At 34.7% G+C, this 288,358-nt stretch overlaps 22 protein-coding genes, 2 long non-coding RNA genes and 2 pseudogenes across 65 annotated transcripts; 14 read left to right on the plus strand and 12 right to left on the minus strand.

Annotated features, from left to right (window-relative positions):
- Nucleotides 1-1,546: 1,546 nt before the first annotated feature.
- LOC128177759 (15-hydroxyprostaglandin dehydrogenase [NAD(+)]-like) lies at nucleotides 1,547-6,063 on the minus strand. Its single transcript, XM_052844602.1, has 7 exons — nucleotides 5,864-6,063; nucleotides 3,268-3,391; nucleotides 3,072-3,181; nucleotides 2,862-2,958; nucleotides 2,671-2,747; nucleotides 2,420-2,568; nucleotides 1,547-2,064 (listed from the first exon to the last, which is right to left on the minus strand). Exons 1-7 carry the CDS (start codon nucleotides 5,954-5,956, stop codon nucleotides 1,935-1,937), a joined length of 780 nt encoding a protein of 259 aa, XP_052700562.1. The 5' UTR covers nucleotides 5,957-6,063; the 3' UTR covers nucleotides 1,547-1,934.
- Nucleotides 6,064-14,811: 8,748 nt separating this feature from the next.
- Nucleotides 14,812-16,579, minus strand: LOC128177757 (uncharacterized). Its single transcript, XM_052844600.1, has 3 exons — nucleotides 16,053-16,579; nucleotides 15,765-15,895; nucleotides 14,812-15,673 (listed from the first exon to the last, which is right to left on the minus strand). The coding sequence occupies exons 1-3, from the start codon at nucleotides 16,577-16,579 to the stop codon at nucleotides 15,369-15,371; spliced, it is 963 nt and encodes a 320-aa protein (XP_052700560.1). The 3' UTR covers nucleotides 14,812-15,368.
- A 5,011-nt stretch (nucleotides 16,580-21,590) lies between these two features.
- Nucleotides 21,591-26,568, minus strand: LOC128177758 (15-hydroxyprostaglandin dehydrogenase [NAD(+)]-like). The gene is made up of 7 exons (XM_052844601.1): nucleotides 26,336-26,568; nucleotides 24,132-24,255; nucleotides 23,946-24,055; nucleotides 23,731-23,827; nucleotides 23,532-23,608; nucleotides 23,289-23,440; nucleotides 21,591-22,083 (listed from the first exon to the last, which is right to left on the minus strand). The coding sequence occupies exons 1-7, from the start codon at nucleotides 26,426-26,428 to the stop codon at nucleotides 21,954-21,956; spliced, it is 783 nt and encodes a 260-aa protein (XP_052700561.1). The 5' UTR covers nucleotides 26,429-26,568; the 3' UTR covers nucleotides 21,591-21,953.
- A 1,504-nt stretch (nucleotides 26,569-28,072) lies between these two features.
- Nucleotides 28,073-32,613, minus strand: LOC128176737 (15-hydroxyprostaglandin dehydrogenase [NAD(+)]-like). Its single transcript, XM_052843254.1, has 7 exons — nucleotides 32,416-32,613; nucleotides 30,228-30,351; nucleotides 30,033-30,142; nucleotides 29,815-29,911; nucleotides 29,660-29,736; nucleotides 29,416-29,567; nucleotides 28,073-29,125 (listed from the first exon to the last, which is right to left on the minus strand). Exons 1-7 carry the CDS (start codon nucleotides 32,506-32,508, stop codon nucleotides 28,996-28,998), a joined length of 783 nt encoding a protein of 260 aa, XP_052699214.1. The 5' UTR covers nucleotides 32,509-32,613; the 3' UTR covers nucleotides 28,073-28,995.
- A 1,578-nt stretch (nucleotides 32,614-34,191) lies between these two features.
- Nucleotides 34,192-59,754, plus strand: LOC128175539 (tubulin polyglutamylase ttll6-like). Of its 36 annotated transcripts, none has more exons than XM_052841257.1 (25): nucleotides 34,192-34,481; nucleotides 39,473-39,724; nucleotides 40,058-40,117; nucleotides 40,707-40,848; nucleotides 44,864-44,904; nucleotides 45,152-45,270; nucleotides 45,498-45,628; nucleotides 45,745-45,901; nucleotides 46,098-46,241; nucleotides 47,227-47,312; nucleotides 47,419-47,644; nucleotides 47,909-48,090; nucleotides 48,317-48,502; nucleotides 48,610-48,784; nucleotides 49,050-49,091; nucleotides 49,481-49,534; nucleotides 50,066-50,293; nucleotides 50,406-50,450; nucleotides 51,929-52,288; nucleotides 53,285-53,644; nucleotides 54,011-54,067; nucleotides 55,266-55,494; nucleotides 56,892-56,942; nucleotides 57,488-57,543; nucleotides 58,408-58,616. In XM_052841257.1, exons 2-25 carry the CDS (start codon nucleotides 39,490-39,492, stop codon nucleotides 58,474-58,476), a joined length of 3,435 nt encoding a protein of 1,144 aa, XP_052697217.1. In that variant the 5' UTR covers nucleotides 34,192-34,481; nucleotides 39,473-39,489; the 3' UTR covers nucleotides 58,477-58,616. The 36 variants fall into 36 exon arrangements, with proteins under 36 accessions (XP_052697217.1, XP_052697216.1, XP_052697218.1 ...); XM_052841241.1 differs by having other exon boundaries at nucleotides 34,193-34,481; nucleotides 39,470-39,724; nucleotides 57,488-57,547; nucleotides 58,408-59,754; XM_052841261.1 differs by lacking the exon at nucleotides 51,929-52,288 and adding an exon at nucleotides 50,825-50,878 and having other exon boundaries at nucleotides 34,193-34,481; nucleotides 57,488-57,547; nucleotides 58,408-59,754.
- Nucleotides 59,755-60,997: 1,243 nt separating this feature from the next.
- Nucleotides 60,998-71,298, plus strand: LOC128178882 (snRNA-activating protein complex subunit 3-like). The gene is made up of 9 exons (XM_052846270.1): nucleotides 60,998-61,231; nucleotides 66,101-66,187; nucleotides 66,402-66,498; nucleotides 66,817-66,945; nucleotides 67,876-68,016; nucleotides 68,365-68,447; nucleotides 69,205-69,369; nucleotides 70,540-70,647; nucleotides 70,897-71,298. The coding sequence occupies exons 1-9, from the start codon at nucleotides 61,038-61,040 to the stop codon at nucleotides 71,042-71,044; spliced, it is 1,152 nt and encodes a 383-aa protein (XP_052702230.1). The 5' UTR covers nucleotides 60,998-61,037; the 3' UTR covers nucleotides 71,045-71,298.
- Nucleotides 71,299-72,918: 1,620 nt separating this feature from the next.
- Nucleotides 72,919-81,234, minus strand: LOC128177410 (nucleolin-like). Of its 4 annotated transcripts, none has more exons than XM_052844106.1 (12): nucleotides 81,094-81,234; nucleotides 79,184-79,288; nucleotides 77,882-77,993; nucleotides 76,366-76,458; nucleotides 76,039-76,161; nucleotides 75,504-75,560; nucleotides 75,149-75,308; nucleotides 74,751-74,941; nucleotides 74,487-74,616; nucleotides 74,266-74,381; nucleotides 73,997-74,146; nucleotides 72,919-73,408 (listed from the first exon to the last, which is right to left on the minus strand). In XM_052844106.1, the coding sequence occupies exons 1-12, from the start codon at nucleotides 81,121-81,123 to the stop codon at nucleotides 73,347-73,349; spliced, it is 1,329 nt and encodes a 442-aa protein (XP_052700066.1). In that variant the 5' UTR covers nucleotides 81,124-81,234; the 3' UTR covers nucleotides 72,919-73,346. The 4 variants fall into 4 exon arrangements, with proteins under 4 accessions (XP_052700066.1, XP_052700067.1, XP_052700069.1 ...); XM_052844107.1 differs by having other exon boundaries at nucleotides 76,366-76,455; nucleotides 81,094-81,145; XM_052844109.1 differs by lacking the exon at nucleotides 81,094-81,234 and adding an exon at nucleotides 79,957-80,142.
- Nucleotides 81,235-84,349: 3,115 nt separating this feature from the next.
- Nucleotides 84,350-94,114, minus strand: LOC128177788 (chromatin assembly factor 1 subunit A-like). The gene is made up of 15 exons (XM_052844658.1): nucleotides 93,972-94,114; nucleotides 93,505-93,582; nucleotides 92,712-93,403; nucleotides 92,433-92,624; nucleotides 92,183-92,259; nucleotides 91,922-92,003; nucleotides 91,435-91,509; nucleotides 91,026-91,157; nucleotides 90,762-90,838; nucleotides 90,420-90,591; nucleotides 90,027-90,104; nucleotides 88,205-88,309; nucleotides 87,898-88,062; nucleotides 85,827-85,956; nucleotides 84,350-85,461 (listed from the first exon to the last, which is right to left on the minus strand). The coding sequence occupies exons 1-15, from the start codon at nucleotides 94,006-94,008 to the stop codon at nucleotides 84,539-84,541; spliced, it is 3,015 nt and encodes a 1,004-aa protein (XP_052700618.1). The 5' UTR covers nucleotides 94,009-94,114; the 3' UTR covers nucleotides 84,350-84,538.
- A 6,036-nt stretch (nucleotides 94,115-100,150) lies between these two features.
- On the plus strand, nucleotides 100,151-114,967 carry LOC128176187 (endophilin-A3-like). Of its 2 annotated transcripts, XM_052842313.1 has the most exons (11): nucleotides 100,151-100,283; nucleotides 102,289-102,357; nucleotides 102,554-102,626; nucleotides 102,768-102,911; nucleotides 106,517-106,650; nucleotides 106,846-106,912; nucleotides 109,270-109,290; nucleotides 110,827-110,927; nucleotides 111,318-111,421; nucleotides 112,182-112,309; nucleotides 112,889-114,967. In XM_052842313.1, exons 1-11 carry the CDS (start codon nucleotides 100,239-100,241, stop codon nucleotides 113,080-113,082), a joined length of 1,080 nt encoding a protein of 359 aa, XP_052698273.1. In that variant the 5' UTR covers nucleotides 100,151-100,238; the 3' UTR covers nucleotides 113,083-114,967. The 2 variants fall into 2 exon arrangements, with proteins under 2 accessions (XP_052698273.1, XP_052698274.1); XM_052842314.1 differs by lacking the exon at nucleotides 109,270-109,290.
- Nucleotides 114,968-117,975: 3,008 nt separating this feature from the next.
- LOC128177237 (uncharacterized) lies at nucleotides 117,976-119,759 on the plus strand. Its single transcript, XR_008242820.1, has 2 exons — nucleotides 117,976-118,487; nucleotides 119,121-119,759. It is a non-coding gene; the product is annotated as an uncharacterized LOC128177237 (long non-coding RNA).
- A 2,441-nt stretch (nucleotides 119,760-122,200) lies between these two features.
- LOC128177218 (mesenchyme-specific cell surface glycoprotein-like) lies at nucleotides 122,201-133,824 on the plus strand. Its single transcript, XM_052843846.1, has 18 exons — nucleotides 122,201-122,304; nucleotides 122,562-122,596; nucleotides 122,724-122,841; nucleotides 123,495-123,646; nucleotides 123,833-123,849; nucleotides 123,946-124,052; nucleotides 124,334-124,422; nucleotides 126,054-126,145; nucleotides 127,542-127,745; nucleotides 127,828-128,070; nucleotides 128,712-128,904; nucleotides 129,177-129,321; nucleotides 129,419-129,533; nucleotides 129,769-129,948; nucleotides 130,353-130,421; nucleotides 130,782-131,020; nucleotides 131,227-131,435; nucleotides 133,689-133,824. The coding sequence occupies exons 1-18, from the start codon at nucleotides 122,254-122,256 to the stop codon at nucleotides 133,798-133,800; spliced, it is 2,370 nt and encodes a 789-aa protein (XP_052699806.1). The 5' UTR covers nucleotides 122,201-122,253; the 3' UTR covers nucleotides 133,801-133,824.
- Nucleotides 133,825-137,941: 4,117 nt separating this feature from the next.
- LOC128177216 (mesenchyme-specific cell surface glycoprotein-like) lies at nucleotides 137,942-146,411 on the plus strand. Of its 2 annotated transcripts, none has more exons than XM_052843844.1 (11): nucleotides 137,942-138,055; nucleotides 140,887-141,090; nucleotides 141,185-141,427; nucleotides 141,507-141,699; nucleotides 144,097-144,241; nucleotides 144,358-144,472; nucleotides 144,635-144,814; nucleotides 144,897-144,965; nucleotides 145,204-145,442; nucleotides 145,606-145,814; nucleotides 146,205-146,411. In XM_052843844.1, exons 2-11 carry the CDS (start codon nucleotides 140,895-140,897, stop codon nucleotides 146,314-146,316), a joined length of 1,701 nt encoding a protein of 566 aa, XP_052699804.1. In that variant the 5' UTR covers nucleotides 137,942-138,055; nucleotides 140,887-140,894; the 3' UTR covers nucleotides 146,317-146,411. The 2 variants fall into 2 exon arrangements, with proteins under 2 accessions (XP_052699804.1, XP_052699805.1); XM_052843845.1 differs by lacking the exon at nucleotides 137,942-138,055 and adding an exon at nucleotides 138,112-138,130.
- A 5,413-nt stretch (nucleotides 146,412-151,824) lies between these two features.
- On the plus strand, nucleotides 151,825-153,670 carry LOC128177217 (RE1-silencing transcription factor A-like; annotated as a pseudogene).
- A 2,807-nt stretch (nucleotides 153,671-156,477) lies between these two features.
- Nucleotides 156,478-160,322, plus strand: LOC128178072 (uncharacterized). The gene is made up of 3 exons (XR_008242899.1): nucleotides 156,478-156,759; nucleotides 159,644-159,831; nucleotides 160,117-160,322. It is a non-coding gene; the product is annotated as an uncharacterized LOC128178072 (long non-coding RNA).
- Nucleotides 160,323-162,153: 1,831 nt separating this feature from the next.
- Nucleotides 162,154-175,225, plus strand: LOC128178071 (activating signal cointegrator 1-like). The gene is made up of 12 exons (XM_052845068.1): nucleotides 162,154-162,313; nucleotides 164,382-164,526; nucleotides 165,070-165,192; nucleotides 165,390-165,471; nucleotides 165,632-165,750; nucleotides 166,428-166,576; nucleotides 166,772-167,102; nucleotides 167,644-167,819; nucleotides 168,064-168,185; nucleotides 169,508-169,605; nucleotides 169,944-170,040; nucleotides 174,627-175,225. The coding sequence occupies exons 1-12, from the start codon at nucleotides 162,237-162,239 to the stop codon at nucleotides 174,674-174,676; spliced, it is 1,569 nt and encodes a 522-aa protein (XP_052701028.1). The 5' UTR covers nucleotides 162,154-162,236; the 3' UTR covers nucleotides 174,677-175,225.
- A 4,130-nt stretch (nucleotides 175,226-179,355) lies between these two features.
- On the plus strand, nucleotides 179,356-181,890 carry LOC128176782 (neurogenic locus notch homolog protein 1-like). Its single transcript, XM_052843317.1, has 3 exons — nucleotides 179,356-179,458; nucleotides 179,933-181,582; nucleotides 181,698-181,890. Exons 1-3 carry the CDS (start codon nucleotides 179,422-179,424, stop codon nucleotides 181,733-181,735), a joined length of 1,725 nt encoding a protein of 574 aa, XP_052699277.1. The 5' UTR covers nucleotides 179,356-179,421; the 3' UTR covers nucleotides 181,736-181,890.
- Nucleotides 181,891-181,949: 59 nt separating this feature from the next.
- LOC128175641 (neurogenic locus notch homolog protein 1-like) lies at nucleotides 181,950-184,364 on the plus strand. The gene is made up of 3 exons (XM_052841427.1): nucleotides 181,950-181,971; nucleotides 182,407-184,056; nucleotides 184,172-184,364. The coding sequence occupies exons 1-3, from the start codon at nucleotides 181,950-181,952 to the stop codon at nucleotides 184,207-184,209; spliced, it is 1,710 nt and encodes a 569-aa protein (XP_052697387.1). The 3' UTR covers nucleotides 184,210-184,364.
- A 7,266-nt stretch (nucleotides 184,365-191,630) lies between these two features.
- LOC128176679 (uncharacterized) lies at nucleotides 191,631-208,451 on the plus strand. Of its 2 annotated transcripts, XM_052843174.1 has the most exons (19): nucleotides 191,631-192,038; nucleotides 192,126-192,309; nucleotides 196,380-196,483; nucleotides 196,735-196,868; nucleotides 197,255-197,313; nucleotides 197,444-197,613; nucleotides 197,770-197,843; nucleotides 198,029-198,108; nucleotides 200,459-200,601; nucleotides 201,104-201,636; nucleotides 201,730-201,806; nucleotides 202,422-202,609; nucleotides 202,860-202,877; nucleotides 203,367-203,441; nucleotides 203,836-204,065; nucleotides 204,201-204,319; nucleotides 204,944-205,098; nucleotides 205,474-205,547; nucleotides 205,826-208,451. In XM_052843174.1, exons 2-19 carry the CDS (start codon nucleotides 192,128-192,130, stop codon nucleotides 205,865-205,867), a joined length of 2,457 nt encoding a protein of 818 aa, XP_052699134.1. In that variant the 5' UTR covers nucleotides 191,631-192,038; nucleotides 192,126-192,127; the 3' UTR covers nucleotides 205,868-208,451. The 2 variants fall into 2 exon arrangements, with proteins under 2 accessions (XP_052699134.1, XP_052699135.1); XM_052843175.1 differs by lacking the exon at nucleotides 202,860-202,877 and having other exon boundaries at nucleotides 191,633-192,038.
- Nucleotides 208,452-234,273: 25,822 nt separating this feature from the next.
- LOC128178478 (helix-loop-helix protein delilah-like) lies at nucleotides 234,274-236,564 on the minus strand. The gene has a single exon (XM_052845668.1). It carries the CDS (start codon nucleotides 236,403-236,405, stop codon nucleotides 235,710-235,712), a length of 696 nt encoding a protein of 231 aa, XP_052701628.1. The 5' UTR covers nucleotides 236,406-236,564; the 3' UTR covers nucleotides 234,274-235,709.
- Nucleotides 236,565-251,439: 14,875 nt separating this feature from the next.
- On the minus strand, nucleotides 251,440-253,037 carry LOC128177802 (uncharacterized; annotated as a pseudogene).
- Nucleotides 253,038-257,744: 4,707 nt separating this feature from the next.
- LOC128176776 (E3 ubiquitin-protein ligase synoviolin-like) lies at nucleotides 257,745-265,335 on the minus strand. The gene is made up of 14 exons (XM_052843309.1): nucleotides 265,151-265,335; nucleotides 264,768-264,860; nucleotides 263,688-263,840; nucleotides 263,432-263,480; nucleotides 263,238-263,341; nucleotides 262,979-263,105; nucleotides 262,653-262,752; nucleotides 262,477-262,542; nucleotides 262,105-262,355; nucleotides 261,923-262,006; nucleotides 261,628-261,801; nucleotides 261,239-261,416; nucleotides 259,454-259,572; nucleotides 257,745-259,363 (listed from the first exon to the last, which is right to left on the minus strand). Exons 1-14 carry the CDS (start codon nucleotides 265,277-265,279, stop codon nucleotides 259,185-259,187), a joined length of 1,806 nt encoding a protein of 601 aa, XP_052699269.1. The 5' UTR covers nucleotides 265,280-265,335; the 3' UTR covers nucleotides 257,745-259,184.
- Nucleotides 265,336-265,580: 245 nt separating this feature from the next.
- Nucleotides 265,581-267,821, minus strand: LOC128176778 (speedy protein 1-B-like). The gene is made up of 6 exons (XM_052843311.1): nucleotides 267,251-267,821; nucleotides 266,975-267,033; nucleotides 266,710-266,795; nucleotides 266,433-266,604; nucleotides 266,006-266,267; nucleotides 265,581-265,804 (listed from the first exon to the last, which is right to left on the minus strand). The coding sequence occupies exons 1-6, from the start codon at nucleotides 267,612-267,614 to the stop codon at nucleotides 265,749-265,751; spliced, it is 999 nt and encodes a 332-aa protein (XP_052699271.1). The 5' UTR covers nucleotides 267,615-267,821; the 3' UTR covers nucleotides 265,581-265,748.
- A 172-nt stretch (nucleotides 267,822-267,993) lies between these two features.
- On the plus strand, nucleotides 267,994-270,462 carry LOC128176777 (carboxypeptidase O-like). Its single transcript, XM_052843310.1, has 6 exons — nucleotides 267,994-268,790; nucleotides 268,890-268,991; nucleotides 269,120-269,292; nucleotides 269,379-269,471; nucleotides 269,658-269,753; nucleotides 270,121-270,462. The coding sequence occupies exons 1-6, from the start codon at nucleotides 268,133-268,135 to the stop codon at nucleotides 270,289-270,291; spliced, it is 1,293 nt and encodes a 430-aa protein (XP_052699270.1). The 5' UTR covers nucleotides 267,994-268,132; the 3' UTR covers nucleotides 270,292-270,462.
- A 1,672-nt stretch (nucleotides 270,463-272,134) lies between these two features.
- Nucleotides 272,135-275,069, plus strand: LOC128176490 (uncharacterized). The gene is made up of 3 exons (XM_052842879.1): nucleotides 272,135-272,342; nucleotides 272,998-273,649; nucleotides 273,932-275,069. Exons 2-3 carry the CDS (start codon nucleotides 273,013-273,015, stop codon nucleotides 274,543-274,545), a joined length of 1,251 nt encoding a protein of 416 aa, XP_052698839.1. The 5' UTR covers nucleotides 272,135-272,342; nucleotides 272,998-273,012; the 3' UTR covers nucleotides 274,546-275,069.
- A 704-nt stretch (nucleotides 275,070-275,773) lies between these two features.
- Nucleotides 275,774-278,179, minus strand: LOC128178296 (cholecystokinin receptor-like). Its single transcript, XM_052845400.1, has one exon. It carries the CDS (start codon nucleotides 277,662-277,664, stop codon nucleotides 276,453-276,455), a length of 1,212 nt encoding a protein of 403 aa, XP_052701360.1. The 5' UTR covers nucleotides 277,665-278,179; the 3' UTR covers nucleotides 275,774-276,452.
- Nucleotides 278,180-279,500: 1,321 nt separating this feature from the next.
- On the minus strand, nucleotides 279,501-286,543 carry LOC128178297 (coiled-coil domain-containing protein 167-like). The gene is made up of 4 exons (XM_052845401.1): nucleotides 286,408-286,543; nucleotides 282,364-282,458; nucleotides 280,874-280,926; nucleotides 279,501-280,782 (listed from the first exon to the last, which is right to left on the minus strand). Exons 1-4 carry the CDS (start codon nucleotides 286,429-286,431, stop codon nucleotides 280,676-280,678), a joined length of 279 nt encoding a protein of 92 aa, XP_052701361.1. The 5' UTR covers nucleotides 286,432-286,543; the 3' UTR covers nucleotides 279,501-280,675.
- Between the last annotated feature and the right edge of the window lie 1,815 nt (nucleotides 286,544-288,358).

Raw genomic sequence — 288,358 nt, forward strand, 5'->3', positions numbered from 1 at the left:
ATGGACTTACACATAATTAATTTGATCGAAAGCGACCCCAAAAATGTTCAACGTAGTATTTAAACAGGTTCGAAAAACTTATTTATCTTAAACTTGGGGAGGGAGGGTACATGTGCAATTCAAAATACTTTCAACAAGCAAAAAAAAAAGATAGGGAGAAATAAGAAATAGAGAAATAGGGGCAGAATTTACCACCCTCAGACTCTTAATGCAAAGATATCACTGGTAATTTCGGCGATCATTAGAATGAATATTGCACGCTTTTGTGTATGATCCATCTTAATGCTCACTGTACTCAACGGAAGCTTTTTGTTTATATGAATAATACATTTTTAGAGTTTTATGGTAAGTCCCCAGACATTTAGTTTATTGCGTATAATTAATGCACGACAGAGCAGCACCACGTCTTCTGCAAACATGACATTTCATGGAGCTGTTTTCGGATCACTTTTTATTTGGCCATCGATTGGATTTCTGGCGTTATTTTGATTGTTCTGCATCCCCCGGGTCCCAGGAAGCAAGCAGACATGATAGATTGTTAGTACAGCGAGGAACTAAGGTTAGTAGTGAGTACATCACACTACTCGGGTCAAACTCTTTCTTCAATTCCAGATTGTCCATCATGGACTGCCTTACACATGGAGGTAATTAGATCGATACATCAATCCAAACAATGTCTTTACCGCCAATATCTGGTTGTAAACTTGATTCCCTTCATTAACGAACAAATTAGAGAAAATAATAAATCTTAGCCTTGAGTTACAGTGGGGAAATTGTGTGTGATGTTTGATATGTCTGCACTGCTAGGTCAGAGGTTTACCTTTCCAATGCTTCGTTTGTACACAGGCAAGAGGAAGGAAGGGGATTCAAAGAATTCAGAACATACTGGCGACTTTTTTCTTGTACGGTTAAGGCCAGGTGTAAGAGAATGATATTGAGAAATACATTAAAAACTATGTGACGGTACAGTCTCTCCATCCATTAGATATCATGTTTGAATTCTCACAAAATGGTTATTCCAACAACTTTGTCACAGGGCTTTTTTTTTTTTTGCTTATTTTTTTGTTTTGTTTTGTTTTTGTTTTTGTTTTTGTTTTTGTTTTTTTTAGGGGGGGGGGGGTTATAAATGAATACCAAAAGGTTTGTGTATTTCAATATTTTTGTAAAATATAATTGTTTGATAGGTGCCTTATGTGAGTACATATTTGTTATTCTTTAGATTTTCTCAATAGATTAAAAAAAAAAATAATCATTTTAATTTTCGGAACTATTTTTTTAAATTAAAATTTTAAATGATTGACCAGACTGTCTTTGGTATGTATTTATTCATAATTATATACCATATCAACTGAGACCAAATTTTAGTATCTAAAATACCCTATTTGAAGTTCAAAACAAAATCTTTTGTTTTGTTAACAAAAACCCCCCCAAAAAATCACTTAAAATAATTGAAAGCCGATATCGGTACCTGTTTTGTTAAGAGGTCTTTTAGTTGTTTTGAAGTTTCATGAATATTAATTCAAATACATATAAAATAAATATTACAAAGAAGCTGCAGAATTTTATTCATTTGATATTATGCAAAATTGTCTTTTAAATTGCGTAAAAAATCATGATCTTTTAATAAGAACAACAAATATGAGAAAAATATTTATCTCAAGTATCTCAGATGATTCATGTTGATTCAAAATATGTTATTCATCGCCTTTTGATGATGATGATGATGATGATGATGATGATGAACATCATCAGCATTATCAATAAGGCTTATTTCTTACATGTATAATTAAATTTATATCACAGTTCTTATATCAACACAAGTCCATTATGTTCAGTACGTGGAGAGTACAAATGCCTTCCTTCCTTGGTAGTCGGCGGGCACCTGTCGGTGGTTGGCGGCGGGCACCTGCCTTCCTGTGGCTGGCGGTAGCGGTCTACAGTTTGTTGACTTTACGCTGCCGGCCGTGGTACCGGATGCCGCGCTGTTTGGTGACGGCCATAACTCCGCCATTGTTGTCGTCGGTCAGGAGTAATTGCATGAAACCTTCCACAACAAACTCGACCCTAAATCAAACCCACGAATGATCTCAAAACGCTTTAATTTGTTAATATACAAGGTCTTTTATATTAAAATCAGTTTATGTATAATAAAGAAGATATGCTGATTTTGTTATATAATTTATCATTTTGGATATTTTTTACTTGTCTTGGCAATTCATCGTTGTATGTGAATTGAACATATTTAATTGTATATAACATATAAAGAGGATTAGAACAACTTACATGTTTATCGTTCTATGTGTCACTCAAAGAAATCAAAACGAACATCAAAAAGACCACTTCTTTCTTACAAAATTCAATAAAGTTCAATATCTATTTCTTGTTTTACTTTTAGATCAAATAAAATAACTTCACTCACGTATTCACACCCGTTGTTACAATTTCTTCGGCGAGTTTATTTCCGGAAATTCCGTCACTGTCCTGTCCCGAGGACAGCATGGAAGTGTCGGTAAATCCCGGACACAGACAGACAAACCTCAGGCCGCTCCTCCCGATATCAGGGTTCATCTGAAGCAATGATTCAAATTTTTTATACTTTTTTTTTATAATACTACCTCTTTAAAGTGGATGTTTCTTACTCCAAATTCGCTATAACTAGTATTAGCTTACAGCAACACTTCTTGTAAACCCGACCACACTGTATTTGGAGGCTACATACACAGGCATGAAAAACACCGGGGTCAAACCTATAGAAAATATTGGTGACCGTGCATGAAAATGAACGTCTCGTAAATATTTTAACATTTATGTTTAACATTTTTTATTCTCAAAGAAAGGTAATCCACTGGAAATTAAGATACCTGCTGTAGAAGCTACATTTACGACCACGCCCCCTCGACCGCCGGAAGACTTGCCCATGTATTTGTCTGCCAGTTTGGTCCCTTCTATAACTCCAATCTAAAATGAAAAATGTGTGTGTTTGCTCTCTCTAAATCGGTTAATAATAAAAAATCATCAGTTATCTAATTTAACTATAATTGGGCTACTTGACTAATTAATGACGAACTAACCACGTTGACCATGATGGTCGTTCTCCAGGACTCGTTTTCCAGCGCTACCCCCGCGTTATTGACGACTATGTCCAATCCCCCGAACCGAGCGATCGTCAGCTTAAACACGTCTGAAGAACATTACAGGAGCTTTACACCATGAACAATGCTTTAGCGTTTTCTTACAGTGTGTATGGGAATTTCAAAACAAGTTTACCTTCAAATTGATCATGATTAGTGACGTCACAGCGTAGAAACATGGCGACGTTGTCTCCGTATTTTGAGGTCCATTCTCGGACAGTTTTCTCGCCAGTCCTTGTGTTTAAATCGCATATGCAGACCTAGTAAATAGTTAAGAAAATAATATTACTTGATTTTGCATGATGAATATCGAAGTGTAAACTTGTAAATATAACAATATGCATTGTTATACTTTCGTGTTAAATACTGAAATCTGATTGGTTAAGACGCAGTTAATAATATTTACTATTACCCTCAGCGTTAGCAACGCACTTGGCAACGGGTAACATTAAAAAATGTTACATGCGCGAAAAGTATGCGCGTACGGTTCGCTGTAGAATTCACGTTATTCCTATATAAAAGCAGTAAAATTTTCTTAAAAATTTAAAAAAAGACATTCAGTATAACAAAATAAATAGTGCCTGTTTGGGAGGATAACAGTTGAAATTGACACCCCTCAAAAACCATTGTCAACCTCCGCTTCGCGTCGGTTGACAATGGTTTTCTCGGGGTGTCAATTTCAACTGTTACCCTCCCAAACAGGCACTATTTATATATTATATAATAGGTAGACAGTGCTATAAACTTATAGTCATATCTGTCTGAACTAGAAGTTTTCATATGAATAAGATTTAAGCGTATACAGTATCAAATGTCAAATATCGAAAATTTTTTAATCAAATCAACGTTATCCTAGTAAATAAAATAAGTGGGTGTCATTGTTTTAATGCAGTATAAAAAATTTAAAGCAGAATAAAAAAAAAGCACACGAAGAGACAATAAAGTTCAAATCAAAGCTGTGCAATTTGTATATTTTAATTGTGTCATTATCTACATGGCGTTGAAATAGACATTTTCCTGAAATTGAGAAAACATTTGTAACAATGTATCATAAAAAAAATAAGAAGAGGGAATTCCAAAATAAGAATTAAAAAATCAAAGATTGAAGTTGGAAAATCCAACATAAAAGTCAAAAAGAAAAAAACTTTTAAACTTGAAATTCCCAGAGCAAAATTCGAATGTCCAACTTTAATGTTAAAAATTTCAAGATCAAAGATGGAAATTCCAAGATAAAAATTGGATATTATAGGTTAACTTTAAAGTTGAAAATCCAAGATTAAAGTTGAAAATTTCAAAATTAAAGTTTAAAGTCCAAAAAAAATTCCAACTTTAAAGTTGAGAAATCCAAGATTAAAGTTGAAATTTTTAAGATTAAAGTTGAAAGTCCAACTTTAAGAATTTCATAACACTGCCGCGCCTAAAAGCGTTATACGTCGGTGAGAATAATAAAAAAAATGATAAAAAAAGATAATCTGTTTCACAATGCATACTTCATGTATTTGTCTCTTTGTCGTCATGTGTCGTCCATCGTTCGTCAACTTTTGAACATTTTTACTTTCTTCTTAGATCTCGACCGTTTTAAAGTTCTTGGTCAATTTGAGGTCTTGCATTTGTAGGAGAAGAGGATATAATTTGTAAAACATACTATCTGTATTTCCATGCAGTGGGTATACGTTTGAATATTTACATTTAGTGTATATTTCCCCTTATGTTTGCATTGGAAATCTGCGACACGTTCAATTTCCTGAGAATACAATTTCAAAATTACTTAGCCAATTTGATATGTAATTACTGCATTATATAACCAAAAAACATGTATAAAAAAAGTAAATCATACATCTACTCGTTAATTAAAAAAATGATTTCTCTCTATAATGTTTCTGGCACTATATCTTTAGTCGCGGTAGCGAACTAAATAACATGTTAAATTCAATGTATGTTCCATATCCCTGACTAAGAATTTAACGTATATAAAGGCGTTAAAGCAACGAGACGTATACTTCATACAAATAAACATCAATATGAATAAAAATATAAACATTAAATGCTTATTTTTTAGATGTCGGTCCTGTAACGCACCAAAAATAAGCATCCAATGCACTGTAAAATAAAGATTCAGTATATAAAAATAATTTCTTGGTATTTTGATGTTATTAGGGTGGGGTTTGTTAATAATGTAAATAATATAGGGAAAAGCATTAATTCACTATTTTTTACTTCTTTTTTTCTTCAAGCCAGGTCATTTATCAGGCAAACCGTGTGCATGTTTAGAATGTTAGCTAGGAGGTCTCTCTTCAAAGATATTGAAACTTATCGCCCCAGGGTTAGGAGTTTTGGTGTTAGTGTAAGGTTTTATTGCTCATATAGTAAACACCATTCATTCATTCATTAGAAGGCAAGCCGGAAAGAAAGCAAACGCATCTGACATTATTTATTCTTTAGGTTTAATGAAAAAATAGATCCACAAATTTATAAAGCAGGTGACTGTGTCGGAAAGTGAAACTAACATTTAACTAACTAACTAACTAACTAACATTTAAAAACTGTCTGTCTTGGGTTATCTATCATTCTACAAAACGCATATATCCTTTTAATAAGCTATTGGCATCATTATAAGCAACACCTTATTCAAGACAAGTTTTTATAAACTAAAATGGCGTCTATTCTATGAATCTTTCACCAGCCTGGACTATTATCAGGTGGTCATCACGGTCCACGGGCCTCGTCCTTACCTTCGCCTTGTTCTTCAGCAGTTCCTCGGAGAAAGCCTTGCCCAGACCCTGCGCCCCTCCCGTCACCAGGGCAACCTTACCCTCCAGTAACATCCTTATACACACACTGTATACCTAACGCGCTGTAAAAGTCTCCACTGGTCGAGTTTATGTGGGTGATTAAAACATTTGTGGGTCGAGATTCAGGTCGATATATTAGAGTTATCTCTCTTTGTCAATGAAACCATGTATGGAAACACGGAAAATTATCAATCAAATTAAAATTTGATGTTCATGATTTGCTACCGCTACTCTAATCCCGCTGACCCCCCCCCCCCCCCTCTAGATCCGCGCATGTGCTTATTATCTTTCAAACGGTTTAAATGGACGTGAGCCTTCAGGTGTTCTCAGGCACGTCGGGGGGGGGGGCCGGGGGGGGGGGGGCATGTTTACTGTATCTTAGCTTAACAAATTCATGCGCTGATCCAGATCCCCTCTAGATCCGCGCATGAAATCACATATCGAACAACCCCTGTGTATCAAATTGCCGTTTAACACAAACTACATAAACTCATATATTTTGTTAAAATCGCTCAATTTTTGCTAAAAAAAAAATTTATCCGTCTTTCTTGTGCTTAAAAATTCTGAAAAAGGTTAATTTGGTATAGTATTAAATATACATGAATGTTACAATGTGACGTACATTTTCCTCAATTATCAAAATCTTTCAATACCATCACACAGCAGATTTATCGCGTATTTTACTATTTTGTAATAAATTATTACAAATTCATATGGCGTCTTAATAGTTGTAAGTTTTGATCAATTTTTTTTTTCAATTTTAATGGTGAAGACCTCGTAAGTTGTTAGAACTTGTATCCTTACCATTTGTGTATGTATGTGTTATATATATACAATAAAATATGTTCGAATCAAATCACATAGCAGATAAAATGTCAGAGGCATATGATGGAAATGAACAACGTTAAGAAATTCTATACAGACCATATACTGCGTTAAATTTGAAAAAGTGATCAGAGTTTTTCTTGTTTGCTTCAAATAAAGTTATATTGAATGTACATATACAAAGTAGCATGTAAATGATGACCAATTCCAAAAGTGTTGTTGAAACTTTGTAAAATCCATGTTAAGAAATCAACGTTGTTGAAAATTACTGTAATTGTTTTACATCGACGTCACTGTCATGTTGTAAAATTTGTATTAACACCCACCCAGTCAATTCAAAATTTACAACATGACATCATTATCATATGCAAACGTTCATCCGTGTTGAAACAGAGTTGCTTGTCTATTAGGTCAACCTACTAATACGTAATTTGTGGGTTTAAAAATTATATTAAAATACACGCTTAAATAAATTTTTACAAATCAAATTTTGCAATTCAAACTTGTTTACAGACCTTTAAAATTAAAAAAAAAGTGTTTTTAAAACTCGACTTTTTATTCAATTTAGTTTTTTTTATATCGATGTTCGGGAGTATCAGAATATTATTCGGTGTTCAGATGTCTATAATTAGATATATAGTTGAACAAAAATTATATCCATAATTAATGAAATGCTTGATTATTGGCGGCGGAAAAGGTAAAAAATGCTTGATTATTGGCGGCGGAAAAGGTAAAAAAGACGTTTATGCATAACGAACAACTAGTTTTTAAAAACATACTTAGATACGAAATAGACCAGCTTAAAACAAAACCAACATCCTCGTTTGGAAAGTCAACAGACACCAATGCAAAACAAGCGATCGCCGATGCAAAACCAACAGTCATGCACTAAATAAACGCTAAATGGCGTAAAAAAAGAGGTAAAAAATCGAACCCTGGAAAAAACGTAATCCTTCCACTGCTACGTTTGTACACAAATACATGTAATCTTGGCTAGGGATGCCAACTGTCAAAGACTTTAGAAGAACATTGAGAATTTTTTCTTGTTCGGTTAAGGCCAGGTGTAAGAGAAGGTTAATGAGTATTACATTAAAACTACATGACAGAACAGTCTTTCTTTCCATTAGATATCATATTTGAATTCTCACAAAATGGTCATTCCAACAACTTAGTCACTCTCAATAAAGATAGTGAAAGATAATAACACAGAAAAATATATAATAAAACTTATATTGTCTATTTAGTTGCTTGGAAGTTTCATGAAAAAAAAAATAAAAATATACATATATATATATATATATATATATATATATATATATATATATATATATATATATATATATATATATAAACATTAAAAAGTAGATTTTTTTTTTAAATCCATTTGAAATTATGCAAAATAATCTTTTAAATTGCGAAAAAAACATGATAATTTAATGCGAGTACAACAAATATGAAAAGAGGTTTTTCAAGTATCCCAGATGGTCATGTTGATTAAAAAAATGTTATTCATCGCCTTCATCAACAAACTCAACCCTAAATCGTGCAAAAAGATTGAGCTTTTGTTATTGTGCAAAGTCTTTAATTTGATATTAGACATTAGGTTGATATTGAACGTAGTAAACCCTAAGTTACGTGTATTCCTTTTTTGTAACATGTCTTTTTGGATATTTTACTAGTGTTGATAGTTGATCGTTCTCCGTGTTGCTTGGTGGAATTTGAATCAACATCAAAAAAGATCATTTCTTTCGAAAAGCTCAACATCTATTTCTTGTCTTATCAACTTTTTAAAGGTGGCGTATTTTTAGTGAATAACAATAATAAGATCTGATTATTTGCTTCATTTCTTTACTTAAAGATAGGACTTTCACACAAATTACGCTTTATAAGTCAATCGCATAACAAAGATACAAGAAATCAAAAATTAATTTGTTTATTTGTAAAAAAATACCAAAGATTTGAATAACCCCGCCGAAAACTGGTCACGTAACATCCATCTCGGTCTATCAACAACAATGGCGACGATGAGAAAGATAGGTATACCGTTACGTTTGACAGATTTGGCATTAAAAAAAAAAGTAGATGCAGACTGATAAGGATAGTAACAAAGGGAAGATACCAAGTAGATTGATGGAATAGGAATTAAAGGCGATTTAAACTAAAGTTTCAATCATGTAGTTGTTGGGGTTTTGCTATACTCTGTCCCAAGATATACTGGATTTACATCTTGCTTAATTGCATGATATTTATAAATACCTCAGGGTTCAAACGATGTTCATTCAAAAGTATGAAAAATTTCCAAGATTTCTCAGTCGAAACGACCCTGTTAGCTTATCAGGTTTCAATACAATACTAAAAAATGTGATGTCTACAGGGATTTTGCATTGCAGTAAGCCCGGATGATAACGATGTAAAATTGCGCGATGTATTCCGAGTGTATTCCGAATGGAGAAAAGATGTAAACATTCCCAATTATAAATCTCCGTAAGGAAACTTTTTTCGTTCCTGTGAATTTTTCCGAGTGAAAGATGATAATGAGTCGATGATATTATCTTGGAAATTATCCCTTTCATCTATTTCAAATGCACTTCTTTCACAGGTATGTGTATTTTTATCAAAAATCGTCCAAATGTGCTGCATAAATATCTTGGGACAGACTATAGTCAGGTTCGTGATCCATGTGTTCCGTGTCTTTACTTTAAAAGTGATAAACCACAAGGGGATTTTTGTTTAGAGAAATTTTTTAATAAAGAATAAATAAACACTCTCGGTACATGCATCCCTCAAAGAGAGGGGGTATTTACTCCGTTTACCGTGTCGATGATGCTAAAAATCGTGTTTTATCTTCATTACACATAATTAACAATTTATATCGTTCTATATTAATGAATTTCAGAGTAATAATGCTTCGAGTATCATCTGGTATAAGAATTATCTAATTTACATGATTGTAATTTGTAAAAACTGTTCGTCCGTCCTGTTTTCAATGCTAGGTTTTCCCGCACTCATGCACAGTGGGGTTATAAATGGCAGGTCACATTACACGAAATCCTTGGTCTTTGTATATTTGTCATGTTTTAAATACAAAACTTACTATATAGAAACGGTACGCCGATTTACCCAAATGGACCCAGAAAAACCCCAACAGTAGATACTAGTAAGAAGCAGTGATTTAATCATACAAGAATGAAAATATATATAGGCCTATATATACATGTAGGGCTTCTGAAAGCTGTAAAAGACTTAGTTGCTGACAATTTAATTCCTCGAGAGTGAATGAACATTTACGTATTTAAACATTGAATTTATAGTTTAGATAGACCTAAGTTATAAGAATAAGACTTAAAATCCAACTTTTCTCGTGCTCATCGGCCCTTGAATATTTAAAATGAAATGGATATAAAATCTAAAAATAACCCCTTCATTGGGTTTTTTTTTTTTGGAGGGGGGGGGGTTTAAAATTTTATTTTTGATTTATACTTTTTTTACTTCAATAATATTCAAATTACGTTCGTTACTACACACTCAGTCATTTAGCAGTCAGGGTTCTTTATCGTTCCAAAGCCTGTGTGTCGTGGCGCAGACACCCAGTGCATATTTAATTTTCTAAAATTTAGTCTCAAAGTATTTAGTAGTTAAAATAAAGTATTTAGTAGTTTAAAGTAAACGTTGCTATTGCTATCTTAAATTAAGGATACTGACCCTAACTACACATGTAGTTATGGCCGTTCTGCTACAAAATTATTATGCTATGAAAATGATTTTTTTCTTATTGCTGCAGAGGGGGTGGGATGGTGTTTGTGGAGGGGGTACGCTACGTTCCTCTGAATAAATTTTCTCCTTTTCATCCAAGAGGGCACTTGATAACTTATATGAAATAAAATCTACAAATAAATTACAAGAGATCTTTAAAGCTGCTTGGTCCGATCAGGGACGTATATACCCTATATAGTATATACGTCCCTGGTCCGATTTTATATCAAATTTTATGCACGCTTTTAAACGATGGCTATGCTGAATATATGTATAATAATAGACATTGCAGTAGTTTTACCCGTCAATTATGCCAAATTTCAATGAAGAAAAATGCGTACAAAATTTGCTAACAAAACAAACGACATTAAAAGGTACCGCGTTATTTCGCCTCATGTTAAATTTCACCCCTGGCGACGAGACGGGAATGGTTGTATTACGACTTTGACATCGCTCTAAATAAAGGTCGAAATGATCAGACAAATTACAAATAAACATGTGTACGTTTTGTTCGCTAATATTTCCAAAGTCTGCTTTCTTTACAATCGATGCATAGCATGCGGGTTGAATAACCCCAATCATTCGGGGGACGAAACCAAGCGGTTTCCTTTTCTAAACATTCCCGTGATGCATTTTGGTTTGTTTTTTCGTTTGCCCAAAGAGAAATTATTTTTATTTACTTTAAATATATCTAACTTTGAAAGGAGACTGATTCTGCTGGTGTAAATAGGAGAAAGTCCATAACTTTCTGAGATAAATGATTTGTATGGAACAAATTTTGATACTGTAATTACAAAATAAATTGGACCAAGCAGCTTTAACCCCTTTAAAGACCTTCTCCATCTTGATATAGATGTTTTTATGAAATGTTTGTTTTAGGTAATTGTTCAGACAGAGGGTATAAATCAGAAATATGTCATAATAAAAACGCACACAAATAAGAGAGGGGAACTGTATTCGCCGATTTCAGAATTATTATAAAGAAAGGCAAACACTTTTGGTAGAATCGGTACTGTCTTCAGGGTTTGCCCCATACATGTAACTTACTAATTTTTAATTAAATGAAATAATTCGACAGCATGAGTGTTGGTTTTTGTAAACAGTTAAATGTATGATCATGTTACATATATTTTCGTTGTAAGTATAGAATAGGCGTGAAAATAGGTTGAGAAGGAAATTTACGCTCATTCCGTTCTGTTCCGTTGAATACCAATATCCACAGGGGTAATAATATATTGCGGAACGTAACGGAACCAGAATCTTACAAATAAGTCAAGTACTGCTGACATTGTAATTTTAAAGATGGTATGCTTTGGAATGCGTTTCGTTTGTTTTAAATCTCTAACTAATAGAGAATATTTTTTGCTAGCTTAAACTAGTTAGTAAGTTCTGCCGTGAAAATACTGTAATATGTTAATATTAGAGTAGTAAGTAATATAATTATGTATATTTTTCTTTAAACAACGAATTTAAACAATAAAATTAAAGATCAATCTTATTTTGAAATGAAATGAATAAAAACAAAATAAATCATTATTTTTAAATTTCTATTTTCCCATTGGATGACCCTTTACTGGTTCCGTTCTGTTCCACAAAGTTTCAATAACCCCTGGATACATTTGGGTAAGCTTACCGTTTCCTTGTATATAGAAAGGCCGATGTATCCGTGTTCGCGTAACGAAATGATGTTTCACCTTAAAGTAATGGAGCATGTACATCATGAAATAGAGAACTGGCCTACAGCAAAGACTTATTCACATCTCGTTATTAATAACGTAATGGACTTTGACATAATGTAATGGTAATTTGACATAATGTACCTATAGTCTAATGCTATAAGGCAGCCATGGCGTTCCATTCTATAGAATGTATCACGTAAAACGCGGTGGCACCGAGACCAGCAACATGGATATGATATCGAGGATCTACTACCGAGGTACTGGCGTGGAAGGACATTATTTGATAAAAACGTGAGGATCTCCCTTTACGAAGGATTACTTTGAAACGCTACCATATACCGGTATAAACGCCGAAATTTTAAATAAACTTTTTACTTCATGATCAGTTAACCGTGTTAAAAAAAATAATCACATGAACTTCAAGGTGTAATGTTTGAATGGGCGTGATATTGAACACTATTCCTGTTTTCCTGATGACGAATCAACTTTACTATCATAATGCATTATAACTTACTTGACAAAAAAAATAAAGCTGCGGAAAAGCAGCAATAATGATAGATATGGTAGCAATCGATGTACTTTGTTCTGAATAATTCAAAACTCTTAAAGCTTTTTCATCTTCAAAAGCTTCAAATTGATTAGCATCTATGCATTTCAGAAGAATCATACAGCATATTAGAGTGTTGTTATTAAATGTATCAGAAAATTACATTTTTAAACGCAAGTAATGGATGATGATCATAACTATAAGCAACTATCTATGTAGCTTGCTCTATTTCTCTCAAAACCTTATATGATCGAGAGAGTTCTGTCTTCAATGATTTATATTTGCTTTTCTTATTCCTTTACTGTATGAAATGGCTATGTTGTAGAAATCTAGTTCCCCCCCCCCCTCCCGATAGTTAATGGAACAAATAGACTTTTTTTGAAATTAATCCACCTTTTTGATTAAGGACCCACCGATATAAATCTGATAATCACTCCCTGTAATGATGAACTATCTACCGATCCAAATCGTTACCCCAAGCTGAATTATCAGACATTTTGTTGGCTTTTTAATTGTTTCTAGAAATCAACAGACTCTTTTACATTTTTTTTGTTACCCTCTTCCCGCCAACATGTGAGATTCCCAACATATTTAAGGTATAAGAAGTAAGGTAGGTAATGAATATTTAACTTTTTCCTTAAGCTTGCGAATGTGCTCAGTAAATTTTGGAATTCTACTGAATAACTGTATATCAATTGTGATTCTGCTAGCTTGATTAACAAACTATTAAGATCACTCGTGTAAATAACATAATATCGATTATAAATGAAATAACAGTTGACGTTGCACAAAACACAAGCACACAAGCGCTGGAATGATATGCACATACGCAAGATGTTTGAATTGATGAAATGGTTTGTTAGTTTGCTTCATTTATCCTAAAAGAATAAAGAAACGGCAAGTATATTTCATATTCTAAAAATTTTAAAAGATTCCGTTCCGTTCCGTTAAATACCAATATCCACACGGGTATTGGTATTTTGCGGAACGGAACGGAATCAGAAGAAAATTATTTATAACTATGTTACCGACATTTGTTATATCATCTTTTATTCTAATTTATTTAAAATAAGGTTATCAAGTATTTTAATTATCGATGTTATCCCTGCGCTGCAAATGCACTTGGTATAATATAAATTTTACTTGATATAAGCATTGTGTTTTTGCTAACTTGATTAACCAACTAGTTAGATCTGCCGCGACAATAATATGAAATGGATCAAAAAATGAAATGCGAGTTGTCGTTGTACACAATACACGCACACAAACATTGAAATTAATAATCAGCACATACACAAGATGACTGAATTGTTATGAAAGCTTGCTTCATTCACCTCTAAAGAATCTGAAAAAAATCAAGGAACGACGAGTAGTTGTTATATTTTTCATTATCTAAAAAGTTTGAAAGATTCCGTTCCGTTCCGTTAATAACAATATCCACACAGATAATGGTATTTTGCGGAACGGAACGGAATCAAAAGAAAATTATTCAGAAGAGAAAATGCTTAAGTAATTTTCATCGATGTTACACATACTGATTTCGCGTTTGGTTTAAATCTCAATTTTATATGTACAGTCTCAATTTGACATCTTAAAACAACTAGTGACTTTAGGTTTTCTCGGAAAAGAAGCGTGTAATGATTTATAGAGAAAAGAGTAGCGTATTTTATATAATACACAGTGCATTTAAACATCAACATTTAAAAAACAATTTTCCATTTACAATAGGTTTAATTGAAATAATGGCGTTTTTTTCCTAAATTGCATCCCCGTTGGGTGCCTCTTAACTGGTTCCGTTCCGTTCCGCAAAGTACCAATAGCCATTGCAACGCAAGAGTTTTTGCTCAGCATGACTTTTTTTATTACATGCCACCTGTCTCGAGTAATACAGAGAGAATGATTCTTGTCCTCAAACGAAGCGTGCTTACACCAATGATTGCTTTTACATGTGGTGAAGTCTAAAATTAAAGAGGAAATGTGCGTTTAAGGGAAAATATCGAAGTTAAATATTCAAAATGTACAATGTACATGGTAGAAGGTATGTAGCTGCCAAAAAAACCAAAAGCACATAAAAGGTTCTTTATTGCATATTCTTCTCATGTGATACATGTAGTTTAGCCGTATAAATTCCGCTACCGAAGGACAAAAGTGTTACAGGTCGGTAATGCTGAGATGTTATATTAAAAATGTTCAAGAAACAATATAACATGTATAAACGACGCCCTGTGTCATCATTTAGGCATGTCCGTCTACATCATTAAAATGCTCCATCACATTCATCTGAGCTTGTAAAACAATTTTTGAAGTCGGAGAAGGTCACCGTCTTGCCACACCCACCATACTCTCCAGATTTAGTCCCATCCGATTTTCCTTTTTCAAACTTAAAAATTTCTTATCTGGTCGTCGTTACAAGTCCTTGACAAGCCCTTGCCTCGCCATCAGTCAGTGCTCGTGGGTCAGCGTACAGTAACGCAATGGATTTAAAAATTGAAAAAAAGTATTTCAAACCGCGGAGAATACTTTGACGGGAAGTAATGTTAATTTCACTATTTAGGTCAAATGCTTTGAAGATACCGTACAAAGCACATTACATATCTAACAACCCTCTTGGCATTGCAGACGGTATACTAAGAACAGATAGTTACTTTACTTCAGTAGCCTCGGTGTTTGACTTCGAAACACAAACGACAGTCGGCTTGGGTGCAGATTTACGAGCCTTGTTTCTGCGCATGATCAAGAAAACAATTCCATTCAAAATTCCACCGATGTTTGTAAATGAAGTCACAAGCAGAAACATTGCCAAAGGGACATTCTCGGCGATCATGCCCCAGATCCCGTTTACCGCGGCAGCCCACCACTGGATGAAAAACACCAATACAAACAAAGACATATTTTTAGCAGCCTGTGTTGATTTTCTATCCGAGTTTGCCTTTTTTCCAATAGTGCCTATATGAAGGAAAGAAAAAAATAAACAGATTAGACGTATAAAACAATTAAAAAGTGTTGATTTGGTATATAAGAAAAACGTTTTTAGTACCTTCCAGTCTTTTTGTTTCGGTCCGTATCTTTGACCAAGTGAGAGAGTAGATAACGGAGTTCAGGATGATGACGATTAACACCGGAACTGTCAACACAAAGAGCGTCGGCATTCTGCCTGTTACTCCGCAGCTATGAAAAAAATGTATAATACTTGAAACAGTTTATGGGTTTTTTTAATGATACAACTTAATATTGGATTAATTTTTTTGTATAAAAACTTAGTCGATTTTCTTATGACCAGGAACTCAGACCAAGCAGCTTTATTAGAATAGTTTTTTCATCTTACTATGCTCCCGTCGGTCCAATTGTGTCTACAACAGTGACGATGAGGCACTCAATAAAGGGAAATCCAAATGTTAGCAGTAGCAGTTTCCAATCATACTTGCCGAGGTCTAAGTTTTTACCAAATTTCATCAACACAAACGCATTGATAGCAATCAGTGACACAAGCAACATCTGGGCAGAAATAAACATGAAGACCATAAAACCATAGTATTCACATAATTCTATTGGATGAACATGGTCTTTGACAATCGCCATGTGAAAATGATCCATGAAGTGCACCATGTTGAACAGGCCGTCACACAAAGCCAGATATACCACAAAACACTCGCACTTGGACCACGATTTAAAGAAAGTTTTCGCCGACTTTGTTCGAAAGGACACAAAAATCACAGAAACCGCCGAAAACAGGCTACTGAGGATACACGTTATTGCTAGAGAATGGATAACGTAAAACGCAGGGGTACCCAGACCCGCAACAGGGACATCATATCGAGGATCTACTACCGAGGTACTGGCGTTGAAGGACATTTTGTAGATATAAAGCTCAAATGCACAGTTAGGCTTATTTTTATACATCATTACCTTGAATCGATACCGAATAAATTAGTGAAGATTTTGACACTTTTATTTTGATATTGATTTCTCTAAATAAAATGTCTTGATCGGTAGAAAACAAGCGTAGTAGAAAGGTGGTCAAATAGAGATTGATCAATTGTTGGGCATCCTATTGAAATAAATAAACAAAAGGAATTTATTTTTTTGGAAAACCAAGTTTAGAACGAACGTTTTTTCTTTGAAAATTTGAATTCAATGTAGAAAAAAACGTGTATTAAAACTTGTTAAATATTTAGAAAAATAGATAAAACACTTCAGCTTAACCGCTACAATGTATGATTAAAAAACGATTGACGTATGAATGCAATCCATTGTCTTAAAATTCTTGAAAAAGCGAGTCTTCCGGGCGTACAGATGATAAATTTTGACAAGATTATTTCTAAAACTCTGAAGTCCTTGCTGCAAATGAGAAGCTTAATATGTATATGTATGTGTAAATTAAACCTGTGAACTGTTTTCTTGGATATCCGAAGGAAGAGCAAAATGAGGACAAGGCAGCATCTATAACATTTATGAAATAATGTTACACGAGTCACAAACAATGGTTCACGAGTAGATAAAACTAACATGGTGGTGCAGTTGGTCTAATGAAATTAAAACGTTTGCCCTATTAAATGTCTTTTTTAATGGTTATGTTTCCTTTAATTTATAGTGTGCGTGGCTCTTTAGCTGATACAGCTGGACATCGCTCCATCAAGGATGTTTTGTACCATGCACTAAGTTTAGTTGCAATTGGTCCAACAGTTCCGAAGATTAACAGATGTGAAAAATTAACACCAATGAATACGCACAAATGACCACAACGGTGTGACGACAGCCAGCTCTGAGCCAAGGATCATGAAAGATCTTAGATTTATATCAAAGTTCGTGCATTTTTAAAAAGGAAATTTGAGAAAAAACTATAAAGTTGTCTTATATTCTCCCTCACTACGTTCGTCCGAATATAAAACAATAAAGTGCTAAATGAATAAAACCAACAAGTACTACATAGGTACGCTGCTCGCTAGCGTTGTTTTATTTATACACAAAAACAAATATTAAACAACCCTCTGTCAGCCAAAAATCAACACTTTCCATATCATTTGCAGCCATTTTAACTACTACTACTAGCGAGCGAGCTTAGAGTGCCACGCTACCGCATGGTCCTACTATTTTTATTACCTGACCACGTGACCCGAAACCCATTCGAGTACGTATGAAAACCCATCACGCACATAATTTTAAGTCGGATTTTCAATATTATCAGACACGAAAGACAAGATACATTTTATCAAATATAAATCAAAGTTATTGAATATAATTCTCAAGTTTAGGAATAAGAAGGTGATTAACGGGATTTTAAATTTTTAATTACAATTTTAAATGCAAACAAGGTTAGCTGTATAAAAAGCAAAGAAAGCCAGACAGCGGAATATTAACTATAGATAAAGAAGTATACACAATGTATTAAAATACAAGATGAAAAGTTTAATTTCCAGAACCCACATAATATGAGGGTGTACATTTAGTTTCCTCATTTATTTTTTATGACTATATTTAAGGTGTACACATGTATGGCTACAAATCTACTTACCGGTATTTTATTGAAATAATCTACAGCAACTGTGCATGCTGTCATAAATTGTAACTTTGCAGAGATTGCTCTCTGAATTTCATGGTCCATTGTCGCAAACCACAGCAAATATATTTCCTCTCCAATCTCACTAAGAGAATTGGGAAGTGCGCGGTATATAATTATGCGGAATCCGTACTAATATGACGATGTGCAGTTTAACCTAGAAACTGACAAGTTCCATAACTTCTCCGAATACCTCATACACGGACTGTTTCATTCCTTCCCAGAATTCTAATTTACGCAAGCGAATTTGAAGTTTCATTCTAACTTAATAAATCAGCCGCAAGCTGACTAAAACCCAGGTATTATTATCATCATAATTTCTTTGAAAGATTTAAAATACAATGTTTATTCTTGATATCAATGTTTAACTATTTACATTTTTCACTATTTACTATCTAAATGTTTTCTCAAAATAATCTCTCCTCACTAAACACGGCTAAACTGTTTTATGGTCAATTGATACTCCTAATCGTGTTTACACGTATTTTAAGAAAATGTAACCCACCTATGTGTAAACATAAATTTTTGATCTAATATAATTCTTTTTCCAAATGTGTAATCGTCACAGTGCAAAAACCAATTTACACACCAAATTATAAAGAAAAATAGAGTACGTCAACTCCAACAGAAATTATATGGAAAAGTAAAGCACAATGAATATCTATTAGTTCATACATGTATTGATGTAAATCATTCCGCTTTTCTCTGTATTAAAATGATTTTGATACTCAAATACAAGTGTAGTTTTTTTTCAAAACTCATTATTTTTACTTATGTCCCTCACAAATCCTAAAGAATTGAATGATATCGCGATCCTTTAAGAAAACTAGGACTTGTCTTGGAATTGTAATTTTTAAAAAAATCATCTGAAGTTTGGCCTATATTGTAGTACATATCTTTTAGACCGCGTATACACGTACATGTAGGGTGCAAGGGAATTCGTCTGGAACTGCATCTGTCATGTGCAGTATGAACAGGGTGAAAGAATATTGGACTAAAAAATACAAAGGTTATGGTTCAAGCGGGTCGTAAGGTTAAAACAAAGGATGGGCTTGCCGTATTCACGGGTTTTGGAACGCAGTTTGCAGTTCGTTATTCGCAATTGAAAAGTAAACTGCGTTCTAGAACGCAGTTCGCAATTCAAAATTTATAATTCATATATGCGGCCTGAAATTTTTTGGGTCTTCTAATAGTGGTACACCACTACCACTGTGAATATATGGTGAAGTGGTCATCTCTAGTTTCAATTGCAAATAGTGTTGAATAAGTGGGGCCCGAATCTAAAAACCTAATGATGACCACATTAACATTTTTTCACGGTGGTATACCACCAGAAGATGACCCTGAAAATGTCAGGCCCCAAATATGAATTATAAATTTTGAATTGCTAACTGCGTTCTAGAACGCAGTTCACTTTACAGTTGCGAATAGCAAACTGCGCTCCAGTGGTAAATTTTAAACAATTTATCAATTTTAAAGTTGAAGACCTCGTTAGTAGTTAGAACTTGTGTCCTTACCATTGTATGTGTAATATATATATATATATATATATATATATATATATATATATATATATATATATATATATATATATATATATATATCTTCAAATCAAATCACATAGCAGATAAAATGTCAGAGACATGTCATGTAAATGACCAACATTAAGAAATTCTATACAGACCATATACTTATACTAGTACTGCGTATAATTAATAAAATTGATTAGAGTTTTGCTTAAAATAAAATTATATTGAAAATACGTGTACAAAGTAGTATGTAAATGACTAATTTCAAAAGTGTTGTTGAAACTTTGTAAAATCCATGCTAAGAAATCAACGTTGTTGAAAATTAATTGTTTTATATTGACGTCGCCATCAAATACAAACGTTGATCCGCGTTGAAACAGAGTTGCTTGTCTATTGCCTCAACCTACTAATACGTAATTTGTGGTTCAATAATCATAATAAAATACACGCTTAAATACATAGTTACCGATCAAAATTTGCAATTCAAACTTGTTTACAGAACTTTTAGATAAAAAAAATGTTATTAAAACTCGACTTTTTATTCATTTTCGTTTTTATATCGATGTTCAGGAGTATCAGAATATATTATTCAGTGTTCAGTGAAACTTGCAGATGTCTATAATTAGATATATAGTTAAACAAAATATAAATCCATAATCAATGTGATGCTTGATTATGGGCGGCGGAAAAGGTAAAAAAGACGTTTATGCAAAACGAACAACTAATTTTTAAAAACATACTTAAATACGAAATAGACTAGCTTAAAACAAAACCAACACCCTCTTTTGCAAAGCCAACAGACACCGATGCAAAAACTAACGATCACCGATGCAAAACCAACAGACATTCACTGAATAAACGCTAGATGGTGTGAAAAGAGGTAAAAAAAAAATCCGAACCCCGGAAAAAACGTAATCCCTCCACTGCTACGTTTGTACACAGGTACATGTAATCTTGGCTAGGGATGTCAACTGTCAAAGAACTTAGAAGAACACTGAGATTTTTTACGGTTACGGCCAGGTGTAAGAGAAGGTTAATGAGTATTACATTAATCAAAGTACTGAAGTACTGACGGGAGTTGATTTTATCGATTATCATTGATTCAAAATGAACGATATATGTGATTTTACATGGCAAATAGTATCAGTAATCGAAATATTTCTGAGAAATTGTATGGATCCAGGCAAAATTGAACTCTTGTCTTGTTCAACCAAACGCTTTGCTGTCTCCGTTTATCTCCGACAAGCAATAGAGACTCTGTTTTGTCGGATATTAACGGAGACAGCCAAGAGTCTGGTTGAACGAGACTACATCGAACTCTAGCGTAGGAATACATACGACTTTAAAAAATATCTAAACTGTTTGTACAATTTAAAATATTATTATTTTCATGGTATTTATACATAAGTTTTCTTCAAAAACAATGTTTCAGAATATATAGCATCGAATTTATCTATTATTTTCAAGAACTAAGTGTTGTCAGCGGTATTGATTTATTGTGAGGTCCAAACACTGTTTCACTTTCGCCTTGCACGAGTAAGTGCATAGGAGAGTTGATTAAAATCAACTCCCAAAAACTACATGACAGAGCAGTCTTTCTTTCCATTAGATATCATATTTGAATTCTCACAAAATGATCATTCCAGCAACTTCGTCACTCTCAATAAAGATGGTGAAAGATAATAGAACAGAAAAATATAAATAAAACTTATGTCTTTTTAGTTGCTTGGAAGTTTCATGAATATTTGAGTACATATAAAATAAACATTAAAAAGTAGAATTTTAAAAATCCATTTTATATTATGCAAAATTGTCCTTCAAATTGCGTTAAAAAAAACACGATAATTAAATGCGAGTACAACAAATATGAAAAGATATTTTTTTGAAGTATCCCAGATGGTCATGTTGATAAAAAGAAATGTTATTCATTGCATTTTCATCATCATCATCATCATCATCATCATCATCATCATCATCATCATCAATAACGTTTATTTCTATAATTTGATTAATATCACAGCTGTTCTAAGTCCATTATGCGGCACGCAAAAAGTACAAAGCCTTCCTTTCGTAATTTGCGGCATGCACTTGTCGGTGGTTGGCGGCGGGCACATGTCCTCCTGTGGCTGGCGGCGGTGGTCTACAGTTTGTTGACCTTACGCTGCCGGCCGTGGTACCGGATGCCGCGCTGTTTGGTGACGACCATAACTCCGCCATTGTTGTCGTCGGTCAAAAGTAGCTGCATGAAACCTTCGACAACAAACTCGACCCTAAAAAAGATTGAGTAATTGATTCGGATTTGTTATTGTGCAAAGTCTTTAATTTGATATGACATTAGGTTTATATTGAACGTAGTAAACCCAAGTTACGTGTATTCCTTTTTTGTAACATGTCTTTTTGGATATTTTATTAGTGTTGATAGTTGATCGTTCTCCGTGTTGCTTGGTGGAATTTGAATCAACATCAAAAAAGATCATTTCTTTCAGAAATTCTAGAAAAAAGCTTTATTTCTTGTCTCATCCACTTTTTAAAGGTATATGTGGCGTATTTTTAGTGAATAACAATAATAAGATCTGATTATTTGCTTTATTTCTTTACTTAAAGATACGATTTTCGCACAAATTACGTTTCATAATTCAATCTCATAACAAAGATACAAGAAATCAATTTTTTTTTTTTACCGGCACGGTAAAAAATACCAAAGATTTGAATAACCCCGCCTAAAACGGGTCACGTGACATCCATCAAGGTCTATCAACAACAATGGCGACAAAGAGAAAGATAGGTATACCGTTAAGTTTGACAGATTTGGCAATGAAAGAAAAAAGAGACAGACTGACAAGGATAGGAACAAAGGGAAGATTGTCATCGGATACCATGTAGATTGATGGAATAGGAATTAAAGCCGAATTAAACTTAAGTGTTGGGGTTTTGCTGGTCAGGTTTGTGGTCCATGTGTTCCGTGTCTTTACTTTATAAGTTAAACACCAGAAGGGGATTTTTGTTTAGAGGAATTTTTGAATAAAGAATAAATAAACACTCTCAGTGCATCCATCTCTCAAAGAGAGGGAGTATTTACTCCGTTTACCGTGTCGATGAAGCTCAAATCTTGTTTTCTCTTTATTACACATAATTAACAATTTATATCGTTCTACATTAATGAATATCAGAATAATAATGCTTCGAGTATCATCTAATATAAGAAATATCTAATTTAAGACATGAAAATGTGATTGTAATTTGTAAACAAACTGTTCGTCCATCCTGTTTTCAATGCTAGGTTTTCCCGCACTCATTCGCAGTGGGGTTATAAATGGTCAAAGTTTAGAGACAAATTACTAAAGGCAGAACATGTTTTATGGGCCTAGAATTTAGGAAACGTCTTATTTTAAGAAGCATGATTATGTTTTCACTCAAACCCATGTCAAAATTTTGCGCACATATACCTTTAATGAAATAAAATTACTACGCTCACGTATTTACGCCCGTGCTTGTTAAAAGTTCTTCCACGAGTTTATTCCCGGAAATTCCTTCACTCTTCAGTCCCGAGGACAGCAATGAAGTGTCGGTAAATCCCGGACACAGACAGACAAACCTCAGGCCGCTCCTCCCGACATCAGGATTCATCTGAAGTAATGATCGAAATGCTGTGTACTATATTTAATTTATCACATCTTAATTGCGAGTCATTTTCTTGTCAATTTTGTTATAAGCTTACAGCAACACTTCTTGTGAATCCAACCACACTGTATTTGGAGGCTACATACACAGGCATGAAGAACACCGGGGTCAAACCTACAGAATACCATTGGTGACAGTGCATGGAAATCAACATATACAGCAAATATTTTAACATTTATCTTAAACATTGTTTCATTTATTCTCAAATAAAGAAAACCCATTGGAAATTTACAGACCTGCTGTAGAAGCTACATTTACGACCACGCCCCCTCGACCGCCGGAAGTCTTGCTCATGTATTTGTCTGCCAGTTTGGTCCCTTCTATGACTCCAATCTGAAAACGAAAAATGGATGCGTACTAGCTCAAATCGGTTAATTATCAGATATTACTTAGTATCGATTATCGTTTTTATTTATTATTGGATCACTTTGTTAGTTAATGACGAACTAACCACGTTGACCATGATGGTCGTTCTCCAGGACTCGTTTTCCAGATTCACCCCAGCGTTATTGACGACAATGTCCAATCCCCCAAACCGAGCGATCGTCAGCTTAAACACATCTTAAGAACGTAAAATGAGACTTACATCATGAATAATGCTTGGACATGTTTACACTGTATTTCAAAGCAAATCTACCTTCAAATTGATCATGATTAGTGACGTCACAGCGTAGAAACATGGCGGCGTTGCTTCCATATTTAGAGTTCCATTCTCGGATAGTTTCCTCTCCAGTCTTTGTATTTAAATCGCATATACAGACCTAGTAAATGGTTAAAAATATCATTTGATTTTAAATTTTGAATATTGCATAACGCAAATTAATTTTTACAGTACAAGAAATGCCGCAAAAAATCGTTTTGGGTTGGTGTTGAAAACAATCATTTTCACAATTTCCCTTTTTTATTTCATGCGCGTCATATCTTTATTCGCACAATGCACTGCCATTTTCTTTCAGTTATGAAATATTTAAAGTTTATTTTCACAGATTTATTTTAGATTACCTGAGTTATTCAGGTGACACATTGCATGCTATCTGTCTATTTGTCATCATGTGTTGTCTATCGGTCGTCAACTTTAGAAAAATTTTAAGAAAATACCCGACAGTTCAAATTCTTAATCAACTTGGTGTCTGGCGTTTGTAGGAGAAATGGACATTAATTTGAAATATACGATCTGTGTCTCCTGTTTGTGCAGGGGGTATAGGTTAAAGTGAACGTGGTTAAAATATATCTTCAGTGAATAAAAAAGAACTTTCTTTACTCCTTGACATCTACTGTTTTAAAGTAACTGACACACTTAATGAATAGAAAAACAAAGGAGACTCTTCCACACTTTTAAAATTCGTGAGTTCTGGGTTGGGTATTATGATGTTAGAGTGGGGTTTTATTGATAAATTGAATAATATATATGTAGTGTTAAAATGCATTATATCTCGTTATTTTCTATTTCTTTTTCATCAAAGCCTGGTCATTTATGAGAAAACCCGTGTGCCTGTTTAGAATATTAGCTAGGAGGTCTGAGTTCAAAAATATTGAAACTCTTCCCCCCAAGGTTAGGAGTTTAAGTTTTGGGTGAGGTTTACTTGATCATATAGTAACAGCATTCATTCATTTCTTGAACAGTTGAACAGTTTATTTTTATCTCTTTGGTTGTAGTTTACAACATAGAGAATATTACAAACATATACAGTCTACACTTTATGCATGAGTAGAGGAAAAATAAGCATTTTTAATGGTTCTGTACATAATACAAGAAGTATAAATGTACATTTTTTATGTAGATAAATACGAAGGAATTAATAACCAGGAAGTTTGACCTTCACGCTAACAATACTGATAAATTGACATAACTTGCTTTTTCAATAAGCTCTCATTGTTTGAGGAAAAAAGCTCGTTAAATTTGACAATTTTACGAATCGTAAACTATAGTAAACGATTTGTTAACTATAGTTTTCATATGAAAAACTATATTTAACGGTGTTTGAACTATAGTTTACTAATGCCAATTCAAGTTTTTCTATTAACTATAGTTCACGTACCAAAAACTATTAATAGTTAACGGTTCATTGGCTATATTTTGCATATGTAAAACCATATTTAACTGTTGTAAACAATAGTTTACGAATGCTAATCTATGTTTTCTGACTATTTATAATCGTCCACCATAGAATTTGCTGATAAATATAGATTTACGCCTGTAAAGTATAATTTATATACGTTAACTATATTTGAGTGATGTTAATCATACTTTCACAATCGTGAAACTATATCTAATAGATAAACTATGTGTTTTGCAATCGAAAATGGTTGGGTTTTTTGTGTGTAAATTAGTCTATACTTCTGAAAAAATGATCGCGTTAACTGTGTTTACAGATGTGAAATAAAGATTAACGTCGTTGACTATAGTTTTTTGTCCGTAAACTATAGTTTACAGCCGTTAAACCTAGTTTTATTGACATTGAAACTCTGTTTAGCTCATTTTTGTGAATTTGGTGTTCCATACACTATGTAGGTAATACATAAAAAAGCAAAGACACTTGGCATGTTTAATGCAAAGGTATAATTATCCCAAATTTTTAAAGCGTATAATTGTTATGAAGAAGCGAGTTTATTTTTTCATTATTAAAGAATAAAATAGACAACGTCAGGTGCATGTGTAGGAAAGTGAAACTGAAATCTTTAAATGATTTGATTGATCTGCCTTCTACATAAGCGCATCAATATTAACGATATCATGCTTGTATTTACTGTTTTTGAAATGACATTCTATGAATCTTTCACAGGCCTGGACTCAGGCGGTCATTGTGGTCCACGGGCCTCGACCTGGTCAGAGATCCTTACCTTCGCTTTGTTCTTCAGTAGTTCCTCGGAGAAAGCCTTGCCCAGACCCTGCGCCCCTCCCGTCACCAGGGCAACTTTACCTTCCAGTAACATCTTTATACACACACTGTATACCTAACGCGCTGTAAAAATCTTTCCACTGCCTGGTCTGGTTGTCGGCGAATAAAACATTTTGGGTCGAGATGCGTGTCGATATATTAGAGTTATCTCGTTTTGTCAATGAAATGGGTAGAGTATGGAAACACGGAAGTACTCAATCTAATTAAAATTTGATGTTTTTAATCCGATGCCGCTACTCTAATATTTCAATTTTATTCTTTGAACTGTAATCTCCACAATTCAATCTGTAAAATTCACTCTTTAATGTGTAAAATTCGCACTTGAATCATTACTTTTAACACACTTACAATTCTGTGAATTAATCCACAGGCGCCTTTTTCTGTAATAAAAGTTGACCCTTTGGTATGAATTTTATCGCAGAAACGAGTGCTAGTGTACTACTCATTTTTAAACTATAACTGGCTATTTTGATGCGTTTAATTCTGGGCAATGTCTTTATTTATATCTATTTAAAGTCGAGTTGAACTATTTACATGTATTAAAGCTGAAATGAATTCATAAAAGCGTTTGGTCACCGCACAGAAAATATTATACATTGTCAATTAAGAAACAATGGTAACCGTTTTGATGATTTCATTAGTGAAAATTCAAGCTGTGAAAATTGTGGATATCATACTAAAAATGCATATCAATTTTTTCTTTGACTGCCCTAGATATAATGAGGAAAGAAACAGTCTTTTTTTTTTTTTTTTTTTTTTATCAAATATCAATGTTAGACTTGCAAAAACCAGTAACTTTAGATTTATTTTTGGAGACGATGACATATCGTATGATAAAAATACTGTACTGTTTAAATTAGTTCATAACTACATTGTAAAATCGAAGAGATTTAGCTAAAATTATCATAATAATATATATATATATATATATATATATATATATATATATATATATATATATATATATATATATATATATATATAACATGTACATAAAAGTAGTACACTTATGCTTTAATTGTACTATTTAAGTTTTTTATTGTTTTTCTGTTTCTGTTTCTTTTTCCACAAAACGGTTTTTGCCAGCCCTTTTTTGGCCCATCTGAATATACAATCATGTATATTTTTATGCATATATTTTTATGCTTCATTGTACTATTCTACAAATAAGAGTATTATTTAATATATCATTTATATCTTGCACTTTATATGTATTACCTTTCACCTTATGCAGAAGGCTTGTAAACATAGACATTGCATGCTGCCTAATCCATTTATGTAAATGTACATTTGCGTACTAAAAAATGTTTAAATTAAAAAAAAGTTAAGAATTCTATACAGACCATATATTGCGTTAAATTTGATAAAAATGACCAGAGTTTTGCTTGAAATAAAGTTATTATGAATATACATGAACAAAGTATTTAAATGACTAATTTCAAAAGTGTTGTTGAAACTTTGTAAAATCCAAGATAAGAAATCAACGTTGTTGAAAATTATTTGTTTTATATCGACGTCACCATCAAATACTAACGGTGATCCGTGTTGAAACAGCGTTGCGTGACGCTTGATAAATCTGACAGTTCAGCGGTTTACCTTTCCACTACTACGTTTGTAATATTGGCTAGCAAGGTGTCAAAGAATTTTGAAGAACACTGAGATTTTTTTTTTGTTCGGACGGTTAAGGCCAGGTGTAAGAGAATGATATTGAGAAATACATTAAAAACCAAACCACAGTACAGTCTTTCCGTCCATTAGATATCATATTTGAATTCTCACAAAATGGTTATTCCAACAATTAGTCACACGGTTTTTTGTGGGGATAAATGAATAACCAGAGGATTCGTGGGCTACATCGCGTACCAGCCTAGCTGCCTTCAGTTGTAAGTTGTAATAATGTTAATCAATATGCCTAAAAAATAAGTTTGTTCATAGTTTGTATTTTTAGATACATATGTAAATATTATACACGTGACAATAATTTTAGTGGAACTCTATGATGGGGTATAATCATAAGCATCAAAATGCGCTTAACCGATTTTTTCATTGCTTATCAGAGATACCGTAGAATAATCAAATATATATTTTTACAAAAAAAAAAAAAGACTGAAAAATACAATAGAAACCAAGAAATCTGAATTCATGTAATTAAGAACCTAATAAAAAGAATAACATCATTTACCAATATTGTCTTTAACAATCTCATTAAAATAGTTACATGTATGTGGAAGTTTCATGAATATTTGAATACGTATATTTAAATAAACATTACAAGGTAGCTGCAGAATTCTAAAACTACATTTAATATTATGCAAAATTGTCTTTTAGATTGCGTAAAAAAACATGATTAATATGAGAGGATAGTATTTTCAAGTATCAGATGGTCATGAATGCTGGTTCAAAGCTGTTATTCATCATTTTCATCATCATCATCATCATCATCAATAACGTTTATTTCGGATAATTAGATTAATATCACAGCTGTTCTGATATCAAAAAGCCAATTATTCAGTACATGGAAAGTACAAATGCCTTCTCTTGGGTTGGCGGCAGGCACCTGTTGGTGTTTGGCGGCGGGCACCTGTGGTTGGCAGTGACGGTCTACAGTTTGTTGACTTTACGCTGCCGACCGTGGTACTGGATGCCGCGCTGTTTGGTGACGGCCATAACTCCGCCATTGTTGTCGTCGGTCAGGAGTAATTGCATGAAACCTTCCACAACAAACTCGACCCTAAATCGTGCAGAAAGTAATTGATTCGGCTTTTGTTATTGTGCAAGGTCTTTGATATGAAATTAAGTTGACATTTAACGTAGTCAGCCAAAGTTACGTATTACTTTTATTAAAATATGTGGGTTTTTTAAAACTTTTTTTCTTGGGTTGATAATTGATCGTTCTCCGTGTTGCTTCGTGGAATTCGAACCAACTTTACAAAAGATTATTTCTGTTCAAACTTCTCGAACAACTGAATATCTACTTTTCGTTTCATCAACTTTTTAATGAAATAAAATAACTACACTCACGTATTTATGCCTGTGCTTGTTAAAAGTTCTTCCACGAGTTTATTTCCGGATATCCCTTCACTCTTCATTACCGATGACAGCATGGACGTGTCGGTAAATCCCGGACACAGACAGACAAACCTCAGGCCGCTCCTCCCGACATCAGGGTTCATCTGAAGCAATGATCAAAATGCTGTACACTATATTTTAACTTACTACGTCTTCAAAGTCGTTGTTTTTTTCTGCAAGTTTGCTATAATCTTACAGCAACACTTCTTGTGAATCCAACCACACTGTACTTGGAGGCTACATACACAGGCGTAAAGGACACCGGGGTCAAACCTACAGGAAAATATGCTATTATTTATCTTTAACAGTATTGATTCTTAAAGAAAGGCAACCCACAGGAATATTACGGACCTGCTGTAGATGCTACATTTACGATCACGCCCCCTCGACCACCGGAAGTCTTGCTCATGTATTTGTCTGCCAGTTTGGTCCCTTCTATAACTCCAATCTGAAAACAACAAAATGTATGCGTACTAGCTAAAAATCGATTGATAGTCAAATATTAGGCAGTTTCAATTATCGTGTTTAATTATGATTAGATAATTTTGCTAATTAATGACGTTACTAACCACGTTGACCATTATTGTCGTTCTCCAGGACTCATTTTCCAGATTCACCCCCGCGTTATTGACGACAATGTCCAATCCCCCGAACCGAGCGATCGTCATCTTAAACACATCTAAAGAACATAAAATGAGTCTTATATCATGAATAATGCTTGGACATTTTTTACACTGTATTCCAAAATTTCAAAACAAGTCTACCTTCAAACTGATCGTGATTAGTGACGTCACAGCGTAGAAACATGGCGACATTTCTTCCGTATTTTGAGGTCCATTCTCGGATAGTTTCCTCTCCAGTCTTTGTATTTAAATCGCATATGCAGACCTAGTAAATGGTTAAAAAATGATATCACTTGATTTTGCATTTTGAATATTGCGTAATGCAAATTAATCTTTACAGTACAATGAATCCCCCTATAATCGATTTAGGTTGTTGTTGAAAACAATCATTTTCACATTTTATTTTATGCGCGTCAAAACTTTATTCGCACGATGCACTGCCATGTTCTTTGAGTTATGAAATATTTAAAGTTTATTTTCACAGATTTTTTTTAGATTACCTGAGTTATTCATGTGACACAATGCATGCTATCTGTCTGTTTGTCGTTATCGGTTGATAACTTATGAAAATTTTCACGTTTTTTTTCTTATATTACCGTTTAAATTCTTAATCAATTTAGTGTCTGGCGTTTGTATCAGAAACGGACTTGTGAAATGCATGTTTACGATCTGTGTCCCCGGTGTGAGCAGGGGCTTTAAGTTTGAGTGAACGTGGTAAAATATATCTTCAGTGAATAAAAAGAACTTTCTTTACTTCATGACATCTACTATTTTAAAGTAACTGGAAAACTGAGTGAATAAAAAAGCAAAGGAGACTGTTCCACACTTTTAAAATTCATGACTTCTGGGTTGGGTATTTTGATGTTAGAGTGGGTTTTTATTGATAATTTGAATAATATACATGTAGTTTTAAAATGCATTATTTTTTTATTTTCTATTTCTTTTTTTCTTCAAAGCCAGGTCATGTATCAGGCAAACTGTGTGCCTGTTTAGAATATTAGGAGGTCTCTCTTCAAAAGTATTGAAACTCATCGCCCCAAGGTTAGGGGTTTTGGTGTTAAGGTAAGGTTTAATTGATCATATAGTAACAATCATTCATTCATTTCTTGAACAGTCTAACAGTTTATTTTATCTCTTTGTTTGTAGTTTACAACATAGAGAATATTATAAACATATACACAATTTACACTTTATGGTGAGTAGAGGAAGAAAATAAGCATTTATAATGGTTCGGTACATAGTACATATGAAGTATAAATGTAATTTTTTATATAAATACATAGGAATTAATAACCAGAAGGTTTAGCATTCTCGTTAAAAATACTGATAAATTCACGTAACTTGCTTTATAAGCTCACATTGTTTTAGGAAAAAAGTTTGTTAAATTTGACAATTTTACGAATCGTAAACTATAGTAAACGATTTGTTAAGTATAGTTTTCATATGAAAAACCATATTTAACGGTGTTTAAACTATAGTTTACTAATGCCAATTTAAGTTTTTCTGTCAGCCATATTACGTACCAAAAACTATTAATAGTTAATGGTTCATTAACTATCTGTAAAACCACATTTAACTGTTGTAAACAATAGTTTACGAATGCTAATCTATGTTTTCTGTCTATTTATAATCGTCTACCATAGATTTTGATGATAAATATAGATTAACGCCAATAAGCTTTAATTTATATTCGTTATATAACTATAATTAAGTGATGTTAATCATACTTTCACAATCGGGAAACTATATCTAATAGATGAACTATGCTTTGTAATCGAAAATGGTTGTTTTTGTGTAAATTAGTTTACACTTCTGAAACAAGTGATCGCGTTAACTGTGTTCACAGATGTGAAATAAAGATTAACGTCGTTAACTATTGTTTCCTGTCCGTAAACTATAGTTTACAGACGTTAAACCTAGTTTATCGACAGTGATACTTTGTTAAGCTCATTTTTGTGAATATGGTGTGCCATACAATTTGTAGGTAATACATAAGGAAAGCAAAAGCACCTTGCATGATTTATTTTCATTGTTTAATGCAAAGGTGTATCCCAAATTTATAAAGCGTATAATTGTTATGAGGTAGCGGGTTTATTTTTTCATTATTAAAGAATAAAATAGCCGACGTCAGCTGCATGTGTAGGAAAGTGAAACTAACATTTTTAATGATTTGAATGATCTGCCTTTGACATAAGCGCATCATTATTAACGATATCTTGCTTTGTATTTACTGTTTTTGAAATGACATTCTATGAATCTTTCACAGGCCTGGACTATACTCAGGCGGTCATTGTGGTCCACGGGCCTCGACCTGGTCAGGGATCCTTACCTTCGCCTTGTTCTTCAGAAGTTCCTCGGAGAAAGCCTTGCCCAGACCCTGCGCCCCTCCCGTCACCAGGGCAACTTTACCCTCCAGTAACATCCTTATACCAACATTGTATACCTAACGCGCTGTAAAAATCTTTCTACTGCCTGGTCTGGTTGTCGGCGAATAAAACATATTCGTGTCGATACATTAGAGTTATCTCGCTTTGTCAATGAAATGGGTAGAGTATGGAAACACGGAAGTACTCAATGTAATTAAAATTTGATGTTTTTGATCCGATACCGCTACTCTAATATTTCAATTTATTCTTTGATCTGTAATATCCACACTCCACTCTTCAAAATTCACTCTTTAATGTGTAAAATTCGCACTTTAATCATACAATTCTGTGAAAAGCCACAGGCGCCTGTTTCTGCAATAAAAGTTGATCCTATGGTATGAATTTTATCGCAGAAACAAGTGCATGTGTAATATTCATTTGAAACTATAATTGGCTACTTTCATGCGTTTAATGCTGGACATTGTCTTTATTTATATCTATTTCTAGTCAAACATCGAATTGAACTATTTATTAAAGCTGACATGAATTCATAAAAGCGTTTGGTCACCATATTAGTTTTGATATAGGTCCTCAACTGCCACTTGAGTATATATACCAGCCAAAAAAATGCGGTCGTTTGCTTTCCGATCGAGGCATTCAGGTTGATTGGACTTCTAAATGATTGATCTACTACATTTTATAAATATGTTTGTAAAAAGAATAAAGGAAACTACAATCAATAAAAATGTTTTTCTTTGAAATAATTTCCAAGGTTTCCGCATTATCTTGCATAGATAGTGCTGCCTTACTTCAAGTGCACATCGAACACGTGTGTCATTCTTACAAAGTGCACAACGTCTGCATCTAATTGTACACCCCAGTTGCACTACATCCAACACAGTAGATAAGAAATAGTAAATCAAAGAAAGTAAAAACGAAACATCGTTTTTATAAGTTTCTATAAATCATAGAAAACACTCTGTTTTTCAAAGTCCATGAACTCACTGTACAGTGATCGAGGGTTTTTGAAATATGTGTGCCTGGATTTCAGTCTGTTTTGTTTTGTCTTTCATTGGAAATTCCTCACAAGTGTAAATGTAGTTTTATTCACAGGAGCTCGGTTGTCGGATAGTGGAGTTTTTTATCATTTTGTTCCCAATGACCAAAATGATTAAAACTAGTAATCTTAAGTGCATTTCTGTCTATTGCATTAAAAATATTCACTGAAAACCCCTGTTTCAATCGTGTTAAAAAGGTGTATTCAATGTATGTTAATAAAAAATTAAAGGGATGACACTCGCCATCGCGGATTATATAATACGTGGTCCTCCGTTCACGCTATGTTTTAAACAAGTTCTCCAATTTTCCCAACAATTTCTGACGAGATCTAGGTTGGAAATGATGAAATAACTTATCCCTATCGTCTGAATATATCTGTGTACCGCAGAAAGATACTCGCCAAACGTATCAAAGTGTTCAAACGGATAGAAATTAAGAAAAAAACCACAGTCTTTCTTTCATATCCCAAAAATCATTTTGGTGTACAAAACTATAAATGCGTCTCTTGCATACCTTTACAAGTTATAGTTATGATTCTCAGTTTAGGTGAACAACCAAACGAAGAGCATAGTATCTGCACCAAAAATATTTTGGGAATGGAAAACCGACACATTTTAAGTACAATTGAATCATATTTCAAGTGCGGAAGGGGTAAGTCGTTACTGGGGAAAAATAGCCAATCAAATTGTGTATTTTAGTTGTGACTTATCAACCAAAAATTACTACGCTCTGAGCACAAATTCTCATTTTTCTAGGGAAAAAGAAGATATCGATCTCTTACGAATATCAATCTTTGTCATTGATTTCTTTAAAAAATCGACAGAAACTACTTTTACGCTGAACAACTTTTGCGGAGGATTATTGTTTACATGTAATGTTGTGACAGGGCTCCGTAAGTTCGCCATGTTTAAACAATATGGATGATCGACGACCCGATATAACGTGAATATGACAATTAGAAAGCCGCTAGGTAAGAAAACATTATTGAATTTTCATGTTTAACTCTTTCTTCTATTGCACCTACATGTGTGCGGTTGTTTGATATTGCAGATTGAAAAATGGCGATTATAGAATTTTGTTCGTATTCCAACTTTCCTCTGTCGGTGTTCTGTAGTGTCTACACGTATCTTGTGTGTTTTGTGCACGCATTGTTATTCAGGAAGAATATTCAACAGTTGTCTCATTTACAAATCATACGCAGAACAGTTTATTTTCATTCACCATTTTTCTAAAATCAAATCATAATTGATATTCAGAACTGCATGTAAATACCTGAAACGTTATGCAGCTGTTATGTACTATGTACAGCTGTACAGTTGAAGACGTTATTATCATTTTGTTTATCATTTTGGTTTATAGTATGTGTAAGCCAAAGTAATATTAGTTTCTGCAAAATTCTGCAAAACTTACTTAACTATCTTTTATGGCTATATATTTGCTTTAATTGCAATAATATAAATGTTAAACAAATATTTTTGCTAAAAATTTAAACATTGGAGCAATATAGTATACTTGGCATGCCTTCAATTCCATGTGAATTAATTTCTTTTCTTTATAACATTAACTTGTGCAAATACACTATGACTCATCACAAGAAGAGTTTAATATGACCTAACCAGGTCCAGCACATTCTCTTGATTTAGCTATATGGCTTATAAAGCTATTCAGAATATTTCGTTAAGTTAATTATATGCATTTTTTTTTTACAAAAATGTTAATTTTCAGAAATATACAAAAAATCACAAGTTATTTACCGCGCATAATTATACCATGGACCATTCAAAAAGCAACCCCATTAAAAATTTGTTTTAACAACGCTGCTTTTGAACACTTTTACGGTAAGCAAAAAATATATCTCCATTGTTTGGGTAACTGTCCATGGCACCACCTTTTGTGCACTGAGGCCTGGATAAGTATGATTTCTTTACATTGTGCTGAATTATTACCAATCAATTATCTTGTTTACCATAACTAACCTTTTTTATATTTTATTCAAGAAGTATCTTTGTGGTCATGAATCAATTGGCCCAAAACCGATGAGTAATTTTTATGTGCATTGTTTAAAGAACAGTCTAAAATTGAAAACTATCACTGCACTAAAGTGCCATTTTGCTTACATGCTATTAAAATAAACATTTAAAAAAATGTATGACAAAATAGTTAGAATAAAGCTATTCTGAATAGCTTTATTAAGCTATGTAGCCTTTTCAAGCTTTAAAGCTAAATCAAGAGATTGTGCTGGACCTGCTATTTAAGGCCTATAAAAAAAAATTCTGTGTTTAGGGTAACTGATGAAAAAATTAGGTTAGGTAGGTAGGGATTTTTTTTTATTTTATCATATCTTTTTCTGCATGAATCCTATGAATGTTTGTTTGTGTCACATTTAAAAACAGATTTTTTAATAGAAATAAAATAAAATTCACAATCGGATAAAAACAGACATCTAAAAATGGTAGGATGGGGGCATTTTTGTAGGTTAGGTCGGGTTTCCCTAAACATGCAATTTTTTTTTTAGGCCTAACTGACCTGATAAGATATGTTTTGCAAAATAACTATTTAGAAATTAAACAATATGTACTCAACTTTGCTTGATTAAATCAAACTTAAAGGACTTTTCTTAAGAAAAGTTATTGGAGGAATTACACCGTAATATGAAATCTTCTCACACATTCAACATGCAGGTCCTCTACAATTAATCACTTGATTTAGCTATATAGGTTAGATTATACATATACCGGTACATTTTTTATGCTATTAGGAGTAGCTTGGTTTAGCTATTTTGTCATACATGCATTTTTTAAACTGCATGTTCAATTTTTACAGCATGTATAAAAAATTGTTGCAGTGATAGTTGCTATTTTGAACTGTTCTGTAAACAATGCATGTAAAAATAACTCATCAAATTGTTTCTCCTTCTGGAACTTTGTACTTAAAATTCTAAAAGTTTTGGGGCAACTGATTCAGGACCTCACTGTTACTTCTTGGATGAAATATAAAAGAAGTCAGCTATGGTAATTTAGTAAACAAGATAATTGATTGGTAATAATTCAGTACAATGAGAACAAATCATACGTATACTTATCCATGCCTCATTGCACACAAGGTGGTGGACAGTTACCCAAACAAAGTAAAAAATCTCCAAAAGCTTCAGTGTAAAAACTATCTTAAGACCTTGAATTAGGGTTGCTTTTTGAATGGTCCATGGACCAAATATGAGTATAGTTACAAATTGTGATTTTTTGGTCTGTTTCGTACAAAAAGCATTTTTGTGAAAAACTGATTACAAATAGCTTAATTAAGCTACAAAGCTTACATATTCAAGATATATATCTAGAAAACCAGGACTGATTTAACTTCAAGGGATTACATGAAATCTTCTCACACATACTAATTAAGAGTCTTATGCATTGCAGGTATAAGCAACTGCAATGTGATCAAACCCATTTGAAATCCACATTGCATTATATGCAAGTGTGGACAGTATTGTTATTTTTAATAAGTTGGCCATAAATTAAATCTTCATTGAAATGTTTTTGAACAAGTGAAGTTGAAGTTAGGACTAGTAAGTGTCTGGGTTACTTGTCCACTCAAGTAGGCAATTAGTAGAGCCCTGGTGTTATAATTCAGGAATCCTCTTATGTATACAACTGTCCTTTTAATGAATGTAATATTACACTGTCAGTAAATTGAGTTTTATAAATCATCTGTATGGACAGATATACTTCATATGCAGTGAAAAACCCCACTAGAGTCATAAACAGTTTAGTTGCTCTTTGACATTACAATTAAAATAGAAGGGGCACTGCATACAAAAAATCTTTTCCATTCTAGTAAGGAATATTTTTCAGATCCAGGGGTATTTTAAAAATGAATACCAGTAATTCAACAAAAACACCTTGGGGCAAAGTATGAGTATGAGAAATAGCTACTGTGTCTTGCAAACAAGTCTTTGATTGATATTACAACAAAATTATTTCTATAATTCATCATTTTTTAGTTAAAACTGTAAAGATTAACAAAAGATATATAGTTGTTCTCTTTCTGGAGCTCTGTTTTTTTCTTATTCTGTCTGTAAATTACTTTTGATGGATTACAATTATCATGATGTTGCATATTAATTCATGTACCCAGCACCTGAATTAGTTTACCCATAAATTAAGTTATTATTGATTCCTTGATTTGTCTTTGTGACCAAGCCATTTAGTTCCAAAGCAAGGGTTGATTGTGATTTAAATATCACTACCTGAGGTATAAAAGGTCTGCTCAATAAATTCAGTGTTCAACCGGCTTGATTTGCTGCCAATCCATAATGAATGTGTGCCGTATTGTAGTCAGTACTGAAATTCTCAACAACAGCCAAAGGAGTGTGAATTTAAATATAATTGTGTCTTAAATAGGAACAAGTTGGTTTAGTGTAGTTTCAATCTGAAGTCTATAAATCTGATGAAAATTATTACAATTGAAGTTTTGAAGTTCAAATATTAAAGATATATGAAGCAAAGCTTAACCTGGCAAGCACTTTGTTTGCCTTTTGGCATGAATTCAATTCATATGCCATATAGTCATTGTCAATATTATCACTAAATATTGGAACACAGTGCAGAAATGGACAAAAGAATTTTAGTGCCATTTATTTTGATGCCAGTGTGTTTTTGATGAAACAGTGCCTCTTTGATAGCAATTTTTTTATCACTCCTTTGGAATTTTATTATAACAAGCTGAATTTATTGGAATTTACTTAATTCTATACTGGATATTACCTTCACTAGTGCCCTCCATCTGTCAATAAGTGTCATAATTTTGGATGTGTGTAAAATAAATTGTGGAAATTGATTTTTTTCATGTTGGAGTGCTCATATGGATTAAAACATTTATACATGCTAGTGTTGTGTGGAAAGAACAATTGAATGGTATGGTGATTGAATACATTTAAACTTGATGTTCTTGTTTGGAGGAATGTGCGAGATAATCTATACCTTACATTTTAAGAGCTTTCTACACATTGAATTGGTGTTTTATGTAAATTTGACAAATGTCTCCTATACAGGTATGACTAGTTCTTATTACAGAATATTGCAATGCAACCAGAGTAATTTTAAAATTCAAGTTTTTCTTTTAATAATGTAATAAATTTTTATTTTCCTTTTTTTTTTTTTTTAAATTTTGCTTATATGTGTAATATAGGATCTTACAAACAAGATATAGTTACTTTTCTTTTTTCTCTTGGCTGTCCTCATTTTCAGACATTCTTAGCAGTAATTATTTTTGCAGACAACTTGTTAGATAACCTTTGAGATATCCATGCTTTAAATCAATATTTTCGCATTGATTTTACTTTTCTGCAAAGAAAGATTGCAAATTCAGCTTAAATTCTTTTTCAAAGTTTGGTTCCCAGATGTAAGTACATACTGGTAATTATCTAATACAGGTATACTCTCGTAATTACTGGTATGATTTCATGTGTCAAGGTCCCGGTCGAATAGAAACTTTATACTTTGGGTTTCATAGATCTTCATTGATCTTCATAAACGATATGTACAAATGTATGAGGCTACCATTATGTAATTGCTGATTGGAGATTTTAGGGTAATTAGAAGTTTAGAACATCAATATTTTTTAAATGAAAGGGTGCAATGGAAAAAATAGAGTCCTGCCATGAAGTTTTCTTTTCTACCTCAATTTCTAAGAATGACTTGATTTGTTTTTTTAAACTATGTGGATTTTAACATCATGATTCAAAGTATAGATTGAAGACTAGAGGCTAGTGGGCATTTGAAGGAGTTGAATAAAGATGCTGATTTTGACTTTGATTTTGATTTTTGAAAAGACCTTTTTGTTGTTGCTGAAAGTAAAGAGGAGCCTACTTGTACATACCAAATAATTTTGGTCATTAATTCCAAACATTTTAGTCATTAATGAGGCCAAGAGTTCAGTGAAAAAATTTATAATGTCCTTCAGCAGGTTAGAAGAGGTAGTTGATGACCATGTCTGACCCAGAGGCTCCGCCCCACGATGAAGACCAATCAGAACATAGCTATGGGGAGGAGGAAGAGGCAGCACAGAGCAGTGAGAGTTCCGAGGGTGAGAGTGAGGGGGAAGACTCTGGGTACGAGGCCAATGCTGGGGAGGGGCTACTGACCCTGATGGATGGGGACTCCATCCTCATTCAGCAGCCGCCCATGGGAGAGGACGAGGAGGAGGGTGATGATGATGGTAAGGTTACCCAGGAGCAAATTACTGTAAACGTTTTTCATTTGGCTGTGTATTCTATTTAGTGTTTTTGATGGAAAGTACTTCCGCTAAAATAAGTTTTTTGGTAAATGCCATGCATATATTTATAAGAATAGGTGCATCCAGAAGTTCTTTTATTCAAATCCAAATTTAAAATTCAAAACTTCTTGAAAAATCAGTTTTGGACTAAAATCGTTCCGGTACATGCCAAATATGTTACAGTTACTCAATATGTTGTGTATATTGTCCTATATTGTCCATCACTATAGAACAAGAAGTGAAAATGACTTTATGTAAAATGGCTTGTTTACTTAGCTAAGTCCTGTCAACTGTCAAGTATTGTGAGTGCTGCCAGTACTAGCAGTGTCACATGTGGTAAGTTAATGCGTGCCCCTATAGCTGGTCTGTCTGTCTGTGTGTGTTCATACCTTAGATCTCCGATCCTCATTCTATCCATGTATCTACACCATACCAAAAATCTCTCCATTAAACTCCTGTATGATAATCATATACCTGCTGCTCTGAATGAATTGTTGTTAGGATCTCTATTGCAATACTGGTAGCTCAGTATAGCTATAGTATAACATGTGAAACATGCAAGTCCTTCTCAACTTTTATTCTTACTACTATTGTGTGAGCAAAACCTTTATCTTAAAAACAAAACAATATTTAATGCTAAAAACTCGCTGGACAAATTTTAATTATTATGTGAGTAAATTTCTTATAAAATTTATACTGGTGTGGAATAAGAAGACATGATGATTTTATGATGTGTGTCTGGTAATTGGAATGTAATTCACTTGTGTGTTTGTTTAGTATTCATTTGGTTTATGGAGTAGGGGTATGAAACAAATGTTTACGATCCATGTTTATTATAGAACAAAGAAGAATGTTTAGATTATTGCATGTATTGATTCACTTTATGATTTTTAAGAGACAGAGAATAATTGTACAAACTTTACAGATACAGGGATCAGCACCCAGGCCGATGATGAGACGGAGTACGAGGGTGAGGGACTGACTCCGAGTGGCCCACCCCCCACAGACACAGAGAAAAAAATGGACCAGGACAAAAAGATTGTCAAGAAAAAGAAAAAAAAGAAAAAGTAAGTTTAATGTCATTGAGAGACAATTACATCAATAGGACTATTTGGGGGTATATGCCAATCTCTGCCCATGCTTGGATCATCAGTCATCTTCACCTTTCAAACCTAATATGTAAGAGTCAGCTTGTTTACAGGGAATTTTTGTGGTCTTTTGAATTATACACTGTAGTCTGTTGGCCAGTACAGTGATGTATGTCACATTCTTGATGGTAAAATCATTAATAATCATTAGTACTTTAGTACATCTGTAATGAGTAGATCTGTTGTATGTAGTTAGGGGGGGGGGGGGTTACCACCAATCACCCCTGTGCACTGTGACGTCTGTATTTTCATGGTATTTCTAGAGGAGGTGTACATAGAAATTGCTGTGTTTACCAAGCACTTAATATAAACAGTAACGAACATTTATGGTCACAAATCTCAACCTTTTCTTAAAGAAAAAATTATCCTATGCTTGCATTCAAATGTATATATTTTTTGCCTTTTAAATGGCACTTAGGAAAAAACCCATTTACCATACTCTTTTTCACCATATCATTTAATGAATTTATTCAAAAAAAATGCTGTCTCATAATTCTTGGATTAAGATACTAGTACACTTAAAATCTTAGGGGAAAAACACTATATGAAAGGATTCTTTAACTTCTACATTGCCTACTGTTCTTTGAAAGGGGTCACTGAAAATATATATTTCAAATTGGTTTGTTTTTAATTAATTACATTAAATACAGAAGGTTTATTCAAAAGTGTTAGTTTTGTTCATCTCTTGTTTGCAAAGGATTAAGAAGTAGTTCTTGATGCACAAAAACAATTTCCTAAATGTGGAATGGAAAGCAAAAGTTAGTTTATACTAAAATTAATCAAAGCTCCATTTTCAATGAACAGAAGTTTTCCAGTTAATACATGTACCAAAAATTAATTTAAAGCTTTATTTTTTATAAACAAAACTTTTCAAGTATTATTCAGATATTTATGCTATGGTATGTTAATGTTTTTAAACCTTTACACTAGTTTATGAATTTTGTAGAACGGTTTTGATGTTTAAAAATGGAGGATAAGTGTCAATTGAAGTGACAATTTAAAATATTGATTAGTTAAACTCAACCTATGAAATGGCCACTTATTTGGGCTAAGCCTATTACTCGCTGCCATATTTGCATTCCAGATTATTAGTTATAAGATTATGGAGTAGCGACATTCATGTATTGGAATGAACTTATCTACTCTAAATTTCATTACTTATATAAGATTTCTGTGTCGATACAATGTCACAATGAAGCGTCTGTCTCTAATGTTCTTTTTTTTTTTTTTTTTTTTACAACATTATATGTATAAAAGGTGCTCAATTCCATGAGGGGGGATTTCAATTTCAGAGGAGTGAAATGTAAAATGAAAATTGGGTTTATGAGTTTTCTCACATGATAGATCTTTGAAAATGAGTACCATTCATAAGTACAAATATAAAATTGGGGATTAAGTGTATGTTTAACATTGAACCCAACTTTTATTTGCATATTTCTCAATGAGTGCTAATATTGGATCTGTAGATTACAAGATCTGTATGTGAAACCCTTTGGTTCATTTTATTTACCATAAATGATCAAATAGAATCGTATGTACTCTCAATTATTTTTACAGTGCCCTGTACAAAGCTTAATTTCCAAATAAAGTAGCAAGCATTTGAAAGTAGTACCAGGTAGAACCTTAAGTTGAATTGCAAAATTAAATTTCATTGAAAACATAGTGAATTCACATTAACCGTATGGAACATGCAGTTATCTAGTTATAAATGGCTCTGTACTTGGTTGACACTAAAATAATGCTTTGTAATGCTGGAAGTAAGGACGAGCCAAATAGATCATAAACAGTTCTACCCCGGCCACGAACAGATTAAAGAGATTGATACGCCATAAATTGATCAGTTTCTGGGAGACAATAGAGCAAGCTCATTTGAAATAGCTAACAAACCTTTTTACAGAAGTGCATCATTTGGTTTTTTTAAGGTTTTCTAGTTTTAGTCCATTAATTTCTTTCAGTGAAATTCAAGTTGGTTTAATTTGATTGACTTTGTTACCCAAACTTGTTTTAGCTAAAGTATAGTTTTTTTGTAATTTTAGTAATTCATTGTTTCCATTATTGGTAAAAATTAAGAATTAATGTAAAAGTCAAGTTGATGGTAAATAATCATCGGCTACTCTCGACCACTGAGAATGTGATAGTTGAGTGTTTTAAGATGTTTTTATGATGAGTAGATGAGTTTATCAAAATCCTGCATTTTTTTTTTAGCTAACAAAAAAGAACCTTTTAAAAGAAAAATGGAAAATTCATCTATAAAGCAACATTTATTCTATGAAATAAAATTTCTGAGCTGTTTGCTTATGCATGGTCATCAATATCGTTCAATTCCCTCACTTTTCTGATCTTAACTTTTTTAGCTTGATTCTGAATGTGACGGTATATTTAAAATCATAATAAGCCTGTACGGCTGACAAATACTTTTGTCACAGGGGATCATAGCTAGCATAAAAAAGGTGTATAATATAACCTAGCCATAGAAAGTTTAAACACTCCAAAACAAGATCTCCTTTCAAGTTTTTGTTTCAAAGAATTTAAAATGTCAATTAGAAGCACCAAATTTCTTTGAATGGGCTTATAGAATTTAACACAAGACAAAGGATGCATTGTTCTGAATAAGACCCTGAAAAGAGATAGCATATTCCTGACTGTATTGAATAGATCTTGTGTTTTGACCTCCACCTTTTGATTGGCACTGTTACTATGATGTTTATTTTACTCATAGATTTTCAATTATAGCTAGCAAGGCAATGATTTATTTATGGATGTAAATACAAGCTGAAGAATTGACCGCAATTTTGTAAAGAAGGTTATTAATTATGTAACTTATGTGTCATTTGGTCAGATTCAATATCACTCTAAAACAAATAGAGTGCAGTCGATAAATGAGTGTCAGATGTTGTGCACACTGTGCTGTGTTGACACATAACATATCTGTTGTCTGTCAAACAAATCTGTGTGCCACAAGACAAATGGATACATTCAATATAGATTCAGTCTTAGAATTGTAGAGGAAAAACTTTAAATTCAGAAAAAAAACTTTCATTTTTCTAAGGGAGAGACAATATTTATTTATTAAATAGTAGCAAGCACCTGAATTAGGGACAAACATAGACAATATGAGCTTGTCACTGACACTCAGGACTTGCTGAAATAAATCATTAGGTATTGATTTTCCACAAGGCCCCTCTACAGCTTGGTAAATATAGGTGTTAGTATTTACCAGATAAAAGCTATTGTTGGAGAGACTTATTGAAGAATAATGCTTTGCCCGCTGATAAGTAATGCTTGTCAAAGACCCAATGTAGCGACACACAAATATTTTAACAACCCTTTATCACCCCACTATAACACATTGCCAAAGTTTCCAAACATGAAATATTTAGGTTTAGCAGCAAAAGAATGTATAAAGAAGATATTAGATCAATAAAAATGAGTGATAAACCTGAGCTAGTAACCTACATAATTTATATTGTAACGTAATATGTCATAGAATCTCTATGTCACGATTGATACTAGAATTGAATAGTGATTTTTCTTAAAAAAGTTATTAAAGCATAATTTTAAATGACGTAGATAGCTTTTTTTTTTTTGTTATAACACTTTTTCATATACCGATTCAATTAATATTTTTATCAGGGGAATAAATGATTGATAAAGTGCTGCAAATATAATTTTTAAGTATGATATTGATTATAATGGACAGAATGTAAAAAAAAAAGGTGTGGTTGTTTTGTTTAGAACATGATTAGAGAGTGAGAGACAGACAGACAGACAGACAGACAGACAAAAAGAGAGAGTGCTTTGATCCCCTTCTTACTTGATTATCTCTCCAAATTGAATACAGTTTTTTAATAGCATTTAATTTTTTTTTTTATTGAAGTATTATTCTTTAATATTTAACATATCTGTATAACTGTATCTTTTCTTTTCTCTTTAGGATATACTACATATGTTTGACAAACTGTAAATATGACGTTGGTAAGTATGCTGAACATACAATAATTCTATTAAATAGATATAATCTCCATTCTGCTAGTTGATTCATACACCAACCATTCAATAAAGTGAAATTGTAATATGTATATATGCAATTGTATAGTTATCAAGTTTTCTCTAATTTTGACCTTCAATAGTTAATGTTTGTCTGGTTACATATATAACTTAGATATCAATCTGTTTAATCGAGTGGCATGATACTGTAAGCTTGTCTTTAATTTGTGTACAGTGAGGCGCGTTTCCCGTAAGTTTGGGTTTAAGGAGGTGTCTGATGACGAGGACTGGACCCTGTACTGGACCGACTACTCCGTGGCCCTGGAGCGGGTCATGGAGATGAAGAAGTACCAGGTACTTACACCACAGTACTCAGTATTCATTACATATCTCTTGCAAGTTCGTAGAGAAGAATGTTTTCTGATAAACTTCTTCAACAGATGTAATGTATGCAATATGTAATAAATAATAATTCAAACAAGACACGACTTGCAAATTGTCTTTTGTAAAATCCAAAAAGTGATGCTAAGTTTGATAATGTTCTCATTGTGAATATATTTAATTATTTTGTGTATTTTCAGAAAATTAACCACTTCCCAGGAATGAGTGAAATATGTCGGAAGGATCTGCTGGCCAGAAACTTGAATCGAATGAATAAAATGTTCCCAAAGGAGTACAATATCTTCCCCAAAACTTGGTGCCTTCCTGCTGAGTGAGTTCTGGCAGACAGACTGTTATTCATACTGTTGTTCATTGTGTTGTTCATAGTTCAATGAATGAATCTGGTACATGGTAAATGTTTTCATTTTTCAAACCTTTCTTTTGTAGCTATGGTGACTTCTTAGCCTATACAAGACAGAAGAAGAACAAAACCTACATCTTGAAGCCGGAGACGGGCTGTCAGGGGAGAGGAATCTGGGTCACACGGAACCCCAAAGAAATCAAACCTCACGAACACATGATCTGTCAACAGTACATGGCCAAAGTGAGTGTTTGTAGACTGGATGTCTTGTTAATTCTTTGTCACACATCTTAGATTGATCATGTGTGAATATAAACACCATTCATGTAAATACATATATATATATAAAGAAATAAGATGAATCAACTCTAGAATAAAAATAGAAATACGGATTGGTTTAGATGCAGATGGGTCTTATTTATCTATTTCTTTATTTCAGCCATTTCTGATTGACGGTTTTAAGTTTGATTTGAGAATCTACACATTAGTGACTTCCTGTGATCCACTTAGAATATTCCTCTTCAAAGATGGACTGGCCAGGTTTGCCACCAATAAATACATTGAGCCCACGCATAACAATGTGGTAAGTAACATTTACTGAGGAAGGGCAAAGACCTCCATGTGTGGAATTAACGAGGCCGGGTCTAATTAGTTCTGCCCTAGATTTTTTAATGAATTTTTTTACCTGAATTTCTATTGATATAATTATTATTTTAAGATTAAAAAATAAGACATTTACCACACCGTTTGTTTAGGGGGTCATCTCAAAGTTTGTTAATCTTAAACATAGGACCCTATGGGATTTCGCTTGAAATGTATCAATTTTGCACATTTTTTAAAACTTCTGCCCTAGGGATTTCTTTTTCTGTTCTACATATTAAAGTTATTGCTAAAAGGCATCAAATGGTCAAATAAAAAAAACCTTTTACCTCCTGGTTTGTTCCAGGGGTCTTATCAAAGTTGATTTTTGTATGCCCAATTTCCCAGATTGGTCAGATAATGGCTAATTTTTATTTGACAAAGGTGGAAAAGGTGATCTTTATAGTATTATTAAAGCATTCAGACATATTTAAGTAATAAAAAAATATATAACATCACATATTAAGGGTCATTAATATAAAATACATGGTTACTGTCTTGAAATATACGAATTAAGCTATATTTAGGCGGGTTAAGAAAACGTGACAGAGGGTTAGGCCTGCTGAACCCTCTTCACGTTTTCAACCCGAGCCCAAATATAGCTTATACTTCGAGACAGTTATGTTTATTCCACATTATAACATTAATTCTACACATTAAACGAGCCATTTTCAACAAATTTCGCTGAATATCTGCAGTTGAAACTATCACGCCATGGCGTCAACCAAGCAAAAAGATGACGTCACAATACAAATGAAACGCTGCGCGAAAGCGTGCGTACTCGTTCTGTACTCGGCCTCGTTAATATGAGTCTATTTTTAAATGATTTGAAAAACATTCTACCGGTAATAAGCAGCTGACAAATTCCATTGTTTTCTTTTTTAATTTCTGGTACACATGTTGATTTTCATTTTTTTTTTTTTTTGCAGGATAATGTATTTATGCATTTAACAAACTATGCCATTAACAAACACAGTGAAGACTTTATTCGAGATGATGAAGCAGGAAGTAAAAGGTACAGTGCAAGAAAAGTGTTTTTGAGTGTCAGAATTTTTCATGATCTCTATCATATTCTTTCAATACTTGTAAACTTGAGAATTAAGATAACTTTATTTTTACAGGAGAATTAGTACAATAAATAGATATCTCAGGGACAAGGGCTATGATGTGGACAAAATGTGGGCAGACATTGATGATGTCATCATCAAGACATTGATCTCAGCTCACTCCATCCTAAAACACAACTACCGCACATGTTTCCCTAACCACGTCAAAGGCAGTGCATGTTTTGAGATCTTAGGGTTCGACGTCCTCTTAGATCGCAAACTCAGACCTCAAGTGTTAGAGGTAGGAAGAACCATTATGCACTCTTATTCTCTCTTTGTACTGTGCAGACAACAGTATTTCCACTGTTGTGTATTGACTAGACATTTAAAAGAAATTTCTGATATTGGCAAACATGTTTGAGTTGGAACATATTAAGAAAATGAACATGCCTGTTTGCAGGAATTATGCAGAATTCAAATATTGACTGTTTATGTAATATTTTGATAAATGTATCCAGAGATTTGATTGTTCAATATGTGTTGAGGTTTTATTTGAATATTACAGGTGAATCACTCCCCAAGTTTTAATACAGACTCTGAGCTGGATCGAGAAATAAAAGGTGCTCTTGTGTGGGACTCTCTAAACTTAGTCAATTTTGGTGCTTGTGATAGACGAAAGTGTATAGAAGAAGAAAAACGGAGAATTAAAGACCGACTACTTGGGAGAGGGGTCAAAAAGGAAACAAGGTTAGTCCACTTATAAGCAGAAATAAGTGATGAAAAGTGTGTACAGGTGCATATAGGTGAGGTTGGTCAAGATGAAATTTATTGAAATACATTTTGGTTGTCAATTTAAATGTTGTTTTTTTTTCCAATTTTTTTTCTTTTTCTGAATTCAGGGTAATTGAGTATCAGACCTGAAATAGTGATATTACTCAAATATTCAATGATACATGTATTTTGAAAATTGTAGAGAGGAATTAGAAATTGCTCAGGCCCAGTACTTAGAAGTTCTGGAGAGGTATGAGAACAATCATCTAGGTAACTTCCGTCGGATCTACCCCAACCCAGGGTACGAGAAATATGAGAAGTTCTTCCATAGCAGTGGCAGTCTCTTCCAGGAGACGGCAGCCTTCAAAGCCAGGAGTGAAATGGCTAGGTAAGAAAGCACTTACTTCATCATTGTTTGAGGTCCATTGGGTTATAGGCTTGCAGTTATTTTTTATGGTCATCTCCATCACACTACGTCTTTTTTCAACATTGTAGACAACAGAGAGATGAAATAGCTCGAAAAAAAGAGAAAATGGAGTCAATGTTAAAGGGGAAGAGGAATTCATCGACAGGGCTACGGCCCGAAAGTCCGAGCAGTAGGCGGAAGAGATCCATTAAGCGAGCTATCGTGCCTACACGCAGATTGACGAACGCTCGGGGAAACATGGAGGTGGGTACTTGTTCATGCATGGCTTTTTAACAATAATGTACACAAAATCACTTTGGTAATTTTGTTCAAAGATACTCATTACAAACAACACAGTCTAATTTTAATGTGATTTTAACAGTTTAGCTTGAAATATCGGTCAAATTAGTAGAATGTAGAATTGTTTTCCTACTTTGATTTGGGTTTAGGATAACTTGCAAAAACAAAATCAGATTTAACTCACTAAGAAGTAAATATAGTTATAAATTTTAATGAATGGTTTTAACAGGTGTGTTTAAAATTTCCATTGGTTAATCGGCCCGATTCACAGGTAGCTATTGCTGGTTTTCTCTCACTGATATTAACCTTGGTCCATTTGAACTGTTTTACATCCTGGGTGTTTCGTTTTGCAGCAACTGAATGTTGCTTTGTGAAAAATAAAAGCCAATTGCTGAAAAGTAAATTGTTAAGCATTATACTTGTATTATACTGTTCATTAGAGAAGTAAACTGAAAAATTACACAGAACAGATTAAAAAAAAACCCACTATGTTCATTGACAAATTTAAAAGAAAAAATTGATATAATTTATTCATAATGAATTTCTCTATGGGTATTAACTTTAAAGCTGAATATTGTACATGCATTTGTTTAAACTGTTGCCCTCTGTATGTTTTCCCAATAATTGTACGTGTCACTGGTTAGTTTTACTGAGAAGTAGGTGTATAATCTTCAACAGGTGTTTCTAAATTTTCCACTGCATACTCGTGACCAGGTATAGTGCTCACGTCATCACTAACCGTGTCAGTTCTTCATGGCTGAGTGATTTGTGTTCCGATTAACCACCACGTTGTCCTAAGATTGCAAGATTTGTTACAGATTATCCAAATGTTTGGGTTTTCTGATTGTGTGAAATGAGAAAGCTTAGAATAACAAGTACATGAAGCCTGCACATTGGGAGATTATTTGAGAATCAGTAGCTAAGCTTTTAGTTAAAATAGAGTAATATTTCATAAAGTAATGTGAGCAACACTGGCAAGGTGAAGCACAGTATCATAGCTATAGTAATGCCAAGTGATCACAGTGTAGTAGCAAATAATGGATTTACAAGTACATGTAAATGCAGAGCTTGTATGTGCATGTGTATATGTCAATATATTTTTGGAAAATGGGAAATATATGAAATAGTTTTCCAGTGGAATTTTCCGATATAAACATTCTGATTTTTAATCTGAATTCAAAAGAGAATAATTTTGTGTTTGGTAATGTGTGTTGTGGACTGACATTTCTTGGTGTCTATTTTAAGATTCTGGGCAGTGAATCAAGCAGTCAGATGTGTGATGATCCAGTCGACACGTCCAAACCTCTGGACATTTTAGAGGAAGAGGAACTAGAAAGGATCTCTGGGCTTCTCCAGCGGGACAACCTTGTCCGTGGGCTGGGAATCGTAGAGCACGTGTATCGTCTGCTGCACTGTACCCCGGGAACCATGGGGGTCCTTAAAACTGACACCCGGTCTCTCCCCCCTCCCCTGGTAAGTAAAACCTAACATATTAACCTCTGGCTCTCCTCAAGGTTTCAGTTCACTCCACTGTTTTATTTTTTTTGTGCTGTGCTATGTATACAAACAACTTTTGCATCGACAGGTACACATACAAACGAATACCATAGTGACTAGGCCCGGCTCCCAGGTAAAATGCATGCCTGTTTCCCTGCCAACAATAACTGTCCAATATGGGTGTATTATCCCATTAATATTTGTTGTTGTTTAGAGAGCTACATTATTCTGTGCTTTAGAAAAGTTCAATGTATTTGACAATGATGCACAGTTTTATTTCATGACACTTATCAAATGGGCAAGAAAAATATTTAAACAGTTGTTGCTTTGGACATTCATGTATTAGACAAAGGCTAGCTTTTTAGTGGATCTTTGCTGCATAAAATATATGAGTAAAGCTGGGACAAGCAATGGTATCAGAAGTTGGAGGGTTTAGAATAATGGACGTTACTAGTTGGTAATCCATTTGGATCACGTTGTCATGGTTTCTCTGTTATCCATTTTTAGGCTCCAATGACTCGTCTCTCAGCTGAAGTTCAGTTGACCAGAAATTTGTTTTCGGTACGGACAGTTCTTAAGTCGGTTGACTCTGGTTCTTCCAGATAAACTAATGCTTGTAAAAGTAGGCTATACACGTATCAATCATACTTTTCTGTAGATTTGGTGATAGTGAATTGTTGACAGTGTATGATTGACATATATGCTTGGTTGTCTTTCATGCTGATTCTTGCTAATGTGTGCTTCTCTTGGAAAGGTCTTTTAAGTTACAATTTGATTTGTATATCTATATACTGAGGGAAGGGGATGGACAAAGCCTTTGCAGTCTTGCAGCATTATGTAGCTATGTTTGAGCATATAAATATTTATGAGCTTTATAAAATTTATATATTACTTAGCAACAGCCAAGTTGATCACAAATTTGCTTGCCACTTCTTGGTTCACGTTTTGCATGTTTTAAAACATTTTGGCATTGCACAGCAAACCCAACCAATATGGTCGATGTTGTCAGTTTAGCTTTCAATTTGTTTCACACATTACTAAACAAAATCTTAATATGATGATTTACTATTGTACATTACGGGAATGTCCAAATTTAGCTGGTGATAGTGGATATTTAATCTTAATTTGATTACTCATTAGTCAAAATAGCATTGGCATCACAGCACCAACTGGACATAGTTGTGAAATGATATATGGTTGCAAGAAGGAGTTTTTTTAGGGGAGGTATTCTTTGACCTTGAATTGTATTTATGTCTAAGAGTTAAAGAGTCTGAACTAAATTAACATTTTTAAAATTAACACCAATGTAGAATTTTTCCAACATACTGCATGAAAATTTTTTCCTTGTAGTGTATGCATTTTTTATGTGCAAGATTTGTTTAATATATCTGACACCATTATATTCTCTCAGCTTCATATTTAAAATATGATATTCCTCATTTGCTGACCTGCAACAAGTTGGCTCTTTAGATTTTTGCTTTAAATTCCAAATAAAAAAAGGAAGTATGAAAATAGTGAATGCAAAGAGCCGCTCTGCACAAAGCAGATGAGGAAGGGAGATTTCACACCTGCATGATTTGATCACGTCTGTCCTCTCTCTGCACTGCACAGGATCATCAGAGATGGCTGTGTTCTAACCGACCAACCGAATCCTGCCTCGCCGGAAGGTCCGCCCCCATTAGAATTAAAGACAGACAGTATTACAAAAAACTTTTGGATAGATATTTTGGGCACAATCATGCCCTAGCTAACGAAAGTCTCGGTAAAGCAGAAAAAAAATTGCTTAGACAAACGGCACAGACTCAAATGAAAATGAATGGGTATCAGGGCAACATGTTCTGTCCGTTGCGAGACGACCGACAGTTCCCCCATGTTAGGTTGTCCTATAGTACAAGTGATAGGAAGGTGGTACTCAGCCACCAGACATCGCGCCCCGATGACTCCGAGGCAGAGGAACTCTTTGATTTGGAGGTTGGTAAAAGCGTGCCTTGCTGCTGAGTTGTTGTATTGTGTTTTTGAGTTGCTAATTTTTGACATGGTTTTTTTTTCTGTCCATTTTTCTGTTGTTCCCCCTTTTGAGTTTGTTACCTATGTGTTTGTTGGTTGGTGTGATTGCCTCATCTAAATTTCAGCTTCATGATGCGGTACTCATGTACTGAGTGGAAAAAGCTTATTCTTTACTCTAGTGAATTACTCATTACAATCTGGGTGGCTTTGCTTCATAATCCTTTAAAAGTGATACAGTCTAAAGGGCTTGGATGATGCTAGATGTCTGTAGTGATTTCTCTACTACCTAGAATATGTATTGGTTTGAACAATCTATTAACTCATTCATCTATATATGTAGTGAAGGAATTCTATGTGTATTTCAATATGTATATTTGAATCGTGAAATAACATACATTTTGAAAAGCAATGTTTAATGCATTTTTACCAAATGAATATTTGCATATTAACTGTATGTCACATGAAGACTGTATATGTAAAGCTGTGTCTTTGAATTTTGTGGGTGTGTGTTGGCCAGATTATTGTGTGTGAATAAAATATGTACCCGCTGCTTAAAAAAAAACCTACTAGTACATTGTATCAACCTTAGAGTATGCACTAATTTGCACATAACCATCTATGTAGAAAAACTAAATGCACAATCTTGAAACCTTAAAGATACCACAATCTCTTTCTTTACTTGTTTCTAAAAATTATAGCTGTTTTTAAGTATTTGTTCATTAGTATCAAATTTAAACAATGCCTATAAATTGCACTTTAATACAATTAATAATTCTGTAAAATCTCCTATTTTTCAACACTAAATATACCAAATTGCATGTTTTTACTCTCTGTTTAAAGTTTTGATTCTATTTGATCATTTTTTAATTATTCCACGTTTTCAGGGCTTCTAACATCAAAGCTTTCACGTCCCTCATGTATAACACCACTAGCCTGTCGACTGTGTTTTTACTCTTTCAGAGTGGTCGTGACTACGAACTAACACACAGAGGTCTTCACTTCCTTAACCCCTGCTACCACAGTACCTCCTCCCTGCACACTGCATTAGGTCAAGCCACAGCACTGCACCCCATAACACACCTCACTGCTTCTACTTCCAAACTTCCCCTCCCCATTAACAGGGAACCTGTCCCCCCTAATCCTCTGGCCAACCCCCCTCTGAAAAACTCCCTCAGTTACACCCACCTTGAACCTTTCTCTCAAACATCTGCTCCTTTGTACACTCAGCCAAGCTATGGATCCGGACGTAGCACCACCTCATGGCAAGCCAAGTCCGGCAGCCTGGGCAGCCTCAATGAGAAGACGGTGCCCTCGTACCAGGTAATCATCATCTCCACATACAGGGAACGCTTGGTGAGGGGGGAGGATGTATATATACTTGCTAGTGCTTACGTATACTTAAATATCAGACAGTGGCAGAAAATACTAGGGATAGGAGCACAGTTTAGCATTAATTGTGTTATGAGGTTAATTTTAATGATTTCATCGTTAGGGATTAAGGTTAAAGAAGAATTAAACTTATCTTAATCCAGATTTATCTAACAATTCCAGCAGCCAATGTTCAATGCACTACAGTTAATTTTGCATAAATTAACACTTTCTTTAATCAATATCAGTATATGCTTTGATTACCTCAAGTCCTTCACTTCTGATGAAAAATTAAGAGCACTAGTGGTTATTTTCTAGGCATCAGATGTACACAGGCTTCAAATATGGCGTCTTGTAACCCCAAGATGGAAAAAGGCATTTACATTGTTTTGTTTATTTGCATGGAACTTTTGACATTTTGTTCAGAGCTAGACCTAATATATTTTGTTTTTTTTAGCAAGGCAATTCTTTCACAAAATATTTTAATGAAAGTATGAATCAAATAGAGAAGGCAGTAAAATCCATGGCTAATGCTTTTTGCATTCTTGGCAGAGCACATAGCACCTGAGTTTTATCTTGTGTGTCTGTATTGATTTTTGATATATATAACAAAGTGTTTCTTTTTCCATTAAAAATGTTTTGCATTTGTGATCATTTTAAATTGACTGATAACATATAACAAACTGTTTGTACCAAATAATGACATTTTAAAAAAGTTATTTTCATATTTCTTTTTAAAAAATCTTAGGATATACAGGTACTTAAAATTTTCAGTGTTAAGAATTGAGGCTTCAGTCCTTTAAATAATTTTTTTATTCAAATAAATATTCAATGCAAAAGCATACTTCTACGTAAGAATCTTTATTATACTTCATATTTTGAATTTTAAACATTCAATATTTTAGAACTTAAAGCATGACATTCACAACTATTGCGGTGCACCTGACTTAACGTAGTATATTTCATTTGAGTTTGTTAATAATGAAACTCGAAAATGATTTGAAAATATTATAAAGCTGTTTAAACAAAATTTGATGGTAAACAGTTAACACATACAGCCTCTGATTAAAGTAGATTTTATGACTTGCAACAGAGATGGTTGCTCAGGAATTATAGTTACTACCAGTACAGGAATATGTTGGTAAGACAGAAGGGTGGGGGTAAGTCTGGTATTTGGATCACATGTCTAAGTATCTCTGTATCTTGGTGGTATTCTCAATAGAGGTTGTGGAAAATCTTATGATATATCTAGGATATTATACCAATAAGCTAAATGGTTGGATAAAAAATTAATTGAATTTGAAATGAAGGACATCATTTCAATTACATGATTTGCTTATGAAATTTGATTAATACTGCACCTAATAGAAAATCTGCACTCTCTAAGATTTATATTAATTATTATATGGAAATTCTGTTCTTGTTCTTTTGAGACAACAAATTATTATCATATATTAGAAGACAAAGCATCAGTTTTTATCAAGCAACCTCTCTGGTGTGTTAATTTTTTTTGCCATCATTTTTCATTAATTTACATTGAGTCAATGTTTGATGCTGTTTTTATATTTTTCAGCGAAGTAAGTTTGTGAGGAAACCTCTAGGTGGCAGCAATCGTGCTACATCTACGACCATTATTCAGGACTCAGAGTTCCGCAGTAACATGGCACACTTAATGGATACGGAAGCGGAGCGGAATCGGCTGCTGGCTCGGAACGGATACGGATCAGACTGGAGATCCGACTCCACGACTCCCAGCAGTCTACAGAAACGCACGCTCAGTGCACATGGTCAACGAAAGGAAGGTAGGTGTCCAATCATCACTGATTAGTCTTTGTTTCTAACAATTGAACATGATTTAAAGTATTCCAGATAGTTAAACTTCTTTTGTTAAGAAATGTTGTTGATTAGTATATTTAAACATATATATATGTATATATATTTATGACACACTAGAGTGTTTTGAATAGATCTTCCATGCAAGCAAACAGTGAATGCAATTTTTATTTCAATTACTTATTTTTTCACGTATTGATTTTGATGACAATTTCTAAGCTGTGTGAAATATATGGCTATCTCTTTACTCTTGCATGTCTCAGTTGATAAAGTAAGTTTGTTGCATGGAGTCTAGATGGCGTTTGTTTGAGACTCTAGGATCTGCTTGGTGTTCCTGGCTTCTATGTACACCCCACACACACATCTGTACTTATTACACAACGTACCCAGACATTCTGCCTAGAACTGTAGAAAATACCTCCTTCTTCTCTTTATCATTTCCAACCTTTTCGAGATTTTTCTAGTGTAGATGTGAAGCTATCAAAGAGATGTGCACACCCATATACATGTATATATATACACCCGTACTCAGGTACCCACTTTATGTTCACATCTATATGACATTCCCACAATGATAATTAAAGATGTTTTGTGCCAGTATAAGTTAATCAGCACCGTAGGGAAGGATCAATTGTAAAATTTAATGTTGAAAACTTTTAACTAGGGCTTTTTAGAAAAAATCTACAATAATTGCTGTTTTTGAAGTCTACATGAGGATTTTGCTACCGGAGAAGTACAATATTCAGCATAGTCAAAGATCGAAGTGTTCTTCATGCAAGGATAATTCTTAATCATGAAATAGGAAGTGAAAAGCAATACTTGTTTTATTAAATGATAGTGATCACGATTGAATGAAGCAAAATTCTTGAGTGATATATCAGTCTAAAAGCTGTTGTGAGCTGTATCGCATTTATGTGGAGTCAACATCTTTGGGCAAAATCACTTGTCCCTGTCTGATATGTTTGATCTCCTTGGAGGGTGTGGTCCTGCCACTAATACAGGAACAATCACATTCCATTACTGAGAGCAAGTAGGCGTAATTCTATTTTGGTCAGTCAAATATAATGAACATTAATTGTCATGAAAGTTTGCCATAAAATCAGATTAGCATGTACATATCACTACATGACACAAGTTTGATGTGCGAGATTTTGATATCCTAGGCAATGATTGGTGGCACTGGTTACTTGCAGGACATAAAATACGTAGGGCGCGCAAATGCAAATCAGGTACAGACTTAGAGGGTGTAATACAGCACGCCTTTGACTGCGACGTAATTATACTTCTCAAATATGTTGTCTCCCCTTAATTTCACACTGTACATTTTTCTCTAACCGTTAATGACGTCGTTGTTGAACTTGCACAGGTTGGCGAGCTTCACAGCCAACAAACCAAACATTGTGGCAGTATCATTTAGGTATGAAGGTCGGGTAGACGAGACGACCCTTACATTCCTGTGCATGCCTTGTGTTGCCATGGGGATGGAAGGCGTTGTTTTAGTATTCTATACATGCACCCTGTATATTATTTTTATTTTTTTATGTTCTTTTGCAATACATATGCTTTTAGTTCATACTATTTCTCATTAGTTCAAAGATCAGTAGGGCATCTATAACTATGTAGTATTTACACTGATTAGAAAAGATCGAGCTGAAAAGTGTAGAATTAAAAGCTAGAGGAACACGGTCATTCATACATGAAGATACTTCACAATCAGTGGCATTGATATTTGTACAACGTTTTAACTTGAGATGCTTGTTCAATGAATTAGATGATGTTTTTACAAGTAAGGGAGGGTGCAACTGTTACAGTTGATACATGTAATGTTTTTGGTATAACTGATTCTGGTTCATTATCAAGCATGTCACATTTTAATATCTTTTAAAGATGTAATTATCATAATTCTCACCAATCTCTTTTTGTACTTGAGATTATTTTTTTTTTATTAAAATCACTTGTCAGATCACATTGAAACCGACTCAAATAGTGGCAAAACTTGTGTCGAGCTTCCCCCGCCAGTAAGTAAGTAGCGGTGCACCTCCCTAGTACATGTATATTAGTTATCACGGCCATGTTTTTGTTAGTGTGGAATGGGCATTAATTCTACCTCAACCCCTACCTCCCATTACCAACCTCAATTTGTTAAAGAGAATTCAATCCACCCCTACTTATACAGTTGGTTTTAAATGTACGTGTAGCATAATTGGTCCAGTCCTGTATAAAATTGTTTATTAACATGTAATGTACAATTCTAAGCTTTTGTTGTCTGTTTAACTCATCCAAGCCAACGTCTGAAATTAGCTCCAAATTATTTATTGTTAATTTTTCTGATTGCTTTCTCTTGAATTTAAAGAAATTTTACAAAAATGGTTAACTTTTTCGGTTGAATTTTAAATTTTAAATATTCAGCCATAGTATCATATTTAATTTTGAAAAGTGAACAATGGCTAAGGTGAGCCCACGCAGTGGTATGTTGGCTTTTGATGGGCAATGAAAAACCTTAAAAGAAAATCCAATAAATTAAATCCCTTCAGAATTAATTTTTTTGTCAATATCATGAATAAGGCTTAATTTGTGGTGGTTGTTTTAGTGGAGGAAATGTTGAAAGTACTTCATGTTGCATTATTAACAGGTGATGGATCTGTACTGTTCTTCTTAAACTAACACTAGAAATGTAGAAAATGTAGTGTTAATAATCTGTAATAGATTCATATTTATTTGATATCCAATAATTCTATTCACAGTGAATAAATTTATTGCAAGTATTTAAGAATTTTCTCGGATCATATCATAGATTTATAAATAATCGAAGCAACATTTTTCATTGAGAGTTCTGTTATCGTGAAATAATGGTATTAATTTGCGTGATGTTGTTATTTTAGACCTGCCACGCGTCTCATCCAATCACGGTCCGGCGGGTTTATCAGTGGTGTCGGCCCCTGCCCCGGTAATGCAGCGACCGGAACTAGGACGACCCGATACCAAGTCATCCGGAACGTCCTCTGCTCTGAGCAGGGTGGGATCTCAACAGTCCATGCCTTTAGAACCCCAACTCGGGATGGGAACTAGCACACGGTCTACAAAATCACAGAGAATCCGGGGAGCGTCCAACAGCCTTCGCTTGAGACAGCTAGAGATGAGAGAGAATCACGCCATTGTGTTCAGCTGAGGCTGACCCAGGTGGTTGTGATAGAGATTTTGTGTCCATGTGTTAGTTGATGCACTCCTATGGCTTCAAGTCATGTGAATGTTCCGACCCCTCCTGTGACAGTTATCTGTCCTTACGAGCTGTGATATCCTCATCCTTTCATTGCTTTTATTCACATTTTAGATGATATTGAAGTTCATGTCACAACGTGAAAGGGTATGTTATATATACAGTCTGAGCTCCTCAGATTTCATTATTTTGCATTTTTTACCTTCAGGACATTGTCAGAAGTTTAATTTATGAGTGAATGTGACATTTGTTAAAACCTCACTTTTCTTACTGTAAATACATTAGAAATACATGCATTGTAATGTGTGAATCTGTGATACGTTCATTCGTGTTTGTGATACGTTATACAAAGAAACAATGTTAATTATTCTGCATCAGTGTATATATTATACAATATTTATATAAATGTTATTTAAGTCTGCCAATAACCTAATCTATACTTAAATGTATGTGTGCCAAACTCTTACATAGTAATGTTTTCTTAAAGTCAGGTTTTCTGTGGTGTCCTTTTGAGAATGTGGTTATAATTAGACTGCATGTGTGTGAGTGATCTCCCCTAGAATTTGCCCAGGGAATGTGTCAAAAGACAGTTTTACCATTTAGGCGTGAAAATTAATTGTCATCACTTAATAAATTAAAAAGTAGTGGACCCAGGAATAGAACATCAGCTGTAATGCCCTCTGTGCAGCTTTGACACCAACGTTCCAATAAACATCAGTATAATGTATATTAAAACAAATTGGTCTTGCCAAACAATGAATAGTATTATTTTCTGTGTTGTTTAGTTTTGTAGTGGTATTAAACTTTTTGAACCAGGACTTGTTTAAAGTATAGATGAATGTAATCTAGATGATTAACTACATTTTCCTGGACAATATAATATATGGCTGTCTTATTATTCCGTCCATCGATGAAGAAAATGTCAAATTAAAGAATTTGTTTATGATAAGGATGTGTCTTTTAAACTAATACTTTGATATTGAATTAATAAATAAACTCATTATTAAACTGATTTTTTTCTTCATGATGATTTATACGTTTGAGGTTGATTGTACGTGGATTAATTGGAGATCAATCAGAACTTCAGCTATATAAATGAGAGCAGGAACTTAATTACATAGACTGATGTCAGACTTCAGAGTTGTGGATGTAAAATTGAACACGTGAAAGAATTAGCTGCTCCGGCTATGTAACATGCTGATCAACAATAAAAACAAGTTGACATGTTACTACTTCTCTTTTTCTGTGAAAAAAATTCAATGAGAAAAACATGGAAGATTTAGAAAGAGATGTAAATATGAACAGTAAAATGCTCGCTTTTGTACATATTTCAAGAGAACAAGGATCCACTCTGCTCCTTTAAATTGTAATGAGAAGTAAAGCAAATAACTATATACAGGTTTAGACAAATATATAATTGAGAAATTGTTATTCATCCAGTATTGTGATATAAAAGTAAGATTTTAAAAGAAGCAGTGTAGCTTGCTTTATTAATATGAAGTTTTTAAATTTTGGGTTAAATTTCTTGTATTCTATTACATATTGCATAACTTAAAAAATTCCCTGAATGACTTTCTAAAATGGCATGAAAGTCTATTGCATTCTTTAACTCAAATTATTATTATATAACTAAACATTGGAGGAAACTTTTACAAATAATTTGTAAAAGTTTCCTCCAATGTTTAGTTATATACATGTAAATGTTACATGTATTTCACAACTGTTATTTTAAGGTAATGTCATATGGCATTTAAACCTCTAAAAAATGGTGAAACATACCATCTTAAAATATGATGCCAAAAGCACATCAGAATACTTAACCTTAGGACTAGTTAGCTGCATGATGAACTTCCGGACTAGTCGGCCTGAATAAATGAACCATAGGAGAAGCAAACCTTTGGACTATAAAAAAGTTTAACTCCTCCCTCATACCTCACTTTATTTTACTGCTCAAAATGGTTCTCAATAAAGATTTCCTTATTATTCAAATTCCTAGATTTTGTTGTTGAGTTGATCTACTAAACTGACCTGAATAGGGTACACTGGTACACTGGTGAGCTAAACTATCTATAGGACTATTAAATGTTTCATTACAAGGACTAACGGTTAATGGTTTTAAATTAATAAAACAAAAGTGTTCTCCATATTCTAATAACATACTTTCGAAAATTTCAATGCATTTAGAATTATTTAAATAAATTTGAATTGATCGATTTACAAATAAGTTTAAGAAGAAAGTCGGGCACGGTATACCATAAATTATTGTATGGTTCGAATTACCTCGGGATAAAAAAAATGGAGAAACTGGGAGTTCATCGAGATGCTAGTCAGCTTATATCAGTGCGTGAATTTTTGACGTCTTGGGATGCGTCGGTTATTCCGGGTATGGAGATGATATCTACCAAAAGTGACGCAGCAATGCTTAAAGCGTTGTCTAAAGAAATGGGCACTCCTATAGACACTTTGCAGGAACTTAGCACTGTGTGTGGGTATGTGATCGACAATTTGTTAAAGACATGCGTTTGTTATTGCAACAATAAAACATTTACATTAAAGAACCATGAGACACTCATCAGATCAATCTGCATAAGAAGATAAACTTTCATGCAATGTGTTTATACTTGGACGGACCAGAGACAAAAATAACAATATTATAATATGTTTTACGGTGCTACCGTTCTGGCGAGCGCAGCAAGAATTACACATACTGTACCTTGCATCATTGCATTGTCAACTTATAGTTTTATTTAAGTGTCAACGAACGTCAAAGAATTTTTGAGAGAGTATTGCTCTACAATAAGTATGCCAAATGTACTAATTTTAATGGTTATGATATATACAGTGCAACCCCCTACCCAGAGAGAGAGAGAGAGAAAGAGAGAGAGAGAGAGCCCGGTACCTGTTTGTAGGTGTGTAATTTCCCACCTTTATTTAATGGTATGACTATATGCAATATCTACATAATTTTTTTACCTGTTTATTTTTTCATTTTATTCCTTTTTATTTAGTTCAAAATGTCCTATTGTTTATTTCCTCCCTACTCATATACTTACCTGCCTACTGCACGGTACATGCATGCACAATTACTTTAAAAATGGATCGACATGACAGTAAAGTATGGCCCTTGCTAGTCTATATATATATAAAATCTCTATATTAAAAAAAGATTAAAAATAAATCATATGTCAATGAGGCAGGTATCACAGACTATACTGAAATAGCCAGTACACTCATTACAGATGTTTGATCCACCTCTAAATTTTTCGCGGGAAATATAGCGCGAGTGCACTGTGACGTCATCCATGACTTTGTTCGTCTTTGTTTACGTTTCTCGACTCAATACGAAGGTATGGAAGCATGTAACAAATCTTTTGAGTCTCGCCAAAGCATATGCGGTACTCAAAACGTGTCTTCAAACTGTAAGTCACCGTAAATTACGAGTTAAAAGTCGGCCATTTTTGGCATAGCACCACGGGTGTAAACATTAGAGAGCATTATGGGACGTAGACAAAAAATTGTGTTTGATGAATTGTAGGTTTAGCTCGTTCTTTTTCCCGCGCACACTGGTTCTGAGAGCTCGCTTCGCTAGCCGGCGCTGTGCGCCGGCGAGCTGCGCTCGCTATTATACAAATATTGACTAGGGTTGAGGGCAACATTGATTTTGTTAGCCCCAGAGGGACGAAATATTGCCCGACATGAAGCGGAGGGCAATATTTACGTTCCTCTGGGGCTAATATAATGAATGTTGCCCGAAAACACAGTCAACATTTGTTTATTTATATGAAGAAACAAACCAAAATTTAAGAAGTAATTGAAAACAGATCGCCGTAATTTTCTCAGCTCAACAAAGAATTCAAGAATTCAAGAATTCAATTTTGTACATAGTTCATTTCCAAAATATCCTCAGCATCAAACGGTCACTGGTGATATCCCTCCCCCCCCCCCCCCCCCCCCCATGAAGCGTAGGGCAATTTTTTTGTTCCAAGGGGACTATATATAATGAATGTTGCCCGAAAACACAGTCAACATTTGTTTTTTTATATGAAGAAACAAACCAAAATTTAAGAAGTAATTGAAAACAGATCGCCAGAATTTTTTCATCTCAACAAAGAATTCAAGAATTCAATTTTGTACAGAGTTCATTTCCAAAATATCCTCAGCATCAAACGGTCACTGGTGATATCCCTTCCCCCCCCCCCCCCCCCCCCCTAAAGAATTAACAAACAGATGTTCTACTACCTGACTTAACTTCACAGTAATTCGCAAATCCTTATATATCCATTATGATAGCAAACCGTCGCATTTCGCATCCGTTGTTTACTTGCTTTGACTGACTGTCTATTATGACGTCACCCTGTTTTGGAGTCATGAAGAGTTATTTACGTCATCGTTTACGAATCAACAAATCAGAAGCGATTAATTGAAATAGAGGGAATATTCTCTAGATATTATTCCTAGCCGGTCAATATTAAAAAAATATTGACCAGTCAATATTTTTCAGACAAGCTAATACATTACAATTATTGACTAATCGTCTATATAGAGTAATAAAGTGAGAATATACTACTGAATATAACAAATGTTATTTATGTCTCTGGACGGACCAAACCGGGATTTGAACCCGGGCTTATGTATATTTATACATTGGAGTCGGCAATTTTATCAGTTTGTTGTACATGTAATTGACTGATAAATGGCTATAATCCTACCAGAGTGCTGCGAGCGAAAGTGCTCTTCTGATCGAAGCAGTTTGACCATTAGTACCCCCCCCCCCCCCCCCCTTTGAAAGATCTTTGTCTTTGAAGATAAATTCTAGGCAGGAGGTAACCATGGTAACTTGTCAGTTCTAAACATTGGTCCATATGCAGAAGCTTGTTTTGGTAATATAGGTTTACCCCAATAGTATAGTATTCATGTACTATGGGGTAAATTTTACAGAGACAATTAAGTGTCTGTAGGTTGGTCCTGGCACCAAATGTAAGAACAATTGACAGACCAGTATTCGAAAGTATCATTACTTTTTTTTATGAGATGAAGTATTGCCTAACATAAAGCAGATTGCAGTATTTGCAACTCAATGAGGCTGACATAAACATGCAATGTTGCCCTAAAAAAGCATTGTTAATGCAAGTTTTACTAAATGAAAAACAAAATCAAAAATGGAATTGAAAACATCATTGTAATTTTATCAGCTCAGTACTAAGTTCTGTGATAAAATTGTGCTCTGAGCAGTCCATTTCCTAAATATCCTCTTTATCAAACAGCCTTTGAATATATTTAGCAGCTCCTTTTCATTTTGCTGACTGGTTACCTATTATGATGTCATTTTATTTTGGATTCCAATGGATTATCCATATTAACATGTCACTGTAAATAAAAAAATCAGAAGTAATTTATTAATATGGTGGGAATAAGATCAAATTGCCTCTCAGTATTGTATATACCTAGTATTTTACATTACTTTGAGGGGGACATATCAGAATAATTGCCCTGGCAATTGCTTTCGACCTTTTGCAACATAATAGCAAAGCGAGCTCTAAGAACCAGTGTGTGCTGGAAAAAGAACGAGCTAAACCTACAGATTCATCAAACCGAATTTTTTGTCTATGTCCCATAATGCTCTCTAAAGTTTTCACCCGTGGTGCTATGCCAAAAAGGACCGACATTTAACGCATAATTTATGGTGTCTTGAGGTTTGAAGACACGTTTTGAGTACCGCACCAGCTTTGGCGAGACCCAAGAGATTTGTTATATACTTCCATACCTTTGTATTGAGTCGAGATACATAAACAAAGACAAAAAAGGTCATGGATGACGTCACAGTGCTCTTGCGCTATATTTCCCGTGATAAATTTAGAGGTGGATCAAACATCTGTAATACGTGTACTAGCTATTTCAGTATAGACTGCGATACCTGCCTCATTGACACATGATTTTTGTTTTTTGATATAGAGATTATATAAATATATACTAGGAAGAGTCATACTTTACTGTCATTTTGATCCATTTTTGAGCTAATTGTGCATGCATGTTCAGTAGGCAGGTAAGTATATGAGTAGGGAGAAAATAAACAATAGGACATTTTGAACTAAGTAGAAAGGAATAAAGAGTATGGTGGCATATCTCTGCCCCTTGTGTGCAAGTTATTTTTCTATCAAATATGTTGAAATGCAAGATAAAGATGTCGACATGCAAGATAGTCATGTCAACATGCAACATAACTATGTTGACATGCATGAAAACTGCAATCAAATGAAAGTTATAAAAAAAATCTCAAATATTGCTAACATGTGACATCCAAGATGCTAGATACACTTCCTATTGATGTCAACATGCAACTTTTTTATGTTAACATGCAACTTCTTTATGTTGACATGCATCTTATTTATGATGACATGCAACTTAGTTATGTTAACATGCAAGATAAATATGTTGACATCCAACATATTTATGCGACATGCAACTTACCGGTAGTTACGTTGACATACAACTTATCAACATATTTATCTCGCATGTAAACATAACTAAGTTGCATGTCAACATATTTATCTCGCATGTCAACATACGTAAGTTGCATGTTGACATAAATAAGTTGATGTTGACATAAATAAGTTACATGTCAGCATATTTATCTTGCATGTTAACATAAATAAGTTGCATGTTGACAAAAAAAGGTAGCATCTTGGATGTCACAGGTGGGCGATATTTGAGATTTTGTATAATTCTAATCTAATTGCAATTTTCTTGCATGTCAACAGAGTTATGTTGCAGGTTGACATAATTATCTTGCATGACAACATATTTATCCTGAATGTCCACATATTTGATAGAAAAATAACTTGCACACAAGGGGCAGAGATATGCCACCATAAAAGAGAAAAAAATAAACAGTTATAAATTTATGCAGATATAGTCAAACCTTTAAATTTGAAAGTGGGAAATTACACACCTGCAAACAGGGACACCTCTCTCTCTCTCTCTCTCTCTCTCTCTCTCTCTCTCTCTCTAGGTAGGGGTTGCACTTTATGTATCATAACCATTAAAATTAGTACCTTTGGCATGCTTATTGTAGAGAAATACTCTATCAAAAATTCTTTGACATTCGTTGATACCTAAATAACACTAAGTTGACAATGATGCAAGATATGTGAAAATTTTGCTACGCTCGCCACAGCGGTAGCACTGTAAAACATATTACTCCAGGGCTTTACTTTCCTATCATAGATGGACCAATATTCTGGTATTGTTGTCCAAGAAGCCACTTTTATTTGGATAGAAATTATAGCGATATGTTTATTTCAATGTGAACTCTTGGCAAATAATTGTACATATCTGTGATTGATACTTCTCTCATGCAGGGAGTCCACATTAAAATGTGCAGATGAAATAAAACAACCAGAGTTTTTAGAAAAGGTACCACCTGATGTAAACCTAATGACACTCAGGTAGGCTTAAATTTTGACTAAAAAATCTTTTAAAAAAACAAAAAAATTGAAAAAAGATCTATATTGTAATATGAGTGTTTTTGCTTATACCTAATAACAGCCTTATATATTGATAAATGATATTCTGATCATTAAATAGAATGCATGATAAATCTGCAATATTATGACCCCAGGTAAAGGAAATATATGTTTAAGATGTTGCTGTATATTTTAGGGTTCAGAGAGATGAACTGGAACGCCGTCAAAAGAATCCAACTTACAAAACATTCATTAAAAAAGCAATGAGATTGAAAAAATGTGACTACTTAATGGTTTGTGTTTCACTTCCTATTTAGATTTTATATTTTTATGTTAGAAGAGTGCTGAAAATCAGAAAATGTCACAACGCCTGAAAATGAGATTCAATTCAATAACATATTTTACAGTAACAGTTGATTAGGTACAGTATTTATCTTTCCTTTGGGGTGAAGTGAATACTGTACTATTTGAATTGCTAAATTACTGTATTGACCTTTAAAAATCCCTAGCAATTATATATATATATGCTTATATTTGAATTGTATTAAATTTTTAACTCAATATACAGTCTTTGTAATGAAATTTGTGCATATTTTCTCTATTCTCCTCAGAATTTTCCTCCAGATGCAGCTCAGGTTAAGGAGGAGTGTCCTAAAGAATTCTGTGTCCAGCATCCAGACGTGATAATAACAGCACACGTTCACCAACCTAACAACACCCACCTAAGCTTCAACATGAAGGTAACAGGTTCTCTCTGATTGTAAAGTGTTGAATATCAAAGGGCTCAGTGGCATAGATACTGTTAATTCCTTATATTACGGGAGTACTTAATTCCGCGAACCTGCTGTTTTGTATTAAATCGCGAGAATATAAAATCGCGAAATCGGGATATTTATATATCTGATAGTTCTCAACTCTCAGAAAATAATAGCGAGGTTTTAAAATCCGCGAGGGATGCTTCTCGCGATTTTACACGGATATAAATACCTCACGTTAAATAAGGAATTTACAGTGATTGGTAACCAGATTGGTTTCAATACAAATGTAGACTTCGATATGATGGACGATGCATAAAGATTATAGCAGACATCTATGTGTTATCAGAGATATTGGTAAAATAACATTTTAACTCTGAGAATATTGCAGCCCGAGCATACCTGTATAGTACAATCTATAGAAAAACAAGGTTATAGTAAACACTCAACAAACTTATCCTTACAGTGAGGTCAGTTTCACTCCCTCTAGCCTTAAAACTTATGAATACAGTGACTTTATGGTTAAACTAATTACATTTATAAAGAATCAATATTGGTTGTTCCTGGCACTTTGCTACAAGTGTGTTTTAGTGTAGTTAGTTTATATTGTTATACATGTACTTTCATGTTAAATACTGAAATCTGATTGGTTAAGACGCAGTTAATAATATTTTCTATTACCCTCAGCATTAGTAACGCACATAGCAACGGGTAACATTAAAAAATGTTACATGCGCGAACATTGTCACCCCTCGAAAACCATTGTCAACCTCCGCTTCGCGTCGGTTGACAATGGTTTTCTCGGGGTGTCAATTTCAACTGTTACCCTCCCAAACAGGCACTATTTATATGCTATAAATGGCTTTATGATGGTGCAATGAAACCACTTTACAATGATTATGGTTATGATTTCAGATTGGTCTGGACCAGACTCTGCTGGTCTTGGGCTGTGAGAGGTTGACAGACCTCCGGGACAAGATCACCTGTGTGAATGATCTCGCGTTAGCAGGGGATCTGAGTGAGAACCCAGATTTCACACCCGAGCATTACGCTAAGGTGCATTTCTGTTTACTTTATAAATGTTGATATACACATAAGAAGAAAAAGCAATGTTTTTAAAAATATCACTGGAAAAATTGATTGTTCTCATGATCACATTCTATGAAGCTTGAAGAATTCAGATTATAATTCAGTTTATAAAAATGCAACCTTCAAGCCATAAGCTCTTATGATTGTGATGTCATAAATATGACCTCTTGACCTTTATAAAGTTCATAAAGAAATGGAATGTTTTTTGCTCGTAAATTCATATAAGGAGAAATGTTTGCTAATATAAATATGCACATTTTGTGCTTTCAACTCCACAAGATCTTAGGTGATGATTTGGTGTTGGTTTATTTGCAGGATATTTATAAATCAGGATTTTTCTACATCGAGGGCTGTTTTTACAATGATTTCCGTGATGGTGGTTCACAGGATTACAGCCAGTAATTAAATTTTTCTTCCATGTAGTGTATTCATAAGCATTTGAATAAATCAGAAATCTTAAATGGAGTTTCTCTACTCTAAATTAAACCTAATCTTTTTTTCTGTGAAAAATTTGTAATTTAAATTTTTTATATGCTCACCTGAACTGGTCAAGTGAGCTTCTGATTGCCTATTACCTGTCGTCTCCTTCTGTCCATCTGTCTGTTAACTTTTCAAAGTTCAACATAGAAGTATATAGGAAAATTGTTTCAAAATCTTTTTCTTAACAAATATAATGATACATTTAGTGACCGATACTACATGTAGTTTATTTACTATATATTAGCATTCTCATATCTTCATGTCCTCATTCAAGGTCACAGTGACCTTTCACTTTTTATGATTAATATGTATTATATAGTTCATTTTACAGTTTTGTTTTCTTTAATACTTTGAGGCCTTGGATAATAAGATTTACCAGTTGATGCATCTTAGATCTTAGGATATGATTCCAAAAATGTAGGCTTCCTTTTATATGTTGTTTAATGTATTGTCAAATCTTGGAATATAAGAGAGTTTTTATACTTTTAAAAAGATTCATATTTAAACATTCCAAGATGGAATGACATAAGAACTATTGTTCAGGTGAGCTATGTGGCCCATGGGCCTCTTGTTGCATTGATATTGTAATAGTTCATTTAATTTGCACTTATGATAGGTACTTTTTTCAGTGTAAGTAAGGATTATGCAATGATTTTGTCATGTAACCTGTTACAGAGTGATACGTGATTGGGCCAAGGAGCCAGGGAGAGGAATAGGGCCGATGCAGTCAGTAGCAATGGAAGATACGTCCTTCTTGGACCTAAACATCAGACTGGGTCAGCCCTACATCTACCTCCACCAGGGGGACTGTGAACATCTCATTGTATTCTCAGATATAAGGTACAGTACAACATTCTTAGATATAAGGTACTGTACAGTATTCTCAGTTATAAGGTACAGTACAATATTCTCAGATATAAGGTACAGTACAATATTCTCAAATATAAGGTACAGTACAATATTCTCAGATATAAGGTACAGTACAATATTCTCAGATATAAGGTACAGTACAATATTCTCAGATATAAGGTACAGTACAATATTCTCAGATATAAGGTACAGTACAATATTCTCAGATATAAGGTACAGTACAATATTCTCAGATATAAGGTACAGTACAATATTCTCAGATATAAGGTACAGTACAATATTCTCAGATATATGGTACAGTACAATATTCTCAGATATAAGGTACAGTACAATATTCTCAGATATATGGTACAGTACAATATTCTCAGATATAAGGTACAGTACAATATTCTCAGATATAAGGTACAGTACAATATTCTCAGATATAAGGTACTGTACAGTATTCTTAGGTATAAGGTACTGTACAATATTTGCGGGTATAAGATACAGTACAGTATTCTTAGGTATAAGAAACTGTACAGTATTCTCATGTATAAGTTACTATACAGTATTCTCAGGTATAAGGTACTGTACAGTATTCTCAGGTATAAGGTACTGTACAGTATTCTCATATATATCTATATTTTCCTTGAAACTATGTATAGCTCATTTTTTTGTTAATTTGGCGTGCCCTACTTTTTCGGTGTCACACAAACGAGAATTAGAGGAAAATGGTGGCATTTAGCAAGAAATTTAAATGAATGGGTTAAAAGAAGTGTTACATTTTGTGTACAGCCTGTACATATCACATGTAAGAGTTGAAAAGGTCATTATTTATAGATTTTATTATACAACCACCATTTCTTAGTATGTACTAGACAGTACATGTAGTTTGACCACAAATAACCCTTAATGGATTCTCTTCAGAGCATCATGTGGCAATCAAAATTTTTCAAAAAGTGAGATTGATGTAGGGAATGCTTTTACAGGTACCGGTAATAATTAATCCAATTTGCTAAGCTTTACATGCACGTAAATCATGTTTTTTTGTTTATTTTTAAAAAAAACGTTCAACATCCTTAATGTTTAGAAAAACTGACAGTCACTGTAAACATAGAAATATAAGTCCATTTCTCTTATTAATTTTTGTTTTTTGTATAGGGTTTTGAGTTATCAGGATCCACAAGACATTCGTGATTATCCCCTTGTAACCCACAAACACCTGAAGAATCAGACAAAGTGTCGGGTCTGTCAGATGCATGCTTCAAGGTAATACACCTACAGCCAGTATAGAAATAGATTATATCTGCTGTTTAATTTTTTTTTTGCAATTAACTAGTGATGCAATCGTTTTAAACGACAATTTTTTAGTTTAAAATCTTTGAACAAAGTAAGACATATAAAGACTAGTTGCTGTGCAATATATTTACAAATAAAATGTGATTTACTGTATTTTTAAATTTTGTGCTTTTAGCCCACCTAAGGTGAAAGCTCAAATGAACTTTGTTTTAATTGTAGATGGATGGCCTATGACAGTGAACACTCCCCGGAGAATCCCAGCTTCTTCTGTGAGCAGTGTTTTCGAGCTCTTCACTACGACGAGCATGGAAATAAAATTGGGAACTTTCAGGCATTCAGATACTTTGACAAAAGTGCTGTCATATGAAAATTGTGTATCCAAGACAACTCTGTGCATCTCTATTGTCATCTCTGTGAAGGCAGGTTGATTCAACATGCTTACAACTGCAGAGCAGTTGTCTTCGTCATTTTCAGTGGCAAATATGTTGACGAGAAGGTTCTATCAACTGTGTAAATGATTTCTGGAACTGTGTTTTATTAACAATATGTTTGCACCAATCAAAGTGATACAATTGTTCATTGATGATGGTCAAATAAAACCATTTACAGATACACATATAACGAGTGTTGTCAGATATTTTACCATGTAGATCTGGAGAATTTTTGTTCACTCTACCACCCACTTGTAATAATTATTACCACATTATACATGTTTTGAATGGACAAAGCTCTTTTAAAGCCAACATGAATTTATATGGCCTTCATGATTTTTTTATATCGTTCATCGTCTACTTTGAATTCTGAATAAGTTCTGTGTTTGCATTATGAGCCATTTCCTATTTTTTGCTCAAATACACAGAAGAACATTTAATTCTGTGTGCCTTAATTTTGAGTTTCATCTCTTCTGAATCTCATTTGAAATAAGCTCTCAGTCTTTAAGCTGAACACTTTTTGTACAAATATGCATTTGTCTCTTATCCCTATGACATTTTTTCAAGCCAGGAGAGTACTTAAAGCTGACATGAATTCATAAATACGCATTATTTCCCTTTTATCTCCGACTACCGCCATATTAGTTGTCAATTTCTATTGTTCTGCTCATCGCTACACAGCCCATATATAAGGCCGAGAGCCCTCGTCTTGCTTCACCGCATTCAGGAATTTCTTACACCCGAACACGTTACCTTGGACGAAAAGACTTGTAAAAACGCGTTTTGAACAAAAATAATATGACAACCACTTCACTGGCAAGATATATCCAATAAACGACGAAACAAGACAGACTGAAATCCAGGCGCAAATACTTCAAAAATTCCTCGATAATTGTAGACCATTTCCCTGTGTATGTTATAACATCGCACATGCGCAAACCATACACTGTGACAGATCGAGCAATGTAAATTATCGCATGGATTTTATAAACGGGGAGTTTTTGTACGAACGGATGGAAACGTTGTTACTTTCTTGAATTTACTACCATTTATCTACTGTGTTGGATGTAGTGTCGCCGGGGTTTCCAAGAAGATGCAGATGTTATGCACTCTGTATGAACGACACACGTGTTCGATTTGCATCCGAAGTAAGGCAGCACTGTCTGTGCAAAATAATACAGATACCTTAGACATCCTTTCAAAGAATAAACATATTTGTATTTCATTGATTGCTGTTTCCTTTATTCTTTATTACTACATTTTACTACAATGTGTGGTTCATGCATGTAGAAGTCCGTGCGACGTGAATGCCTCGATCAGAAAACAACCGACCGTAACTTTATCAACCGGTATATATACCCCAGTGGCAGTCGAGGAGCGATAGAAACTAATATGGCGACCAAATGCTTTTATGAATTCATGTCAGCTTTAAAATCCAAAGACTACAAAAGAAATTGTACATGTCGGCCACAAATTTCAGGTGTAACAAAATTGAAGGTGTACCTGTCTGATGGTGCTTTTTTACTAGTGATGTTAAGCTGTAAATAAGCAAAATTACCAATCAACAAGAACAACAATAAAATTGATAATATGGCAGTAATCAGATTTGTAAGAGGAATAATGAATTTATGTCGGCTTTATCCCAGGGATTTTTACAAATCTGTCATTCAGAGACATCATCTCTATCACATAACAGGATAGCAAACAATTTACTTTGTACTTAGATCCTGAGAATGTTAACTACCGGTATATGCTCTCTAAAAGCCTCTGCTACATTCCATTCACCCATATTCAATAAGAGAAAACTTAATATTATAGCAGCTCTTTATTTTTTGTTGATCTTTATATATTTAACAACATTCATCACAATTTAAAAAAAATGATGCAGGAATAAACAATGTGGACATACATAACAACAAAATGACCATGATGATGAGAGTTCATGAACAGCAATGTGTATACATACATAGTTCTATATGTACAACCTTCTCTAACATACTTAACTATTCAAGCCAGATAAAACCATCAAAGAACTAGAATAAAGTCAGTCAAATGACCATTGAATCTATGATATGGAAAGTACATGTATAAAAGTCTACAGTTTTAAAAAAGAGAAAATGGTGTTTAAAATAGATCATTTCTTCTCAAACAACAGTCATTTTTCTGAAAAACGTTCAACAGGATTGCACTGTGGTGGCTTGTGTTTACAAGACTCTGGTGTCATCATATAATCTGGTTTCAATCATCTTCACTGAAGGTCTTCTTTTTTCCTTTGAAATCTTGTACAGCTCCCTTTGCAGCTACAAAGAATTACAAAATTTAAATGACATTTACAGAATTGTCAACTCTTTGAATAGTCTTCTACATGCAAGCTTACAGCCCAAATTTAATTTTTTCAGTCACAGGGTTGTCTCTAAAAATTGAAGTAGAAAGGAGAAATAAAACAGTAGAAGGGGTTCTGGGGGTCTAGCTTATAGCTAGATTGTGTTTGAAATGCAATAATAGCTGGGTAATTACGTCACTTTAGGTGGGGAAATTCCCCGTCTCCCGGGTCTTAGAGACAACCCTGCAGTCAGCTGATTGAAGAAATCACATTAAACCCCTCAATTAAATTCTGGAGGTTTTTTTACATTGATTTTCAATGAAAACAATCATCTGAGGTTTAAGGCAGAGGGTGTGTATTGGATTGAACTAACAAGAATCATATATGATATATATATAATATATAATATAATGATCTTAAACAATATTTCAGCTTAATATCAATGACAAGCATTAATTCATTCTGTGCGTTCAAAAGATCTTGATATTTAACCGCGCAACTAGCCTAAATGACAAGAACTTGAATGCAGCCCTGGATTTAGTACATGAATTGAGGTGCTATATACCTGGGCTCTTGGTGAATCCTCCGCCTCCTCGTCCTCCTCCAAATCCTCCTCGTCCCCTGCCTCCACCTCGACCTCCTCCAAATCCACGCCCGCCTCCACGACCTCCTCTACCGCCACGGAAACCACCTCCTCGACCACCACCGCCACCACCTATGACAAATCATTTTACATGTACCAAACGTTACTTTTCTTCCGTTGAGTGACAATGAAAAAAGATTTGCGTTTGAAAAATTCAAAATTAGAGATTATAAAATGTCTATATGCCATACCTGATCTCTCCTCGGCAAAGTCAAGGAAGACCTGACGTCCATCAACCTCCTGTCCTTTCATGGAGTTAAAAGCATCTTTGGCGGATTCCACCGAGTCAAATTCCACAAATCCAAATCTACAAATACAATTCAGCACATATTTAATCACATAAAAAGCAGGTATTTGTTATATATTTAACACAAGTATAGACAATACAATCTTCAGTCTGTTGGTAGCCCACCCTCTTGATCTTCCAGGATTGTCCCTCTCCATGGCAACTCGGGCAGATGAACAGCCATCGAATGCATCAGCCAAACTGTCATTTGTGGTGTTGTAGCTGAGATTTTTCACAAAAAGGATCTTTGAAGGGTCTACAAAGGAAAAACCTTTCTTGTAGAGGAATACCTTTCTTGTAGAGGAATATCAGAGAACAATACTCTGTTACAAGTACATGTATCAACATTCAGTAATGACAGAAAACAATGTTAACGGTCCTAGTCCTCACCACTTTTGCCTCCTCTTCCACCTCCACCTCCTCTGCCCCCGCCTCCTCTTCCTCCTCTCTGGTTCCTGTCATTAGCCGGCTTTTTGTTGGCCAAGTCAAGGAACAACTCCTGTCCTTCAAGCTCCTCCCCCTGTTTGGTCTCCAGGTATTTCTTGACTTTCTTGGGATCATCAAACTCCAGGTATGCAAACCTTTAGTTATAAACAATAGATAATCTTGGCATGTTAAAATCATAATGCCCCCTACAAAAGACAATGACTTCTTATTTCTCTAAAACATCTAATACAAAATGAGTTACAAAATGCTAACAAGTATGTTTTATATACTGAAGATGTAGAAAGGGAGATACAAATTGAAACGCTCTCAATACATCATTTAATTATTTATAAAGTCTGTACCCTTTAGGAGATCCATCATGCTTTGTGGGCATGCGGATTTCCGTGGATCCTGGAAACATTTCCGACAACATATCTTTGTCTACGCTGCTCGCAATGTTTTTGACAAACAAGGTAGAGCCGTCTTGATCTCCACTTCCATTCTCCGCCTTTTCCTTTTTATCTGCAAGATAAAAATCTCCTGTTAATTCCCTTACTTAAGATCAATACTACATCGTTTTACACCTTTTATATTGTGCTATTGTTTGTACAGTTCTATAATGTAAAGTTACCTTCCTTTGAGGTACATGGACCTCGACACTGTGAATTCACTTAAATTGTTCACCTTACTCAAGGTCATCTACTATGACACCTTTACCTTTCTTCGCCTTTTGTTTTTGGACTGGTTTCTCTTCTTCTTCCTCCTCCTCCTCCTCTGTAAAAATACATTGGCTACATTTGAAGTCATTTTAATGACTTTGAACAAAAAATACCATTTAAGCTTCCTCTTCTGAATTTAGCATTGGTGATGCTATAAAAAACCTAACACCACCTGCTACACAAATAATATCACAAAAGCTAGAAAGTTAAATGAAGCAACACAAAGACATCTTAAGGAAGCATGAACATCTTGCAATTTAAAATAAACCAGACAACAACAAAAACTTAAGAAAATAAACAACCAATCATAACGATGCTATAATTTGGAGAATGTAGAAAACGGAGCAGAGTTTTCCTCGAGGAGAAACTCAAACAATTTTATTTGTTACACTTTGTTTCCCAGCTGCATTTCCACACTCACTCTATTACAAATTCTAATTTTTAAGCATAAAGAAATAGTTTTAAAAAGTGAACACTTTAGCTGGACACAGGGATATACTGGGTAGAGCTAATTTTAGATAAACTCGAAATACCTTCACTACTTTCTTCATCATCATCCTCATCATCCTCTTCATCATCTGATTCTTCTTTCTTGGCCTGTTTCACAGCCTTGGCTTTAGCTTTTGGGGCTGGAGCTTCCTCTTCATCGTCATCATCTGTGTAAAAAAAAATGTACATGTATATACATCGATAAATGAAATTTTCCATTTTCTGATTATTAAAAAATCTGGCACAGGAAAAAACAGGAAATAAAATAGGATGGTTGTTTATTTGCTTAAACTTGATTATCAATGATTCATGGCCTAGTTGAAGCCTTTGGATGAATATTTTTTTTTAAGGCTGAATGCTTGGTTAAATACCTTCTTCATCGTCATCGTCATCATCACTACTTTCCTCTTTTGCTGCTGCTTTTGTGACTTTTGCCTTTTTACTTGGGGCTGGTTTTGCAACTTCTATAATTCATCAACAATAAAAAATTCACATTCACAACAGGATAGAGTAAAAACATTTCATTTTACATTAACTTTTACTTAAATGTTCTCTAAATACAAACCTAAGGTTACCTATAGTTGCTCATAATAAACACTTCCTTTATTATTTGAAATAGGTATACCTAAAATTTTTATTCTTTGAAAGGATCCCAAATTTTTTACAATAAAGGGGGTCAGGCCATATAATATTAATTTTTAGATTTTCTTCCCTGACCGTCCCTCTGAAAACGGCCTGCCCCGCTGTATCTTATTTAATTATGAAAAAAATGTGGATTACTGTTTGATTCCAGTCATGTTTGTTTATCATAAGGATACAAATGTCTTCATACATTAACAGTAAAGTCGAATATATATGGAAGTTAAAGAGTACAAATGGGTTTGTGTACTCATAATAGCATGATGCATCAACAATTTAAAGAATAGAGCAGTTGTTATTTCAAAACCATGTTTAAAATCAAAGGCCGGAACGGCCACAAAGGCGTCGAGCTGACATTTTCTTTTATATAGAATGATACCAATAATTTGAATTTCTGTACTAATATATATAGTCGTTTATCAAATAATATTAGAATAAAAAAAGGAAATCAATAACGTTTTGTGCTGTTTCAAAAACAATAATCAGTATATTTCGTTATAAAATAGGTAGTGATGAGTTTATAATACAATAACTCATCATGGTTACAAAAATCGAAGAAATTTCAAAGTTAAAAAAAAAATATTATTTTCTTTCTGCTTTAAAAAGTCTTTGCACATTTCACAGGCTCATAATTTGAATACATTAACAGTGTGTCTCTAATTATAATAATAAAACATACTTTTATTTATTTCAATTCAAACAAGATTACCTATGCTATGGTTGTTTACAAACAAATCCACAACACGTGCTATCTAAAATGCTCGACCAAACCGACTGCATTATCGTGTTTATTAATTGCACCAAAATCTCTAGATAAGTTTATCGCTTACAATTATTTTGGAGACCATGCCCGATAACAAATACATTTACATATATCAAATTTTATTTCTATCGGGCACAGTCTCCAATCAAAATGTAAGCGATAAACTTAAATAATATTTTAGTGAATGTTTACATTGCACCTTATTGTATTCATCCGCCATTTCTTGATTAAGCAAATTTATACTAATGCAATGAGTTGTCAATAACCAGGGAGGCAAAGTTAGTTTTTTTGTACACAATTTAGTTGAACAAAAGGAATACAAATCTTGTAATATGTTTAATACTTCAAGGAACTTATTTTGTATGCGCATTAAAAAGGCGGTGCAGTGCATGAATTTTTGGACGATTGCCAATCCAGACGATCGCTAGAAGGCTGCCGAGCATTAGCTCGACGCCTTAAAAATTAGGAGGGCAAATGAGGTTCACCTTCTTCGTCGTCGTCATCATCATCATCATCGTCATCATCATCTTCATCACTGTCTTCAACTTCTGCAGCCTTTCTCTTTTGTGGTGAGGCCTTTCCATTTACCTGTTCCATCTACAAAGAAGACCCAATTTAGCAAATGTGCATAGACAATATTTTTTTAACAAGAGGCCCATGGGCCACATCGCTCACCTGAGAAACAATAGGTATGATAAAATCAGCTTAATGGAGTCATAATACAAACTATCTGGACAATGTACAATAATACATAATACATACTTTGTATCTACACTACCTGAGGATGCTTTCACACAAGTTTCAACTTTGCTGGCTGATTAGTTTCTGAGAAGAAGATATTTATAGATTTACTCTATATATTCCTATGTTAAACTTTGACACCCCATTGTGGCCCCACCCTACCCCCGAGGGGCCATGATTTTCACAACTTTAAATCTACACTACCTGAGGATGCTTCAACGCAAGTGTCAGCTTTACTGGCTGATTAGTTTCTGACAAGAAGATTTTTAAAGATTTACTCTATATATTCCTATGTAATACTTCAACCCCCCATTGTGGCCCCACCCTACCCCCGGAGGTCATGTTCACATCTATGAATCTACACTACTTGATAATGCTTTCACACAAGTTTCAACTTTCCTCGCTGATTAGTTTCTGAGAAGAAGATTTTTAAAGATTTACTCTATATATTCATATGTAAAACTTCGACACCCCATTGTGGCCCCACCCTACCCCCGGGGATCATGATTTTCACAATTTTGAATCTATACTAACTGAGGATGCTTCCACACAAGTTTAAGCTTTCCTGGTCATATGGTTCATGAGAAGGGGATTTTTAAAGATTTACTCTATATATTCCTATGTAAAATTTCGACCCCCCATTGTGGCCCAACCTACCCCCGGGGGTCATAATTTTCACAATTTTGTATCGACACTACCTGAGGATGCTTACACACAAGTTTCAGCTTTTCTGGTCTTATGGTTTATGAGAAGAAGATTTTTGAAAATTTCTCAAAAATTTTCATAAATTCCTAATTATCTCCCTTTGCAAAAGGGTGTGGTCCTTTGAATCCCCTTAGACTAAGGATGCTTTGTGCCAAGTTTGGTTGAAATTGGCCCAGTGGTTCTTGAGAACATGTTGAAAATGTGAAAAGTTTACAGACAGATGGACAGACAGACAGACGGACGGACAACAGACAAAATGGGATCAGAATAGCTCACTTGAGCTTTCAGCTCAGGTGAGCTAATAAAAACATGTTGAACTGTTCTTAACCATCAAAGCTTACCTCCACATCATCATCATCGTCATCATCATCAGACTCTTCCTCAGACGATTCTTCTACTGGTGCTGGTTTTGGGGCCTTTTTGGATTTCTGAGCTGGGACCTTCCCCTTTTAGAAGAAATAAATGAAAAAAGTAGGTTTTTGGGTTGTTTTTTTTTGTATTTAAAACCTGTTTTAAAACTGCTTCATTTAATGAGCTTTTCATCAAAGTCATATCATTAATGTAATCTTACATTACAGATCTCACCCCAACAAAGTCATCTGGACTTTGAATTCCTTAACTTTGATAGGAAAAGAGGCACAAAATTGCTAAGTAAAGGTGCTATAGATCTTAAGAAATCTTTTTTTCCCACTTGAGAATTGTTCAACTGAACAATAAGCATATCAAGACTGAAAATCTTTATGACTTTGCATTAGTTTGTATCCACCATTTAAAGGAAATCAATCAAGTGAATCTAATATGACAGGCCTGAAAACATACTTTCAAATAACATTAAAAATTATACTTCCTTAGACTTGAAGGAATCCCTTTTTCCCCTTAAAACCCATTGAATAGGAACTTTGACCCTGTGCATTATTCTTTAACAAAGAGTCAGTTCAGGATAAGTGTAGGAATCATTTAAATATTATATAATCAGGTCTGTCACAATTAATATCACAGATTTCACCCAGTTCTGGGATATCTCCAAGACTTTGCCGAGGTGAGTCTAATCAAAGGCATTAACACTTGTACATTGACAAACATAGTTTCATCTTCATAAAACAATTTGACTTACTGATTTACTATTTGGCAGAAACCACAGGCTTTTTCACCAGCATATGAGATTAAACCAACTGGTTGCCATATGAGATGCTAAGCCAATCCCATGCCAACAGGGATTTTAGTTATGCCTGCCCCATATCCCATACCAACTGGGATAATATGTCCTTTACTAACAAGGACATTTTCCCTTACCAACAGGGATTTACACTGCATTAAATAGTATTCCCACTCTCTTACCAATAGGAATCATACCAGATTCCCTTGTTCAACCCATGAAGGGAATACATTTTTTTTAAATTTGGGAGTAACCCCATGCCAATTGGGATTCTCCGAACTTGTCCCGTACCGACTGGGATTTCACACAGAGTAACTCTCCCTTTCCAGCAGGGACTTAAAAAGATTCAAATTTGGGACAGAATATCATGTAACCGATAAGACAATAAGCAATGACCAGTGGCAAACAGGCATCCTCTGGACAGACCACTGGGCTTGCTGAAATATCAGTGGATAAAAAAGTATAAGTCTTGTACTAGATATATAAATTAATGAACAATTTAGTTTAACAATTTTCAGGCACGCAGCATTTTTTCTTGCAAGAAAAATTAAATTCACACCTAGGAAATTGAACCTTGCAATAAAATTTAAACATTGAAATAAAAGTTTCAGGTACCCCAACCCACCACGATTTAAGATTTTGAAGAATATTTTTTGGCTCGTCAAATATCAGACAAGTCTGCTCCTTTCACAAAAAAAAGATGCTTCGTGTCTGATCAACGATTTCTTTTCGTTTATGGTTTAAAGAATAACTTTATTAAGTTTAATGCACACAGACAAAGACAAACCACGTGTTCCTTTACATGAACAAAGGCCAACCACGTGGTTCACGGATTATACAATACATCACCAAACAATACGAGAACACCTAAATCAAATGTGTGATTTATTACATTTATAAAAACCTTTTGTAAATGGAATAATTTCAATTGAAATATAAAAACTCAAGTTAAAAATTGAACTCGAGAAAAATCTGAAAATACGTCTCGAATTTACAACTCAGAATAATTATCAGAACGATTACACTGAAACGACGTTTCCACTACATATGCATAAACATTTAAAAAATAATACGTATTTCATTTAATTAACATACCTTTTTCGGTTTTACTTGTTTCTGTGGCATTTTGTTTGTAAATTTTCAAGAGCTGCGTTATGTCCTGCTTTTCGGTCCACCTCGTGTTGATAAAAGGAAGTAAGCTTTGTCACGTGTCTTTACTTTCGTACTAAGTAAGCTTTGTCACTTGTCTTTAGTTTCGTACTATTCGCTTCGTTAACTTGTTCTTGGAATGGGTTAAATGGATCCTAATTAATGAAATCGTGTCAGTGTTTGTATATACTATTATATTGATATTCAAAGTCTCTTTCTCTCTTTTTAAAATAAAAAAAATTATGATACCATATTTACACATCCTGAATTTTAACAGAATAACCCCCCCCCCCAAAAAAAAAACATTTTAAACAAATTAAAAAAAAAAACTTCATAGATAATCTAAGATAATAGAGCTCACCATGACTAGACAACTGTCTTCATCTTATTTATATTATATGAAAATCTTTTATGACCCTATTATGGTACATACAATCAGAGGCATAAATAATATTTATGTCTCTGATCTGATACAATTTATCATATCAGCTATAATGAAACAATAATTACAATTCCCTAGACAAAACTAAAATGTATATTTTTGTTGCATTATTCTATTACATGATATGTCATACTATTCAATATTATATATACATAACAGACATAACTTATATGATATATCTATATCATTGGCGGGTTCCGGGGGTCGGAATCCCCCCCCCCCCCCTTTCTCTGGGACATATGATTTTTTTTTTTTGAAAAAGTTTAATGCCTATCTAAAGACAATTTGTTCTATTTATAATAGAAAAACTGTAATTATCTCAAATAAATGCTTTTAAAATTGCTTATTTAAAGAAATTTCGTACTACGTCCCATAATTTTGTTCTTTTATAAAAAAAAAAAAAAAAAACCCTATCGATTTTTTATCGAAATAACGTACATTGTACTCCCCTTCAGCATCCGGTGTTTACTACACTGAGTAAACATGTGGAAAATTAAAGAACAAATACATAAAATTAAGCAGTATCACCGACTTATAATAACATCAACTATGTATTTTCTACTCTATGTCTTAAAAAAAAATCGATTATAGTTTATACAGTTTTGAACTGACAAGCCATCGAGTAAAACGAGTATTGTTTAGTTTATTAACTTAAATAATTATAATAGATGAGTTTTACTTCGTTTCATACGAAAAATACAAAGAAAACTACATGACCCGCTTATGCGGGTGATGCCATTTTTCTGGAACGATCGATAGCTACCTTCATACCCACATGAAACACAAAAGAAAGGTTTTTTTTGTTTTGTTTCCTAGAATCGGAAATTCTGTTACAAAAATACCCTGTTAAGGGTTAATATGTAAACCATTTATATAAAATGCACAACTTTTCAAAAAAAAAATTTTTTTTTTAAATATGATCACATCTGTACTACTCCGGATGATGTAGCGCACCCATTACAGAGGTCACATCAAGTACCCTGGGACGACAATTGCTTTTACCACTGTATTACACACGTACCATCTTTTCAGCAGATACTTTGTCATATCTTATCATTTAGACCTTTATTTAAGAAGGCAATCGATAGAATTCAAAATCGTTAAATAGTTCAGAATTAAAAAAAAAAATACCAAAATAAGTTTGTCGTAATTAGTCTGAATTATTTTTTGTTTCTTAATGTTTCTTTTCCTTCAAGCAAAGACGCACTTTCTCAATGCTGGAAGCATTGATGGTATAAATATGTATTAAATACAGTTGTATACGCACGGAAAACGTTAAAAAAAAGTCCTTGTTTATTGACATATGATGAATTTTGCACATGCTGATTTTCATCAAATGGACCTCCCCCCAGTTTCCATATTGCTGGATCTGCTGTTAAATGTTTGTTTCATGCAATATAATTCAACATTCCATCATATGATACTAAATCATGTATTAATATGATATAGTATATGATCATATAATTTTGTATCTTATATTGTATCATATCAAATTATACATGAAAACACTAATTGCATCCTATGATACATATATAATAGATACAATGTTGATTTATATACATGATCATATTGCATGGTGCAATATTGTATATCATAGAATATCATGATACACTATTGCCTCAACTCATACAATAAGAATAATACATGGCAAAATCTTAATCACAACCCATATCAACCTGAGACTCCAATTTCAGCCCGAGGGCCGAAGGCTGATATTGGTTGAGGGTTGATATGGGATGTGATACAGATTTTGACATGTATTGTTTGAATTATAAATTTAATTTCCATTTTCACTTGACAAAGAAAAACTTACAAGTACTTCATCCTTATCTCAAAACTACTGAAATGTTCAAATCATGATGTCATAGTTTCAACTTCAGATATGCAGATAAAAAAAGAATAAGATCTGAGGTAATCCAAATAAAAAGTGCAAAGGTGTTCTGGAAAGGTGTAATAGAGGGTGATGATACAGATGGTGTGATAAAGGCCTCTGTCCATATCAGGGGTGCAAAAACTCTGTATTCTATAACAAGTAATTAATAAAAAAGTTTATCATATGATTCAATACGATGCAACATCTAGGAATATGAGTCATGATGTATCATATACATTGTATATCAACAACCAGTTTGAGCAAGGAGAGACAAAGTATGAACATAATTTTCTTCTATTTGTAGTCAGTTCCAAGACCTGAACATAATTTCAGCTTTTTTAATATCTTAAACATGACAATTGTCCAAGTATCTGGATAATTTATCTTTATCTGCAGCAAGTGTAGGTTAATGGTTAAGATGGTTATGTAGATGACAGTTTAAAAATGCTCAATAGTAAATCTTTTCATAAAATTCACCCAGTAGCAAAAGCAATCACACTGCAGCATATCAAGACTTGATTTAAAGTCCAAGTAAATCTCCAGTATTTTTATATTAATTAGGCACAAATTTATTGTTATTTATACAATAGACAGCTTTGCAAACATGGCTCATGAGTAGCTTGCCAATACTCTGTTTACCTTTGTCATGTGTGCTCTTCAGGCTAGCTTGAGCATAATTGCATTATCAAGACAAAGGGCTTTGCATGCCAATACCCATTCCATTTCTCAAATATTGCTGCATTTAAAAAATAGGAAAACATACCATGAATACTGAATGAAACTACACATCCCTCTCGGAACACCAATACAAAAAGATAATACCAGTTGGATTACCGGTAAGCAACATTTTTAAAAAGGGGACATTGAAAATAAAAAAAAACAACCAATTTCATGTTCATATAAATACTTTTTTAATTTCATACTGTATATGGGTACCTACACTTTATATATATACACGTATCAATAAATACTATTCAAAATCCTCTACACAAATCTAATTACAGGGACTGAGTACAATAGAAATTTAGCGAACTAGTATTCTTGTCTGAACAGTCACACTGTACAATACAGAAGTCTCATTCCAGTATGATTGCGTCTCTGGAGTTCTCTCCCTTATTCTCTAGGTCAACCACCTTAGTTTGGTCCTCGGCTGGATTGAGCTGTATCCGCCTTGGTGTTGTATTGGACACATCATTCAGCGCCTGTTTACTTTGGTTTGTCTTGGTTTCCGATGATGGCTGACTGGACATCAACACTAACCGTTTTCCCTCCCTCTGTGAAGATCCCGACGACACCATCTTCCACTGATGAGGCCTGGAGGGGGAGAAGAAGTTCAGTTTCGCTTGATCAGATTTTGGCTCCTCCTTCTGAACTGTTACCACTGGTTGCGGGGATTCCGTGGCTTTGGCAGCCAGTTCCTCGGCTTGCTTCTGCTTGGTAGCCACCGCTGTTGCATTAGCCGCAGCAAACTGAGCCTGTATGGTGGAGGGGGACATAGGCTTGGCAAACTGCGTGATGGAAACAGTGGGGGTCTTGCGGCCACTGTTAACTGGCTCCTCTGGTTTAGGTTTAACTGGAGTCTTCCTTGGTTGAGTGATGAATTCCCAAGCACTTGGTACAGGTAGTTCCTTCAGGCTGTATTGTTCAAGCACAGAATCATTCACATACCAACAGATTTTTTTATAGGTGTCTCTCTTCTCTCGGGTGGCTATGGAGGTAATTTTTATTTCCAGCTGCCTTTTTGAAATACTGAAATCTACTTCAGCTACAGTCGCAGAGCTTGGCTTCACATCAGAGCCATCTTTCAAATCTCCTTCATTCATAGGTTTAATATCTGTTTTAGATGTTTGCTCATCAACTTCCATTTTTTCTTCAGAGTCCTGATCAGTTTCTGATTGTTTGCCTGATGTTTTGTGCTTCCAATAGAGTCTAAATTCTTTCACTAGTTTTTTTATGCCTGCCAAATTTCCATGAACAAGTCGTATAAGATCTGGCATGGCTGAAAATAAATGAGGAAATTTATTTATAAAGTTTGATAGTTTTAAATTCAAAATTACATGTTCAAATGTATGCAAACCAAAGAGATAATTTCCCCATATACAATGTTTTTCTAGCATAAAGTTTGGGAAAAGGAATTTTTCTATTCTACTGTTTTGTAAAATTTTCAAGTTAATAAAATGGAAAGAAGCTAATTGCAAATTGAGTTAAGCAAAATTTAAGTTGGACATCGACTGAAAAAAAATAATATAACATAATTTCTTACTATAGTTCCCTTATCATATGAACAATTATTCAATTTAGCAATGTAATTTGGTTCACTATCGCACATGGTACCCATCATATTTCTGTGGCTATGACACTAACCTTCCTCAGGAACAGGTTTACACAGGGTTTTCTTTCCATCTTCCTTTTTTTCTGATGGAGTGTTGTCTCCTTTTTTGGACTTTCCTCCAGTAAAACTAGTATTTATGGGCTCATCTGCCAGTGGAACAGCCTAAAATAAGATCAAGATGTTGTAATTCAAACATGATTGTAATGTACACTGGCCGTGCAATTTTTATAAACAGGTAAAAATTGTTTGTCTACAATGTACTTCATAATGTGTGATTTTTGTACAATATAGCATTTACGGCAATTTAAAATTTCATTTTATTGTAATTATGAAATCAAACTCCATGTATCTAATCTCCGTGCTTAACAGTTCAACGTATTATGAAAATTAACAATCTGAAACATTAATCAAAACATCAAAACCAAGTTGGGACATTTATATATCTTTTTTTAAAAATTGCCTAGAAGTAAACAGCCCCCCCCCCCCCCTCCCCCAACCAAGTGACATAAAATCTGTAGCTAGAGTACTTTAGATTCCTTTTTATACCGGAAATGTACATCATCAATTCTGAAATCTGAAGATGTAAAAATACCAGCTTAGTGGTACAGTGCTCACTTCATGATAGGTAGATCATTGGTTTGAATCATGGACACCATTCTCTCACCACAGGTCGTGCTAGACAAGCTTTGCTTACACCTCTGTCTATGCCCGATGTACAAGATTCTTGTACTAACTTGAATGATGGGCAAAATCTATTTAAAATCATTGTATTTACTTCTTTTATCTAAAAATATGCAGTGTGCGAAATTAACGGTAGACCGATAGACAAAATCTATAGAAAATACACCCGGTCTATAGTAACTCGAATATTTGTAGACCAGCTTGTCTATAGAACGAACGCAGCCTGTCGTCTAGTCGATTGAACGTTTTACTCAATACCTTCTTAAATACACTGCGATAAGAAGCAGAATGTATATGCCATGTAAAAGTCAAAAACAATATTCAGAGCATGTCATTTTTTGACAAACTAAAGTATTCACAAGGTGCTAGACCTGGGGAAAAAACCTGGATAGTCATACATTATTCTAGTTTTCGTGAACCCAGACTGCACACCTGGAATTCATGAGCGACGTTCAGTTTTCCTTACGTTGTCTTAGAATCTGCGCTTTTGTTTCCTTTTGTATCGTGTTATCTACAGTATTCAAGGGAATAGGGTATTTTATATATCTTTTTTCCTTTACTTTATCTGATCAGTTTATTTGATTGGTATTACAAAATAATCATTACAAGGCAATGTCACTGTGTGTGGGTTTAGAGCCGGGCACCCTTCACCATGTCCTATAGTATGAGTTCCTATTGTGTTGTGAAGTACCAGGTTATTTCACCATAAAATTAAAATACAAATAAAGAATAATATTTTTTGTTGTTTTTGGTCTATAGGAAATCAGTCAGGTCTATAGATTTTGAAAATGTTGTAGACCGATTGTCTTTAGTACAAAAAAGTTAATTTCGCACACTGAATGGTTACATTACTTACATGTAATTCAATTCAAATCTTTAATACTTTTATTCATTTTTATTTCAAAGTTACTGGGATAACTATTTTGCGGATGTAAAAATTAAAATCTTATCACATGATCTACATGTAGTTTGACAGATTTCTGAAAGTTTTTGCTGTTTCTGCAAGCTCCCAATTCATTGATGGTTTTACACAAATCAGCATCAATGTCATCCCCTATGATAATTTTAATTTTGCCCACAAAGTCTTTGCCATTTTAATATCCTTCCTTCATGCAGATTGTACAGGAAAAACGAATCAACGATGCAATGTGCTCGCAATGCTTGATTTGATCATGACAGACTTTTCCCGGCGTTGACAGAGGTGTAAGCAAAGCTTATGTAGCACAACCTCTAATAAGAGTATATATGGAAACAACAAATCTAAGTCTATAAAAAATAGATAGCAACAGTTCCATTGTCAAGGACCCAGCACTCAAAAAGTTGTGGGTCTTTCAGGCAAGATTTTAAACAAATGAAATCCATGTACAATTATACTCTAAGTAAGGGCCCCATACATTAACAAAGAGGAAAAGCTACGTGTACCTTGTAGATGGCCAGTTTTTCCTGGAGGTCCCTCTGCAGTTCCTGGACAGCGTGCTCCCAGAAGCAGCCGATGATGACCGCCAGAGCGGGCTGGGTCTGTCTCTTCAGCTCCATCTCCCACTGCTCAAGCTTCTTCCTACACCGCATCTTCAGGTCACTGGCATCCTACAGAAATACCCATATGTAAAACACCTTCACTGCACATACTTTGCCTTTAAATTCGTCACACAATTAAGTCTGAGGCATTTTCTGAGTTAATTTTTGTGGGATGTACTATGTCACACATGTTTTTCCTTGACCCACATACCTCTTCATCATCTTCACATCCCTCCCCCTCAGACAGGTAACCGTGGGGAACCATCCATCCAGCATCCTCTTCCTCGTCATCTTCATTGTTCTCTTCTTCCTCTCCCTTATAATGCACAAGACACAAACACATATAATACCAATCCATAAAACACAAATACATAATACTGTAAATTCCTTATATTACGCAAAAACACTTAATTTCGTGTTCCCACTGTTTTGTATCAAATTGCGAGAATATAAAATCGCTAACGCAGAATGTTTATCCTTATTTCATATAGTTCCCGACACTCAGAAAAAAATAGCACCCGACACTCAGAAAAAAAATAGCAAAGTTTTAAAATCCGCGAGGCTTACTTCTCGAAATTTTATGTGGATATAAATTCCTCGGGTTTAATTAGGAATTTACAGTACCGTAATCCGGTGAATATAATACGCAGTAGTGTACAATACGCACCCCCCACTTTGGGCCTGAAAGTGGTGAAAAAAAGCTTGTTGGGATGTATAATACGCATCAAAAAAATTGACCAAACGGTAATCCCGAGTATCAACAAAGCAGTTATACTTTGTATGCACGCTCAACTTCATCGCGGGAATACACTATCGGAAATAAGAAAAACACAATATTTTCTTAGATACGGATTTATTGTTACTAATACATCGCGGTAATATCTTAATTTCATAATCATTGTTTTAAATAGACCTAGTATTAAATATTCTACCGTATATAAAATCAACTATTTTTAACATCTTTAACAAGCGTTATATAATTGTTTAGTCATTACAACCCCTGTGTAGTGAAAAATGGACGATGTACAGGTATGGAGATTATGGACCTAATTTAATTCTTAAATGATTCCGATCAAAGTGATCAATTAGAGGCCTGGAACATAATAAAATATGTGCACAAATAGTTGTGTTGTGTATAGTACACATAGCCTAAGGGGAGTGTCTAAGATACCCAAGGTGTCAAGCGTTAGCAGTGGGGGGGGGGGGGGGGGGGGGGCCACAACAATGGCTTCAATTAACGGAATAGGTTATAGAATTATTTATATTTATAAATATTTGCAATAAAACAATAAGCATTACATGAAAATGATTAAAAATGAGCCAAATGATGTGTAAGCGGTTTTCAAAGATCGGTTACAAATAGCACGTGGCCCTCCAAGCCCGCGTTCTATTAATAACAGCTGTAATGGTGGCGTACACGGAGATCAAGAATAGGCAGTTCAGATCAAGAATAGGCAGTTCAAATTAATTTTTATAGGCCATTGTGAAACCGTTTATTTATTAACAGACTTTAAGTATACATTTTCTTTAATTACACGCTATGACAATCATTTCCTAAGGGTTAAAGAATAATATAAATGTGATAATGAAGTAATGTTACGATGTATAGCGGGGTATCGGTCCTGTCTGTGAACAGCATAGATAATACGGCAGTATGATACCCCGTGCTTCAGCTAGGGAAAAATATGTCAAAATCCTATAGGGATGTATAATACGCACCCCTTTCTCATGGTAAAAAATCCTGGAAAAAAAGTGCGTATTATATTCACCGGATTACGGTAACTGTATAAAAAAGAGGTTAGGTTACCAAACGGCTGATGCAGAATTACTTTAAAGATAATGAAACAAGGTCATTCAATAAGATTAATACGGTACCCATCATCTTGAACTTCTGAAGATGATAGCTTAAACAAATAAAACACCATAGAACAGTCTGGCTTGACTGTTTATAACCACTCAGTACCTCTGATGCGATTTTACACAGATATTAATTCCTCGCGTTTAATTAGGAATTTACAGTAATCACTCTGTACCTCTGATGCTGACAAGCTTTCTCCTGGTTCTTCTTCCTCCCACTCATCATCACTGTCCACTTCATAGTCAAACAAATCCTGTCAAACAACACCATTTACGGTAATTTTGTATTCTATATAATATATACATAATCTAGTATTTGGATATACACTAACATAAGTTGTTACACATGTTCCAGGGTATTGAAAAACAGAACTAAGTTAATAACAAAACACCGGAAACCCAAACATAATAAGTTTCATTGTACAAGAAAACAATATGTTGCAAATTTCCCAATTTCATTAGGGTCTATGGCCCATGTAACAACCAGTGGTGTAGGAACCCTAAAATGTGTAGACTAAATTTGTACATGTCTTATTAATCTTGTTGCTTATTTACAATCCGAGACTTACAGTATCCATTTTGTATGGATTTCTGGGGGAGAGTTTTTGGCTTCTTTTTCTCCAGGTTCCGTAGTACGGGGGTCGGTAGTTCATGTGGAACTGTAATAGTTTACAGTGGTACGTGATGCTCTTCACAGTCTCCGAGTCATGGACCAGAACCACTTCCTCTTCCTTCTTACGACTGAGAAAGGAAATACAATTAATTAATCAAATGGTATTCAATGTTGTTTTTAACTAATTATCTTTTATCTTATGAAAACCATAATGTCATAATAAAAAGCACCTGCTGTTTAAATTCAATCTTAAAGCTGCTTGTAAGCAAGAATTTTGTGTTTTGCAGATTGTGATTACCTGTCAGGAGTGCCTCTCTGTTTCCTTGGTTGGACTTTTCCACTTTTCAGCTCTGATATATACAAATCTTTGGCGTTCTACAAAAAGTTTTGTTAAAAACTTAAATATTTTCATTATTTAGCAACAATGAATGTACATGGAATTTTTTAATGCTCTGAAGTATAGTAAATTGATGAATTCATACACAGTTTACTGACATACAGAAAATTCTTACATTTTATTTCAGCAAAATGAAAATAGGATCTGTATAAAAACACAGCTTACTTGACTCTGAAGCCATTGATCTAATTTTTCCCTTGATTCAGAATTCAATTCTTTTCTTCTGGTTGCAGGGGCCAGTAACATGTCTTTCTTTACTTCGAATGGCATGAACATCCCGACCGGTTCCTTGCTGGTCTGTAGACAACATACACAGTACTAAATAACACTACAAGTACTTGTAATCACCTTTCAAGTTTACACAATATAAAACATTTGCAAGCACTTGCTCAAACAAGATTATTAAATGTATTATTCTACATTGAAAGTAACAAAGATTTTCGAATTCACCAAATTTAACTGAGGAATTGAAGTACAATATTACCAACTCTTAGATCCATGAAATATTTGACCACAATAAACTGCTCTACCCCTTTTTTCCTTCTGTGCAGAATTCTACATTTAAAAAGTTTACCTTTGAAGTTGGAGATGTCTTTGGTTTGATAAAAAAGCTTGTGAAAGATGCCTTCAACTTTTGTTCTTTATTTCTCTGAAACAAAATTTTCCTTTATGAAGACAAATCAGAAAACATATCTAAAAAAAAAAACACACACAAAAACATGAAAGCATGGCATCAGTATCCAAAATACTGCAAAATGTGTTTTAAAGGTACAAATCATGGCATATTAACAACAATTGAATAGACATGATTTAACCTTAGAACTTTATCAAATACTGTTGATTCCTAATTTAATGCAAGTAATTCATTTCACATACCACAGTTTACCTTCAAATAGCAAGAATTTAAAATAGTGTTGTAGCAATTTTTCTGAATTATTTACTTAGGAATCTGCAGTTTTCATATAAAGCACTTCAAGGAAATAAACAAAATGTGTGCAAGAAATATGTTACTTTGATTACATCTGTGTATACCATAGGTTCTGATTTCTTTACAGAATTACCTTCTCTTCTTCTTCTTTTTGCTTTTCTTCTTCTTTTAATCTCTTTTCTTCCTCCTTCTTCTTTTTTTCCTCTTGTTTAGCTCTGTGTATATAGAATAATGATGAATTACAATATATGTACTTCAGAGAACAAGACCTATATCTGTAAACAAGATATACAGTGCTTTTATAAGTTTTAATACAATCACATAGTTGCAGTTTACCAATGTACATGTGATATCAATGAACACCCGATAAATTAACATTACTGAGCGCTCTTACTCTAACATCTCCTGTTTCTTCTTTTTCTCTTCCTCCTTTTGAGCCAACTTTTCCTGTCTTTCTTTCTCTTTCTTAAGCTATAATATGAAAAAAAAAAATTTCAAAATATTTAGATGCACTACTTGCAAGGGATTTATATGTCTTTAGATCTAAGCTTTAACTTGGTATTAGTAAATGATTAAGGAATCAATAAACAAAACTGATATTCATACATATAAATTTAGACTTTAATCTTTTTAGGGTATCATACTTTTTCTTCTTGTTTCTGTTTTTCTTTTTCTGCTTTTGCCTCCTCTCGCTCCTTTCTTTGCTTTTCCTTTTCTCGTTCTTTTTCTAATCTCTCCTGTTCTTTTTTCTGGCGTTTCTCTTCCATTATTTTTTCTTTTTCTTCTTTTACTTTTTGTCTCAAAGCCTCTCTTTCTTTCCTTTTTGCATCAGACAACTGAAACATGATTCAGTGTTAAAATTTAAAATTCATAAAATAACATAATTAACAGTTCTAAGATAATTGATTGAGATGTCTTCTTACTCTTCTAGGAGCTCGTTTTGCTGTACCCGGAGTACTGTCACTACAGCTAAGATCTGATGCAGACTTAGGGGTCTGCAACAGAGAGTCTGACATTTTAGAGGTACATAAAGGTGTTTTAGGTTGAGATCTGGATGCCTTCTCTTTTGATGGTGTAGCATAGTCAGGGCTGGGAGAGGAACTTTCAGCTTCTTCCTGGATTTCCTCTTCATTGTCAGCCTCCTCTGCTGACTCAGAATCAACTTCCATAACATCTTCTTCTGGAACCTCCTTTTGATCTTCAGACTCTGTCGAGGAAACTTTGATTGTTGGCTTGCAGGGTGTGTTCTTTGGAATGTTCTCTTTCTCTGTATCCGATTCATCACTCTCTATGCAGATTGGAGATGGAGCTTGTTTGGTTTCAGTAGAATCCACACCATCGTTGGTTGATGATATTTCCTCCTGAAACGTCTTACAAACAAACCTCTCAAGAGTGTTACGAATCTTGCCCTTTCTTGTCTGGTGATCTGCCTCAGAACTAGAGCTGACCTCAGATTCATTCATTTCTGGAACCACTTTAGTCTGGGATTTTGGAGTTTTTGGAGGCTTTGCACTAGGTGATTCTCCATCTGACAGCTTTCGCTTCTTAGAACTTGGGGGTGTGTTGCCTAATCCTGTCTTTGGTTTAACATCAACAGGTTTAAATGGAAGTCGCCCTGAAAGATAAAATCTCCATTGTATGAATTACCACTGGATGTAGCTTTGAGTATTGTTAAAGTCCTGTGTACAGTTTGTGGAATTTTATTGTCAACCTTACCTTGCTTCATCTGCTTAAGGTCTAGTTGTTTCAATTTTTTAAGTGGTGGACTGCCTTCCAATTCCTTCAGTGTGTCACCTTAGTGTAAAAATTTATAAATAAAGTAAGACATATTATGAATTTCTAAATGAAACCCTTTCTATACAAGTACGGTGCTCTAAGTGCTAATAAACTGTCGATTACCCCACCCCCACCCCTAAGCAAGTTGATGAATTATGAAAATGACAAAGAACTTTATTTTATTTAAGATGTCGGGCGATACAGCCAATAAAATCTGAAACATAACATTCGTCAACTTGATTAATTTACATCGTGAAAATGCATTTAATCATAACTTAAAAAGTGGATGTATCATAAATTATTGTAAACAAAAGCAACTTCACATTACCAGAGACATAATACTAAAGCAAATTAATTACAATATAATGCAGTAATTGCGAAAAAATGTCAAGTCTGTGATCACTTACAATCTTGTATGATTGGCTCTGTGTTGATCTGAGCCATTTTATGCCTTGTGTACGTTGATATCAAAATACTGCGTTCTCGGTCGTCAGCTGAAAGTGTGAAGAATGGTTTCGTAGTTGGCGGGAGATGTAGCGCGCCTGTTACGGACAAAATATATTTCCTAATAATGTAACATTTTTAAAATTCTTATTTATTTTTATGAAATGATATAATACTATATTGTGGTTGTTTTAAATTATTATTATTTTATAAAATTAATATTTATTCACATTGATTTTAAATTTTAAAAATCGGATAAAAACGAACTTGGTCAAAGCGCGACTACTCTTGCACACTCTTTTTATTAGCATTTTAACTCTTGTATGAGTGGGGTTTTTTTTATTCAAATTGTTGTTAGGTTTAAACTCTCATACTTTATATAGGCTAAAAATCAGTGAAATAAATATAAAATTATTAAAATAAACAATATAAAGATTTCCTTTCCTAAAATTGTTCAAAATATTTTGGGGGCAAATATTGTAAAATTTAACAACTCTAAGCCGGTGAAAGTTTTTATAAAAATGTATTTATATCAATATCAAAATCGATGGTGTCCCATACCACATTAAGCCACCCATCACTTATTAGATAATTAAGAAACGAATAAATTCATTGGTTGGGTCTTGATAGTTGGGAAATCTGACAGTGTTTGATCCTCGTCAACCAATTTACTTTTAATAATGCCGGAACATTTTAATTAATTAATTAAAAAGGAGATATAATTGGACTAACTGATACCTTAAATGTTTTTATGGTCGTTGTTAATTTTGATTTTTTATTGATAAAAGTATACACGATATTTAACAGTGCGTCTATACATGTAAAGTCTCTGTCTGTAGTAGGAATTACTCTTCTTCTTTTTAGATTCACAGAGAATATCTTATGAACGCAGTCAGTGCTGTCAGTTGTTGTGTTGTCAAACTGTGCCTTCACTCATCGAAAGAGAAACACGTGTTTAGCATCCTATATGAATCAAAGATTATATATAATCATTCACTATATCATACACTAGTAATTAAGACTCCACATATTTTACTTTTGAAATAGACCTGTTTAAAATATTGAAAGTATAATTATCAAAAACAAATATAGTAAGGATCAGCATTTTCTTGGTCGACATTTGATGGCCAAATAAAATATGAAAAAAACATCTGTAGTAACGTTGGGACAGCGTTTCCTTTCTAACTGAACCGTAACCGGAAACTTTGCCGGAAAAAAAACTGACAAAGGAAATACACGTGTACCTTAGTATTGTACAAACTTTTTTATTCAGCCTTAAAACATAAGATAAATCAAAGAAGCGTTTACACGGTAAATTGGTTACTTATGATTCACTTTATTATCACCAAATTTTTAAACAGTTCGCAAAAAAGTTCTACTTGTCTTTTTTCAGTCCCTGTGTGTAAGCTCTGTGGTCGACAGAATGAGTTCCAGTTTACAGATTCTCTGTCCTTTTTGTCTGAAAGAGAAGCTATTCCGCCGACCGAAAGATCTACGGGACCATGCCTTACAGGAACATAAACGCGAAATCGACAGGCTGGGCTCCCTCAAACACGACCTGTTTACAGAGTCCAATGGATTCTGGTTTTCATTGGTTCCTCGAGAATATCGACAACACGTTGAACCCACGGACCCGAAAAGTGCGTGTGCAAGTGCAGCGCGAGATTTGATTCGAAACTGGCTTGGTAGATCCAGGGAAACCTCTCGCTCCATTTTGGATTGGGAACGAGGTTGGAAACTGGCAGAGGAAATGAAGACAAAGGCTCCAGGGAAGAGGAATTTAGAAAGGTCTCTCCTTATGGAAACAGAGGATGCATCGGGACACATTGAAGACACCGAACCTTGTACCAAAACCAATAAGTCGGACACGTACTCTCCGCGGAGACCCGCCATTACCCAGGAGCAGTTCGTGATCCACTCCATACAAGACACCGTGGAGGGCATAGCTGTGCTCCTGTACACACAGAGTCAATGTCAGATCTGGTATCGGTGTATTTTAGCCAAAGAAATCACATCAGACCCCAAGGCCTATGTAAGCATTGTTCAGAAAAAAGCTGCTTTGAAGCCGAATTACACAGACCCTCCAACCAGTATGAAAGAGGTGGGTGCCAAGCACTTGAGGACAAGAGACACCATAGCCAACACTCTGGGGATCCCTGCAAGATTAGTGACAAAGCTCACCTACGGCATTAAACTGTATCACCAACCAACGACCAAACAAAATAGAACCTACCCTCCTACAAAACCCAAACCTGTTCATGATCCCCTGGAAGAGGACGACCCTACAGTTCCCGACTCTCAGTTCCAGGTACATTCCCCGGCCACCATGAGCTCACGCTCCCAAACGTCGCTCACCGAGTACCCGGTCCTAGGCTTGCTTGGCGGAGAAGAAATCGTTCTTTCGGATTTAGAAGAAGATCACGAGGGAAACAATGTGGACCATCAGAGAGATTACAAAGAAGGCAATGACATAAAAACTGAATTAAGTCCGGAAACAACCAACCCAGACTTTCTTTCCGGTCTCGGAGCTTCTGGAATCTCCGGGTGCTTCCACATAGGAGATGAAAAGACTGTTTCAGAAGTTGTTGTACACTCTACAAATAAACATCCCCATCATTCATCTGCGATATTTGAGAGCAGTGACTGTGAAGTAATTGTGCTGGACACCTCCCACCCATCGACCGATTCCCGGAAAAAAGCTTTCCGACTTCTGAGCACCGGGGTTATGCCAGTCATCCCGCCGGCGAAGCGGGAATGGACCAACGTGCGTCCATTGGTACTTCTTAGTGAACCGCAGCCATTATATTGGCCCCCGAAGGATTGGGAGAGTCTCAGTCCGGACGCTCGTCTATTCGCGTGGGAAATGGCGGCATTTAGACTCCATACCTCCGGTAGACAGCCTAAATCGCTGGACTGGGACCGAGTCACCGTTTTGACCATCTTTAACATGTTAGCACTACCAGGAACGGCTTTCCTGTCGGTGGAGGAGCTTCGGAGGGACGAGTTAAACATGAGGCAGTACAATTACAGCATGATGAAGAAAATCGTTCTCAACGGGACCAACTCTGATACGGACCGGAAGTTCCTGCGGATGATGGAGCACGCTTCCGTCCACCGGGATAAGTCCACGGACTGGCTCACCGACCTCCTTGACAGCCACAATGTCAGACTCAGACTTACAAAATAACTGACTCAAGACAACAGTAGATATTAATTTCCCCAACCGAAAACTATTCACAACAGGCTCTGTATTTTTCTTTGAACATAATTTTATTGATTTTTTAAATTCTGTTTCATTTATTTGATCTTCGAATTCATGCATTCATTATTTACTTTCTCACTGATAATTCACTGTCCCATAATGTATGTTTACCAACAAATTTATGTTTAACTGTGTAAATTTGTATGTAACATTTGTTTGGCTGGATTTTAAATTTGTCATATTTCCTAAACGAATCTTGAAATATTTTTGTGTGTATAATGATGATTGAAGTCGATATAGATGATCGCCAAGTTCTTCAGAAGATGACGAATGATTATTTAGTAAATATTACATTATATAGTAACGAAATGTATAGGCAAATATTGTGTTAAAAAGCGATCAATAATTTTCACTTAAGATCACCTGCTTTCAAAATGATATTTCTTCATCTTCCCAAGTCAAGGGTTTCTGATTCGCACCGCTTCTTTCGTGAGAAACCCTTGGCTTGGGGAGATGATATTTCTTAGGGAATGTGTTTGTAAATAATCCTGTGCGGATCCAATTGTGCAAGAGGGGGAGGGGAGATTTTACAATGTGAATTTAACAAATATAATTTTTGGGGGTTGAGGGGGTCCGTACCCCCCCCCCCTCCCGCCCCTTCCCTCCTCTAGATCTGCACACGATCTATGATATTCAAAGATTGTTTTCAACAAGAGGAATATGTTTAAGGTGGTATAACACAACTCTATACATGTATTCTGACGAAATTCCTATCTGAATAAACAAGAAATCAAGCATATTATTTAATATTTTTCTTTCGCCAACAAACAGCGTATAGCGCAATGGGTTAGAGGGTAAATTAAGAATCTGTAAATCATGAGTTCGAATCCCACTGTCTCATCTTCGCTAGTCAAGGATGTTCGATCTACAGTGGACCAAAACCTCTTGGCTAGCGAAGATTCTTGTTTTTGGCTAGCGAAGTTGCGCTGTTTTTGGCTAGCGAAGATGCGCTGTATTTGGCTAGCAAAGATGCGCTGTTTTACCTTTTTAAGGTGGTGTGGGACGCTCTCATGTTGTGACGGATTGTTTATCGAAATAAACAATAAATTGAAGTGTCATTATATAAGTAGTTTCTTTCCCAATATTGTCACCTAAAAGTGTAGCGAAGTGGGTTAGAGGGTTTACTGCGAATCTGTAAGTCATGAGTTCGAAACCCGTTAGGGTTTGACAATTTTTACCTCTCCAAATATTTTTAAAAGCTATATTTGGTTAAATTTTGTAAAATTAGAAAATTCTAAACCGGTGAAAGTATTTCAATTATAATGTACTATAATCTACATTAATATTGACAGATGTCCCATGCTACCTTAAGGACGTTGTTCACTCAGGGTTTGAGTTCTCAAATCCGGATTGTTAAAAAGTCCAATTTCATGAGTAAAATTTGTTTTAAATACAAAAAGTATTTATGAAATGAATTATTATTGACATAACAATCGATATGTTTACTAAATTATGGAACTAGGCTCTGACAAAGTTTGACTTTTAGCAAAACAGAGGAAATTCGGATTAAATTTTTCAGATTTTGTTTTCCACTGAAATATTTTTTGTAGTACTATAATTTTTAAAATTAAGATTTTATTTTGTAGTCAACATAATTTTGCATATTTTCTGTTGGTTTCATCTTGCTTTTTCCTTTAGATAATCGTATGGCACAAACTACAAAAATATTGAAAAATGCTTAAAAATGATAAAAGACACCATATGTCAAAATTTTTATCATTGACCTCATATAAATTTCATGCCAGCAGAGAAAGGTCAATATACTTAGTTTAATACTATAAATGTTTTAGCGTTATCATCATTCAGTTTTTTGTTATATTGAATCAAAAATGGGTAGTAATTTGAAAACTGATAGAGGAAATTCGGACTAGAATAGCTTTGTATCCATTTAATGTCACTGCCATTCATGAACTGTATTTCATTTGTTAAAAAGTTCAGTAATTTGTATTATTTTCACAGTTAAGAAAATCTCAATCATAGCGTAATTTTTTTATGGATTTTTCTTAAATTTTCAAAAAATATTATAATTCAATGGCCATTAACTCAAAAAGTAGGTCATTGACCTACTTTTTTGAAAGTGAAGAATAACACTACCATGTAAGATCTATAACACACCATAGTTGGTTTTTCATTATCATCAGTGGAATTTTTTTTCATTCTGAGTAAACGTCATCTTTAAGGTGCCCGACTTTAGTTTTCATTGCTCATTTTTTGCGCGATCTTTTAAAATGAAGTGTATTTTTACCTTTTAAAAAATTTTTCGGTACCATTTAAGAAAATGAACACAGTAAAAAAAAAATACAGATAAATTATTTAGAAGGTTTTATTTTTTGTAGGAGTACGTTATAAGAAATATAACATTCCAGAATAAGTAAAAAGTTTACGCTTTGGAACTGTTACCTTACACACGGATTTATGCAATCCTCATGGTTATTATTCTCATTTTTTTTAATGAATCATTGAACCAATCTTCAGTAGAATACTCCAAATATAGCAACATTTCATGCATTTTGATATTTTGAGATGACCCGCATTAAAAAACCAGATGTAGAAGTTTAAAGGGTTTTTCTTTTTTAATCCAAGGTAGAAAATAATTATTCATGAATCAAATATTACAATTTGGGGGAAATCGCTATCGTACGTAGTATTTTTTTTAAAATCTGTTTCGAAAAGTGGAAAATGACAATTGTCTATATTTTCCTGTAGTAAATATAACTGTATTTTGAGATGGCCTTTAAAAGAACCAAATTGGAGATTTTCTTAAAACTATACAGTAGAGTTTATGTATTTTACATATAGAGTTTTGCTACAACAGTTTTTACGCAATAAAATTCCAATTATATCCGATCCATACTTTTTAAAATAATTTAGATTGTTACTGCGGCACTGATAGTTGTAAATCGTCAATAGTGGGAGTACGTCTCTAAAGAATAAATTTGACAGGTTGAAGTTTACAAAATACACCAAAATGTCGTGGGAAGGATTTAAAAAGCAGTTTAATAAAGCAAACCAGGTACTCTTTACTGATTTCCATCTCTTTTAAACTCATGATAGTACTTAGATTTGTATTCCATCTGCTTTTTTGAACCGGTCAGTGATATTGCAAAATATGAAACTAAACATTGTTTTGAATAATATGACTGGTTTATTGAAATAAGTATATTCTTAAAAACAACATGCTGGTAAATTATTTCATTGCACATATATTTTGTAATTACGTAATTTTTATGCAGTATTTGTAAGTAGTTGTTTAGTTGAATTTTTCTTTGTTGAGGAATTTCGGAGACTGAATGTTAATCCTTATTTCAGAGAAATTTTAATGGACATTTAGTAACTGTCCTTTGGAATACCTCAAAAGATTTAAGTCTTACGTGATATGTCTTACAGAAAAAATATAGGCAACTTTATAATTGATCATACCTTCTTTTTCATATTGAACATTTGTGTAATGACACTATATATGTAAGTTGAAAAACAAAATGCAAGTTTCATTATTCACTTTGAAGCCCATTGCTGTATTCTACCAGGGATGTATATACGTCCCTGATTATACAAATATTGTTACCCAAAGCAAAATCTAAAATATCTGACATTTTCTTAGCTTTTCTCACGATGTTGATATTTTACATGCCAGGAAAACTATCAGAAGTGGTGCAATTATCAAAACTGGTTACAGTATTTGCCGCCTCCAACTGAAGGTGGCATTTACGGCTTGATTTTAAATATTTGCAATTTGAATGTTTTACTTCCAACTAGTTAATAAAACGAAGGTTCTACTTATCACTATTATCACTTTTATCAAATTATGGGTTCATACATCCCATAAAAAGACTGTTAAACACATTCTATCGAACTGTTCTGATTTGTTTTGATTTCATGTATTTTTAAAATCTCTTGAAAAAATAGGCCTACAACACTATTGTTTATTAGTGTAATTAACAAAATGCGCAGTAAAATTAAATTTCAAGCCTTATCAGTGAGTTTACTATATTTATTCAAATTGTGCCAAGAATGTTGCTTTCAATTGGAGGTGGTGAATTTCCAGTTTGGTGACAGTTTTGACGTTTTCCTGGAATGTAAAATATCAAATCACTAGAAAAGCCAGATATTTTGGACTACCTAAGCGTTAAAGGCATATATAGCATGTCAGTGCTATTAATAAGGATATGAATTTGCAGATGATATACAATTACACATGTTTTATATAAAATGGAATCGAACTTTTTACTGGGTGTAAACTCCAGAAATTGTACAGTGCCATAATTACTTATGGTAACTGTAAGGTTCTTGTTATTTCTGTTGTATTTGAATTAGACATGCCATTTTAAACACAACTGTCTCTATTTGGAGGAAAAAACAGCAAATATTTTACAGTAGAATTCTAGGCAGAGTTATTCAATGGAGAAGCATTTTTGCATTTACTAGGCTGTGAAAATGTCTAATTATGTGTTATTTATTTCCCCTTTACTTTGTTTAATGAATCAAAAGCATATATAATATTTTGTATTAATCAGGAAGAGAAAGTAATTCTGTTGGGTTCATGAAAAGCACTTGAGAAATATTTTGTATAAAGAGATGAAATCTTACACTGATATTTTATCAAGGAAACTTAAATTTATATTTATAATGTCTGTTTCGTTTGAAACAGTATGAAAAATATGTTGTAATGTCACTGTTTACAAGTAAAGACGATTTTACAATTGTATTTTTTTGGATGAAAATGTATTGGTCTATTGGATTAGAAATTGCATTAGCTCCAAAATATGACTTTCATTATGAAATTCAAATTTGATGTTGTAAAATTTTTGTCAGGATTATTCATGTCATTGCTGAATTCCACTCTAAACATCAGAAAATGTTTCTGGAATTTATGTAGATAATATCTCTGTAAGTTTTCCTAATGCTTTTTAGAGTAGTGAAAAAAACCCAGATTTATATTTATCATTAATGTATGAACAGTACTAAGAAATAGACAGACTAAGACATCTTTAGAAAATGTTTGTTTTACCCTATTTTAGTATATGAGTGAAAAAATTGGTGGAGCTAAAGGAACAGAACTGGATGAAGAGTTTGTGGAGATGGAACGGGTCAGTTGTTTTACTGGTCTCTCAGCTTATATCCTAACTTATACTATGTTATACTACTTATTTACCACCAAAGTTTTAAAGATTTGATATAATTAATTAGAAGCAAACTCATGTGAAATAAACACATCTGTATTCTAAAGATGATATATCTGATTATATTTGGGTTTCAAATAGTTTTTGTTTTACTCAAATTTAGAAAATTGATGTGATGGGAAAGTTGATAGATGACTTAATTGGCAAAACACAAGAGTTTCTTCAACCAAATCCAGGTATGTTACAGCTGAAGTTACACATTTACTCAAAATCGTCAGCATGACATATCCACAAGTTTGTGTGGATTACATTTACCTGGTACTTTCTTACAAATTGATGAAATTTTATTGAAAAAAAAAATGTTGTTGAAACTTCAGCTTCCAGAACCAAAATGATGGTTGTGAATAACTTCTCCAAAGTGCGAGGGACCACCAAAAATGTTTCCTATCCCCAGCCTGAAGGCACCCTGGGGGAACACATGATTAAACACGGCAAGGACTTGGGCGAGGAAATGATGTTTGGTGAGTGGCTCTCAGTTTTATTTGGTTGGATGCCTCCTTTTGGTTATGATGAACTTCAAGATATGTCAACAATCTTAATTTATGTAAAAAGAGAAAAATACCTGGCAGTGATTTGATCAGTGAGTTCAAGACCCATCTGTCTCATTGCTGTAGTTCAGTTATCATGGTTATGACAATTTTTAGTGTTTACCTACACTCTGCTAGTTTGTCAGGTTTTGTAGCTCCTTCTTTTTACTAAAATAAAGGCAGAAATACTAAACAGAGTGATTTCTGAAATCAGTTCATGTTTTTGATCATGATGTACTTGTATTAACATGCAGAATGATTACAAAATTTTATATCCTTGAATGTATAAGTCTCTGGTACATAATAAGCATATTTTATGTTGTGAAAATCAATGCTGTGTAAACCCCTTTGGACTATAAAATCAGATGCTATTGGACTGTAAAATCGGATGGTATTTTGATATGCAAACACAATCATGTTAAGACATGGACTTCATTGTTAGATCATCAGATTGCAGGTGAAATCTAGGTATTTAGTGATTGTGGTTGTTACATTGTGATATAAATGTTGACCGTCTGTAGGATTATCTCAGGTAATGCTACACCTTTGTCCTATTCAGCTCTCTTCATGTGGAAATTTTCCATAGTCTTTCACTTCTGTACAAAAAATCCAATGATAAGACTGGAAAATCTACCATACTTAAACTTGTTTAGAGACAATGAATGTACTTTATACAGGAATTTAAAAAATTGAACCCTGGGGCTTATCTCCTACAATTAAAGCAAAATAGATTTGTGGCTGGTCTATTTGTCACTGTAAAGTAAACATGTAGATTGTTGTACTGATTTGTAACATCAGATCACCACAACCAAGGTTGCTTGACTTACTGTAGTTGGGTAGGGAGGCATGGGTCGGTGGTTGGTGATGGTAGTTGGAAGTAAAATACACAACTTAAATACATGGTTTTTTTTTTACTAAGAACTAATCACCATTTCTGGTTCATGTGCCATCTTCTTGTTAAAACAAGAGTGTTGTTTATACAGGACATTTGATTTCCCTATCCATTGAGTTTTGTTTTGAAGTTGAAAAAATGTGAAAGTGATTCTTTATCACAGATTTTTTTTTTATTTACTGTATGTTTTGATAGCGTCTTCATTAGTGAGGATTAAAAGCTTTACGTAACATTGCACTAGAAGAATAAGCCAAACAGTAAATAAAAAACAAGTGTGTGTCTGACAAATGATTTATGACTTTCATTACATTGTCTTCTCACAGAACTTGTGCTGGGAATAATTCTGGCTCACTGATAAAGCAGGATCATAAAGAAGGTCATCTCATACATGTAATGCGCTCTTATCAGAAGGATCGGTTTTAAGCATGTTAAGACACCGTTGTACTATTATTCATGCATATATCATGCAGTATTTTGTTGATTTTATTAAAAATAAAGTGAATGTAAAGGGAAGTATTTAATAGATACAACAGATGTAGGTATAAAATACAGGCATTAATTAGGATAGCACAATTCCTGATAAGTTTCAAATTTAGCAGTCATTTCCTAGACTCTTGCTATAGTTAGATGTACTTCCTATATGTTCTGGTTTGCCACATGTTTGACAATTATTTCAGTGCGGCTCTCAGACTGAATAACACATGTAATAGGATTGATCTGTGTGGTGGTGATATATTAATCACACCACTACCTCATCCATTTTGTGTGTTTTCCGAGTCTGTGGTATTTTTTTAACATGCTTTTATATAGACACCAACAATCCACAGTTATTGAATTATCCTTGATGTCCCATGTGTCTGTAGTTTGTGGGTTCTGTCGGTAGTTTTCATTGATTTCTGGTTTTGGGGCAGGAGACCTGTTTGTCATTGTTAATAGTGTTGGAGTGAGTAACTTTGCACAGTTCTCTGTGTACTAGTAACCGTCTCCTTTCTCTGTATAATCACCTCCTTTATAAATACGTTCAAGTAGTGGAGACTTCCTGCCAAGTGTCTTTAATCAACCATTGGAAGATCAGAGTGGCCCTAATTATCCAGGTCCTCAATACACACTTATAAAACATAACACCGATATGAAACACTCTCATATTTACATAGGCTCTGTATTAATATCAAGTACTGTTAAAAAAAGTGAGCTATTATGTGAAGAGGTTATTTTTCATAGTCCTTCATGATAATGACCAGATTTTCAGTTTGATTATGACCATGGAGTACTGGTAGTTTTGATGAATTATACTGAATAGGTTCAAGAATTTGACTATTGTCAAGTGGGAGATTTAAATGTCTAAAATCTGAAGATGCAGTTTTATGCAGCTACTTATAAAGATCCATTTCTGTGTCAATGATTCAGTAGTAAATAAGTACACTTGTATAATTTCTTTGTTCTTTAATCAAAAGCAAATGAAAGACTATCATGAAAGGATGTTTCCTTTTTATCAGATATAAAGCAGTCCATATGGTGATTGTGTCTGTGCCTTTTGATAGGTTCATGTCTTCTCAAGGAGTAGGTGTGTGATGGTACAGCTGGAGCGTGTCATGTTATTAGTGGCGTAGACATGTAGTGGCTGGGTACTGGATGGTACCTGGTCAGTAAAATTCTTACCCCTGTGAGGTGAAGCTAATGATGTGTAATATCATCCTGTTCCTATTCACTGCATGATGAAAACAAAATTTATGCATCCTTAAGGAATTGGGTTAATAGAGATCAAAATTGATACACTTAAAAAAAATACTTTGTTCAAGTAGTTTAGCATAAAGTTTATGTTTACCAGGTATTACCGGGTAGGTATCTATCCTGTTTTCATGTGAATGTCATTGTCATGTATTGGTTAATTGCTGTATACTGATATATCATTACACCATATGATGCATGCATTACAGGACAAATAATACATCAAATTCAAGGTCATTAGGTCGAAAAAGACCAGACCAGAACTGTTTACTAATTGTTTCTGGAACATGACGATTATCACATTTTGAAGTCAAGTTTAGTTTTGAAGCTATTCAGAGTTGTATACTAGATATTAACTATGCTGTTGTGACTGTGTGTGGGTGCTGTCATTGACTTTGTGTGTGCTGTCAATGACTGTGCATTCTGTGAATGATTGTGTGCTAAGCAGCTTGCTGTAAATGACTGTGTGCTGTCATCAATTGTGTGCATGATGTTGTAAATGACTTTGTGCTGTCGTTGACTGTGTGCTTTCGTTGACTATGTGCTTGCTGTAAATGACTGTGCTGTCATTGACTTTGTGTGTGCTGTAAATGACTGTGTGCTGTCATTGATTGTGTGCATGCTGTAAATGACTGTGTGCTGTCATTGATTGTGTGCATGCTGTAAATGACTATGAGCTGTCATTGACTGTGTATGCTGTCTATGACTGTGTGTGCTGTCATTCGTTGACTGTGTGTGCTGTCTATGACTGTGTGTGCTGTCATTCGTTGACTGTGTATGCTGTCTATGACTGTGTGTGCTGTCATTCGTTGACTGTGTATGCTGTCTATGACTGTGTGTGCTGTCATTCGTTGACTCTGTGTGTGTGTGTTCTGTTATAAAAGAGTTCCATGTTGTAACTTTGTATTAACTGTTACAGGGGAGTGTCTACAGGAGGCTGGGGAGGTCTTCAAACAGCTGGCCGACCACAAGTATGCCTTGGAGGACAATGTCAAACAGAACTTCCTGGGACCTCTGGCAGATCTCCAGTCCAAGGACCTCAAGGAGGTCAATGTAGGTCAAGGTCACAGCATCTGAAATTCGTCTTTGGCGAAAACTTTTTGTTCATTCATGTTTGATGATGCAGTTAACAGTTTTGAGAACAATGAAAAGAATTGTAAAGAATAATTTTATGATTTAGTTAAAATGAAAGTCAGTTAACCAAGCTTTTGGCAGAATTTATTTCTTTGTTTTCATATTCATTATTAGCACCACAGAAAGAAGTTGTCTGGCAGAAGACTGGACTTTGACTGTAAGAAAAGAAAGAAAGACAAAGGTATGATGTCCCTCGGATTACATTTACATATTTACAGGAATCAAAAACTATGACTGTTATGATTATAATTGCTCATAGCAATATCATATGAAGGTTTAGGGCTTACACTATTACAATAATTGAAGACTGCGTCAGAATGTGAAAGTGTCCTAGTGTTATAGATTGTGGGAGTTGGAATGTTGTACAGTATTTGAATGCTGAGTGTGCTCTGTGATAGCAATTTTGACTGAGTTATAGTGACAGTTTTTGACTGAGTTATAGTGACAGTTTTTGACTGAGTTATAGTGACTGGCCTGCGTATGATGCTGTTTTCTTTTCTTTTCAGGAGGTAGGACTACATTTGTTTAAGTATGATTTGTACTGTGCTGCATGTTGGGGGTCTATTGGCATTTCATAGATTAGATATTATCCTTCATGTATACTGCATGTCCTTATGGTAACAGTATTTGATTTTGTGTTGGTTGTTGCCCATGGCTTACGTATTCTTTATTTATTATGTGTATCAGTAGACAGCCTCATGCTTGGCTTGTAGGAATCAAACCATTCACATTGCTAGTCTGACGTAGACTATAGAGGAATACTTAATCAGGACAGTAAAAATTGACAGCCCAGGTTTACACTATAAACTATAACCATATTCCTGTAAAGCTGAGGCAGAGATACAAGTCCGGAAATCTTGGAGATTTTTAACCAAAAAACGTAGAGCATTAAAACTTTAGTTGGACTGGCTAGAATATTTTATGGTAGTCTCAATATATGCTGAGAGAGTTTATGGACACACTATTTATTTGGATGTCAATGTATTATACAATATATATCCAAGATTGTCAATGTAGAACCCACCAGCACATATGTAATATATGTGAATCATGACTTATATTCTTGATGACCTATTTGCAATTGTTTACATGTATTTGCAATTATCAACCCTTAGTATAGGTACAATTGATTTAAAAATTACACTAGGAAGAATTATCTGAAAATCCTTACACCCTTGTTCAATGTTTGAATAACTGCTGTCTAAAACTAGCTCATTCATGGGTTACTAAATGCCATATGAGCCTGTCCTATGATATCGCAGTAGTTAAATCATTTTGTCAAAAAATCTATCAATAAGGAAATATTTCCAGAAACTAATGTTATTGTGAGATTCCTCTATTATATACCTCAGTGATGTTCGGCGTGCCTATGTTAACTATGTCTAAAATTATCCCGACGTCAAATGTCAATTTCAGCGCGTGCTACTATATGTAAAAAGAAGTAACGCGATACCCTAGAACGTAGGAAATAAGTATACAAAAACTTCATTCTGGGTAATTTTTGTAAAAATTTGAAGTTTAGGAAGCAAATACCTCATTTAATAGGATGTAAGAAAAGTTATTAAAAAGTTCAAATTTGCATTGTAGATTCTTTACCTGTAATATAAGAAGGTGCCCACTTTTTCTTTTACCTTTTCATTCATTTTGTTTCTATTTGCAGTGACTCTACACTTCATTTTTTAAAATGCTAAGTATAATGGAAGTAAAATGCAAAACTCATCAAAATTCAAAGCAAAATACCAGTAACTGAAAACTAAAAATGTATGCAAGAATTTACCATTGAAAAGATATTTGCACTTTAAAAAGTTGTTGAATCTAAACTGTATTTGCTTCTGTTGTCTTATTGAGCACAGCTTATTTGTATTGTTTATTTCTGAATTACTTGATGTTGATTTTTAAACAGTAATATATATTACATGTATTTTTTTATGTTTTTGATTATATACACAGGCGAATTGCTTCGTTTTAATCACAGAGTGATTAGAAATCTTAAGGTCATTGAGTAGTTTTAAAATGTTTTGAAAATATCATTGTGAATGTTTACAGCTGGGTCTTAATTTCGTACTGCTGTTATAGATGGCCGGGATGTTATACTGTTATTTTGTCTATATGGCATTTGTACAGCTGTTATTGTCATATTTTGGTAATTAAGAGAGAGAATAGAGTCTTTTATATGAGGAAACAAATAATTTATGGAGACTGCATTTGTTGGCTTGGGAAGGAAGTTAAAACTGGGGCAAGGCAGATACTGTTTGTTATAAAGAAAGTAGTGAGAAATATCTACCATTACATGAATTGTAAACATGATTTGTGATGATCAAGAGATCTCCTTATGTAAACTACCAGGATGTTAAACCCATGGCCATTAAATCATAGCCTACACGAAATATGTCATTCAAATGTAAATGAATAATTGCATGTACTAAGTATAATGACATCAACGATGTGATGGTAGAATATTTCCTGTGTGACCTAATTGCACAATGCTGACCTGATTCAGAAACATTTGACCTGATTTTGCTATATTTGGCACTGTAGAGGCTGGTGGAAAATCCTCAGGTATACTATGACATTTATGTACACTGGGCTAGCTCTGGCTTTAGTACTGCATGGGGAACCATTGGTCCAGTGTTAAACTTGTCTACATCTCATGTACATTTCATCTCCTGATTTGCATGTGGAATTCTATGTCACATGATGTCTGCTATATGATGTCTCATGCTCATGGCAGACATAACCATTGCTACTTAGGCTTTTTTCAACCCAACGCAAGCTATTTTTTTTTTATCCTTTTTTAGGATTTGTAAGGTCAAAACTGTGGACAATTTGTCGGGCATTTGGGGGGGCCGGTGGGTAGCTCTTGAGTTGTCAACATCCGTACTGTAAAACCTTGCATGATTCCTGCAATATTCATTTAGTGTGTATTCCGTGCCAGAACAAGATTTACTCTTAAAAGTATCCAAGTTGTGGTGTTTAAGTGTTGTACAGTAGAATTTGATAGTACAGTGTATTATATATGATATGCATGTTAATGTCAGTTTCAAGTTGTAATAAGTAATGCATGTTTTGTTGATTGCATGACAATGGTGATGTGGCAGAAATATTAACATTTCTTTTCTGGTGTTTCAACTCACATAAGTTAGGTCAGACATGGGATCAAATGGAACCAGGAGGCTTTGATATATTATTGTGGACCAAATAGCTGGAGATTAAATTTTAATGACAAGTGATATGCTTTCCTAGCAGCTTCATTAACCATTTACCGTATAACGAGTATTTTTTACGTGCTGCTAATTTTTACTAATTTTTACGAGTTTTATAAATCCGTAAAAATTAAACGCGTAAATTTTCACAAAAGTAAAAAAAACACCGCACGTAAATTTTCTACATCGTACGTATGACGGCTGTACATGTAGGTATATTTTAGCGTTTTTGGTCACGTGGTGATAACAGTTCAGATCTTTCTATTCAGTCTTGAGTATTTTTTAAAACTACGTATAATGCCACGTTAGTAACGAGATTTCAATCACTCAGTCAATAACTACATTACAAATAAATACAAACATAATAATTAAGAACTCGTTAACAGAGAAACGATTTTCTGATTTGTATGTGTGTTAACATTAACAAAGTCACGGAGAAATTTTCCCCCTTTTACCACAGATGATTTTAATTTTTACGGACATGTCCAATTCATAAAAAAATTACGCGTAAAAATTCAAATCGCCCTATTCTGAGACAAATTCGTAAAAAATCACAGCAGTAAAAATTACCCGTTAAACGGTATCTCTTTAACCCTGCTATGTAAGTCAGTATATAGACAGACCATGCCATTTGTATCTAACGAACCACGATTAACATTTCAGTGAGCAGGTTACGGAACTTAAAAAATAAAACATTTTGGGAACTTTTTGTTAAGATATGAATAGTTGTTTAACATGCATAGAAATGTAGCCAATGATTTTTTTTTTAGTGCGCGATTTCAAATGAATTAGTTTGTGTGATTGCTTCTGTGTGACATTGCTGCTTAAACCTGCTATCAATCTGGACGAGCGGTAGGTCCAGTTCAATAGAGATGTACGATTATTTTTACAGGGGCAAATGTGACTGAGGAGGAAATTAAAGCGGCAGAGGAAAAGTTTGAAGAATCAAAGGAACTTGCAGAAAATGCTATGCACAACTTGCTTGAAAATGAGGTACACATTTCCATTCATTACTACTGGTAATAAATCACTCAATAACTTTTAGGTTAAGGTATTATACCGGGTTTTTATTTTTATAGTTAAAGTTCTACACAGTGCTATAAACAGAGATTTTAGATTGCTAGGGATTTTGAACTCTTAACAAAGCAGTGTAAAATTGATCTTACAATCTGATTAAAATCAGATCCTCGATGCTCCCGTTTTAGTGATGTGTTGCTACGAAGCGGTAGCTACACATCCTTAAAACGGGAGCATCGAGGATCTGATTTTAATCAGATTGAATTGATCTTAGAACGATTATTCAAGCTACAATACTGGTAAAAAAGGCAATAATTCAGAGCTTCCTAAACATTCTATTCTACAGTTAGTTGTACTGTATTTCAGGTGGAGCAGATTGCCCAGCTTCAGTCGTTCATCGAGGCCCAGAAGGAATACCACCAGCAGGCCGCCTCCCTCTTGGATGACCTGCTCGACAACATCGATCGGAAGTAGGTTCAACAATGATAGATTTCACAAGAGACATTGAGTGTCGATTTTTAAGTAATAATTAAAGAAGAGGCTTTGCTGTATTTCCTCATTAAGTTTTCGTTTTAATGTGTTTGTACTGTAATTTCGACAGAATATCTGAGGAAAAAAAGTTTTGTCTGTTTACATTGGGCTGTATTTCACATTATTATTTAAGGGATATTGTAGGTAACCAATACACTCTATACAATATTTTAGTTAGAACAATTTACTGAAGAAATTCCATTCCCAAAATAATGTAATCATGACTGGATACCATACCAGGTTAAGAGCATATTTATTAATTTAAAAGTAATGGAGCTGAAATAGTTGGGATAAAATTTTGCAAAACAAATTGATATAACATTTCGAGTTTCTTTCCTGGGTGGTCAATGAAAAATGCAGTAGTGTTGAAAATTTTAGGGGCTATGGACAATAAAAGCTGCTTTGATATGCAGTTTTTTTTATGTTCATGATTCAACTGATATAAGAAGGCTTTAAAATTTTCAATATTTTAGATTTAATCTAGTTTTAGATAAGCCAAATGCTTATCCTCACTTTTTCATACAAATGGAATGAAAAATATCGAGGTTTCAAAAGAGATGGAATATGATATTCATTCCCCAGGAGACACAGCATTTTGTTCGCAATGTCACCTGACTTACTAGACCAATTAGATGACGCTTTATATAGGATTATCATATTGAGGTAGAGTAATGTACTTTATGACACTGTCTACTCCAGGCGCAATGAAGCAGTATCTAGGCCACGGAAAGAGTTCATACCCAGATCTACAAGTCGAGTTTCAGCCACTTCCAATCACATGTACGACACTGCTGACAGCTACAACTTTAACAATTCTCCACCAACCAGTAAGTAGGAGGACTATGAAATCATGAACACAGACTATCCAGTACATGTCATATATACATGTACTTGTAACTATAATCAAAGATTAACATGGAAACTTCCTGATTTTGTTGTGTGTGTATGGAGACTAAACATTATATGCAGAATACTTCCTAAGTGTCTTGTAGCTGTAATAGTGACACGTATTACTGTAATGCTTATTATAAAAATATGCTAGATTCTGACATGTTAAAAACATTTCGGATTGAATTTGGTCTGTTTTAGGAAGGAAGTTGCATAATGCAGATGGTAAACTCATATTTAGGGACTTGTTTGCAGTTTTTGCATTATTAATTTACATAGCTATAAAAAATTTGATCAACAATTTTTTCTGTTTTTCTCTTTATAAGGTTTTTCAAAAACAGGTGAATTAAATGCCTAATAATATTGCTCTGTGAAAAAAATATTTTCATCATCAATTATTTAGTTAATGCTTTTATTTAAAAATGTCAACCTCTTGTCATCTTTACTTTAAACGAATTAAAACCAGGATATTTGTTAACAGGTACTGGTTTTTAATTTTTCAATTTAATTTTTTCCAGCAAAGAAAGAGGCATGTGCAAAGGCATTGTATGATTTTGAGCCAGAGAATGAAGGAGAGCTTGGCTTCAATGAGGGAGATATGATCAAACTCATTTCCCAGATCGATGAGAACTGGTACGAGGGCTCGCTAAACGGACGGACTGGATTCTTCCCTGTGAACTATGTGGAGGTTGTGGTAGATCTCCCTCATTGAAGGACTGGGGGACAGACTTGTGGGGGTGGGGACATCAGATAACTCCCCACAGCTAAGGGACTTGTTAGTATGTACTAAGTAGTTCAACTGTTAGCTTGCTGCTATTTCTGTAAACTAATAAATGCCTTTCACACTGTCTGTGTGTAACACAGGGAGATGTACGGTCAAGAAACAGAGTACCACGCAGACTCTGTTCAGAGTACTCAGGGCATTTTTACATGGTTACTATTTTTGTAGAATCTGACAGTCTTGGAGTACCTGTATTTCTTTATGAGATTATCTGTTTCTCCTGTTTCCATTCTTTTTAAAATTTGACCTGTTTATTTTTGGTGCTTGTTAGACCTAGACGTACATGATATAGATGGTATATGTATATGAGATGGAATACCAGTGGTGTACTTTTTCGTGTGTCACGTTAATCTTTTCTCTTGCCAGACCAATCTGCACTGTAGGTATATACTAGTATAAACAAACCTTCACAATAAGTACTTGTTCTTCAAAACCTTGAATTGTTGGCACTCTGATATACTATATACAGTATGTGAATCAAATCAATCTGATAAATATGTGTGTTGCTATACAGTTATTAAAGATATATATTGTATATATTCACATTTAAATTTAATTTGCATAGTCATGACAATGTAGATAGTCAGTTCTTATTTATGATTTTATTATGGATACATGGTATCGGTCAGATTTTGTAGTTTAGTCTGTGGGCAGCTGTTAGAGAGAGCTCAAGTTTAGAACCTGCTGGATTGATGTACCATATTGAATGTACATTTCATTACTAAAGATTAGTTAAGATCCATGTTAACCAAAGAAACATGTAACCTCCATGCTTACATTGACCTCATCGGAGGGAAGCTTAGAACCAAATAAACTTGCAAGTGTGGTATATACAATTCACCAACAACTTTAAGCCCACAGTTATCAGTATAGCTCTTGTTGTGAATACCATGAACATTGAAAGATAATACTTTTGAAAACACTTGTCATTTTAGAAACTGGGATAAAAGTTTTCTCATTTCTCTCTCCTTTTTTTGGCTAGATTGCAAGCTTTATGTAATTGTACTTCCTTATTACGCCATATAAGAGATGACCAAATATGCAAATTTTCATTACTCCTGCATTAATTGATGTCCCTGACCTACCCCTCTTCCTTTATATCTGCTGGTCAGAATAGGAGCAGTCTGGCAGTTGGCTTTTTATTCTCATGATGAAAATAAGTTTGATCAAATTTTTAACCACATAATGAAACTAGATTTTTTTCAAAAGTTGAATTGTGTGTGAATTGTGTTGTTTTTTAATGGTTACTGGAACTAAGTCTTGGTTAATTTAATAACAGAATTCAACAGATTTCACTGCTTGTTTGGGGCTTTGATTCATCAGTTAGATCCAGCATTCATTCTAGCTTACTGCATGATTCCATTTTTGTTTGTCATAATATTTTATCAAAGGTTGAAAAAAAGAATGTGTTTCTGTGATATGCTTGCATCTCTGTCACCATGATAGTTTGTTTTAATAGATAGGAATTCATGTTATGAAAAGTATTTATATGTGTTGCACATATTACCGACAAGATACGAAACCATTTTATTTGTTCAGGGTCAATGAAATGTACAAAGAATTATGAATTTTAATTTTCCACAATAAGAATCTCTATGAGAATATAATGTAGAAATTTTTTTTCTGAACTGTTTGTAAATTTTGCAGGTTTTTTTTTTTAAATTTCATGTTATGTAGTATATTTTTTATCATATTTTAATTTTTGTTGAAGAAATTAAGTGGAAATTGAATTGTTATGAGAACCTGTTTTAATTGGAATTGTTTGAATGGACTATTGTGTGAGTAATGTTAATAAAGTATCGTTATAGATATATGACATCAGAATTTATCTGTTGTTTTTGTTCGAGATGGACAAACCCTATCACGTTTTTGGTCATGAAAACATTGCTTCATGGTTGTATCAAAGGATGTTTATGAGCTTACAGTGTGTCTTGGCCCTGTTAACGGACCATTTGAGTCAAATGTGATATTCAGGGGATTTTCCTGCTCTTATTTACTGCCTCTACCTGTACAAATAAGTTCAGTATTAAGTTCCGCCTGCAGGAGCGAGAAGTCAACATGCCTCAAATAGAACGAGGCAGCAATTGCCACGGACATATACCTCTAGATCATTACTACGGTTCAAGGAAATCTTATCAAGTTTGGGAATGGCCACAAAACTAATGAGACGATAACCAAGAAACAAAACTATCTACATCACTCCACCTTTTGCTATAGCTCATAGTTCTGTTTCCTAAAATCACCGCCATGAACTAATAAGATCGTATTAGTGTAAGTACTTTATTCAGTGTACTTCGAGGCGACATTCATTTTATGGATAGATCTAATAAACATTATTGCGTGATTTGACAATTGAGATAATGAAATAGTTTTTTAACAAAATGAAAAAAAAAAAATCAAATCAAATAGAGTAAATCAAGGAACCAACGTTATCTTAATACTGTTTGCTCTAAAGTCTTAGAAAAAAATTAGCTTTAATTCATTCGTTCATTCCACCGTAAGAGAGATTGCGGAATCATATTTTTTAAATGAAATGGAATTTATAAAAATAATTCAAGAAACATTACTGATAATCTGTTTGAAATCTCACTTAAAACCAATCCTGATTTAAATGATACTTTGAAAACGTTGTGGAATTCTGCAAAGAAACAAAAAACTTTGAATGGAATATTCTCAAATAACCTAGATTTTGTTCAAGCATGGACCATTTTGCACAAAACAACTTGATATACAATACTCATTAAGCTAATATTTGGTCACAAATACATGTACATGTAGATCAATCGGGTTTCGGTACACCAAAACAAGAGGCCCATGGGCCACATTGCTCACCTGAGCTCAATTTTTTTCCTTGGATATTATGTTCATCATTGAGCCTATTTAATCATAGGATGATTCTTTAGTCATTTCACTTATTGAGCATTACAGTTCTCAAGAAGATGTAAATCAAATGGGAACCTACATCAAACTTGTGAAGCACAAGAATTGTCCAGGGGCCAAAGTCTAAACAAATTTAAAGAATCAACAATATGTCAAAATGCTTGCATATAAGTAAAACCATATATTATAACATTTGAGTTTTTATGAATGTTTTTCTTTTTAAAACTGGACACCCCAATGTGCCCCACAATTTTTTTCCCCCAGTGTGGCCCACCTTACCCCTGAGGACCATGATTTTAAAAAAACTTGATTCTACACTATCTGAGGATGCTTCCACACAAGTTTCAGCTTTTCTGGCCAAATGGTTTTTTTTAGTAGAAGATTTTTTAAAGATTAACTCTATATATTCTTTTGTAAAAATTTGACCCCCACTGTGGCCCATGATTTGAAGAAACTTGATTCAACTCTATCTGAGGATGCTTCCACACAAGTTTCAGCTTCTCTGGCTTAACGGTTCTTGAGAAGACTTTTTAGAAATATTAACAAATTTTCAATAAATCGTATTCATCTCCCCTTGAAAGAGAGTGTTGCCCTTTATTTTAAGAAACTTGAATCCCCTTTACCAAATGATGTTTTGCACCAGGTTTGGTTGAAATTGGCCCAGTGGTTCTGGAGAGGAAGTAAAAAATGTAAAAAGTTTACAGACAGACGGACGGACAGACAGACGCCGGACAAAAAGTGATCAGAAAAGCTCACTTGAGTTTTCAGCTCCAAACAAACAAAACAAAACACAGTTTTAATGTCCCCCTCACTCCTATTATTGCTCTTATAATCGTTTCCCTTCTTTTGACTCGATAAAGTACTCATCCACAATCCTTTACTTTCTTTAGGTTTTCTCTTCTTCTCTCCCAAAACACTCTTGGTCCCTTAGTTTTACAAATGTCATACCTGTACACGTATATTGCGGGAAAGTGGGACTAATATTATATAAATAGTGCCTGTTTGGGAGAGTAACAGTTGAAATTGACACCCCTCGAAAACTATTGTCAACCTCCGCTTCGCGTTGGTTGACAATGGTTTTCGAGGGGTGTCAATTTCAACTGTTATCCTCCCAAACAGGCACTATTTATTTTGTTATACTGAATGTCTTTTTTAAAAATTTTAAGAAAATGTTACTGCTTTTATATAGGAATAGCGTGAATTCTACAGCGAACCGTACGCGCATAATTTTAGCGCATGTAACATTTTTTAATGTTACCCGTTGCCAAGTGCGTTGCTAACGCTGAGGGTAATAGAAAATATTATTAACTGCGTCTTAACCAATCAGATTTCAGTATTTAACATGAAAGTATAACAATACATATTGTTATACTTTCATGTTTTAAAATATTGAAATCTGATTGGTTAAGACGCAGTTCATAATCCGTTCTATTACCCTCAGCGTTAGCAACGCACTTAACAACGGGTAACATTACAAATGTTACATGCGCGAAAATTATGCGCGTACGGTTCGCTGTAGAATTCACGTTATTCCTATATAAAAGCAGTAAAATTTTCTTAAAAATTAAGAGGCTGTCCAAGCAAACATCAGGCGAATATGTAAGAAAACGTCGCACATCGATTTTCACGAATTTTTTGTTTTTCCTCTGAAATAGTTTGTTTGTATTCTCTTTTAACCCACAATAATGATGATTTGCTTGAAAAAATAATTTAAGTGGTTATTCGGACGGGAAGATATATATTTCATTCTCTTATATAAATCATTGAAACCATGTACCAAACTGTGAGCTTTAAAATCCAATACATTGTTATTGGTGAGGGTTTGTATTTTTTATAAATGAGAAAAATATTTTGACTTTTTATTGATAAAATAATATGAGTGGGAAAAGCTTGCGTTGAAAAATTGTAGACAAGTTTATTTTGGTAATGTTTGATAATTTCAGTTACCTCCCTTGCCAAATGAATGTTTGGAGGCTTAAAAACTGAAGAAAAAAATAAAAGCAATAAATTTTTAACTATGAATAATTCATATAAAATCAGCTTAATTGTTTACGATAAACATAATTTTTTTTAACGCTGAAATAAATTTTTAAAAAATATTCAGTGCGGGTATATTTTCAAAACCAGTGTAAACAAAGATGGCCGCCGCTAACGTCTGTGCACAGCATGCTGCGAGAGTTGATTGTTTTTCGGTGTTTTGGTGATGTTGTCTCGATCTCAAATACCATTGGAAGTTAAATCAGGTTGCCAATAATAGTAAGCATCCCAAACCTTTTATTGAAACTGAGATGAATTACTGTTACCAGACGAATTTCAACAAGTCAGCCAACAAATTATGCAGCTATGGGTACATTGATGTACACATCAACTCCTCAAAGAAAAAAGCAAGAGGTGTTCACCTGATGACGACAGAGGAATGTTATTTCTTGACAAATGGGTAGTTCCAGAGGGGTCAGGTAAATATGCATTGAGAGAGAGAGAGAGCAAGCATTATTTAATATCAGATGTTTACTTGCACATTTAATTTGTATTAATTGCATTCACATACCATGAATAAATCTTTGTAAAAAGAAAGTACAACAATAACCATAGAGTGTTCCATGTGGTTATATACATGTATTGGGAAAATATCCTACAAATTTTTTAAATAGGATTGTGTTGAGATTTGGAGTACTCTTTTTTCCTTTGATAGGTCAATTTAGTCTTCAATCTTCATCTCTTTAATTTTCGTAATTGAAAAATATTGCTTTGTTAAAAATTGAAAAAAAAAATGTTATGAAATGACGAGTTTTTATAACATACACAGCAGAAAATATGGGGTGGGTTTTTTATTTTGTTAGCACAGCAATATTATTTAACACAGCAGCTATTGACTTGGCAATCGGTCAGAGTACATATCGGATATGTGAGAAGATATGTAAACAAACAATTTCAAACAACAGTATGATATTAGTTTTGCTAGTGATAATCAGAATGTGAAATGGAATTTCTGTATGTGTTCCACAATTTTTATTATCAATTTTAAGATCTTAACACTTGAAGGTACATGAATTTGTTTTATTATGTGTTTCTCTATTTTTTTTTTTTAGAGAAGTGCAAATGAAATATTCTTCTGGAAAACACTGTCCTTCTATATTTAAACTTGGATAAAACATAGAAAAAAAACCTACAAGATTGCTGAAAGAAAAAAACCCCATCAAGTTGCTTGGCATGATGGATCTGGATGACTTTTACAGCATCTAATATCATGGGTAAAAATGATATTCCTGCATATGAAACAGTGAAAGTGTGCAGAATAAGAAAGAAGATCAAGAAGGGGGTTCATGGATTATGTGAAGCAGTAATTTGAAAGGATATATTTAGGTGGCAGAGAAACTAACTAGATTTGCAAGTCATTATATAAATGGCCACATTCATTTAAATTAACCAATGTTTTCCTAAGGAGTGGTTGAATTTCCAGAAGATATCACTTGGAATTTGTTTTTCTCAATTTAATCATCTGCACATTTTTCTTCAATGAATAAAGGATGCAAACAAGACTAAAATAAGATGCTTTGAAGTTTGTCGGATTGATCACAAGAGAGAGAGAGAGAGAGAGAGAGAGAGAGAGAGAGAGAGAGAGAGAGAGAGAGAGAGAGAAGTTGAATGAACTTGTCTTCATGCATCATGCACTGTATGTACATGTTATCTTTTAGCATTTTAATGCTCAATAAATTGTTAAATTGTTATCTTGCATGAGTTTATTCTCTGTTTATTTATTCCAAATTGCTACTGCACACTTTCTTAGATAACTAATTTAATTTTAATGTTATTATTTGTTTGATATCTTCATCTATTATGGTTGTTTGTCATACTATGAAAGTAACTTATACTAGCCTAGTTAAAGAGATTTCAATATCTTGAGTAAATAACTAAATATAATTAAATATATTAATTAGTACAACAGTATCCACTGTTAACATGCAAATACATGTACTGACATCACTTAGCATTAACAATATTATAAAATAACACTGTCCAAGTAAATTGTCCAAACATAGCATTGATACATGTAAATGAAATGTATTCTTTCACTCTTATGCATTGCTTATTTATTCAAATATGTACAACATGCTTGAAAGTTAGTCAGCTGAGTAATTTAGAAATACATTTTTAAAAAGAGGAAAATACAGTTTAAAAGAGGCATACTGATTCTTATATGGCCATGGATTTGATTTGGGAATAGGGTTTAAAGGGGGGGGGGGGGGGTGTTTCAAAGCATACTGTCCCATGTATATTTTAGCTGCTCATCATACATCGATTATAAAATGGATTAGTATGGGGGATCCAAAAATGGGGGAGGGAGGGGGGGGGGGGGGGTTGTGATGTCTGACTTTTCTGCTAGATTCATTGTGGAATTAGTCTGACTTAATAATTGTTGTATACTAGTCTGTTTATGTTAATTTTTACCCAAAAGTTAAACACCTGCCTAGAATTTACAAAAGCTACCCGACTGAAAGTATAGGTCACATTTCTTAGTTCTCATTCCAAAACAGTTGTATGCATTCATTTTGAAACTTTGGATTGAAGAAGTTGCTAATGGTACTTATATAGAGATAATAACGAATTCAAATGTCACTACTAAGAAGAAATAATTTGATATATTTATGTGTATTTGTACATTATGGAATTGTTATAAAAAAACAACAACAAAAACACCTCAAATTCAGTAGTACCAATGATGAATTGGATTTGACCTTTTCGCACAATTTGATAAAAAAAACTTCTTTATTTAAGCTAATACCGCTTCAATATTATTATCCCACCAAGTTTATTACCAGTTTAAGAAGAACATTTTAGTTAATACTTATTGAAAACACACAAATACATTGAATTTGAAATATACATTCAGTTTTACACTGCATTCCTTAATCAGTGATTAACACATTTTGAATCCTTATTCTCAAATTTATGTACTTTATGAAATACTGAAAACCCTTAAAATAATTTGAATGTATATTAGACCATCCAAATAGTGAAATGTTCAGCTAATTTACTTCAGTTGTAAATAGTTTTCGCAGACTTAAACTCAGTTTTCAACATTTTTGTCAAAATGACCTTTTTGCACTTAAAATTATGAAAAATGTTGGTTTTTGATGAGTGATCAATATTTCTTTCGTCATAAAGCATTTCCTATTATAAAGATATAAGCATGCATTAAATTATAGTCAATATTTTTGACATGAACTCTGTCATTCACTGTCTTTTAACAATAATAATAGCACGTTATGCATGGAAAAACTTCATTTTCAATGTTAAAAATGGGTAATTTTGTGCAACTGCTTCTATGAGACCGATGCTGTTCCCACTGAATTTATTTTTGTTTCTCAAAATTTCATATCTCAGGTTTATAAAGATGCCTCATTTTTTCCTTTCATGAAAATGTATTGGATTTTATTAAAATTTCAAATTAACATTAAAATACAAGAATTTTTGTTTTCAAAATATGCATCAACTTTGATAAGGCATATATTTTTGTTTGAAATATATTTATACTTTAAAAGCAGTCTAAGTTAAAGAGTTAGGTGTGTTTAAACTAAATAATATAATTTTTAAAAAGGTTTAATAGAATTAAGTAGTTTTACAACTTATCAAACTTCACAATATTTTTACAACTTCTGTGACCTTTTTGCACTAAACATGTTCCAAATTCAAAAATAGACATTTTTCTGCCTAAATAGGCATACAATGAACTTTTTCTTTCACATGTATAACAATCATGTTAAAATGAAGTGATACACAAAAATTAATTGAAATCCAAGACATAGCATGTGCAAAGCCCTGCCTGAATTTTGCTTGGACAGCCTCTTAAGACAATTAGTATAACAAAATAAATAGTGCCTGTTTGGGAGGATAACAGTTGAAATTGACACCCCTCGAAAACCATTGTCAACCTCCGCTTCGCGTCGGTTGACAATGGTTTTCTCGGGGTGTCAATTTCAACTGTTACCCTCCCAAACAGGCACTATTTATATATTATCACAGACGATATCCAATCTCTCACCAGAGGGCGTATTACGCGGAACGCGCCCTCTGGTGAGAGATTGAGACGATATCATCACAATTTATGTCGGGCTCGATAATAAATAAATAAATAACGAAAGTACATTGTAGCAGAAGAGATGTTTACTCTTGATAAAGGGTCTAGAGTCCAATAAACATCACAATTGCAAGGTGTCCAACATGGGAAACAAAGTTGGAGTGTTTACTGATGAACAGATAGAAGCTTTCCAGGTAAGGGCGAAATCTGAATAAACAAAAAAAATCTTGAATGACACTCCATAACGTAAAACTATACTGACACATTAACACAAAATGAAAAAGGAAAATTCAGTAATACCCGAACAGTGGAATTTATCATAGGTCTGTATTTGAAAAAGGGTGCAATAATATAAACATTCGTTTATCAAAACGCATTTTCTTTATCAAAGGGGGTGGGATGGGGGCAAAATGTTACAGTTTTAAGTAGATTGTATAATTTTACTTCACAGGACTGTACGTTCTTCACAAAGAAAGAAATACTGAGGTATTTATAGAGGAATTGAGCTCATGTTCAACAGTTCCTATTATATCATATTATGTGAATTCATGTTACATATTTGTTATTAAACTCACGAACTAATGAAAAGTGGATGTCCAATCTGTTTCCATAGAATATTCAGACGGTTCAGAGAACTTGCTCCAAACGCTATCCCCAAAGTGATGTCCAGTGTGGATACCAACAGGATTCGGTTACCATACCAACAGGTCAAGGCAATGACGGAACTCAAAGTATGAGATCTTCGGTATTTAGAACTCAATATAGAAGCATCAATATCATCGATATGATGGTGACTGTACCTTAGCTTCAGGTCTGGATGATTTTTTTTTTTCAGATCGGGAGCTATACAGTAGACATGCAGCTAACTGTACCTATTTTAATCCTTATTTTTTTGTTCCATGTACACATGTACTCATGTGGTTATTTTTATGAGAATTAATACAATATGGAAGGCGACTGTCTAATGTTGTCATCCTATAACCATATGTACAATGTACATATAATATTTGAACAAGAATTTCGAGGTAGTTTTATTAGCGTTAGAGTGCTCGAATTAAAAGATCCTAACACACTAAAGTACAAGCACTCGAAAGTTAACATATAAATATTAAGGAAAAAACCCATGGAAACAAATCATGTTGGTTTTTAAATTCATTTTTACTATCTTAGTTATAAGAGATTCTTTTCAATCAAAAACGCTTATCAATATAACAGGTTGGAATACTACACTCAAAACAATAACAAAATCCTTTAGTTTAAAAGAGACTTTTTTCTACGATTTTTTTTTAAAGTTACCAATCAATTCTATGTACGTTGAAGTCTTTTTATAAATTAAGAAAGCTTTGTGATATTTTTTTGATTTTCTAATACTTCCTTTGATCAGGAGAACCCGTTCTGTGAGCGTATCTGCCAAGTTTTCTCGGAGGACGGCACTGGCGCCCTGTCTTTTGAGGATTTCCTGGACCTGTTCTCCGTGCTTAGCGAGATAGCACCAAGAGAACTGAAGACAGTTTACGCCTTTAAAATTTATGGCAAGTAAAGTTTGTATTTTTAAAATAAAATTGTTTTCTAATATTTTTCTGCTGATAATAAGACTATAGTTATAGGAATGAGAAATGAAGTAAGACCGAATTTTAACCATTTTCACTTTCGAAGACATTTAATCCACTTCATCCCTCTGAAACCCTTTTAGGTTGCGAAGATGTATTATTTTCAAAACAGATTTCATTGGTCCTTAGGTTGACTAGTTTATGTCGTCAAACTAATATCCAGTTAAGGGCTGAATTACAACATGTGTTTTAAAAAAATTTGTTATTGATTTATCCGTTGGATAGATTTTGACGGGGATAACTATTTGGGGAAGGAAGACCTGCGCTCCACTCTGCGCTGTCTGACAAGGAACGAGCTATCGGAGGAGGAAGTGGAGTTCGTCGTTGAAAAAGTAACTGTCACTATGTTACTGGTTTGTTTACATACTGAACACAGGGCTATTTTCGCCCCTTGTTATTTTCGCCTTTTTTCACCTGTATAAACGGTTTCGCCCTGTCTTAAATTTGCCCAGACTAAGATGTGCTTAAAGAGGGATAATTTGAGACATTGGAATTCGCTCAGTTTTTAATTCTCCCGCTGATAACGAGGGCGAAAGGGGCGAAATAAAACTGGCGAATATTTTCCTGCATACAGTCAATATTTTAATACCAACCTTTGCTTTTTCGCTGTTAGGTGTTAGAAGAAACGGACCTTGATGATGACGGAAAGCTCTCCTACATCGAATTCGAACACGTCATCTCCAGGTCCCCGGATTTTATGACGTAAGCATAACCTATAAATACCGTTACATGTATTTATTCCTCCTACAAGACAGTAATACTGTGTTTTTTCCCATAGTACCTTTCATGTGCGGATATGAAAACACATTTTACCACCACCAATCATCGTGTTCATTGTTGACAACGCACTCATGTCTGGCAATATTTATGGAAAAGGATTGAATAAGAAGCAGGGAGTCAACGAAGAAAAAGAACAGTTTATTGTAATTCTGATGGTGGTATCTGTATTACACTATACTGTACACACCTGTGTAAAGTAATTGATCTGTGATCAAACTGTCTGGCCCAGTAACTTACTTCTACTCTTTCTCTTACTGACACAGTTCGTGTAATCTACATGCACATACCTTACTTATCACCCTTTTTGAGGAAATATTAAGAAAATCTCACTATATATTTTAATATACTTGTGTATCGATGTTTCTTTGTGGAATCTATTGAATGTGAAATTTGTCGTGTGTGAAATCAAAATTCGTTTGTGTTTTATTCATGTTTAACCTAATTATTAAAATCATGGCTTGTATAATGATGTTATACAAGAGTCATTGAGGTTCAATGCCATGGTTACATTTGACTTTTGTTGAATGATCAGTTTTGGTGTGAACTCGACTGTATTGTTAAGTAATGCCTGTAAATTAGATAAGGAACTATTTGTCACACTGTACACATCAGTTTTACACGATTTTATCAATGTGGTCATCCTGATATAACAAATGAATCTATGATTATTACAAAACATCTTACGTGATAATAAAGTCTAATATGAATACAGTAACTGTTTTCTGGTCTTAAGGCTTTTATTACGATGTTGCTTTGGCTTTAACAATATATCTACCATAACGTATCTTTCTTTTCATATAATATATATATTTATTGTAATATTATAATGTATATACCAATATCATGAAAAAATTCATACAAAGTACTAATTGTAACAATTTTTTTTACATAAAAATGAAATATACAGCTCATTGCTTTGATTGGTTCACACAAGACATTCTAGAGACCACACACGTGCCAGACATAAGTACTGTTCTTCTTATCTTTTGTACTTGATCATGCTTCTGTATTAATGACTACATGTTATCAAGAGCTCTCTCTTGAGTAGTGTTTCGTCTATTCACAAATTTTGTCTATATACCAATGCATATATATTCATCTGTATTTCAATAAGTTGTCTTGAAAAGAGAAACAAGAGGCAATTTAGGCCACCGGAAACACAGGGCTATTCTTGCTTACAGATTTTTGTAAGCGAATGTGAAACTGGCTATGTATAAAGTCATTTTCGTAAATGTCTAGCAGGGATGTATACCAAACAAATTTTAATAGAAGTACAAAATTACCACAAAATGAAGCCTGCTTTGGACTTTGAAAATTGGCGACCTAGATTTAAGACAGTTTAAAACATGCAGCCATTTACTGGTTCATGTGGTTGTCTTTCCATGTTTCTTTTGTGCGTCATATTTTTCTGATTTATTTTATTGTACGTTAAACATTTCTCATTAATAAAAATTGCAAGCAATCAACGAAAAAACATTACTATTTAGTAAGAGTACGTGTGTGTCCTTTGGTTGGTTTGGATGTGATATTGTATAGAAGCATTCTGAACTGAGACCTCGCTTCCACATATTCACTGATCCACCCATCTTCTCTCTACTGAAGCGGTTAGTCAACCTTGGCAAACAACTTCTTGTATGTCGATTAAGTGAGTCTTTACATCTGCATTTAAAATTTTTAAAAATTAAAATAACAATGAAAAAAAAGACCAACGTTGACAAACTTTCAGAAATAGAATTAAATACAGGTACGGTACTGCAAACCGAATGGCCCCGTTTGTTACTAATATATATCTTGTTAGATTACAACTGAACTTATCAATAAATTTGAACTTTATGTTAAAACTAAAGAATTAGTAAAACCTATCAATCCTCACAAAGAGATGCTATATTCGACAATAAAATTCACATTGCATAACATTAAACACTCGAATCACAATTGAGTTTAAATGTACTGAGAAGTGCGCAACTGTGTGACCTATGACCTCCTTGGTTAAATACTATCGCTTAGATGTAAAAACAGCAGATAGCAGCTGGCGGTGATATATTATTCCTCATTAAAAAGAACAGTAAGTACGCAACAAGTCAATATTGATATAATATAAAGATTTTTCTCATTTATAGAGGGAAAGAAATAATTTTCTGAAATTTTCAATTCGATCATTTCATTTTGCAAACTTTAATTGGGAAATTTGATAAAAAAGGATCTTTTTTCTTCTTAATTTTCATAACCATATTTCCTCAATTTCAAGAGCAAACTACAATGTATGTAAGGAATGTGCATATTTCAAGGCTTTTTTTTGGCTCTGAAACAAAGTAGTCATTAGGTGTCTTTAATTCAGAACAAATCTATTTCTAATCCTAGGATCATAACTTCTGTTTCATTTTTGGTCTTGCAAAATGACGCCAACATTATAATGAATTTCTATGCTTAATTTCAAAACACACGGTAGACAAACTGTCAAATATGTATACCTTTGCGCGCTTTATTGACTAGTGAACAAAATGTTTCGACTAGACGTAGTAGTAAGTATTTGAATCACCGACATAAAATTAAAAAAAACAACAAAAACAGTAAAATTGGGTTAGAAAATAGGAAGGGTAAGATAAAAGTTTTCTTTATTCAATTGGATAAGGCTTGAAATAAATTGGTTTTGCTTTATGATCAGTTATTATAACAACTAACCCTTTTAAACAACGTTGGCGCCATTTCACTTTTCAGTCTTTTTGATTTTCGCCGGAGGTGCTTTATGTTTTTAAAGATGAGCATTTCCGAAAATAGAAAATACCAAAGCTGTGGTATACTGTTAATTGATTATAAATGTGGGGGTTAAGATGGGTTTTAAATACCGATTTGACGATGAATGAGTTAGAATTTTTTGCTATATCATTTTAAAATAGGCTTATTTTTGTGAAAAAAAATCTTATTCGCGATAGAAAAGTTAATTAAAATGAATGGTACATCAATCCAAATTTTCAAAAACAACATGATAACATTACAACTTCATGTATCAAGTCCCTATTGGATTCCCTTTTCATTGATAGAATCGACGATGAAGCTAGCCATTGTCCTCCTTTCGATTCTCTTCACGTGTTGCAATGCCCGACTTCAGCTCTCCAGACAGTCTTACATGAAATTCCCCTACCAGTATAACAACGGGGACCCAACCAGCCCGCGATACGGTCTCTTCCAGAATGCCGCCCACAAAGCAGCCTTCCACACCGTAGATAAAATTCTTTACGTCGCTTGTAAGTTGTTTTTATTTGCAAATTGCGATTTCTATATGATGAGTTTTATATTGCAATGGACATGTATTTATTCTAAATATAGCTGCGCGATCGGCACAGAAATACCTCCACATCATTGACATGAACAACCCCGCCGCTCCCGCCATATTGATGACGCACGTGTTCGAAAACACGGTAGATGGACATATAACAGCGTTGGACGCATGCTCAGACACCATCGCCGTGGCTCTCTCCGCCGCGGACCCCGTTGGGGAGGGTCACATCGAACTCTTCACCCCGTACAACAGAGCCGATCGAGTATTTACCCGTACGCACAGAATCACAGGTAAAAATCAAACTCAATCGTCAAGTATATCAGGGCTACGTTCCAGATTGTAGCAGCTAGCCTAGCCGCTAGGTCGTAGATATCTAGGTCTATAGAACGGACCGCTAGGTTAGTCGCTAGGTCTCAGATTTGAAGTTGGAAATATTCAACTAAAGACTAATTACATCGACATAATTTGTTAATTTCAAGCGGAAATATATAATGTTAAAATCTATTATAACTTAAAAGACGAAAAAAATATCACTTAATAAAAAGATTTCATGTTTGTTATAAAGTGGTAACTAAGGTGGCCATCTTGAATTTGATGCTTAGCATAAAATATTTAGGCTACGAATATCTACGTAGCGGCTAGGCTAGTTTATCGTTCAACTACGTAGCCTTACGTAACGGCTACGATCTTGAACGCAGCCCAGTTGTTTTTTACAATGGTTTCTATTTATTTTGTACAATAAAATAGATCAACCAAACCAAAAACTTCACAGAACAAAAGTGATCTAAAATGAAGAACGGTGTATTCTTGGTGTTATATAAAAAAAGCATAACTTTTAAAAATTTTGCTAAATATATTTATTAGAGCAATTGTACCCGTCCCCCTTCAAATGTGATATTTACTATCATATTGGTTTTTTTTTCACCCACAGTTGGTGTGAATCCAAAGGACGTAGCTCACACCTCAGACTGCACTAGACTAGTCGTCGCTAACTCCGGGGCTGCTACTCTGAACCCCACATCTAACACTTTTACTGACCCTGAAGGATCGGTGACCATTATCATCAGAAACGACCAGGGATTTCCCATCGAAATCAACATGGATTTTACTCAGCTGAATGACAGGTAAGTTATCCGTATTCCAATGTCTTACAAAACTTTATTTCCAAGGCATTCCAGTGAATAATAGTTCCTTGGACAGGATATTGGAACATAAGATTAAGCACTAGACTTCCTCACCTATAATGATACGTAACAGGACATGTAAAACAATACATTTTTCTGTTGTAACATACATGTATATGAGAGTTTATTCAATGATACTATATATACACTGTACATTAAACTACTGGCAATATAAGTAAACACTTTTTTCTGTACAAAACTTTGCTTTACAGAGTTGTTGATTACATTACTAATGGTGTTCGATATGTTTTCCGTGGAGACCACGGCGCTGGAATAGTCAACACATTTTCACAGGATCTCGAGCCCGAGTCAGTGACCATCAGTAACGATGATAGATTCGCTTTCGTCTCTTGTCAGGTATACCGACCACATCCCTCATTCTTTTCTTCAAATATTCGTAAAAACAGTTAATTCAAGATTGAATTTTTTTTAACTGTTGAGATACTGCTTGCAGAGAAACAACGCCATTCTGAAGATCGACATGTTTAACCAGAGGATCATAGAACTCTACTCCCTGGGGGCCAAGAACTGGACAAGCTTCAATATAGACACCAGTGACATGAATGACGGTAACAATAGACCCAGTCATTGTGTATGCTTTTTATTGGCGCCATATATTCGTAATAATGGCGCTAATTAAAACACTGACGTTATATTTCAGTGAAAGTTTATATCTGCTTAAATTTCATAAATGTGCATCCACGGCACTGACTTAACATTCTGCCTTTAGTTTTTACCCAGATTTTTTTTTCGAATTATGTGATTATTTTAAAAATTTAAGCCTAGAACATTACGATGTTACAGCTGCCAACCTGCGCTATCACACGGTCTATTCCTTCTACCAGCCTGCACAGCTCGCATACAGTGTCATTGACGGCAAAGGTTACGTCGTTTCCGTCGACACCGGTAAAATGACGACTTACACGCAGGCGCAACATGGCTATGCGTTCAACGATGGTGTGAGAGCTCGGGTTGCCTGGAGTGGTAAATCATTGAACAGATTTTATATAAATTAATTGATTGATTGAATTCGTGTTATGACTGAGATCCCTGGCTATGGCGTATATGACGAGAATTAAATATATTTAAGGATAAACCTTTAAAAAAAGAAATAAAGCTCATAAAAATTGTCTGTGAGACACCTGTATTTTTTTATATTACATATATCCAAATATCTATCAAAAGCGTTAGGGATTACAATGTAACAGAAAAATGAAGGATATAGATTCTTTACTTTATCATGTCAATAAAAATCAGTAGAGAGAGAGAGAGAGAGAGAGAGATTCTTCATGTATCAGTGTCTAATTATAGATATTAGGTAAAATGAGTTTGATTTATCAGTTTATAACGATCAAAATAAATGATATAATGTAAACAATAATTTGTAGACGGTGAACTAGATACTACCACCATGAACCCCACGCTTCTCACTCAAATCCAGGACAACCAGCAGCTAGGTAAGTGACCCCAACCGTACGACATTGAAATTACGTAGGAGGTTACGAGAATAATGGTTATCACCTTTGACACCAATTCTTCATAATATCATTCGAAGGTATAAATTTCCTTTATAGCTCACCCGGCCTTTTTATAATCACTTTGCGTCAATTTAAAGGAGAATGATTGTGATCTTTGATTTCAATATATGTAATACACGTATCATTGGGGAGAGATTTCCGAGCTCTTTTGGTTACTTATTGTCTTTATGTCAATATGTCAACAGTTAGGAATGGGGCGGAGTTCTAACATAAAATAAAAAATAAAATGGGGTTTATTTTACTTCAAAAATGCTTTGATTTTTCTTTATCATTTTATAGGAAGAGTACACATGAGCCGAGTAGATGGATATAACATTTTCAACAAAATCGGTGACGTTTTCCTCTTTGGTGGGCGTGGCATTTCTCTGTGGGATTCCACCACAATGGCCCACGTGTTTGACAGTGGGGATGATTTAGAGAGAAGAGCCTCTCAGCTCTATCCAAACACGTTCAATGGAGATTGTTCAAACGGCAACCAATCTCCAACACAGCAGGTTGACGAGAGGTCCGATGATATGGTAAGACCTGGCTAACTGCAGTAAACCATACCAATATAACAAAACCTCTCGTTTTTTAAGATTTCAGACTAACTAAGGACATCATTTTGTCACACGTAAAGGGAAATCTGTACTGTCGTTTCGTCAGTAATTCCTTAACCTTTCATCTAAGTGGCGACCTCAGAACGCACATTCGGGGTTTTAACACAATATTTCTTACACTGCAGGGCCCTGAGCCCGGCGCCCTGGCCTCGGGCGTGGTGGGAACCACCCCTGTCCTCATCGTGGGCTCAAGGAATGGAGTAATCTATGTCTTTAATATGAGGGGTGTTAGCGCCAATTTTGAGAGCGCCCACCGCGAAGGATCCACTAATGACATCTGGAACAATCTGTATACTAACGATGCCGCTGGAGATCAAATCATCTCTGATATGGGGTATGTGTATAAAACTTTCGACTCTTTTTTTGCAAAGACAATGTACTGCAATATTTTGTCCCCCACATTTCCCCCACATTTTTTGCATCACAGTTTGTTAGCTCACCTGAGCTGAAAGCTCAAGTGAGCTATTCTGATTACATTTTGTCTGTCGTTCGTCCGTCCGTCCGTCCGTCTGTCCGTAAACTTTTCACATTTTCAACATCTTCTCAAGCCAAACTTGGCACAAATCATCCTTAGTCTAAGGGGATTCACAGTTTTGAAAATTAAGGGTCACACCCGTTTTCAAGGGGAGATAATTAGAAATTAATGGAAAATTTCGTGTAATTTTCAAAAATCTTCTTCTCAATAACCATAAAGCCAGGAAAGCTGAAACTTGTGTTGAAGCATCCTGAGGTAGTGTAGAATCAAAGTTGTGAAATTCATGACCCCCGGGGGAGGGTGGGGCCACAATGGGGGGGGGGGGTCGAAGTTTTACATAGGAATTTATAGAGTAAATCTTAAAAAATCTTCTTCTCAAAAACTTATCAGCCAGGAGAGCTGAAACTTGTGTGGAAGCATCCTCAGGTAATGTAGATTGCAAGTTGTGAAAATCATGACCCCCGGGGGTAGGGTGGGGCCGCAATGGGGGCTTGAAGTTTTACATAGGAATATATAAAGTAAATCTTTAAAAATCTTCTTCTCAGAAACTGATCAGCCAGGAAAGCTGAAACTTGTGTGGAAGCATCCTCAGGTAGTGTAGATTCAAAGTTGTGAAATTCATGACCCCGGGGGTAGGGTGGGGCCACAAGGAGGGGTCGAAGTTTTACATAGGAATATATAGAGTAAATCTTTAAAAATCTTCTTCTCAGAAAGTAATCAGCCAGGAAAGCTGAAACTTGTGTGAAAGCATCCTCAGGTAGTGTAGATTCCAAGTTGTGACAATCATGATCCCTGGGGGTAGGGTGGGGCACAATGGAGGGTCGAAATTTTACATAGGAATATATAGAGTAAATATTTAAAAATCTTCTTCTCAGAAACTAATCAGCCAGGAAAGCTGAGACTTGTGTGGAAGTATCCTCAGGTAGTGTAGATTCAAAGTTGTGAAAATCATGATCCCTTGGGATAGGGTGGGGCCACATTGGGGGTGTTGTGTTAAAGTTTTACATAGGAATATATAGAGTAAATCTTTCAAAAATCTTCTTCTCAGAAACTAATCAGCCAGATGATTCTTCATAATTGTTAAGACTTTGGCTCCAGGACAATTCTTCGGCCTCACAAGAAGGTTCAGAGTTTGATGTAGCTTTATATCCCATATATAAACAATTGTTAGGGATCTTTTTGAGAACTGCAATACTCAACATGTGATATGACTATAAAATCATCCTGTTAGAAAAGGGACTAATGATTATAAACATAAGAATATCCAGGGGGGAAATGGATTATATTTATACAGGATCTACATGTATTATTGTACATTGTCCAGATTGTTTGTATTATTACTCCATTAAGCTGATTTTATCATACCTATTGTTCCTCAGGTGAGCGATGTGGCCCATGGGCCTCTTGTTGAAATTCCTAATATCATAAATCCATGTACCTCTGTGCATGCAATATATTATGAAAAAATATTTCCTAGATTTCCTCCTTGAACTGCCCCATCTGTATTGTCATTTGGAATGTTGTGGTTAAAAATTAAAGCTTAGTCTTGTTTAACCACGACGATTGGCTATCTCCGGAAATCTCAAGACTGTCCGAGTTTTAGGGTTGCGACAGTCTCTTACGGTTGGAGAATTCCATCATGCTGAAAATTGTACAATTTTTTAAACGTTTGCTGAACAACGTTCTGTTGTATGTTTGCTAATATAGTAAGAATAAAACTGTTAGATATATGATACCCCATCGTCAGAGCACACGGGTTTTCTATCCGTTACACTGTTGATAGCAGATAGATAACAGATAGAAAACCCGTGGATTCCGAGGAAGATGACACCCCAGTTCCTTATTTATAAAATAGTGTTGTGTTGTGAATATACTATGCCTAAATAGTAGTCAGGATACGACTGCACTATGTATCAAACCCTGACCACTATTGTTTTATATAAATATCATAGAAAATGTCTACCCCGAGTTTTATTCAGCAATTGTGAAATATGAAATAATTTTGAAAACAACTTTGTGTATGCGAGATATTTAATAATCGGGATCGTTAACCGAATATTGAAGAGGTTTAAATTTGACTTACATTCATTCAGAATCCCCATTCTGTTTCAGTTTTGTCGGGGCGGGAAACAGTCCATCCGGTACGCCATTTGTCTACGTCATCGGACAAGCCACGGGATCTCTCTCCATTTATAATGTTGTTGATGTACCTGACATATTTTAAATATATTCTTTTTTCACCCAATAACTTTTGTTTTATATCCCTTGATACCTTGATACTAGAGGACAAGCTATTACCAACAAATGAAAACTTTAACGTGAACAAAATCAATTTCTACATACGTGTATGTAAAATTCTGATAGAAAGGGGCTTAGGTATTTGTTGTTCGAACTTTAAAGAGACATTACAGGTGAAAACACATGTGTGAATAACTTCAGATTTACCTATTGTATCGTTAGGAAATAAGAAATAACGTTGATTGTAATAGTTGAAATACATAAAAATCCCTTCCACATACCTAATTAACGTAATTATAAGCATCCGAAAATTTAGGGGTTGTACAAACCGGAATAATCTTATATCGTTCATTTGTATCACGTGGACTTTGATTGACAGTAATTGGCACGTGATGAAAACTACAAGATCTTCGTCCAGCTACGGTTTTCATGGTAAACGAGGTTAAAGGGACTCTCTAAACGGAACACATCATCATTTTCTCGATAATGTATGGTTTGCCAATTTCGTTTCATTTTAAAATGAACAGACATAAATATGTCTAATAACCCCTCAGGGGGCCTCACTTACAATCAAAGTACTGAAGAACTGACGGGAGTTGATTTTATCGATTATCATTTATTCAAAATCAACGATTCGGATTTTGCATGGCAAGTAGTATCAGTAATCGAAATATTTCTGAGAAATTGTATGGATCCAGGCAAGATTGAACTCTTGCCTTGTTCAAACAAACGCTCGGCTGCCTCCGTTTATCTCCGACAAGCAAGAGAATCTTTTTCACGGATATTAACGGAGACACCCAAGCGTCTGGTTGAACGAGACTACATTAAACTCTAGCGTAGGAATACATACGACTTTAAAAAATATTTAAACTGTACAGTTTAAAATCTTATTATTTTCATGGTATTATTAAATAAGTTTTCTTGAAAAACAATGCTTCAAAATACATAGCATCGAATTTATCGATTATTTTCATGAACTAAGTGTTGTCAGCGGTATTGATATGTGATAAGGTCCAAACACTGTTTCACTTTCGCTTTGCCCGAGTAAGTGCAAAGGAGAGTTGATTAAAATCAACTCCCAAAAATGAATATAGACTGTAGCAACTCCCATGAAACACGCAAAATACATGCTTAAAAATAATAATTGTGGTTACTTTAAAAACTTTGAACAATTATTATCCTGGGAGAAGTAGAAAAGACATATTTTTATCAATAAATATGTCCACGAGAATCTTCGCGAGCCCTGCATGTCATTCGGCAAACCTCGGCCGATTCCGTAACCTGAGATACGAATCGACCGAGGTGTGCCGAGTGCCCTGCATGTGTTTTGTTAATAGTAAATACGCATGCGTAATAGTATAGACGGCTGAAGCCCGTAACGCGTTGCGATGTAAATATGTATGGGTTATACGTAATTATTAATTTTAATGAATAATTAGATTTATTTCATGAAGAACTTCGTAATTTTCTGAAAGTTTATACATCCATGAGTAGTCCAAAAATACCGAACCCGATCGGAAATTTTTTCAAGTCGTTTTTTTTATAAGATGGGCCGTACTGTCTCCTTAAACAACAGTCAGTATTAATTCAAGATAGATTTGTTTCAAATAAAGACGCACATTTTTTCTAATCAATGTAAAAAGTATGGGTCTATTAATAAGCTGATTTTAGGCAAAAATTGGGATTCATTTTTCCTTGACTTTTATGAAGTATAAGTTAAATTTGCCAGTGTGTCGATAGAAATATTCAAAAATTGTAAAATTATGTTTTTCGTAACAAAATAAATATATCCTAATGCACAAACTATATGGAAATTTCGTTTTCACTGAAAATAAGGAAGCTAAAGTGACGGTACTCTAAAAAAAATTTACTTCTTAAAAACCTTCCGCCACAAAATATAGTCCCATACTAAACTCTGTAAATATGTAATTTTTCTTTTACTATTTTATATAAGATAGTTTAATTGGCATTATAAAATTTGATTAATGAATAGAATCAATATATGATGCATAATTTCTAGAATAGAGGTGACCCAAAATGGTTACCCAAAAACAGAGGAACGAACTTTAAATGAATCGATATAAATTGCAGATCTTGGAGGGAGTAAATTAAAAACGGCAAGGACAGCTGATTTATAAAACCGGTTTAAACTGGTTGTCACATAGACTGTTGAGTTGAGATCGATGAGCATGAAAATATTATTCATGACAAATAACTCTAGAAATTTTGTTTTAACAATTGTAGAACAAGGTGTTTTGACAACATGTATGAAATATATTTTTAACCTATAACATAGAAATCACTGTTTGAGAACTACTTTTGTAAATTACATGTAAATTCATACGCAGTGATTAGTTGTTGCATTTAGAGGCATTTAAAGATCACAAAATCGAAAAACAGAAAAAAAAATCGAAAATCAAGTATAAATCGTATTATGTGACTACCTCAACAATCGATTCCAATCGGCTTACCTGTGCAAGATTGAAAATCGGATGAAAAATTGCATTGTGTGACCGCACCTTAATTAAGGGGATGTGCGCCCATCTTGTACATTGATAATAATGATAATGTAAACATTTCTTGAACTCTCTTGTTTCTGTCCAAAACTGTTTTCAAAATTGAAAAAGCAATATTGTTTTGTATGCAAATTACGCATACAAGAACAAAACAAAGCCTTTTTAAGACAATCTGTGTTGAATATGACAGACATCTCTATATCAGTTCCAAAAAAATTATACCAGTATAAATGAAACTTAATTCTTTTTAGAATTAGGGTAGGGGTTTTTAAAATTTGATTTTCTTAAATAAAAAATATGCATATATTTTTCAAGGAAAATATAGCTTCAATGCACCCCCATAGACACAGACAAAAAGATCTCGTGTGAATCGATTGGTTTTGAGACCCATATAAAGAATAGGGTACTCTCTTTTGAGTTACAACCTCAATTAAATGAGCAAGCTTTGACCTTTTTCTTAACAAATGATTGTAGACTGGACACTAATGAACTCCTTTCCCATTTTTCAGTTTTTAAATTTTGACATTAAGTCTGAAGCTGCGCAGTTCTAATTAAGTGATTAAAAGAGGCATTGTTTTGCTCTTGTATGCGTAATTTTAAAACAACATGAATGGTCTCATATTTATTGCTTTTTCATCTTTTGACAACAGTTTTAGTAATTTTTGGACAGAAACAAGTCAATGTTTTTACATCCCCCTTAAGGGGAATGTGCGGCCATCTTGTACATTTGAGGATAAGAATATAAACATTTCTTGAACTGGCTTGTTTCTGCCCGAAACTGGCCAAAAATGTTGGCAAAAGATATAAAAGCAATAAATATGAAGTCCTACATGTCAATTTGTTTGAAAAGTATGCAGACAAGAACAGGACAATGCTTTTTTAATGACTCAGAACTGTGCAGCTACGGACTTATTTTGAAGATTTAAAAATCTGAAAAAAAATATGAAGGAGGTTCATTGTTGTCCTCTCTACAACCATTGGCTGAGAAAAAGTTTGAATTTTCGAGCAGTTCGACAGCTGTGCTGAGTCATTAAAAAGGCATTGCCATGTTCTTGTATGCATACTTTTCAAACAAAATGGCATGTAGTACTTCATATTAACCGCATTTTTTATCTTTTGACAACAGTTCAGTCATTTTTTAACAGAAATAAGCCAGTTCAAGAAATGTCTAAATTTTTATGATGGCCGCACATACCTCTTAAAAGGAAATAAGTTTTCAAAACTCAAATTATTATCTTTGAAAAGTTTCAAAATATCTAAATTGAAAAAAAAATATTTTTTTCTTTCCGTTATTTGTTATATGAGCTTTAAAGAAATAATTATACTTATGTATAATATTGTTTTTTTTTCACCTTATTTCAAGAAAATCCGATCTAAATCAGAAAAGGTTTCGTTGGTCACCTCCAGTGCTTTGGCTATTTAAATGGACACAACTTGTCCACGACATATAAACACCTCTGGTCGCAATAACGTACTAAATAACAAGACAGATGACGCGCGCGTGAATAGTTTTTCAATTTCTTCAGCTGTATTCTTCGTTGTATAAAAGTTCATGCTCTTTTGTTACACAAGTCTTACGAAACTGACCGCCATTGTGGACCTTTCTGACACGGTTACCTCCCCTGAAAGTACACAGCTGTACAGCTGACCCCCTGACCCCGGCGCTTAAATACTCACGTCTTGAACCAAGTCGAGCATACAATAAATAGTGGACAAACAGCTAAGGTGAGCTGACCTTTGTCTTTATTTTGTATTTAGATTTATTTACTTTTATTTGATTTTTTTCCAACACAAAGAACAGTAAGTACTACCAATGCTGTCTGACTTTATGCATATTTTTATGTATTTCATGTGACTGGTTTTTTAGGCATTTATATTTAATTTGTAATAGATGCTCGAATTGAAATGGAAATCGAATTGCATATAGGTTAAATTACTGATATGAGGTTTAGCTTGCGATGTAATACATACATTACATATGCATTATCTAGCTGAGATTCGTCTTGGATTCCATAAGGGAGCTATCTAGTGATAATGTCGGCCAGTTTAATCGTGATTGCGTGGTGGCCGTGGGAATAGCCATATGTGACAATGCCTCCCAAGATCTAAAACGAAGCATGGACTAGCAGCGCACTAAATGTTAGACTACACAGAATGGTCATTCTGGCTTCTGTTCAAATCAAACAAACAATTCATCAATCACATAAAAACAATAAATTAAAGTAAACCATCGATAAATTAAGATAATAAACAAAAACCACAACCCAATTTGAAGTCGTACGCGTATTTAACAAGTTTGAAAAAAATGCAGCTAGATGCTCTAGAAAGGGTAACATACCACTGTTACCACTCATATCGAAGTCAATGGTTATACTTTGACGCAACAGCAGTTTTTTTTTTTTACATTCAGATAAAAACTGGGATTTGTTAAGATCTTTGTTAGATATATGAGATATGTTTAAAAATGAATAAAAGATAAAAGAGCCAATCTTAGAAACCAATGATGAGTTTTCATCTTATGTCATTCCAATGGATGAAAATGCAATAACAGCTTCCAAAAAAACCCATTGATACAGCACACCCGCACTTGTTGTAATCATTCATTTTCATAACTTTATTAATATATGTGATTTTTAACACGTTGTGTTCGTTATACATCTGATTTGAATTAGTTTCCTCAGAAACTATATATTCATACTCTATTATTCAAAACGAGCAAGATGATATTATATAAATAGTGCCTGTTTAGGAAGGTGAGAGTTGAAACTGACACCCCGAGAAAACTATTGTCAACTGACGCGAAGCGGAGGTTGACAATGGTTTTCGAGGGGTGTCAATTTCAACTCTTACCCTCCTAAACAGTCACTATTTATTTTATTATACTGAATGTCTTAATTTTAAAGAAAACTTTACTACTTTTATATATGAGTGACGTGAATTCTTTGGCGAACCGTACGCGCATAGTTTACGCGCATGTAACAAATTCGTTGTGTTACCCGTTGCTAAGTGTGTTGCTAACGCTGAGGGTAATAGAACGGATTATCAACTGCGTCTAAACCAATCAGATTTCAGTATTTAACATGAAAGTATAATAAACATGTATGGTACATGTATTTAATTTTCTCAGATATCTTTAAGAAGACTGGATTGTCAACAAATTACCCAATGAACATCTTATCTTTGTTGACATTTTGAATATGATTTTTTCGTCTATAAGCTATACTTAAATATTTAAACTTGATTTTTTTTATCGTAATACAGCACTGTTCTTCTCGAGGAGGTTAATTTATTTTAAAAATTGCTTCGGCCATTAAGATGAGTAGGCCTATTTTTGTAATAATTCATATTATGCTTTGTTTTGAGTATTTTGAATGCCAGTTTTCATTTAACTTTTTGTTTTATTTGTATTTACAGTATATTATTTTTAAAAAAAATTACAGCCTTTTGAAATAGGTCAATATATGGTTTTATAGACCTGATGAAAGTATATCAACCTCGGACTTCGTCCTCGGTCAATATACTCTCATTAGGTCTATAAAACCATGTATTGACCTCATCAAAAGGCTATGAATGTATAGTATTCCATGTCGAATCAGTCGTATTTTACAGTGTTGCCAACAAACAAGACATTTTTTGACTTATTGAAACAACGTTATCAATATTCCAGTCAATGCATATTATGTGTAATGTTTTGGTCATTTATATAGGTCAATAACACCCTATTGTATTTACGTTCAGAAAATTAAGAGTTAATTCGGGATATTATTATTGTGGATAAAAGTTCATCTTAATCAAAATACTTTCACTGGTCTAGAATTGTCAAATTTTATAATATTCGACCTAAAAATATCTTTTTTACAAATGTTTGGAAAGGTAAAAATTATAAAAGCACCAGAGGGATTCGAACTCATGACTTACAGATTCGTAGTTAACGCTTTATCTCATCGCGCCAAGCTGTAAGGTAAAAATCTTCTCCAATGGGAATTTGAGTCTGACATCATCATGATAATTTCGTGCAGTCCGTGTTTTTAAAAGGGGCGTCTAGATTTTAGTCCTGTCAGTTCCTTGTCATTTGCAGCCGCTGAAGGGTTTGATCAATCAATAAAAGGGGTATGTAGATTTCAGTCCTGTTTGTTTCTATAGCCAGGATAGAGCAATGAATTAACGATAAGTTTCGGTAAGTAATAGAGGGAATCATACTCGGGTGATGTAAATATATAAAGATGTTAGAAAATACCGAAACCTTACGGTGAAATATAATTATGTTATATTTTTCTTTACTAAATAATAACTAATAGCTAAAATGATCATATCTTATTAAAATTTTAAAATCTGATAGTTAATTTGTTGACCATTCGGCCTCCTTAATAAGCATCGCATGTTCTTTCGTCAAGTGTTTTATTAGAAGTTCGAATGTTGCAACTCTTCGTAGCGAAATAAGGAAGTATTCTCTAGAAGTGATGTAACTGGATCATGTTTTATGTACAATTCTTAACTTTTTAAACATAATTATAGTATGTTAAAGGTTATGTTAAAATTTTTACATCTTTTTTTAGAATCCACAATGAGGTCACTCTTCGTTCTTTTTGCGATCCTCCTGGCCCACTCTGAGGCCAGACTACAGCTCTCTAGACAGTCCTACATGAAATTACCCTACCAGTTTACCAACGGGGACCCCACTAACCCGCGATACGGTCTCTTCCAGAATGCCGCCCACAAAGCAGCCTTCCACACCGTAGATAAAATTCTTTACGTCGCTTGTAAGTTGTTTTCAATTGCAAATGTTCTGCAACGCTACCGGGTTTTATGTTAAATTTCTTTTTTGCAATGGATGTATCTTTCTTTTAAATATAGCTGCGCGATCAACAGAGAAATACCTCCACATTATTGACATGAACAATCCCGCCAGTCCCTCCATCTTGATGACGCACGTGTTCGATAACGCCGTTGACGGAATGATCACCTCCGTCAAGGCGTGCACAGACACCATCGCCGTAACCTTGACCGCTGCTGACCCAGTATCTGAAGGTCATATCGAGCTCTTCACACCGTACAACAGGGCTGACCGGGTATTTACCAGAGTCGGAAGAATAGCTGGTAAGCCTAAACATTCCGCATGATATGAAAATCTATGTATGTGCTACAGAACGTATTTGAAGTTATCACTGTTTTTCAGTGGGAGTTCACCCAAAGGATATGGCTGCTACTAGCGACTGTACGAGATTGGTTGTTGCTAATGAGGGTCCAGTTGCTATCAACCCGGTGTCAGGTACCCTCAGTGATCCCGAGGGCTCAGTCACGATCATAGTTAGGAACGATCAGGGCTTCCCAGTAGAAATCAACATGGGCTTCCAACAGCTTAACGACAGGTTCGTGGATGCTTCAAATTGGCTTTGATATGTAGACTTGCCTAAGTCTATGTTTTAATGATTTTGTAGTTCTTGCAAATTTTACCTGTTTCAGAAATGTTAATTCCTGCTCTTTACCATCATATAAATTTTGCCTGTTTGAGAGGGTAACAGTTGAAATTGACACCCATTGTCAACCGACGCGAAGCGGAGGTTGATAATGGTTTTCGAGGGGTGTCAATTTCAACTGTTATCCACCAAAACAGGCACTATTTATTTTATTATACTGAATGTCTTAATTTAAGTGATTTTTTTACTACTTTTATATAGAAATGAAGTGAATTCCACGGCAAACCGTACGCGCATAATTTACGCGCATGTAACAATTCGTTTTATTATACATGTACTTTCACAATCTCTCACCAGAGGGCGTATTACGCTGCGCTTCAACACCTCTGTTAATGTCTAAATGCCAAGAATCTTGGCAAAACCCATTCTCAATCATGATATTATAAATTATAGTTTTATATGTATTCAATCTACATTTCGATGTTAAAGCCTCGCTAAAATATTGAAATAAAAAGAATTTATTGGTAAATCACGGTAACAAACAAAGAACTATTTCTCGGAGTAATACTCCATTACCAATGATTTCTTGGCACTACTTTTTAGACTTTAACAGAGGTATAAGTGGAGCGAAGCAGGAACGATAACTCTGGGTAGAGATTGGTACTTTCATGTTAAATACTGAAATCTGATTGGTAAAGACGCAGTTGATAATCCGTTCTATTACCCTCAGCGTTAGCAACACCCTTGGCAACGGGTAACACAACGAATTGTTACATGCGTGTACGGTTCGCCATAACATTCACGTCATTTCTTTATAAAAACAGAAAGTTTCCTTTGTACTTTTAAAGACATTCAGAATAATAAAACAAATAGTGCCTGAAATTAACACCCCGAGAAAACCATTGTCGGTTGACAATGGTTTCCTCGGGGTGTCAATTTCAACTGTTACCCTCCCAAACAGGCACTATTTATATAGTGTTACCCGTTGCTAAGTGTGTTGCTAACGCTGAGGGTAATAGAACGAATTATCAACTGCTTCTAAACCAATTAGATTTCAGTATTTAACATGAAAGTATAATAATCCTAAATGTTATCAGGTAGCTAAACACAGTTTCGTAAAAAATACATGGTGTTTTTCTCTGGGGAAAAGCATGATGGGTAGGGATTTTCCTGCTATTTTTATGCGGTATACATGAAAATTAATTTTTTAAATTCTCAGTTGCATAATATAGTGGATTATCTTTCGAATACAAGAAAGTATGTAGAACAATTTTAAAAATGAATTTTGTGAGACTCTAATATAAAGGGAGGTAACTCCAAAAACATCCGGATTTTACACATGCAGAATTTCATGAATTTTAGCGGGTAACATAGCTCTTTAAAAAGCTGGCGAATGTACCCTGAAAATACTTGAAAAGATGCCTAAGGACTTGTTTCTTGTACAGAAATTAAAATGGCTGATTTGGTTGCATTCTGCTTTTAGGGGGAGCCTAAAATGCATGGGTGTACTGCATTTAGAGGCATCCTTTTGTCTATTTTCCGCATGTTTTGAGTGCTTGATAAATTCTAGCAATAAGGTACATGTGCATTATTTTTAAATATTTAAAACATTTACGATTTTATCTTTCTATTGATATACAGATATATATGTAACATGTTTTTACCACTGGCGTCGGAAGCAAATTGAAAGTGGGGGGCTAGGATAATCCTCAGAAATATTAAGAAATAAGTATTTCCTAAAATCATGGAAATCCTAATCCGGGGGGGGGGGGGGGGGGGGGGGTTATACCTATACTTCAACAACAATAATTTAACCTGCGAGAAAAAGTGGGGGGGGGGGGGGGGGGCTGAACCCTCTATCGTGCTGTGTTTCTAATGGTTAGGTGAAACTTTGCAAACAAAGTGGGGGGGGGGGGGGGGCTAAGCCCCCCCTAGCCCCCCGGTTCCGACGCCAATGTTTACAATTTATTTTTATAGGGGTCAGTTTTGCTTGCCCCTCATCCGAAAACTTTGTTTTGCACCCTCAAATTAGAGTGCACTAAAATTATCATCCTCACAATGTCAGTGGTCCTGAGTCCACTCATGGCCGTGGGGCCCTGACATTGTGAGGATGTAAAATTATTTAACAAAGCTTGTCAACTAGATAACATGAAGTACAATGTTGTTCGCCACTGAAATTAATCTTTTTTTCGGCATTAAACTGTACTTTTTACACCTGCTTGTATCTAAACATTAAGTAGATGAAGTAAAAGTTTTTTAAAAGGCAGTCAATGTAAATAAAACAATTTTTGTAAATATATAGCTAAAGTTAAGATATTAAATTTTTTTTCTTAACATTTCGCCTTACAGAGTTGTTGATTACATAACTAATGGTGTTCGATATGTTTTCCGTGGAGACCACGGCGTTGGAATAGTCAACACATTTTCACAGGATCTCGAGCCCGAGTCAGTGACCATCAGTAACGATGATAGATTCGCTTTCGTCTCATGTCAGGTACAAGCATTTCACTTGCCCTCCTTTCTTCACAATCACAAGTGTTTAACAAGTGATAAGCCCTATAATATATTCTAACATCGAATTATTTTTTTAAAAAAAATCTTTTATAACAGGAAAACAACGCTGTTTTGAAAATTGACCTGTTCAATCAAAGGATAATCGAGCTTTACGCTCTGGGAGCCAAGAACTGGACAAGTTATAACCTTGATGCTAGCGACCAGAACGACGGTACGGCGTGCTGCATTACTTCTGTTACTCTTCCTCAGTTTAACTTTAGTCAGAAAAGGAAATTACATTTTATAACAAAACACATGTCATATATTTAAAGTTAACCACAGTTTTCATACTTTTGATTAGACTAGTTCTACTTTTTATGAATATTACCTGTAGCTGCCAATCTGCGTTTCCACACTGTCTACTCGTTCTACCAGCCAGGCAAACTTGCTTATGGGGTCGTTGATGGTAAAGGATACCTTGTTTCCGCCGATACCGGGAAAACAAAGACCCTGACAACGGCACAACATGGCTATGCTTTCTCTGACAACACCAGAGCGAGAGTTGCGTATAATGGTATGCATTTGGAAATCATGGGCATTGCTATTAACATTTTTTTGTATGCGCGCTGCTTCATTCCTCTGTATACATATTGTAGATGGTGAACTTGATATTACTACAATGGACCCCACTCTTCTGTCTCAAATACAAGATAACCAACAGCTGGGTAAGTAGGAAGATTGCCTTAACCTTTTCATGTAGAATAGCGTATTTCTTAATAGTGGAAATCTCTCTTACGATATCGCTACGCTTTGTGCGTTGGGTTCAATAATAGATAAAAGGATATTAACGAAAAAAAAACTAAAATAAAAATATTTATCAATTTAACTTCAACAAAAAATGTCATGATTACATCACCAAAAGAGTCCGCTTCTTTAAATACTCACAGTACCTTGATTTTCTAGGAAGAGTACACATGAGCCGAGTAGATGGTTATAACATTTTCAACAGAATCGGTGACGTTTTCCTCTTTGGTGGGCGTGGCATTTCTCTGTGGGATTCCACCACAATGGCTCACGTGTTTGACAGTGGGGATGATTTAGAGAGAAGAGCCTCTCAATTCTATCCAAACACTTTCAATGGAGATTGTTCAAACGGCAACCAATCTCCAACACAGCAAGTTGACGAGAGGTCCGATGATATGGTACGATCTGGCTTTGTTGAATTCTAAACCAATATGAGTATTTTCAGTTAAGTTATAATTTGTTTAAAAGAATACATTTAAAAAAGTGAGACCCAAACATATACGTGTGGTAATACATGTATCAGAATCTGGCATACTTTTCTTTCATCATCTTAACATGCAGGGTCCTGAGCCTCAGGCTTTGGCTACGGGCACTGTGGGCACCACGCCCGTTCTGATTGTGGGCTCCAGAAACGGCCTCATTTACGTCTTTAACATGAGGGGGGTCAGCGCCAACTTTGAAAGCGTCCACCGTGAGGGCTCTACGAACGATATCTGGAACAACCTGTACGCTAACGACGCCGCCGGCGACCAGATGATCTCCGACATAGGGTAAAAGGATTATCATATAACAGCATGTTGTTGGAGCTATTCCTATAGATACAAGCTACAATATTGATGAATAATAACCTATTAAAAATCAATAACTTGTTATGTCAAGCTAAAAAACATTAATAACTGGTTACATGGTAAAATATTCATAACTGGTTACGACTTAAAACATTCATAACTGGCTACGACTTAAAACATTCATAATTGGCTACGACTTAATTATTCATAACTGGTTACAAATTTAAACATTCATAACTGTTACGACTTTAAACATTCACAACGGGTTACGAGCTAAAATATTCATAACTTGTAACAAGCTGTAGGTACTTTTTATGAGACCAAATATCGGGGTTTTTGGTATCACTTGATGTCTACCTTTCACTATTCTAGTTTTGTCGGGGCGGGAGACAGCCCATCTGGTACCCCATTCGTCTACGTCATCGGACAAGCCACGGGATCTCTCTCCGTTTATAATGTTGTTGATGTACCTGACATATTCTAAATATTTTTTTTACTAAAACATTGTTTTATTTTATGTCTTGTGTTTTGTTATTTGTTACACTAACTTAATAAAAATAAAAATTACTAATATTCAAAGCTGTAGTTTTTTGTGGAGTTGCCACTTTTAAAAAAGATACTTCTTTATGTAAAGAATTTTGTCCATTATAAATCAATGTTAATAATGGAATAACCCGACATCCCTTTCCAGTGGACTCTCCCATGTGTATATAAGTGAGAGAAGCTGAGAGTCGGGGTCATTCCTGTTTGAGCAGTGGAAGGAGAAGGTAACAGAAACACTAAATTAAACTTCTGGACCCACACAATTAGATCAGTGGCCCGAATAGAGCCGAAGCTGTTCTATTGTGTGGTATTGTATATTAGAGTTGTTTGTAAAACACATTACTGACAGTTTGTCAGGGAAGATAGCAAGTGCCAGGGTTAGGGGCCCGAATAGAGCCGACCTGTCCTTGGAACTTGTCTATCTAATAGTTAAGCAGAAGTTAGGTTTTCCTCCTTCATTGCCAATCATTTGTTATTCTTGATTCACTTTTGATTTACCCAAAGTAGGGACATTTGATATTAAATATAAATCTAATTAGTGATTGAGAAAAATTGTATGCCTTTTAATTTTGCATTGACAAGCAAAGAAGCGACTGGACTCATTTACACATTACATTATTTGGTGGCAGCGGTGGTCGTTTCTTTGTTTGATTTCTTTTTGGCTATACTATTTGCATTTATTAAGTTGATTTTTATTTTGGCTTGCCAAATTTATATTGTTTGGCATGGCATCTAACGTAAATGATTTGATTGATGATGAGATATCCTTTCTAGAGGATGAGATACATAGGATAGAGTTTGAGTTGACAAGAGATAGGCATTCAACACCAGTAGTTGAACGGCATGTTAGTCGTGGGCAATTGGCAGACCATATGCCTCGCCAAAATGTAAGTCGTGGTCAATTGGCAGACCATATGCCTCGCCAAAGTGCGATAACCGGACTTAATGAATACCAAACGGCAATCCAAAGTGAAAGGGCTAACCGTTTGGCAGACCATGGGGGTTTGGCTAGTCATTTGGCAGGCCAGAGAAATATGGCAAACCAAGATGAACACAGATACGAAATGACACGCCAACATCAACATGAGCATACACCAAACATACACAGTCATAGACACGTGGCACGCAATAATGAAAACATGATTACTGACGATATGCAAAGAGACAGGACACAAAATGTTGAATTGCCTCATAAAACCGACCAAAAACGAAATTTTATCAAGCCTGCGACGTTTGATGGTGGTACGAACTGGAGTGATTTCAAGTCATACTTTGAGGTATGTGCAGAGTTGAATTGCTGGTCAATGATTGAAAAAGGAATGTATTTGGCAGTATCTCTTAGGGGAAATGCACAAGGTGTTGGGAAACCTGCCATCAAACGACCAGCGTACTTACGATGCACTGTGTACAGCACTACAGCAAAGGTTTGCACCTACAAACCAGACGGAATTATATAGGGCTCAACTGCGGGAGAGAAAACAGAAGGCTGTAGAGTCTCTTCCAGAGTTAGGGCAGGATGTTCGTAGGCTGACAAGTTTGGCATACCCAACCGCAACAGTTGATCTCAAGGAAATACTGGCTAAAGAGCAGTTCATAGATGCCTTGAGAGATCCTGACATGAGGTTGAGGATAAAACAAGCGCGGCCAGTAGATTTGAATGATGCTGTGCGCCATGCGGTTGAGTTACAAGCTTTTCAGAGTGCTGACAAAAAGATGCAGGAAAGTCAGGGATATGTCAGAGCAGCAGAAAAAGACATCAGTGAAGTCAAAGAAAGTAATACTGAAAAGGTGTTAAAAGATATAACAGATGCCTTATCCTTATTAAAGAAAGATGTTAAATCACTAAAATAGAGAGGCAGGATGGGCATTTTTCCTCACAGCCAAGGTTAGACAAGAGAGAACAAAACGCAACGCAAAACAGAACGTTTAAATGCTATTTTTGTGGCAGACCAGGCCATATGAAGAACAAATGCAGAGATTTTCTGGCGTCACAAGCTGGTCAAAAGCGAAGATAAAAGCATGGTAGGCAACCAAGCGAAATGTCATGTACAGACAGCAAAGAACAACCCCAAGGAAATCTAACACAACTTAATTGTGGAGCATCAGAGGCCATAAACAAAGCTGGTGAGTCAGGTATCTTCATTGAGGTAGGACTGTATGACAAACAGTTAAGGTTTTTGGTAGACACAGGAGCAACGGTCACCATTGTGTCAAAATGCATGATTGCTGATGTTTTGTCTGACAAGCCACTCAGTAAGCTAAGTACAGATATTTTGATAGCAGATGGTACGCCATTAAAAGTTTATGGGACACAAGAGGTACAGTTTTCTATACAGGGAATGCTGTTTGACCATACTATAGTAGTCGCTGATTTGAATGTTGATGGAATCTAGGGATTAGATTTCCTAAGGCTTAACAAGTGTGCAGTGGACCTGGAAAAGTGTACACTGAAGTTTGGTCAAGTAGAAAAAGCAGTTGCATGTCAATACAGAGGCAAAATTGGTTGCTTCAGAGTAAGTCTTTGTGAAAATCTAGGGATACCACCAAAGAGTGAAGTGATGACATACTGCAATGTAAATAACGTAGAATCTAATACCCCCATACTTGGCATAGTGGAACCATGCAAACAGTTTTGTGACTCTGATAGAGCATTGGTGGCGAGAACTCTTGTGACCAGGAGCACAGAAAACAAAGTACCTGTGCGTCTTATGAATCTTCACAATGAAGTAACACATTTAAGGAAAGATACATTCATTGCCGAGTTGAACCCAGTGTTTGAGGTAATGGCTTTATCTGAAAAAGGTAGTGATGATCTTACCATGCTGGAACTGCCTATTCATTTACAAGATCTCTTTGAACGGTCAACTGTGAACATGGAAGCAGAAAATAAGGAGATTGTTCGTCAGTTGCTTATGCGCTATCACGCATCTTTCGCCAAGTCTGATCGAGATTTAGGGCGGACGGACATAATTAAACATAAAATTAACACAGGAGACAGTCTTCCTATCAAGCAAGCCCCAAGAAGAATACCTGTTCATATGCAAAAAGAAGTTGATGGACATATCGACGATTTGTTGGAACGAAATATCATTGAACCATCTAGTAGTCCGTGGGCATCAAATATAGTTTTGGTTAAAAAGAAGGACGGTACCACCAGATTTTGTGTAGACTACAGAAAGCTGAACAATGTTACAAAACACGATGCCTATCCTTTGCCAAGGATAGACGATTCTCTTGATCAGCTTAGGGGTGCTACATGGTTTTCCACTCTAGATCTGTGTTCAGGATATTGGCAGGTTGCTGTTGACACTCAAGACAAACAGAAAACAGCATTCACAACTAGACGAGGCTTGTTTGAATTTTCTGTAATGCCATTCGGCCTGTGCAATGCTCCGGCAACCTTTGAACGGTTGATGGAAACAGTTCTGCGTGGACTGCAATTTGAAATGTGTCTTATCTATCTAGATGACATAATAGTCTTTGGAAAGAACTTTGGGGATATGGTAAAGAATTTGTCCCTAGTTTTTAATCGGTTAGAATGTGCAGGATTGAAGCTGAAACCGAAAAAGTGTACTCTTTTTGCAAGACAAGTTGAATTTTTGGTTCATATAGTATCTTCAGATGGAATATCTACAAGTCCAGACAAGACCAAAGCAATTCAGGGTTGGAAGGTCCCTACTAATGTTACAGAAGTAAGGTCATTTATTGGTCTCTGTAGCTATTACAGGAAATTTGTGAAGGATTTTGCTACCATTGCAAACCCATTGCATGATTTGACAACAAACGACAAATCGTTCAAGTGGACAGAGGAATGTCAAACTGCATTTGACAAATTGAAACAATTCCTAACATCTGAACCAATACTTGCACATCCTGATTTTGAAAGGGATTTCATCTTAGATACTGATGCTAGCGACAAAGCCATAGGTGCTGTTCTCTCTCAAGTAATCGATGGTAAGGAGAGAGTTTGTGCTTACGCCAGTCGATGCTTGTCAAAATCTGAACGACGATACTGCGTAACTAGAAAGGAACTTTTAGCAGTGACATACTTTGTCAAGTATTTTAGGCACTACTTGTATGGCAGAAAATTCCTGGTCAGAACAGACCATAGTTCCCTCAGGTGGTTGATGCAATTCAGAAACCCAGAAGGACAGTTTGCACGCTGGATCGATGTACTGTCAATATACAACTTCAGAATAGAACATCGCCCTGGAAGGCTACATACAAATGCTGATGCCATGAGCAGACTACCTTGTAAACAGTGCGGATACCACAGTGATTGGGAAGGTGAAAATCTAAACTGTAACCAAATTGGGCAAGGTCAGTCATTGTTGTTGGCTCAGAAAAATGACAATGATCTCCAGAAGTTGCGTGCATGGGTAGAGGGAGGTTCATTTCCAGGTGTTAAGAAAGTATCGCCAGAAAACCATTATCTGAAGTCACTGGTTTCTCGGTTTGACAGATTGTGCATCAAAGATAATCTTGTTTGTCGTAAATGGGAAGACATGTCGTCTAATCAGACTCTCTATCAGTATATAGTTCCATTCTCCGAGCGACGTACAGTTCTTACCCAATATCATGACGAGAAAACAGCAGGACATCTCGGTATTAAGAAAACATTGTCTAAGATTCGCAGTAGGTACTACTGGCCAGGTTTACAGCGAGATGTGCGTCAGTATATAGCGGGTTGCGAATTATGTTCTAAAAGGAAGACTGACAATGTTACCAAATGTGCACCCATGAAAGTAGTACATTCTGGTTATCCTTTGAAAAGGATAGCGACAGACATTTTGGGTGAGTTACCTTTAACAAAGAAAGGTAACAAATACATCTTGGTAGTTGCAGACTATTATACAAAGTGGACAGAAAGCTTTGCAATCCCAAATATGGAATCCATCACAATAGCTAGAGTCATTGTGGAAGAAGTGATCTGTCGAATTGGCACACCAGCAGTTATCCATTCGGACCAAGGTCGACAGTTCGAAAGCAAGTTGTTCTCAGAAATGTGTTCTTTGTTGGGCATCAGAAAGACACATACAACACCATACCACCCCCAATCGGATGGTATGGTGGAACGTTTCAATCGAACACTAACAACTATGCTTAGCAATTTTGTAAATGAAAACCATACAGATTGGAATGAACATTTACCGTATGTCATGATGGCATATAGGTCAACCATCCATGAAACAACTGGGTTTTCGCCAAATTCATTGATGCTTGGAAGAGAGGTTTGCACTCCCTTGGATATCATGTATGATGTACCTTCCGCTATTAAACCAGTTCCTCAAAATGAATGGGTTTGGCAATTGCAAGATAGACTTGAAAATGCACATAAAACTGTCCGAGCAAATACAGAGCAAGCTATGGTTCGCCAAAAACATTACTATGTGTGAAATTAAACTGGGGACAGTTCAAGGAAAATGATAAGGTGTATGTGTATTTTCCAAGAACGAAGTCAGGTCAGTCGCCCAAGTTTACCAGCTATTGGCGTGGACCATATAGAATCATAAAGAAAATGTCAGATGTTACATACAAAGTGAATTGTGGTCAACGTGAGTCAAATCAAGTCATACATGTTGATAGAATTAGACTGAAACGACCCCAAACGTTAGTTGGTGAAACGGCTGACTGTGTTGAAGAGCAGAAAGAGGAAACATTCCAAGATCAAACATGTAGCGACAATACAAAGGCTCAAATAGAAAATACAAATTACAAAAACGAGAGTGTTGTTGTCAGTGAACAGCAGAAATATGAAACTGAGCAACAATCTTGTAAAGAAAAAGAACTGCCTGCAAGACAGTTTCGTAGTAGAAGACCCCCTGTATGGTTAAAAGATTATGAGACTGATTATTAGATTATATACTATATGCCATACTAAATACTAGTACCTAATGTTCTTTCTTTGTCGTTTTAGATTTAAAGGCATGGCGAAGACAAAGATGACAAAGAGAAGCGGGACAAGGAAATTCCAATGTGTTCCAGTGTTTTCCATGGTGATGTTGAGTTTTCCACCCATGTGGTAGAGTGTGCAATGAAGGAGCATTCATGTGATTTTTGCGATTTTACGTCCCAGAAAGAGTGTAATGTCAGAAGACATATGAAGAGAGCGCACACTGGATTGACAGAAAGTCCTATTGCATTGGGCCAGAAGCTGGTTGAAACAGACGAAGTCTCGGAAAAGGCGAAGAACACTGAAAATGCCAAAAATATTGTGTCAAGTGAGGACGAATCAGAAGATGAAGAATGGTTGTCACAAGACCCAGGTGATCTACTTTCGACGGAAACTACGTCCAGTAGTACAACTTGTGCCAGTGATGGAAATAAGATTAAAGAAACAGCTAGTCAATAAAGAGATATCGGATCTCATGGTGAGCCGTGTTTTCCGCAAGAAAACGACCCATTCTCTTACAGGGAAACGTACATCAGCAGATGATGTCAGAAAACCCAACGTAGATGATTGTCAAACGAAGAAAGCGAAGATTGACGTTCGTACACAAACAGAGTTTAGAAGAGAAATTTCAGTAAAGACTGTCAGGAAGTACAGAGAGGGCGAGGTTGACATTAAAGAAACCACGACAGAGCAATTGATCTTGTTTTAAATTTTGAATTGTCATCTTCAACACAGATAGTGTTATGAGCATTGTACGTGTTAACCACTATTAAGCAGTTTTAAAGTTTGCAATTTTTTGTGGATCACATTGAATAAAAAGAAAAGAAAAAAAAAAGTTTTAAATGTTTTGTCATTCGGGACGAATGAACCCAGAGGCGTGGGTAATGTAAAGAATTTTGTCCATTATAAATCAATGTTAATAATGGAATAACCCGACATCCCTTTCCAGTGGACTCTCCCATGTGTATATAAGTGAGAGAAGCTGAGAGTCGGGGTCATTCCTGTTTGAGCAGTGGAAGGAGAAGGTAACAGAAACACTAAATTAAACTTCTGGACCCACACAATTAGATCAGTGGCCCGAATAGAGCCGAAGCTGTTCTATTGTGTGGTATTGTATATTAGAGTTGTTTGTAAAACACATTACTGACAGTTTGTCAGGGAAGATAGCAAGTGCCAGGGTTAGGGGCCCGAATAGAGCCGACCTGTCCTTGGAACTTGTCTATCTAATAGTTAAGCAGAAGTTAGGTTTTCCTCCTTCATTGCCAATCATTTGTTATTCTTGATTCACTTTTGATTTACCCAAAGTAGGGACATTTGATATTAAATATAAATCTAATTAGTGATTGAGAAAAATTGTATGCCTTTTAATTTTGCATTGACAAGCAAAGAAGCGACTGGACTCATTTACACATTACATTTACAATGTTTGATCCTTTACACCAGATGGAGATGGTGTGTTAGAACTATTTAAACAAGACTTTGAACTTTCGGTATGACGTACCTATCAATTTCTTGTGTCAAAACAAGTTAAAAATTACGTTGATTTCAAGTGAAATGTGCACCGACTGTGAAGTCTTAGCTCAAAAGCCAAGCAAATCTTGTCAATTTCAAAGAGCCATGGCTGAGTGGCCAGCGATGAAATAGACAGGCCTAAGTTGCATTGCTATTGACACAACTGCTCGAAGTCCAGGCTCTTGTTAAAATGGTTTCTAGCTGTTCCCTTTATTCTTCATAAGGAACCAGATGGCACGTGTACATGTGTTTGCAAAGAGGTTTATGAACAATTTTATTTCAGCCAAAAGGAAAGGCCACTGGAAATATTTATTGTGCTTGCCAAATTAATAATTTTTTGTCGCAATGTCAGTCATTTTACAGCAATAAAATTTTTGGCATTTTAATTTAAAATGCACAGATAATGTCTTAGTTATATCAACAGATGTTAGAAGCCGAGGAGAAAATTAACTTTGATAATAAGAAATAGCATGAAAATATAAAGTATAGAGCTAGTTAGCTAATCCGAAAATTTTGCAAAATGCTTTGTAATATAAGGGTTAATTCTTGGAGGTAAATTATTTGTATTCCAGGTAAAGCAGAAAAAAAGAGAACCGCTTGAAAGTGGTGAAGAGGAGTTGAAGTTTGAGGAAAAAATGGTCTGAAAAATAAGACGAAAGATTTCAATTCAAACATATACTGTTCCAATAAATGTGATCAGATTAGGTAGCAAGCATTGTCTATAAACGTCGTAAGTTTCAAAGTAAGTACAATACCTGTGATTTTACTTTTAAAGTATTAATTCACCAGGCTGAAGCTAGCAGCCACTAACAGCAGCCACTAAGCCCGTAGAAGCTAGCAGCCAATAAGCAAATTCATCAAAGTACTGAGAGTACTCGAACAGAAAATTATACTTTACTTAATTATTGACATATTTTAATTAATATTAAAATGATCAAAACATGACTGAGACAAAATAATCCCAATTTCACCTGATGATTTTCGCTGTTTTGACTGCGACCTGATAATTTTTTATGAGAAGAAAATCACAATGCTGGGTGTACTATTGTCTCATATTCGTAATGATACGATGTATTTTTAATTTTCGATTAATGTTGTTTCCGGGGAGTGAAAAGGCCCGAGAATAAATTTTTAAACACGCACATGTTAAACTTTGAAGTAAACAAATTATCTTGCCACACTGGATTGGCTTTGGGTTTTTGTATCATTTTATTCCTTTTAATTTACTTTAATTTATAATGTCTTTTATATCATAATACGTTTGCATATCACTTTATAAGATGTAAATAGTTTTTCTATTTGTATCAATAAGACTACATTTAGAATAACATTATTTTTATAACTTATGACCCGTATAAACGTATTTCACAGGCACGTAGCATCCGGGGGGGGGCGGGGGGCGCCTGCCCCACTTTTTATCGCAGCAACTAATATTTTAAAAGTTTACATATAAAAAATTGAATTATCATGGAGTTGGCCCCCCACTTTTTTGATATGAAAAGAAGGGAATTAGTACTGAAATTGAAGTTATATACGACGTCAGCCCCCCCCCCCCTGGATTAGGATTTTGAAGATTTTGGGAAAGTCTTATTTTCCCCCCTTTTTTTTGTTTTTTTTGCTTGTCAAGATTTTTTGGAGGAGTCTGCCCCCCCCCCCCCCCACTTTCAAAAACGATGCTACATGCCTGTTTCATTTCTATCCAACAAAGACGCATTTATAACTCTTATCCAGGCGAGCTTTACTGCTTCGGAAGTCGCCAATGCTCGTACAAATTATTGAGCATTAATCATTTTGATATTAATTAAAATATGTCGATAATTAAGTAAAATATAATTTTTTGTTCGAGTACGTCTCAGTACTTTGATGAATTTTCTTATTGGCTGCTAGCTTCTACGGTCTGAGTGGCTGCTGTTAGTGGCTGCTAGCTTCAGCCTGGTTATTAATTCTTATAATGAAAGTGAATTTTAATGAATATACAAAAACATGGTACAATGACTATATTTAAGGGGTGGTGGTGGTGATTAAGATATATACCGACAAAAATCAACAACAACAACAACAATAAAAAAAAACCCCAAAATAAACAAATAACAAACCAAAAAGAAACAAATAACAAACAAAAAACCCAAACAACCCACAGTCTGAATTAAGGCGGAGGTAAGGGAATATTCCTTGTAATCGACGTGAAGGAGGGGTCGGTGGGAGGGGCAGAAGAACTTGGTTGGACCATTTATGCAAGCCTTCTCTAATGATCAGATTCAGCATTGTAATACGCGATCATAAATCTACGAAAAGAATAAACCGCGATCACTATATGGACGAATTATGACTACATAGAAAACTCTTTAAAAATCTCCCCAGGATATGCTATGTTACGAAATTTTGATAAGCAAATATGAAAACATTCTATTTACAATTATGATTTAGGCCCTATAATTTTATTAAAAATTAAAGTGTTTACTCTCGTTGCGTTAAAATTCATTTATAACCTACTGGTGGACCCAGGTGAGCGATGTGGTGCGTGGGTCGATTGTTCTACAGACAATAAATCAGACAGTTAATAAAATCGACTACATTTTCGTCAGTACGTCGAAACATTGTTTAGGCAAGTTAAAAGTGGTCTTGTACTTAAGTGATATATTATGATACGTTTAAATATTTATTCAACAGCAAATTCCAAGTATATTGCTTGTTTCACTTTCAATATCTTGATAAAACGAATTCAAAATCAATGTACGGTGCTTTGTGAATATTACTTGGATTTTAGCAGTGTTTAATAATGAGAAACATACAATAGTTACATCGAATGTTGGTGCCGAACTGTTCAGGTATTCAGTTCATACGTCTACATTAACTATCCGGACTTAAATGCGGATTTGGTTCTAAATTTAGGAGAAACAACATGGCGACTTCGGTAGAGCGATGGATGTGTGACGAGCTTTCGAAGCTCGGTTTGCCGGCTTCAGAGGATAATGCAAAGTAAGTTGTATGAGAAAACTTATGGTCATCTAATTTCATTCCGCAAGAATGTTCTTTATTGTAATCAAGTGTCGCAAAAATATCAAAATGAGTATTAAGTGTTTTTCCTGTTGTGCAATACTTTACGGCCCACAGCTGTTTTCATTGAGCTTAGTCAGCATCTTACATAGTCAGTTAAAGTGGCTTACATTGTATTAAAGTGGTAACATGTTAAGTTTATTTATTGGTTTTGCAGTAGTAAAATTTTGTTCCTTTGTATAGAGTGCCATATTTTTGTTTTGTGTCTAAAGACAAAAGACAATCTAGAGTCATTATTTTTAGTTCAATCGATTTTTCGGACTAATGATGAACCATTTTGACCTTCTGTTGCCCAAATTTAGAAAAAGATAGCATTACAACTACTAGTATTATGACAAACGTTTCTTTCCTTTTTCTTTAATTTATTGTCTACATATGTTTCTGTAACAGAAAAGGAGGAATAAGCTACAGCAGGCGCAAACCTGGGCCCTTCAATTTAAAAACCAACGTTCTACTAACTGAGCTAAAGGGTTAACCCGCTAGCTAATCCTAGTAGGAGTGCGGCAGTACTGAGCATTTTGATACACACTATTACACTCTTCTTCCTTTTCTTTTTAGATTTTTATCCCTTAGAAATCTAACACGATACTCTCATAACCATTTTATGTGGGTTATTTAGTTGGGCGCCAAAGTAATAGAAGAGGAGGAATAAGCTTCACCAGGCTCGAACTCGAGAGTCGAGACCCTTCAGTTTAAAAACTAACGATCTACCAACTGTGCTAAAGGGTTAACCCACTAGCTAGTGCTATAGGACCGCAGCAGTACTGAGCCTTTATATACACTTGGGGTCAGCCCTGGGTCAATTTGATTCAGTCACTGTTTTCACTGTATAACTTTTCCAACCGTTTAGGGTATTATTTATTAATTTGACGGATATTGGCACTTCTGATTGGTCAAAAAAATTCTTTCATACCTGTATCAATAAGATTTTTGCTGGTCCTACTCTTCTGCTTTACAATTTTAAATAGAACAGGAATATGTCAACACACTGTGAAGTTGTGTCTGTTTAATTGTAAGCATACAAAATAAAGCTTTATGAATATAAAAAATTAAAGGTTAACCTTGAAAGTAAACAATACAACAATACACATGAATTAATTCAAGAAATAGAAAGTTATTAATAAGTGTATTATCACAACTTTGTCTGCCTTAGGTGACGATCAACATTTATGGCGAGGCTGGCTGTTCCTGGAATAATTATTACAAACATATTCAGAATAAAGCGTCGTGAAGCAAAGCTATGAGTAGTGCTTCAAGATATACCGATAAAAAACCTCTCTGGTTACCACAGCATTTACAAAAGTCATACATACTCACTGTATTACATACTATTTTTGTTGACCTATCAACTTTTTTCGTCCACAATCACGTCTCCTTGCATGGTTATGCCCAGTTGCATATTCCAGATATCTAACTCACATAAAAGCCAGTTTTAACGAATCTTGCTGCTCAATGAATAATATCACAAGCCATTCCATGTATTTCCCTCTTGTTTTTAATTCAGCTGGTTTAGATTTCTACTTTCTATTTGTGTTTAATCCATTAAATTCAGGTCCATAGCTCTGCATCAACTGAAGGCGCATATTAATTTTTAATATTGTTTGCTGTTATTGTTGTGTATTTATGCGGTGCTTCAGTTACATTATTTACATTTTTTATCAATGACACTTAGGTGTTATGATTTGAAAATATTTTATTTAAGGAGGCCGATTTGGGGTTTTTTGCGGAAAAACTACAATAGCATAACTCTTTATTTTTTAACCATATGTAATTTAAACCAACTCTAGTTTATTTGCGAAGGTTCATGAAAATCGACCGTCTGGTTCTTTTTAGGGACCATCTCAAAATAGAGGTACATTTACTATAGGAATATATAGGAAACTATCATTTTCCGCACATTAAAGCAGTTTTTAAAAAATACTACAATAGCTTTTTTTCTCAAATTGTTATATATGATTAGTAATATCATTTCCTACCTTATATGTAAAAACCACAAAATTCTACCGTCTGGTTTTTAGTGGGGGCCATCTCAAAATATTAAAATGCACCAAATTTTGCTATATATTTGGATCATCACGAATGATGATTGGTATAATGGATTCATTCCAAAAATGAGGAAAATGTCCTCGAGGATAGCATCAGTCTGTATATAAAATTTCAACAGCGTACAATTTTTACTTATTCTTTAATGTTATTTCTTATAACGTACTCCTACAAAGCTTCATTTTATCATAACGTCATAAAAGCGCAATGGCAATGCTTCCCTGCCGCACAACGTAAAAATCGTGTTAAAAATAAAAATTTCCTTTAAAAATCTAGATATTTTTATCTGTATTTTGTTTATTGTGTTCAATTTCATAAATGATATCGAAAAAAATTCATAAGAAGTATAAATCAACTGTATTATTTTAGAATGCGCAAAAACATGCGCAATGCAAACTAAAGTCGGCCTCCTTAAATGATAAGAAATGAATTTAATAATTTTTCTTTTGATCGACATATCAATGGAAAAATTGACCAGAAAACTTTTTCATCAATGCGTTATGCGTATTGATGAAGTTTTCCGGCTAATTTTTCCATTGATACGTCAATCGAAAGAAAAATTATCAAATATATTTCTAAAGTCTATCAAAATTTATTGATACCAAGAATTGTGTTCCTTCTTATAGAATGTCTTCTATTCATTCTTTTGTCTTGAAAAACTATTTTCTTGATAATTAATTTTTGAAGAAAATTCAAATGATATGGTCAAATTAGACACTAATGAATTGCAACAATTATCATTTTTTAATTGTATCTCATGCAGGTACATTTTAAGCATTGGAAATGCAGGAGAGATCCAGGAATATATGTTGGAGCTGTTAGATGGATCTGATCCTAGAGTTAGAACATTCATCAGTCAGCTGATACAGAAATGGAGACCACAAGAAAAACCTCCTGATAATATATAACTTGTTATGTCAAGCTAAAAAAACATTAATATTTGGTTACAAGGTAAAATATTCATAACTAACTGGTTACGAATTTAAACATTCATAACTGGTTACGACTTAAAACATTCATAACTGGCTACGACTTAAAACATTCATAACTGGTTACGACTTAAAACATTCATAACTGGTTACGACTTAAAACATTTATAACTGGCTACGACTTAAAACATTCATCACAGGTTTCGAGCTAAAATATTCATAACTTGTTACAAGCTGTAGGTACTTTTTATGAGACCAAATATCGAGGTTTTTGGTGTCACTTGAATGTTACCTTTCACTTTTCTAGTTTTGTCGGGTCGGGAGACAGTCCATCCGGTACGCCATTCGTCTACGTCATCGGACAAGCCACGGGATCTCTCTCCGTTTATAATGTTGTTGATGTACCTGACATATTCTAAAAAAAAATTTTACCAAATTTTTTTTTATTTTCTGTCTTGTGTTTTGTTATTTGTTACACTAACTTAATAAAAATAAAAATTACTAATATTTCAAGCTGTAGTTTTTTGTGGAGTTATGACTTGACAGTTGCCACTCTAAAAAAAAGGTACTTTGTTATACTGTTTGATCCTTTACATCAGATTGAGATGGTGTGTTAGAACCATTTTAACAAGACTTTGAACTTTCGGTAGGACGTACGTATCAATTATGTTTATCAAAACAAGTTAAAAATTACGTTGGTTTCAAGTGAAATGTGCACCGACTGTGAAGTCTTAGCTCAAAAGCCAGGCAAATCTTTAAGGGTTAATTTCAAAGAGCCATGACTGAGTGGCCAGCGATGAAATAGACAGGCCTAAGTTGCATTGCTATTGGACACAACTGCTCAAAGTCCAGGCTCTCTATCACGACGCATAGCTGTTCCCTTTACTCTTTATTAGGAATCAGATGGAACGTGTACACATGTGTTATATTAAACATTACACCGCTTTTATATAATTGTTTGCAAAGAGGATTATGAACAATTTTAATTCAGTCAGAAGGAAGGGCCACTGGAAACATTTATTGTGCTTACCAAATAAATAATTTTACTGTCGCAATGTCAGTCATTTTACGGCAATAAAATTTTTGGTATTTTAACTTAAAACACACAGAAAATGTCATAAATATATCAACAAATGTTAGAAGCCGATGAGAAAACTTTGATAATAAGAAATAGCATGAAAATATAACTTATGGAGCTAGTTAGCTAATCCGAGAATTTTGCAAAATACTTTGTAATATAAGGGTTAATTCTTGGAGGTAAATTATATGTATTCCAGGTAAAGCAGAAAAAAGAGAGAACCGCTTGAAAGTGGTGAACAAGAGTTGAAATTTGAGAAAAAATGATTTAAAAAATAAGACAAAAGAAAGATTTTAATTCAAACATATATTATTCCAAGAAACGTGATTAGATTAGGTAGCAAGCATCGTCTATATACGTCGTAAGTTACAAAGTAAGTACAATACCTGTGATTTTACTTTTAAAGTATTAATTCTTATAATGAAAGTGAATTTTAATGAATATACAAAAACATGGTACAATGACTATATTTAAGGGGTGGTGGTGGTGATTGATAGATACCGACAAAAATCAACAACAACAACAATAAACAAACCAAAAAGAAACAAATAACAAACAAAAAACCCCGAACAACCCACGGTCTGAAGGCGTTAGGGAATATTCCTTGTAATCGACGTGAAGGAGGGGTCGGTGGGAGGGGCAGAAGAACTTGGTTGGAACATTTATGCAAGCCTTCTCTAATGACCAGATTCAGAATTGTAATACGCGATCATAAATCTACGAAAAGAATAAACCGCGATCACTATATGGACGAATTTGATACACATATTTATGACTACATAGAAAACTCTTTAAAAATCTCCCCAGGATATGCTATGTTACGAAATTTTGATAAGCAAATATGAAAACATTCTATTTACAAATTTGATTTAGGCCCTATACTTTTATTGAAAATTAAAGTGTTTACTCTCGTTGCGTTAAAATTCATTTATAACCTACTGGTGGACCCAGGTGAGCGATGTGGTCCGTGGGTCGATTGTTCTACTGACAATAAATCAGACAGTTAATAAAATCGACTACTTTTTCGTCAGTACGTCGAAACATTGTTTAGGCAAGTTAAAAGTGGTCTTGTACTAAGGTGATATATTATGATAAGTTTAAATATTTATTCAACAGCAAATTCCAAGTATATTGCTTGTTTCACTTTCAATATCTTGATAAAACGAATTCAAAAATCAATGTACGGTGCTTTGGGAATATTACTTGGATTTTAGTAGTGTTTAAAAATGAGAAACATACAATAGTTACATTGAATGTTGGTGCCGAACTGTTCAGTTATTCAGTTCATACGTCTACATTAATTATCCGGACTTAAATGCGGATTTGGTTCTAAATTTAGGAGAAACAACATGGCGACTTCGGTAGAGAGATGGATGTGTGACGAGCTTTCGAAGCTCGGTTTGCCGGCTTCAGAGGATAATGCAAAGTAAGTTGTATGAAAAAACTTATGGTCATCTAATTTCATTCCGCAAGAATGTTCTTTATTGTAATCAGGTGTCGCAAAATTATCAAAATGGGTATTAAGCGTTTTTCCTGTTGTGCAATACTTCACGGCCCACAGCTGTTTTCATTGAGCTTAGTCAGCATCTTACAAAGTCAGTTAAAGTGGCTTACATTGTATTAAAGTGGTAACATGTAAAATTTATTTATTGGTTCTGCAGTAGTAAAATTTTGTTCCTTTGTATAGAGTGCCATATTTTTGTTTTGTGTCTAAAGACAATCTATAGTCATTATTTTTAGTTCAATCGATTTTTCGGACTATTGATGAACCATTTTGACCTTCTGTTGCCCAAAATTAGAAAAGATAGCATTACAACTACCAGTATTATGACAAACGTTTCTTTCCTTTTTCGTTAATTTATTGTTTACATATGTTTCTGTAATAGAAAAGGAGGAATGAGCTACAGCAGGCGCAAACCTGGACCCTTCAATTTAAAAACCAACGTTCTACTAACTGAGCTAAAGGGTTAACCCGCTAGCTAATCCTAGTAGGAGTGCGGCAGTACTGAGCATTTTGATACACACTATTACACTCTTCTTCCTTTTCTTTTTAGATTTTTATCCCTTAGAAATCTAACACGATACTCTCATAACCATTCTATGTGGGTTATTTAGTTGGGCGCCAAAGTAATAGAAGAGGAGGAATTAGCTTCAACAGGCTCGAACTCGAGACCTTTCAGTTTAAAAACTAACGCTCTACCAACTGTGCTAAAGGGTTAACCCACTAGCTAGTGCTATAGGACCGCAGCAGTACTGAGCCTATATATACACTTGGGGTCAGCCCTGGGTCAATTTGATTCAGTCACTGTTTTCACTTTATAACTTTTCAAACCGTTTAGGGTATTATTTATTAGTTTGACGGATATTGGCACTTCTGATTGGTCAAAAAATTTCTTTTATACCTGTATCAATAAGATTTTTGCTGGTCCTACTCTTCTGCTTTACAATTTTAAATAGAACAGGAATATGTCAACAAACATTGTGTCTGTTTAATTGTAAGCATACAAAATAAAGCTTTATGAATATAAAAAATTAAAGGTTAACCTTGAAAGTAAACAATACAACAATACACATGAATTAATTCACGAAATAGAAAATTATTAATAAGTGTATTAAGTGTATTATCACAACTTTGTCTGCCTAAGGCGACGATCAACATTTATGGTGAGGCTGGCTGTTCCTGGAATAATTATTACAAACATATTCAGAATAAAGCGTCGTGAAGCAAAGCTAATGACTAGTGCTTCAAGATATACCGATAAAAAACCTCTCTGGTTACCACAGCATTTACAAAAGTCATACACTGTATTACATACTATTTTTGTTGACGTATCAACTTTTTTCGTCCACAATCACGTCTCCTTGCATGGTTATGCCCAGTTGCATATTCCAGATATCTAACTCACATAAAAGCCAGTTTTAACGAATCTTGCTGCACAATGAATAATATCACAAGCCATTCCACGTATTTCCCTCTTGTTTTTAATTCAGCTGGTTTAGATTTCTACTTTCTATATGTGTTTAATCCATTAAATTCAGGTCAATAGCTCTGCATCAACTGAAGCGCATATTAATTTTTGATATTGTTGCTGTTATTGTTGTGTATTTATATGGTGCTTCAGTTACATTATTTACATTTTTTATCAATGACACTTCAGGTGTTATGATTTGAAAATATTGTATTTAAATGATAAGAAATGAATTTAATAATTTTTCTTTTGATCGACATATCAATGGAAAAATTGACCAGAAAACTTTTTCATCAATGTGTTATGCATATTGATGAAGTTTTCCAGCCAATATATTTCTAAAGTCTATCAAAATTTATTGATACCAAGAATTGTGTGCCTTCTTTTAGAATGTCTTTCATTCAATCTTTTGTTTTGAAAATTATTTTCTTGATAATTAATTTTTGAAGAAAATTCAAATGATATGGTCAAATTAGACATTAATGAATTGCAATAATTATCATTTTTGAATTGTATCTCATGCAGGTACATTTTAAGCATTGGAAATGCAGGAGAGATCCAGGAATATATGTTGGAGCTGTTAGATGGATCTGATCCTAGAGTTAGAACATTCATCAGTCAGCTGATACAGAAATGGAGACCACAAGAAAAACCTCCTGATAATATCACTGTAAGTTCATTTTATTGGGTCATTTAAGCATTAATGTCTTATAACACAACAGGCCATGCAGACAAATTGAATATGGCGCGTTAGTGCGTATGATAATCTGTGTGTAATATTTCTGAAGGAGATGATGTAAAAAAATTATATTTATATTTTGTGTAACTTCTTGTCCTGTTTGCAAATGTGATTTATGCCTCAAAATTACTGTATTATCATAAGGGTAAGATAAAATGCATAAAAAAGTCATTGTAAGAGCCACAATTGTGAGCTTTGATTTTCACTTGTGATATTGCAAATTCACGTCGTTGAAGGTTTGGGACGTTGTAGTAAATCTCATCATTTAATCTTTCAGTACCCTGTGTGTTACAGTGTTATAACTGCATGAAAATATAGATTAATTGTACCACCAACACATGTAGATTATTAAAGTTCATTATATGTAAGCTAATAATCCACTTACAAGAAAGAGATTATTTTTATGAAATATTTTTTATGGTATCATTACCTGTAATCTAGAATAACCTGTATAATTTTGCGTGTAAATTTTAGGTTTACCGCAAATCTGATCAGGACGAGGAGTACATCAGTGGTAAAAAATCAGCAAAGCCTTCAAAGAACAACAGTGCTTCTCAACCACTTGTCAGTCAAACTGAAACAATACAGGCAGATCAGGTATATCTAATAAATGTTTGCAAATGTGCAGATTTGAAATTTTGAAGAACTTTGGATATTGACACAATTATGCTTTGAAAATAGAATATGATATTATCAATTGGTTTGATAGCTCACAACATTTTCCATTATTATTATATTATAAATAATAGACATTTTAGACAAAATACAAGAATTTATTTTTTTTTTACATTTAGTCAAATCAAGAATCAAGGAAAAAGAAATTTATACCACTGTTTAGTCAGGAAGGACAAGCTAAATCTGTGATAAAATTAACAGGTAAGGAAATGGTGACTGGATTTCAATGATAATAAACTAATGGAGAAAATAAAACATATTTTTAAAAGATTAATCAGTTTATTCATTAATATATTTCACATATTTTTATTATAAAGATATGATTTATTATACATACATGTAAATATTTTTTTTCCAACAGGCAGACATTCTTGTGAATGTCAAGCCACAAAACACAAGCTGATTTCCAATTGTGTGAGGTGCGGGCGGATAGTGTGTGAGCAGGAGGGGTCAGGGCCGTGCCTCTTCTGTGGCAATCTGGTGAGCAACGCAAGCTTGTCTCTCAGACAGTGAGATAGCTTTAATGCAAAAGTTATTACTTGGCCTTGTAACATGTGATAGGGCAGCTGAAAATTAATTGAAAAGATTAAAAAAAAACAGCATACATCATTTTCATTCATTTTTACAGTCAAGATATTTGACATCAGAAAATGAAAGGCATGCAAATTTCTTTGCAGTAACTTGATAAAACTTGTTCAGATTGAAGTTTTTCCTAGCTTTTTCCCGCATAATGAAGGCTGATAATTTTTAATCTACCGTAGTCAGTTATTGATCGTATTTCATGGACATTTGCTATCATTTGTTGAAACTGTAAATTCTGAGTATTTCATTCTGCGAATTTTGTATCAAGTCGGGTAATTTTGGTTATAATTTCATATAGTTCAAAGCTGTCTGAAAAATAAAAGTGAGATTTTAAAACTTTGAGGGTTGCTTCTTGCAATTTTATTCAAAAATTATTTGTTCAATCTGCAGTATACCAGGTTTGTACCATAAACGTTGTTAAGTATCAAAACCAGGTTTGTACTATATACATACATTTGTACCATAATATTGTTTACTATATATATTTCTTGTATATACATTGTTGAATAACAAAGTTTGTACCATACACATTGTATACTTACCAGGTTTTTGTCATATTATTGTTTACTAACCAGGTGTGTACCAAGGAGGAACAGGAAGTGCTTGATCGTGGATCTCGGAAGAGTGAGCAGTTACGACAGCGACTGATGAAGGATCGGGGACAGGATGATTACGAGAAAGCCGTACAGCACAAAAACAAACTGTTGGAGTTTGACAAAACCAGGTCAGATTGTGTAGTCTTTGTAATACTTGAAAATATCCAAAATTGTTAAGAGGCTTTAATTGTACCTAGACTGTGGTGAATGTATATCTAATTAAGTATTGATTGAAAGATACTTTTCCAAGAGTGACATTTTTGTGAAGGATACATGTCTGGTTTTACCAAGATTCATCTGAAGTTTTTGTATATTTCTTACAGTGTCAGAAGAACACAGGTTATAGATGACGAATCAGACTACTTCTCAACAGACAACCGCTGGTTAAGTAAAACAGAAAAAGCAAAGTTAAAGAAACGAGAGGAAGAGTTACGAGCCCAGCGTCACGCATCAAGAAAGGACAGGAAAATTATGCTGGACTTTGCGGGCCGCCAAGTGATAGAAGAAAGCAATACAGCAGGAATGAACATGTATGATGTCAATGATGATGTCATCCAGGAAATTCACTATGGAGCAAAATCAAAAGCTCCTCCCACACAGCCAGGAAATCTCACTGATTTAGTCAACCCCAGCATCAATGTACCAGGCCCAAAGGTAGGGGGAGAGGAGTAGAAGGGGGTCAAAACCATTTTAGATATTGTCATATTTATTTTAAAAAATATACTCTTTTTTAAAGGGCTAGGTGGTTGTGTCCATGTTTAGCTGTATTAAACTTCTTATAAAGAAGAGCTTTGTATAAAGATATAGGATATTTTAATTCTAAATCTAAAATATGTGAAATATTTCTGTATACCGGTAAATAATATTAAATATGGCTAGATATTAAGGAAGATCTGATGGACAATAATGTGGTTTCATTATTTTTCGTGGATATCAATTTTCGTGGATTTTCTAAATATCACAGTTTCAAGGATATGTAAATTCGTGGCCAATGATCCTATCAATACAAAATGTTAGTTGAAATTGCTCTTCAATGAACTTTTAATTTCGTGGATTAACTTAACAACGAAATCCACGAAAATTGGTATTCAACGAATATTGATGAAACCACAGTATGTTGATTATCCAGCCTCCTATATAGACATTTAATGGGAATTACTGTTTGGTATCTATTTTAATTTTTTTGTTTGAATAGTTTGTAGCAAGTGCTATGGAGACACCTGCTGTAGGTAGACCACATAAAAAGGAGGGGGAGACAAGAAGGGAAGGTCTACGACTTCAAGACAGAGAATTACAGGAAATGTCTGATGAAGGCATGTGTTTGAGCATGCATCAACCTTGGGCCTCATTGCTTGTCAAAGGCATCAAATGGTAATTGATCTTCATATGTGTTTACAACTATACCAATATAAATATACCAATATAAAAAAAAAATCTATGAATATTTACTCCAAATCTTATATACTACATTAAAAAATAGAAAGTACATGCATTGTTCATGTTGACTATGAAATAAGAGATATTAGTATGATAAATATTCAGAAATTTAAAAAATGTTTATTGCAATATGATTCTTTGAAGTGGCCATAAAAGTAAATGCTTTTGATTATTTCAGTCATGAGGGTAGGACCTGGTACACTGCTCACCGTGGGAGACTTTGGATAGCAGCCACGGCCAAACCGCCCGCCCCAGAGGAGGTAGCAGAGGTGGAGCAGTTCTACAGATACCTGTACAAAGGTGGGCTTCTACCTCCAAAGCTTGTATTGCCTACCTGTATAGCTTGTGTAACCTGTCTTTGTTACCTGGATGAAGTGTAGTTACTGTAAAATTATTTAGTTCAAGAAAGAGAAATACTTGAAGTCTCTAGAAAACTTATCCTTTGTCACAATGGACTAATCTTTGTACACCTTACTATGAAATACCTTAGTTTCCTTTTATTACCCAGGTCCAATATTCCCCGTATCAAATTGTGAGATATACGATTGAAAGTGCCAAACTTTATTATAATTTTATTTGGTTCACAACTGACAGAAAAATAATGGCCAAGATTTTAAAATTCCCGAAGAGAACTCTTTGTAATTTTATTGGAATGATAATTCCTTGTGAAATCTACAGTATCTAAAATGCACAAAACTCGTCAGTTGACATGTATACTCTTTGGTTTTATTATACTTTCATGTTAAATACTGAAATCTGATTAGTTTAGATGCAGTTGATAATCCGTTCTATCACCCTCAGCGTTAGCAACGCACTTGGCAATGGGTAACATTATATAAATAGTGCCTGTTTGGGAGGGTAATTGTTGAAAATGACACCCCGAGAAAACCATTGTCAACCGACGCGAAGCGGAGGTTGACAATGGTTTTCGAGGGGTGTCAATTTCAACAGATACCTTCCCAAACAGGCACTATTTATTTTATTATACTGAATGTCTTACTTTTAACGAAAATTTTACTGCTTTTATATAGAAAAGTAGTTAATTCTACAGCCAACCGTACGCGCATAATTTACGCACATGTAACAATTCGTTGTGTTACCTGTTGCCAAGTGTGTTGCTAATGCTGGGGGTAATAGAACGGATTACCAATCAGATTTCAGTATTTAACATGAAAGTATTATAATATATAAATAGTGCCTGTTTAGGAGGGTAACAGTTGAAATTGACACCCTTCGAAAACCATTGTCAACCGACGCGAAGGGGAGGTTGACAATGGTTTTCGAGGGGTGTCAATTTCAACTGTTATCCTCCCAAACAGGCACTATTCATTTTATTATACTGAATATCTTTTATTTTTTTTCACTGATTTTATATTGAAAAGACATGAATTCCACGGCGAACCGTATGACTTTCGGTATAATAAAATAAATAGTGCCTGTTTGGAAGGATAACAGTTGACATCAACACCCCTCAAAAACCTTTGTCAACCTCCGCTGTGCGTCGGTTGACAATGGTTTTCTCGTGCTGTCAATTTCCACTGTTACCCTCCCAAACAGACACTATTTGTATATCGTTTATAATGTTCACCAAATGCTTTGAATGTATGTACTCCTTGTTTCAGACCCCCACCTGCAGGGCCCCACTCACTACCCGGTCGGCTGTCTGTTAGGCTGTGTGGACTTGACTGACTGTCTCCCTCAGGATGAATACAGAGAAAAGGTACAACTTCAAAACACATGACAGCAGTGTGTGCATGGACAGTTTTAATATGTCAGCTTAGGCTTCTTTAGATAATATTTTGGATGTAACTACCAATTACTGTAGATTCCTTATATTTCGCGAGTACTGATTTCTTGGATTAAACGGCTATGTTATATTATTCCAGCTATGCGTCAAATCGCAAGAATATGAAATCCTGAACACAAGATTTTTATCATAGTTTTTTTTGTTTACATGTCACTTTTTTCCTTGTATTTGGAATATGTATGTGCAAGTTTTTGATTGACAGAAGATTTTTTTAAAAGAAATAATAATTTTGTCTTTCATTCTCATTGTAGTTTCCAGAGGGTGAATCAGCGTCTTCTTTTGTGTTTATTTGTGAAAACCCCCAAGAACTGGTTGTGAAATTTCCCATCAAGGGAAAACACAAGATTTGTGAGTTACTCTATTTTCTATTCTCTCCTTTTTATGTTGAATACAATATTAATACTTAAAATATTTTAAAGTTTATAATGAAGCACTTTCTAAATTAACATTCAACTAAAATTATGGGCGAATTTATTGATCAAAAACTAGTTTAGGTTTTAATACGGTTTTGCAAACTTTTCATTTATTTGCAAAACTGGTTTTGAACTAGTTTTAAACTAAAACTTGTTTTTGTATTTATTGGCTTTAAACTGAAACAAGTTTCCAGGAAACCTAAAACCACCTTCGAGTGCGGTTTCGGGGGTTTTAAATCCTTTCAAAATGGCGGAGAGGTGTTCGAAAGAGAGTTGTTGATACTCAAGTGTGGAACATGTGTCAAAGAATGAACTCAGCGAAGCATCGCTCTAACGTTAAACATATGTGTCTCAAAGGATCTATGATGACCAAAATAATAATGTGGAAGAGAGTGATTCCATTAATACTAACACTGAGAATTACCCTTTGCAATTTACAACGGGCAAACGACAACTTTCGAAGTGGTTGATGAAAAAAAAAGAATTCATTGAAAGATCTGCTCATAACATTTTATTTTAGTACACATTGTAATGCATGTAAGAAGTTCGCCTGTCTATTTCATTGCTGGCCATTTAACTACGGCTCTTTGAAATCAACAAGATTTGTCTGACATTTGAGCTAAGACCACGTAATTAGTGGATATTTCACTTGAAACCAGTGTCATTTTTATGGCGTCGAGCGAAGCTCGAAAGCCATCTAGGGATCGTACGTCCGGAAGTTACATTTTTAGGAGCCAAACAACTCAAATGAGTGCAAAGTTTTCGTATGTGTTTCAAGAAAAATAGATGACATACTTCAATTTCGAGCAGAATTGTACGTCAACAAAACAAGTTTGCAGATTCGAAATGGTTGCCGTCTTTAAAAATGTTCACATTTTATTGAAAACAATATGTCTCGGTTTCAGCGGATGAATACACTAGCACCGAGACACATGCGATAGCTGGGCTTACATACTCAATTTGGTTATGAAATGTACTAGCCTGCAAAATAGATGATTTTGTATCCATATCGAAAATTGACTATGCACAAATGTTTGATCTTGTAGAAACAAAACTTCCTAATCGAGCGATAAGTACATCTACATAAACCAACTAGTGAACTACTTTCACTTTGTAAACAACGTGAAAGGGTGCTTTCTTTTATCTACCCCCGATCTTTTCGGCCCGTGTCATTTGGATCCTTGTGAATTTTAGATGAAATTGATAATAAGAGACAGAGTGGTTATCAGCAGTATACAATATATAGAATTAAACACAATAATAATTTAAATATTTATTTCCATGTAGATAGAGAAAAAAAATCTAAAAAATTTTTAACTCCTAAGATATTTCTATAAACTTAAATTTTTAATTGAAATTCAAAACTTTTTAAGAATTAGGTGAGCAAATTTGTAATGAATTGTAATTTTATTAGTTATGTGATAAATAACATTTTCTATTTTTTTTGAAAAAATTTTTTTTTGATAATTTATGGAAAACAAAACTTTTGAACTTGGTCATTTTTTGGCAAAATATTGCATATAGGGTACCCTCATTGTATGGATAAGTCCTCCTACAGTTTTCAAAATAGGAAGTTGTTCTTTTGCAGATCAATTAAACATATATCAGAGGTATGCATATTGCTAGGATTTTGATTTTCGATAATTTATGAAAATAATACCAGCTTTTGAACTTGGTCATTTTTTGGCAAAATATTGCATATAGGGTACCCTCATTGTACGGATAAGTCCTCCTACAGTTTTCAAAATAGGAAGTTGTTCTTTTGCAGATCAGTTATACATATATCAGAGGTATGCATATTGCTAGGATTTTGATTTTCGATAATTTATGAAAAAAATACCAGCTTTTGAAGTTAGTCATTTTTTGGCAAAATATTGCATATAGGGTACCCTCATTGTACGGATAAGTCCTCCTACAGTTTTCAAAACAGGAAGTTGTTCTTTTGCAGATCAATTACACATATATCAGAGGTATGCATATTGTTAGGATTTTGATTTTCGATAATTTATGAAAAAAATACCAGCTTTTGAACTTAGTCATTTTTGGCAAAATATTGCATATAGGGTACCCTCATTGTACGGATAACTCCTCCTACAGTTCTCAAGATAGGAAGTTGTTCTTTTGCAGATCAATTATACATATATCAGAGGTGTGCTTATTGCTAGGAGTTTGGTTACTGATAATTTATGAAAAAAAATTGCTTGTATTTTGGTTACTGATAATTTATGAAAAAAATTAAAAAAATTAAGTCATTTTTTGGCAAAATATTGCATATGATATAGCGTACCCTCATTGTACGGATAACTCCTCTTACAGTTTTCAAGATAAGAAGTTGTTCTTTTGCAGATCAATTATACATATATCAGAGGTGTGCATATTGCTAGGACTTTGATTACTGATAATTTGTGAAAAAAATACCAGCTTTTGAAGTTAGTCAATTTTTAGCAAAATATTGCATATAGGGTTACCTCATTGTACGGATAACTATTCCTACAGTTTTATAGATAAAAAGTTGTTCTTTTGCAGATTAATTGTACATGTATCAGAGGTGTGAATATTTTTAGGATTTTTATTTCTGATCATTTATGAAAAAAATACCAGCTTTTGAACTTAGTCTTTTTTTTAGCAAAATATTGCATATGAGGTACTTTATTTCACTGGATATGGGTTGACATGGATTATGGATACAGTTCACATATAAAAAGAAAACCCAGTTAGCTGTCTCATTGACAGCTTTTCACTTGTTTAAAAAATTATTTAGGTTTTTACTCTTCAAATTAACTTTAACTCGACGCCATTGTGGCCCTTCAGGCCTTTGATTAACTTGTTTCAAACGCCTTGAGTGAATCAAATGAATATTAATATAGTTTTTCATAGCAGCGTTCACTTTTCCAAAATATTGATATGGTGCTAAAAGCCAATTTTGCAATAGGTTTGCAGAATAACCTAATATGTGGGTATTGCCAGGAAAAAAATTGTCTGCACTGTTTATTAAAGACTTTCATGCAAATCCAGATGAGTTCAAGAATTATCTCCTTTAAATTCCAAGAACAAATCCAGTAGGCATGCGAGTGCAATGACAGCCATTTTTCTAAACTAACTTTCCATTTAATGCTAAACCTTTAAACCACCCAACTGGTTTCAAACAGATATGAAACTATTATCAAACCATAAACCTAAACTCGAACTAGTTTTGATTAATAAATTCGCCCTATATATGATAACATCAATATCTACAGTATGTATTTATACTTATAAATTTACTTACAAAATATGAGAGTTTACATGTACGTACAAACAATCTGTATGTGTAAATTGATGTCTTAGAATGGAAGAGCAATAAAAATAACTTGCATATATTAGAGTGAATTAAAACTATTAGTATGGCATTAAAACTGGGTTTTTTATTTAAATCTTTGGGCGAATTTATTGATCAAAAACTAGTTCGAGTTTAGGTTTATGGTTTAATAATAGTTTCATATCTGTTTGAAACCAGTTTGGTGGTTTGGAGGTTTAGCATTAAATGGAAAGTTGGTTTGAAAAAATGGCTGTCTTTGCACTCGCATACCTACTGGATTTGTTCTTGGAATTTAAAAAAGACAATTTTTGAACTCATCTGCATTTGCATGAACGTCTTTATTAGACAGTACGTGAAGATATTTTTTTCCTGGCAATACCCACATATTAGGTTATTCTGCGTACTCATTGCAAAATTGGCTTTTAACACCATATCAATATTTTGGAAAAGTGAATGCTGCTATGAAAAACTATATTATTATTCATTTTTTGTACACGTATATCAATGGAGATCATTTGATTCACTCAAGGCGTTTGAAACAAGTTAAAAATGACACTGGTTTCAAGTGAAATATCCACTAATTACGTGGTCTTAGCTCAAAGGCCAGACAAATCTTGTTGATTTCAAAGAGCCATAGTTGAATAGACAGGCGAACGTATTACATGCATTACAATGCGTACTAAAATAAAATGTTATGAGCAGATCTTTCAATGAATTCTTTTTTTTCATCAACCATTTTGAAAGTTTTTCCTTTGCCTGTTGTAAATTGCAAAGTGTAATTCTCAGTGTTAGAATTAATGGAATCGCTCTCTTCCACATTATTATTTTGGTCAGTACTATATGTACTATCCTAGATCCTTTAAGACACGTATGTTTAACGTTAGAACGATATCCATATGCTTTACTGAGCTCATCCTTTGACACATGTGCCACACTTGAGCATCAACAACTCTTTTCGAACACCCTCCGCCATCTTGAAAGGATTTAAAACCCTCGAAACCGCACTCGAAGGTGGTTTTAGGTTTCCTGGAAACTTGTTTCAGTTTAAAGCCAATAAACAAAAAAACTAGTTTTAGTTTAAAACTAGTTCAAAACCAGTTTTGCAAATAAATGAAAAGTTTGCAAAACCGAATTAAAACCTTAACTAGTTTTGGATCAATAAATTCGCCCTTTAATTGTATGTTTAACATGTGCTGACAGTTTGGGGTATTTTTTTTTTGCAGATAAACTAGATAACCATATATTACAAGCTGCTAGAAAAGGACTTAGATGAAGAAAATTACATTAGTGTTCAAGGAAATAGCAGACAGACTGACCTGGTGCAATGATTTATCACAAAGAGACATAACATTGTGTTAAGAATCACATAACTTGGTACTGTTGACAGAAAATTATTTTTCATTAAATATATTTGATTTGATCACACACTATGAAGTTACTGCATAGATACTTCCACCTTTTGAAAGGTCAAGGTCAAAGCAATATTACAAGGTCATTAGAGAGGTAGTGCTTCTCTGTTATTGATTCTATTGTTATTGCATGAATTTTATAATGTGAAGAATAATAATAAATGTTATTAAGGTTATGGATTTATGTGATTTTTTTTGAGTCGGCTTGCGAAGCGAGCGAGTCCTTGTTATCATAGCCGTTTCTGCGAAAATTTTGCACTACATTATTCATGTGCTAATGAAAATAGTGCATGCATTAACCTCTTTTGTTTGCGTGATTGCCAATTTGAAATGGTTAAACAATCTTATCTTTTTTTACACCTATATTTTTAAAGTTTTTCTTGATGTTTAAAAAATAAAACAAATCAAAGTAGGTTTTGTTCAATTGCCGCCCATGAATTCGACAACTTACATGGGGAAATCCTTGTTCCATATTCAGCGTGAAATCTATTTTTAGAAAAACCCACCTCGCGAAGCTAGAATTAAGACCCTTGCTGTCATCGGATCTCTTGGATTTTGAGCACAAACGTGTATTGATAATGTGCGATATAATGCAAATGGTCATTGAAATATACTGGTCCTTTGTCTCTATCCTACGATATTACGCATTGCCAGTCTGGCAGGCATTGTCAGTCTATCATTGAAATGTCAACAGAACGTGTTGAATCAAAGTACTGACACGAGTTGATGATTCAGGAATCAGACCTTTGATTTTGCATCTGTGACCAGCAGCATCCTATGCCACTTTTAAGTGGTGGGGAGAAGGGGGGGGGGGTTACACAGGAATATGTAGAAAAAAAATGTTTTTTTTCTCAAAACCCAATTGGCCAGAATTGCTGAAAATTGCATGAGATCATCGTCAGGTACTGTTTATTCGCTTTTAGCGAGTTGTGTATTTTTTAAAATTATTATTTTATCTTTCTTTTTTTTTCGGCAACATTTGATACCTTGGAGAGTAAAACAGAAATAGAAAAAATATTCTCATAATTACTAAAACCAAAAAAAATGGGCTTGCAAGATCTACTGTACTTAATTGTTAAGATATTTTTATTTTGATATTGTAGTGGTGATCAGGGTTGTGGCTACTGCTGCTAATGTGAGCGATGTGACCCTGGCCTCTTGTTTAATTAACATGTATTCTCAAAATTGTACTTTTATTCAAGCAGTTTTACATGTTGTTAATCCATAATTCTCTAGACCTATACCCTAGACAATTATTAGGCCACACAAGAGGTTCAAAGTTTGATGTAGATTTACATAAATAAAAACAGTTGTGTGAGATCTTGTTGAGAACTACAATGCGCAATATGTGATACGACTATCAAAGTCTCTTGCTGCAAAGGGGCTTATTGTGTGTTTACAAATGAATATCTGGAGAAAATATGAATTTTTTTAAAATTCAGGTTATATTTTGTATATGACTCTATACGCTGGTTTTATTATGGCTATTGATGCTCAGGTGAGCGATGCGGCCCATTGGCCTCTTGTGTTATTATGCTACATGTACGTTGTTGATCCAAATGCAATGTCATGGAAACTCGACAAAACTATATTCTTGTTTCTTTTACTTTGCAATCAGCTAGTCAAACAGAGGCCCCACATTAAATTATGAAAGACAATAGCCGCATAGGCGTCGGAACCGGGGGGGGGGGGGGGGGGGGGGGGCTGGGGGGGGCTAAGCCCCCCCCCCCCACACACACTTTTTTTTGCAAAGTTATACCTAACCATTAGAAACATAGCATGATAGAGGGTTCAGCCCCCCACTCTTTCTCGCAGGAAAGATTATTGTTCCTAAATTTACCTTGAAAGATTGAAAAGTTGGATTCAGAAGCATACCCCCCCCCCCCCCGGATTAGGAATTTCATGATTTTGGGAAAAAAAATTGGGTAAGTAAGTACTTTTTTTTTCTTTTGGAAGTATAGGTATACCCCCCCCCCCCCCCACACTGCACGGATTAGGATTTCCATGATTATGGGAATTACTTTTTTCTCAATACCTCTGAGGATTAGTCTAGCCCCCCCCCCCCCCCCCCCACTTTCAATTTGCTTCCGACGCCAGTGAGCCGTACAACATCTTTGGTGATGCACGACTCTCCTTCTGTTCGGTTGTCTTCCGGATATCTATACTAAACTGAGACACCCTTGAAAAAGTGTAATGCATTTTGTGATCAGTCTCAGATAAACTCATTTGTGGAACAAACCTAAGAGATGAGTTAAAATAGAGGACAGTAGTGGGGCAAGGATGTCTGCTCTCTCTCCTATTTTCGCATTTTGCATTGACTGGATCATGGAAGAAACCATCAGAAGTAAGTGAACGGAAATCAGTTGGATCATGTCGGAAATGCTGGAATATATGATATACATGTAGCACTGCTTTCACACAGACACCGTCATATGCACCACTTTCCAATATCTAGCACGCACCACAAAGGAGGACCCCAACACATATTAATATTAAAGATCCTGATTTTTGGTGCATGTGCTGATCTCCGTCGATCCATCTGTAAAAGAGTTTCGCGTTTATTGTGGAGAGTTTTGCTTTATATCGCGAAAGATCTCGTTTGTTCGTTTTTTGGTTTGTTTTTTTTTTCTTTGCAAAAGTTGTGCGTTATATCGTCATTTTCTCGTTTTTATAGCTACGAAAATGAGCAGAAGCGACTTTCGTAGTTTGGTATCAAGATTGTGTGAGAAAAAGTGTATAAGGTTATCGGTTTTTTTTCTCATATCGGAAGGAAATACGTATAGGTCGCATTATGGAGGTTTCCCATACTTCCCTAAGGTTACAAATGAAAATGTCGTATATATAATGTACGAGATAGGTAAAGTCTAAGACTTTGTTTGGGTTAAAGGCAACTATAAATCGGTCTTAAGGTTTCCGTAAATTTCCAGGCTTTAGTACATATATATAATGCGTGAATGTATAAGCATGCTGTGTGAAGGACAAAAATAGACAAACATGACCGTTCTACACTCTGTCCATTGTTGTGTAGCATTGTATATGTAAGGTGCTCACAAATTACACAAGCCACGATAATGACCGACAATAACGAGAATAGTATCCTTTGTTTGTCGTGGGCACCTGCTAACTTAGTGCAACTTCCCATGTGTGAGCAATTCTGGAGACCTTTTCATTCTTATTTTACTGCCATGTCTATATGTACGATATATGTACTTTACACAACAATAATCGCCCTGATTTGAATACTGCAACTGAACGACCCAGCCCCCAGCCCCTCAAATTTGTTTTTAATTTATAAATTAAGATCTGCGCCAACGGGGCGAGTTTAAAAAGGGGAAGTGGATTGTGGATTCCAAGTCACATATACTGAAGAATAGATTCAGATTAAGATTCATTGATTTGAACAGAAGAGCTTACAAATTTAATTAATGAGTGAGGAACCATTCCAAGATCATTGTAGTCGAGCACGTGATCAAATTCAATAAAGACCATAGGGCTTATGATAGATTCGATCACGTACAACACGGCGCAAAGCAACCACGTGATGCTGCTGAACTCGCCGAATGATGGAACGAAATTTGATCATTTGTAGTTCTATCACAAAGACCCTGGAAGAATGTAAATATTCTCCTAAAACTCAATCTTTAATGATGAACAAACAACAGTGAATTGCAGTTGGTGGATATGGAAGGGGTTCGGTTTATACCGCTCACAAAGTACCCAACGCCGCCATAATTTCTGCTCATTGTATCCATACAGCAAAAGCACAAGATGAGCACATTAAATTACTGATGATAGCTTTGTCTTGTGTGTGTGGGTTTTTTTATAATTCCTAATTTTACGTACATAAATGTTCGTTATCAATTATATACCCAGCAGGTCCTGGGTCCCTTGCATTAATTTTAAACGATGAAGGATAGAGGTGCAAACTGTTAAGCACAATTGTGTGTGTGTGTGGGGGGGGGGGGGGGGGGTTCGGTAGGCAGATCATACATTTCGTCTAGAGCAGACGTTTCGCTTGTTTTAATTTATTTGCACGAAAATTTTGATTTTACGCATATTTTAAAAAAAAAAATCTTATGTTCAAGTTTCCATGATAACAATTTGTCCATTTCCCTCGGGTAAAACAAACATATGCAATAACGAATAGTTAAATCGGTCATTCAGCTATGAAATCAACTTAAAAAAAAACTTTTATAAAATTCATTTGATGAAATTTTCCTCTTTAAAGTCTTTAAAGTTTGAAATAATGCTAAAATTAAAATTATCATCTACCCCACGATTCAAACTCACAGCTTCTTTTTAAAAAAATTAAACCAAATTTGATTTAAAATAAATTTTTATTAACCAGTGCATTTACTTCATATATTCGTACAAAAAATAATTATTTCCAGTTGAAAATGGATAATTGGCAGATGATTGACTTGAACCAATTACTTAATAGTATTCATGACACAATTATGAAGATTTTTCAGCGCCGGTGTCATGAAATCTGAGTTATCTAATTCCGTAACCTTGTCTTCACTGGAAATATGATAAGGTTGAAGAATATAAAAGGCACGACGGAGGCCAAATATCGTATATTTTGGCGAGTAGGCTCAAGACCAACACAATGTTACGGACTTTATGCGGAATTGCTCTTTTTGTTGGTAAGTATATGGATGATTATAGTAATTATCGGTTTGTAAAAAAAGTTACAGATCTTTCTCAAGTACAATATAACAATCATTTAATCGAAACAGTATGCTTCTTTGCTGTCGATGACACCTTCAGTATCTTGTGCAATTAAGGTGAAACACAAAAAGTATATTAGCTTAAAAAATGATAGTTTCAATTTTTTTTTAATACATTGATTACACCTATTTACAATCGCCTATCGAGCTATGAAATAAAATCACAAAAATTGGGGTTATTCATATTCGAAGATATGGGTTCATACAACCTTTTTAATCTTTGATTTTAAGTCAAATCTTCAGAAACAAACATCTCAAAATTAATAGCATACTTAAACAATTTAGCTTAATATGATACGGAAGTCCAATTTTCTTTGCTGAAAAATTCCAACGTTATGGAAACATATCTTGTTTGAGGTAGCCTAACATTTGAGCGTCTTTCTTCAACAGTAACTGTTTCTGCATTTCCAAATCTTCAAGAAAGAGCCGAATCATGCACCACAGCAGCCGATTGCGCTAACGACACTTGCAAAGATCACCCAGGAAATGTAATCTGCGCCATTCATCACGGAGATACCGGCGTGTGCCATTGTGAGCATCACCACCACACACCACATCCCCACCCCGCCATCCGAGCTGAAACTTGCACCACAGCAGCCGATTGCGCTAACGACACTTGCAAAGATCACCCAGGAAATGTAATCTGCGCCATTCACCACGGAGATACCGGCGTGTGCCATTGTGAGCATCACCACCACACACCACATCCCCACCCCGCCATCCGAGCTGAAACTTGCACCACAGCTGCTGATTGTTCTAACGACACCTGCCATGACCAGCAGGGAAATGTCGTCTGTGCCATTCACCACGGAGACACCGGCGTGTGCCATTGTGAGCATCACCACCACACACCACATCCCCACCCCGCCATCCGAGCTGAAACTTGCACCACAGCAGCCGATTGCGCTAACGACACTTGCAAAGATCACCCAGGAAATGTAATCTGCGCCATTCATCACGGAGATACCGGCGTGTGCCATTGTGAGCATCACCACCACACACCACATCCCCACCCCGCCATCCGAGCTGAAACTTGCACCACAGCAGCCGATTGCGCTAACGACACTTGCAAAGATCACCCAGGAAATGTAATCTGCGCCATTCACCACGGAGATACCGGCGTGTGCCATTGTGAGCATCACCACCACACACCACATCCCCACCCCGCCATCCGAGCTGAAACTTGCACCACAGCTGCTGATTGTTCTAACGACACCTGCCATGACCAGCAGGGAAATGTCGTCTGTGCCATTCACCACGGAGACACCGGCGTGTGCCATTGTGAGCATCACCACCACACACCACATCCCCACCCCGCCATCCGAGCTGAAACTTGCACCACAGCAGCCGATTGCGCTAACGACACTTGCAAAGATCACCCAGGAAATGTTATCTGCGCCATTCACCACGGAGATACCGGCGTGTGCCATTGTGAGCATCACCACCACACACCACATCCCCACCCCGCCATCCGAGCTGAAACTTGCACCACAGCAGCCGATTGCGCTAACGACACTTGCAAAGATCACCCAGGAAATGTAATCTGCGCCATTCACCACGGAGATACCGGCGTGTGCCATTGTGAGCATCACCACCACACACCACATCCCCACCCCGCCATCCGAGCTGAAACTTGCACCACAGCAGCCGATTGCGCTAACGACACTTGCAAAGATCACCCAGGAAATGTAATCTGCGCCATTCACCACGGAGATACCGGCGTGTGCCATTGTGAGCATCACCACCACACACCACATCCCCACCCCGCCATCCGAGCTGAAACTTGCACCACAGCTGCTGATTGTTCTAACGACACCTGCCATGACCAGCAGGGAAATGTCGTCTGTGCCATTCACCACGGAGATACCGGCGTCTGCCATTGCGAGCACCACCACCACACACCACATCCCCACCCCGCAGTCAGAAACGACAAATGTTACAATGATACTGATTGTTCACCGACTACATGTCACGGTCAGGATGGGATTATAACCTGTGAAATCCATCACGAAGGTCATGCAGGAATATGCCATTGTGCACGTGAGTAATTGCTCTTTTTTAAATATTAACCGTTATTGAAAATTAAAGCGGCAAAATATGACGAATTTACATGACCATGTGTGAATTATACTTGTATACAATTTTGTCTTCACAGATGTACAATACTCGTTTGAAGATGAAAATGATGAGTAAGGAACACTCTCTACATGTAGATCAACTATTACATTTCTCATTTTAAAATATATATCTAATTCATAATACTATTATACACTGTATAGGTTTTTCTTTGTTAAGTTATATATGTGTTTTCTGTTTTGTCTGTACAATAAATTGTGCTTTTAACGAGACTTTGTGGTTTTACATATACCGGGTATATTTAGGAAATAAAGTACGAGAACTATCGTGAATGATGCAGAATAACCTCCGAGGTTAAGAAATGTTGTTTGAAATATAAAAGCCGAGGCGTTAGCCATCTTTAATGATGAACAAACAACAGTGAATTGCAGTTGGTGGATATGGAAGGGGTTCGGTTTATACCGCTCACAAAGTACCCAACGCCGCCATAATTTCTGCTCATTGTATCCATACAGCAAAAGCACAAGATGAGCACATTAAATTACTGATGATAGCTTTGTCTTGTGTGTGTGGGTTTTTTTATAATTCCTAATTTTACGTACATAAATGTTAAAATCTTTGATTTTAAGTCAAATCTTCAGAAACAAACATCTCAAAATTAATAGCATACTTAAACAATTTAGCTTAATATGATACGGAAGTCCAATTTTCTTTGCTGAAAAATTCCAACGTTATGGAAACATATCTTGTTTGAGGTAGCCTTACATTTGAGCGTCTTTCTTCAACAGTAACTGTTTCTGCATTTCCAAATCTTCAAGAAAGAGCCGAATCATGCACCACAGCAGCCGATTGCGCTAACGACACTTGCAAAGATCACCCAGGAAATGTAATCTGCGCCATTCATCACGGAGATACCGGCGTGTGCCATTGTGAGCATCACCACCACACACCACATCCCCACCCCGCCATCCGAGCTGAAACTTGCACCACAGCAGCCGATTGCGCTAACGACACTTGCAAAGATCACCCAGGAAATGTAATCTGCGCCATTCACCACGGAGATACCGGCGTGTGCCATTGTGAGCATCACCACCACACACCACATCCCCACCCCGCCATCCGAGCTGAAACTTGCACCACAGCTGCTGATTGTTCTAACGACACCTGCCATGACCAGCAGGGAAATGTCGTCTGTGCCATTCACCACGGAGACACCGGCGTGTGCCATTGTGAGCATCACCACCACACACCACATCCCCACCCCGCCATCCGAGCTGAAACTTGCACCACAGCAGCCGATTGCGCTAACGACACTTGCAAAGATCACCCAGGAAATGTAATCTGCGCCATTCATCACGGAGATACCGGCGTGTGCCATTGTGAGCATCACCACCACACACCACATCCCCACCCCGCCATCCGAGCTGAAACTTGCACCACAGCAGCCGATTGCGCTAACGACACTTGCAAAGATCACCCAGGAAATGTAATCTGCGCCATTCACCACGGAGATACCGGCGTGTGCCATTGTGAGCATCACCACCACACACCACATCCCCACCCCGCCATCCGAGCTGAAACTTGCACCACAGCTGCTGATTGTTCTAACGACACCTGCCATGACCAGCAGGGAAATGTCGTCTGTGCCATTCACCACGGAGACACCGGCGTGTGCCATTGTGAGCATCACCACCACACACCACATCCCCACCCCGCCATCCGAGCTGAAACTTGCACCACAGCAGCCGATTGCGCTAACGACACTTGCAAAGATCACCCAGGAAATGTTATCTGCGCCATTCACCACGGAGATACCGGCGTGTGCCATTGTGAGCATCACCACCACACACCACATCCCCACCCCGCCATCCGAGCTGAAACTTGCACCACAGCAGCCGATTGCGCTAACGACACTTGCAAAGATCACCCAGGAAATGTAATCTGCGCCATTCACCACGGAGATACCGGCGTGTGCCATTGTGAGCATCACCACCACACACCACATCCCCACCCCGCCATCCGAGCTGAAACTTGCACCACAGCAGCCGATTGCGCTAACGACACTTGCAAAGATCACCCAGGAAATGTAATCTGCGCCATTCACCACGGAGATACCGGCGTGTGCCATTGTGAGCATCACCACCACACACCACATCCCCACCCCGCCATCCGAGCTGAAACTTGCACCACAGCTGCTGATTGTTCTAACGACACCTGCCATGACCAGCAGGGAAATGTCGTCTGTGCCATTCACCACGGAGATACCGGCGTCTGCCATTGCGAGCACCACCACCACACACCACATCCCCACCCCGCAGTCAGAAACGACAAATGTTACAATGATACTGATTGTTCACCGACTACATGTCACGGTCAGGATGGGATTATAACCTGTGAAATCCATCACGAAGGTCATGCAGGAATATGCCATTGTGCACGTGAGTAATTGCTCTTTTTTAAATATTAACCGTTATTGAAAATTAAAGCGGCAAAATATGACGAATTTACATGACCATGTGTGAATTATACTTGTATACAATTTTGTCTTCACAGATGTACAATACTCGTTTGAAGATGAAAATGATGAGTAAGGAACACTCTCTACATGTAGATCAACTATTACATTTCTCATTTTAAAATATATATCTAATTCATAATACTATTATACACTGTATAGGTTTTTCTTTGTTAAGTTATATATGTGTTTTCTGTTTTGTCTGTACAATAAATTGTGCTTTTAACGAGACTTTGTGGTTTTACATATACCGGGTATATTTAGGAAATAAAGTACGAGAACTATCGTGAATGATGCAGAATAACCTCCGAGGTTAAGAAATGTTGTTTGAAATATAAAAGCCGAGGCGTTAGCCGAGGCTTTTATATTTCAAACAACATTTCGAGACCGAGGAGGTTATCCTGCAATATTCACGGAAACAAGAACTTTATTTCTATTCTACTAACAGCCCAGTATTTCTACAGTTCGTTTCTCCTATAGAGAGACGATCTATGTCATTTTGACGGCTGTTCCGTGTAACCCCAACGGTTTTGTTAGTAATATTTACATGTGTATCGATCAAAGGAATCACATGCAGACGACAGAATTTTTCTTTGGATTTTTAATACTCTTCACTTATTTATAAAATATCTTTGAGTTGTATTCCTAATATTTTAAGGGAAATTTAATACGATAATTACTACACGTTATATATTTTATATAAAAACACGCAGTGAAAATGTGCTAGGGAGGTCCTAGGAACAGCTGCATTGATCTCTTTAAAATAAACAAAAGAGGCAATACACATCGTTTTAACTGGAACTAATAGGTGAAATTGACATGGTTTAAAAACTTTTTACGGTTTGAAGTTATACTTTCAGGATCAGTGCAAGACAAATAGTTATTTCTGATCTGATAATTTACTGATGACGTCCGTGGTATATTGGAGAATAATTTAATTCTGGTTGTAACGCGCTTTCTGATTGGTTAAAAAATTTATTTCATATCGTATAAAGAATGTTGCCTTCGTCATAGTAAGACTTACGTCAAAAACGTATCAGTCCGCCTGACGTTACGTTTGAATTTTGTACACTTTGATGTCATTTTATAGATCAAATGACTGTTTTTATCAAGAATTGATAGCAAAAAAAAATAAATTATAAGGAATGAATTCAATTTTTATTAGTTTTAAGGGTCAGTAATATAAAATACATGGTTACTGTCTTGAAATATATGAATTAAGCTATATTTACGCGGGTTAAGAAAACGTGACAGAGGGCTAGGCTTGCTGAATCCTCTTCACATTTTCGACCCGAGCCCAAACATACTTATACTTCGAGACATTTATGTTTATTCCACAATATAACATTAATTTTACGCATCAAACGAGCTATTTTCAACAAACTTCGCTGAATATCTTCAGTTGAAACTATCACGCCATGGCGTGAACCAAGCAAAAAGATGACGTCACAATCCAAATGAAACGCTGCGCGAAAGCGTGCGTACTCGTTCTGTACTCGGCCTCGTTAAACCACTATACGATACACCATATGTTTTTCTCATTCAATATTTATTTGTTTTATACGATATAAAATGGTTTGGGGCAGTTTTAAAATTATTATCATATTCAAAGTTATTATTACCCCCATAGTAAAATATGCGATGTTATGATTCCTTAATAGTGCACAGGTGCTCGAGGACAGGACCAAACCACCCCACCCTACCCTAAGTTTCTAGACCTTTAATGTTATACTTACTTTATATTGGTAGATATATATCATGCAACACATGTCATCCATGTTTTAAACGATGAACTCTTTTTCTTTAATGCCTCCAAAAGCCATGTGGCTCGTGTGTGCACAAAAGATGCAATGTACAGGAAATAACGGGAATATATTGTACAATGTACAAACAATTACCTTTCGAAATGCATGTTAAATCAAGTAAAAAATGAACACTTAAGAAATGAAAACAACTTATATGGCATTTTTATCAAATTTATCCCGTGTTTTTTGTTTAGAAAGTATAAACTATAATCTATGCATAAATACGATACAGACAAAAACAATTATATTGTATGTAATTATCATTCCTGGACACATTCCCGTTTTGCTCACATTTTCTCTTTCCCAACATTTTAAATGTTTCAAATGCATCACGGGAACAAACCGATCACATCACAATCATCATTCGATTCATTAAAACTAACTCTAACTTTTGTAAAAAAAAATTATTTTTAAAAATCTGTTTAGTAGCAACTGTTTTCTGTTGATGCAAATGCACGTCAAATACCGTTAAAATCCAGTCAATTTGAAAATCAGTTCTGTTTGTAGAACAAAAATTCTTTTGCCCACTGTCTTCAGACATACCGTGATAAATAGTCACTGACGACATTTCATTTTTTCAAGATGTACATTCTTCATAATACGAAGATTTTTTTTTTTTATCTTCTGATGATCCTCATTGCGCGTCAAAAACAGTACAGTAATTTTTTTTATTGATCATTCATCTAATAAAAAGAAACTCATAAAAACTGATTAAAAAATAAAATCTTCATCAGAAGTATTTAATTTCAGTTTTAGACGGGGTCACGTGACCCCGTCTATTGGTTTACTGTGAGACGAAGTCTCAAACCGGAAGGCACGCGTAGAACACATGAATTGAGTCTACGCGTAAGGAAATAGTGCAGAAAGTTTTTATTCATTTCAGTAAATATGTATTATAAAAACATGCATTAAATCTTTTCAAGCCCTCTGTGTATAAAAAAATTCTATTTAGAAAATAAACAAATAGTTTTATTGATCAAAATATTCTTGCTCAGGTTTAAATGTGGAATGAGTTACGTAACTGAATGCACAGCGCCGTTGACGATTCAGTTGGTGTACGAGCTTATTAATCAATAGAAGAGGTTGATGGTGGAATCGAAATTAAAGTTCCCAAACGCAATGTGCTATTTTTGAAAAGTTGTGAATTTTATTTTGACTATCTTTCACCTTAATACTACCAAACTTCATGCGCAAGCCAAAGTTAAAATCGGGACGGGTTATACACAGATGTTTAACATATTAAATAGGTGTTTCATTGGCTTCCAGTCTACTTGCGGTATGACTGCTGTTCGTCTCGAAAGGAATATTGTACAAAGAAAATAAAAACATGTCTGAATTTGCCTTCTTTTACGTTGGCTCTTTAGTTGATTAAACTAAATTTAAATTTTAAACAATGCATTGTAAGCAAAATCTATAATAGATTATACATTTTGGAAGACTTATACATCATATAATATATACAATCTTATCGATTGAAAAACCAAGTTCAATGTTAATGTTCATGTTTTTCAGCTTAGTTGGAATCAGGCTTGGGGTGAATTACATTGTAAAATAATGCATAACAATACCATTACTTCATGAAATAGGGCATTAAATTACCATTACCATTACTTAAAGGACACATCGCATGTTTTTTTTTCAATTTTCGGAAATTTTTTTAAAATAAAATCATTCTATACTCATTATAAATGAAGTTTATTATCGTTTTCATAAAATATTCTGCCTAATTCGTGAGTTTGAAAGCGATGAAATTCAAATGTCGCGATACGCATGTTTTCTCTCTCTCGATCTACCCGCCATGATGTGTGACGTCATATGCGACCCCGAGCGAGAAGGTGTTATTAGCCATCTTTGTAATTGGATTAGATTTAAACGACAATTAAACTAATTATCACCTATTCAATTGCCGATAACGGGACATGATGGTGTTTTGTGCCTCCTGCGGGTGTTCCAGCCGTCAAAAATGGGGATTTGGACTGTTGTTTTTTTAAGTTTCCTTACGAAATTATGCGGAAATCTTGCGACAAATAAGGGTCTATCTGTCGACGAGAGGATTTATAAATAAACATTCAATACATATATTATTAATTATGTGGTATATGTTTGTAATTATAGTTTCATGAATAAATCGTATTTATTTTTTCAAAGAGAAAAAAAGAAGTTTATGCACATGGGCCTGTATACAAAACGCAAGTTCATCGGAGAAAAATAACAAGAGGGGACGCCATTTTGGATACCACCTCGCTTCATTAGCCGTTTTCTTATTGTTATTGTTAAACTATACGTTCATGTATGCGTCGGTTTTGTATAAATGATTTCTTCTTTCATAGCTCACCCCTGCAGAAATCATAATCTAAGTACGGTATAGGTGAGATTTCTGTGAGTTTTATTTTTTTGTGGGAGAAGTCAAGGATCGAGTTGACGATATTGAATGTTTACGCGAGAAGTAGACAAAGTTTGTTCGTAAATATATAAAACAAGAGGCCCAGGGGCCACTTCGCTCACCTGAGCAACAATTGCCTTAATTCTGATCAAATTAGCATTACAGTATCAAAATATCTTGACAACTAAGTACAGTAGATCTTGCTAAAAAAATTGAAAATCTGCCAATTTTTATCCGCCTCTTTATTTTTTTGTGTAAATACCAAGCCCCTTTTGTTGTTGTACCTGTAAGAAGATTTTTCTCTATTCCTATAAACCCCCCACCATTTCGTGGCCCCACTTTTCTCTACGGAATCATTGTTTCATCAAACTTAAATCTGCATAACTGGTGCTTTCACAAGTAATGAGTTAAGGACCGAAAACTTTCCCATAATATTTTTGAAGATTTTCTCTATATATTCCTATGTAAAAATTCAAACCGCCATCATGGCCCCGCCCTACCACTAGGGACTGTGATTTTGCAAACTTGAATTTACACTACCAAAGGATGCCTCTTCAGAAGTTTAAGCTTTTCTGGCCAAATAGTCTTTAAAAGAAGATTTTTAAAGATTTTCTCTATATATTCCTAAGTAAAAATTCATCCTCCATTGTGGCCTCACCCTACTCCTGGACTATTATTTAAACAAACTTGAATCTATACGATCTGGGGGTGTTTCCACTCAAATTTGGGCTTTCCTGGTCTAATAATTTCGAGAAAAAGATTTTTAAAGATTTTCTCTATATGTAAAAATGTATCCCCCATCGTAGCCCCGCCATACCCCCAGGGACCATGATTTGAACAAACTTAAATCTACACTACCTGAGGATGCTTCCATTTTAATTTGGGCTTTCCTGGCCTAATAGTTTTTGAGAAGAAGATTTTAAAAGATTTTCTCTATATATTCCTAGGTAAAAATTTGATCCCCCTATTGTGGCCCCACCCTACCCACAGGATCCATGATTTGAACAAAATTAAATCCACTCTACCCGAGAATGCTTCCATTTTAATTTTAGCTTTCCTGGCCTAATAGTTTTTGAGAAGAAGATTTTTAAAGATGTTCTCTATATAATCCTTCATTGTATGTAAAACTTGATCTTCCAATTGTGGCCCCACCCTACCCCCGGGGACCATGATTTGAACAAACTTGAATCTACACTACCTGAGGATGCTTCCATTTTAATTTGAGCTTTTCTGGCCTGATAGTTTTTGAGAAGAGAATTTTTAAAGATTTTCTCTATATATTCCTATGTAAAACTCGATCCCCCAATTGTGGCCCCTCCCTACCCCCGGGGACCATGTTTTGAACAAACTTGAATCTACACTACCTGAGGATGCTTCCATTTTAATTTGAGCTTTTCTTGCCAAACAGTTTATGAGAAGAAGATTTTAAAAGATTTTCTCTATACATTCCTATGTAAAAATCCATTCCCCTATTGTGGCCCCACCATACCACCAGGGACCATGATTTGAACAAACTTGAATTTACACTACCTGAGGATGCTTCCTCTTTAATTTGAGCTTTTCTGGCCTAATACTTTTTGAGCAGAAGATTTTTAAAGATGTTCTCTATATATTCCTATGAAAAACTTGATCCCCAAATTGTGGCCCCACCCTACCATAACAATAATTAAGGAAAATGTTCTTGCCTGCTTTTGTAATCCAGTGTAAAATGGAGTAAACAACCTTTGAAAGTTGTGACCAGTAACGGCCGAAGAAACAAACTTCTTGTGCACCACAGTTTTACAATAATGAACATTCTGAGTCGTTAGGAACGCCAAAAAACAAGACTGTTATAGATTTAATTAAATAAACACCTTTAACCGATTTATTTGAGCTATAACCCTTTATACTTAGTTGTGTTTACAATGTTTACACGTCGATCAATTTGATCGTTATTGCCGACTTCATCGTCGCTTCTTCGGTAATATCATCGTTTTTATCTGTTCTGGTGGTTCAAACATGTACGACTGAATAATAAGATTCTTTTGATTTAGTCAGCATAAAAAACCCCAACGTACATGGTGAATAAATGTCAAAATTTAAAGAAGATAATGCTTATCCTACAATTTGTTTACAATCAGCTGTTCGAAGAAGGTCGCATGTGACGCCACTGTACCACATGAGCTGCTATCTTATTAACGGGTTTTTAAACGATCGGGGCTATAATTTAAATTGATATTATGGCTAATTACCGCTTTTATACCGTCAACAAACTGTTAAATGTAATTATTAGATACACAAAGAAGCCCAAAAATGTAAAAATGTCCCATACTTTAGAAACATGCGATATGTCCTTTAATTTTCTTGAAGTAATGCATTGTGAAAAGTCAATAAGTTTTAAAAAAGTAATTTAAAACTAACTAAAGAGGTTTTGTAAATATTTCATAAATAAAACATGCTTAAAATATTTACAGGTTTATGTTCATGTTCACTATCAGGTTCAAATTTAATGACTTATACAAGATTGCTGTTGCACTTGTAGTTCTCAAAGTAAGGTTGGTCCCGTAACATTTACACGCTAATGGCGGAGTTGACAATCTCTGTTATTTATGTCTATGATTTTCGGAGTATGATTTTTAATGAAAGGAACGGTTGTATCGTAATTCGTGTGGGTGATGCACGAATTTACACAAAAAATTAGTAAGTCGCGAACGGATTTATTTTTACCTATTAATTTTGCACGACTCGCAAATGAAGAAAATCGTGTTAGATAAGTCGGTCTTAAAAATCAAAATGGCGACCGTGACAAATCCTTTTTATTGTCAAAGTTCTTGGAATCTTATTGTAAAAAAAAAATATTTCTAACGTCAGGTGCCTGTGTTTGTTATCGGTATACAAATGTTCACTTTGTTTGTTAATTCAGCAGTTTTAGAGTTTTCGGGGTTTTCATAAAACTTTTATTACGGATACCGACCGACTTGTGGATTTTCCCTTGGATCACAAAATTGAATAAATCTAATGATTAAAATTATCTACATTGATATAGTTGTTTGATTTTCCCGGTTAGTAGTAATTTTTAAAATTTTTCCTTGGGGTCTTATTTTACATAATATACCGTTGTGTCAATTTTCTACAATAATGAAGACCGGGATTGAGTAAAATTTAGACAAAGTATCAGACAATTGCAAAAAACCCGAATTAACAGAGATTGTAACAACTAATTCAAACTCATAAATTTGGAAGCATATTCGAGGAAATCCAGGACAATGGACAATTTCAAGACCCCGTCTTTCAGTACTCTCAGTACTTTGATTTCTTGGATCCACCATGTCCACTATAGCTGATTTGTTTCCATTTGGGGTTCTTTTCGGTCCTTTTATGTTCAATTTGGATAGATCGACGCACCGTAAAGAAACACTGATAACTTATTTTGACTGACCATTCCACTTGATCCAGAAGTTAGATGCATGTATATCTATTATCTAGGACCAACATGCATAGACATATGTGAATAAATCACAAACGTTGTACGACTGCATCTCGATTTCCGGTGCCGTGAACATTCGACAGTCCTCGGTTGACTACCTTATGTCCAGTGCACGAGACATCCAAGTAATACTATTCCGAGTGCGGCGCCCACATGTGGAAAATATCCCGCGTTTTCTGTCATTAAATGTTTACTAGTAGAATCCATGCATTTTAGAGCGACTTTTTGAGGGTTTTAATTGAAGTATTGAGGTATTGTCAATTATAGAATGTGCTTGTTTCTTCCAAACTACTGCTTATTTTTGCATGTCTGATTAGTTTTCCATCTTCCTCTTTCAGTCATGCAAGTTCCAGACAACGTGAAAAGAAATGTTAGGGCCGTTCTACTGTCCAAAGTTGGCGGCGTTCTGGTTAGCGATCTAGTCAAAGATTACAAAAGTCTCCTGAAAGAACCTCTTAGGTTCAAAGACCATGGTTTCTCCACCATTAAAGAGTTTGTTGATGCAATGCCTGATGTTTGCAGGTGAGTTAGTGTCTATCAAGCAGACCCAGTGCAATCACTAGATCGAATAAGCTACGTAGCTTGAATTACCTAAATAGCTTTATTTACGAATTCTAGACGTTTCGAGACCAAGATATTTCGGGACCCGGACGTTTCGTGACCTGGCAAGATGTTTAGGGACTAAGACTTCTCGGTGTCCAGGTAGTGTAGTGGACAATGCACTCGCTTTTCACCGCTGCGACCCGAGTTCGATCCCCGTGATTGACAGAGGTCGTATGTGATAGGGTATGGCGGTCGCCCGCTTGGACACGTGGGTTCTCTCCGGGTACTCCGGCTTCTTCCCACACCAATGACCCCCTCGCGCTAACATCCGTGCCAACGAGAGATATTAATAAAAGTTGTAGAACTTGTTTATCAATCGTTGTAAAATAAATAAAGTTCAGTTTCAAGACTTCTCGGGTCCTGGATCTTTTGGGACTTACAATAAGGTTTTTTGGGATTTGTATAAAATTAATGCTGAATTCATTTAAATCCATGTTCAATGTAATGTTTTTTTGTGTGTAAATAAATCTTATTGATAAAACTTAAAAAAAACCCAAAGGATATGGTTAATTGTACCATGCGTGCATGTTTAAAGTACTTAATCATGATAGTGATTGATAAAACACATGTTTATTTCAACCTTTTATGTTCATTTTAATTTTTTGATAAAGAGAATACAAATAATGCAGCATGACAATTAAAAGCCCTGATTTAAAAAGAAAATTTATTCTTATTGTGCATTTACATGTATGCAGGCCTAAGGGTCAGTTAGCGTAAACGAATTTTCAACGATGACATTTGTTATAAACATGATAACTAGTATAACTAATTTGAACAATGATGAATGAGTAATAGGAAATATATTCAGTAGATAATAATGCGTGTGTGTTGACAGCTGGGGGGATCTCTTCATAAGTCTCCTCATAATTAACACCTGGGTACACCTATACACAGGTCAGGCTAAAAGGTGTGATTTGATTGTTTTTATAACAATTATCGGTAGACCCGATCCCTCCTTGGAGATTTCTAGTAAATGTATCAAATTACGGCTGAGGGAACCGTATAATAGGTCAACTGTTTATATTACTTCACCCTTTTTGGTACAGGCTCCTGTACCAGTACCCTTTATTTTTTTCGTCGACAAAATGCCCTTTTGGGAAAAAATAGTTTCACTCAGTAATCATTTGCATGTTACATGTTTAATCATGAAATTAATGTTTTCATTAAAATCAACCACACTTTACAGATCACTCAGATAATTTGATAAGGATATCTCATTTAGCTTTTACCGGACCCGCATGCAAAGGATATGCCATGTTACTATTTATTTATTTTTTAAATTGATAATACATGTAATACGGCTTCATGGATAAATTATGCAGCGAAGTTACATATTTCATCATAGCCTTTCATCAAGTCCCAAAAATTTTTATTCTAAGTCCCAAAAGATCCAGGACCCGAAACGTCCGGGTCTCGAAACGTCTTTAACATTAGGTCACGAAAAGTCTTAGTCCCTAAACATCTTGCATCCTTATTTACCTACCTGACGTAGGTTTATTTAGCTACTTTTATGCAATTTTGTTTTTAATGTAAACAAACTCACAAGGAACTGTCAACTTATGTGTGTACTGTGTAGTTTTAAAATAGCAACCCAAAGCTAAAATAGACAAACATTACTGCATTTTAGCAATTTTAAGCAAAACTAGAATTTCCATTGTTTGATTTATTGTATACCACCTTGTATGCAGCAAGCATGGATAAGTGTGATGTTACTTCACATTGTGCTGAACTATTACCGATCAGGCATCATGTTTACCAGAACTGTTCTTCTTTGCTATTTCATTTAAGAAATAGCTGTTTTGGTCATATATAAACAGTTATACATAGCCTCAGCACTTTCAGAACTCTGACTGCATAGTGCCCTGAAAGAGTAGCATTTTCAAGGGTGATTGTTTCATGAATGGTTTTTAGATCAGTTCAAAGTTGAAAATTTACATGCATCCTTTTGTACAAGTACTCAATAAAGGAGGCTGGTTGGTCAACAGAATTAACCATTACATGTACCCTAAAGTTTTTAAAATGATTTGTTACGCTATAAACTTTAATCAGTGTTTTCCCCAGAAAATTTTTGATGCATGGGGGGAAGTTTGTCAGAGTAGGTGCGCGGTGCGGCGTAAAAGCGCCCAAGCCGGCGCGAAATCACTGCGCGTAATAATAATATAACCATTTGATGAAATGTACTACATGATATGTTCTATAATTGATGCATTTTCATGAAATCTACATCAACAAGTATTATTTTAATTCATAATCATATTTTAATATCTATAATTTTTTTGGTTTTTTTTTCTTGCAAAACTAATAGCATTTTTTTCAAAATCAATTTTTTCAAGAGACTGGCTTTCACAAGTTTTCACAAGAAATATAGATTCACAAGGCAGTTCAACACCAGCTTCTGTCTCATTTTTCCTTCATATTATCTAGAGATTTTTTTAGGGGGGAGGTGAACAAGAAATAGGCAGAACAAGTCCATACAATTACAGCAAACTTGATTCAACTTAATCTGGACAGTTAATATTTCTTGTTTAAATTGGGGTTTTATGTGAAAGTTTCTGTGATATCTTGACACCAGTCCCCTTCCCCATTTACGTATATACACAGTCAATCATTTTCATAGGCATACTATATGCGATGTTTCTAGTCATGTGACATCGCTTCCGTGTATTACCTGCAATTAACTGTAGTTTTTTTTCTTTATTTAGTACATTTTCTCAAGTTTCCAATATCCTTGCAACAAATAAACAGTTCAAGCATATCGAAACCAAGCTAAGGCGAATGTTTTTTTATTAGTTGGATTACGGATCCGCCGACCAAATTTTTTTGACTTTTAGAAAAATAATAAAATGCACTTTTCCAAAAAAATTTTACTGACCGACATAAATTAAAAGAAATACGGTACAAAAAATAAAATAAAATGACTGGTGAAAAATATCAATAAAAACCACATAAATTGGTTTCATTCACGAAAAAAATACCTTAACTTTTTCACTTTCAGTTTTAGAATTGATCGGGTTTGGAATACGGACTTCTCTATCACACACGTGCCATGTTGTCTAACGGTGTTTTGTGTTTTATCATTTAAATGGCATACTTTCACATATCTGTCATTTGCAAAAATGACATTAAACTGTCGTTTAAGACCTTGAAACAATGTTGTACGTCCCACACATACTGTGGGGCAAGCGGTGTCAGAAGTTTTTGAAAGTGAAAGAACCCAGGTATCATGTTTCAAAGGTTTTTTTTTTTCTTTTTTTTTTCGACCTACCCAGTCTTCACGACAATTTTTTTTCAGCACATGCCCTTCGGGCATGTGACCCATTATTTTAACCCTGCCTATTCAAATTTTTACATGCCCAACTCAAAATACTTACGGTATATTTACCAGTACATGTATGGTGCAACCAAAATAAATAAAGGTTTTATATAAATTTTATTGTATTAGGGACAATGTTTCAAATTCTTTCCAGCTCCCTCTCAATTTCAAGCTCTGTCATCTCCATATCGCTTTCTTCACTTTCTGTTTCACTTTCCTCTAAATCTGTCTCTGCATTTGCCTCATATATACAAAAGGTTTAACTAAACACTTCAATAATTACGATTGACCCTTATTTGACAAGTCGTACCAAGAATGTAGACTGCACAAAGCAAGTTACGCGAATAACTTGGGTACGATGGAAGAAATGGCAAGTAAACATATTGTACGTTGACAGAAAATTTACACATGCCCTCCGGGCATGTAATTTGGCAATTTTTACATGCCCGCCTGCAAATTTACCAGGCCCCGGGCATCGGACTCCCGGGTTATTTCGAAGACTGCCTTCCCAATATTTAAGCCAAAGAATACTTCATTTTACTGTTTAGAAATATTGTGTATATATATGTGTTAAGATAAGTAATACAAAAAACTGCAGAGCAATGGCAGTTTATGATAGCTTATTTCTGAAAAGTGTTGTTTACTGCTTGATGTTTGTTTTTTATTTTAAAATCAGATTGGAATATGATGATGGAATCATGGCACATAAACTATATGGTGTTGGTGATAAATCAACATACATGTCTCTTAGTCAGAAAAGAGCCGAGAAATCTAAACAAAGTAAGTATTCTGTTTCATTGATATTTAGATATTTAAGTTTTAGATTATTGAAATTTTTCTTGAAGAGAGAATAATTGCGGGATCAAAATAACTTTACTTGTGTAAATTATGATGAGTAATTCATAAAACTAAGCACCGTCAATTTTGCTACATGGATTATGTAACTAAATGTTTAACATAGAAAAGTTACATTTTAAATTTTAAACAAAAGTACAAGAGCTACATAACTAGCATATTATTTGTTTGAACAGACAACACATCAAATGGCAGGAAGGCCCCAAGCTCAGCCAGAAATGACACCAACCCTGAGCTTCTACCAAATACTAAAGGGCTGTTCACTCTGTGTTACCCTAGAAACAAGGAGCCCAAGTCATTCGATGAACAAGTAGGACAGCACACTTCATGCCTTTACAAATATATAGATTAAATACAGTTTTTTTAAACTGTTTAAAATTAAAATATGATGTGTGTTTAAAATGTAAATCAGTATAATGTGGCATCATTTACATGTATATTTCATGGAATAAGTTTGCATAAAATGTCTTGAAAGCATTTGTTGGTATTTTTTTGAAAAAAAATTTAATCAAGTGAGAAAAAATATCGACTGAACTCACAAATTTAATTCCACACTGTTAACTCTCTTAGATAAGTTCTGTTTTGATGGTTGTACATTGGTTAGTGGCCATTGTATATCAGGTCCAGATTCTCTTCTCCTGACTCCATTATCCAGGAAATACTTATTCAATTCGTTTTGATCATCATTTGTTCCAGGATTTGCAAGAAAAGTTTGGGGAGTTTGGAAACTTAGCAGAAATTCACAAAATTCCAGGGTAAGTGTTTTATTTCAGTTGAATGATGAAAAAAAGATGTAAATTCTTGACAACGTTATTGACCATATATTTAGTACATTTACATGTGAATTATTAACTGAATGTATAATATGAAATATGTTTTATGCAGACTTTTCTTTCTCCGTTTTTCGAACATTGACTCAGCCCAAGCTGCTCTTGATAAATATGAAATGGAATTGGAGCTTCGACCTGCAGCTGAAAAAACAAGAAATCGTAGCTACCAGAACGTAGATAAAGTGGAGGAAAAGTCAACAGTAGAAGCAGTAGTCCATAAAATGGGTATTTGTTAGTTAGCCATTGCTGTCTTATCAATGTAGGCAATCACACGAGTTGTGAAACTGAAGTTTAACATTTATTTACTTTTATCTGTGTATGAAACTATTGGAAACATTTTAGAATGAAATGTTGAATGAATTTGTTTCTTTTTGAATTCAGGTAATGGCTTACCAAACTCCTCTTCTGAAGTTTTTGAAGTTTTTATTGGAAACATTGCATTTGGATGTGATCAGGTAAAATGTTAAATAAAGTGACACCAGCGAAAAAAATTTCTCTCTTTTTACCAATTGGCCATTATCATCAAACAACATCTTTCTATGTCAGACAATTCTGATTCTTTTGAAAAGACTGATATCTGAAATCTGAAGCCTTGAATCAGTGTTTTTTATGTGTTGATTGTCTTGGTTGTGTTTCATAGGATCTGTTTAAGGAAGAAATTTGCTCACAAGGTGCCCATGATGTTCGAATAAAGACAGCCAAAGGAAATAACAAAAAGATGTGAGTTTGATCAGTTTTGCTTGGATTGTATTATGACTGAAACTTTGCTTTCTACTTTGAATAGAATGGATGCACAACTGTGAAACAAACTTCAATAGTTATAATGAAAATATCAAGAAATTTTTAATGCAGTAGATTCCTAATTAAACGTGAGGAATTACAAGTAATATCCGCGTAAAATTGTGAGAAGCACATCTTGCATACCTGTTAACCTTTCAAAGCTGCTATGTGGGAGAATCTCCCCCTTACCAACTTGGCTAAGGGGGAGATTTTGCGTAAACGACGTTTTTTCATGTGAAATGCAAATATATATATTAAAAATACTGTTAAATACCTTATTTTACCATTGTTATTTATGCATTTGCAATCATTTTAAATTTTATTATTTCTATGACTTCCAGTATGCAATTACAACTTGTGTTGCTGTACATGTTCAGAAAACTATTATTTTGTTTGCATGGTACAATACAAGAAGTCAATAGTGCAGTGCCACTTTTTATATTAAGTCTTCTTATTGTTCAGTATTGAACCATCACTGCATGCTGACATCTAGGGTAAACACAGAAAATTTATTTTGCGTATTTTGAATTTGCAGTGAAACCCAGTTAAGAAAATACCAGTAAATAATATTCATTAAATTTTTTTTGGCCTTTTATATAGAATAGATTTTTAATTTACAAAACAACATGTATTTCTTCAGTATCTTTAAAAATTATCTCTGTTGTAATGTCTATAGCATCCCTGTAATTCATAGTACCGGTACTATAAACTTTAAAAACTCTTGTGAAATGCTTTTACACTTTTTCTTCGAGCTTCACTTTTATCGGTAGCTTGTATAAACACTCAGTGTTCCAAACTCACTTTGATTTTTACCGACTGTGTTGGCCAGACAGAATTAGTCACGACTCACTGCACGTGGCTTGGGTGCTTTACCTGTGCACCTGTTAAGTGACACCACTGGCTGTGTATTGTTTTCTTTGGTGTTACAGAGTAAAATCAAGATGTTTTAAGCTTTTACTTACTTTTTTTATAAGGCCTATGCATAACTAAATACGTAACTGATTTAAGTCAAAACCGGAAGTAATCGTAAAAAGTAAACTGGACTATAACATGTCATAATATGATCATGGTAGACAGTACTTGGATGTATATTCAAGCTACACAGCAGCTTTTTGAGCTCAAAATCAGAGAAAAACCCGCAGTGGTTGTTGAAATTTGCATGTAAAGATTCAGAATTTGGGGGGGAGGGGGGGTTTATGGGGGGGACAACGACGATTGCGGGAGAAATTTGTCTCCCGCGCGGGAGATAGGTTGGATGCGGGAGATCTTAGATTTTTAGGCCGTTTTGCGGGAGTCTCCCGCGCAATGCGGGAGTGTTAACAGGTATGATCTTGCAGATTTTAAAATCTCGCTTTAATTTTTCGGATATATGTTAATTACAAGAAACTATGATCAAAATTCGGCATTTGCAATTTTTTGTTCTCGTGATTTGATGGAAAATGGTTGAATTGCAGAATTAAGTACTCGTGTAAAAAAGAATTTACAGTATATAAGTATCATGTACTTCAAACATTTAAAATTTTGTGAAATACATAACAAGAGGTGGACAAAAATTATTTATTTACCCTGGAGTGATTATGGAAGTGATCATTGATTAAGAAATGTTTATAAATTATTTTCTTGCCAGTTTGTGATTTGAAACTAGAATAGTTACCCCTGTTGAATTTTGACATTGGCAAGAAATTGCTCTTTTTTAGATGTAATTTTTTCAATAATTTTACAATTAATTGAAAAAAATTTCTCAAATGATTTCCTTGTTGCCAAAAAAGTTAAAAAACCAATAATTTATAAATAAACATATCCAAGTTTAGAATTATTCATTTCTCTATTAGATCTCATTGTCTTATTAAGGTAAAATAAGGTAAATTTTCTGTCAACGTACAATATGTTTACTTGCCATTTCTTCCATCGTACCAAAGTTATTCGCGTAACTTGCTTTGTGAAGTCTACATTCTCGGTACGACTTGTCAAATAAGCGTCAATCATAATCATTGAAGTGTTTAGTTAAACCTATTGTATACATGTTTGCTAAATTACAAGATGTACACGTACCGGTAAATACAAGAATTTCGAGTTGGGCATGTAAAAATTTTAATGGACTGGGTTAGAGTGATGGGTCTACATGCCCGAAGGGCATGTGCTGAAAAAAATTTGTTGTGAAGACTGTACACTACAATTAAAACACAGTTACACTACAATTAAAACAGTTTCACTACAATTAAAACAGTTTCTCTACAATAACAACACAATTACACAACAATTACAACACACTAATCTTACTGTATTACAGATTTGCCTTTGCTAAGTTCTATGACCATGAACAATCTAAAGCTGATGCCTTTATTGCAAAATATGATGGATATATGTATGAGGGCAGAAAACTGAACGTGAGACTTTCTAAACCAGAACCACCCCAAAGAGACGGCAAACAAGGTAGGTAACCTAAAGAAGGGGCGTGTACTGCTATGTGTGAATACATAGATAAAATCTGTTATTTTCATTGGTATTGTTTTTAAATCAATGTAAAAAATGCAAACTAAATATAATTTAATACCTCTTGTGATAATGAGTACAAAAAAAAAGTATGTTTATTTCCAATTTTGGGCCCAGAGGGCATACAAGATTACAGATATTAGATAGAAATGCCTAAAAGAGAGATTCTACATATAAAAAAAAATGTCTATACACATACATGAACTTGTAATAGCCGGGCAAATGTACATTAGTATGTCAAAACATATTAACAATGTGTATATAATATGTAGTCTTAAAAGTAGTTTATACAAATACAAGGATAGTATGATCTGTTTAAGTATTTCATCGGTCATTTAGATCTCAAAGTATTCTGTCTTTTTTTGAAAGCATTAATCAAAAATTCACATGTACATGTATGATATTAAAACAGCATATATTGATGTATTAATGACTGATACAGATGGATCAAGATTTGAAGAAAATTCTACAATTGTGTCAAATGAGCCTGAGGAATCCTTTGATCCACCTACTAACGGAGACACAATGAGTGAACAAACCACAGGGCATCACAGTCCCCCAGTACGAGCCATGGAAGAGCTCCACGTTGATACAAACTTTCACAGCAACTCCAATTATAGGAGCGGGAATGAGATCAGTAGCCCGGTCGGCTCTGTTCACAGCCAGAGAAGTCAGGGGGGAAAGAGACAGAAACACAGCCCAAGGCACAGCCCTGCAGCCTCAGTGACCAGCTCACTTAGTCAGAGAGGAGGAGGCGGTCAACAGAATACTCAGACCTCTGTGTTACGAGGAACTAATCCACAACAACTGCCAAATACGAAGCGGAATCCCGGGGGTTATCCATATCTGGAGGAAGGTCTGGATGACATGCCCAGTCTGGAACCTGTGGGGACAGGGATGTTCCCCCCACCCCTACAGCAGGCAGAACAGCAGCCGCAACTCTTTGTCTCCAACTTCCCATATGGGGAATTTGATGTAAGCAGTTCAAAGTGTTAAAAACTTTAATAAGACATATGAAATCATTGTTCTTTTTATTGAAAATTATCTGTTAACATCATTTTTTTGTAGGAAGAGTTGATTGATTTCTTTTCACAATATGGAGCCTATGACATTCAGATGATGAACAGAAATGATCCCAAAGTAAGGTATGTGGTAATATACTTCCACCGCATTGCATTGCTGTGGATGGTATGGATTTTAGTGGATTGTAATTCATTACCAGCTTCATTGCAATGTTGTGATTTGTATAGAGAATGCACATAATAGACACAGTACAAACATTGAGTTAAAGGATACACAGGAGTCCTGTCTATCTGACCAGTCATTCTGCATTATACAATAACTGCTGTTTTTGAGGTTGATATGATTATTTAGTCACAAGAGAAGTACAATATTCACTGAGCTGAAGGCGAGGTGACTATTGTACTCCTAGGATAGCTAAATCATTCATATTGATCGTTAAAAACAGCAACTGACCCATTCCTTCTTAAATAATCAAAAGAATTAGTACAGCAACTGACCCATTCCTTCTTAAATAATCAAAAGAATTAGTACACTGTTTGCACATGACAAGGAGCGCCATTTGTTAATAAATGATAATTGCTTTATTGTTGATGGTGATGAAATGCAAATTGAATGGTGTCATGCATGTACCTGATTTAAAGTAAGGTTGAATTATCATGGCATTTATCCAAGGAAGATCCCTTTGAGATGTACATGTAAGTCCTTCTTGTACAAATCCGATTTTTTAATAACTGCAGCACCCGTGCCATGATTTATGTTGCCAATTTCGAGGAAGCAGAAAGGGCAGTGCTCGAGTGTAATCAAATGATCTACAAAGGGAGACGACTCCTTGTGAACATCAACAAATTCCTCGGCAACACGACCGTCAACTTCCTGTCGTCTTATCATCCTATGGACAACATCAAGTGCACTGTTTCATCCAGAGGTAAACAACTCTTCCTCCATTGAACTCTTAATAAAATTCACCTAGTGATTCTTCTGTCTTATTAACACTATAACTGTCTCCATACTTCATTGGGTAATGCACCCGTCTAAGTCACCCCGTTTGGGATTTATCAAGGCTACAAGTAATGCACTTTTCTTTCATAACTTCATTGGCAGTGTATATCCATAAGATTTACAACCCAAATATTGTATTATGTAGCCAGTGATGTGTTCTACATGTATGTTCTAAGGTTTAGCCAAAGAAATTGGTATGGTGTAATTTGGTTTATCTTAAAACTTTTCTTGTTTCAAATATCTTTTTATTCTTGATTTGTTGTTTTTGTTACGTGTTATTGAGCAGTTTATTCAACTCAAGTTAATTAGTTTTTCTTAACCTCTTAAACCAATAGTTAATCTGCATGCTGTTAATAAGCCTTTGACTAATTTTTTTTCAAACATAGGCTCTTGTTTAATAATTGCTCATATATCATTTTCCAAGAATATCACTGGTCAGTGATTTGGAAAAAGAAATAGATAGATAATATATTAACTTGTATACTCAAATGCATTTACAAAATTTTCAAGCTTTGTTTATTTTTTTTTAATCACCATTATTAAGAGAGAATTTCAATCACAAAAATCATTAGTTTATATGCCTATGTAGTTTATTATGTATTCACATCAAATAATGATTCATGCATATACTTTGTTGATGTTAAACTTTTCCCAAAGTTAATGTGATGGTTGTTGTATTGTAGCTGGAAGAACTACCATGGTTGAAAAGTCCCAGGAGACCGGACCAGGTATAACCAGTCCAGGTAGGACTGGCCCAGGTAAGTGTCTCACCTGAACGTGTCCTCAGAACTACACAGAGGTATCTGGAGTAAAACTTAGAAAATCTAAGAATAAAACTAGAATAAAGGAGAATCTTTACTTAAACACCTGAATAATTTAGATATTGTGAAGATTTATCCTTGATATCATTTATGTATAAGCTGTTTTGGTATTGAAGTTTTTATGATAGGTTTAGTAAATTGTTTAATTTGATTTATTTTTCGTTTTATATTGTAAATCAGTTTGAGACCTGCATTTTGAGAAATAGTTGACAAAACTTTCGTAATTTGGCAACAAATGATTTTTTTTTAAAAACCAAAGAAGAATTATAAAATCAAAACTGCAAAAAGAAAATGCCCATTTTAAAATCAGAATATTTTTTAATCAATGTAGGTGGTGATGGGCGTAAAAACTTGGAGCATCACTCCAGTAATTCTTCCATCGCCTCGTCACAAGGTGAACCTCCAATCAAAACCTGGCATTCCCTGGTCCAGACCTACAAAATCATAATGAACACGCTTCACATCAAACCCCACATGAAGCGGCCCCAGACCAAAGAAATCGTCATCTATGTCACCTCGGTGTTTGACCAGAAGTGCTTCTGGGGGCAGATTGTTGAAGATGTAAGTGAAAACATGGCATTTTTATACAATCATAAACCTAGGCCTGTCCTTGGTGTCATGTTTTATTTGATAGAAAAATAGTTTTTTCATTGAATAAAAAAGAATATAGCAATTGTTTTTTTCGAATTTTTTCAGGAGAGCAGTTTGAATGCCTTGTCAGATGTTATGGCAGGTCTGCAGAGTTCAGAGAATAGAATTGGACCGACCAAGGGTCTGGGTCGATGTGCCGCTCTGTACAAGAAGGAGTGGTATAGGTAAGATACAGCTGAAGCACTTGGATTACCGGGGATTCTTTTTCAATGGTCACATGGGCTTTTATGTTAAATTTCTACTGGTCAACTGAAAATTTTCACATTGACACTGTACCAGGGGGGCTAAAATAAGTGGTTTCAAGAATGAGTGTTATTCACAAAGAACACATGACCATAACATGTACATGTAACATGTTCATTTTATCCATTGATTTACATATGCATTGAAGTGACTTGCATTAGAATGTATATTTAGGGTTCAAGAACAATTTATTGAAATAGATATCATTAATTTTCATATATATATAATGCAGGGCTGTGTTTTACAAAAGATCTTACAACCAAATTAATGAATGCTAATTTAACACCAACTAATCAATGATTTATTCTTTTGGCTGGAAATTATAATTATGGGAATTGAAATATTTGTTTTAAAAAATGGTTTTATGTCAATTTTGTTCTTTAAAAATCATTTTATGAGACTGTAAATATCTATGACTTGATTGTTCTTTTGTAAAATGCAGCCCAGAACTGCAACTCTTCTCTTGCCTAAACTAAGAAAACGATCTCTGTTGAAAGCAAATCACAGAAATCTTATGTTTTAAATGTTTTGTTGTCCTGTCACAGAGGTTGGATTGTGGGAGAGAAGTCGGATCACCGGTCAGTGAATGTCTTCTTTGTGGATTACGGGAACACAGCGACCATGGACAGGAGACAGACCAGTCTGACCACGCCCTATATCTGGGAGACCAAGCCCATCCTACAGCCATTCGCCGTGTCAGGTCAGGCATTTATATTTACTTTCCCTATCTTCTTTCTGGAATGGATTCCAGTTCAGTTGCAGCTGAATTGTGTTCTGTTCTATGCCAATGGATAAATTTTGATGGAAATATTATATTGCCTTAATCATCAGAATGTATTGGTAGAAATATTGTAGAAACTCTTCGATAGGGAGACAAAAACAAAACAAAAAACCAAAATTCTGATACCTTGTTATATGATGGTGTCCACATTATTTTATTAATTTCTACTAGTACATTTTGGTGTTCAGATGATAAAAGCTAGAATGTAACTCTTTAATTTATTATGTCATATATGTATCATGGTTGAGCTTTTGTATTTGAAAGCAAGAAGCTTAAACACCTCTCTTTAAACAGGAGACTCAAAAGTTGAAATCCAGGAAAACACACTCGTGACTGCTGCAGTCTGCAAGTATAGTGCAGACGAAAGTGTAAGTTACAAAGCATACACAGCTTACCCCTGTAATATAGGGAAGCAGTTAAAAATGTAAATTTTTGACTCAATTCTCTTGATTTTTTTCTGCTGCCATTCTCCTTCTTCTAGTTCGAATGATTTCCGTCATTATAATGATGAAGGATAATAATAAAGCTACATATATTTCATTTTAAAAACTTTTGCAAAAAAGCAAAAAAAAAAAAAAAAAATGGCTGAATAAGTTTATAACAACTGCCATAGGTAATGTGATTTTTTTTGCTTAAATTTTTTCAGGGCTATGTGACAGAAGTGATTATTCAAGACATCTTGCAGTAAATGATACAAGAAAATCCTCCATTTCACTTCTCGAAACTTAGTTTGACAAAACATCTAGGGCATACCAATGTGAGAAAATCCTCATAACTAATGATTCTATGTACAAAAGTAAACAAAAAATGGAATATTTTATGCATTGTTTTACAAGTATTTGTTGATGATTATCCAGATTCTTAACTTTTTGGTCAAGTTTTAAATGAACTGTTACAAGTATTAGTTAGATTGACCCTTGGTGGCAAAGTTTGGTATTTTAAGTGAAGTTTCATGAGATACAACTTACAGATACATATGCTGTCACAAATGTTTTAACCTTGAGATGGAGTTAAAAATCTTAATCATTAAGAATCCTTGGAATCTGAATGTAAAGTCATATTAGTTGTTTTGGTAGTCTGATATCTTGTGTACGTATTCCATAGTTAACAAATCTAAACAGAACAGTGTTTCATGCAGGCCATACAGGTACACATCAAGCATCTGAACAAAAATTATCACACCTGTAATGATATATTAAGTATTCGGTATTTATATAAGTATAGCATCTGAACAAAAATTATCACACCTGTAATTATATATTAAGTATTCTGTATTTATATAAGTATGTGGAAAAAAAATGTTTAAAGCATTATATAATTTTAAAAAAAACCTAATGCAATGTTTAATTCAGGCTGTAAGCTTTAAATGCTAACCCTTATTATATTATGAATATAAAGAAGATTATTCAAACATCTGTTGTGACATCAAAATTGAGAGATGTTTAAAACTTTCACTCTTGCTTGTTTGATTTATGAAAGCAACATTTAAATAAAAGATAGACCATTTTAAAGGAAAATTAGTTCCAAATACGTGTAGCTGACAAAGAGCTGACATGGTAAATAAAAGAAATAGTGAAGTGTAAATTGGATGAAAAAAACCTTCGAGGCTCTAAGTTTTTGAAAATGATTTCTCTGCTTCCAGATAGAAGAAAGATGTAATTTTATATGTATTATTGGATTGTCTTTAGATTTATTCTGGGCTCTGTTGTATAAACATGAAACAAATTTATAGATTTAAATCAAGTTTAATATGTTCGAAATTTAGATTAATAAAATGGTCAAGGTCACCTTTGTCCCAGGAAGGACAGAGCTACAGATAGTAGCTTGGTGATTCTTTTTTATCTTGCTGATGCAGTATCTCTGTTTTATGTACTGCAAAATCTGAGCATAATTAGATTTACCCGCACCAGATCTTTATAGCATTTTCTTGAGGTGGTTAATTTCGAAATGAAAAAAAAATGAAGTCTATATTTTAAACAATTTTTTCTTGATTTGCATTCTCTGGTTGTAAACAAGTGTTGATCAACTTGCTCCATCATAGCAATTTATCAATTTGTATACACAATTATCTCTGTAGAGAGGAATGTTTACTATCTAGACTATTTAGTATAACCGATTATAGTTCTATTCATGATTTATTTCTTTTTTGTGTTCTGTTATATGCAAAGTGTTTGAGAACCTGAACATAACCTATAAAATACATGTATAAGTATTCTTTATGAATGGAGCATCAATCTTTTTCAATATATAGAAATATAAATACATGTTTTGTATATCTGATGGTTTGTCAGAAATTTAAAGAATTGGTTGGTACTTGTATTAAATGCCCTATAATTGCATTTGAAGTTGCCCTCTATATGGCAGTAATATACTCTTGTATCTTTGTTACAGAGCTTATAACACTTCAGTCATTGTGTGTTTATTTCTTTTGGTACTTGTAGTGCAGCATTAACCAAGTTTTTTGTGGTTTCTACATTTCTTCTTGTACAAAAAATCAATCTTAAAATGTCTTTTTGTGTCTGGAGTTTACCAATTTGCTTGTTGGTATGTTTTCTTCCCCATAAAATATAAATTTTAAAGGAATGTTAACATTAAATGTTTGAAAAGAAAAAAAACAACATGTTCAACAGTTATGGTGCATCAATTTCTGGAATTTTTCTATTGTTTGCCACATACTGTTGACACCAGTTAGTTCTGATGTTTGTATTTGAAGAACTGGAAAAAAAATCTTATAACAAAAAAAACCCGTTCAGTTATTGGATGTGTTTTAGACATCTCAGCTTCTTAAAAATACAGAGTTAAAATGTTCAATTGAAATGTTTGTGAACAATGGAGTGTCATAAGGGGAATTTTATAATACAGATAGAAAATCTTTTGAGGTTGTGACAAGTTGGCAAAATAATGTTTTAAAGCAACACTCATACAGAAAAAAAATGTATATGTTTTATACCTTTTTAAATGTTAAGAATTATGTTTTATAAAAAGTATACTGGTACTCTTACAATTATAATCTATAGTTAATTAAGATGGTATAGTAGCATCCTTCTATTATCCTGGATTGTACTTTATTCTACAGTGAAGCTTGGTCTCTATATTGTTATTTAGATCAAGAACCTGTCCCTGGTTTGTCTGTTGTTTTCTTAGTCTGTCATGGCAAGTTTCCTCTGAATTATAGAGTATCTTCTAAAAAATCAACTTGCATTTTGGTCATTTTTATAATGTTATGTATTTTTTTACTTAAAGCTTTTGAAATAAAGTTATGTGGGATTTTATGATTTTTTTAAAAACAATGTTTGGTCATGAATGACGATTTTGATGTTAATTTTTTTTTAATTGTCCTTATCAATGAACAGTTAACAATCTGGTTAAATTTTGAATAATGAAATCGTGTTATTTTAAGTTGAAATCATTAATGAAATAAAAGTTTTTTCCTAAATGTCAACCAGTGTCCTGGTGTTTCCTTTAAACAAAAAACATGGTGGTCATCGAGGTCTGATGCTACATAGACTGTCCCTCAAAGCGCAATAGAAACGGGAGTTTATTATTTTTGAAAGGGATGTTTGTAACGTCATATCCACGTAATTTTCTCCTAAGATGGTGTTGAGCCACTTGTACTTGAGGAATAAATCGGATTGGACAGACACGATTTGTCTCTCTTTCATCGACTGTGCTTAACAACGGCAGCCTTGATGGATGCTTATATAGCTGAATGTCTGCAGGAATTTTTTTTCGAAACTGACTCGCCAAGTGATCAACATAAATTCATGCATTTATATTTGTTGGCAAATTGGGTTGATCGCATTCAAAGATATTGACGAAAATTTGATGTGGGCGAGACGTTTCTATAGCCAATTTTTGTTGCTAATATTTTAAAGTGTGAAAGGATGTTATTGCCATTATAAGGTGTCTTCTCAATTTACCTTGTCTTGATGGGGAGAGTAACCTTATTCCTTTCATGGGAATATGGGGTTTTGGCATTTACATATTTCTGAATTTTAATATTTTGTCATTTCTTCTTTTAGTCTTTGTAGATAAAGCGTTTAAAAGGGCATGGTCACGATTTTGGTCAAAATTATTTTTCCGATTTTAATATTTACAATGCTTCAGAAAGGCATTTTTAATAGGCAACTGAAATTTGAGTGTCATTTGTTGAGTTATAAGCGAGTCATAGAGCTTGAAATTCTTCGCTATGTAAACAAAGCGTTTGTTTACATTTTGAACGTTGAAGTAAAAAATTCAGTTTTAAACCTAAAACGAATGTGTTAAACGTTAGGAACTGTTTATCTATGCTTAAAATAAATAAAAAAGATAGACAAATAAGCTGGAAATTTTTTTTACTGGTTTATTGAACCTATGTAAACAAAAACAGGGAACGAGCCTTGTTTACATGTTAAGGAGGCTGGGGGGTCAAAATATAATATAATATAAAACCATCAGATTTATTTGAAAATTTTATATGCGATTTCTGAAGCTATCAACTACTATTAGATAAAGAAAAAATTCATTTTTTTTAATATGAAATTTTATAATTTTCCATTATTTTTATATGGAGCTCTTCTTTTAAAGGAGATCAATATTGTCTAAAATTGCAGCCACCCCCAGCCCCCTTAAAGAATTGTGAGCCCTGTATCTTGCTTATAACTCTACGAATGACTCTCAAATTTAATTTGATAATTAGAAATGCATTTCTAAAGCATTGTAAATAATAAAAACATAAAAATAAAACTTGACCAAAATCGTGACGATGTCCCTTTAAGATTTCAAATGTAAATGAAAATAAGAAATGGTTTAGGAACAAAGTTGTATGTCCCCTCCCCCCTCCTGTGACATTGTTGAAAAGGGTACACTGAACTATATTGAGCGGACTTATTGATTGAAATCAAAATCAAGGTCTCGAAAGGGTGCTAGTCTGTCAATTAAAGTATTGGGTTTTTTAGGTATACAAACTGTATAGCGTACGTTATCTACTATAACAAAGTCAGGAATTGTATGGCCTTTGATACTGTGATCTAAAAATTTAAAACCTCCAGGAGGAATCGTTTACACATCCGGTGATTCCAGAGTACAGCGTTTGATGTCTGTCAAACAAAGGGCTCGCAATGTGTAGAGCGGTCAATATTTTCTTACATCCAGATAACTAAGCCTTTGACCTTGTGACCTCAAATTTATTAATTGACAATTTTACCAAATTCCAGAAATAAGGGTCATTTACTTCCTAAGGAGAACCGGTGTACAAAGTTTAATGTCTGTAAATTAAAGGTATTCAAGGTTGCACCACCACTTATTCATGTCGGGATTACCTTGACCTTCTCATATCCTCAAAATCGATAACAGTATTCTCATCTTATCCTCATGATCCTGAGAAGTTTTGTGCGTGTCTAGCAAAAGGTTTTTATCAAATTGAGCGGACAACACATAGTCTACCGGTCAATGTGAAAGGTTGTTTGACCTTGACCTTAGACCCTGTGACATTATAACCGACTAAATTTGTCAACTTTATGTGTGTAGGAGGGGGGGGGGTAATATGTATCAAGTTTTATATCTGTTGAGAAGAGGGTTCATAAAATATTGATCGAACAATCTGAAATACTGTAACTCTGACCGCCTTCCCTATTTAACTATATTATGACAACTATAAGTATGGTGATAAGTAGGGGTTCTGAACCTGTCCTCCATCTTAAACGAAATGTATTTATCTTGTATCAGGTTTAATTTATTTATTGAATGTTTCTATTTTCACGGTGTCAAGTTTCGTTCAGAAATGTCCTGTTTACTCCAAGTTATAAAAATATTCTTCACAAAGCACCAAGAAATGGCCGCCCAGTATGTAGCGGTGGAAGATAAAAATCGCCTGGATCGACCCACAATGGCGGGAAACTGAGAAACCTTTTCCGCGGACATTAAAACGCCCAAATAATGGTTGCTTTATAAAAAGACGTGATTAACAGCAGGACAAGGAATATATCATAAAAGTCCCACAGAGAACCATGCAGCTCTGAGAAGCAGTGTAGCATGTCGTGCAATTTGTCATGAACCCGGGGATGCGGCTTGGAATGCAGATAACGAAGTCAGAGAGGATCATACAGTTCAAGGAATGGATTTTATTATTGAAAAAAAAAACAAATTTGGTTATAGAATTTGTGAAATCTAATTCAATTAATATATATTTATAAGGGAACTGCACCTGTTCTCCGAAATTGCCCTTATTGGTTTTACTTTGTAATTTAGTTAACTTTAAACAAAATTCACTTAATCTTAAAAGAACCAAGTAATTGAGAAGTAATATTTTATGGAAATGATCAATTGCTGCCTTTTGCCCTGTCACGTGACTGTCGTGTCTTTCTAGCGTCTCTTTGTACCTCTGTCTGTCCGTCTGTCACTTTGTGTTAGTTCCAGAAACATTTTTCAGATACTTCTTTAAAACTTCATACTAAAATATAAGTTGAATATTAGGAATTCAATCAAGATTATGAATTCTTGGACGATGATCTGACCGTGACCCCATTTTTCTTTTATTGTACAGAAACTGTTGATGGTTTCACTTATCTTCATATACTGAAACAGATGATGAAGGTCATAATTTTCACACCTAGGCTTTGATTGACTCCAAGATACTTCGTTCACCTTTGTTTCAAAGAAACGATATTACATTTACATCAAACTGCATAAATACAACATGTAATAAAAAGTTACCAAGTTCTATCTTTTGACCTTCTCTATGACCTTGAACTTTTTCCTCCATTTTGATTTCATTATTAAAGAATTTCTTCATAAAACCCATACACATAAAATTTCTACGAGAACATTTCAACTTCAGTGGAAATTTGAAACTTCATTTAGCGGTTAGATAGAAATAGCACAATGACACTATGCATCAACAGATATCTATGGTGGCATAGATCTGCCACCACTTGTCAGATAATTATGTCGACCTGTCAGATGATTATGTCGACATGTCAGATGATTATGTCGACTTGTCAGATATTTATGTCAACTTGTCAGATCTTTATGTTGACATGTCAGAAAATAACCATATTGACTAGAAACTCAATATTTTGATGTTAAAGCTTGTTAGTGCCACTAACTGCCATTTACTTGGCATCATAATATCTGACAGGTCGACATAAAGATCTGACAAGTTAACATAATTATTTGACAAGTCGACATAAAGATCTGAAAAGTTAACATAATTATCTGACAGAAAAAATATTATGGCCACTAGTTTAAAGAAAATTATCATTCATATTATTAGTCGACTTGTCAGATAATGATGTTGCCTTGTCAGATGTTATGTCGTATTGTCAAATAATTATGTCGACTTGTCAGATAAGTATGACGAATTGTCAAATAATTATGTCGACTTCAAAGATGCTTATGTCGACTTGTCAGATCCTTATGTCGACTTGTCAGAAAATATTATTTCAACTTGATGGCACAAATTGGGCGTAGAAAGGTTGTAGTGTTAAATTCTTAAACACATGGATAAGTGACAAGTCGACTTAAAGAACTGACAAGTCCACATAATTATCTGACAAGTCGACATCAAGATCTGACAAGTCAACATAATTATCTGACAAGTGGTGGCAGATCTATGCCACCATAGATATCGGCTATACCAAGGTATCAGGAGATGAGCACATGAAAAATATGAACAGTAATCTAATGTTTGTTCAAACTGAAAATAAATTAAAGTTTTTTCCTTACATGTTGCAAAAGCAAAACAACGATGTCCTCTGTATACCTATCTTAAAATAGCTTATTATAATTATTATTAAGGCAGTTTTCTTCCACAAAGCATTTAAACAGAGTGAGAATAAACATTATGTTTAATTGTTTAATTCAAATACATGTATATACCTATTCAAGACCATTGGTTGTCAAGAAAAATGTCTAAAGCCATGGCTTCCGTTTCGAAAAACATCCTAAAATATGAAAGAACTGTTATGATTATGGCATCATATAATAAAGTTGTTATATATGAGACAAATGAGTGAGCATATATTAACTCTGATACAAAATAGCGAACTATCGAACGTTGCATAACGAATCTACGGGACCAAAAATCGAATCATCGTTAAATCATGAATATAGTTCTGTTTTAAATACAATGTTTTTTGTGGGTTTTTTTTTTTATTGTTGTTTTATTTTTTATTTTTTGAAAATACAAGATTAATAAGGCTAATTAGTATCACAAGAACTGGACCAAAAAAAAAAATAGGTGTAACTTTAATTACCAAAATTAATATCAATAAAATACAAATCTAATACCTCAAGTGCGGTAAAAAATTCAGCATAAATAAGAAAAACAAGGTGCGTTATTGGTTGGAATGCGTGTGGTGCATTGTCGAAAAACAAGTAAATTAATTGAATGTTAATGTGACTCTATTAAGAGTGTGTGGTAGAATAAAATTACATGCCGAGCAAAACACCATCAATTAAGGTAAATCATTATTGATGGAGGAATTATTTACAGGTAAGAGGCTACAGGTGAGAATCGTCTCCAGGAATGTGGTGCGGTTTCCAGAGTGAGGCAAGATACAGTCCTGGTTTACTGCAGGGTCTCCAGTTAACCCTAAGGTCACGTGTTTACGTCAAAATACGTCATTATGATATCTTTCACTAGTGCTACTTTAATAATAATGACCTAAATACATTTATGTTTAAAAAAGCAACAATGCATTATAATTTATGCCATTTATATAATTTGCATCAAGGATATAAATCTTTATTCAGCGATATTATACATTGTTTTCTAACATCATTGTTTTTTAAAATAACATGTTGTGTAATATTCTGTTTCTATAGGGCCTAATTTACTTTTTGCAGTTTACTCCCACTCAAGAAAACAAACTAAGCCTGCCTCAAAATATGACAGTTCGTGCCATCACCTACCAACCATTGCCACATCTGTTACAAAGATAATTCATTTATTTGTGAAGTGATACCTGAATATATTTACGTAAGAAAGATAACTAAATTCATAGAAAGTGAATCTAAATTCATAACAAATGCAGATGGAGAGCTTCAAATTATTCATTTGAATCGTTTCTGTACTTTGTGATCTCCTATGATAGAACGTTCGTTCATTCTCAGTCCTTTTGTAGTACATGTATACATATTTATACTGAAGCCGTTAATGGAGCAGTGTGTCAAGAATATAATAGCAGGCATATTGTTATTACGTAGAAAATCCTATCAATGGGATCCTGGTGTGTATTGCGGGTGTTGGAAACAGTACGGCCTTGTTTCCCTCCATTTGCTGCCATTGTCGGGACACTGCCCCCAATCACAGGGTTGGCCTGGCTTCTGGGAGATCCCATTATGCGGGTCCGACACAGATAGGGTCCCCTACCCACTGACGTCTTCAGTAATTGTTTGGTTGCGAGACATAGTAAACATTATCAGGGCTCGCGATAAGTTGTTTATGAAAATGATTGGTTTTCTTGTCAAAGACTTGTAGAACACGGTTAGGCGTCATCGACTGTGTTCTAACACACTTCATTCATAAATGCAGTCGTTTTTTGTGTTGCTCTTGACAAATTAGATTGCCATAAAATTGTGTTAAAAACTGCAATTTTCCTGTCCAGCGAACTGAGTTCTCGGCAGTGTAGAATTTCTGGCATCAAGTTCAATGTTAATAGATGGTATGTCCTACTTAAATCGGGCACCTGTTGTCCAAGATCTGATGGCATTATACATATGCCAAAATCGTTCTAAACATGAATGAGTGTGGGCATGCCAAAACCCTGGACCAATGTCTTTACAAGTACTGGTCATAAAGACCAAGGAACCGCGTTATTGGTCTGAACACAGTCCATCATTCACCACAGTACAGAGTTTGATGAATTCTGTCATACTAATTACACGCTGACCGGTGCTGCTAAAGGCTGGTCTCTTGGCATCTTAATCCTCGAACTTTGTCAACCCATCAACAATCAAATATCTTATTAGTAGTCTTTTATTCTCTAATCTTTTTTACGAAAGGAACAATTTTACTTTAAAAAACTAAAGGAATGTTTGCACATGAGTAATTGACCTTATAAGATTGCAATACATCGTCCAGAAAGCCTTCAAACGATACACATTCTGTGTCAGGATTAATAGACCGTGGATGACGTCACAGATGATTAAGTATTAATTGACATGGATTGCATAATGAATGCATCTGTATATCTTCATTCACCTACACACCACTTTATATATACATGTATCATACAAACCGGTATAGACCAGGGATTTCTTATCCCCTGCTCTTCCAATTTATCACGAACATTAAATACCCAAGGTCTCTTCACTGGAGATGACGTAGGAGCAGCCACTTATATTAATTAAAATCGAAGTATATCATTAACAATTTTTTACTTTCATAATAAAATATACAAGATAACACCTGTTCAATCTGACGTTACGCGGCCCCGTAAGTCGTGCACGTGCAACCTTTTGGAGGTAAGAGTTTGCAAGGAACACTCGTAACTAACAAAATACCAATCGGAGACTCTTCACATAATTCCCCAGCATTCAGATAATTGAGGTCAAGGGTTGATGAGTGTGTACACCATAGTGTGGGGTTTCAATCAAATGGTTTCCTATTGACTATATGCACCAATCATGCATATCAGAAAATCTTGAGGAAAAAAGACTGTCCTGGGTTTGGTAAAGTGTATTGGCTTTCATTTCTTAATATACTGCTCAACCAAACAAGTATCCGAGCTAGCTCTACTTCTGACATGCAATTGAATTTATGTGTATAATAGACATTGTCAAAAACAAAACGTCAGTGAGAATGTTATATATATTTTAATATTTTGCAATGTTAAAGTTCAATAATATAGAACGGTGTTGTTGTTAGTGATTTAATTGCCGATGCTTTTGTTGTATTGTTGTTATACTCTTAAATAAAACTGTGATTTTTGTATTGTTATTGGTCATTTTTTTTGTATTCTCGCAATCGCTGTTAATAAATTGTATTACTGTTGCTGTTTGTATTACAATCGCTAATATATTACTGTTGCTGTTTTGTAGTACAATCGCTGATATATTACTGTTGCTGTTTTGTAGAACAATCGCTGATATATTACTGTTGCTGTTTTGTAGTACAATCGCTGATATATTAATGTTGCTGTTTTGTATTACAATCGCTGTTGTATTACTGTTGCTGTTTTGTAGTACAATCGCTGTTGTATTACTGTTGCTGTTTTGTAGTACAATCGCTGTTGTATTACTGTTGCTGTTTTGTAGTACAATCGCTGTTGTATTACTGTTGCTGTTTGTATTACAATCGCTGATATATTACTGTTGCTGGGTTGTATTACAATCGCTGTTGTATTACTGTTGCTGTTTTGTAGTACAATCGCTGTTGTATTACTGTTGCTGTTTGGTAGTACAATCGCTGTTGTATTACTGTTGCTGTTTTGTAGTAAAATCGCTGTAGTATTACTGTTGCTGTTTTGTAGTACAATCGCTGTTGTATTACTGTTGCTGTTTTGTAGTACAATCGCTGTTGTATAACTGTTGCTGTTTTTGTATTACAATCGCTGTTGTATAACTGTTGCTGTTTTTGTATTACAATCGCTGTTGTATTAATGTTGCTGTTTTTGATATTGCAATATCGGCGCCGTGCTACTGTTAAAATTGGTATTTATGTATTGCATTCCAAGTTGTACTACTGTAGCGACCCATCTCACCAGAAAGACATTTGTGAATATTTACTCTGAAATAAACAGTAAGTTACCATGACAACGAACATACGACCAAAATTGGGCAACTATTTTACCGAAACTTAATCAGTTTGCAAACTATTATGAAAGATACACTATCTAGTAATCATGAACTCGTGAAGGCATGGTTCAGTCCTACGTATACGCCCGTATACCTATATTTTGAAATTAATCGTGATCCGCTTCTAAAAGTGCTTGTCCTTGGGTGACCTTGCTGGAATAATTAGAAACTTTTTTTTTCCATTTAGGTATAACATTTCTTCAAACGGAAACACTTTGAGTCGTATATCATCAACATTTGAGACATATATTGTTGGTTGTACTTTCTTAGATTTTATTGCTTTCTGCAAGCATATCAATTATTTCCAATTGTCATTTATAACGGCCAAGTCCGCATTTAATCGTGATGATAGGTACATTTAGGGAGGCAAATAACAACAACATCACACTAAAGCCTGTCATAGGAGCTATATAGAGACACCCTAAAATTTATAGTCAATATTATCGTATAACATTCATAATAAGTTTATTAAGTACTTTCTAAAGCAGTCAATTCTGCCTATCAAAGACTTAATGAGATCGTAGTCCATTTGAAATTTTATGGTCCAGATCACGGCATCAAAGTGCAAGTGCAGTGCCTATGGGCGGTATCTTCTCTTTGGAGTTGGTACAAAATGTCACGGCACCCTTGCAAAAAACAAACACATTCTTCTAACTGACAAACAAATGACGACACACCGACTCAGTGGTACGGCAGGGATCTATCTGTGTTGTCGTGTTTTTTGCTTTGAAACCTACCTCCGTGAAATACAGATTAAAAAAAAACCAAATTGATCAAAAGCGAGTCAAATGTCAAGGACACATGGTAAATGCATTATGAAACAAACAGTGTCGTAAAAACTCAAATTATTGTCACCCTACGTGCAAAATTCCTGAAAGGCTTTCAAGAAACAAACTGCATGTAAGTATTAGAGGTGGGTGTATGTATTTTGAACGTATTTTTTGAAAAGCCCTGTTTTACATTTTGTTTCGTGGACAAGAATGTTAAGTATACCTTTCACCTACTCGGAAAACTGGTGAGGTGCGAATCTCACTTCAAACTTATCCTAATTACACAGGTGTAACAAACCATACAGGTGTATCTGCTATTAAGGCCATTATTTAGTCCATCCAATGCTATCACCCTCGCGACCTTTCCTTTTCTCTCAGCATGGTCAAACAAGATTGTATTGCTTTTCAAGCCTATTGTCGACAGATATGCATCTCATCCAGATGGGAAAATAGAATGAGAGAGATACAATTACTTTTCTATTAAGTTTCATTTAAGTGCGATCAAAAGCAAATATTTAGTCTTGGCGAGCTAGTCTTACATCAGTACGGGGGTTGTTGGGTGGAATCTAGTTATGAAAGTTCCCAGGGACCCGGATGACGAGGCAGTTATCATAACAAGACACGATGGGGATTACTATAAGGTTACCCCACGTGTAACCTGGCCCCTGGGTCTGCTGTGTAATGGTATTCCAGAGGGTCAGTCTCACGGTATAATATTTATGTCGGTACCGGGATACAAGATCTGTAATCGGAGCAAGTCACTGGTATCACTTACATTCATTCTAATCTCAGAACCACATACGCATTTGGTAGATATTAATTTGGCGGTTGTTTTCCTTTTCTGATTGTTTACAGTTGTATGGCTAATAACGTGCATGCATTTTTTAATCGAACAATTTTTGGGGTTTTCGGCAGAGACATGGTTTCCTTTAATGTAAAAGAAAAGACGACTGAGTGTTTGATCATGTATTGTAACAACGTATGTATTAAGCACATCAAAATATACCACATGAGATGGGTTAACCTTAATTTCAATTTCACGAAAATAGAGTGTAATTAAATTGCAATCAAAAATAAACTTTATGTCTACAATTAAATTGCATTAAAAAACCGTATTTGATTATTTCTTAGAAATCGAAGATAAAAGTAGTCCTGGTATGTCACGCCTATGTGTTTTGTAACTTGTCTTATCGAATTGGTAATGTGCATGTGAATTAGAAATGTTTTCCTTGGTGGTATGAAGGTAGCGCGCATTGCAGAAAACATAACCCGTGTCCGCTAGAGATCCATTACTCTTTACATTTATATTTGTGTTTTTTATTATCTAAGTAAATAAAGGACTAGTGCACTGAATAAATTTATCTCAATTTTTTTTCAGATCAAAAGCTTTCTTATATGGAATAAGTACAACTGTTTTGAAGTCTGACGCCTGACTGTGTAATGCGCGTTTCCAATACATTAAGAATCAACGCATAGGATAAAACCTATCATTAATATTTGAATTATAGTAAACTAAACGGTAGACATCTTTATAGTATTTGCAATGGGCATTGCTAAATAATATTAAGGATATTCCGTTTGTTTTCCTTAGAAATATTTAGAAAATATTCATTGGATGCAAATCTGGCAATCTGGTTCAAGTACCATTGAAGGTATGGATCTCGAGATCAAAAGCCATACCCTAGCCTTACCCTAGTTCTACATACTAGTAGTTTATCACTCGTTTACACATTTGCTGTTTTACATTCATTTTGTTAGGTGCAATGACTCCCCATGCCAAATACGGTGTTAAAAAATTGTTTAGACCTTTTTCCAAATATCAGGGTAGTGCACCGGAATTTGGAGCAACATGGGTTTGTTTATCGGTCTTTAGAACACTACTTATACGGGATTACGCGGTTTGTATCGGTGAACTGAGCCAGGCCTCTTTCTTTTGAACCACTGCTCTAAATACCCCAAAGTATCAGTCTGCTGTCTGTTCATCAAAAACTGGATTGTTGTGAAGGGCCATTCCATACCGAGGGGTTCTCAGTGGAAAAACAGATCAGATAAAGAATCTTGAGGATTTACGATTGATACAGCCGTAAATGAACACTTGACGTGATCCGCCAGCCTTTGAGTGGGCCCAGGTCTGACCCAGTTCTGGAAACATGTACAAAAGGTCTGAATGTGTGGTAGGTGTCCAAGACCTACAGGTCCCGTGAGTTCACGGCGGTCTATATCTAGTTCAGTAGAACATTGCCTTGGTAGTAGACGTGCGGTGTGTCGCTTGTTTTAACCAGACATGATAACTGAATTCGCAAAATACTCAAAGACCTTTCCTCTATGCATGTGATATCTTTGAACAATATTATTTAAATGTAAAAGATTGAAGTTCGTTACTGGTATTTTCTTCGTAATTTTTAAAGTAAGTTAAAACAGAACATGGCTTGCAAAGACCATGGTTTTTTTTGGCAATAGTATATTTTGCTTGTCATGGTCGTTTTTATTTTAGGAAAAGAGATTCCAGTAGTTTTAAAGCAAGATCAAGCTACACATTCCATGGCCGGGTAACCGAGAATCCGCACAGTTTTGTTCTCAGCTATAAATGGCACAGTAAAGAATGAAAACTGTAAAGAGATCGCCAAACCCCGCCAGTTGGTTTACATGTTGTAAAAGATGTAGGTTACGTCGTGATAAGATTACACTAAACACGATATGTAAGACTATCAGTAGTTATAATCTACGATTACTATATTTATTGCAATTACTAAGCAAAATTAACCAACCTTTGCAAAATATTGTTAAAGGTTTACAACACTGCAGAAGATCGTATAATTAGACATAATACAAAATGATACAAAATCGACGACAGAAACAGGCTTTGCAAAATACAAAAAGCTAAAAAAAAAAAAAAAAACTAAACATGTAAAATATTCGAAATAAAATATCCAGCTTTTTGTACTGCTTGTCTATTCTGCAATGTACTAATTGTTTGAGCCCGCACTTTTTCAGTACACATACCGACCAAGAACAACCACAAAGACTCTTTGGGGTAGTGGCGGGAAGAACTTCTTCCTAGTAAAGGTTTTATTCAGGGTGACCTTACTGATTGTTTCCTGGCTGTCTGAGCGGTGCCGGTCCGTCCGCCAGACAAGTCAACAAGACGATGTAAACAATACCTGAGACGGGCCAATGTCGACCGTTTCACACTTATATAACTGGCAGAAAATGCACAGGTAGGCAAATCAAAAAGGTATAATCGACCTTGTTCCTACATATCATATAATTTGACACACGGAATGAAAAGTGACATAGAATTAAGGTACACAAAACCAGTGTCAAGCCTCGCGGGGTCCTGCGACTTTAATTTGCGTTGGAATTGGTCCCCATAACGCTCTGGATACAGAATAGGAGCTTGGTGCACCATAAGTGGGTGTTTCATTTCTGATAATATAAACCCTGACAGTGTGTGTAAGATTTACAATGCATCTTAGAATGACAGTAAATCGAAATTTTATTGGATTTGTCCTTATCGTACATAAAGTGACGCCACTATCAAATCTAATAATGATAGAGAGGGGTGTGTGAATATACTGAAGTATCTCCGAATTGTCTGTCGCCTATGGAACAAACATCAAACACTGCCCTCGAATTTCTGCAGGAATACTGATACTTATCAGAAAGTCAAACTGTTCAAATGCCGCGTAAGATCAGGACACAAAACATAAATGGGGTCAAAGCGACCCCCATTCATATTATTATTCAGATAATTGATTAGCATCATAATTGGTAACGCTATATAGAAATTAAAGCCCCGTCCTATACAGTCGTCATAATACCAGTCATTTCTTTATATGCGATGCAATTCATAGAAATGGATTAAACTTTTCCTGTAAACACGGATTTTGAATGGCGTGGCGGGGGATGAAACAAGATCCAGTTTATATCAGATGAAATGTACACGGCTTCTGGAGGGAGGGGTGGATGCCACAAACTCTGACCCTCTTATCACGACGGAGCGCGAATCTCTTATCTAACGTATATCTGTGTCTGAAGACACTGGTCAAAGAATGCGCATACAGCGTACATGATATTTAGGGTATATTTATAGCAGTTTAATTAGGATATTTGAAATAGTCTTTACTACTAGTATTTCAAAGCTTTTTTGTAACACTTGCATGCCAGTACTGTTGTGTCGTATTGGGACCTTCTGCTTAAAAAATATCGTCTTCTTATTTAAATGTGGTAAATGATAATTTCACCTTTTATTCATCATAAAACAATGATTGTATTAGAGAGAAAAATAAAGAGAAGCTATGTCCCATAATTTCTTAAAGTGAAAATTTAATAACAGTCATGAAACAATGACAAAAACACTAAGCATGTTCTCTCTCTTTTCAATTTAAAATGAAATGCCCTCTATACTATTATATACATGTATCTATGAAATTTCGATTGGTATAATAATATACACTAAATTTTATTAAAATATGAATACTTTCTGTTAAACCTATATGCACTGAATAGACTTCAAGTCCCAATTATTGGGAAATACCAATTAACAAAGTAAAATATATGCTGACCTACATAAGAAATAGCCTTTGCGCATTCAGAAATTCTTTGCTAACCTTCATGTACTAATATTACAGGAAACTGTTATATTAATTAATATTAAGTATATAACAAACTATGCAACATTTGTGCATAGATTTGCTAACCTAAATGCACTAGACTTAAGGAAACTAGCCCGTCACACTTCTAGATACCATAAATAATAAAATTACCTGTGACCGGAACTCTAGATCTCAAAACATGCACGCGTTAAGTAGCAGGCGTACATAACGTGCGCTCTCTACTATTTACAGATGCATGCTACAGGTAAACCACAAAATATGCAAGAATGTGCCTCTACAAATTTATACAATGACACTGTTTGTATTAAGAAAAACAGATCATGATGCATGTATAACAAAACATGTAACGTTTCATATTTTTTCAAACAAGTTTTGAGACTTTTTTTCTGCAAATATGGACATTTAAACACAAACTCAATATATGGTGATTTATCATCATTAAAAGTCTCGAGTGCGAATGGTATTTTAGTGTTTTTTCTAAAAAGACATATTTGAAGAATTTGAGATATTTAGGTTGATTTTAATGCATTTTAAATTTGGTTTAAACTTTCCCCTTCTGCCAGATGCTTGGGTAGGCCTCTTTCATGAACGAGTTTGTTGGTTATTTACACCGTGCCGTCATTCTCTCCACAACCTTCTGGTTTTTGTTTACTAGGTTTTCGATGTCTATTGCACAATACCCGACACTTTCATACTTATTTTTTATGTACCATAATTATCTCTGCTTTCTTCGCATCGTGGCCATAAAAGAAATAAAACTACCATTGCAATCGCAAGATCAAAACGTCTTCCCAACCGCGATATGTAATTTGATAGGAAGAAAAAATAATTTGATGAGTGAAAAACGATCTTCTTTTCCCCTGCCTGACAAATTATCACTCCGTGTCACTTAGAAGAAAGGGTCACTTCTGAGCTCATTTGAATAATTTCATCATTGCGTTTGACTATCTTTCGAGCAAGCGGGGACGGGGAGCACATTCCGTCCTATTGTTAAACCCCATACAACGTTTGTATAATGACATTCTCCATATGGAAAGTAGAAAACGACGCCATATATCAAATTAGATACAGTGGGGGCACTTTTTATTCAATTTCTTTCAAAAAGTAATATTATATAACATTTAGATTTGAACCCCAAAAAAGCTTACTGGCAGTGATTTTCCTGCATTCTGGCTGGAAGTGAAATAGGTGAGACGTAATTGGACGAATCGTTTAGATCAGGACAAGCAACAGTGCATCACTTCTGTATAATTTGCCACCTTAAAGTTGAATTTGTACATTTTGAATTGAGTTTAGATGGATCTTAATTCTTGTCTACAGAGCAATGGGGCCAATGTTATGACAGGGTTGTCACTATCATCCCCCATGTAAACATGCTCTTAATATTATCAAACATAAAATGTTGCTACATAGAAGTAATCGTAAGTGGATAAGGTAAAAAATCGTCAATAGCTTTCACATAACCTAATGCATCTGGATTTTTATTATGATTATTTATAAATGATTTCAAATGATATTTTTTTATGAATGATTTACTAAAAATGTATACACATTAAGGCTCAAATGTCTCTTAAACACAAAACGTTTGCGCCATTAAACAATATAAAGACATTTATAGGTGGTTAAATTCGATCAAATTTTGACGATTAGAGGAGCGAAACGTTGCTGTGTCTGCATCAAGACAATACATAGACCTTTTTGTCGCGGACAATGTGGCGCTCAGTGTAAATGGACATTCGATTGCATTCCCTTTTTTCTATTTTTTTTTTTGCATGCATTCTAAACGATCACCATGAAAAATGAATCTCCATTCATGATTTCTAGATAATTTAGTCATTTGTTTACGAAATTTCAACTGGATTTCTAAGTATTTTTTATGATTGGAAATTACTGAATATAAAAAAGAAATTTGAGCAGTTACTTAGTAATCGAACAGGAACTACAAAATAAGACATTTCAAATGCGCAGAGTAAAGTTACAGTTTCGGGTATCTGAGCTATTAATATATATCTAGTCCATTTCCATCGAAAAACACGGAATTGACATGTTTTATCAAAATATTTGTTTTGGTAATACCCATCACTATTCATAATGAAATTTCACACGACTCTGGCCTCGGAGGGCCCTCTCCTCAGAGTGTATTTATTTTGTTGTTAGCTCTGTCCAATCAGTCAGAAGGTGTTCTCCTACATGCAATTAGACAACAATGGACCCGTACAAACCCAATCCCAAAGACATCAGACACCCTGAAGGTCTCGGGGGAGCTGTACCATCCTAATGCAGTCCCTTTTCTGCTGGGCTAATAGCATTAATTTTAGATTTATATTTCAGTATTTACATAACAAGTTACCCTGCTAGCTCATTCACATGCTTAGATATTGTGGTTTGTTCGTTTTGTTGAGTTATCCGATGAGACAGAAACCATCACTTAAGGTTAAAACTACGCCTTCTGAACAACAAGTCATTATGAATAAGATCTAATTGAGAGTTCACGAATTATCGTACGTGCAACATCAACAAAATTTAACAGATAATTCATAACGACTCCAAGTTGAGAAATACACATGTCAAAAAACCAAAAACATTAATTTTGCTTAATTTTTAAATACACATGTATCAGTTCGAATAACCAAATAATCAGCGAACACATAATTATTATTATGAAAAACCAATACAACCAAAACCTTCCAAAAAATTCCCCCCAAAAACCGAGACGCTAATAAGGAAATAATGTTACCACTGATAATAGATCTGGAAATCAAACACTTCATAGAAACACTGTTTATCAACAGATTTATACGGCAAACACAATATGTATGGTGTGACAAGAGAATGCCTGATATTCGCCTATTTCTGCAGCTTAAGTGTGGCCTGTGAATGACTGGCGGGAATCTTTCTTACCCCCCTCCGTGTCACTGCTTGGCGTTTCTCCTTTTCTCTAATTTTGAAATGGACTGTGTTCAATTTCATTTCATAAAGCAGTCACTTTGGCTCAGGAGCCAGTGCCCACAATCCCGTAGTGTCAGATTCGTGAAATCGAGGCCTGTTCGACTTCTATATATTTCGTGTCTATTCAGAAAACTTAAATGAACAGGCAATTTCACGGGAAATATACCTTATCGTTTATGGTCTTCCATAAGAACACATTCTGTCATATCTGGTGATCTAGGGTCGGCTATAATTTATTAGACAGAGATATAGCAACAAATGTGTCGCATTTCACCGAGTCCTATTAAACTATTACTATCTGCTCTCGTTTTAGTCTTTCTAATCGGGTTTGAAATTAGGTAAAGCGGTCGGCTGAGACATATCTAAGGACTCAGTTTCCTTGTATCAGGATACTGCAAGCCTGGATTCTAATGGTCCATATCATTGTTTAAACTGATATTTTAAGAAACCCATATATTATATTTATGTTTATACGTAATGCGAAATTTTCAGTCGAGCAAACATTGTTAATGTATCCTCAAATTAAGGAGGATGTACTAGTGTTATGTTTAATTCCCTTCTGTTATTAGGAGTCTCAATTTAGGTTAATTTGTACCAAACTTATGAAAGTTAAACTGTCTTGTGAAACAAATTGGTGTCATCATTTGAAAGCCTTTTCCGGGTGGCTGCATGTATAATTTTGTAGGTACTTGAAAACTCAAATTGTAGGGCATTCACTTTGTCATACAACGTAATCTGCTCCTTTCTTCTCTGATATGCCTGACATTTCCGATTTGTTGACACGTTTGAATTAAAACTTCAATCTATAATCTCGTTGGTTTGGTCAAACAGGATGGGAATTTGCTCGGTTGAAAATAAAAACAAACTGTGTTATGATTATATAACGAGATCAGACGTCTGGCATCAGGCGAGGTAGCCAGGGGCCAGTCATCTACAATCGGACACGGTAACACCACGGTTCGTCACAATGGTCAGCTTTGTCATACCCTGAATACACAGAATACCGGGGAATGACCATTCAAAAGACACAACGCTCCCTCCTCAACCCGGAGTGTATTTCAACCTACAGATAATTGCAAAACATAAACTGCTTTGATGTCTAAAAGACCGCCTAATCACTGGATCTTCATTTACGGGGCGACATTTAATTCTTCTCTCTTTTTACCCACCCCGAATTAAAAGGTTAAATTGTTCCTAAGCAATAGGAGGACAGATTGAACTGTTGATATGTAATGAAAGCTTTTCAAGGAGAGTCCGTTTCGCTTTTGATACCTGTCTGTATGTGGGTCACTTATTGATCACAAGAAGACGATCGGTAATTGTTTATATCAATGTTACAGCTTTGTTTATATACAGATTTGAAATGTCTATGTATTATTTGTAGACGAGCCGTGATTGGATCATCAGATTTCTATCAGATTGGGTTTGTCGCCCGGTTTGATTTTTGTCTGTTTGATCTTATTAAAATTGTTCTGTTTACTTTTGATTGAGAAGATTTTCCCTTCGTTCGTGTTCCGTGGTTTCTCGCCTCTCTCCTTGACACATAGATTAAGTCAAGTTTTTTGGGGGATGATAGTTTTTAACATCAAGATTTGAATTATTTGCCCGAGGTTCGTGCGAATGTTAAAAATCTCGCGAGGTGTTTAAAAATAAAGTATCGACGATTTCTGGGGCAAGTTTACCAAAGGATGTTCTAAAATTAAAATATAAAAATAAAACTGATCTAGTTCATATGTAAATTATTTCAAAATACCTGGATTAACTCAAAATAAAATTTTCAGCAATAATTTTGATTTCTATGGCGAAACTTACCAAGGATTATCACTGAATAAGGCTTATCTTAATCTTAATAAATATCTTGACGTCACTCCCTCTTTTTGAAAACGTTGTAATTTTGTAGAATCAAGTAATTAAACTAAAGAACTTTGTCAACAAACTATGTACATTTTTCACCAAAAGTAAATTTAATATCCATTTTAGAGGCTCGTAAATAACAGATAACCAAACAAGGCTGTTTCATCAAGTATGTAAGCGATATATTCCCTCCCCGTTTCTCTCGATCCGAAGATCTCGCGCATTTAACCAGCAGATAGTCCCTCTTTGCTGTCATCAGATGTTATCTCTCTGCTTTAAAGAAAATGCGGGCTGGAAGCAATTAACACATCGCCTTTGCATTTCATCATAGATTGTTGTCGGTGATTTAAACCCCTTTTTACATAAAATTAACACAGTTTTTTCGTTCCTTTCGCTTGAATTAGTAGTTTTTTAGGTGGATTGTTCTTGGATTTTTTGGGGATATCGGTTTCTCAGGGGCGAGAAAATCCTGACCCCATGAACATAGTAGAAACACTAAATTTTCTTTTTTGCTTTGACAGTGACAAAAAAAAATCATTTCATTGATGAGATGTATGTGTTACACTACATGATAAAATCAGCTGCACCTGGTTGTCTATTCTTTTGCATCCTCTCGTTGTAAAAGAAAATGAACAATTCATCCAAATTTTATCTGTGCTATGCTTATTTCAATTGTATACTAGAAGTATGAAAGAGGTGGGCTGCAAATGAGTGTTGAATACAGCCAAAATTCATGGAGCAGAAAACGCACTTTGTAATTCTTAATGTGCTCCTCGCGTTGATATGTTGGTCTAACAGAACAAATAGACAAACAAAACTCGAACAAAGCAATAAAAAAACAAGAGTCTTTGGCTTCCACAAGTCAAAAAGCTACAAACGATGGAAATTACGGTTAACTTTAAGTAACTTTACCAACGCCTAATATACATGTAGAATACAGCGTGCTGTAAATTAAAGAAGAATTTCGCGGCAAAGCCGTATTGCTTGTTTGGTCGCATCTGGTGGGCTTAGCAGAGTTTATGACCCCTAGGCAGCACCAACAATCTGTCCCCTACCCCGAGGTCGGAATACGTCACGGGGAGGTTGACACAGCGGTTCACAAAGTCCTTCTCAAAGAGTAATGATGTCGAACGTCATAAACCATTTTATTATAGGGTGTTATATTAACTTATCTATTCTAATTTCACAACATCAGTTTAGCAAAGGGTTTTATCGGCCCGGCCACCCCGGTGAATGTGACAGTCAATGAACGGGTCGTTTGAAGTGATCGCTGTTTTATTTCCTGTAATAAGTATGGAAATCAATTTTTGATTTGATTGCCATCTCTAGTTCCGTTTGGAACATTAAATATGATATGTTTGTTAGCAAGGAAGGACTCTCTCAAAATTCAAACGCCCAAAAGATATTGACTTTTATACTCTATTTAATGTAAATTTGTGGGGATATCATAATCACCCGAGTGAAACCAGAAATTTAGAGGACAACACGTCCAAAAACACACACCCCTGAGTCAGCCCTGGATGGTGAAGGATTTGATACTTTCAAATCACATTATAACAACTTGAAGGTCAAACCTGATTTAAGTACGATGTAGTAACTACCTTCAACCTAGGACGTTCGCGGTGGCGTGTGAATATTACGTAACGTCCCTGGAACTCTCCTGTCCTTGAAGGTACCCTTGACTACCGGGTACAGTTTTAGGAATTTTCTAATTTCAGTCTGATTTGTTGGATTTAGGATCTGATTAATCAAAGACAAGAAGACCATGTTAGTTAACACGTACATACTATACAGATTGTTCAGAGAACAACCCCCTTCTTTGCAAGTCGTCATTTCTGTGTTTTAAATAACAAATCACTTTATCTAAACAATCAACCTCTGGGCTTTAGGAGGCAAACAAGAGACTGTCAATATTGATGACTTCTGTATCAGCGTCCTACAGTCAAAGGCATTCCGCGGTTATACAATCTTTAAAAACAAAACAATATGCCGGAAATTTTTCTGAATAGGGTTTTTTTTCTCGTTAGAGCAAAGACTAGTAAAGGTGCATATTTTACCATGCAAAAGGTTATTCTTGTTTGTATTCTTCCCACAATTTGCTCTAAGGTCTTTTTTCTTCTTCGGTCCTTTGTGTTTAGCTATATTAACATATGTATTCATCGCGGGCATATTGCTTAAAACATCTTTTTACTACTTATCGTTATACTTAGCGAAGTTAAGCATTGCTGCCCCTTCAAAAAGTTCATCAAACAGATGATAAACGTCTCTGTTAATATTTATATTTTCTTTAAAAAAAATAAATGACAAAAGTTATCTTCTGCGGTCAGGATCAAATGTCGCACCATCTAAGGGCCACCTCCTTTTGCCAATTTACCAGACCACTCCAGCTAACTCCACGTATACCGCGCAGGCAATCAATTGACGACCAGCAGAAATTAAACACAGGGTCAAGTGTCACCAAGAAGTTTGTTTTTTGAGTTAAAACCCATGAAAGCTATAGTTCAAAGGTTCTATGATAAAGTTTTTCCAAAGCATGTAGGGATGTGGCACTTAAAACGGTGAATAGGTAACGCCATCGTGTTTTGTAATTAGGTTACTTAGCTATTAGTGCATGTAGTTTATTCAGTTATAATCTCGTCCTTATGCGTGGATTGAAATGCTGAGTACATAGTAATTTTTGAAGTGGAAAATTTACTTCCAGAACTGGAATAAGCATATTAATCATACATGCTTAAATATACGTGTATATACACGAAAGAGAGTGATCAAATACTAAGTAAATGATTCATTTTTGCACCAAGAGTGATCCACCTCCAGTTTTAATATTGTTGCCGACCATGGAGGTATTTGGTCAGAAACCAAGTGACAAACAGAAAGGCAGACAAACTGGCAAATCCAAAACTGGAATAAATCCCAGAGCTGGATTTCGCACGTTAATTTTTTGTCTTTCATTGCACATCTATTTTTATACTCGTATTAGATGCTCTCTCCTCGTATGCCAAGTATCACCTCGTTTTGCAAAAATAAAACAAAACCTGAAGTAATTAACAAGTGATGGTCATTAGCGTTAACAAATGCTTATTCTGATGTGAGTGGGGTTTGTTTTCGCCATTTTATGGTGCTCTAATTTAAGCACGATTACAGCACGATATTCACTGAATTAGACATTTAAAGTTCTGTGAAGTACTGCTGCTTCATTATTATCCAGTTTCAAGAGAAGAAATTCGTTACTTACATCGTCTCTTGACCTCTAACAATATTTATTATGTACTTTAATGTCGAACCCCTTCAATCTTCACTCTGCCGTTCCATGTCCGAGAAATAAGAGGTTTGTATTCGATTGTCGTAGAGAATTATTTGATTGTAGATTCCTAAAGTAAACTGTGAAGTGTTGGTAATTTGATCGATGTAAGATGCATAGTACATGTTAACGTGGTCTGTAATCTGAAAGCATTAAAACAGGCGAGGTCTGATTTCAGAGGGAATCGCAATCCAATAGCGACATTTTAAGTCCCACCCAGAATCTTGAGTTAGGTAAAAGCGCATCAGGCAAAGCTGATGTATAGTTTTAATCTGGTAAATATACATAATACATGTCTTTAGAGTTTTTGCGTTATTGACACTAGAACAATGTTATCACGAAGGAATTTTTTTAGGGTGAAGTAAAACCCACCCCATCCTCATCACAACAATCTTCACTTCAAAGAGAACTCGTTTCGTAATGAAATTATAAGTATTTCGCTAGAACATAAACTTCCTTTTTATCCTTTATTAGCTGAATCCCCCTTTATGGGTCGTGGTTTCAATGACGCCTTGCTGGTAATCAAAGATCAAAAAGTTTTTCCTTCCCTCCGAACGTGTATCTATTATTAAAACTTCATAAAAATTTCATGTTTTAATGTGATAATATTGATAATAAAAATTCTACTAAAATATTTGTGGCTGCTGAAACTTTTAGACGGGAACAATAGTGTTTTGTATTCTGTTTCCTCGTGCATTGGAAACACCAATCTCTATAAAACAATACTGCGGCGACCTATGTGTGTCTCGGTCATTGTAGGTGTCTCGTGACAATAAAACGTGTAGGTCGCTTTGCGGCTCCTTGACACACACCACGAAATGAAAAAATAATGAACAACCAATATTCAGTCAACAGCAATTGCTCTTGGTATATTTCAAGACTTGTTTAAAAATTTTGTTCTTTTCATTATTTTCTATCTGGAGTTGTAACGAATATAGAGCGAGAGTGCAAAGGACCTAATTGTAGGTATGCTACAAAGTGTATTTTTTTTTACTAAAGTGTAATTATTGGGTATAATCAAAAAAATTTTTTTATATAAATTTGGATGGAATTTGCAAGTTCTTTTGTCGACGTAACCCTGTTTTCAAAACAAAAATCATAAAATGTTTGAACTAGGCTTCTAATATCAAGACGTTGCAATTTAAAAATAGCTGAGGTAGGAAGTTTAAGGTTAATGAAAGGCTGTTCATTAAGACCTTTAAGGATAATTTTCTTGATAAATATAAAAAAAAGTATTAAAGCATAATCTTAATTACCCTTTGAAGATACCCAGTGACAGGAATATTCAATGATACTGAATTTACACCAATTCAGAATGCCGCCTTTAAAACACTTAAATATATTTCATTCACTTTCTTTGTAGAAGTATAACTCTATATTCATTGCATTTCCTACCGACCATTATGTAAATGAGATATATTTTTAAAAACGCTAACGAAACAAATGGAACGATTCAACAACAGCCACAGTTGACAATACATCAAGGCCTGCTGTCATCTCAGTGACCTATATCTATAAACGTCTCTCCCCGGGCCGCCCCGACCCGGCGCATTGGTCCGCCCAGCGCCGGAAGTGACTCTCGTGCTGTAGAGAATAGATTTATGGTCATTTATGGTCCGTATTTGTGAAAAGTGCAATCAACTGCTATCTCAGAAAATTCTTTATTAATACCTGTGACATTTAAGCCGAATGATATTAATTATAATGTGTTCATAGGCACAAATTTTTTGAATTATGATATGTTAATATGTTCGTTTAACTTTCTTACATCTTTTAAAAAATTTGACTTATAAACAAGAGACATGCACATACAATGCGTCACACATGAACATGAACGGTAGATTTGGTTGTTTTTTGGGGGTTTTTTTTTGGGGGGGGGGGTGTATATATAAGTAGTTAACCAAATTCTTTGGTGAGGGACAATTCATTTTCACAACACATACATGTAAGACAAATTTGTACAAATTAAAAAAAAATATTCGTATTTCAATCTTTTTTTGTATTGTAGAATGAATTTTCTTACAGAAAGGTTACATAGTAAGTGGAAGAAAACATAGTTATGAATTACAGGGTAAAAAACTGGACCAAGGTTGGATCACGCGACTAATCGCAAGAGACCATCAAATGTTAAGTTCAAAGAATAGATTACATGCATAATATTGACCCCAAATTATCCTATTGCATGTTTTCTTACATAAGATTAGCAAACTTCTCGTTATGAATGGGGGTTTTAGCTGTGTCTAGTAAATGGTGCATTTTGCTTTCAGGAAACGTTTCGCATTTAAACGTCAACATTTTCTTCAACGATAAGTAAAGATCGCCTTGAATAAACCCCCTAGGATCTCGGTGTATGTACATATATCACGTTTACACTCCGAATAGTACCTGTACCTGGACGCATACTTTACTTTACTTGCATGCCAAGGTCGGGTTAAGCGTTCGTGTAAGCTTGCACAGTGCATTCTGTGATTTCACGCAAGTAGATGTGAATCAATGATCAATAATAAAAGGTAATGTCCGGTGTATTGAAGATTGTTCACCGATAGTTCTTGTTATGTCCGTTTTTAAAATCAATGTAAACCTTTTTGCCTTTTGGTCGTTCCTTACCCTTGTTAGCGGTCAGCAATATACGCGAGTTTCTCTCACCTCTCAACCCTTGCAGCGGATGTAAGTGTCAATTTTAAATGCAAGACTATAGCTGCGCACCTAAAAGGTCTCGACTTATATAAAACTGTAAAAAGATACCATATAAATTTGTATGATCTGACTAAGGATGGCACTGCAAAAGAGACGCGATGACATTATTCAACCGCTGACAAAGGCAATGTCTGATTAATGCCAGGCAGTTGCATGAAGATTGAGTACGAAACCCATATTGGAAGGGGTATCCAATTGACTGACGTAGATTTAATTATCAACGTGGTTACAGGAAAAGGAAATATAGAGAAACATAACCCGATTCAAGCAACAGACATTGCATGCCGGTGGTTCGAGAGTTCCTCTGCGAATGATTAAAAAAGCTGTAATTGAAGAGAAGCCGTTTAATGGATTACAAGGTCGTTTTCAAATTAAAAAGACAATATTTACGGTTCAGAGCGTATTTTATTTATCGGATAGATTTGGAGAGAGATGAATCGCCGCGCCCTAGGTAGAGGGGGATTCAGGCAGGTAATATAATGAGGCGGTGATGAAGTAGGCGATTCGGTCGATTGTTCAGGCCAAAGAAAACTTGCTTCTAATCCATCTCAGATGTAAATACTGATTATCTACACGCAAAGCCGTGCTAAAAGCACAACCGCGGTGTTCAAAAGTTGTTTAAACTTTGCATGAATCGCTTTCCATCATACGGGTTCTCGTATTCGTAGCACTGCCGGTTAATCCATCAGTTGAGCGTTAGAACACACGATAATGATGTTATTTTTTTCCTCTAAATATTTTGATAAGTGTACTACTCATATATTTTATTCATTCTTTTCTGCGGTGCCAGACTGTGAGTGGATGAGTAACACAAATCAGTGATTTATTTTTGTCGACTCCTCAAGATTTTGGCTTGGAGTTTATGTACTGATTTCTTTGAAATTAATGAAGGGCAGAGACTCCGTGGCTACGTACCCAAACATGCCAGATCTATCGTACCTGACAGCTTTACATCTCTCGTTCTTATTTGAAAGTCAAATCACAACTTCTGTACATTCAGGCCCAAGATTGACATGTACTATATTATGGAAAGCGGGTCACATAAATATTAGAATGTCACCTAAATTTGAATTGTAACACTGACTTACATAATTAAACAGTTTAATTTTATGTACCAGAAACATTCATCGACAAAGATATGTGAATATTAGACACTTTAACGGTCATTTTTCATTACGATATGTTAAATGCCAAATTTGATTAATTATAAAAAATGACAACTTGGCTATTTCAAGAAATTTTGAAAATGAGGCTGTCTTTCATCGAGAAAAGAATGTATCAACTTCGTTGGCGAATCATTGCAAAGTATTACAGGAGGGGTTTGAACTTTTAGCTCAATATTATGGTTAGCCTGTAATGGGATATTTTGAGTCTGTACAAGCAGGCCTTCTCTGAAACTATTTGATGTCAACAGACGATCAACGGATTTGGGTTTTAACGTTGCAGTCTAAAAACGCACACAAAAGAGTGATTATTACAAGAGAGCCTAAAGTGGGTTGTTTGATAGAAAAAAGACAGTCTTTTGTAATTACTAGGTCAAAGATGGAATAGTTGGGGATCCCTCTCAGCAAATCCTTGTCCAAGACCGGGTATTTACTCAGGGTTTAAGATTCGTCACTCGTTAACGACCCAGTCTTTTAAAATTCTCTCTGGTTATTTAGATAAAATATATACCATACATGCATTTTATATTCAGATGTGCTTAATGTAATCGAATAAATATTGCTTTGGAGATTAAAACAGACCAAACATAACACTGTTCTTTGAAACATCAATAAATCTTTCATGTCTATAAAAAGATAATTCTCTCTACAAAATCTGGTACAGATTTTTTCCATTGTGTTAAGTCTATATGGGTAGAGATATATAAATAGTTACAAAAATATTGTTCATCGTTGAGAATAAAAACAGTTTTCTGCTTTTAAATACAGATTATTCACAGTTTCATGTCCATTCATATTTGTATTCCTGGTACTTCAATATTGTCTTTTAGAGGGGATGCATTAAATGTGCAGGCCTCTTGAAGTCATTTCAAGTCTGTAAGTTAAAACTTTCCTGAGGTAGAGTAATATAAAAACGTCGTGGGTCCGCCGTCAATGAGTTCTTTTCTGTCACAAACACTACAGCATTGTCGTGATTTACGACATTGACATCATTTACAATCATTTACAATGTAAATCAATAAAAATAGATTTAGCCATAAAAAAATTAAAAGTTTCGTCTTGAGACATGTCATATCACAAAATAAACAACGGTCTTTGAGGATGTTCGCTGATTATGCTATTAAGTAAAAAACTTGATTGCAGAAGTTATCTGACCCCCGAAACACTGAGTATCTTTCGAGGCATCCAACAAAACACGCCACTGAATCAAAAACCTCACTTCAATTGTCGCTTTGAACCAGTTTGGTCCTCTGATATAACTGTAGCTTCCCCTGTTGAATTGAGCAAGGATTAAGGCTAAGCGTATCTTGTCGCACGTTGTTTGCATCACTTGAAGCTGAGCATTAGTTTGAGATCGAGGCTAGGTCGAGAATCACAGGTCCTGCTCGTTGTTAAAGCTTCTTTACGTTAGCAGCAGATCTGAGCTTGCGTCTAGATCTAACTGAACAAGGTCAATATTAGCTGCTAGAATGTCGTCTGCATCATCGTCACCTAGAATGTCTGCATCGTCAGGTGGTATCAACTCACCGTCAGACGGACTTAAGCACTGTTCATCGCCGGAGGAAGATAGACTGGAAGATCGGAGAGAAGATGCATCCGAATTCAAATCATCGTCATGACCCAGAGTCTGCCTGAGGGCCGAAATATAGTTCATTGCCAACCTAAGCGTTGTGATTTTTGTAAGCTTTGACGTTTTCCCTGCTTCTATATCGGGTAACACTTTTCGGAGATCCTCAAATGCGTCGTTGATTTCCACCATCCGTCCCCTTTCGCGCGCATTTGCTGCCTTTCGCCTGTATTTGCTGAGCGGAGGTGGTTTGGCTTTTGGCTTCGGTTGCCTCGGCTCTCGGCGTTTGCGTTCACTTTGCACTCGATTTACCAAAGTAATGTTCCTCAAGTTATATTCTGCGGACGCATTTTCATCGTCCAGTTTTTTCTTTTTTCTGGAAGATCTTCTAAGGTTACAATCCCCATCTCGGACAATGTCCATTTTATCGGACTGCTCACTGGAAGAACTAGAGTCCTCGGAGGTTCCACAGTTCTTACACTGAATGTCTTGGAAGTTTGCTTCGTTTCTATCACACGGTTCTTGTTCCATGATGATACCTGGACTGTCACTTTAAAAATCACTACACCTGTCGGTCGACAACATTTATATATATATAATACTACACTTAAATTTGTGCTTCTGTCAAATAGAGAATTCAGGCGATGCGCAGTGCGCTACTACGGTAGCTCAACGATCCATGTCCGTAAATACGGCCCGGTTCAGCTTTTATACTGAACGAAACCAACCAATTGGAAGGGTTTTAAAAGAATTAAATAATTCATTCATACTCCGCCCCTTGTAAATTCTTTTGGCAGTGTTTTATCAATGGGAATAATATTTACCATACAATCCTTACAAAATACCTCTCTTTATAGCCCTTCTTATGCTATGATACCATCACCAGCTTGTTTTGTCTCCAGCCCCGCGGGAGACGCTTAGAAGAGATTTATCATTAAAAGACAAACATCATGTTCTTCTCTCAGTCATAATGAACGATAGACTCTCTCTTCATAGAACATTGTCCGAAGGCTGCAAGCGATGTCTCCAAAGGTTACAGCGCAACTAACAGAGATCGAGGACCTTCAAGTATATCCTTCATGTAGACCATGCATGTTGACAAAACCTTTCTCTGAACATTTGTTTTAACTTTCTTTCATGTTGTTCATTATATAAAGATGAAATAACTATAGACACTGGCGGTACAGGTATATGCTGGACCCGGGCACTTTTAATCACCTGTGACGGAGTCACTACCTTGATGAGTTGAAGGGGGAAATGAAAATTAAAAATTAGACCCTTGTTTTGAAAAATATTCTTAATATTACACAAATTTTTCAATGCCATATTCTATGACAAAAATGGAAAGGTTGGCTTTTTGACACCTTCCATCTGTCAAGCCGCCAACCGAGTTTTTTCCACAGACCGAGGTGTTGGAGCAAGGTGTGCGTATGACATGGACCAATGCATGTGCAGACCAAAAGAGGTCACCGCAGGTGAAGGTGAAAGCACTCTGTTAAATTATTTAGCCCCCTCCTTTCTCAGCAAAAGAAAATCTCGCAAATGTACACATCATTCTGAAACATCAAGTGACGTTGTAATGACTGCTCTAGTTGAGGTTTAGCTTGCAGGACTGAAAAGGATAGAGACGGTATTGCCCGACTCCGTGCGCTCCAGTGGAGATCCCTGGGAGGAGGAGAGCCAGCTCAAACAGTCACAGCTTGTTGTCTTTTAGGGGTTGTTGATCGGTCCTCCATTGATGAAGATGTGTGTACAGATTAGTTTCAGGAGACTGAATTTTGTGTCAACAGAAGAACTTTTAATTGATTATTTTTACGCCTAACTCCACGTGACGTCCCGTCCAGTTGCGAGATAATACCGAGTGCATGTTCTAGCAATTTTTACGAAGTTCTTCTCGTAAAGGGGAACTCGCTGTTGTAATTAGCCTTACGCCCGGACGTATATGGTTAGAAACCTTATTAACCTGAATAAAGACAAGGTCGAGGATACAATGTACATATGATGTTTATTCCTCTGTGTCCCAAGCGTAAGTGACACAGAATAAAAATGAATATTAATAACAACATATTGACAATTAAATTTAAATTGAACATTATTAAAGAACATGATTAAAATAGACATTAATATAACATCACTGGTCCGCCATTTAAAGAGTGGCGGCCATATTTAAAATCAACTTCCGGTATCAATTCCCGGCCGTTGATTGACAGTATTACAATTTTAAAGTAAAAATATTGACTAAACAAATTTTCAAATACTGAACCCAATATCCAAATTAGTATTAAATTATCATTAAAGTAAGTGAATATGAATCGGATTTACTGTACAAAATTATGTTTAAAATTATCTTAACACCCAAGTTAAAAATGTTATGGAACTTTTACTAATTTCTTAATGTTAAATTAAAGCTATCACTTTAACTTAATTTTTAATAACTTGATTAAATAATAAAAATACCTATAATTCATATAAACAATCTAACTTATAAAACATAAAAATACTGACCTGAATAAAGACAAGGTCGAGGATACAATGTACATATGATGTTTATTCCTCTGTGTCCCAAGCGTAAGTGACGAGAGGGAGACGGGGGAATAAACTTAATCCTCGACCTGTCCTCAGTGAGGTCACTCAAAGGGGGTAATTACAGTGTAATTAACAAATTATTATAATGACTTTATTGAATTTCCTTTGGGGAGCCTCGCGAGGTTAGCGTCCCCTTTTACCTTAATTTTTATTCAATTAGCGGAAGAGTTTCTCACTATCCCTGGCATCTATTGTTATGCGTTAATCCTAAAGAGATAGTAAAATTAACTCAAATACCTACGCACTGACAGTTGAATAGATAGACCGACTTTTGTTTGCATTACTTCTTAACTTGAACATTTGATAATTGCCGAAATGTGAGAATGATTTATTCCTAAATAAATTGTTACTAACTTTCTAGATCCGAACAAAAAGGAAACGTGTAAACGTTAATCCGAACCCATGTACATTATTTATGTAGCGCGACGCCTTCTTCTTAATATTTATTTAGCCCACAAATTCTTAACTTTCATTTAACTTAAATCTTAAATTGTAAAATATAAAATAATTAAAACATTTACGAGATATTATAGACTATAAGTAATTATTACGTAAAATATATAAAAATCAAAATGTGCACCGTCACACTACCATGTGTCACGGTGTGACATTCAATCTTTCGGACTATTTCTAATTAATGTGTAAATTAACTTTTTCGGACTTTGTGTTAATTGCTACAAAAACTTTTCATCTATTTCGACAACTGTTTTATAAACGTTATTAATTCCGCGCAGCATTAATCCCACCTGAGGCACAATCAGTGATGGACAGCTAATCTTTTAATTGACTTCTGTTTATGTTTATTGACACTTAAGCTTCTTTCATCTTATTAATCCTTTTATGTACATGCTGCTAAAATGTCCCGAGTTACTCAATAACTGTTTGATAATTGATTTACTTACATCTGTACTTATTATGTTTATCCTTCATTGTGTTGTTCCATTGTTCATTATATATTATTCTGAATTGTAAATTATAGTCAGTTAGAATCAGACCTTCGGTGCTGATGCATACCAAACTCACGTAAAAGTATATTTTATGTAAAGTCTATATAAAAGTCTGAAAACTAAAAAAAAAAAAAAAAAAAAACGTTTTACGAAGTTCTTCTCGTAAAGGGGAACTCGCTGTTGTAATTAGCCTTACGCCCGGACGTATATGGTTAGAAACCTTATTAACCTGAATAAAGACAAGGTCGAGGATACAATGTACATATGATGTTTATTCCTCTGTGTCCCAAGCGTAAGTGACACAGAATAAAAATGAATATTAATAACAACATATTGACAATTAAATTTAAATTGAACATTATTAAAGAACATGATTAAAATAGACATTAATATAACATCACTGGTCCGCCATTTAAAGAGTGGCGGCCATATTTAAAATCAACTTCCGGTATCAATTCCCGGCCGTTGATTGACAGTATTACAATTTTAAAGTAAAAATATTGACTAAACAAATTTTCAAATACTGAACCCAATATCCAAATTAGTATTAAATTATCATTAAAGTAAGTGAATATGAATCGGATTTACTGTACAAAATTATGTTTAAAATTATCTTAACACCCAAGTTAAAAATGTTATGGAACTTTTACTAATTTCTTAATGTTAAATTAAAGCTATCACTTTAACTTAATTTTTAATAACTTGATTAAATAATAAAAATACCTATAATTCATATAAACAATCTAACTTATAAAACATAAAAATACTGACCTGAATAAAGACAAGGTCGAGGATACAATGTACATATGATGTTTATTCCTCTGTGTCCCAAGCGTAAGTGACGAGAGGGAGACGGGGGAATAAACTTAATCCTCGACCTGTCCTCAGTGAGGTCACTCAAAGGGGGTAATTACAGTGTAATTAACAAATTATTATAATGACTTTATTGAATTTCCTTTGGGGAGCCTCGCGAGGTTAGCGTCCCCTTTTACCTTAATTTTTATTCAATTAGCGGAAGAGTTTCTCACTATCCCTGGCATCTATTGTTATGCGTTAATCCTAAAGAGATAGTAAAATTAACTCAAATACCTACGCACTGACAGTTGAATAGATAGACCGACTTTTGTTTGCATTACTTCTTAACTTGAACATTTGATAATTGCCGAAATGTGAGAATGATTTATTCCTAAATAAATTGTTACTAACTTTCTAGATCCGAACAAAAAGGAAACGTGTAAACGTTAATCCGAACCCATGTACATTATTTATGTAGCGCGACGCCTTCTTCTTAATATTTATTTAGCCCACAAATTCTTAACTTTCATTTAACTTAAATCTTAAATTGTAAAATATAAAATAATTAAAACATTTACGAGATATTATAGACTATAAGTAATTATTACGTAAAATATATAAAAATCAAAATGTGCACCGTCACACAATCCCAAAGATTAAGGATCACTCTCAATAGTCTGCGCCTTAATTACGTCTCAGCTAACGTGCAAGTGCCCGGGCAATTATTACTGAACTGCCTTGACAAATGGGGGGATCTTTTCAGAAAATACGTTTCGACCGTAAAAGATTTAATTGCGCAAAAGTTTAACAAATTTGTATGCCATAATTGTTTAGGGATAGTATTTTATACATTTGGCTAAAAATTCATAAACATGAACTTAAAGTTCAGGTGAACCCTAACTATTATGTATTAGTGGGTACATGTATACTATTTATTGGAAAGATTTCGATCAAACCAGATATTTATTGAATTACCGTTAAAGCAGTTATAATCTATGTGATCAATGATTGCAATATTGTGTTTGAGTTCTAAGATCATGCAATGTAATGAACGATATCGGACAATTTAAAAAAAATGCAAACATATAATCATTATGAAGTAATACAATGATGTTAGTGAGAAAAATCGTTGCAGAAAGGTCGCTCGTCATACATGATACAAGCGTCGGAATGATCGATACAAGCGTCGGAATGATCGACTCAGCGAACTCAGACGGTGCTCTGTTATTTTATGATTCTTTTTAGCAAATATAAATGAAACTCAACATGAAAAAGCCAAGTACTCAGGGAAATAAAAAGAAGCAGGCAAATGAGTACTGCAAGGAAATTCGGACTTTCTTCATTTCAAACAAGAGAAGTTTTTTGGTGTGATGCTTCTCAAAACAGAAATTTCATTTCTCATATGAATCATGTCAATAAATTTTGTGTGCTTTAATCTATAAATTGAGATACAAAACAACATGCACTAGGGCGACATACTTATTTACACAACTCTACGTTTTTTTACCTTTAAAAAGGCATTTGGAATGTTCAGTTGCTCACAATAAAATCATTAAATGCTCGTGATTGAATATGTATATAGCTGCGATCTCAAAATACATGCCAATTTTGCAGAAATATTTTTTTTACCAAAATGGTTCTGCTAATACGTGTATATAAAACAGTCTGAATGATGTTTTGTACCTTTCCGTTCTTTTCAATTTGTTGTCACCGTGATTGTAAATTTTGTTGTTTGCCTGTTGTCATTTTTTGTACACTTAGGATGACGATGGCTTTAATCTTTGTGGTGCTAATGTTTTTTGTTAGTTTTGAATTCGCAAGGTGGGTGTTAAATCAATTTACAATATGACAATGGTCACTGAGCTGTTAACTGACGGTGTCCAAATTATTTTTTCCTGATATTTAAGCTAATGTGGTGTTTTCTAATGTATTTAACAGCTGCATGTTTGAAGAACTATCGGTGATGAAGAAATTAAGATAAAACGACAATGGGTTGTTTTGGATGATGCTTTTTTTATAACTATTCCAGTAAACGATTCGTTAAATTTAAAGTGACGAAAGTTGTTGTTGTTTAATATTTGCTTGTGGTTTGGGTAATTTTTTTCTCGTCAATTCTCGCGACCACACTGTGAAATTGCTCTCTGTGATCACAAAGTCTGAACATTTTTCAATCTAAATTAAAATTTTAATGTAAATATGAATACTTTCCATGAAAATTAAATTTCAAATTGTTCTTTTCATGGTGGTAATATCGAGAAAATTATGTATTCAAGCTACACGTGTGCATCAGTATGAATGTCGCTCAGAATCCAACTAGGACACGTTGATTATCGTTTTGCGGGAATACAAGTGGCATTTACAAATTGTTTTCTTTTGGTGGTTTTCATTAACCTATTCTTGGGATTTTCGTTATGAACTGTCACCATAAAATTGATGAAATTAATTTCTTTCTAAAAGTTTTTGTACTATGAATACAAAATATTTTCTGGTATAATTAATTTTTTTTGTTATGATCATCAATATTCACTGCAATTAATTGATTTCTAATGTGGTTAAAGATTCAATGAGGAAAAACTTAATTGTACAAAGGACTCAGTCTGCTTCTTATTGGTCCCTATATACTAAAACTTATCTATTAAGAAAAATAAACAATCCAATTTTAATAAATCTGTTTTATAAATAAGGACACATTTTCTCCTCAAAACTAGTGCATTGTTGATTTTTCAATGCCTCGATGGATGTGCATACACTTATAATACATACAATTAATGTTAAAAATTCACGTACAATATACTTCAATGGACTTCAAAAGCATGTCTTCTTAGCGGTTAACGTTTTGGCTATACTTGGCCATTTGGTAAAAAAGCTAAATATTTTGAAAAAAGTTATTGTTAACTAAAAATTATGATACTGCACATAAATATTGGCAAGGATTGTAAAGGCCCAATCCCCACCCTCACCCACCCTAATGTCACATAAACCAAATAACCCTGCGTGGTTGACCAGCACGTAAATGATACAGTTACACAGCCTTGGACTCTGACATCTTAATAATATGAAACACTTGCTGTGTTCCTATGGATCATTAAGCGGAAGATGGCCATTCCTCACGCACTCCGTAATACATAATGTCACGACGGAGCTTGGAGTCTTTTTTACGTCTGGTAATTAAGATGAAAAGTGTTTTCGCAGGGGTTGAGGGTTGGATATTTGAGGGGCAATGTGACTAATGCCCATTTTCCTTTTTGTCGGGGGTGGCGCGGTTAGAGCTTTAGTAGGTAGACCAGTTGTAGGTCTGTAGCTGCAGGTAGACATGACAGAACATAGCATACACCTTACACCATCGTACTTTTAGTTTGTGAGTTTCAGCGTAAGCGTGCGTTACACAAGCAGGAAGTGTTATATCTTCTGCAACAGGTGCGTGTGCTCCAAGCATGCGTTAATGGAACGATGTGGCATTTGCAGTTCAAAATTCATACAGCACGCTCAGAAGGCCAAGTAGCGTTCAATTTGACCATTAATCATCTCAGGTATACCTCATTATTTACATTTCTGAAAGTATGTTAATAAAGAAAAATTGGAATCCAAATATGTCTTTCGCATGCATCGGGGACATGGATTGCACTTTTGCAGACTTGGGAATGGAATATTTAATGAGAAAAGTAGTAGATGTTGGAAAATTCGACCGGTTTATGGCAGTAATCTACCGGGAATAAATACATCTCTTAAGTTGTACTTTTCGGTGATTTTCTGTACTTGACAAAATACTTTTGGGTAATTACTGATCCAAGCTATTAGAAAATAATTAAATTTCACGGGTTTCCCCCCGTGACAACCGCTGTCCGATACTCAAATTATTTATCATTTTTACTCCTTTTATAGGATTGATAATTTCATTCAGACACATTGACCCGACATTGCGTGCTGCCAATCAAATGTGACTGTCAATATTTCATTTCATTTAAATGTTGATTTCTTTCATTGTAGTCGAAGATAAGGACTGTATTGAAATCGACGTTGTGCATGGGAGTGCCGAATTTAATTAATAGGAGGTAGTTTTAATAGTCGATGATTTCGTCTCCGTAGTATCCGACCGACTCCAGATCTAGATACTATTTCAGTCATTAATCATTTTTCGGCATTATGTCATTTTAAAGAGGTGATGAGCTAAAAAGAGATTAATGTCTTTACTTTTGGTTTCAAAAGTTTTATTTTGTTTCAAACACCAGTGATACCTCATACAGAACAAAATTCTATAGATATTAAGAAAAAAGTGAACTTCAACCTATACCTGTATTTAAATCAGGTAAAGATTTACTACTCCTTTACACGCCATAATGCTTGATTTAACCACAATTATGAGTATCATTAATAAGGACATTGCAAAGATATAATACAATTTATTACGAGCATGAAAGACATGAATAATTGTTGATATAGAAAAGAAATTATTTCTGCATGCATAAATATTTCTTTGTAAACATGTATACTATATGTAGTGTTAGTATTCATGGTAAATACTAAGTAAATACACAGTTTTAGTCGTTTTATATCAGTACAAAGTATCAAAACCACATTTTATATAAATAGTAATCTTACGAATAAAATAGGAATCAGAAATGCTTATGATATAAAGAAATGCACCGTTTTATTTCCAGTGAATTTTTTCTTTGTAATATGGAAATGTTTATCCACTATAACACCTAAAATAATGTGCTTGGGGTGGGGTAGGTGATATCTGACCCCCAGAGACATAAACTGTAGGTACACAATCGTAAGAAAAGGATTCACCCTGAAAACAAGCCTATGTGATGCAGTTGTTAATAGTCCGAAAAGTCTGTCTTCACAAAATATCAAAGCAGAGGCCAATTGCTGGAAAGGTTTAAATTTCATAAACGTTTCCCTAGTTAAAAAATCTGGGGGTCTATTATTTAAATTAAGTGCGTGTTGCAACTATCTATCAACTATCTATCAAGGATTGGCTCAAAGAATATGGGTCGCTGTAAACTATTTGTCGCTTTTAATGGACTCGGATTGCTAGACCTTAGACAATAAAAACTGGTCCATTTAACCGCGCATCTCTCAGTTGAATGAACTGGAAAACTGCAAAAAATGTTTAAGGTACTTTGTCGACTACCAGATACTTTGGATTCTTGGGAAAGTATGGGGTCTTCCTCAGATGTAAGGGTATTTCCCGTGACCCAGGATTTTTGAGGGGCAACCCAAAGGCAGTTCAAAAGCGGCAGTTTAGGGGACAAAAACGGGCACCTCGCCCAGTGCGTATTATATATCAGGTCTCGTATCACGTATATACTTTTTGTTGGTGTAAATATTTACCTGAAACTTCATATCTCCGACGATATCAAGTTTCAATTTTGTTGAAAAATGGAAAGTAACGAAACTTAAATAAACATTGTGGGATATTAGAGTCCCTCGAATATAATTACAATGGCTGGACCAGCGGGAGCCTCATTTTGGAGGACGGGTTAAGGACCCCCTGTTATTTCCTCAATTAAATTCCGATTGGGTTCTTACGAAACCTTAATTCGGTTTTTTATCTGAAGATGAGACGCACATTATACGGGTCACAGTTCAATTAACATCAGTGTATTGATCTATCGATTAATAAACTCACTTTTATTGCTTTTGACTCATAAAAAACGTATCACCAAGATATCCTCCTCACATAATGGTAAATGGGGGCACTTTGATCTCTAGTTGTTGAGTGATTGTAGTGTCAAAGAGAAGCACGGCTCTAATACATTACACAATGACATCAAATGTATTTTCACTTCCAAAATTCTTAAAAGAAAACAGAAAAGCTCAGTCTCCTTATTTGTCAGTAATATTTTATGATAAATTTCTGCGCTGAGTATACAAGCACAACAAACCTTCACTTTTGTTGCGCTGAGAGATTTGATCTGGTTTTGAGAATCATTTACCGGTCTTGCACTTAATGATTTATTGATCAAAATATGTAAAATATCAAAACTTTTATTATTGAGGGTTTTTGGTTATATTTACATTTTCTTTATCTGCTTAAAATTTTCTGTATTTAGGCAATCTGATATGAGTTTGAAGACACGGATAGTATCTAAAATTTCGGTGACAAAATGCAGATAGACTTTCGCTTGCATTTCAATAGAAAACATAGGTAGATTATTTTACATAATCAGGGCGAGATTTCTCTTGATATTTTCCAGGTGTAAAAGTGTTAATCCCTGGTAAATTGCCTTTGATCATATTACTTGTTGAAATGAATTTGGTTGGGTTGTTGGAATATGCGAGATCCTGCACGTCTCATAAATAATTCTAAATGGCAAACACTAACAGGACCAAGAATAGAAAAAGTAATGCTCAACTGCTGGGCTTCAGTTAGCACCGGATCCAGCATTCATCTGACCTTTTAGAACTCAGAATATGGAAACGATAGTGCCTTGCAACGTCTTTATCTCCATGGAGCAGTAGAGTTGTGCCCCCGACCGAGATAACAGATCTGGACCAAACTTTTTTCGCTCCAGCATATTATTTGTTGTACTGTCTTTACAACTGCCCGAATATTACCATTGAATAAATATTTGTACAAGTCGGCGATAGAGGGTTATCAGATCCTGACTATTTATCGCTTATTCGTCCAGGGTTTTAAAAGATCTGCCAAGCATTTAAAGCATCTTTGCCCTTAGCCCAAATTCCAGATGGGGGAAATGGATGGTATCCAATAAGGACCCTATCCTGGCCTTTGCTCCCCGTTGCAATCAATTACAGGTTGTTCCTTTAGTTGCTATATCATATAAGCCTGCAGGAGGTCTTCAAATGCCGCAGTTGCTCTCATAAATTGCTCGGCTCCAAACAAATCAGATTTGGAAAGAGACAGTAATTTGTAATATGTATTTTATACGTTAGATAGAGGCGTGATGGTGTTTAGAAATTGAGACGGAAACAAAAACATGCTGTTTTAATACGCATATACAGTATACTCAATGAAATTTTTAAAGTATAAACATATAATTTTTAAATTGAAAGTTTGGCAAAGAGGTAGAGCGAGAGACATCACATGATTCTTTCAATTTGTTACCGAATTTTATTGTGTTTTGGAGTCGCTGGTTCTTATCCTTGGTGACTTCCGGTATCTCTCCTCTTAGGCGGGTCTTTGTACAGTCTGTGTGGCTAATGGAAGGATTAAACCCCAATATGGGATGCACTGCACACACTGCAGATTAGGTGTGGCGGCCTGATACTATCATAAAAGACAACAGCTAAAAAACAACACGCCCGTGGCTCTAAGTTTTTATCGTCAATTATAGAAATATCTGACGTCTGTTTTGGTGTGATTTTTCTATTATTTGTCTTGCTGATTTGCTGGGAGAAAAACATCAAGTAACAATATTGACCATATAACTCTTCATTGATCAAAGGTAAATGACACACAGAAAAATGAAAAATATTTTAAGTCGTTATATGGTTATATGGTTTTATTTTATCTTTTTGTACGCTTGGTAGGTTCAGTAATCCCTGAACCACACACGTTCTTCAGAGGGGATTTTGGCCGCATACTCAATAGGGTGTTGGATAATTGGATGGGGGTGATGGGGATTGTGGTGGTGGTGGTGTTGATGAAATAATTAGCACTGCTGAGCTGTAAGCGCATGCACCGTATTTTCTTTGAAAGTATGTATAGAATGTTTCCTTGTATTGCATTACGCCTTCACATTCCTCCATTTGCATGTATCTGGACAATTTCTGCATACCATCAGATATTCAAGAGACTAGCTCGGTGTCGCTGTCGAGATTTCCCTGGGAACTGTAAGGTTTTGGCTCATATTTTCTCCTCATTAATTCAATTTTTGAACCCGAGTTAAAATCTTCTTACAATAGGACGATACAGTTTCATTATGATGTTGGTGTTGCAAAGCAAGAAACCGAAGACGTTGAAATCCGAGCAAACACAAACAAACAAAAACTCTCCTCCTGGCTGATATACCCGTGATTTGGAAACCAAACTCCGACCATTCTTATCTTTAGCAGCTAAAATTTGAAAACATTTTACGAATGGTGAGCGATTAGTAGTGTCAAGTTCAGCTTAGAACGCCATATATTTGATGCGTTGCTGTTCAATAGTGTGTATTTAGCAAAAATAAGGCGTCTCGTCGATTCGAATCAAATCAAATTAATATTTGAAAAATAAATTTAAGACATCATGAAATAGTGAAAGTTTTACACTAAATGTACATGCATACCGACAAAAGCAAAGAATACCCAGGAAATCTTCGGCGACCTCATTAAAATGCACATGTCTTTTACATAATCTTTTATTTTAAAGATACACATATCATTTACATACTTACAGGTTAATGAAGATTTATTTGCAATAGTCGACTTTGGTTGATTATTTTGGTCTCATAATCGTTTTACAGGTTCAAAGTTAATTGAAATTAACATTGTGTTTCCATGACCTACAATTGCTCTGTTAGCGTACTCTAGTGTTAACGTTCGTAATGTGCAGTACACTGTCAAGTTGTGAACTTTGTATTCACTGCCACCCGGTAAATTCACAATTTACAGCATGACAACGCTATGTCATGATCACTGATATTATATGCTTGCATATTTTTACTTGTTTCAAATATTGATGGGAGCAACTGCGTTCATTGAGTTATAAATGCAACCAGTGGTTATAAGGAATATATAGAGCGATTGAAATACTAATTAACTGACTGACATCCGTGATCCCCTCTACCCTCCCTTCTATGTGTCTACAATGTTTGACAAGCACCGGATGATTGGCGATGACAGACGTTAATGGAGGCGTTCAGTGTAACCGCCTGGTGGACTGATCCTACAAAGATTGTCAGATGTAAGGCGACCTATTCTCGTTATCGCTGGATTGTGATGAATACATGTGTGTCATAAAAAATGCAGAAAGAAGAGTTGACATAGATATATAAAAACCACATCCAGTCATTTTTTTTAGGTATTAGGTTATCCAGGTTTTTATTTCAAATGATACTAAGTAAATAAATTCTAGCTATTTTCAATTATCCTTCTTTCGTTTAGAATATATTCATATTGTCTGAAAGATGAATTAGTGTAAAAATTCAAGACAATTTGACGTGTTTTCACCTTTTTTTAAGACCAAAGGTTGGCTGCATAAAAAATAGAGTATTTTTAAAATATTAAAGTGAATTTTTTTTGTCTTTCATTGTTAATAGTTTATGGTCAGAAAAATCATTTCTCACCACAAAAAAACCAAAAACAAAAGAAATACTTTTTTTTTAAAAATGCGTTGATTTTTCCGATTTTGGCTTGAGCTAGGATGATAGTGAGATAACAGAGCGGAAGTTTATTGCTGGGGAATGAAATGTCACGCTCATTCTGTGCATAGTTTTACTTTATTCACTTCGGTGTCACTTTAAATTTTCCAAAAAATAACATATAGAAAAATACGTGAAAATTCCTCTCTTTATGTCATTTGTCTCAGACAGCCCGACGTCCAATGGTTTCATTGAAGTCAATTTCACCCCCAAAATTAAAGTTATTTGACCGACTTTCTTCATAAACGGTAAAGAAATACCACGAACATTGAATAGAATAGTCCTCTTTAAGCTATTCAAAAAACCCTGATTTATTACATTACTCTACGTAAATAATGTATTTTATGTTCTCAAATATAGCTACAGATTGCATACGGCATGCCTTAGATAAATATAAATTAGTTAAGTCTATGCATGAATGTCATAGAAAGATTTACACCTACTCGCAGTAAAAAACAACCATTGAATCTGTTTGTGCAGCATGAAAACATTTAATATTCTTGCATTAAACTCGTGTACTTGAGCTATAAAATGTGTTTTGTCCAGCAATTGGTAAAATAAACTTCATCCCACATTACTCGTCGACTTTGAGTGGTTAATTTACCTCGCTGTACTGTGACATCAATGGCGGCGACCTTGTATTCCGACCTGGAGTCAGGGTAGAGAATACAGCGCCAGTGTTGGTCTGGGGACTACTTACAGGGACTTTGTGTGTCTGTGATTGCCATCTAGAACGGTGTGACGTAATACATGTAATGAGTTTCTGATTAATGTCTGAGGATCGAAGTCCCCGACAGATACTTGACATTCTGGAAATGTCCAAGGTCACAACAACCTAGATATCACATCAATGGCAAGAGCAAAGGGGGACATTCACAGAAAGTATTTTATTAATCCAACTATAACTAGTTAAGAGGGCTGAGGGGGTCGTGAGCATTTTTAGAATATATATTAATGTCTATATAAGTATAGAGGAAAATACTCATATTTCAAAGATATTATATATAGATTTTTCCTTTACCAAATAAAAGTCCATAGCTAAAAAGGTCATTTCTAAAAATTTAAGGTAGGTACGTCGGTTACTTGCTGACCATCTCCTATGATGTAACTATGATGGAAATATCAAATCATTGTCATACTGTACATTTTGAATGTGGGATGTGTGTAGATGCAAAAGTTACAATACGACAACATGGAGGAAAGGGGGGTTAATGCAAAAGATGATGCAACTTGTGTACGAGATTTTAAACTAGAATTTAGGCACAAGAATATCAATATTTGTCCTGATATGAAGATTCTTTTTAACAAAATGTATCGAAAACACGATTTATAAACAGGGCTCGTTTTGACCGCGTCATTCCCGGCGTTTTCTATACATATTAATATCGCATGTCATAAACATATCATAAATTTGAAATTTACAACAAAAGTATGCATTACAAAAGGGGGATTTCAAAGAGATGAGCGACATATTTATTCATAATCTTACATTTACGATATAAACACGCTCTCAAATTATTAATTATTTATGTTTTATGGGTATGGTCTTATTAATGTAAGAACTTTGAAAAACAGTTTTACTTAATATGATATAAATGACACTTTGTTCCATGCAGCCGCTTTGAAATTTGAAATAAAATATGAGAGTAAGTGAGTGCTGGTTTGTTGACAAATAAGGTCACAATAATAAAGATGATAAACAGAAAACGAAACACAAAGAAAGGTTCTACTATTATATATGCATACTTGCATAATAGCAATAACTGTTTTCGGAGTAGAATTCGTGCATATGTATATTTTGGCAAAGGTAGTTTCTGAATGGAACACTCGTTAAGAAGTCTTAAACCTTTCACAAACTCTCTCTCTCTCCTCTCTCTCTCTCTCTCTCTCTCTCTCTCTCTCTCTCTCTCTCCATATTAACATAAATGAAAGGGAAAAAAATCGTTATTGGACAAAACAACTATGAACTTTTTAAAAATTTCTAAAATAATTTATTTTTAAAAATATTGAATGTCCATTGTAATCAACAAACTTGATAATACCATCTGGTTGTGATGATGTGATCATTCATCTGAAGAAACTACGTACACAGATTTTTTTTCAGACATAAGATTGAAAACAGACAATCATTCGCTCAATTACCCCCATTACAACATACATAGAAATCATGGAAATTGGGAACCATAACGCCATCATTATTTTCTAATTTAACCAGACACCCTGTAATCGGGTGGAAAGACCGGGGGCACCCGGACCTTTGATCCCGGAAATAATACCACCGGCCCGGGTCAAATACGTAATGATGATCTTACGAAAGCCGGGCCCAGATGTCTGAATGGGAAACTGGAGACCAAGACTGAGCGGTAATAAATGTGTAATTTTCTTCACATGGTAAGACAAGAAGATGTAATTTACGTCTTGAGTGCGTTTATCGTGCAGGATGACACACGGTAAAGGTTGTCGTCAACGGGGAGGACACAGCATAGGAGGGACCGGAGGGTCGTTGCCCTCGATCTACGACCCCGGGGAGGACGGTCAACAATGTGGGTCAGCATGTTCTGATCTAGTTCCTCTACATGAGTCGACGAAAGTTCTTGAACACTCTCTGTGATGTCTTCAGCACCTACTGAGTACGACGGTTCTTCCACGTCTTCGTATGAATCGTTTGGGTTTGGATCAACACCATGGTTGTCATTTTCTGAGATATCCTCGTTCGCGGCTTCTTTAGGGGAAGAATGGCCTAGATTTGTTGTGTTTTGGGGTTGAAGTATCTGGAGTGGTTCTCTCGATGTTGAAATCAACTGGTCTTGGTCCAAAGCGATCAGAGAGTCTCTGTCATGTTCACCAATAGGGCAGCAATGGTCTGAGTTCACCGGCTGCTGTTGCTCCAGCTCTTCACTCTCAGGAAGCTGCTTAAACGTTCTGAAGTCCAGCTTCATGTCGTGTCGGTGAACACTCATTCTGTTCTCTTTTTCATCCTTTAATAAAACAAAACGTACTTATTTTATTTTTTTATCAGTATATTATCATAACCACAGTAAGTTTTTACTACTGCATCGAATGCATCGACGATGATTTGTCTCAACTTGTCGGAAAATTGTTTTTATCTTAATAAATTATATGCTTTTCAGATGTCATGATTAAGTTTTTTCTTCTTTAAAAGATTTGAAATTGATTACATGTGGTTGGTTTTAATACTTAGAAAAAAGGTGATATTGTAAAAGAATACAAATTTTCTGTGCAGCAATGAGAAAAAGACGACGATCGTATACTTGCCTGGCTGGTTTTGCAAGGTGAGTCTATGTCTGCCTGTATATTCATGGTCCTTGGACTGAACATCCATGGTTGACCGGATCCTTGGTCTATCCACAAGTCCTGGGTTCCCTGGAGACGTCGTCTCTTGGAGGGACTTTCCCGGTAATTCCTCTTTCCCGGTACATACCGTGGTAAGGTCTCCCTCATGTTTATCATAGCATTACCAGTGCTCTTCCAGGATAGGATCGAATACTGGTCAGCCGATTGATATGTATTTAATTAATTGACCATGAGTTGTCTTCTAATTAACGGGCACCTGCCAAAGAGTAACGCTAAGTAATAAGCTGAGTAAATATCTGTCTTTTCCTCCTGTCACCTGTGTTTGAGTCTAATTACTCTTATGCATATCATTTATTAATTGTGAAGTCCTTTTTAATTTCTTTCATTAATACGTGCTATTTAATCGGGTATTTAGAGTAGGTTTTCACACCCTCTAAATCCATATTTGATTTTTAACTGACTTTTATTAAAGTGGGGTCTCGTGTAAATGATGAAGTCTATTCAGGGAATAAAAGAATCACTGTTAATGACCTGACACGCTTTGTTCGTGAGATCACCCATAAAAATCAAAATGAAATTATCAGAGATATTTGTCATTTTGCTGAATAGGTTTCCCCCAAAATAGACGAGAATCTCATATCCCTGGCATTATCAGTGATAAAGTGCATATAGCATCATGATGTAAATAAGAACCTGTTTGCATTCTTAGGAATATACAAATTATCGCCATGAAATATTACAACGCGTGGGAGTGTCTCGTATACTCCCAACCATTAGGGCTTAAAAATAAAACGCACGACAGGGCCCGGTTAAACAAAGGTTTTAAGATCCCAGCTATTAGGGGTCAAACATGTCAAAATTCAGACAAGTTAAGCCGAGATCTAGATTAGAAGACATTATTGCATGAACTTTTATCCACATATCAATCATTTTATTACAGTTTTCATATAAACATACGGATGCAAAATGGTTTGACTTAAAGTGACTTTAAGACGGCATGAGGTTTGACCAAAACTCAACCATTAAGGAACGAATGTACAGTAAATCATTGAACTACTTGAATGTTCAATTCCTTTCACCTCATTAGAGTGTCATAGAATTATTTTGACAGTAAATCGAAATACTATAGAATGTTCAAATTTTGAAGTTGCAAGAATGCAAGTAACTTTCGTCTATATATAGGACCAGAACACAGATTCGTGGGGATGCGTTAAGGAGTTGTTAATAAATATGGTACATGTATTTATGTGTACAATCTCGAACTAACTCTGGTACCAAACTTAATCTGTTAATGCTGAATCTGTAGTCCATACGTACTTGTAAAAACCCTTGATTGATCGCGTGAAGAAGTTTATTGTAAGCTGTAGGTAGTTAACATTCACATTGCCTAAGCATGAAATTATGTTAATTTGTTATTTTTAGTGTGATTTATTTAAATCCAAATAAAATATTTCTTCTTTACGTATTAATTGTGGCATGAAATTCGGGACTGAGATAGAGTACGCGCCATAAATCATAGGTTTCCCGTGTGACAGAGTGATGCAGAACTCAGAACCAATGACGACTTGTCGATGTCAACTCCCCGCGTCAAGAATGAACATTTCCAAATTTAGTGGTTACAAATGAAGAAAAATTTATTGTAAAAGCACAGAGTGTGAAATGAGTTTTTTTTATTGAAGAATAAGTGTCTCTGGTTGCCCTTTTATGGAGAGGAATAAAAATGAATGAAATATGTATCGAATCACGTGACCAAATTTGAAAAACATGGGGATTTAGAAAAACCCTACAAAGATGAAAGGATAAGAAAATAGACAACTTGAATGGTAAAAGAAATTGTCAAAAATTTACATATAATTGGCAAAATAAAGAAAACAACTTCATTTTTTTTTCTATAAACCACCCAAATCAAAGACGATAAAACACATTCAGTGCATAACATTATTATTGCATCTTTCTGAATATTGCGCAGAAATGAAGTCGTACTTATAAACCCTCGTAGAGCGCGCAGGAATTGAAGATCTTTTGTAAAGAGGAAGAAGACGAGACGTTTGGAAGCATATAAAGTGCAAAAAGGGTAGAGATAAATTTTTAAACGTTATCACTGACTTGTATTGATCGTGTTTGATGTTCATTAAATAACAAGAAGCGTTTGATCACTCCCAATAGTCTAAACTGAAAGTGTACACCTTCGACCCATCAATAATATCGAAAATTGATCACATGGAAACATGAAATACATCATGCTCAACCTATTTAAATTAACAAAAGCCGACTTACCTTGTTATTTCTTGTAAAAAGTTTAAAATATTCCATGAAAACAAAAACCAACAAACAAATAAATCAAAAGCAAAAAAATGTAAACAATAGCTCGAATATATCCCCAATCCATTCTACAGTTCAAAGAAATGACAACATAGCTCTCGTTTCCAAGTTGACGCGTATTTATGAAACATAGAGATGAGCTCTGTAGCTGGTCGTCCATCCGAATGTTTTCAGACCGGGAGCTACAGACCTGTAGCTTTTGCTCATATAGAGTATCTTTCATACTATTCAATCTAATAGGAATGTCCTTGACCATTGACCGTTCAAATGAATTCATTTTCAAAGTATTCAGAATACCTAAGGATTCAGCCCAGTATTTTCATGACAAGGGACTGTGGTGGCTCCTTACTAAAATAATATTTCTGAAAAGTTTTGACACGATATTTTACCTTGAAGAATATGTAAAGCTTAAAGGTCAAGGTCACAGTAAATAATTTAAGAAGCTTTTTCTTTTGAAGTTTACGCTTGGAGTACATTTACGGTTTGAGGTTCAATAGTACAAAAATGAATTGGAAGGTGGAAATGTCTATAATTGTTAGAGAACAGTCTACTGGCACTATTAAATGTTCCTGCTTAACATATGAGATTTTTTTTATTGCCATGCAGTGTCAGAACATTACCTTATGTAACAATGAAGTTTTGAAACATTAAAGATTAACAAATTGGTTGAAACATTCATTTTTTGCAGCAACATTTTGAAAATTATTTTTTTTAAAACAAAATCAGAATAGAAAGGAATGTGTAAAATGTGAACTAAGGAATTGAATTAAATTGAGATTCAAAATAGTTTCCTTAAATTAATTACATTGTTTTTAAACACTACTTTTGAAGAAGCGGAGAAGTACAAGGTGTTTTCCACAGGTGTGCAAACTGCAAAGCAAACCTTTAAACCCAGTCTCATAAATCTAATTATATTTGCTTTATTTTGCATATTAAACATATTCCAAATATAAAAACTACCAGTTAATTCACTATTTGACTGGTCGGGGAGGTATTAGGCCTACACAATAAAAGTCCTGATGCTCTTCATAATGTTAAGTGTCTCAAGGTTCCCAACCCCTGATTGAATACACCAGATGACATATCAAAAACCTGTTATCTAACAACATTGATAGGATCATGTCGCTTTGATATATTTTATTATTACAAACTGAATCTTAAGGTATCAACTCCATATAGTTATAAATATCACCAAACATTACTTGAAGAGATAAGTGCTTCCTTAAAATATGCATACTGCAGAAAGTTATGTCAAAAAATGCGTAGATTAGAAAAGAATATGCAAATTGCACATAATGTATTGTACTTGGAGAACTTTGATAATTTATCTAGCTCTATTTGGTTGATAATCTAATAAAACTTTTGACAAATTTACTGTCCCATTAATACAGATCTTTCCATCTCCCAGTGCTGTTATGCCAGTCCTCTTCCATTACAAAGTATAATGAAAGCAAGTAAATAACCAGGCCCTCATTAAAATTATGAAGCTCACCACCCACTTTAAAATTATGAGAAAACATAAACAGATGCCTTTTTCGAACTTTAGGAATCTATAGCCAGGAGACATAACAAGTCTCAGACTCTCAGTATCAACTATCTCCTCCAATTGTCCTCTATACCCCCACCATATTTTAAGTCTCTGTATCAATCTGTATCCATTAGTTGTCCCCTACCCCCACCCACAGGGCATTCCACTTTATCTCATCTTGTGAGGTCATTAGTTGGTTTAATATAACAACTATGAATTTTAATTCAAATCTATTTTTCATTTTCTATGTCAACATGACAGATATGAGAATTTTTCATGCTGGAAATAGTCAGGTTGTATATGTTTAGCAGACTTAAGAACAAATACAAGGGCAAACAAAACATCCCCCAACACTTGGGAAGTTTGTTTTTTTCTATCAGCTAGAGCATCATTCATGTTAAATGTTGTGTAAAATATGTTCATGTATAAGCAACATGTAAACAATATTAATCATGTTCTAGATAATATGGCTTTGGTCAAATAAACTCTACTGAACAAATGATCCCTGATTGCAAAGACAATCCCTCCCCGCTGGGAATGGCTAGTAATGGGAGTGCCAACTATCTCTGACCTACAGACACACTAAACTATTCACTCTTGTGGACTAGCCTGCCTACGAGACGCTCGATCAATTTCCTTTTTTATTTAAAAAAAAAAGCTTTCCATCATATTTTCTAGTAATCTTGATAAACCATTGAGACTCTGTTAAATCTCTATGAATCGCACAGAGCAAATGTTTGTTTTAGAATACACCCCAACACAATAATTTTCTTTGCATTCAGTGAAGCATGGGTGAGAGAGGGTTCTACGGGTTATCTGATTCCAAACACCAGATAACTACTGCCTCAGAGTTGAGTAATCTTTTTATTCAAGCTTTATCTGTAATCATTCCAAAAGAGACAACTAAACCAAAAACTCTCTGTCGTCAGTTTTTAGACGTAATGACTAACGTATTCACTACAGTTTATTTTTAATCTATAAAACTTGTTTATGCTTTTATTACATTTGTGTTTTCTAAGAAAGCTTCTATACATGAATGAATTAAAAAAAAATAATAAACACAATACCCATATGTTTTGTTTATTGATTTACATTATTTTTCACTTGCTTGATAATGAAAAGATATAAATTAGCAATTCAGACTTTAAGAAACAAATCCATAAGAATAAGAGAAATTAATTCTAAATTTCAAGCACATCATATACAGATATCCATACTTACAAATCACCAGGCATAATATATTGACTTACCTTGGTACAGGGTGTTTCATAATACCAGGCATGATATACAGAGCAGTATAATATACTGACTTATCTTGGTACAGGGTATTCAATAAAATATGTTGCACTTTGATTTCATTGTAGTTTTCTCATTTCTGCTGAATATACTGGTGCTAATCTCAATTGAATTACCAAATCTTATTGTTTTGCTTATACAATGTATTATGAAACACCATGTGCATTCAATTTACACTCGCAGCACATAGTTACACAGACTTGCACTCATCAATATACCGTATTTACACTGTTCTGCACTCAGAAAAAGGACTAATCAGACCCTCACTCACCACCATTAACAATAATGACTTTCACTCATCAACATAGACTTTCATTCATCAACAATACCAATATACAACGAACAGACTTGTATGTTTACAAGCAGACTCAAGCAGGCTTTCTCTTATCTCAAAAGACTAGACATTCCTTTTCCTCACATCCAGAAATTAACTGATGTCAAAATCATATAAATTAGTTTTAGTCTGTGTAGAATAAACTTGAATAACGAAAGAAAATTTGCAAAGTAATTTTACAAAATTACACACATTTTAAAAAAAATCAGTTTTGTTTGAGAATATGGCACCACAATAAATGAAACAGAGTACAGAAAAACAAAAGCACTTGCTATGTACCAGTAATTAAATTAGGATGAGAAAAAGATCAGTTACTAGTATAAAAATATTTACATGTTCATTAAAACTCTCCAATTTTTTGTATGTGTACATCTGTTACTACCGGGTAAATAGCAAAACCCAAAGATGTCCATATAATTTTAATTGTTGGGTGGCAAATTTATAGGTGTTTGAAACAACAACAAAAATGCCTTATAAAAATGATAACCTCACCTTTTTTCATTGCAAGTTTCAATTTAGTATAATAGACTAACCATTATGCATAATGCCTTAAACTACACACATGTAAAAGTATTTTCAACTTCCTTTGCACCAGCATTATACCAATTTTCTAACACTTTACTTAGCATTTGTTTTCTCTTTGAATAAAAGCAACATACTAATAACTTTTATAACTACATGTACATGTACCAGTATTAACAAGATTGTATGAGAAAAAGTTAGGACCAAGAGGGATAAACCAAAAAAAATCCCATCTAAACGAAAAGAAGAAAAACTCGGAATGCAACCAAGGAAAGACAACCCACACATATCTGATTGACTTTGGATTTAGAAGGCTTGAGGCACTGTTTATCCACACCAGGCACTAGCACGCTGTTAGCTGGCAGTGTCCGATGTCTGTTTAGCACTCTGTTCTTGATCAAACTTTTGTAATCTCCGTCGTCGGATTTCGTGCATCTCATCCTCGTGTTCTTCTTTGGTGGGATCCTCCCAATCTGGTATCACTTCCTCTTTTGGGGGTGTGAACCCTGTCGCTCCTTCTAAACCCTCATAATCTGCAGAAAAATACAGAGAACCCTTTAAAACAATTCTTCTACCTGATATATAGATTTAGATACTGTTAAATTTAATTAAGAAGAACTGACCGAGGTCTGAGTTGGAGGGTTCTGTCTTTATTTCTGTTTTTACTTCAGTACTCTCACTTTTTGGCACTGCCTCCTCCCTACTGTTTGTTGAGGAAACATTTGGATTTATTGTTGGTGTGCTGAAAAAATACAATGATTCATAACTGTATACAAGGTTATTTTCACCATGTATTTTTCCACCCTCTACACTTGGAAATTGCTTCAACCCATCCTGGTTTGTCCTGTCACAGGTGCGTGTTAAGTGATCTTTCTTATTTACACAGTAATTTAAAAATTGTTTTGATTTTTCACAGTCCTAAACTTGCCTTCTGACATCAAGTGTGAAAGGGATGTAAATAAAACAGGTGCAAATATTTCCAGTGTACAGTACTGTATAAGATTCCTTATTTCCGCAATTTAACTATTTTGCATCAAATCACATGAATATAAAATTGCAAATGCCAAATTTTTATCTTAGTTTCTTTTACATGTACTTTACATCTGTCCAAGAAATAAAAGTGTATGCAATTTGGTTTCATATGAATATTTGAATATAATTACAGATACAAAATGACATGATTGATTTTTCATTTATTTATAAGATTAATGAAAAAGTAAAGGAATACATGTAATTGCTTATAAGTCAAACAAATGTTAATGTGTCCAAATATATCTTATTGTGATATTTTAAAAAAATATTGCGATACAAATTTTTTTTTGGCAATACCAATCCCTAAACTGTTCTTTATTCTGCAACTACCTATTGCATTGACTGAATAGGGGTAACCCAATAAAAGCTATATTCGGTCAATGCCCCAATATAGCCTCGTTCATTTATTTGACGTTAAAATGCATTGTGACGTCATCTTTAATGCTTCGTTTACACCACGGTGCCATGGTTTCAATTAAGATATGCAATGAAATTTGTCTAAAATAGCTTGCTTGAGGAAAAATCTGTGATATTATGTTGCAGGATGAACAAATACTTGTTAACCGTCTTGAAATATAAGCAATATTTGGGTTTGGGTCAAAATCATGATGAGGGCTCTGCAAGCCTCACCCTCTGTCACATGTTCTTACCCTCACCAAAATAAAGCTTATATTTCCAGATAGTAACCATGTATTTTACTTATACATGAGCTGTACTTTTGTTGTATTATACCCAAGCTGTTGTGCTTCCTTTGTAATACACCTTAGCTGTGCTTCTGTTGTATTATACCTGAGCTGTGCTTCTGTTGTATTATACCTGAGTTGTGCCTCTGTTGTATTATACCTGAGCTGTGCTTTTTTGCATTATACTGAGCTATGCCTCTGTTGTATTATACCTAAGCTGTGCTTCTGTTGTATTATACCAAAGCTGTGCTTCTGTTGTATTATACCTGAGCTGTGCTTCTGTTGTATTATACCTGAGCTGTGCTTCTGTTGTATTATACCTAAGCTATGCTTCTGTTGCATTATACCTATGCTGTGCTTCTGTTGTATTATATATACCTAAGCTATTCTGCTACTGTATGGTACCTGACCTATGCTACAGATGTACTATTTGTACTATACCTGACCTATGCTACAGATGTACTATTTGTACTGTACCTAACCTATGCTACAGATGTACTATTTGTACTATACCTGACCTATGCTACAGATGTACTATTTGTACTGTACCTGACCTATGCTACAGATGTACTATTTGTACTGTACCTGACCTATGCTACAGATGTACTATTTGTACTATACCTGACCTATGCTACAGATGTACTATTTGTACTGTACCTGACCTATGCTACAGATATACTATTTGTACTATACCTGAGCTGTGCTGCGACTGTGTTGTACTGGTTGATCATCACCATGGCCCCATCCATCAGAGCCTGGATGTCCCTCAGCCACTGGATCCTGGCCTCAACATTCTCCCTCTCCTGTCCCTCTATCCTCCTCAGGTCCTCTGTAGACAGCTCAGACAGATTTGATGGAGGGCGGGGCATGCCTGAATAAATGTTCACAATAATTACTGTCCACTTTATAAAGAATGCAAATTTGGAGACTTGGGCAGTAACATCCTCAATTTTTTTGAAAAATTATCAATAATTTACATGGACATGCACCAATTCTTATATTTTCGTATATATTTTTTTTATATAGGTTATTTATCAGATCCTTTATCATTACTGCATGTTACATGTATTTACTGCACTTACCAAATGGCATCATAAGTGGGACCATTGGCATCATCGGGGGCATTCCTGTGGGGAGACCTCCTGTTGCTGGCATACCAGGGAATGTGGTGGTGGTGGGAGCAGATACAGAGGGATGAGTAAATGTGGAGGAGACAGTGGCAGTAGAGGTGCCTGATTGTGGTGCCTGTGTACCACCTGTTAAATGAGAGATACCACTGAATCAGTTGAGACTCTTCCATTGTAAAGTATTAAAACCTCTACATACATTGTATGAACTTTTTCGTCTTTCTGATGGAAAATACAAATCTTAACCAACCTGGCTGGGCTACATTTGGCTGATGGGGTTGAACAGGGGGCTGGGGCCACATCTGTGGAGGCATGCCAGCCATACCCCCAAAAACTAAAATTAAATTAAAAAAACAAATCATTTATACCTAGTATTTCAAAAATTAGAATTTCTTAAAAAGTTAAAAAAATAAGTAAAATTCTTTGACATACTGTTTTGTGGGGGTTGTGCCTGAGGGGGTTGTGGGGGTTGAGGGGGTGTGGCTTGTGGTGGGGTGGGCGCCGCCCTCAGTACGTCTCGCCTACAGGTAGGACAAGTCTGCTGTCTCTGAAACCATGACCTCAGGCAGGTGGTGTGGAAAATGTGATTACACGGCAACTTCTTGGCAGCCGTTGTCATGGTTTCCCGACAGATAATACACACATCATCCACCTGTAATTCCTCCTCAGTTGCATCAGGGTAACTATGGAAATAAGGACCATTTCAGTACATGCAGATTTAAGACACAACAAAATTTATCCATTTTCAGGAAAATGAGAAATGCAAAAGAATCAGTGAGATAATCACCAAAATATTTGACTTACAATGCATTCATATTCCTGATAGCTCTTCTAGACATAATGACATCATGCAAAGCCTTTTTGAATCCCCTGTTAAAGGTGTGAAAATTAACTACGGTAATTAAAACAGATCAATTACAGAATGAGTGTTGTAAGAAGGCATGTTTAATGAGAAAACTATCAGTAAATCATGAGTTTACCTCATAGACAGATACATGGGTCGGATGGCGAACAATGGGAAGGTGTGCACTTTGATCATGATAACCATAAATGCCATGTATAACACAACTTTCACAGCACCTGCAGAGTCAAGAAAAGATTATTTCTTCACTTTCTAAACAGACAGGTTATTGATTAGGAATATAAAAGATAAATACAGTCGCAGGGTGATTTATACTTGTGTCAGTTAGCAAAATTTCCAATATTTATGAATGATAGTCAGCACATGTATCTGATTTTAATTATTGGTGGTTTCATACTGACACAGTGCAGTGCCAAATATTTAAAACCAAAGGCTGTATCTTACCTAGGAAAAGCTCTGTATACAACAGATACACCGCCTTGTTCTCCCACGGGTTCTCGTTCTGTAGGTCGATGGAGTGGAGGATGTACTTCATAAATGTCATCGCCACAATGGTCATCAATATGGCATACTGAAAACAATGAACATGATTACTTATAGTGATACAGGGAAAATCAATTTCAAACTCATCATTTAAAATCCTTTCATTAATAAAATGTATAGTTAGTAACTTATACAAAATACCGGTAATCATTTTATTTACCTCAAAGCCAAACACGAGTTGCACTGATGCCCCTTTAGTTAGGGTGCTGTGGTATGCATGGTTGATGAAGTACAGATCCAACACTCCCAACAATGCTATCAGGGCTACAGAGGAGAATCAAAATCAAATTCTGGTATCCTTAAAGGCATTTCACACAATACCATTAGAAACTCATCTCTTGGAGATATACTTACTCAATGCCCTGATGTGAAATAATACTGATATCACTGGACTTCTCTCCATCTAAATAAGAATGACATCAACAAAGAAAATTATATACCGGTAAATATACTGATCAATGACAACAATATGAAGCAAATGAATACAACTGTATCCTCAATACTGGTACATGTTTTGACTGATTGATTCTTATCCTGATGCAAGTTTCATTAAAAACTGAAATCTTAAATAACTTAAATATTTATTTTTTCAAAAGTACATATGACTTACATAATCAATTCTGTCCTCTGCAAGCCAGTGGAAACATTTGAGAAATAACAACAGTGTGAACAGGGCAACGAATTTAGGACTAAAGTCATCACGAAACACTGTAAATGCCAGACAAGTTTCAGTCACTGCATACCAAGATCTTTCTATTAAATGCTGGAAAAAAAGAATAGAGATGTAATATTCAATTTGAATTTCCTGAAAAAAGGATTTCTGTATTATAAATTAAAGCATTTATTGCTGTAGTTATATGTTCTTGCTCTAGAAATACCATTTGCAAGTAGTTATCCCCAAAGGATTGTATCTACTGAATCAATCTATAAATGACTGAATGAACTAATTACATATGTATTAGTGTGTATTTAAAAGGCTCAGTACTGCCTTTCTCCTACTATAGTCTGTCCCAAGTTATTGCTTCCATCGCTTTTTGATGATTTTTAATAAAATTAGACATACCTGTGAAAGAAATACAGTTGAAATTGTTAAAAGGGAATATCTCCAAGATATCTTCATTGAACAATTATCCCTTTCCACTCAGAAAAATTCAAAGGAATGAAAACAGATTCCTTACGGAGATTTATAATGGGGAATGTTTACATCTTTTCTCCATTTGGAATACACTCAGAATACACCGCGCAATTTTTTAACATTATCATCCGGGCTTATTAATGGCTGATGCAATGCAAAATCTCCGTAGATTTTCAATTTTTGGATGTGTATTGAAACCTGAAGCGGTAGAGGGGGCGTTTCAAAACAGATAATCTGGACATTTTTCATATTAGTGGATGAACGTAGCTTGAGCACAAAGGTATTTACTATTATTGAAATATCAAGCAAAAAGTGGTGGAAGCAAAAACTGGGGACAGAGTATAGCACTAGCTATAGTGGGTCAACCCTTTAGCTCAGTTGGTAGAGCGTTGGTTTTTAACTTGAAGGGTCCCGAGTTCAAGCCTAATTGCAGTCATTTCTCCTCTTCTATTAAACTATTACACAATATCACATTACGAGAGCATAGATGGCTTAATCTCTGAGATAAACATATGACACCAAATTAGAGAGAATGCATGATAAATATTTTTTTACCTCTATTTCAGCTGGACGAAGATTTCCGAAAAACACTTTTCTCATAAGTTTTCCCATTAGTATGACAAAAACGAAAGCCTGGATATAGAGCATCTAGATTCAAAGAAACAACACATTAAGTTCATTAACCATTATTACCGGTACATAATATCTGGACAGGAATTTAACTCATTTGATAAGGTAAATTACTTGTTACAGGTATAGTAGAGTTCAATTATCACGTAAACAGTTACAAACCAAACTTAATTTACAAATCAATAAATACCAATAGTGGTAGTAGAAAAAGAAACGAGCAAATGTGTAACTAATGTTATCTGTCATATTGATATTGAGCCTCAGAAGCTGAGTTCTTGTAACACGTCATCATTCTCATCATTTCTTACCGCCATACTGGGGTTTGATTTTGTGATGTAAACCACAGAGGGATAAAACTGTTTCTTCTGATAATAGGCATTTCCAATCACAGCTGCGCTTAAAACCACACTTAACCCGGTTACCAGTAAGGTCTTCATTGCTTCTGCCAGACAATATGGCGTTTACACTGTTTATGGTTCTAAAAATAGACGCGAAGGGGTTTTCCTTAGTGGCGACTTGTCAATTCAAACCAAAAGTATTCGGATGAAGAGAAAAGGGGGAGGGGTCAGTACATTTTTAAAAAAAGCAAAGCCTGGATTCAAATGATATAATTTCCGACGAAGATTTAATTTAAATAATTAAAACTGAATAGAATTATATGTTCAAATCATAATCTGTGTGCAGAGAGAACTCGTGAGAAAAAACAAACACAAAGGAAGAACATGACAATTTCAAAGAATTTAATATAAAACCATTTCATTACATGACCAACCATTACATATCACAGAATAGCTTCCACTGAAGTTCACAATTCCTCGAGTCATTGCATAAAATAACAAAAAGTAAATGTAGCAATTTCAGAGGATAGAGAGAAGAAAGTTAGAGTTCTCTGATACGGCCCAACACTCATTCCTCTGCAACCGATCGTCCATCACTCTCGTCAGGTAAATTTTTCTTCAAGGCTGAGAATTAAAGCAAATGAATAGTTATATTACGTGAAACTCGTATAATCGCAATTTCATCTTAATTATTAATTCTATGAAATTTAGATTGACCGTTTACATATATTAAAGAATTAAAATAAAAAGATTCGATCACATTATAAATCTTCCTATATTTATAATTCTTTGTTTTTGAACTGTACATGTGTACTCCGTCCTTACGTTTCATATCAAACGATGACTCCTCCTGGGAATTGTCAAAGATGTCGTCATTGGACAGAATCCACTCCTCCCTGTCCGGACTGGCCGAGTCGTACTGACTGTCACAGGGTTCACACAGGGCGCAGGGCCGGGGGCTGGCGTTAGGACCCCGGGGGTAGCCGTCATCCCCCTCAGCTTCCCGCACGTAACTCCTGATGGCTCCACTGTGGTGGGCCGGACGATTTCTTTTCCAACACGCATGATCTGGGTAAATATCCATTATCTGTATTTAGAAAAAAGAAACAAATAAAAAGTCAATCGACTTAGTAAAAAATGCTTTTCTAAGGAGTGAGAGAATTTTTTTTTAAATAAGAGGTTTTGAGGAGGAATTCGAAGTGAACATTGTATTGAAATTCATGCATGAAAATTGATTCTTGAAATCGCGAACCTCTTCGCAGCATCGCCGACTGACCACAGCGCGGTAAGATATCCTGGCCCAGAACAGATCCTTCTTCCTAAGAAAACGAGGGAACCTGTCCTTCCATTTGTTGCCCAGAGCCCAGGGGAAGATTTCATATTTATCATCCTCCTCATCTTCCTCCATGTCATTTGCTAGGTAACTGTTTTAGGAATAAAATATAGGCATGTTATTTAAGTGACAACGTTTAATGAGAGTTTATTCTACATGTCATTGTGTACTTCAATGTTTAGTTAAAGTGACTTACAGTGCTAGGAAGAAATTCATCCTTGAGTAATCCTTGGTTTTCATTTGCGCTCTTTTGAAATAGGCAAAGACCATCGCAAGCAAATACTAAAATTAAAAAAAAATTATAATAGTTTTACTGTTTGAACAGATTGGAAATTCTATAGACTATAAAAAGAATTATAAAAAAAAATTATCAACTGGTATTATCAATATTTTCAAATATACGGTACATTTGCGATTACTTAAATATTGAGAACTTTAAATGAAATTCTGTAAACGCGTACCTTGTCTGATATTCTTTGACAGGCATCTCTCTGTAGAAAATCTTGAATAACATCATCTTCTGCAAATAAAATACGAAAATGCTTTTAATATTTTTTCAATGTTCGCAATTTTCGTAATTTTAAAGTGTTATGTGGTTTTTTTTAATTTATTTTTTTGGCCCGGAAGGGGGGGGGGGGCGGGGGGTTGTAAGAGGACGGGGTTTGGGGTCGGGAAAATTAAAAAAGTATTTAAAGCGCATACAAAAAGTTGGCTGTAATGATCATCAACATGCTCACCCAATAGTCTGAAATAAGCGCGCATCTCTGTCCTTTTAACTGCAAAATGATGCCGGGTGGAAACATGGTGTTCGGAGTAAAACCCTGTTCCAGTGAATTTACAGATGGGAATCCTTTCTTCGATAAGTGCCAGACGTGGTCTCTTCACTCGATGTGGTTCATTGGAATCTTCAAATTCATCCATGTGACAAAAATTATCAACTAAGCTTAGAAAATCTTGGTGCATGTCGCGGTCTTTGACAACCTGAACCTTGCAGCTGTCATTCGCATCTCGATCCGTCAAAGAAGTTGTTTTGGTTTTGGTAGTTTCTTCCTTTGCAATCGTCGCCTTTTTCGTAATCTTGAAGGGAAACATAAGTAACATACAAACTAGCTAATCACAAAATTTCTTCTTAACTTACATCCAACAGCTGTTTGGGGAATCCCGTGTCGTCTGCTTTTTTGGTCGGTTCTTTCGGAAAAAGTTCCGAATGTTCGAATCATGACGTCACTTTAGGCAAAAGAGAAAGTACAAGTTGCAACATGTTTCGAACATGTTCCGCCAGGTCAGTATGTCCTTATTTTAGTTTTTGGTTTTTTGAAATTTACGATTCCCCAATTAATGATGAAACTTAACGTTTGGATATTTCAAACTTATTTTTTGGAATTCTATGAACGCATTAATGAATGATATTCCGGATATTATTTAATTTGGTTCTAAAATTAGAATTAAACTTATGAAAATAGACCGATTTACCATTTAATGATTATCGGCTTACACAACGGAGTTATCTTATGATCTTTAAAATGTAAAATCTTTAAAATAGTATGCTTATTATATATATATTGCACTGACAACGCAAGTAACCTATTTATGGGTCTTTTGACAATGCATATTTCGAAATGATACCATGGAATCATGGCAAAAGATTACCTACGATCCCGGGTAGGTGTAAAGGACAGATTGTTATATTGTGTTACACGCTACTTTTCTACAGTGTAACATGTGTTGATGTGGAACCACAAAAAGAAATCTATGTGCCAAATTACAATGTTTACCACAATTTAACCCGCATTGGCAAAGAAGTCGAATACCTTTTAAAATTCCCAAATTATGTCAAAGTGTATACCCATCATAAATCCCGACAGAATAGACAACAGTATCTGCTGCACATCTCAAACTTCACAAAACACAGTGAAAAGTTTGACAACTTGGTTGAAAAGCCTCGAATACTTTTTTCCTTCGGTGAGCATGCAAGAGAATTTCTTCCAGTTGAGAGTGCAATTTATTTCATAAGGAACTTGACAGGTGGCCTTTTACCAGATGTAGATGGCTTTTCAAGACAGTTTACTCAACAAATCCTTTCCCTAGTAGATTTATACATTATACTAATGGCTAATCCAGATGGCCGTCACCATGTTGAAAAGACAAAGAATTACTGCTGGCGGGGAACTAGTACTGGAGTCGATCTTGATAGAAACTTTGAATGGGAGTTTGGTGGAAAAGGAAGCTCAAGTGATACTGAGGATGAGGAGTACAGAGGGAAAGATCCATTTTCAGGCAAGTTGCTAAAAGGAGACATAAATTACACATCATCATCCTGTCTGTGTTTTGAAGACACAACGAATAATTATTTAAGAGAACTATTTCTTTTTCCAGAGCCAGAGAGTTTAGTTTTCCAGGAAATCACATCTGATGTCTCATTTGATGCTTTTTTCTCCTTCCATTCAGGAATCAATCATATTTACATTCCATATTCAGGTAAAATGGGTATTAAGTTATGGAAAGTAGCTAGAAAAAAGGAAAACATGACTGATTGATATACCGGTGCATGTAAATCATGCAAAATTTTGTTGTTGGTATGAACTGCATTACCTATAATTTTGCAGATACAAAATCCAGACAGCTCAAGAGAGTGCCAGATAACATCCAGGAGATGTTGAGATTAGCGGCTCAGTTGTCTCGCTCTACAAAGTACAAGTACAGATTCGGAACTTCACACCAGCTCATCAACTACACAGCTGATGGCACCATATTTGACTACATGGCAGGGATTCAAAAAGTAAGGCGTAATTTTTCTTTAAAAAAGGATTTGTGATTTCTACAGGTGCATCAAAGTCTTGATAAAATCTTTTTTTCATATTTCAGATACCCTTTTCTTTTACTGTGGAGTTGTGGGGTAAACAACATCAGGGAATGAGTTGTTTTGATTTATTCAACCCTAAAAGTGATGAGTTACAGGTAAAGGTTTTTAATTTGATTATTCAAGTACATTCAAAATAATGTGTTAAAGTAAGTGATTGTGTTTTAATTCAACGCAGTATTTTTTCCCATGATTTTTCTCAGCATTTGATAGGAAAGTTGTACTTTAAATTATAAACTAGTACATGTACCAGTAAATCAATTTTGAATTTTTTCTTTATTCAGAAAGTAGTCAGCAATTTGCATCCCCTCTATATCAACATAATACGATATCTCTCGGAATGGAAATCCAGAAACATTGCAAAAATGACCAATCCATATGTAAGTAAATGACTCACTGTCTCTTTTAATCATTTTATAAAAAACAGGATAGCAAGACACTTTGCTTTAATATAAATCTGCTCTAATTATTTTATTTTCTCATATGATAAATTTTAAAAATTTGCTGAATTGTTAGATCTGTTTTGACAAAAGTACCTTTTTTAAACGCCAAAAAAAAATGATAATAACATTTATGAAGAAAATGAAAAGAGGAAGGAATGGGCAAAAACTTTTAAACTTTATGAAATTTTGTAAACACCAAAAACTCATCATAGAAATATATATTGATTTTTGTGAACATACCAGTAATCTGATGATTTGATGATCACTTGGTACAAGATTTATCAATACAAAATGTCCATTTCAGTCGGAGCGACCATCCATGGTGCTGGGATACATGTTATTGGGGATAACAGCGTCTGTGTCAGCCATGATTTGTCTCCACAGAAAGTTCAGAAACTGTCCAAAAATTTACACGCACCAAAGAATCGTGTCCCTGAAAACTCTCAGTTCCTCATTCCCTGCAAAGAATCTGTGACAGTGTGAAACATTTCAGTGTTCATTCTTTTTTTTTCTTTTTTTTTTTTAAACATATCACATGTATACCAAACAGACAGAAGTCCCTAATATGAACTAAAAAATCTTTGTATTTATATTGTTCTGATGTTGATATATTTTATTCATTAAATTAGATATAGACCAATAACAATTGGTTTTTTTTTTTTTTTTACAATTCATGGATATTACTTCTTGTGATTGAATAAACAAGTACAAAAACATCAAAACTGGAATATTACTAAGCAAACAATTTTCGAATTAATGTAAAAAGTATTGTTAATTTTTTGTGAACATGTATATTTCTGTTTGAAATGATTTTGTATTTTTATTCTTTTTGATCACAGACTTAAAACTCAAGAATAATATTTCAAAAAGGGTAAACTATGATAATTTTTTGCTCTTCTGAATTTTAAGTTCAGCTGAGCTTTATGAAAAACCATATTTTCGGCGGCATCTGTTTTTGATCCTTTTACATATTTTACACTTTTATTCCATATAACAAGACTATTTTCATAAAATCATTAAAACTTGCTCAAATGAATGTTTATGCTATTTTTAATGGAAAGTTATAAATATAAAAAAAAAAAAAGAATGAAAAGAAAAGGAAAATATTCTTTAAAAAAAAGACCATCACAACAGAATTCATTAAATTACTTATAGATATACAAAAATATGTTTTACAGTGTGGATTCTAACAAAGGGATCTAGATCACAATGCTTATTGACACTTGATAAAGTGAAGATTCAATTTTGACATTTTTTGGGGGGGAGTGGAGGATGGATAATAATAGTCAAACCATGTTTTAACACATTATTATATTCATGAGATTAATTACATGAAAAAAATATTAATATACTCTACCTACATGATACATACTTATTAAATAGAGACCTATCCTAATACAAGAACCAACAAACTTCATTTTATTCACAATTCTACCTGTGCATTAAAATGACCAATATATCCACCACCATCCTACCCGTCTATCCATTTTCCTAAACGTCAGATCTAAGAAAAACGTTATTTTGACACTAGTGTACTGATTTATTGAATTATAACTGTATGTACACTCAAAATGAAGAGATAATACATTATGTCTGTACAACAAGACAGTATCACGTTATGATGGCTAAGTTATTCTTTTATACGAGTAACTAAATTGAAAAAAATGCTTTTTAATTTTTAGTTTAGGATATGTGAAAAATGAAATATTATTTATTAACTGTTTAAAGTATACCGTTTGCGTACAACAATGTTGAACAGTCTCCCTCAGCATTAACCATTACCATATAATGATAATGAATCTTTAATCAAATATACAAGGGATCACTATTTTGTATGAGGTTAACGTTAGGTGCTTGCTTTAACATGTTTAATGGAAATCACAATTTCATCTGCGTTATCAATGGATAATTTCAATTTTAATTCAACACTTTCGAAGTTACAATATCCGGGTTATTTGTACTGCAAAGTTCATCTCAACTCCTCTTCTCTATCAAATAAAAAAAAACCTTCTCATGAAGAAGTCTATAAAGTCTATGACTATAATATAGAGATTCACGCGACCAAATATAAAAAGCTAATCTTTTTTTTTTCATATACAGAGTAATTGCTTTTTTGATAGCATCCAAACCATTGCAAATCCCGGAGAATCGACCAGTCCTGCATATTCATGTACATTTATTAATATGACCTTAAAAAGACAATAGCAGAAATTTTGCAATCATCTGTTCCAGTTAGCCATTAATGATTTATTTATGTCTCGTTCATTGTCACCGATTTTTATTTTCATTGGCTCTGAGCGCTATGGCCGCCGGGTATTGCAGTGAACACTGGTGCATGGCCGACCTTACGACCTAGTTCATCAGATACGGTATTGCAACACGATTTCCAACGCAACGGATAAACAACACCGGGTGATAACGGGAAGACTGGATCAGCGATTTCAAAATCACCCGGTCGGACTCAAGGACAGCCCAGCTGTGGCCGAGGTATCAGGACGAACACATGTGAAGTAATTCAAAAGCCAGGTACGTTGTCATATATTTGGTTCGGATCGACATCTACCGGTATATTCAAACTACTTGTGTACTAGTAATTTATTATAAACATGATCTATGCATTTTGCAAAGTTTTATCGAGTTTTAAATTTTAACATAGATGCATCATTATGGTGTTGGAAAGACGCAGTTTTCATTAGTTTTGGAACACTTTTAACATTTTGATGCATTAGACAGAGTGGGTTTCATTGACAGAAAACAAAATAAATACAGTAAAGCTGAACATCAATAGCTTGCTAATATTCAAGCACGACCCTATTAGAACCATTTTAACAAGACCTTGGACTTTGGGTAGTTGTGTCAAACAGCAATATGACGTAGGCCTGTCTATTTCATTGCTGGCCACTCAGCCATGGCTGTTTGAAATTGACAAGATTTGTCTGGCTTTTGAGCTAAATCTACGCAATCGGTGCATATTTCACTTGATACCGCGTCATTTTTAACTTGTTTTGACGAAAGAAAGAGATAGCTACGTCCAACCGAAAGTCCCAATGTCTTGTTAAAATGGTTCTAAATATACCTTTATCTGTTGAGTGGACAATATTGCAATAAACGTTGTGCTGAAAGATCAAGTTACACTTTGTACATTTAAAATTCAAATTCTTAGTTCTCTGTTTCTTTTCAGGACAAGTATTTCAAAATGGGATCAGGGGGAAGTAAAAAGTCGAAACCACCCCCGCCGAAGACGGTGCCCGGGGTGCCCCCTCAACCCCCTTATTTGGGCCAGCCATGTGAATACCGCTTCGAAAACTACATGATACCATATGTGGTTCAGAGCGATTTTGGGTTCATGCCCACCCAGGGCATGACTTTGACTACGCTTGACGTTAGCGTATACACCGGCGCTCTCGGCTCGCTGTATGACATGGGCTTCCGTCTGTTGACGTTCTCTGTGATCCCTGCGTCATTGACGGTAAGCGGCTTCGTCACCGCTAACGTCCAACAGACGCACAAATACCAAGGGATTTGCCGGAAATTACCGGACGACGAACTGCCCCAGCAGTGGTCGCTTAAGGTCCTGAAATCCGTGCTACCATCTACGGTGTTTACATACGGGCTCTTTCGCCTCGGCGATTCTAATTCTACTGCTGACACCAACCACATATTTCAGACTATAGTCAATGAGGCATCTAACGGTGCCAGGCTTGTCTGTGTAACGATCACGGGTTTTAACTCTCAGAATGTGAGCCAGCCAGGGGCCACAAGTGCAGCGGCAGGAGCTTTTGGCGGAAACGCTGCCATGAATGTCTGCTTTTTTGGACAGAGTCCACAAATGAGTAAGTTAATTTCTCCCCTTATTATCATGATTAGAACATACTGTATTTGCTTTTCGGTTTTTTTATTTGGGGGGGGGGGACATATTGATCTTTCAAGAATGAATATTTGGTGTTTCTTGTTCAAGGGGACGTAAACCCCTGGCAGTTTCTTGAATCATGCCTTGTATGTAGATAGTGCTTAAATATACATTTCTTTTACATAAAAAAATTGAAACTCTGACACGTATAAATTTGTGCGTTTACTTAGTATGTAAATGTAAACGGTATTATTTTTTATTTTAGTCCTCGGAGTGGACATTTTTATGGAGATTCCAAGAAACCCGACGCCCACCCGATACGTTTATCAGTGCGTGACCATCCCGATGAAGATCACGTGGCTCGTGGCTATGGCGATGGGTGGAAAATGGCAGGTAGAGATGGACTGGGTCGGAGTGACGTCACAATACTTGGGCTCAGGATGGAGGCTAGTAGACACGTTCATGGACCAGAACAATTCCGCTTTCAGAGATAATGCTTTCTTTACTTCCAAAATGACCATCAATCAGAACTGTATTTTCATCTTTGAGAAAGAGCAATCCAAACTGAATGACAATACTCCTCAGTACGAGGCTACGATGGTGGAGTACAACGCCCCCGGTAAAATGACGGGCGGAATAGGAACCACCACCGCCACGACTAGCCCGGCATGGGAACCCGTTCTGGCACACCTTGGCACCTTTGGGTGGGAGCTGGTGAAAATCTTGGACACGCCTGCTATGAAATTTGACGGCATTGGGGGTTTTGGGTCACTCACATTCAAGAAGGTGATGTGGATGTTCCTCCAGAGGAAGATTGTGACGTCAGCACCACCGGCTGAAGAGAAATCTCCACCCGCGCCAGCCGTGCCGAGTTCTTGAACAGCATTTCACGTTCTGTTGAACAACTAGACTGTGATATTCTATCTATATTCTTTTGTTGCAATCTATCGATTTACATTTCAGGGTTGATAATCAAATTCATGACGTACTATTGTTGCCGTGGTTGGATGGTTAAGAATTGTGGTTTTTATTGATGGACCTTCAAGTTCGTTTTACGTTGTTACAAATGTGGTCTTCATATACATGTACATTTAAGCTGTCGTTCAAATTGGTATTTTCAATTAAATAGGTGAACTGCTTGACATAATTTTTAATCTGAAACGCATTTCACACTGTCGCGACATTGAAAACATTTCTTTTTACATGTATACATGTATATAAATTTTCAGTTCTGCAATTCAATTGTCAAACAGTGCGATGCGATTGTTTGAGCATGCACAAAACCCCAACCTTATTACGTTTCAAATGTTCGTAAGTCTTACAAAGTTGTTCTCAAGAAAGTTAAATCTTACTGTGCTTGTACTCATTTCAATTATATATTCGGTGTTTTTAATAGCTTTGTTCGTAGTATTCATGAATTAAGAAACGGCAAAAGAGATACTGCCGGGTTTCTACAAATCAATGCAAGCTTACTATACTTAATAGTATACGATTTATGCAAATTTGCTTCACATAACGACATTGGTTGTCGGCTGATGGTGAAAGTTACAAACGTTGTAAGTCTGAGCAAAACGCCTCATTATATCATGACGTCCAAAAATGCCGTGTAGGTACAATTAATCAAAACAGAACATGTTACCGAAAAGGAAAGGGGACCTACATGTAGTATTCATTCAAAAAAGTTTGACTGTCCATGACATTTTTGCCTTTATCGGGGATTTCGTTATTTCAATTTTTACTATGCTTTCATCTATATTCGTGTATTTTATAAAACACGGTTTGAAGATACGTAGATTGTTGGACGGCTCCACCAACACAAATTGTTGTCGCGTTTCTTTTGGTTAACGGTACATAGACCTTCCCAACAACAAATTCCTCGAGAGTTGTAAAGGCACTCCCTATTTTTATTTGTTGAAAAAAACAAACAAAAACAAATAATGCATGTATTAATTTTTTTAAACAAATTAAGATTGGGGTGCCTATGGAAGAAATCCGCTTGATTAAATATCGAGTTCATTTTCGTAGAGCACTATAATCGAATACGATTATACAGTTTCTAAGATTCGTTGTGTAGTAATGTAGTAAAAAAAATTTGTGTGTCTATATGACATGGCCTTAAACAATGCCCTATATTCCCTGTTGCTGTAACCTCACAGAGAGGAGTGCGAAATCCCAAATGAATACGTGGCACTGCAATACATTAATAATCTATCATAAGTCTGAATTATTCATTTATATAAAACTATGGCAAATGAACTTCACTTTAGCTTCGATTAGATGATGACATATTGGTACATGAACCTAATATAACCAGAGACTTTTAGTTCTTTATTCTTTAAAAAAAAACCCAGAGATTTTTCGAATTTAACACAACTATGTTAATTTATTACTAAACATTCGGACATTTTAGTTAACCGTTGAAAACAAAGTACATGGCAAGTTATAAATTTAACAAATAACACTTTAGTCTGTAAACAGCCACTTCAAACGTGACATACTGCACGCGTGACTAGTTGACGAAATAATATAAATGAAAAATATAATTTATATATATTGCATAGACAGAAACTAGAAACCTTGCATATTAATGTACATACATGTACATCTGTGTGCATATATTGCAAAACCTAACACATCCTACGGGAACAAACTTTATAATGCACCTTTTGAAATTGAAAAGACAAAACCATATTTTGCATCATATACTGAACAAAAGCACAAATATTGACAATAATATTGTCAATATTATATATTGATATTATCTGTTATTTAGCACGCATGAACTTCTAATGACCAGTTTGACTGTCTGGATGAACAGGTTTGTTTTTACGTCTCCAAATCAAATATTTTACTTCGTGTCGGAACTTGACGTCAAAAAATCCATATATGAAAGGATTGACAACGTGGTTCAGAATGTACAGTCGATACAAAAATAATAATCCTACAATGGCAGAGTCTGATTTAAGCCAAAACGTCTGTACGAAAATCGACTCGAGCAACATGATGACAATGCGAGGCAAGTAAGCAATTACAAACACAACTGTAATCGTCATAAACATGTACGAATATTTGTAATGCTGAAAGTGGTTCTTCATGGCTGGAATATTGGCCCTCACGAGCTCATGCGACCTCCTTTTAATGTGTTTTGGTAGTTCTTTCTCAGGGGGTTTCAAAAAGTTACTACTCACTCGCGTGCGTTCGATTGGTTGTTCTTGGTATCCGTGATCTCCATTTTTATCGTTAGTAGCACAATTTTCAAGGTTCTTACTCCGTCTAATGTCAGACACAGTGGAGACCGAGAGTTCGGGTCGAGGTACAACGTTCACACGTCTTAGAGACTTTCTGTAGGTCATGACTTTACTGTAAATAGACCTACCAATAAAGGTGTAACAGATTGTGATAATTACTATTCCCGTCACAGCATAAATAAATAAGAAAACATTATATCCAAAAAGAGCGCCCGCAGAGCCCTTGTTGCCACACCGATATCCCACTAGAGAAGTGTTTTCAACGCTGTATCGGTCGCTAGTTACTTTAATTTCTCCGTACAAGAAAATCGTTGGAATGGATAAAACTGCTGCGACCGCAACTGTTCCTAGCACGACCAGTCTCTTTACCTTGAGCGACCACTTTCCGATGAAAGGGCGGCAAACTTTCAAATAGCGATGAACTGCTATAACTAAAAGCAGAGTTCCTCCTGAAATAGTTGTCGTCTGGCTGAAATACCACAGGGCACGACAAAGAATATCACCAGGAAACCTCACGGGCAACAGGTTCAGGGCGAGGGCATACGACGATCCAACAACGCACGCACATGCGTCAATTCCCGCGAGGGACGGGATAAAATAACGGTCATCGCTGTTCTTTGACATACGGACCAAGTAAATGAATAGAACGAGGCCATTTCCGAAAACCCCTAAAACAAGATAAAGTCCCAACACAATGTTGTTCCCGATGAGAAAGTCTGATAACTCCGAGTTCCACGCCTCAATATTCATCACTATATGTTCTTATTTATTTTTTGTTGGTTGTCACTTGTGTGTCCTTGTGAAGAGGTCCCTGTACCAAGAATTAAGAGGGATCAGAGAGTATATATATGCGTGTGTTTACGATACAGTCCGACTGCTTCCTGTGTTGATGTACAAGGGTTTTTCAGGAGTTCGAATTAAACAACGAGTTCTTACAAAGTGTGTCAGTCTTGTATAGTGCATGTCCGGTTGCACTTCATATATTTAAGCCCTCTTGCCTTTCGGATTGTAACGTAACAGCGGAAATTCCCGACTGGTCGCAACTTTGTTGAAACAGAGCATTGGCCGACCTCATCGGCTTACGTCAGAGGTTGCTGATACATTCTCAGTGAATGCATTTCTTACACTTAAGTTCTCACGTTACACGGTTCAGCTGGACTTACACTAGCTATTGAGTCCATCTCCTACAATGATCAGAATCTGATGGTGGTTAAAGTGCAAAAATTCCATTCACGATGGATGTTCTAGTTTCCGTGCAATATGCGAAAAGTAATGCGGTAGATGAACTTACGATATCCTATTTTGGTCCTTGTGTTGTTCATCTTTCAAGATGCAAATCAATGTTATTCTTCCGTTTTAAGAACACATTTAGGAACACGGCATAATATGCTTTTAAAAAAAATCAGCATTTATAAAGTTGCTTCGTTTTTAAAGGGACTTAGACACGATTTTAGATCAAAATTTAATTTTTGTTTATGTATCAAATGGTTTACTTGCGGATTTTGAATGATTGACCAAAATTTGAATGTTAGAAGAAGTCAAGTTATAAAAGAGATACAGATGTAAAAATTCATTGTTATGTAAACAAAGCTCGAGTCTTATATTTGTTACAAATAATGCAAAGTATGGAATTACCATTTCTTTGACAAAATCACTCATGGAAAACAAGATAAACTGATTCAATGTGTTCATAAATAATATTACCAGTAGAAGAAAGCAACATTTTGTTGAAACTTATGCCAATATATATAACACATATGTAAACAATAACGAGGCTTGAGCTTTGTTTACAAAACAAAGAATTTTAAACTCGGTATCTTGCTTATAACTCAGAATTTGACTTTCAAATTTTGACAAAGCATTATAAATACCCATATTAACCATTCTTAACATTAAAAACGGAAAAATAAAATTCAAAATTTGGAGCTCAAATCGTGTCTAAGTCCCTTTAACTAGAGGACAAACTAACACCAATTGAACTCTTTGGACGAAAAAAGTATCTCCTGTGGGCGTTGTAGTATCTGCCAGATTCAATCAGAGATAGATAAGCTTTTTAATGAAATATTACAGGAATTTATTATGTGCTTTAATTTGTAGATCTCTATAAGCTCAGTCAATAAAGATTTTTACGAAACGTACTTTTCTGCAAATTTTACCTATTTTGATTGCCCTTGAAAAATTACGCACAAAGCTGCATCTGAGAAAAACGGTGAGCACACCAATTTTTGGGGGAAATTATTTATGACAATAAGAGGATATCCTAAAATTAAATAATTTGTTTAAGTTAAAAAATTGTGATGATTTGTAAAATTTCAATAGATAAATATATTAACAGTGGTTGCTTTTATGTTTTTTTAATCTTTAATTAATCGATCAATCAAATAATATTCTGGTTTTTCATACGGTTTTTTCTTTTTTTCATCAAAATTGTTTCCTTAAATTTTTCACGGAAAACTCTTAAAAACTGTTGAAACCTTTTGTTGAGCTGAAAGGAGGTATAGTATATGTTGTATGGCGAACAGGGGAAAATGTGAATCAAGAGTTTAATAATATTATAATGAAAAAATTACTAAATTAATAAATAAATAGATTGTTGTAAACATTTTATTTCATTGTTTCAATGAAATATATTGCATTATGTTTAGGCTACGTGTTGAATAAATAACATTTAACTCTATACAATTATGATGGATCTCATGACATACTTAAGAATCCACTGTGGTGACTATTGTATGTAGTTGTCATACAATAACGAGAGCTTCAATTATCACAATTTAAATTGTGACTTGGTCAATCAAGTAAATAACATCACTTATAAACATGTAAACAAGTGATTATTTTTATAGACAGACTGATAAATAGAGAGTTAAATAAGAGGTTGACTGTGTTTCAACATGTCCTCTGATGTGGTTATAAAATATGGTATTTCAAAACAAACAATTGCTCACTATCGTTTCAGACCCGTTTCATACATAACAAGAGAAAAGCTGTCAATGTGACGGCAAACCAGGTTTCCTTTTGTGTGAAAAGTATCCATAACCTATTTGTCAACCCTGAATTGATGAACCTTATCAATCTCGAGAAGTACTCAGACCCCTATGTGCAATAATTTTGTCAAATTTTTTTCCCCATAAATTATTAGAAATCAAAATCCTAGCAATATGCATACCTCTGATATATGTACAATTGATCTGCAAAAGAACAACTTCCTATCTTGTAAACTGTAGGAGGAGTTATCCATACAATAGGGGTACCCTATATACAATATTTTGCCAAAAAATGACTAGGTAAGTTCAACAGCTAGTATTTTTTTTTAAATTATCAGAAATCAAAATCCTAGCAATATGCACCTCTAATACATGTACAATTGATCTGCAAAAGAACAACTTCCTATCTTAAAAACTGCAGGAGTTATCCGTAATATAAGCCATTTTCCCCATTTCAATAACTGGATTTTTCCTTTGGAAAACCCCGTTAAAAATGACAATCCCTGAACGTTTTCAAAGTATAACCACAATTTTTCCTATCAAAGTTAAGCTAAGGATAAATAAAGCAAAGATATACAGTATACCCTATGCATCATCAAAGCCATATATGATATAGTACATGAACTGTTTAAATAAAAAATTGTGTTTCGTAAATAAAGAAAAGACAGTTTCTGAATTTCTTATTCTTTATATAGACATATGTAAAAAGCATGACAATAAAATGACTGTTTGATGTAAGAATATTATCGCATATTAATCTAATATAAAAGACAGTCAAGTTCCCCACAGCCAGCTATAAAGTAAATACATCATTCCAACCAAACACACAGACATTAGCATTGTTTTCCTGTTCTCTTTTCGAAGTTCCTTCAAGTTACTCTCTGCAATAAGAAAGATAGAATTTCATTGATTCATTGGTCTTTTTACTATATTTACAGGCATATAGTTTTAAATTGTACAACAGGCAATTACCATATGCTGTAAGCTTCTTTTTAATCTGTTTTTCCTCTTCATGTAAACTCTGTCTGAAATTTTCAATAAATTGTGTCAGCATCAATAATTTTACATGTGGCTTATGTAATTGTCTCATGTATGACTTGCATCAATACAAATTATTAATTTGCTGTACCGGATTTAGTTTAATGATCATTTTTGAATGAGGCAAATTAATTGTAATTAATGTATTACAAAGAACTGAATGGATAATAGTTATTCAATTATGAGTAAACACTTAGAAAAACACTTATTCAAGGTCTTCAAGGTTATTGTTCAGTTATTGCTGGTTCAGTCAAAAACTTGTAGCATTTCCCTGAGTCAAAGCGCATAAAAATTTATTTTTAAAAATCCATACATTGAAAAACAAAAAAATTACTTACAATTTTTAATTATCAAAATAAAAAAATTTACATGTATTTAAAATAAAAATAGAAAATGACAAGGATGATATTCCAGAGATGTCTTCTAGCTGTGACATCCCTACCAATTGCCTGTATATTGCTGATGTAGTTTTTTTTATAGTGGGACAAACATTCAACTATTTTCAGAGTTCCTGTGCTGATCAAGCCATGTAACTGATCGTGTTGGAAATATTTATTGTGAATGGTGATGTCGTGGTGTATGCACCACTCTATAGATTCCTTATTTCATGCATTAGTACTAAATTCTGCAAACATGCTGTTTTGTATCAAATCATGGGAACATCAAATTGCTAGTGGTGAACTACCAGTATTTCCATAAAATTCTTTATAAACATTTTTTTTGTATGTAGGGGAAATTTTCACTTGCATAATGGGATGGGGGGGGGGGGGATAGAGATTGTTTCATACCAGTACAATGTATTTTAAAACTATACTTTCGATTTTACTATTACATTAGCAATTAGCAGTTGGCTTCAGTCACCATGACCTTCCATTAGAATATCTAGCTGCTGTTAATAAGGATGTATGCAAATGAGAGAAAGAGAGAGAAGAATTTAAGTTTGAGTTCAATAAGAGATCCTTCTAGTTCAGGCATTTTCATATACCACTTCCCTGTATGGGATGTGTTTAGATCAAAATATTGGAATGTTAAGGATCTAAGCCTAATTGTTAAAGATAGAAAGAGAACCTTAAGAACAACAATATGCTTTGTAGTAAGTAATCTGTGACCAGAGAGAGAGGCTGACATCCTAAAGTCAATAATAAGACAATGAGGATAGACATCGTAAATCCATTACACTGTTTTATACATGTATTAAAATTGTGTTGAGGTTAATGTTTTTATGGATTTTTTGAATTTATCATGGCAAAAACAAATGTTGGATGTTTGAGCTTTTCAAAACTTATACATGTATCAACAAATGAAAATTAAGAACTATGCCAGAACAGTGACATAAGACGTGATTTTGAGCCAAATCAGTATATAATATACATGTACATGTACCGGTATATATTATATACAGTAAAAATTTGTACTTGTCTTACCGCTCAGCCTCTTGAAGCTCTTTTAGTCGGAGGGTATCATCAATGACTTGTAATCGGGAATCACAGTCTCTGATTTTTGTCTCTAAATCTTCAATCTGTGTCAATTATAAAACGCTGTATGAGTCAGGTGTTAAATCGATCACAGTCAATCTTTATTATGAGTCTAAAAGTATATAAAGAAGTCTAAACAATATAATGTAATTCAATTTTGTAAACCAACTTTTAAATGCTATATCTTATATTTTGGATATTTATTTCATATTCATAATTATATATACTGTAATTGAAACCAATTACTACTATGACATTTTCTGTACCCACTGGAGTGTGAAAGAGTTTTGCTGTTTCATGACTCCAAAAATAAATGGCCAATGTCACAGAAATAAATACTTTATTTCAGGTTTTCCCAATGACAATGCATATATGTATAATTTACTGGTACTCGTAAAACGTTTGTTTCTAAAATAGAAAAACAATAGAGATTGAATTAGCTACAATGACAACACCTTCTACAAATGTTTTATTCTGACAAAAACAAAACACCCCCTCCCCCCAACTAAAATTTGGTAAGGACGTTATTGAGGGCATTGTAATCCCGCTCTCCATGTCACCAGTGTGATTTTCTGAAAAATAATTTAATATTTCTCTCTAAAACTGATGAATTTGCTTCCCCAGTGTTTTCAAGGTTTTTGATAAAAAAATCGTGTTGTTGATAATTCTATTAAATTATTTGATATATATAAATTTCATTTTATTAAGTTTGGATAAATATAAAAGATTATGTAATAGGTTGAATTGATGTTCACAACATTAACTTGACGTAAAAAACAAGATTTCCTCTTGTCAATAGGAAAACAAGCAGTGACAGCACCAGATTAAGGACACTTAGCTCACACTGTAAGATCAATGATCTGATGACCCAGCTTAGTAAGTATCAATTAACTCCATGTGACCCGGCTCTGTAGATCATAAGATGCTAATGCAGTATTCATAACAACAAGGGCAGTTATAGACCTCACTTGGACATGTTTAGAAGAAATTCAACTTGCACATTATTAAGAAATTTAGTATGTTTTCCAAATAAAATATACAGTCAACCTGCAATGGTCATATTCTCAATATATCATATGTACACACACTCTGGTATACAATACATTTAATATATTTACATCCCTTTAATATTTTCTTAACTATTGATCCAAAGGTAGAGGTGAATATAGACTTTGGTGCTACATTTGGGCTATGAAGGAAGCTAGCACTGCAGAAAAAATACATAACCTGTTTTAGCAGAGGTTTGGGGGGTTAGCGTAGTACACCTTTAACTTAAATTTTCCTCTTCATTTTCACTTCAATTTTACGCTTGGTCTCAAAAAGTAAGGGGGGGGGGGGGGGGCAACTCCTTGGTAATTCACTTTTATATATGTAAATTTAAGAAAAATCTTTGCTGTGACAAAAAGTGGGTCCCCCCTGGTCCTCCCTGATGCTACATGCCTGATACATATCAAGGTTCTCATGGTGTTAACTACAGTTTACATAGAAGTCTAATTAAAGTCAGCCCGGTCAAGTTTGTGGAGTTTTCAATTATAGCTACTTGAGTTAAAGTTGACATTTTAGTTCTAAACAATGCATCTAATAAAGTTTTTGAAAATTAGAAGAATGAGTATATTCTTACGTCGACAACTGTATATTCTGTCCCAAGATATCCCAAGATATCCTTGATTCACACTTTGCTTAATTACTCGATAATTGTAAATACCTCAGGGTGCAAAGTATGAAAAAATTAAAAGATTTCTCCTTTGAAACGCCCTCTCTAGATTATCAGGTTTCAATACAAAGCTGGAAAATGTGATGTTGTATTGCAACAGACCCGGATGATAACGATGAAAAATTGTAAATTGAGAAATATGTTATAAATCTCTATAAGAAATGTATTTTCGTTCCTCTGAATTTTAATGAGTGAAAATAATAAAGTATGAATGAAATTATCTTGAATATTTTTCCTTTCATCTATTTCAATTGCACTTCTTTCATGGGTATGTGTATTTTTGTTAAAAATAGTCCAAATATGCTGCATAAATATCTTAAGACAGACTATTGGTCATACTTTGGATTGTGTAGATTTCTGTGTAATCGTGCATGCATGAATAACAATAAATTTTCATGTGAAATAGTGGGAAAAACATTGATGGACATATTTATTGCTATTAATAAAAGACCGTATCACAATTTACAAGCATCATCTTATGAGGTACTTCACTACACAGAGACCAATAATTTTTAAGACACTAATTCACAAGATGGCGATTTAAATGGTTTAAAAATTTGTTAAATTGTTTGTACCAATCGATTTTGCTGAATATTGTTATAGTTCAGTGGTTTAACTATCAGGCTTGTAAACACAAGATCCTGAGTTTAAATCCACCTGGTGAGTTTGTTCACATTTACAGAATCAATTTTTGAAAATCATAATAATCATAATCATAAACCCGGGCCCCCTGAATCTCTAGACAGGTGCTCTACCAACTGAGCTATCTGGCGCCGGTATTCAAACCGGTCTGACCGTCACACAATGCATAGTGAGCAACCTTATTAATCAATTTGTCCAGGGACTAATATACAAGTTTCTCCTTCTTCTTAAAACTTTGTTTATTAATATTTAACTCAATAAATCTCATCATTTATTCAAATAATTACAATGTATCATTAATGCTTACATCATTTATTGGTGTCTTAATGCTACAGTCGTTTGACCAGTTCCGAATAGGGTACAGATATGGAGGTGTTGTAAATGTTCCTGGGTGTTATTTTTAGATCTGATTTTTTGGCCGATATACACCATATCCCTGCTGATATAAATGCAATATTACTGCATTTAATTTTTTTAAAATAAAATTTTATTCTAACAAATTACGTGGGAAGCCATTTTACCAGTTGTGAATAAGCCGATGGGTTCCGAATAACATAACTGTTCCTATACATATGGAATGCAGATAAAAAAGTTTCGGCCCTAAAACTATTGATTGAACCTGTTGAATAACAGGTTTAATGCAAACATCTCAGTTATTTGTATTTTCTTAACAATATAGTTTGATTTGCACTGAAATGACAGACAAAATCACCGTAACAATAATTTAGCCTGGTTTCTAACATCTTGTCGCAATACAGTCGCAGCACCTCCACTTATCATTATTGTGGTAGAATATGATTTATCTAAGACGGAGAAAGACATTTAATGAATTCCAGAAGTATTTGTTTTAATCAATCCCTTCATTATATCCTAAAACAGGGGGAAACAAATTGGGTATTCGGAACTCATAAAATGACGCTCAATAAAATTCTGCTTCCACTTGCGTTTTTATTTAATTTTTTATCCTGTTTGCTTTTGGGTATGTTAGAATACATACTAAACCTACATTTAAAAAAAGAAATCTTGTTACAAGTGAAAATTTAAGGCACCGACAGACGATTTTATGTGCATATTAGCATTGCAATGACCTGGATTTATTACAAAGCGAAAGTAGGTCGAATAATCTAAGACCGATATCAAATACATGTATGACCGCAAAAAATGAAACTACAGCAGAATTCAAACAAGCATTAATACGTGTTTATATTAAAGGTATTGATTTTTTCCTCCATGATTTATTTCATTAATTTTTTGCTATTTAACTTCTGAACTATTCGGAACTGGTCAAAATTCGGAACTGGTCAAACGACTGTATATACTTTTGACATTGTGGATTGTTAATTATTTTCAGTTTTGAACTTGGTTTAAGTTGTGTAGAAAGTAGTGACTGGGTTCTAACCATGCACATAAAAGATACCCAAAATACAAATAAATATTTAAGGGGTACTTGGTTTTGTATGCCAGATAACACCAACAGACCAAAGCACATGCAATATCCAGACGAGCTGGTTTACCGTGTCTAGATGTATCTGTTCGACCAAAATTACTTTTGATTTGCACTTTTATAACAAATGAACGTTGATTATTTGTGTGACACATGTCAAACCTCATACATTTGTTAAATTATAGAGTTTTACCTGTGTTACAATGGTCTGCACCATTTCACTATGTGTCAGTCAACGTGGATTTGTTTACTTCCGGAAAGAAACTGCAACGCCAACCGTACGTGGATGGATTCGATCTACCTTCCACTGCTGTGTCAAATACGTGTAAAAGACACCTGTGAAACTGGACAGATAGAGACAGGTGTCTTACCACTGAACTATTTTGAAAATTTTAGTTCAGTGCAATGGGTTGAGATATGTTTACGAAAGAAACAAAATTCAATCTTTAAAAAAATCATCTAATAGTGTATATATCAGCAATATATCATCCAATATTTTTTATTAGATACAAGTCGATAGAAAATTAAGCTATTTAAGTCATAGGTATAAATAATTCATTTCTTGGGGGAGGGGAGGGGGAGGGGTGTATGCAAGTTAAATATATCAGGTTGACTACAAAATAGAAATCTTAGTTTTGCATGCAATAATTGATTTAATAAACTTCATTTTAAAACCGTAACGGTTACATCTTTAAAATTGTATTTTTCAACCAAACTGCATGCATAATTTCACTATCTTATTCAGTCATCTTTAGAATAGAGACACATACCATTCAGGAGTATTAAAGCAACCAATAAACATTTTTTACCTCTATCAAATATTTTTAATGTTAATATTATAAACATTTTTTACCTCTAATATTTTTGCTTTTGATATTCTTTGCAAGAACCCAACCTGCTTTTTTATCTAATCAACATTAGTCTTTCCATTTAATTTATTGTCTTATTAAGGTCAGACGACACGTTCCTCAATTTTATATAACTTTTTCCAGGAATTTGTTGATGGTTTACTACTATTTTGACAAGCTTTCTTGCAAAAAATTAGGGTACCTTACCAGGCATTTCTGCAAAATACTAGAGTATGCAATTTCCCATATAATCTTCTTGAAAATACACTTGAATTGCTGATATAAAAATAAATAAATATACATGTACAGCACAACAAAATTCACTACATTGGAACTCTATCTCGGCCGGGGCGGAGCTTTGAACTCACGACCTCTGGAACGTATTCGCTGGTCTGACGACAATGGTATCATAAGCGATGCGCAGTTTGGGTTTAAGCCAGGTCATAGTACCACAGATGCCATTTTTGCACTTACTAGTTTAGTATCTTTATATTTGAAAAAGAAAAAGAAATTATATTGTTGTTTTGTTGATCACAGAAAAGCGTTTGATAGTGTGAATAGAAACAAGTTATTATACAAACTTGCTACAAATGGAGTCACGGGAAAGTTGTTAAGTATTATTAAGCATATTTATTGTGAGTTAAAATCATGTGTCAGATATAAGTCTGAACTGTCAAATTATTTTTCGTCAACAACTGGACTTATGCAAGGAGAGGCTTTGTCGCCTTTTCTTTTTTCATTATATATTAATGATTTTGAAATGGATTTTATTCGAAGTTGTTGTGAACCTGTTGACTTCAGAGACCTTTCGCTTTTTCTTTTAATGTATGCTGATGATACTGTGTTAATAGCTAATTCAAGGGAGAGTCTACAGGGTATGTTGAATCAATTGTATCAATTTAGTAATGATTGGAATATTGGTGTGAACACAGATAAAACAAAAATAGTTGTTTTTCGACATGCGGGTAGAATGTGTAAAAATGATTTTTGGACCTATGACCAAAAGCATGTTGAGGTTGTTAATTGTTTCAATTATTTAGGAATCAACTTGAATTTTAATGGGAATTTTAATGTTACACAGAAAACAATTGCAATGCAGGGTAGGAAATGTATGTTTGGTATTCTAAAACTATGTAATGAAACTTATTTAAATATTGAGACTAAATTAAGCATTTTTGACACCTATGTATCTAGCGTTCTTAACTATGGCTCCGAGATATGGGGTTTTCATTCTGGTGATGAAATAGAACGAGTTCACACAAATTTTTGTAAAAGAATTTTGAAAGTTAAAAAATG

Source organism: Crassostrea angulata, chromosome 3, assembly GCF_025612915.1.
Source record: "Crassostrea angulata isolate pt1a10 chromosome 3, ASM2561291v2, whole genome shotgun sequence".
NCBI classification, from domain to species: Eukaryota; Metazoa; Mollusca; class Bivalvia; order Ostreida; family Ostreidae; genus Magallana; species Magallana angulata.

Excerpts from the sequence above, each read along its gene's own strand:
- LOC128178882 (XM_052846270.1), top strand. The coding sequence starts at position 61,038 with ATGGAGAAACTGGGAGTTCATCGAGATGCTAGTCAGCTTATATCAGTG. Across the intron at positions 66,188-66,401 it reads GTAAACCTAATGACACTCAG|GGTTCAGAGAGATGAACTGG; the intron begins GTAGGCTTAAAT and ends TGTATATTTTAG. Across the intron at positions 70,648-70,896 it reads TGTCAGATGCATGCTTCAAG|ATGGATGGCCTATGACAGTG; the intron begins GTAATACACCTA and ends TTTTAATTGTAG.
- LOC128178297 (XM_052845401.1), bottom strand. The coding sequence starts at position 286,431 with ATGGTGCAGACCATTGTAACACAG. Across the intron at positions 280,927-282,363 it reads GAGCTTCAAGAGGCTGAGCG|ACAGAGTTTACATGAAGAGG; the intron begins GTAAGACAAGTA and ends TGAAAATTTCAG. Across the intron at positions 280,783-280,873 it reads AAAGAAGCTTACAGCATATG|AGAGTAACTTGAAGGAACTT; the intron begins GTAATTGCCTGT and ends TTCTTATTGCAG.
- LOC128176490 (XM_052842879.1), top strand. The coding sequence starts at position 273,013 with ATGGGATCAGGGGGAAGTAAAAAGTCGAAACCACCCCCGCCGAAGACG. Across the intron at positions 273,650-273,931 it reads TGGACAGAGTCCACAAATGA|TCCTCGGAGTGGACATTTTT; the intron begins GTAAGTTAATTT and ends TTTTTATTTTAG.
- LOC128178478 (XM_052845668.1), bottom strand. The coding sequence starts at position 236,405 with ATGGAACAAGAACCGTGTGATAGAAACGAAGCAAACTTCCAAGACATT.
- LOC128177788 (XM_052844658.1), bottom strand. The coding sequence starts at position 94,008 with ATGGCTCAGATCAACACAGAGCCAATCATACAAGATT. Across the intron at positions 90,839-91,025 it reads ATCAATGGCTTCAGAGTCAA|AACGCCAAAGATTTGTATAT; the intron begins GTAAGCTGTGTT and ends AACTTTTTGTAG. Across the intron at positions 88,063-88,204 it reads GATGTGAAGATGATGAAGAG|GATGCCAGTGACCTGAAGAT; the intron begins GTATGTGGGTCA and ends GTATTTCTGTAG.
- LOC128177216 (XM_052843844.1), top strand. The coding sequence starts at position 140,895 with ATGAGGTCACTCTTCGTTCTTTTTGCGATCCTCCTGGCCCACTCTGAG. Across the intron at positions 141,428-141,506 it reads CAGAGTCGGAAGAATAGCTG|TGGGAGTTCACCCAAAGGAT; the intron begins GTAAGCCTAAAC and ends ACTGTTTTTCAG. Across the intron at positions 144,966-145,203 it reads ACAAGATAACCAACAGCTGG|GAAGAGTACACATGAGCCGA; the intron begins GTAAGTAGGAAG and ends TTGATTTTCTAG.
- LOC128176737 (XM_052843254.1), bottom strand. The coding sequence starts at position 32,508 with ATGTTACTGGAGGGTAAAGTTGCCCTGGTGACGGGAGGGGCGCAGGGT. Across the intron at positions 30,143-30,227 it reads TAATCACGATCAGTTTGAAG|ATGTGTTTAAGATGACGATC; the intron begins GTAGACTTGTTT and ends TATGTTCTTTAG. Across the intron at positions 29,568-29,659 it reads GATTCACAAGAAGTGTTGCT|ATGAACCCTGATGTCGGGAG; the intron begins GTAAGATTATAG and ends TCATTGCTTCAG.
- LOC128176777 (XM_052843310.1), top strand. The coding sequence starts at position 268,133 with ATGATACCATGGAATCATGGCAAAAGATTACCTACGATCCCGGGTAGG. Across the intron at positions 268,791-268,889 it reads AGGGAAAGATCCATTTTCAG|AGCCAGAGAGTTTAGTTTTC; the intron begins GCAAGTTGCTAA and ends TTCTTTTTCCAG. Across the intron at positions 269,472-269,657 it reads CTAAAAGTGATGAGTTACAG|AAAGTAGTCAGCAATTTGCA; the intron begins GTAAAGGTTTTT and ends TTCTTTATTCAG.
- LOC128177759 (XM_052844602.1), bottom strand. The coding sequence starts at position 5,956 with ATGTTACTGGAGGGTAAGGTTGCCCTGGTGACGGGAGGGGCGCAGGGT. Across the intron at positions 2,748-2,861 it reads AAATGTAGCTTCTACAGCAG|GTTTGACCCCGGTGTTTTTC; the intron begins GTATCTTAATTT and ends TATTTTCTATAG. Across the intron at positions 2,065-2,419 it reads GTAACAACGGGTGTGAATAC|GGTCGAGTTTGTTGTGGAAG; the intron begins GTGAGTGAAGTT and ends GGTTTGATTTAG.
- LOC128177757 (XM_052844600.1), bottom strand. The coding sequence starts at position 16,579 with ATGTCCTTCAACGCCAGTACCTCGGTAGTAGATCCTCGATATGATGTC. Across the intron at positions 15,896-16,052 it reads ATTGGACCGACGGGAGCATA|CTGCGGAGTAACAGGCAGAA; the intron begins GTAAGATGAAAA and ends TTTTTTTCATAG. Across the intron at positions 15,674-15,764 it reads CGAAACAAAAAGACTGGAAG|GCACTATTGGAAAAAAGGCA; the intron begins GTACTAAAAACG and ends TCCTTCATATAG.
- LOC128176679 (XM_052843174.1), top strand. The coding sequence starts at position 192,128 with ATGCAAGTTCCAGACAACGTGAAAAGAAATGTTAGGGCCGTTCTACTG. Across the intron at positions 204,066-204,200 it reads GGGGGCAGATTGTTGAAGAT|GAGAGCAGTTTGAATGCCTT; the intron begins GTAAGTGAAAAC and ends GAATTTTTTCAG. Across the intron at positions 205,548-205,825 it reads AGTATAGTGCAGACGAAAGT|GGCTATGTGACAGAAGTGAT; the intron begins GTAAGTTACAAA and ends AAATTTTTTCAG.
- LOC128175641 (XM_052841427.1), top strand. The coding sequence starts at position 181,950 with ATGATGCAGAATAACCTCCGAG. Across the intron at positions 181,972-182,406 it reads GATGCAGAATAACCTCCGAG|TAACTGTTTCTGCATTTCCA; the intron begins GTTAAGAAATGT and ends TTTCTTCAACAG. Across the intron at positions 184,057-184,171 it reads AGGAATATGCCATTGTGCAC|ATGTACAATACTCGTTTGAA; the intron begins GTGAGTAATTGC and ends TTGTCTTCACAG.
- LOC128176778 (XM_052843311.1), bottom strand. The coding sequence starts at position 267,614 with ATGTTACTTATGTTTCCCTTCAAGATTACGAAAAAGGCGACGATTGCA. Across the intron at positions 267,034-267,250 it reads CGCTTATTTCAGACTATTGG|AAGATGATGTTATTCAAGAT; the intron begins GTGAGCATGTTG and ends TTTTATTTGCAG. Across the intron at positions 266,605-266,709 it reads ATGAATTTCTTCCTAGCACT|TTACCTAGCAAATGACATGG; the intron begins GTAAGTCACTTT and ends TTCCTAAAACAG.
- LOC128176776 (XM_052843309.1), bottom strand. The coding sequence starts at position 265,279 with ATGAAGACCTTACTGGTAACCGGGTTAAGTGTGGTTTTAAGCGCAGCT. Across the intron at positions 262,543-262,652 it reads CCCATGTATCTGTCTATGAG|GGGATTCAAAAAGGCTTTGC; the intron begins GTAAACTCATGA and ends CACCTTTAACAG. Across the intron at positions 262,007-262,104 it reads GGCACAACCCCCACAAAACA|TTTTTGGGGGTATGGCTGGC; the intron begins GTATGTCAAAGA and ends ATTTAATTTTAG.
- LOC128177218 (XM_052843846.1), top strand. The coding sequence starts at position 122,254 with ATGGGAAACAAAGTTGGAGTGTTTACTGATGAACAGATAGAAGCTTTC. Across the intron at positions 128,905-129,176 it reads TTTACTCAGCTGAATGACAG|AGTTGTTGATTACATTACTA; the intron begins GTAAGTTATCCG and ends TTTGCTTTACAG. Across the intron at positions 129,322-129,418 it reads TCGCTTTCGTCTCTTGTCAG|AGAAACAACGCCATTCTGAA; the intron begins GTATACCGACCA and ends TACTGCTTGCAG.
- LOC128177758 (XM_052844601.1), bottom strand. The coding sequence starts at position 26,428 with ATGTTACTGGAAGGTAAAGTTGCCCTGGTGACGGGAGGGGCGCAGGGT. Across the intron at positions 24,256-26,335 it reads TACTGAAGAACAAAGCGAAG|GTCTGTATATGCGATTTAAA; the intron begins GTAAGGATCTCT and ends ACCATTTACTAG. Across the intron at positions 23,828-23,945 it reads CGACCATCATGGTCAACGTG|ATTGGAGTCATAGAAGGGAC; the intron begins GTTAGTTCGTCA and ends TTTCGTTTTCAG.
- LOC128177410 (XM_052844106.1), bottom strand. The coding sequence starts at position 81,123 with ATGCCACAGAAACAAGTAAAACCGAAAAAG. Across the intron at positions 76,459-77,881 it reads TGATGACGACGACGAAGAAG|AAGTTGCAAAACCAGCCCCA; the intron begins GTGAACCTCATT and ends GATGAATTATAG. Across the intron at positions 75,561-76,038 it reads TGATGAAGAAAGTAGTGAAG|AGGAGGAGGAGGAGGAAGAA; the intron begins GTATTTCGAGTT and ends GTATTTTTACAG.
- LOC128178296 (XM_052845400.1), bottom strand. The coding sequence starts at position 277,664 with ATGAATATTGAGGCGTGGAACTCGGAGTTATCAGACTTTCTCATCGGG.
- LOC128178071 (XM_052845068.1), top strand. The coding sequence starts at position 162,237 with ATGGCGACTTCGGTAGAGAGATGGATGTGTGACGAGCTTTCGAAGCTC. Across the intron at positions 165,751-166,427 it reads GCCTCTTCTGTGGCAATCTG|GTGTGTACCAAGGAGGAACA; the intron begins GTGAGCAACGCA and ends TTTACTAACCAG. Across the intron at positions 169,606-169,943 it reads AGGATGAATACAGAGAAAAG|TTTCCAGAGGGTGAATCAGC; the intron begins GTACAACTTCAA and ends TTCTCATTGTAG.
- LOC128176187 (XM_052842313.1), top strand. The coding sequence starts at position 100,239 with ATGTCGTGGGAAGGATTTAAAAAGCAGTTTAATAAAGCAAACCAG. Across the intron at positions 106,913-109,269 it reads GAAAAGAAAGAAAGACAAAG|AGGCTGGTGGAAAATCCTCA; the intron begins GTATGATGTCCC and ends TTGGCACTGTAG. Across the intron at positions 112,310-112,888 it reads TAACAATTCTCCACCAACCA|CAAAGAAAGAGGCATGTGCA; the intron begins GTAAGTAGGAGG and ends AATTTTTTCCAG.
- LOC128175539 (XM_052841241.1), top strand. The coding sequence starts at position 39,490 with ATGACCATGTCTGACCCAGAGGCTCCGCCCCACGATGAAGACCAATCA. Across the intron at positions 44,905-45,151 it reads AAACTGTAAATATGACGTTG|TGAGGCGCGTTTCCCGTAAG; the intron begins GTAAGTATGCTG and ends ATTTGTGTACAG. Across the intron at positions 45,902-46,097 it reads GTCAACAGTACATGGCCAAA|CCATTTCTGATTGACGGTTT; the intron begins GTGAGTGTTTGT and ends TCTTTATTTCAG.
- LOC128176782 (XM_052843317.1), top strand. The coding sequence starts at position 179,422 with ATGTTACGGACTTTATGCGGAATTGCTCTTTTTGTTG. Across the intron at positions 179,459-179,932 it reads CGGAATTGCTCTTTTTGTTG|TAACTGTTTCTGCATTTCCA; the intron begins GTAAGTATATGG and ends TTTCTTCAACAG. Across the intron at positions 181,583-181,697 it reads AGGAATATGCCATTGTGCAC|ATGTACAATACTCGTTTGAA; the intron begins GTGAGTAATTGC and ends TTGTCTTCACAG.